Source organism: Pleurodeles waltl, chromosome 2_1 (genome assembly GCF_031143425.1).
Source record: "Pleurodeles waltl isolate 20211129_DDA chromosome 2_1, aPleWal1.hap1.20221129, whole genome shotgun sequence".
In the NCBI taxonomy this organism is placed as follows: Eukaryota; Metazoa; Chordata; class Amphibia; order Caudata; family Salamandridae; genus Pleurodeles; species Pleurodeles waltl.
Window position 1 is genome coordinate 30321530 of NC_090438.1, and position 288358 is coordinate 30609887.

The following is a 288358-nucleotide window of genomic DNA, read 5'->3' on the forward strand; positions in this document are numbered from 1 at the left end:
CTGTGGAAAGAACACCGGAAGTTCCACTGTTTGATTTAGATGGAACGGTGAAATAACCTTTGGCAAAAATTTAGGATTGGTCCTTAGGACGACTTTATTTTTGTGTAGTTGTATAAAAGGTTCCTGTATAGTAAACGCCTGAATCTCGCTTACTCTTCTCAGGGAAGTAATGGCGATGAGAAATGCCACCTTCCAGGTTAGGAACTGTATGTCGCAGGAGTGCATGGGTTCAAAAGGTGGACCCATAAGTCTAGTTAGGACAACATTTAGGTTCCATGAAGGAACAGGTAGTGTTCTTGGTGGTATAATTCTCCTAAGGCCCTCCATGAATGCTTTAATGACTGGTATTTTATATAGGGAAGTTGAATAGGTAGTCTGCAGGTATGCAGATATTGCTGCAAGGTGAATCTTAATGGAAGAGAAAGCTAGGTTAGATTTTTGTAAGTGAAGCAAGTAACCCACTACATGTTCTGGAGTTGTGTGTAATGGTTGTATTTGATTAATATGGCAGTAGCAAACAAACCTCTTCCATTTACTTGCATAGCAGTGCCTGGTGGATGGCCTTCTTGCTTGTTTTATGACTTCCATACATTCTTGGGTAAGTTGTAAGTGCCCGAATTCTAGGATTTCAGGAGCCAGATTGCTAGATTCAGCGATGCTGGATCTGGGTGTCTGATCTTTTGGTTGTGCTGTGTCAACAGATCTGGCCTGTTGGGCAATTTGATGCAGGGTACCACTGATAGGTCTAGCAGCGTTGTGTACCAGGGTTGCCTTGCCCAAGTTGGTGCTATCAATATGAGTTTGAGTTTGCTTTGACTGAGTTTGTTTACCAGGTAAGGAAGGAGAGGGAGAGGAGGAAAAGCGTAAGCAAATATCCCTGACCAGTTCATCCATAGGGCATTGCCTTGGGATTGTTTGTGTGGGTATCTGGATGCGAAGTTTTGGCATTTTGCGTTCTCCCTTGTCGCAAACAAGTCTATCTGAGGTGTTCCCCAGAGTTTGAAATAAGTGTTCAGTATTTGGGGGTGAATTTCCCATTCGTGGACCTGTTGGTGATCTCGAGAGAGATTGTCTGCGAGTTGATTTTGTATCCCTGGTATAAACTGTGCAATTAGGCGAATTTGGTTGTGAATTGCCCAATGCCAAATTTTTTGTGCTAACATGCTTAACTGCGTGGAGTGCGTCCCTCCCTGCTTGTTTAGATAATACATTGTTGTCATGTTGTCTGTTTTGACGAGAATGTATTTGTGGACTATTATTGGTTGGAAAGCTTTTAGTGCTTGAAAAACTGCAAGAAGTTCTAGGTGATTGATATGCATTTTTGTTTGATGTACGTTCCATTGTCCTTGTATGCTGTGTTGATCGAGGTGTGCTCCCCACCCTGTCATGGAAGCATCTGTTGTTATTACGTATTGTGGCACTGGGTCTTGAAAAGGCCGCCCCTTGTTTAAATTTATGTTGTTCCACCACAGAAGCGAGAGGTAAGTTTGGCGGTCTATTAACACCAGATCTAGAAGGTGACCCTGTGCTTGAGACCACTGTGATGCTAGGCATTGTTGTAAGGGCCTCATGTGCAGTCTTGCGTTTGGGACAATGGCTATGCATGATGACATCATGCCTAGGAGTTGTAATACCATCTTTGCTTGTATCTTTTGTGTTGGATACATGCGTTGTATGATGGTGTTGAAATTTTGAATTCTTTGTGGACTTGGAGTGGCTACTCCTTTTGATGTGTCTATTATGGCTCCCAGGTATTGTTGTACCTTGCGTGGCCGAATCTTGGATTTTGTGAAATTGACGGTGAACCCTAGTTTGAAGAGGGTTTGTATGATATGATTTGTGTGATTTGAGCACTCTATTAACGAATGGGCCTTGATTAGCCAGTCGTCTAGATATGGGAACACATGTATTTGCTGCCTTCTGATGTGTGCAGCGACTACCGCTAGACATTTGGTAAAGACTCTTGGTGCGGTTGTTAATCCGAAGGGCAGTACCTTGAATTGGTAATGTATTCCTTTGAATACAAACCTTAGGTATTTCCTGTGCGATGGGTGAATTGGTATATGGAAATAAGCATCCTTGAGGTCTAAAGTTGCCATGTAGTCGTGCAGCTTTAGCAATGGCAATACTTCTTGTAGTGTGACCATGTGGAAGTGGTCTGATTTGATGAAAGTGTTGACTACTCTGAGGTCTAGGATTGGTCTCAGTGTTTCGTCCTTCTTTGGTATCAGAAAGTACAGTGAGTAAACTCCTGTGTTTATTTGTGTGTTTGGCACTAATTCGATTGCATTCTTTTGCAATAGTGCCTGCACTTCTATCTCTAGGAGATTGGAATGGTGTGTTGTTAAATTTTGTGCTTTTGGTGGTATGTTTGGAGGGAACTGTAGAAATTCTATGCAGTAACCATGTTGGATAATTGCTAGAACCCAAGTGTCTGTAGTGATTTTCTCCCATGCTCTGTAATAATGACCTATTCGTCCCCCCACTGGTGTTGTGTGGAGGGGGTGAGTGACATGTGAGTCACTGTTTAGTAGTAGGGGTTTTGGGGCTTTGGAATCTTCCTCTATTTCTAGGGAATTGCCCTCCTCTATATTGTCCCCGAAAACCTCCTCTATACTGTCCTTGGTAACTGGACGGTGTGGCTTGTGAGGTGCTGGCTTGTGTGCTTTGACCCCGAAACCCCCCTCGAAAGGGCGTTTTACGGAATGAGCTGTAATTCCCTCTGCTCTGCGGGGAGTAGAGTGCGCCCATGGCTTTGGCAGTGTCCGTATCTTTTTTGAGTTTCTCAATCGCTGTGTCCACTTCTGGACCGAACAGTTCTTTTTCATTAAAAGGCATATTGAGAACTGCTTGTTGAATCTCTGGTTTAAATCCAGACGTTCGGAGCCATGCATGCCTTCTGATAGTTACAGATGTATTAATTGTCCGTGCAGCTGTATCTGCAGCGTCCATGGAGGAGCGGATCTGGTTGTTGGAGATGGCCTGTCCCTCCTCAACCACTTGTTTTGCCCTATTTTGGAAGTCTTTGGGCAGATGTTCAATGAGATGTTGCATCTCGTCCCAGTGGGCTCTGTCATAGCGCGCAAGTAGTGCCTGGGAGTTCGCGATGCGCCACTGGTTTGCAGCTTGTGCTGCGACTCTTTTACCAGCTGCATCAAACTTGCGGCTTTCTTTATCTGGGGGTGGTGCATCTCCAGATGTGTGAGAGTTGGCCCTTTTCCTAGCTGCTCCTACAACAACAGAGTCTGGTGGCAGCTGTGTTGTGATGAAAGCCGGGTCTGTAGGAGGCGGCTTATACTTTTTTTCCACCCTTGGTGTGATTGCCCTACTTTTGACCGGGTCCTTAAATATGTCTTTTGCGTGCCGGAGCATACCAGGGAGCATAGGCAGGCTTTGGTAGGAGCTGTGGGTGGAGGAGAGTGTGTTGAACAGGAAATCATCCTCGACCTGTTCTGAGTGGAGGCTTACGTTGTGAAATTGTGCTGCTCTAGCCACCACCTGAGAGTACGCGGTGCTGTCTTCTGGTGGAGATGGTTTTGTAGGGTATGCCTCTGGGCTGTTATCTGACACTGGGGCGTCGTATAGGTCCCATGCGTCCTGGTCTTGGTCGCCCTGGCTCATGGTGGTGTGAGCTGGGGAGTGTGATGGCGTTTGTGCTGGTGAAACGTTAATCACGGGCGGAGGAGAGGGTGGTGGTGTAACTCTTTTCACCACTTTTGGTTGTGGTGCTTGTTCCGTCTGGAACTCCAACCTTCTCTTTCTCCTAATGGGGGGAAGGGTGCTTATTTTTCCTGTCCCCTGCTGAATGAAGATACGCTTTTGCGTATGGTCCGCATCAGTTGCTTGTAGCTCTTCCTCAAACCTATGCTTCTGCATTTGGGAGGTTAGCGAGTGCTCTTCTGTATAAGAGCCTGAAGCTGGGTCGCTTGCAGTTTGTTTCGGCGTCGAAACTGTGTCTGCGTGTTTTTTCGGCTCCGAGGTGACTTTTTTCCTTTTCGGGGCCGAAACCTCTCGGCGTCGATCTGTTTCGGTGCCGCTGTCTCGGCGTCGAGCCGTGTCCACACCGGCATCTCGGTGTCGAGGCTTGTCTCCAGCACTTTCTCGGTCCCGAGAAGGCTGCGTGCCGGTGTCTCGACCGGAGTCGGACGATCTCGGCACTGTTTGGGCCTTTTTCGGTGCCGACGGTCGGTCACCGATTTTATGGGTTGAGCCATGGCCTGGTGGCAGTGGCGTCCCCTGGGCCTTGTAAATGTTTCTTTGTGTGGTTTTCGACGTCTTACTCACGGTTTGTGTATCGTCGAATCCTTCGGAGTCTGAGTCTTGGATCGAGAAGGTACCTTCCTCTTCCTGTTCCTCGAACTCCCGTCGGGCTGTCGGTGCGGACGCCATTTGAAGTCTTCTGGCTCGACGGTCTCGGAGTGTTTTTCTGGACCGGAACGCACGACAGGCCTCGCAGGTGTCTTCGCTGTGCTCAGGTGACAGGCACAGGTTGCAGACCAAGTGTTGGTCTGTGTAGGGGTATTTATTGTGGCATTTGGGGCAGAAACGGAACGGGGTCCGTTCCATCGGCGTTCTTCAGCACGCGGTCGGGCCGACCAGGCCCCGACGGAGGATCGAAAAATTACCCCGAAGGGCACCGGAGCTCTTCGATCTTCGATGCGGTGTTGAATGTAAGTACGCCGATCCCGAACGCAACAATACCGACGAAAATCTTCCGAAATTAACTATTTTTTCTGTTCCGAAACTCGGAGCGACAGGAACACGTCCGAACCCGATGGCGGAAAAAAAACAATCGAGGATGGAGTCGACGCCCATGCGCAATGGAGACAAAAGGAGGAGTCACTCGGTCCCGTGACTCGAAAGACGGAGCTATTGCAGAACATGCGTATCTACAGCGACAGATGCCATCGAACATTGCATTTAAGAATGCCGCGGGATCTGCGCCCGGAGTCAGGAAAGCAGGATACCCCTGCGGCGTTGGTGCGGACTGCGACGTCAGCACTGGATACGGCACCTCTGACTGTGCAGGTGAGAAGGCAGGACTCTGGCGAGGCTCGTCCACTTAAAAAAACGACGGCATCGGAGAAGCCTGAGAACTTTGAGGCTGTGGCGTCACTGTCGGGCTGACTTCCCACGTCATACGACGCCGAGCAGATGGAGATCTCGAACGAGATTGGTCTTTCTCCGAACAACGTAGGGAATCAAGCCGACGCCGAGAGTCATGACGACACAGTCTCTTATGTGACGATTTCGAATAAGACCTCCGATGTCGGTGCTTTTCCTTTTTCTTTGATTTAGTCAAAAACAGCTTGGCTTCACGCTCTTTCAACACCTTTGGGTTCATCTGTTGACACAAACCACACTCTTCCACGTCGTGCTCTGAGCTCAAGCACCATAAACAGTCATTATGCGGGTCCGTCACCGACATACGGCCCCCGCATTCCCTACAAAGCTTGAAGCCGAACTTCCGAGGTGGAGACATTTTCACTACAAAGTATCTCTCAGAGAAACAGTAGCTCCCCAAAAGCCAGGAGAAAAAACAGTTTCTTGAAGGCACGGAAAAAAGGGAACTGACATCAGTACGCCGGCGAGGACCTCTTATTGCCTTGATGACATCAGACGGCATTGTGTGGGAGTCAGGCAATTGTGACATCCTCGTCGACGTGCAGAGCTGGGAAGAAAATGTCCATCGAATGCTGGCGCATTGGGAGAATTCATTAGGTGAGGAATCCACAGGTAGTTGTATCCATCAGAATTTGCTTTTTTCTTTGTCTTACCCAAAGAATTCAACCACAATAATATTAAACCACAAGAATGACTTTGGGAGCCGAAACAAGACCTTCTGTTCAACTAAACCAAGGCTTGGAATCTTTTGGTGTTTGGCGATGTAGAATTTTACCTCCTGGTCCTGGATACCCTTGGGATTTATCAAAACACAGATGCTGCAGGCCTTGATGTTATGTTCCAACCCCAGTACCACAGGCAAGCAGATGGAGATCTGTCACAAGTATTTGCTTGTGACAGTCCCTACAAGGTTTAAACATTGTAGTCCAGGGGGGTGAACTTTTCCCTTGCACATGGGATTTTCAGTTTGCAAAAGATGAGGTTCTTGTGAAAAAACAAGCAGTAGCTCTGAATCCAGAAAGAAAGAAAGGAACTGTCATGAGCTCCAAAGCTTAACAACATGCAGAGTTGTGTGACACCACCAACTGAGGTACTGCTGAAGTTTTCGGATCCAGTCTGAAGCATGGGGAATATTCAAAAGGTGAGGAATCTGCAGTTAGAATTATTCATCAGAAATTGTGTATTCTTAGAAGCTTTAAATCAAATAGGACTGTAATAATTTGGTTCACTCTCTCAATGGGCAATTCATACCACTTCCCTGACCGGTCACTGTCGCACTCCCAAAGCCTGGACATAAGACTGGTTTAATTACAAGTTCATTTAATTTTTAGGTGAATACAGTCAACACTGTGAGCTTTTTGCATTTACACTCTGATTTTCACATTTTTTTCTATGAAATTGGAAAGTCATGCATTGTCAAGTAACAAGCACAAATATTTTTTATAAAGTATTTGTTTTAGAATGCCTACAATGGTAAATTCCTTTCCAATATGAGCAGAATAGTTAAACGCACATGAACAAGAAGTCACCCTGTGAAGCCAGGTCCAATAAATAGCCTGAAAATATTAAAATGAAGCAAGGAAATGCTAGTCTTCTTTCCTCTAAATGGCTCGCCACAAAAAGAATTTCAAACTTGGAAGAAAAAAGTCTTTACACGTTTTATTTTTTATAAATATAAACATCTGCTGCAATCACAAGCCGAAGCGCTAGCTTCTCACAAACGGTGTTTGATGTATGGCATTACACAAAAGCAAAGGCGCAAGAAGTGCGCTTAGTAGGAGCGGATGGCTGGGGGGACCGTGGCACACTCTTCTTCATTTAAAGTTGCATCGATGACTGGTCTATATTTCAAGGAAACCTGTACAGAAACAAAGGGTAAGTTCAGGTTAAACACCAGTGTGTAACAATATCTTCAGCAAAGGCAAAGTGGCAATGCACGCAATCTGCAAGTGTGAGTGCCCTACAGAACCCTATCAAGACAAGCGAGGCTCAAGCTTCTGACCAGTGAGGGCACAACCCTCATTGTTCATGTGACTGCATCTTTATTATTGAGCGGTTTCTCGGAGTTCTGGGTCCTGCTGCAGCCAGTGGTCACCAGGGGGTATCTGTGGTGGAATATGTGGAATTTTAACTCTGGGCCCTAGAGCAGCCAGTGGGTATTGGGCAGTATCTGTGGGGTTTACTATCCGGTGTTTTCAGTGCGTACTGACACAGCAAACAGATACTTGGCAGTATTTGTGGTGCAGACTGTGAGGCCTTTTCTTTGGGTCCTACAGGGAGTATCTCTCGTGGGTACGGCAGGCCTTTTCTAGAGGGCAGCTGCTGCTGAGCATGGTCTGTGGTGGGTACTTTGTGCCTTTTTCAGAAGCTGACAGTGGTTACCAGGCAGCATCTGTGGTGGGTACTGTGGGGCTTTTCTTTCGGTCAAACAGCAGCCAATGGATGCTGGGTAGTAACTGTTGTAGGTACTTTAAAGACTTTGCTCTGGGTCCTGGGTTAGACAATAAATGGTGGGAAGTATCTCAGATGGGTACAGTAAGGCCTTTTCTCTGGCACCTGGGGATGGCAATGGATACTGGGCAGTATTTGTTGTGAGTCCTGTTCTCTGAGCTATGGGAATTCTATTGTTGTGATGCAGTATCTGTGGTCAGTGCTGCGGTAGTCAGTGGCTACTGGGCACTATCCAAGGTGGTATTGTGAGGGCTTTTGCCTGGGTCATGTCCCTGACGTTTATGTAGCACCTGTGGTGGTTAATGAGAAGCCTTTCCTTGCCTCAGAAGAAGTCAGTTGTCAGTGAGCAATATCCCTGAGGGGACCTTGAGGGCTTTCCTCTGGGTCATACAGCTGTCAGTGGGCTGCATGCGTGGAGGCTACTGCAAGCCATTTTTTAAGGTACTGGGTAATGGTTACTCAGTAGTATCTGTATGCCCTTTTATCCAAGTTCTGTGGCAGTCAGTGGTTATGAGGCAGTATAGGTGATCAAACTGTGGGCCAAAGATCACGGGCGCTACGCCACCACAACTGTTAACCAAGCTCATCAGTTTATCCGACTCTTTTCACACTTGAAAGCAGCAAGTATAATGGTTGACATCTCATGGAAACCTACCCACCAATCACTTCCGGAGCATGCCTGGCGTCCCTTCATTAGCAGCAAGACAGCCCCACCATCAAAATCCAAGCAGAACTCCTGGCTCCCATAGGGTTACTGAAAAAGGGCCTTTACATGTGGATTGCCCACACTCAGTTGCACCTGTCTGTTAGATTGAAAGCGGTCATGTAACTCAACGTCTCAGAGCTATCACAGCTATGACACTCTGAGAACGGGTGCAGAAACACCATACTGATTATGGCTCACGGACAATTGGCTGCTTGGCTGCACTGCCCATCAGCTAAGGGATCGTACTCAGATGGGCAACCACTGGACCATAAGCTCATCTCTTGAGGTACATCGGACATTTACCTCAACGCTTCATTATCAGCTGGGCACTGGATCAAGTCTGTCATCTGTCTGAGAGCCTACTCAGCTTTACCACATCAAATTCAGATGACCAGATTGACAATAGATAAAAAGAAAACTCAACTTGTTAAAACAAGATACAGATTCCTACCTGAGGCACTTATCACAAAGTCAGGTGCATACTTGTTATTCAAGTTCAGCAATATAGAAATGTTTTTTGGAGTCTTTTCCTAGTCTAAAGAGTACAGACATCCCAGGTAAATTAGAACGTTTTGTGATGTTGAATAACAATGTACTTCTGCCTTCATCATGAGTACTCCAACATTTGGGTCATTTAGGAAGGAAAGAAAAATGAGCAAGCATAAACATGAGGTCAAGTTACACTGGTTAGTGAGGAGTTACCTTCCAGTTCTCATCCACAAAGGAAAGTGTGTGCTTTCTCCAATGTTCCAAGAATGTCTTCTTCTGTTGTCCTTCTAAAGGTTTGGAAAAATCGTACTCATCTATTCTTACCTTAAAGGAAAAATAAGTCAGTGGTTAAACATAAAATCTCCTGTCAATCAAACCAGCTATTATAAAAACACATCACAAAGTGCCCGAGTTGAAGTATCCTGCCAAACAATTCGGAATGCAGGAAACATAACCATAAACGTAACCAGGGAGGCAGCCCACTGATGTCACCGACTAACAAGAACAGATAAGCTCTGTTGGATGTAATTCTTGAAATCTTTTTATATAGGAATTTTGATCCTAAGATTCCATGAAATAGTCTTGTATCAATTTTCTCTAACACATTTTAACCACAAATCTCCAGAAACTGACACATTAACCCTGCAGAAGTGGCAATCTGATGGCTGCGGCTTATACGCTGAGGCTCCTTTATAATTTCAGCAGTCCTTTGCCATTTTGTGTGCCGTACAGTGGGCTTCTTTCATTATACTTGCCTCTGGCTGGCATCATTCTTTTGTTAGGCAAACAAGTGGATACTTCTCTTTCTCACCCACATGGAAGATGCAAGTCTTAAAAATCCCATCAAGTTCAGTCTGGAGTGAATGCCTTCTTGTAGACACTAGCCAAGAGGTAGGCAGATAATTCCCTACTTATGCGAAGGACACAGTGGTTGAGTCTACAAGAAGATGCCTCCCTTACTCGCGTTGTGAACACTCACTCACTCAGGATTTATAAAGCTTGGCTAATCATCTGAGAGGGTATCCAGGCGCTTGCAGATCCCGGAGACATACTCAAACAGCCAGGTCTTGAGGGCCATTCAGAATTCCGGAAGTGAGGTGATGGTCCGGAGGTGCCTGGGGAGGCTGTTCCAGGTTTTTGATGCGACATGATAGAAGGAGCGTCCTCCACTTCTGCTTCGGTAGATGCACGGAGTATGGGCAAGAGAAAGGTAGGCAGAGGCTAGTCTTCTTGATGGCTGGTGGAAGTTAAGGTGGTGGTTAATGTACGCGGGTCGTTGGTTTTAGAGCCTTGTGTGCGTGGGTCAGCAGCTTGAATGTATGGGAAGCCAGTGGAGCTGCCTGAGGTGGGGTGTGCTGTGTGTTCATTGGGGAAGGTTGAGGAGGAGTCTGGCTGCGGTGTTCTGTATGATCTGAAGTCTCTGTACAAGGCTGGTGATAAGAGCCTGTGTAACGGTGCATCTGGTGTGTAGGGGTAGTCACTTGAAGATATTACGTAGCATGCGTGAAGTGAGGAAGCAGGCGGAGGAGAGTGCATTTATCTGTGATTTTATGGTGAGCTTGTTGTAAAGGATGATTGCAAGGTTTCTGGCATGGTCATAGGGAGTGGGTGCGGGTCCTAGGTCTGATGGCCACAAGGAGTTGTTCCATGTTTTGCCCCTGTTGGCTACGATGAGTACTTCCATCCTCTCTGTGTTCAGCTGCAGGCAGTTGTTCTTTATCCAGTCAGCAACTGACTTCTTTCCTCTCATTCCCATCATCATCATCATCTCCTGATCAACAATCATGCCACTTTATCATACTCTAAAGAAGGGGTGGGCACTTAGATCCAGGGGAACAGAGCCTGGATCATGGGGAATAGTGGATGGCACTACCAGACAGCACAAACCGCATGTTATTACACTCTGCCGTAGTCCATCCCGGAGTGCATTTGAGGTATTTTCTTTCTTGCAAAGGTACGCAATAGGTTGAACATTCATTTATGGTGCGATTGTTGAGCTCCAGCACCTCTGCACTGCCCCCTGAGAAGCCTGCAATTGCTCTCCATCGCTACTACAGACAGTCAAGTGTTCAATGGGTTGTACATGGCTCATCATCATAGCAGAGCATACCCTGGGACATCATAAGTGAATGAGCTCCACTCTTGTGGTTGAGGTCCAATAGCCCTTGCTTGGGCCAGGGCTCCCCAAACTCTGTCTGGCATAGTATCAGATGCCGCCTTACTAGTGTGGGTACCATGTTCAAAGTGCCACAGGACTCCTGCTGTACCTCACTGAATGGACCCAAGAAGGTCAAAAATAGCCTGGGGTTGCTTCTGGTCCAATCTGGAGGGTATCTAGTCTGGTAGTTTGGGCTGGACTGTTCCTACTGGAGCAGGACCAAGGCTGATTTGCTTAATGTGGGTCTCTATTTACAATGGTACAGTGGGTAAAATACAATGGTCTGGAATGTGGCCCCAAATTATCAACACTGGCTGAGATTAATTCACTTTGTTGTTCTTTAAGGAGATACCCTTGGTGCAAATTGTATGCGGAGCCACGGATGCTGAGAGCTCTGTACTATAGGACTCAAACAATACCTCACAGACAAAGCCGGTTTGGGGTTGCCTGTGATCCCATCTGAAGGAGACATGGCCTGGCAGTTGGGCTGGACTATTTCTACTGGAGCAGGGCCAAGACTGGTTTGCATGAGGCTGAGCTCGGTCTGGAACTGTACAGTGGTTAAACACAATGGTTTGGAGTGAGGCCCGAGCAATCGCAGGTGGCTGAAATTCATTCAAGCATTCCTTCCATCACCTTGTTGTTCTTGCAGAGTCAGAGTGGAAGCCGTGTTAAACATGCCACAGGCTGACAGAAGATGCCCGTGTACAAACAATGTAGATAAGCTGCCAGTGGATGAGACCTGATTACTCCTTTTACCAACTGTGCATACACTACCCTTTGATTATGTTTCTCTTGATCACTGTTAATTCCACTGGGTAGTTTGTTATTCAGATGCCGCTCTACAGGCTGAGGCCTTTACTACAAAAAACTGCAGCAGAAGTGAATTCAAAGGATATGAGCGAGGTTGGGGCTTTACCTGTGGCTCGACTTGATGACATACCAAAGGAGCCCAATCATGCTCCACCTTTTTTTTTTAAGCTCTACAAATGTGCATTAAATTGGAAACAAGAGGAGAGATGGCACAACTTAATTTAATAGAGACTAGGGCTAACACAAATCCTCATGGGCTAACATTTCCCCTTCAAACATGGAATTTTGAAGTCTAGCCATAGATCACCCTTTAAAAGTCTATTTCCATAATCATTTTGCTCAAAATTACTGACACTGCAAGTTGTGGTAATTTCAGGATGGTGGAATACTGTGGTATTCCATACTGACCACCAGGAGTGCCCGAAGAGATGCAGATTTACTGTGTGGATATTTCCTTCTAGGACTGGGGAGGGAGTGCATGGGGAGACTGGATTGAAGGGAGAATTAGAAATCTAGAGTACCTTCCGTCTTATATGCATACCCCAGCCAACCAGAAACCCCTTTTGTAACCTCGATTCCACAGAAAACCCAGCTTCTGCCACAACTGAGAATTGCATGACACTTAGAATGGAGACGAAAGAAGCAAACGTTTGAGGTCCTGCAAGGGACCCATTGTGAGCTTTTAGAACAAAACAGCTATCTGATGAATACAAGTTACTACAGAAACAAACCTGGCAAACAAATTATCATGCGTGTAATATTGACCTCGGAGGAGTAGATCTCCCCTGGATACGAGTGTGGCGCACAGATGAATTACCTTGTAGTCTTCCCTGGCATGAGCCCCGCGACTTTCTTTTCGTGCTTCAGCGCCATTTATAGTCTGCAGAGCACACAACATGAGATTCTGCAGTTCCAAGGTCTCCACCAGATCTGTATTCCACACAATACCTGCAAAAACATTGACACATGTAAACAGGATATTCCATACAACTTTTAGCTAAAAATGTCCTGTCCTTTATGAAACTATTCTCTATAACTGCCCAAATGACAAACACTGTAGTCACAGAAACAATGGGAAGAAATAATCTGAATGATTTGGTTACAAATGCAACATACAGAGGAGTTAAGAGAAAGGGTAAATGATGTGAACCGACCGTGATACTGCAAAACAAACACAAACCCAAAGGCTACTAATATGGATTTGATTTGAAGAACAGGTTACTTACCTTTGGTAACACTTTCTGATGGGTACTAAGAGCAGATTCCTCACCTTTAGAAAATCTTGAGGCACCAGCCTCGAATCAGAAGATTTTACAACACTGCTCCTGTGGCTCTGTGCCAACTTTAACCACCCAGTAAATGACAACTTGAGCCACATACAAACATCTCACTTTCGCACCGACTTCAGTTTCTTTCCCGACTATCAATGCCCTGGGACGCGGAACCCATCAATAATCAGTGTGTATACTCCTAGATTGGGACCTTTCTGGATTGAAAAGGCAGAAAGGGGAGGATTGAGTAGTCTGTGGACAGACCGAGTATCCATCACAAAGAGCATTACCTAAGGTAAGGAACAGGTTTTCTGATGGATACTTCCAACTGCAGATTTCTCACCTTCAGAATAGATACTAAAGAAGTTTCTCTTAAGAAGGTTGCGCATGAAGCCGGCTCTTTCTATAGTGGACCAAAACGAGGTATTCTGTATAAAGAGACGAGGCAAACCCCAGAGGAATCACAGAGGCACAAATGACTCCCCAAATGCTCTCTTTTGTGGTACTGTGGGCGAGCAGTTAGGCATATCAGAAGGTAGTGCTAAGCATGTAATGCACACACATAGGTAGTAAGCGAGACTCGCACTCAAAGAAATCCAACACCAATTTATAAAAATAACACGTACTCTTATATAAATTTTTATACAAAAATCACCAGAATCGTGAGTACTTCGAGATATAGATCTTTACAGTTTGCAAAAGCCAACAGTGCAATGTTTGCATGTGGTAATGCTATCCTATGGGGGAAAACCATGTACTGCATTTGGGCAGTACAGTGACTTACGGGACTTTCCTCCAGGACTTAAGGGGAGTATAGGGCAGGGTTCAAGGTCTCACCAACAAGTCAACAAACACAAACGAGGGACAGAATGCAGAACCAATCAAACATTCACCCACCAGTCACAAATCTGGGTTTAATTGATCAATTGTTTTGCTCACCATGACCCCCCCCCCCCCCCCCCCCAGTTTGGACCCAGTCATATGCAAATTAGACTTCATCCTGTTCCTCATGGGAACAGTCCAGCCCAAACTGCCAGGCCAGGTCCTCCCTGGACTGGAAAAAACATCCTGGGACCGGTATCACCCTTCATCTGCCAGGCTAGATGGAATCCAGTGGCATAGTGAGCCTGGGAGCCACATCTGGGCATACCTGGCACACCTAGGGTGACAAAAGCAAACAAACACAAATGATGGACCAGCAAATATCTGAGGTCCTGGTATGAGGGGTCCCCAAAATACTCAATTTAGGGGGCTTTAAGGGTAGTAAAGGGTATTAGCCAATGGGCTCCTAACCCTTGGGGGTCACCTCCTAGAAGACCACTTCCTTTGGGGAGTGGGCATCACCCTGTCCCAGAATTCAGAATTCCACCACACACAAGACCGCAGAATTCCTAAGGCTGTGTTTATTTCAGGCCGGTTACCTTAGGGATGTGTCCAGCCTGGAAATGCAACACGTCTCCTGGATAGCTAATTTTCCCACTGTCTAGGTACCAGATGGGCCTGGGAGTGGGGGGTTGATGGGCAGCATCTTCCTCTGACTAAGGACAGATCTGCATACCAAAAGGCAGTGGGCTGCTTTGAGGCCTCCTGCCTTGGAATGCATATTTGCAGGTCATCCTATTGGGAGGGGTGCGTTTCTGACCTCCAGAGAGCAAAGACTCTCACCCTTGGTGGTCAGAATCTCATCTGTTGGTGGCAGGCTGGCTAAAACTAGCCAGTGAGCCCAGTGGCAGTTGGTAGGTTTTGAAGAGACACCTCTAAGGTGCCCGTTGGGTGCATTTGTTAATAAATCCATCATTGGAATCAGTTAGGGTTTATTAATAGGAGATGTTTGATAACGAACATCCCTAGTTTCAGTGAAGCCATCATGTAGCTGGGTAACTCATATTGCCACACAGCCTGAGTTTAAGTGGACCAACAGCGCCAAAGTGGTCCCCTAGCCCTCCTGAGACAATACCCACCTTGGACTTACCCACTATGGACTCACGAACAATGCCTGCAGCTTCTGCCCGCATGCCCCCTCAAATGCAAGTGCTCCAGTAGAGAAAACCCAAGGCCTCAAGACACCTCTGCAACCGTCGCTCCTGGCCCGTGCAGAAGAGGACCTAAGGTGTAAATCCCCACCATCCCGAGCATCTCAAGACCACAACACACTTGTTGGTTCCCCCGGACTGGATCCCAAGCCCTAACCTGCAGCATCTTTTCAACTGGACCAATCCCCATTGACTAACATTGGGCACCCAACGCCGTACTACACCTCTGCACCCGCCTGTCCCGGTGCCGCCTGTGTGACCTGTTGGTGTGGCCTTGACTCTTTCCCAATATTCACCTTGAATCCAGAGATTGGTCTTGTAAGTTGCAGTACTATACCTGAATGCAGTACTTGTTTTTCTCTCTGTAGGATAACACTGCCGCTTCTGAAAAATGCACGAAGTATTTTTCTTGCAAAATGCACTTACCTGCTTGTATTGGTTCTGGTGCCTAAAACGATATAAACCTATATAAAGATATTTGCTATTTCTGTAATTTGGTGTGGATCTCCTTCTTGAGTTGTTTGTCACATTTATTGACTGTGTGTGAATATTTGCAGACGTCTAACACTCCTCTCTGATAAGCCACACTACCCCCTAAAAGAGCACCTTGGGAATGGTAGAGCCTGTCCACCAGTAAGGGAATTAGTGGATACTTTGCACGATATCTCTCTTTTCGGTATATCATATAAAGAGCCAGCTTTCTAAAGTCAAGAACATGGGAAAAATGAGAACCAAAGTATGATCCCACTGTGGCATCACAAAGGGCTTTTCTGAAAATAACCTTTAAAGACTATCGTCACACAACAGGTGATTTGACCAGAGATGGTTGTCCTAGTAAATGTAAAAAGGCCGCATGGGCCAACAGATCACCTTTAACAGTGCCCAAGCACAAGTCCTTGTTGGGCAAGAGATGGAACAAACAGGACATCCAACAGTTTAGCCTGCAAGGGATCAGTGTAGCCACACTGGGCTACAAACTTGCCTCAATCTCTATGGTTGGAGTTGCAGAATGTGTAGGTTAAGATGCAGAACCCTGCCCTGCTGCTGCGACAGGAGTTCCTCCCGAAGCAGCTGCCTGACTGGATGAGAGATGCTCTGGATATCACACTTTGCTTGCCAAATACAAAGCGACTAGGATAAGGTGGACCTGTTCACGGGCTGGAGTTGCCTGCATTGGTGTTTTAAGATCCCTTCATGTGGTTTGCTACCAGGGAAATGCCCGGTCACTCTAGCAGCAAAGCACCTTCTGACACAGGACCCAGCACCTCAACTGCCCTGCTTGTGGCAATACGAAGTGGCAGTGGTGTTGTTCTGAGAACCTGAATCAACTGCCCTTTAAAAGGCGACGGTAATGCCTTCAATGCCAAACGAATGGCTCACAAGCTGGTGGGTTCCCCTGGTGGCGGGACACAGACTTCAGGTTCGCCTGCAGAGCCTGCATATGCCACCTGGCATTGTTGGCAAGCAGGATGGAGGATTCCAAGCAGCCAAATCCAGGATGTTGGCTGAAACATAAGGGTCGTAGCATGAATGTCCTGGACTTGTGATGGTGGAAAAAAATTCTGAAACTGCACTGTATCCAGGGTAGCACTAATGAAAGGATGCCCCTGAAAAGGAGTCAGATATGACTTCTGCATATTGATAGAGAACCCCACCAATGTTTGGGGATTCTTCATTGTTTGGAGGTGGTCTACGACTGACTGTGGCAAGCCTGACTTCCACAGCTAGTTGTGAAGGTGGGGAAAAGCTAGTATCCCAGACCGCCCAAAAGTTTTTTTTGCAACCACTGCCATCACCTTCATGATCACTCGAGGGGCTCAGCAAATTGAAAATGCTCCTGGCCCACTAAACCACAGGCAGAGTCCGCAGGACAGCAGGAGGGCACATAAAAGTAAGCATCCTGCCTGTTTAACTTCACCATCCAGTCACCTGGACCCACGGCAGAGAAAACCTGGGCCAATGTGGCCATCCTGAATTTGTCCTTCCACAAGAAGGCCTTCAGAGGGCAGAGATCTAAATTGGAACAAAGGCCTCAGTCCTTTTTTGGTGCGATGAAATAGCAGGACTAACAGCCAGTCCACATTTACTGAGCCAGAACCCGCACTATAGCTTCTTTGGCCATAACAGCTTGCACTTCTTGGAGCAAGATGGCCAAGTGCTCATCTAAGAGATGGTTGATTATGGGTGGGAGGTGTGTTGAGTTGAAAAGCAATGATGGGGCATAGCCTCACTGGAGGATATGGAGGACACACATGTTGGATCTCATATTTTTTTTATCCATAGAGAAAGCATTGGATCCTGATTCCCACAGGATGGTCCTGTGCCACCAATAGCAAACAAAAGTGGTTTGGAGGTAGATGCAGAAGGGTGGGGGACTGGAAAGGTCACTGTCCTTGATGGATCGGGCGTTATTTATTGGATCCCAGTACCTGAAATGAGTGGGGTGCTTGTTGCAAGAGTGGTGGACCTTGGCATGCGTGGTATGCCAGTCCTTCAGAGTAGCCATAAAAGGGGCAAAACTGGTGAGGTTACTGTCTTCCGGGATATAATGGCTAGAGAATGTGTGCGGCCTGGCTTTCCTTCTTGCAAAGGAGGCGAGAGCCATCAGAGGGCGCGCCCATTAAAGAGGCTTCCACCGCTCCAGAGAAGTCCTTGGGTTGCACTGAAGCACACCGACGAAGCACCATACTAGCGCCATCTTCTCTACCTAAGCAGTCCGTAGTGCCAGGTCACACTGGATACTGTTCCTGACCACACTAAATGTTTTAAGCCAAAGTGGCACAAAAATCCTCCGGGGACCTGCGCATGATCCTGCAAACCATGCTCCTTAAGGCATGCCTCTTCCCAGCAAGCAGCTGGCACGGACAGGCCGGAGGGCAAGGCTGACCAAGGAAAACATCCTCTTTTCCAAAGGTCATAAGTTTTCAACTCTATAGAGGCAAACATGGGGAAATGATTTGAATTTACCTGACTGGTGGAATCTTGAACCACCAAAGTCTCCAGTGTAGGGTGCAGAGTAAAAGAAATAAGGGTTCCCTGGCGTCAGTCTGTGGCCTCTGGCAACCTGTCTGTTTAGGGGTGGGCAGGAGCACGGCTTAGATCAGGTGCCCACAAGGGTATGAGGTTGGCAGGAGCACGGCTTAGATCAGGTGCCCACAAGGGTATGAGGTGGGCAGGAGCACGGCTTAGATCAGGTGCCCATAAGGGTATGAGGTGGGCAGGAGCACGGCTTAGATCAGGTGCCCACAAGCGTATGAGGTGGGCAGGAGCACGGCTTAGATCAGGTGCCCACAAGGGTATGAGGTGGGCAGGAGCACGGCTTAGATCAGGTGCCCACAAGGGTATGAGGTGGGCAGGAGCACGGCTTAGATCAGGTGCCCACAAGGGTATGAGGTGGGCAGGAGCATGGCTTAGATCAGGTGCCCACAAGGGTATGAGTCAGGGTCTCACTTAATGGAGGTGAAGGAATGGATGAAGTCTGTCCAGGTTGTAAAACCTCAGAACACTAGTTTTGACTTCCTCCGTGTGCAATTGCAAGTTCAAAACCTCTGCTGCGCATCTCATCACCACACAAGGAGGCACTCTTCTGTTGATGGTCAGAGTCTGGGGTACGTGTCCTACACCAACCCTCTGGCATCTTTTAAATCCAGATACAAGTAGTATCATCAGAATGACGAGGGGGATTATCTTCCCCAACACTGTCATCCCCAAATGTTGGTTGGCTCTGGTCAGAGTCTAAACCGAAAAGTTGGAGGAGTGCAACTCTTAAATAGAGGCATGGTTCTGTCTCAATCGGAATGAAATGGGGCCGGGTGTGCCAGTATGGCTTCAAGGCAGAAATGGATTGGGCTTGGAGTTGGACAGGACGATAGGGACAGAGTGCTCTTCTAGTTGTGGCTGTCTCAGGGGCACTTTTTTTATCGTTGTCTCAGGGACCAGCGGTCAGAAACTCGTCTCTCAGCAGCAGGCGGGCACAGACCAGTCTGTCCTACACTAGAGGATTGGGTAAAGTATATGGGGGCATCTCTAAGATGCTCTCTGTATGCATTTGTATTAATAAATACAACACTGGCATCAGCGTGGGTTTATTGTGCTGAAAACTTTGATACCAAACTTTCCAGTATTCAGTGTAGCCATTATGGAGCTGTGGAGTTCGTTTTTGACAAACTCCCAGACCATATACTTAATATGGCCACACTGTACTTACAATGTCTAAGAATAGACTTAGACACTGTAGGGACAAATTGCTCATGCAGCTATGCCCTTGGGCTTTAAGGCCTGCTAGAGGGGTGACTTACCAATGCCACAGGCAGCATTTTGTGTGCATGGCATCCTGAGGGGGATGCTATGTCGACTTTGCCTTTTTCTCCCCACCAACACACATAATATGCAATGGCAGTGTGCATGTGTTAGGTGAGGGGTCCCTTAGGGTGGCACAACATATGCTGCAGAGCTTCGGGACCTTCCCTGGTCACAGGGCCCTTGGTTCCACTGGTACCTTTTACAAGGGACTTATCTGTGTGCCAGGGGTGTGCCAATTGTGGAAACATTGGTACGTTTTTGGGGAAAGAACACTGGTGCTGGGGCCTGGTTAGCTGGGTCCCAGCACACTTCTCAGTCAAGTCAGCATCAGTATCAGGCAAAAAGTGGGGGGTAACTGCAACAGGGAGCCATTTTCCTACAGAAAGATTCAAACGTTTTCCTTTTTTGTTTTCCTTTCCTCTCTGCCTTTTGTGTATTCAAGCTCCTGTTCCCTCCCCCCCCCCAGTCAGTAATTTATGAAGGACTAATTGGTTTAAAGTTAACTAACAACAATGCATGTGGGGTGGGAGTATTAAATACACAGAGTGATTGGTGATGCTTTCTTTTACATGACGGTTGTTTTACATTTAAGGCAACAGCATTTGAGAGCGTTGGTATTCACAAGGCAGAACGCACACGTGGCTGCATGCACACCTGGCACAACTAGTTATATGAATATCTTACCTCTGTCAAACGTTTTCAAGTCATCCATTGAATTGGCAATAGCCTGTAGCTTTTCACAGCCCTCCTGCAGCACAGGGCCTGTGCGGAATACGGCGGCGTGGGTCTGCATCGTCTAAAAAGCAAACATTGTTTAGTCATAGTAGATCAAGCAATCATGAGAAAGAAAGGCTGAAATGAGTACTACAGTTCTCTGGTGTGCCATTAACCACGATAGCACAGTCACATGGCCATGTGTTCATAAAAAAAAAAAAAAAAAAAGTTGTAGTAGTTAGAAGAAAACAGGAAAAGCGGATCTGAAAAGAGAGGAATGCAAAAAGAGGTCTCCTTCCCAACATTGCAATAAACTGTTTTGTTGCCCATAATAGGCATATCACTTCCCACTACAGCACCCGTCACATAACATGAGCAGAATCAAGCAACATCTCATGGCTACAAATGGTTGCACTCATGCCGTTCTCAGTCATTCTTCAGATGTGGGTCCCCCAACTCCTTGGAAAGATTTCACTGTCTGGAGATCTCAGCTCAGGTCTTATCGCCATAGGTCACCAGGAGCTACTTTCATTTCGTTTCTCGTTTCTCCGCTAATTTGTGCCCTTGGACTGGTTCATGTTTGGGAACAGGAGGAGTTTCCTATTATTCTGCTATAGATCTTAATTTTAATTCTGCTCCTTTCTTCAGAATAGAATCACACCACTCAGGATTGGTCAGTACTTCCATTATCAAGCCACCGAAGGAGGTGCCAGCATAATTGAATGACCTTGAGTATAAAAAATAGGCTTTTCTGACCACAAATAGATCGATGTAGTCTTGGTCCAGCCGATGTTTCCCGGCAGTATCTTTCATTGTTTCAGTTGGGCACATCTGCCTCCTCTATGCATGGGTAACCCCCCAAACACAGATACACACATTCAGACTGTCTCCTTTGTAACAACATAGTTTACTCCACCAGCATGCCACACCCCAGCATCAGCTGAGTCTTAGAGATGGCTCTGACCAACAAGCCTAATGGAGTCTAAAGAAGCCTAATGCTGTGATAAAGGTATGGGATGGTCTTGAAGAGAAGGGGAGAAAAGTTTTAGTGCAAGTAATGCATGTCGCGCTAACAATAAGAGGTAGTAAATGTGTTGAGGTAGTGGGTTCAATCAATCAATCAGTATTTGTAAAGTGCAGCTACTCACCCGTGAGGGTCTCGAGGCGAAAGGAGAGGAAGGAGGAAGGGCGGGAGGGACCTCATCTGAAGATCCGTGTCTTGAGGTTCTTCCTGAAGATGAAAAATGTGTCCTCCGGTGGTGGTTTTGCGGATGCGAGGGATGGTGGCGAGGGTGTGGAAGGAGATGTGGTCATTCAGTAAGACTGGTCCTGCATTATGTATGGCCTTGTACGTGTGGGTAAGAAGCTTGAAGGTTATTTGCTTCTTGACCGTTAGCCAGTGGAGGGTCCTCAGGTTTTGGGGCATGTGATCTCGGTGAGGGAGGTCCAGAATGAGTCTGGCGGCGGCGTTCTGGATGGGTTGAAGTTTTTTGATGTTCCTAGTTGAGGTGCCACCATAGAGGGCGTTGCCGTAGTCGAGCTTTCTTGTGACTAAGTCGTGGGTGACTGTCGTGTGACAATCTGCTGGAATCCATCTGAACATCTTCCGGAGTTTGCGCAGTTTGTGCCAGCAGGAGGTGGCAACAGAGTTTACCTGGTGGGTTATGGAAAGGTAGGAGTCAAGGATGATTCCTAAATTGCTGGTGTGCTCGGTCAGTGCAAGGGGGGTGCTGAGGGATGTGGGCCACGGGGAGTCATCCCAAGCTGAGGTGCGTTTCCGAAGATGATGAGCTCTGTCTTGTCGGAGTTGAGCTTCAGGAAGCTTTCTCCCATCCAAGTGGCAACAGCTTCCATTCCTGCGTGAAAGTTCCTTTTGGCTGTGTCCGGGTCTTCGGTGAGGGAAATGATGAGTTGTGTGTCATCGGCATATGACACGATGTTCATACCATGGCTTCTGACGATGGCAGCAAGAGGGGCCATGTATACGTTGAACAGGGTGGGACTCAGTGTGGATCCTTGGGGGACTACAAAGTTGACTCCTGTGGGTCTGGAGGTGTAGGGCAGGAGTCTGACCCCCTGCATCCTCCCGGAGAGGAATGAGTGGATTCATTCCAGGGCTCTTCCGTGGATTCCTATGTTGTGGAGTCTGGTGTGCAGAGTGCTGTGGGAGACCGTGTCGAAAGCTGCTGAGAGGTCAAGGAGTAGGAGTGCTGCGGTGTGGCCACGGTCTTGGAGTAATTGGATGTCGTCGGTGGCTGCCAGGAGTGCTGTCTCCGTGCTATGATTGATGCGGAAGCCGGACTGGGAGCTATTGTAGGAAGTTGGCTCTGTATGCACTATTTCAAAGTAAGGAATAGTATGCACAGAGTCCAAGGGTTCCCCTTAGAGGTAAGATAGTGGCAAAAAGAGATAATTCTAATGCTCTATTTTGTGGTAGTGTGGTCGAGCAGTAGGCTTATCAAAGGAGTAGTGTTAAGCATTTGTTGTACATACACAAGCAATAAATGAGGAACACACACTCAGAGACAATTCCAGGCCAATAGGTTTTTGTATAGAAAAATATATTTTCTTAGTTTATTTTAAGAACCACAGGTTCAAGATTTACATGTAATACTTCAAATGAAAGGTATTGCAGGTAGGTACTTTAGGAACTTTGAATTAGCAAAATAGCATATACAGTTTTCACATAAATCACATATAGCTATTTTAAAACTAGACACTTAGTGCAATTTTCAACAGTTCCTGGGGGAGGTAAGTATTTGTTAGTTTTTGTAGGTAAGTAAACCCCAAAGTTACCACACCAGCAGCTCAGGGCCGGTCAGGTGCAGAGGTCAAAGTGGTGCCCAAAACGCATAGGCTTCAATGGAGAAGGGGGTGCCCTGGTTCCAGTCTGCCAGCAAGTAAGTACCCGCGTCTTCGGAGGGCAGACCAGGGGGGTTTTGTAGGGCACCGGGGGGGACACAAGTTAGCACAGAAAGTACACCCTCAGCAGCACGGGGGCGGCCGGGTGCAGTGTGCAAACACACGTCGGGTTTCCAATGGAAATCAATGGGAAACCAAGGGGTCTCTTCAGCGATGCAGGCAGGCAAGGGGGGGGCTCCTCGGGGTAGCCACCACCTGGGCAAGGGAGAGGGCCTCCTGGGGGTCACTCCTGCACTGAAGTTCCGATCTTTCAGGTCCTGGGGGCTGCGGGTGCAGGGTCTTTTCCAGGCATCGGGATCTGGGAGTCAGGCAGTCGCGGTCAGGGGGAGCTTCGGGATTCCCTCTACAGGTGTCGCTGTGGGGGTTCAGGGGGGGGCAACTCTGGCTACTCGCGGTCTCGTAGTCGCCGGGGAGTCCTCCCTAAAGTGTTTGTTCTCCACAAGTCGAGCCGGGGGCATCGGGTGCAGTGTGTCAAGTCTCACGCTTCCGACGGGAAACGCAAGTTGTTTCAAAGTTGCTTCTTTGTAGCAAAGTCGCAGTCTTGGGTGAACAGAGCCGCTGTCCTCTGGAGTTCTTGGTCCTTCTAGATGCAGGGCAGTCCTCTGAGGCTTCAGAGGTCGCTGGTCCCTGGGGAGAGTGTCGCTGGAGCAGTAACACTACTCCTTTGATAAGCCTACTGCTCGACCACACTACCACAAAATACAGCATTAGTATTATCTCTTTTTGCCACTATCTTACCTCTAAGGGGAACCCTTGGACTCTGTGCATACTATTCCTTACTTTGAAATAGTGCATACAGAGCCAACTTCCTACATGGGGAGACAGGCCGGTAGAGCTGGGGCCAAAGCAGTTGGTGTCTACGTCTTCTCTGCAGGGTTTTTCAGCTTAGCCGTCCTCTTCTTCTTAGGTTGCAGGAATCTGAATCCTAGGTTCTGGGGAGCCCCTAAATACTGGATTTAGGGGTGTGTTTAGGTCTGGGAGGGCAGTAGCCAATGGCTACTGTCCTTTGGGGTGGCTACACCCTCTTTGTGCCTCCTCCCTGAGGGGAGGGGGGCACATCCCTATTCCTATTGGGGAATCCTCCATCTGCAAGATGGAGGACTTCTAAAAGTCAGAGTCACCTCAGCTCAGGACACCTTAGGGGTTGTCCTGACTGGCCAGTGACTCCTCCTTGTTTTTCTCATTATCTCCCCTGGACTTGCCGCCAAAAGTGGGGGCTGTGTCCAGGGGGCGGGCATCTCCACTAGCTGGAGTGCCCTGGGGCATTGTAACACGAAGCCTGAGCCTTTGAGGCTCACTGCTAGGTGTTACAGTTCCTGCAGGGGGGAGGTGTGAAGCACCTCCACCCAGAGCAGGCTTTTGTTTCTGTCCTCAGAGAGCACAAAGGCCCTCACCACATGGGGTCAGAAACTCTTCTCTCAGCAACAGGCTGGCACAGACCAGTCAGTCCTGCACTGAAGGATTGGGTAAAATACAGGGGGCACCTCTAAGATGCCCTCTGGGTGCATTTTTTAATAAATCCAACACTGGCATCAGCATGGGTTTATTGTGCTGAAAACTTTGATACCAAACTTTCCAGTATTCAGTGTAGCCATAATGGAGCTGTGGAGTTCGTTTTTGACAGACTCCCAGACCATATACTCTTATGGCTACCCTGCACTTACAATGTCTAAGGTTTTGCTTAGACACAGTAGGGGCATAGTGCTCATGCACCTATGCCCTCACCTGTGGTATAGTGCACCCTCCCTTACGGCTGTAAGGCCTGCTAGAGGGGTGACTTACCTATGCCACAGGCAGTGTGAGGTTGGCATGGCACCCTGAGGGGAGTGCCATGTCGACTTGGTCATTTTCTCCCCACCAGCACACACAAGCTGGCAAGCAGTGTGTCTGTGCTGAGTGAGGGGTCCCTAGGGTGGCATAAGACATGCTGCAGCCCTTAGAGACCTTCCCTGGCATCAGGGCCCTTGGTACCAGGGGTACCAGTTACAAGGGACTTACCTGGGTGCCAGGGTTGTGCCAATTGTGGAGACAATGGTACATTTTAGGTGAAAGAACACTGGTGCTGGGGCCTGGTTAGCAGGGTCCCAGCACACTTCTCAGTCAAGTCAGCATCAGTATCAGGCAAAAAGTGGGGGGTAACTGCAACAGGGAGCCATTTCCTTACAGCTATCCAGGGAGTTTTTGGTCTCAATGAAATTCCGTAGTTGTGTGTTGATTGCTTTCTCTAGTACTTGGGTAGGGTAGCAGCGAGATAGGCCGGAAATTCTTTAGTTCTGATGGGTCAGTCGAAGGGGGCAGTATTGTTAGGTGGAGAGGTTATTACATATACCCGACAGACTCTAAGGCTTTCTATTTAGACTTACTTATTTTTAGTGTTTGACAGTTGTTGTTTGGACAGCCACTGTCTTGCTTTGGCAAGTATAAAAATACAACACTGCATCATCTAAACACAAATATACATTCAACTGAGTGACCCATGCAATAGTTATACAGACGACTGCTGTAAGAAATCCATCTTTCTGGAAACAATACCCAGGATTTGTGTTCTAGCTATATTCTCTGGCTTGCCCAAAGTGTATTTCTTGTATTCAGGAGTCCCTCGCGTGCCTACACCTCGACTGAGCACTTGATATGACCCCTCCTGGATCTTTCCTTCTGCAAAGTGGATTGGTTTAGAACTGGTTTCTAGCAAGAACAGATGACAAAATGTCAACACCTATGACCTATAGCTGTGCTTTCCTTCCAGCTTCAAATGACTACCTGTGCTATGTGGCACTCTGGAAATTAATGCTCCACTCTCCTCGATGATTTGAGGTCTAAATTCAAACACGTTTATGATGGGAACATGAACTGGCAGTGGGGTGTGACCCTTTAGCCTGAGACCAATCAAAGTGTGTTGTTTCAAAGTTCTTTTCCACATCCCTGCAAACCAACCAGATGACCTTTAGATCAGACAGTTGACTACTATCCTCCAGTGACAGATTTACCTGCAAAATTGTACATACAAGTCTTTTCATGTTATCATACTTAACCACGATGTTCACCAGCAGCAGGCTGAAGAAATATTTTCACCAATATACAATCGCAAGGTTCTCTTTTCTCTCAAACTGGAGAAACCAGCTTAGATTCTAGACCAATTGCATAAAAATCTGTGCTTCAATCAAAGCAAAACCAAAGGATGTAGAGCTTCAACCTCTGTTCTCTCAAACTAGCCAACACGTCCGACTTTCATGTTCTTATTGAAAGATGTACCAAAGAGAATAAGAATCTTCCTGGTCCTTCATCTGGACAATACTCAATACTGTGTATAAATCAGCTCTAGTCCTGTAGTTAGCAGAGGATCCTTGTTCTACAGTACGCTGGACACAGCGACCTTCAGACTCGATTCTTCTTTTATGTCAACCATATTAACTATCTAATTGAATCGCATCCCAAGGTTATTAGCTGTTCTTAGAAGATGGCACCATCAGATATATATACACACACATTCTGAAACTAATCATCTGGCTATTAGATATTTTTTAAGTGACGTATAATGGAAAACTCTTATGTCAATTTATTATGATCCATTTTTGTAAACATTTGTTGTTTGTGATTTATAGAGAATTGTTATTGCCCTATCTAAGGAATAAGTACTGGATGTCTATGGATACTCTATGTGAATCTGATTTTCAAATACTGATTGAATATTCCCTAACAGTCCATTTCCCTACCCATCAAATCTAAAAGATCACCATCAAAGTACCTTGAGTAAGTGCTTAGGTGCTCTCTCCAAGGGAGAAGCCATGTTCTGGTTTGAAAATGCCAGAGGTAAATTAGAGTCCATCAAGGTTGAAGTTAAATGAAGAAAGAAATAAAGAAATATTTGTAAATTTAAACACGGTTACATATCGAAATTATTTTGGGAACTGTAGCAAGAAGGCCTTTTCGTTTTCAGTTTTTTTTTCTCTCTCATCAAAAGCACTTGGTCTGTAGATTAAAGTCCCACTGATGACACGTTTATGTATGAACCAAATACATCCGCAGTCCATAGTTGTCCATATTTAACCATTTGCACTACATTTTATTAGCAACAGTAGCATCATGAACATACAAAATTGTATTTTTGACTAATGGCTGTGATAAATGTTTGGTGTTCTTTTCTTGAAGTTTTTAGATTTGACAAGGTCCATAAACTTGAAAATTCTGGTGTTTAACTATGGATTTCCACCATTCAAGCAGTGAACAAGGGCGAAATTTCAGCTGACTGAGAGGATCCTAATTCAGTTTTTTGTGTTCACTGCTAAGCGCAGGACAGACACATACTATAAGAAAAATTAACTCTTGGCTGTAATCACAGTCTTTATTTAATATTGCCAGAGGGTCTACCCAAGTTCAATCCTATTTTTAAAAGGCCACAAATCTTTTGGGTTCTTTTTTTATTACAAATCTTGAACATAATTTCCCATGAACTGCCTTCTGCATGTTTTTACTGTCCCAACCTCCTTTTAACACCTTTTCCCTACCTCAAGGATTGAAGGATGCCTTCTTCGAGTATGTTTTTGCATGTATTTGAAATGCACTGCTGATTGCTTGGGATCGTTGGAACCCGCATGCGCGGTTCACAAAATTGTGGGGGTGACCATCACAGAGACCTCTGCCATGCTGCAGGCACTCTCCGGCCATCTCCCTGAAACCTGGTGGCCATGGAAGGTCTTTAGGACAGGCAGAGGTGCACTGTATAAATCCGGCCACTTTACAGTATGGCTAACTCAGACTGGCCTCAGATTTTCATTTATGAGACAACAGGTAACAACTTCACTGACCGATTTTAACGAGCCCGTCCCACAGCAGTGCAGAGCTCACCAATGATGAGAAGGCAGACAACAGTAAATACTTCAGTATCAGCATTATCCTTGGTCACTCCTGTAAGGTGGTACCTTCATTATTTTATTAACTTGCACTGACCCAATACACCGGTTCTAGGTGCAGCAGAATCTACTAAAGCATTCTTGATTCTAAAGGATGCAGGACATACGTCTGCCATGAAATTCCTCATCAAGGAGAGGGGTTACAAACCTGCCCTTGAAGACTGATTGATGTATGCTTGGTATTTGGTATTTGTTTTGGATTGCAGTATTCAGTGAAGAAGGTGTCTCATTTTGTATCCTTCTAGACTCTAGCTTCTAGCAGAAATCAGAACGAAAACCTAGGTACCAGAATCCCTGCCTGTATCCCATCAAACTCTATATTCACCCAAAGGCTTCTGAAAAAGCTAGAATCTACCAGAAGCATCGTACAGACCCCCAAAGTTAACTGTAAATCGAGTGCATAGCTCCTGGAAGCTATAAAGAACTTTGGGTTGTAACTTCGGCTCAGAAGGTGTTAGGACATTCTGTTTTTCACAATTGTAAATGTGGGATTTATTTGCCTAGTAGAGTCCTCTTCTTTTTATAAAGTAAAGCAGTTCTTCAACCTCCAGTGCCAGCCACCTCTTGAAGTAAGCTTCAAGTGCTCTCCTTTGTGAGAGCCAGGTGCCTAAAGGGAGTCGCTTGGGTGTGCAAGCTGGAATACACCAGTGGTAGGGGACTCCACTGGACTCCAAGAAAAGGCCTCGTTCACAAAATGGAAACATTATGTGTCTCTTGACACCAAAGTACAGATCTGATGACCAAAACATCAGCAAACAACATGGAGCACTTCCAGTTTGCAGACAAGATCAGCAACTTCACTGGAGGAAATAACTTGGTAAAGAATTCAAGAAGACCATTAAGGTTGCCTGGCTTTTCCAAACCATGGAGAAGGTGGTTCACTACCAGTTCATAGTGAGAAGATATTGTGGAACAACATACTGTGGCCTAAATATCTATTAAAATAAGAGTGAATGAAAATGTCACTTACCCAGTGTACATCTGTTCGTGGCATCAGTCGCTGAAGATTCACATGTTGTGCATAGCCCGCCATCTGGTGTTGGGTCGGAGTGTTACAAGTTGTTTTTCTTCGAAGAAGTCTTTCGAGTCACGGGACCGAGTGACTCCTCCTCTTCGTCTCCATTGCGCATGGGCGTCGACTCCATCTTCGATTGTTTTCCCCGCAGAGGGTGAGGTAGGAGTTGTGTTGTAGTAACAGTGCCCATGCAATGGAGTGACTAAGTATGTTCCTATTAAAGGTTTAAATAATATATTTACAAATGTACAAAGCTTAAGCTAACTTCCGAACTGCTACAGGCTCCCGGGGAGGCGGGTGGGCACATGTGAATCTTCAGCGACTGATGCCACGAACAGATGTACACTGGGTAAGTGACATTTTCAGTTCAATGGCATCTGTTGCTGGAGATACACATGTTGTGCATAGACTAGTAAGCAGTTATCTCCCCAAAAGCGGTGGCTCAGCCTGTAGGAGTGGAAGTAGTTTGAAATAAGGTTCTTAACACGGCTTGACCTACTGTGGCTTGTTGTGCGGATAGCACGTCTATACAGTAGTGCTTGGTGAACGTGTGAGGCGTAGACCATGTTGAGGCGTAGACCATGCCTTACATATTTCGTTCATTGGAATATTTCCTAGAAAGGCCATGGTAGCACCTTTCTTTCTGGTTGAGTGTGCCCTTGGTGTAATGGGCAGCTGTCGTTTTGCTTTAAGGTAGCAGATTTGGATGCACTTAACTATCCATCTGGCTATACCTTGTTTTGATATTGGGTTTCCTGCATGAGGTTTTTGGAATGCAATAAATAGTTGTTTAGTTTTCCTGATGTTTTTTGTTCTGTCAATGTAGTACATTAATGCTCTTTTGACATCTAATGTATGTAGTGCCCTCTCAGCTACGGAATCTGGCTGTGGGAAGAACACTGGTAGTTCTACCGTTTGATTTAGGTGGAACGCTGAAATAACCTTTGGTAAAAATTTAGGATTAGTCCTTAGGACTACCTTATTTTTGTGTAGTTGGATAAAAGGTTCTTGTATTGTAAACGCTTGAATTTCGCTTACTCTTCGTAGAGATGTGATGGCGATGAGAAATGCAACTTTCCAGGTTAGGAACTGTATTTCGCAAGAGTGCATGGGTTCGAAAGGTGGACCCATGAGTCTTGTTAGGACAACATTGAGGTTCCATGAAGGAACGGGTGGTGTCCTTGGTGGTATAATTCTTTTAAGGCCTTCCATAAATGCTTTAATGACTGGTATCCTATATAGTGAAGTTGAATAGGTAACCTGCAGGTATGCAGATATTGCCGCAAGGTGTATTTTAATGGAAGAGAAAGCTAGGTTAGATTTTTGTAAGTGTAGCAAGTAACCCACTACATCCTTTGGAGATGCGTGTAATGGTTGGATCTGATTATGATGGCAGTAGCAAACAAACCTCTTCCATTTGCTTGCATAGCAGTGCCTAGTGGATGGCCTTCTGGCTTGCTTTATGACTTCCATACATTCTTGGGTAAGTTCTAAGTGTCCGAATTCTAGGATCTCAGGAGCCAGATTGCTAGATTCAGCGATGCTGGATCTGGATGCCTGATCTGTTGGTTGTGTTGTGTTAACAGATCTGGCCTGTTGGGCAATTTGATGTGGGGTACTACTGATAGGTCTAGCAGTGTTGTGTACCAGGGTTACCTTGCCCAAGTTGGTGCTATCAATATGAGTTTGAGTTTGTTTTGACTCAATTTGTTTACTAGATAAGGAAGGAGAGGGAGAGGGGGAAAAGCGTATGCAAATATCCCTGACCAGTTCATCCATAGGGCATTGCCCTGGGACTGCCTGTGTGGGTATCTGGATGCGAAGTTTTGGCATTTTGCGTTCTCTTTTGTTGCAAACAAGTCTATTTGAGGCGTTCCCCAAAGTCTGAAGTAAGTGTTTAGAATTTGGGGGTGAATTTCCCATTCGTGGACCTGTTGGTGATCTCGAGAGAGATTGTCTGCAAGTTGATTCTGGATCCCTGGAATAAACTGTGCTATTAGGCGAATGTGGTTGTGAATTGCCCATCGCCTTATCTTCTGTGCTAGAAGGTTCAACTGCGTTGAGTGTGTCCCCCCCTGTTTGTTTAGATAATACATTGTTGTCATGTTGTCTGTTTTGACAAGAATGTATTTGTGAGTTATGATTGGTTGGAAAGCCTTTAGTGCTTGAAAAACTGCTAGCAGTTCTAGGTGATTTATATGCAGTTTTGTTTGATGAACGTTCCATTGTCCTTGTATGCTGTGTTGATCGAGGTGTGCTCCCCACCCCGTCATGGAAGCATCTGTTGTTATTACGTAATGTGGCACTGGGTCTTGGAAAGGCCGCCCTTTGTTTAAATTTATACTGTTCCACCATAGAAGCGAGAGATATGTTTGGCGGTCTATCAACACCAGATCTAAAAGGTGACCCTGTGCTTGTGACCATTGTGATGCTAGGCACTGTTGTAAGGGCCTCATGTGCAGTCTTGCGTTCGGGACAATGGCTATGCATGAGGACATCATGCCTAGGAGTTGTAATATCATTTTTGCTTGTACTTTTTGTGTTGGGTACATGCGTCGTATGATATTGTTGAAATTTTGAATTCTTTGTGGACTTGGAGTGGCTAGTCCTTTTGTTGTGTCTATTATGGCTCCTAGGTATTGTTGTACCTTGCAAGGCAGAATGTGTGATTTTGCAAAGTTGACGGTGAAACCAAGTTTGTAGAGGTTTTGTATGACCTGATTTGTGTGGTGTGAGCACCTTGTCAGTGAGTTGATCTTGATTAGCCAGTCGTCTAGATACGGGAATACGTGTATTTGCTGCCTTCTGATGTGTGCAGCCACTACTGCTAGACATTTTGTAAAGACTCTTGGTGCGGTTGTTAAACCAAACGGCAATACTTTGAATTGGTAACGTATTCCTTTGAATACAAACCTTAGGTATTTCCTGTGCGACTGATGTATTGGTATATGGAAATACGCGTCTTTGAGGTCTAAGGTTGTCATGTAGTCCTGTAGTTTTAGCAATGGTAACACTTCTTGTAGCGTGACCATGTGAAAGTGATCTGATTTGATGTAGGTGTTTAGTATTCTGAGGTCTAGGATTGGTCTCAGTGTTTTGTCCTTTTTTGGTATTAAGAAGTAGAGTGAATAAACTCCTGTGTTTATTTGTGACTTTGGTACTAGTTCGATTGCATTCTTTTGCAATAATGCTTGGAGTTCTATTTCTAGAAGGTCGGAATGTTGTTTCGATAAATTCTGTGCTTTTGGTGGTATGTTTGGAGGGATTTGTAGAAATTCTATGCAATAACCATGTTGGATAATTGCTAAGACCCAAGTGTCTGTAGTTATTTCTTTCCATGCTTGGTAGTAATGACCTATTCTTCCCCCCACTGGTGTTGTGTGGAGGGGATGAGTGACATGTGAGTCACTGCTTGGTTGTAGGGGTTTTGGGGCTTTGAAATTTTCCCCTATTCCTAGGGAATTGTCCCCCTCTATATTGGCCCCGAAAACCTCCCCTGTACTGTCCCTGGTAGCTGGACGGTGTTGCCTGTGAGGTGCTGGCTTGTGTGGCCTGACCCCGAAACCCCCCTCTAAAGGTTGTCTTGCGGAAGGTGCTGTAAGTGCCTCTGCTCTGCGGGGAGTAGAGTGCGCCCATGGCTTTAGCAGTGTCAGTGTCCTTTTTCAGTTTCTCAATTGCCGTGTCCACCTCTGGTCCGAACAGTTGTTTCTCATTGAAGGGCATATTGAGCACTGCCTGCTGTATCTCTGGTTTAAAACCAGACGCTCGTAGCCATGCGTGCCTTCTTATAGTCACAGATGTGTTAATTGTCCTTGCAGCTGTGTCTGATGCGTCCATAGAGGAGCGTATCTGATTATTAGATATGTTCTGTCCTTCCTCAACCACCTGTTTCGCCCTCTTTTGTAGTTCCTTGGGTAGATGCTCAATGAGGTGTTGCATCTCGTCCCAATGGGCTCTGTCATAGCGCGCAAGTAGTGCTTGAGAGTTAGCGATGCGCCACTGGTTTGCAGCTTGTACTGCGACTCTCTTTCCGGCTGCATCGAACTTGCGGCTCTCTTTATCTGGGGGTGGTGCATCCCCAGATGTGTGGGAGTTGGCTCTCTTGCGAGCTGCTCCTACTACGACAGAATCTGGTGGCAGCTGTGTGGTGATGAAAACAGGGTCTGTGGGAGGCGCTTTGTATTTCTTTTCAACCCTTGGTGTGATTGCCCTACTCTTGACCGGCTCCTTGAAGATTTCCTTTGCGTGCCGAAGCATTCCTGGGAGCATAGGCAGGCTTTGGTAGGAGCTGTGGGTGGATGAGAGGGTGTTGAATAAGAAGTCATCCTCGACTGGTTCTGAGTGGAGGTTTACGTTGTGGAACTCTGCCGCTCTAGCCACCACTTGTGAATAAGCTGTGCTGTCTTCTGGTGGTGAGGGCTTTGTGGGATACGCCTCTGGACTGTTGTCCGACACTGGGGCGTCGTATAAGTCCCAAGCATCTTGGTCCTGGTCACCTTGGCTCACGGTGGTGTGAGCCGGGGAATGTGATGGAGTTTGTGCTGGCGAAACGTTAGTTACCTGTGGAGGAGAGGGTGGCGGAGTTACCTTTTTCACCATTTTTGTTTGTGGTGCTTGGTCTGTCTGAAACTCCAGTCTCCTTTTTCTCCTAATAGGGGGAAGGGTGCTTATTTTCCCTGTTCCTTCCTGTATGAAAATACGTTTCTGCGTATGGTCCACTTCGGTGGATTGCAACTCTTCCTCAAATCTATGCTTTCGCATCTGAGAGGACAAGGACTGCTCCTCTGAATAGGAACCGGTAACTGGGTCGGTTGCGGGTCGTTTCGGCACCGAAACCCTGTCTGTATGCTTTTTCGGCTCCAAGGTGACCTTCTTCTTTTTTAGAGTCGAAACCTCTCGGCGTCGATCTTCCTCGGTGCCGCTGTCTCGGCGTCGAGCCGTTTCGGCACCGCTATCTCGGCGTCGATCCTTTTCAGAAGCACTTTCTCGGTCCCGAGAAGGCTGCGTGCCGGTGTCTCGACCGGAGTCGGACGATCTCGGCACTGTGTCGGCCTTTTTCGGTGCCGATGGTCGGTCACCGAATTTATGGGTCGAGCCATGGCCTGGTGGCAGTGGCGTCCCCTGGGCCTTGTCACTTTTCTTTTGTTTCTTCGACGTCTTACTCACAGTTCTTGGATCGTCGAATTCCTCGGAGTCCGATTCGTGGATCGAGAAGGTTTCTTCTTCCTCTTGTTCCTCGAACTCTCGGTGCGCTGTCGGCGTGGACGCCATCTGAAGTCTTCTGGCTCGACGGTCACTAAGTGTCTTTCGGGACCCGAACGCACGACAGGCCTCGCAAGTCTCTTCACTGTGCTCAGGCGACAGGCACAGGTTACAGACCAAATGTTGGTCTGTATACGGGTATTTGTTGTGGCATTTGGGACAGAAACGGAACGGGGTCCGTTCCATCAGCGTTGTTGTACACGCGGTCGGGCCGACCAGGCCCCGACGGGGGATCGAAAGCTACCCCGAAGGGCACCGGAGCTCTTCAATCTTCGATGCGGTGTCGATTCAATCTAAGCCGATCCCGAACGCAACAATACCGACGTAATCTTACGATAGATAGCTAACTTTCCGTTCCGAAACTCGGAGCGACAGGAACACGTCCGAACCCGATGGCGGAAAGAAAACAATCGAAGATGGAGTCGACGCCCATGCGCAATGGAGACGAAGAGGAGGAGTCACTCGGTCCCGTGACTCGAAAGACTTCTTCGAAGAAAAACAACTTGTAACACTCCGACCCAACACCAGATGGCGGGCTATGCACAACATGTGTATCTCCAGCGACAGATGCCATCGAACAGTAAGTTTCATAGATGAGTATAGGTTTACTATACTCAACTTCACATCCAAGTACCTAAACAATATTTGTATCTATAATAATGTGCATGGCTGTGAAGTGAAGCATAATAAATCTACACTTCCCTAGGTGTATTTCCTTCTGCAATATTTGTTGGTTTATAATCAGGCTACAATATTATTTCCGCCACAATATTTCTGTTGTCAATATTCTGACATATAGAGCAGAGGACGTTCATCTGTTCACTACAAGTCTGTACTTCATTCTACTTTTATATAAAACCTGGATTATTCAGTGGGATTCTAGGCTTGTTCTTAAAAGCAAAATACGTATGAAGGAATACAATATCTGCTTTAAAGGAGTTCAAACACAGCATGTGTGCTCTAATTCAAGATTTCAAAGGGAAGATAGAATATGTACGATAGAAGATTGGGAAGACATTTTGGCTTTCAACGTGACCCTTTCACTACAGACACCATACCTCATATGAAGCAAACCAAAGCAATCCAAATAATAAGCATGCATTTCTGTTCATGAACAGATGTAAAAGTCTGCATTAATTCCGAAGAGGTGGTGACGTCTCAGAGCTGGCCAGTCTATCATCTCAGGCGCATGAAAGACAAATGTGGAAGGTAAACTCATAACGAACTTATGCATATTAGAAAGACACGTGGGTCAAAAAATGGCCTCTTACCTTCTGCATATTAATTCGTAGCTCTGAGGTTCTAGTGCTCCCGTTTGCAAACCGTAACTTGTCGAGGTTTGCGACAGATGCTTCACCAGCATTTGGCTTAACTGAAGGGACTGGATCACCTGAGGAGAAGGAAAGCAGAGCTATATGGCTGTAGACCACGAAGAATGGCCTTTTCATCATCATGTATATACAATTATCAAGTTTTCTCCAGTTTGCACAAACCTTATAACCCAATTACAATCATACATATCACAATTATGAAAGAATTACACATATTTGTAATTAATTATAAAATAATGCCTTACATTATTAACAATATAATAGAGGTTTACCTGCACAACCCCACCACCTGGTTCATTCTGTTTACTGAGATTGGATGGTGTAGGGCAACGAACAAGCAGACAGGTCTATTAGTAGGGGAAGGTGTGCTGGTTACCACTGCAAAGGATGTTATATTATGGCTGTCATAAGTTGAAAAATAGCACTATCATCTGTGATCCATTATTTCTAAAGATGGCCTCTGCAATTTCTTCAACTGTAGACACGAAAGGCACATAGGAAACTGATCCAAAGATGTCTATGTTCATTAAGGATGGTCTTAGAAAGGAGTGCACACAAGATTATTTTTGGACAGTGGTGACTAGAGCCTACTTTACTAGAGGAGTGGAGGAATGAGAAATTAGTGACACCAAAATGATCCACAAGTGGCATTGCTCGCTCAGCAGGTGTTTGGGTGTGTTTTGCCATGAATTGTGGCACCCTCTTCTATTGTGACAGGATGGAAAAATAAGGGGGGTTACAAGACCTGTGTTCTGAGGCTGCAAGCACAAACCAGAATTACCATCTGTGTCAGAGGATTGCAGAATTTTGAGGGGGTTGTTGCAGAAGAGACTTTGGAGTTTATGCAGCCATTTTGAAGTCTTCAAAATGTGGGAGTTTACCATGCTTGTGTTTCTGAAGTAGATTTATGGTTCATAAGAAATCATATAAAGTAGGCCTGTCTTGTTTTTAATATAGGTAAGACCAAATTTATGGGCACTGAGGCGACTATCTCCATCTAAAGATGGACTTTAAATGATTGAGGACAAAGTGTTCTGGGGTCTCTGCAAATTAGCAGGACTATTCTATGTTTATGAGTATCAGTGAGGAACTGTAGGAAATTACCCGCTTTTTAGCATGGTTACCCCCACTTTTTGCCTGTTTGTCTGTGTGTTTCACTGTGTTCACTAGGATCCTGCTAACCAAGACCCCAGTGATTATGTTCTCTCCCTTCTAACTTGGTAACTTGTACCATTTTCACCCCACATTTTACATACTGGTGCCCCCATGTAAGTCCCTAGTATAGGATACACAGCTAACCAGGGCATTGGAGTAACAGGGGATCCCTATGGACTGCAGCATATATTATGCCACCTATAGGAAGCCCATGCAAAGTGTTCTGCAGGTCTGCCACTGCAGCCTGTGTGAAAGGGTGCATGTGCCCTTTCACTACCAGGTCACTGCACAAGGTAATTCACTCCTATGGCAGGCCCTCCTAGCCCAGAGGGCAGGGTGCAAGTACCTGTGTGTAAGGGCACCCCTTGCACTAGCAGAGGTGCCCCCACGGACCCTAGCTCAGTTTTCCTGGACTTTGTGAGTACGGGGACGCCATTTTATGTGTGTACTGGACATAGGTCACTACCTATGTCCACCTACATTATGGTACCTCCGAACCTAGGCGTGTTTGGTATCAAACATATTGGAATCGTACCCCAATACTGTTGTAAGTATTGAAAGTATGATTCCATGCACTCTGGGGACTCCTTAGAGAACCCCCTGCATTGCTACTACCAGTCTTACAGGGTTTTCTGGGCAGCCCATGCTGCTGCCACCCCTCAAACAGGTTTCTGATTTCCTGCTGCTTGATCTGATGAAGCCCAGAAAGGCAGAACAAAGGATTTCCTCTGGGAGAGGAGGGTAGCAGTCGCTCCCTTTGGAAATAGGTGTGACTGGCTTGGAAGGGGTAGCATCCTCAAGCCACTGGTATGTTTTGAAGGGCACATTTGGTGCCCTCTGTGCATAAACCAGTCTACACTGGTTCAGAGCCCTCCAGTCTCTGCTCTGGTGAAAAATTGGACAATGGAGATGGGTCTGACCACTCCCCTGTCCATCACCACCCCAGGGATGGTGCCCAGAACTCCTCCAGAGGGTCCCTGGGTTATGCCATTTTGAATCCAAGGTTGGCAGGGACCTCTGTGAACATCTGAGTGACCAGGCAGGTGACGTCAGAGCCCCCTCCTGATAGATGGTCACCTGGCTAGGTGACCAATCCCCCCTTTAAGGGCTATTTAGGGTCTCTCTTGGGTGGGTCCTCAGATTTGACGTGCAGGACTCCTCTGCAACGTTTACTTCAACTTCTGCCCACTAGAACTGCAATTGGACTTCACAGGAACCTAAAATCTGTAGCTACAGCGATGACTCTGCTCAGCAACATTGTTTCTCTGGCTCCTTCCAGCAACTGCAACACTTCCCCGGCTGTGCATCCTCTGAGGGCGGCGAGTCTTCAATCTGCACCAAGAAGAAGGAATCGCCCTTGGAGAGAAAGAGTCACTCCTCTGCATCCACAGGCACCTACTGCAACGACAACCGGCTGCGTGGATCTCCTTTCCTCCCGAGCTGCGTGGATCCTGCAATACAGGTGGTGGTCCGGAGTAGTCCTCTGGGTCCTCTCTGCCAGCTGTCCAAGTTTAGTGGAGGTAAGCCCTTGCCTTCCTACGCAGTACCCCCTGGGAACAGCATTTTTGCAGCTGCCAAGGCTTTTTTGCATCTCCTCCAAAGGATCTTCAGGCTACGTGTAGCTCCAGCCCCCAACACTTCTTCCTGTGACGAACAGCCCTCTGCGTGGTTATTATGCGGCATGGGATGCCTTTCTGCAGTGCTGCATGGGCTCCTCCTGCGACTTTTGTGTTCCAGTCCTGTGGGTGCTGCCATTGCTCTGTGTTGCTGAGGATCCCTGTCACTCCCCCCTCCTGGGTTGAGTCCTACTGGGCCTTGCTGGTCCCTGGCAGCTCCAGTTTTCCACTAACCACAAATTTGCCTTGCCTAAGGCTTGTTGGTGGAACTACTGCATCAACACCCATCTGCAATCTTCATTCCAGCGTGGGACATCTTCTGCATCCATCATGAACTCTTCTCCAGCTTCAGGGCTGCAGTTCTCACCTGATCTTCATCACCATCGACCAACTCCTTCAAGTACAGCTGAGTGGGTAGTAGCTCCTACTCCTCCTGGACTCCACTGTGGCTCTTGGACTTGGTCCCCTCTCTCCACAGGTCTTCCTCTCCAGGAATCCACCACTGGTTTCTTGTAGTCTTGTCTGGGTGTCTTCTTTTCTTCTTTTCCTTTCTTTCGGGTGGTTTGTGGGAATTCCAGTGATTTACTCCTACTTTCCTGGTCGCTGGGGAGGGGAGGGCTGGGATACTGTGTTACTTACCTCTGTGGTTTTCTAGTACTCCAAGACCCCCCCCCCCCCCCACACACACATTCCACTTACATAGGTGGGAGTCGTGTGTTCGCATTCTGTTTTTTTTAGTATATGGTCTGTGCTCCCCCAAGGGTCACTCTTGGTTATCTACAGTTGCACTGTTTTCCAACCTTTTCTATGCCTATTACTGTTTTATAAAATTAATGTATTACTTACCTCTTGCCCTTCTAGTATTTTGTGACCAAAAATAAAGTACCTTTATTTTTGTACAACTGAGTGTTTTCTTTCATGTGTGTAAGTGCTGTGTGACTACAGTGGTTTTGCATGTCTCCTAGATAAGCCTTGGCTGCTCATCCACAGCTACTTCTAGACACTGCCCACACTTCACTAAGAGGGGATACCTTGACCTGGTATAAGGTGTAAGTGCCTTAGGGACCCACCACACACCAGGCCAGCTTCCTACAAGAACCTACAATACAAAAGTGAACCTACAACACAATAAGCTGCAAATATAGGCTTCTCATACACAAGAATCTCCTTAGTGTAAAAGAACAGCTGCTATTGGAATACAGCTATCATCTGAGGGAATCAGGATAAGTCCCTGATATTTTGTTTCACACAAAGAGGGCAAACCCAGAGGATCCCCTTTCTTACAGGGTTCCTTGCATTTACCCTATCTGTGTTTTTAACATGCATTCATCCCTTGAACGTCTGGGTGCAGTCATGCAGCTTTTGAGTTTATATGCACAGAGTCACACTCCGATTCCTCGAAATATTGGAAGGGATCTCGATACTTCCACTGAGAACTTTCTGTTGTTCCTATTTGCAGTGCATGTCTAATTGTGCCACTACCAGGTTAAGTAAAACAGCAGCAGGGCACAGGTCTAACCCCCTTTAATGACAGCCTCTCACCTCTACTAGTTTCTTGTCTTATCTTCCCCAGGGAACGATTCAAGTGCCACTCGGTGCCTGTGGTATAAAAGTCTGGGACCAATCCTTATTCATCACTTAGAAAACCAAAAGTAATTGAATAATAAAAATAATAACCTCATTTTTAGGTCGAGTGTGCAAGAGCTCTGGCCTGTTGTAATCTATGTGTGGGCTTTTAACCACGCCCATCACTACCACTTGTTTTTGGGCTTGCATTTCAAAAATCCTTTGTTATCATTGATAAATGCTTTACTTTTGTCCCTCTTTGGGGCACTTTTGTTACTGCCTTGGACATCGACCCTGTTACATGGATAATTGCACATTTGCCAATACTTCTGACTGCGAGCAAATTTCTTTTTCCTTTTGTGTGTCTCCTTCACGCTCATGGCGGCCTTGGCGCTTTGAATTGCCTCGCTTTTGTCAACGTTTTTTTTTTTTCTTTCAAATTTAATTTATGTGGCAAGAAACGTCCAGTTAGGAATTTACAACATTAATAGCTCTTACTCGAGCAAACGTGAGGCCTACTGCATTGTAAGTGCTAGTTACAAGTTTCATCCCACCAATCTACTGAACAGCAGGTCAGCTGTAGTACTAGTAAGAGTACTTTTTAGAACAGCATTTTTAAACACTCCCCTCTCCAGCCCAGGCAGCTCCTCACTTCTACTTGGAGCACCATTAAACTCCGTACTGAGCTCGGCACATTTCATCTTACCTGGCTTATTCAGTTCTGCGATGGTCAGGGCACAGGCACGACCGAACACAACCAAATCCAGCAACGAGTTGGCTCCAAGTCGATTAGCACCATGAACAGAAGCTGAAGCAGCTTCGCCGCAAGCATAGAGACCAGGCACCACCTTATCCTGCCCACCTTCATGAATTATTACCTGCAGGGAGAAAGCATAAGCCCCCGTCAATCAACATATTACTCATGGATGACAGAGAAACACAGATGTTACATATTCTTGTGTTTCTTGAGCACATGCTGCACCCGGATACTGTGCAACTGCTGGGCGCACACACCGTATATCCTGCTGCTGCCCCATCATATCTGTCACTATCTGAGAGGAGCACCAGTCACCTGCCCACTGACCAAGCTGTGACCCCTGCCTGATAAACACCCGCTGCTTATCCTCTACCAGGCCACAGAGGTTACCTGCCCATACACAATCTTCTCTCCCTTTCCTGTGTTACAGCAAAAACTGCCTGACAGACCTGCCTAGAGGCCTGCCAGTTCCTGATGAAACTATAGCTCATGTCCTGACTTGTGACATCAGTGATTGCGTAGAATAACTTATTGTAGAACTAGGCCTAGGAGGCAACTCTAGAGGTATAAGATATTCCTAGACAGGATCCTCTTCTAGTATAACCTGAAAGACAGGCCTAAAGATCCCCATACGGCAAACCAAGATATCTGCCCCTCCACCTCTCACAAATATTCCTGCTGACACACTCATTCTGTGATATACCTCTTTCTTGTCAAGGTGATTCATACCTGACTAACAACCAAAACCTTTCCTCATAACTGTGACACCGCTAAACCCTGTGCCTCAAGACCCTTGTCTTTATGATCACCACCTACAGATGTCCTCTGTTCCATACCCTCCTCCCTGGCACAGGGATCACTGCCCGACATACACATTCAGCTCCCGTCCAGGCACGGTGATCCAGGACTGCCAGACAGGATGTGCTCCACCTCTTTCCATGACAGAGACAGGCTGTGCTCTCCAGCTAAATCCAGAACAGCGGCCTATGACCGACAGACAGGCCCTCTCTCCAGCTACATCTTGCAGCAGCGGCCTCTGACTGCCAGGCCTCTCTCCAGCTACATCCAGAAACAGCGGCCCATGACCGACAGACAGGCCCTCTCTCCAGCTACATCTTGCAGCAGCGGTCTCCGGGCGACAGACAGGTTCTGCTCTATAGCTACATTTTGCAGCAGCAGTCTCTTCTTGACAGACAGGCTCTGCTCTCCAGCTACATCTTGCAGCAGCAGCGGATTCTGCTTGACAGGCTGCTCTCCAGCTATATCTTGCAGCAGCGGCCTCTGACTGACAGACAGGCCCTCTCTCCAGCTACATCCAGAAACAGCAGCCTCTGACCGACAGACAGGCCCTCTCTCCAGCTATATTTTGCAGGAACAGTCTCTTAGCGACAGACAGGTTCGGCTCTCCAACTTCATCTTGCAGCAGCAGCCTCTGACTGACAGGCTCTGCTCTCCAGCTACATCTTGCAGCAGCAGCCTCTGACCAACAGGCTCTGCTCTGCAGCTTCATCTTGCAGCAGCGGTGTCTGCTTGACAGACAGGCTCTGCTCTCCAGTTACATCTTGCAGCAGCGGTGCCTGCTTGACAGACAGGCTCTGCTCTCCAGCTACATCTTGCAGCAGCGGCCTCTGACCAACAGGCTCTGCTCTGAAGCTTCATCTTGCAGCAGCGGTGTCTGCTTGACAGACAGGCTCTGCTCTCCAGCTACATCTTGCAGCAGTGGCCTCTGACCGACAGGCTCTACTCTCCAGCTACATCTTGCAGCAGCGGCCTCTGACTGACAGGCTCTGCTCTCCAGCTACATCTTGCAGCTGCGGTGTCTCCTTGACAGACCTGCTGTTACCAACCTCAGTACCTACCAGAAAGTCTGGCGCACTTACACGCTCTCATTCATACCCAGTTTGTCACCCTCCTGTGAGTGGTAAAAAGAAACCTGTGGTGCACAACATAACCAGAATATAAAAAAATATATATATAGTACTGTATGTAGAACAATTACAGTGTTGTGCCAATCGTGATATATTTGTAGGTTTCCATCATAGGAAAGCGCACACTACAGAGAGCAATATAGCTATATGTTTTGGTTTCCATCCTGTCAGAAGTACGCAGAGCTCTCACCTCACCCCTGTAGTTAGTAGGGATGCCGCCCATGTTGTAATGCACAGTCGGAAGAACTGGGATAGGCTCTTTCGTGACATCAACACCGGAGAAAATCATGGCGGTCTCAGAGATCCCTGGGAGACGCTTGGCCAGCTGCTGTGGTGGAAGATGGTGCAGCTGTAAAAACACATGGTCTTTATCAGGACCACACCCTCTGCAAAAGGAAGCAAAGAAACCACATTAGGAGAAAACATACCTGTGTGATGTACAGAAAAGAAGACTTGTTTCTGCTGCATCTACCACCCCGGGCAGCTTACTGTGGGCGGCTGCTAAGAATTATTTTTGAGGTCCCATGTAAGCTTTTTTTGTGCGTGGTCACTGAACCACGGACCCGGTTACTGTGCTCATTGCTGCAGAGAGAGGCCAAAACACTGCAAACTCTTGGAGGGGACTAAAGAGGTGACAATCCAGCAGGATGGCCTGCAGTAGAGGCCATTCCTGAGACAAGCTGCTGTACAAGGTAGAATTCAAAGTGATTTCTAGTGTCTAGCCCTGAAGCTGGGTGAGGGGGTCAGAGACAAGCAATAATGGACAATATTAAAGTCACCCAGGAGGGCAGGTGATCACCTACAAGCAGTAGATGAGATGGCAGAGTGACCTCTCGGTACGGAGTTGACTGTTTTAAAGGGTTGATGGTGGTTCTCTGAAAGCTCCGGTGTATCCTGTGGCTTTCCTTATATGTTTCATATTATTATATTGTTTCTCTGGGTCCAGTCTGGATTAGGAGTTATCGTCCAGTCTGCTATGATTACTAGTTGCCAGAAGCAAGTCATACCATTGGGGCTACCTAGAGAAGTATAGGTCTATTTGGGGTCATGTATGGTCTTCCACAGTGATCCCGAAGAATATGTTTTTGAGGCTTTTCCAGGAACTCGCTCAAGCGTGGTCCAAGACAGACTGAGGAAAGAGTCCATAGTCTTACATTCATCAATGCAGTTAAAAAAATTTTTTTTGCAGAAGTTTGATTTAAAAAACGTGCAATAATAAATATAATAAACAAATTTGACCAATTATTTAAAGTTACCACTAAAATGTAATTAATCAATCATATGGGTTACAGAAATGTGTGTTTTTGTTTCGCTAAAGTTAAGAATTTAAATATACAACCAATCTCTTTGTTTAATTCTCCCTTGAAAGACAGATAAATTGCTGCTTTAGCTGCTCTTGTCGAATTCAGACTGAAAATGTGTTTTAAGTACTTTCTTCTTATTGCAAATTAATCCTGGCATTGGAAAATAAGTGAATTGTTTTCACAGCAACATGGCGGAGGCGACACGTTGTTTTTTTTCCTTGTTAGCCAATAGCTATGCCCTTCTAACTACCAAAACAGAATCCAAATAAGCAACAGAATTAAAATGTTTCTCAAAATGTATTCAAAGAGGACTCAAAATACTTCTGTCCCCTGTGTTTTGCAGATGAATGGAATTCTTATATTTTGCTGATTGTTTCAAATCTGATTTTAAAAACTTGACCCGATTAATTACTTTGCTAGTTTCTACCATCTGGGCTTATTTATTCTTTATGCAGAATCCCGCTAGTGTCAGAAATGTGTAAATTTCTAATATTGAGGTCAGACCTTGATCCATGTAACATTCGTGGATTCACCATGTAATTCCCTTCGGATCTTCAATTTTAGGTTAGTTGTGTTGGCCAAGCAACACTCGCGGACATAGTTAAGAAGGTTTATTTGGCTTAGAACTGCTATATGAGTGAGGCCTAGTTCGAATGGTATTTGTGAGTAAGAAGAATATATTAATTGAGTGATATGGGCAACGCGGGGCATGGGAGCATCGCAGAGGTAAACTGATGCTTTGCAGCATCTTGGGGCAGAAGAGAAGCATACAAGGGAGACCGCTGGATAAAATACAAATTTTCATGGAGTGCCTCAGGAAAGACAAAAAAAAAAAATCAAGCAATGGTGGAAGAAATTAAGAAGCCAATTAGAGAGATGGTTAAGAGGCTATGCTCCATGGGAGAGAAAAAGACATGCTAGAAGAGCAAAAATAAAGAGTCGGCCAAAGAAAGAAAGCAACTGTGAGTGACAAAACACAGGGCCAACGGTAAGCAATAGGTGGAATGCATTCCTAAGTAAACCTTTAGAATGTCCCCCTATATACCGTTGCAACTGAACAGCTTTGCCAGTATTTCACCAGTGCATTGTTGTTTAGTAGAGATTAGACACTGGATTAAAATAAACCAATTAAGTACTTAAGCCAGCAAGAAGGAATGTTTACTCTGAGATCCTCAGATGATCGATATGGACTTCTGGCCTCCTGAGTTTAGTGATGTGCCCCCTCCAGCCCAATCAGGAAGGATATTTATTTGAACCCATTTTTGTCCTTTGACAATCAAATCTCTGCTGCGACTAAGGCTGCATACTTTTCATTATTCAACGTTTCGACTGTGCTCCATCACTGGCAGATATTCACTTAGTACTGTTAAGGGTCTTCTCCAAATTGATGTATTGCCTGGCTACTTAAATACCATGAAACAACACGAAACAGCTGCAGGCTGACCAAAACCAAACTATCAGAACAGTATATGGTCTCGTAAAATCGGATCATAAGTTCCTTGGCTAGTTAACAATCAAGGAGAGGATCTATCATGAAGTCAAGATTCTAATGACTAAATCAGTTCAAAGCCTTTTTCTAAGTACTTGTTGTAGGAAGTTGGCTCTGTATATACGATCTCAAAGTAAGAGATAGCGTGCAGAGTCCAAGGGTTCCCCTTAGAGGTAAGATAGTGGCAAAATTAGATAATTCTAATGCTCTATTTTGTGGTAGTGTGGTCGAGCAGTAGGCTTATTAGGGGGTAGTGTTAAGCAGTTGTTGTACACACACAGGCAAATAATGAGGAACACACACTCAAAGACTTACTCCAGGCCAATAGTTTTATATAGAAAAATATATTTTCTTAATTTAATTTTAGAACCACAAGTTCAAGATTTGAAGTAAATACATAAAATGCAAGGTACTCCACACAGGTAAGTTAGGAACTTTGAATTAGAGTAATAACATATACAGTTTTTGTTAAAATGGCAATAAGCTATTTTAAAAGTAGACCGTGCAAAAATCAACAGTTCCTGGGGGAGGTAAGTATTGGTTTGATTGTGAGGTAAGTAAGACACTTAAAAGTCTCAGTTCCTGGGCATAGGCAGCCCACCGTTGGGTGTTCAAGGAAAACCCAAAGTTACCACACCAGCATCTCAGGGCTGGTCAGGTGCAGAGGTCAAAGAGATGCCCAAAACACACAGGCGCCTATGGAGAAAAGGAGTGCTCTGGTTCCAGTCCGCCAGCAGGTAAGTACCCGCGTCCTGGGGGGGCAGACCAGGGGGGTTTTGTAGGTCTGGGAGGGCAGTAGCCAATGGCTACTGTCCTGGAGGCTGGCTACACCCTCTTTGTGCCTCCTCCTTGAGGGAAGGGGGCACATCCCTAATCCTACTGGGGGAATCCTCCAAAACTAAGATGGAGGATTTCCAAAGGCAGGGGTCACCTCAGCTCAGAGCACCTTAGGGGCTGTCCTGACTGGTGGGTGACTCCTCCTTGTTTCTCTCATTATTTCCTCCAGCCTTGCCGCCAAAAGTGTGGGGCAGTGGCCGGAGAGGCGGGCATCTCCACTAGCTGGGATGCCCTGTGGCGCTGTAACAAAGGTGGTGAGCCTTTGAGGCTCACCGCCAGGTGTTACAGTTCCTGCAGGGGGAGGTGAGAAGCACCTCCACCCAGTACAGGCTTTGTTCCTGGCCAGAGTGACAAAGGCACTCTCCCCATGTGGCCAGCAACATGTCTGGTTGTGGCAGGCTGGCAGAAACTGGTCAGCCCCACACTAGAAGTCGGATTGGTATTCAGGGGGCATTTCTAAGATGCCCTCTGTGTGCATGTTACAATAAATTCCACACTGGCAACAGTGTGCATTTATTGTGCTGAGAAGTTTGATACCAAACTTCCCAGATTTCAGTGTGGCCATTTTGGAACTGTGGAGTTCATGTTTGACAAACTCCCAGACCATATTTTCTTATGCCTACCCTGCACTTACAATGTCTAGGGTTTGCTTAGACACTGTAGGGGCATAGTGCTCATGTACATATGCCCTCACCTGTGGTATAGTGCACCTTGCCTTAGGGCTGTAAGGCTGCTAAAGGGGTGACTTACCTATGCAACAGGCAGTGTGACGTTGGCATGGCACTCTGAGGGGAGTGCCATGACGACTTAGTCATTTTCTCCCCACCAGCACACACAAGCTGTGAGGCAGTGTGCATGTGCTTAGTGAGGGGTCCCCAGGGAGGCATAAGACATGCTGCAGCCCTTGGAGACCTTCCCTGGCATCAGGGCCCTTGGTACCAGTTACAAGGGACTTATGTGAGTGCCAGGGCTGTGCCAATTGTGGAAACAAAGGTACAGTTTAGGGAAAGAACACTGGTACTGGGGCCTGGTTAGCAGGGTCCCAGCACATTTTCAATAATAACTTAGCATCAGCAAAGGCAAAATGTCAGGGGGTAACCATGCCAAGGAGGCATTTCCTTACACTTGTTGACTCAAATATGCAAAAATATACTAGAGGAATCTGCTCAGCAACTGACCCTAAGTTGGCCTTGGGCAGAAGGCAAGGTAAAAAAAATTGGTGGTAGGAGACTAAGGCCCTCATTACGGCTCCGGTGGTCTTTTTTCAAGACGCTGAAGCTGCTGCAGCCAGCATAATGACAGTGTTGGTGCTATGCTGGCCACCCTATTAGGAGTTTTCCACTGGGCCGGCCGGCAAAAACAGCGTTTCGGCCCATTGGCCCAGCAGAAAAATCCCCACAACATTGACACCTGCTCGTAATCGAGCCAGTGGCAATGTTGTGGTCAGTCGGGTGCGACAGTACTCATCGCGGATTTCACTGCCTGTAATTCGGGCAGTGAAATGCGCAACAGGGCTGTCCATGGAGACCCCCTGACACCCCCCTTCCGCCAGCCTTTGCATGGCAGTGAGACCGCCATGCAAAGGCTGGCAGAAAGGGTACTCGTAATCCCCAGGGCAGCGCTGCCTTGGCAGATTGCAACTGCTGAGATCACCAGGCTGTTGACAGCCGGCAACCTGGCGGTGGGACCATGGCCCATCTGCCATGGTCATAATAGGGTGGTCAGACTGCCCTGTCTGCGGCGGTCCGACTGCCATCGTGACTGTGGCGGTCTTGAGACCGCCACACTGGTAATGAGGGCCTAGGTGTTGCTGGAGTTGCACTAGGGAATGCATTGCTGTTTGGCCTTCACCACACCACTACTCTTACTTCCTGTCAGCATAAACTGAAAGAATCTCTTTGGAGGCTGGGGTCTTATGTATTTAGTGGTCAGCTGTCTAGTTGTTTCATGTCTTATGCTGTATTTTGTTGTGTATTATGTGATCAAAGTACTTTGATATTGTTCATGCATTTAGAAACCGAAATACCAATACAATGAGCACGTAGAACTGTTCCACAAACCTTCCTTCGCGGATTTCAATTGTCATAGAACGGGACACGACATCTCGAGAAGCCAGATCCTTCGCTACAGGCGCATATCTTTCCATAAAGCGTTCCCCCTCGCTGTTTATGAGAATGCCTCCTTCACCGCGAGCCCCTTCAGTAATCAGACAGCCGGCGCCATAGATACCTTTACGTGGGAGAGACACAAGCTATGACAACATAAATCAACTGTCGAACCAAGACAATCTAATGATGTGCATTTACTAAACCTTAAAGGTGTTGTGGGGCTGGGCAGAGAAAACAAATATGAAATCAGCCTGTGCCCAACAAGCAAGAACCATTCGCTGCACCTCCTGAAGGCCTCAGAGTTGCTGTCTCTTAAAAGTTGCTTCTGTTACCTACACGGTGATACCTCTCGTAAGTAGATATCCTCCTGACTGATAACTTGTGAAGATCTGAAACCCAGCAGTTAGGGCCAGAATTAAAACTTAAATTACTTTACAAAAGGCCATAAAACACCACTAGAGAATTGAGACAACAGAAGACAAAGTATGCAGTAAAGGCGACTAATTTGCAAGGAAAATCCTATTAGGAGAAATATTAAGAGATTAGTTATTATCTACTCTACAAAATAAGTCTCAATTTTAGAAGATAAATATGCTGTAATTCAGATACTTTTCAAATTGGTATTTCGTACAAAATGAATAGTTCTGCAGAGCATGGAAGGAATATAACACAATTCTATTTACAGTGCCCTTCGGCCTTCCCAGAATTACATGTAGTATGAAAACCCACTTCCCAGTCCAACAATCTAGGATATCAACATTAATTGGGTAGTAAAATATTTATCAATTTAACAACTCAATATATAGCAATGAACAGGTGAAAGATGGTCAATTATTTGCTGAAAAGCACCAGCAGCAATTTTGCATTCTGTGTGCAGCATTTTAGTAACCTTGGACTGTTTGAACTTAGGACAAAACGTGAGCTAGTGTGAAAGGTTTCTGCATGCGTTCGGTTAATCTGCGCTGCCCAATACTGTTACATCCATGTTCGATGTTGGACAATCTTTTGTGTTTACCCCTCAATGAGCTTGACGATTATGCAAGCCCACTTGAGATACTTCCTTCTACTGTAGGTTTTTGTTCACATCAGAGCTGGGCTTTGCTGCTAGAACACAACAAGAATGTGCTGTCTTAAGTGAGAAACACTACCGGCTTCTCAACCCAAGCAATGCAGGTAGTGATGATAGTGGTAGGGCACTTCTATTCGAAGCACAGACCAGCATGCCTGCGGAGAGTCCGACTACTGTCTCTCACCTAAAGAAGGTCACTTCTATCTCCCATTACTTGAGTTCTTGGCCTCGAACAGTCGGGGGCACAGGAATTGCATGTATATGGCTGGGCGGATGGGTCCTCATAAACACTGAATTCCACAAATGTGTGCGGCACACAATGGTAATCTCTTTTGTAATGGGATGATATCAATCGTGGAAATCCCAGGATGTATGCACACTCCTGTCCCCCTACACCCTTTAAAACTGTTGAACCAGGTAGATGTGGTAGGTGCCCAGGCCACTCCCTTTATCTTAGTGCAGGTTTCTCCTACCAGGATGAAGTCCACCATTTCCTTTCTCGTCGCAAGTTGTCCTGACTTTGGAGCTTTGAGATGAGACATGCCTAACTGACCTCCAGAAGGACTGCATGGGATGAAGGCTGCAATGTTCGACAAGAAAAGGTCAGAAAAAGACTGCCAAGATTTCAGAAATCTCTGGACTTTAGGACACTGAAACCCCACCTCCGCCGACGCTCAGCGCATCTCAGTGAAGTAGATACGCAGGAAGCTAACGCACCAGTATAAGACGCAAGCGAGGAAGCATCAGGCCCTCTGCATGAACTGGGCCTGGGTCTGCTAAGCCTCTGGACTCCCCCTGCTGCTTTCATGCCCGTCTGCCTCGGCGAAGAGCCAGGAGAAGCGTCTCGGCTCCAAGGAGGAAGCACAAGGCCCAGAGGACAGGAAGGACTGCTGTGAGGACATTTCAAGGAACCACGACTGAGTGTGTCACGGATTGCGCCTGCCATGCTGCTGAGGAAAAACCAGGGCAGCGAGCAGCTGCCTGAATCTGCTCCACTCCATCTCTCCCTTTATCCCCCTTCCGGAGTTACCACTGCCTAGATGTCTGTGTCCAGTCTCAGCTACAGTCAGCGGTATCAGGGCCTCGGGACTTACCCCAAACAGGGCCAGGCCCAGTAACCTGTAAATGCCTCGATTTTCTCGAAATTTGCAAGTTATACAGCAGGTACTAGATTATGTGGCAGAAGTGGGAAACGCATAATTACGGGGGAAACGCTGGAGCTGGAAAGTAGCACAATTTCAACGGTCCTGGCTAAACCTACTCTGCATAACAAACACTTATTTCCTTTTGCACACGTGCAATTTATTTCCTCATCACTGAGGCCCGAATTGCTGCCTTGGAGTGGATGGGCTCCTGGCAGGTCCTACTGGCTGCTGCCACCCTCCGTTACATTTCCTGCTTCTACCGAGTAATTTAAAGGGGTTTTTGTTTTTTAATAAATGGAGGGTGTGGTCCCAATCCACCCCTCCTATATCGATAGAAAGTTCCTCTTCAATAGTAGGTCTCAAGGCTAAGGAAAAGATGAAAGGCCCAGTATGTTTATACAGTGGAAAAATATATAGTGTGCTTAAGTGAAATATGGGTCGAAATTCGTTTTTACTTTTCATGGTGCACAATTAATGCAGTCCAAATGAGGCATTTGTATCCTTAATGAACAAGGTAGAAAGCATGGATCTGAAACATTAAAGACAGAGGTGTTTTACTTTAAGGTTAAATACGACTGAAACCTTAGATTAACAGCTACCCGAGTAAAATTAGCCCAGGAGATCAAATTATTCAAGCACAACTAGCATTGGGGTGGGGGATTTACAAAACTAAACTTGAGGGAACAATTCATTTTGTGCGTATGGTACTTACAGCCTCTAAGGAAGGCCGGCATACTTTAGCTCTTTCTGCAGTTAGTAATGTGCATAAATACACCGCGTGCAACATGAGATTGTCATAAACAGACACGTGCGCGAATCCACAAGACAGTCCATGCTGGGCAGTACATACAGCCACAACAGTTCAATTGGCAATGACCTATCACACAATCTGCTGTAGTACTTTAGAAAAGGGAAAAGTTTAAAATCTTTTGGTATTTTATTTCAATACAGTTGTAAGACCAGAGAATGGATTCTCGTATACCTGTGGGGTGGAACTGCACAAACTCTAGATCCTGGCAGGGAAGACCTGCTCTGGTGACCATGGCCACGCCATCTCCTGTTACAGTGTGAGCAGAGGTACAGCTGAAGTATGTGCGCCCATATCCCCTGAAAAACAAACAAGTAAAGACAACAGTTGGTGCTCTTTCCTTCTAACAAATCATAGTATCTAAAACCTGGTAACATCTGTGTCCATTTGCAAGGCTCTTGTGTAACAAGACACAGTATGTCTGGCATGAAAATACAAACTGAACAGTAATGAAAATGTCACTTACCCAGTGTACATCTGTTCGTGGCATCAGTCGCAGTAGATTCGCATGTTCTGCAATAGCTCGCCATCTGGTGTTGGGCCGGAGTGTTACAAGTTGTTTTTCTTCTAAGAAGTCTTTCGAGTCACGGGACCGAGTGACTCCTCCTTTTGTCTCCATTGCGCATGGGCGTCGACTCCATCCTCGATTGTTTTTCCCCGCAGAGGGTGAGGTAGGAGTTGAATTGTAGTAATAGTGCCCATGCAATGGAGTGACTAAGTATGCACCTATTTAAGGTTGAGATGATACATATATAAATAATTGAAGGTAACTTCCAAACTGCTACAGGCTCCCGGGGAGGCGGGTGGGCACATGCGAATCTACTGCGACTGATGCCACGAACAGATGTACACTGGGTAAGTGACATTTTCAGTTCGATGGCATCTGTCGCTGTAGATACGCATGTTCTGCATAGACTAGTAAGCAGTTATTTCCCCAAAAGCGGTGGATCAGCCTGTAGGAGTGGAAGTAGTGTGAAATAATGTTCTTAATACGGCTTGACCTACTGTGGCTTGTTGTGCGGATAACACGTCTACACAGTAGTGCTTGGTGAATGTGTGAGGCGTAGACCATGTGGCTGCCTTACATATTTCTTGCATTGGGATGTTTCCTAGAAAGGCCATGGTAGCACCTTTCTTTCTAGTTGAGTGTGCCCTTGGTGTAATGGGCAGCTGTCGTTTAGCTTTAAGGTAGCAGATTTGGATGCATTTAACTATCCATCTGGCTATACCTTGTTTTGATATTGGGTTTCCTGCATGAGGTTTTTGAAATGCAATAAATAGTTGTTTAGTCTTTCTGATGTTTTTTGTTCTGTCAATGTAATACATCAATGCTCTTTTGACGTCTAATGTATGTAGTGCCCTTTCAGCTACGGTATCTGGTTGTGGAAAGAACACTGGAAGTTCCACTGTTTGATTTAGATGGAACGGTGAAATAACCTTTGGCAAAAATTTAGGATTAGTCCTTAGGACGACCTTATTCTTGTGTAGTTGTATAAAAGGTTCCTGTATTGTAAACGCCTGAATCTCGCTTACTCTTCTTAGGGAAGTAATGGCGATGAGAAATGCCACCTTCCAGGTTAGGAACTGTATGTCGCAGGAGTGCATGGGTTCAAAAGGTGGACCCATAAGTCTAGTTAGGACAACATTTAGGTTCCATGAAGGAACAGGTGGTGTTCTTGGTGGTATAATTCTCCTAAGGCCCTCCATGAATGCTTTAATGACTGGTATCTTATATAGGGAAGTTGAATAGGTAGTCTGCAGGTATGCAGATATTGCTGCAAGGTGTATTTTAATGGAAGAGAAAGCCAGGTTAGATTTTTGTAAGTGAAGCAAGTAACCCACTACATGTTCTGGAGTTGTGTGTAATGGTTGTATTTGATTAATATGGCAGTAGCAAACAAACCTCTTCCATTTACTTGCATAGCAGTGCCTGGTGGATGGCCTTCTAGCTTGTTTTATGACTTCCATACATTCTTGGGTAAGTTGTAAGTGCCCGAATTCTAGGATTTCAGGAGCCAGATTGCTAGATTCAGCGATGCTGGATCTGGGTGTCTGATCTTTTGGTTGTGCTGTGTCAACAGATCTGGCCTGTTGGGCAATTTGATGCAGGGTACCACTGATAGGTCTAGCAGCGTTGTGTACCAGGGTTGCCTTGCCCAAGTTGGTGCTATCAATATGAGTTTGAGTTTGCTTTGACTGAGTTTGTTTACCAGGTAAGGAAGGAGAGGGAGAGGAGGAAAAGCGTAAGCAAATATCCCTGACCAGTTCATCCATAGGGCATTGCCTTGGGATTGTTCGTGTGGGTATCTGGATGCGAAGTTTTGGCATTTTGCGTTCTCCCTTGTCGCAAACAAGTCTATCTGAGGTGTTCCCCAGAGTTTGAAATAAGTGTTCAGAATTTGGGGGTGAATCTCCCATTCGTGGACCTGTTGGTGATCTCGAGAGAGATTGTCTGCGAGTTGATTTTGGATCCCTGGTATAAATTGTGCTATTAGGCGAATTTGGTTGTGAATTGCCCAACGCCAAATCTTTTGTGCTAGCAGGCTTAACTGCGTGGAGTGCGTCCCCCCCTGTTTGTTTAGATAATACATTGTTGTCATGTTGTCTGTTTTGACGAGAATGTATTTGTGAACTATTATTGGTTGGAAAGCTTTTAGTGCTTGAAAAACTGCTAGAAGTTCTAGGTGATTGATATGCAGTTTTGATTGATGTACGTTCCATTGTCCTTGTATGCTGTGTTGATCGAGGTGTGCTCCCCACCCTGTCATGGAAGCATCTGTTGTTATTACGTATTGTGGCACTGGGTCTTGGAAAGGCCGCCCCTTGTTTAAATTTATGTTGTTCCACCACAGAAGCGAGAGGTAAGCTTGGCGGTCTATTAACACCAGATCTAGAAGGTGACCCTGTGCTTGAGACCACTGTGATGCTAGGCATTGTTGTAAGGGCCTCATGTGCAGTCTTGCGTTTGGGACAATGGCTATGCATGAAGACATCATGCCTAGGAGTTGTAATACCATCTTTGCTTGTATCTTTTGTGTTGGGTACATGCGTTGTATGATGGTGTTGAAATTTAGAATTCTCTGTGGACTTGGAGTGGCTACTCCCTTTGATGTGTCTATTATGGCTCCTAGGTATTGTTGTACCTTGCGCGGCAGAATGTTGGATTTTGTAAAGTTGACGGTGAACCCGAGTTTGAAGAGGGTTTGTATGATCTGATTTGTGTGATTTGAGCACTCTATGAACGAATGGGCCTTGATTAGCCAGTCGTCCAAATATGGGAACACATGTATTTGCTGCCTTCTTATGTGTGCAGCGACTACCGCTAGGCATTTGGTAAAGACTCTTGGTGCGGTTGTTAATCCGAAAGGCAGTACCTTGAATTGGTAATGTATTCCTTTGAATACAAACCTTAGGTATTTCCTGTGCGATGGGTGTATTGGTATATGGAAATAAGCGTCCTTGAGGTCTAAAGTTGCCATGTAGTCGTGTAGTTTTAGCAATGGCAATACTTCTTGTAGTGTGACCATGTGGAAGTGGTCCGATTTGATGAAAGTGTTCACTACTCTGAGGTCTAGGATTGGTCTCAGCGTTTTGTCCTTCTTTGGTATTAGAAAGTACAGTGAGTAAACTCCTGTGTTTATTTGTGTGTTTGGCACTAATTAGATTGCATTCTTTTGCAATAGTGCCTGCACTTCTATCTCCAGGAGATTGGAATGGTGTGTTGTTAGATTCTGTGCTTTTGGTGGTATGTTTGGAGGGAATTGTAGAAATTCTATGCAATAACCATGCTGGATAATTGCTAGAACCCAAGTGTCTGTAGTGATTTCCTCCCATGCTTTGTAATAATGACCTATTCTTCCCCCCACTGGTGTTGTGTGGAGGGGGTGAGTGACATGTGAGTCACTGTTTAGTAGTAGGGGTTTTGGGGCTTTGAAATCTTCCTCTATTTCTAGGGAATTGCCCTCCTCTATATTGTCCCCGAAAACCTCCTCTATACTGTCCCTGGTAACTGGACGGTGTTGCTTGTGAGGTGCTGGCTTGTGTGCTCTGACCCCGAAACCCCCCTCGAAAGGGCGTTTTACGGAATGTGCTGTAATTCCCTCTGCTCTGCGGGGAGTAGAGTGCGCCCATGGCTTTGGCAGTGTCCGTATCTTTTTTGAGTTTCTCAATCGCTGTGTCCACTTCTGGACCGAACAGTTCTTTTTCATTAAAAGGCATATTGAGAACTGCTTGTTGAATCTCTGGTTTAAATCCAGACGTTCGGAGCCATGCATGCCTTCTGATAGTTACAGATGTATTAATTGTCCGTGCAGCTGTATCTGCAGCGTCCATGGAGGAGCGGATCTGGTTGTTGGAAATGGCCTGTCCCTCCTCAACCACTTGTTTTGCCCTATTTTGTAAGTCCTTGGGCAGATGTTCAATGAGATGTTGCATCTCGTCCCAGTGGGCTCTGTCATAGCGCGCAAGTAGTGCCTGGGAGTTCGCGATGCGCCACTGGTTTGCAGCTTGTGCTGCGACTCTTTTACCAGCTGCATCGAACTTGCGGCTTTCTTTATCTGGGGGTGGTGCATCTCCAGATGTGTGAGAGTTGGCCCTCTTCCTAGCTGCTCCTACAACGACAGAGTCTGGTGGCAGCTGTGTAGTGATGAAAACCGGGTCTGTAGGAGGCGCCTTATACTTTTTTTCCACCCTTGGTGTGATTGCCCTACTTTTGACCGGCTCCTTAAAGATGTCTTTTGCGTGCCGGAGCATACCAGGGAGCATAGGCAGGCTTTGGTACGAGCTGTGGGTGGAGGAGAGTGTGTTGAATAAAAAATCATCCTCGACCTGTTCTGAGTGGAGGCTTACGTTGTGAAATTGTGCTGCTCTAGCCACCACTTGAGAATACGCGGTGCTGTCCTCTGGTGGAGATGGCTTCGTAGGGTATGCCTCCGGACTATTATCTGACACTGGGGCGTCGTATAGGTCCCATGCGTCCTGATCTTGGTCACCCTGGCTCATGGTGGTGTGAGCTGGGGAGAGTGATGGAGTTTGTGCTGGTGAGACGTTAATCACGGGCTGAGGAGAGGGTGGTGGGGTAACTCTTTTCACCACTTTTGGTTGTGGTGTCTGTTCAGTCTGGAACTCCAACCTTCTCTTTCTCCTAATAGGGGGAAGGGTGCTTATTTTTCCTGTCCCCTGCTGTATGAAGATACGCTTTTGCGTATGGTCCACATCAGTTGCTTGTAGCTCTTCCTCAAACCTATGCTTTTGCATTTGGGAGGTTAGCGAGTGCTCTTCTGTATAAGAGCCTGGAGGCTGGGTCGCTTGCAGTTTGTTTCGGCATCGAAACCCTGTCTGCGTGTTTTTTCGGCTCCGAGGTGACTTTTTTCTTTTTCGGGGCCGAAACCTCTCGGCGTCGATCTGCTTCGGTGCCGCTGTCTCGGCGTCGAGCCGTGTCCACACCGGCATCTCGGTGTCGAGGCTTGTCTCCAGCACTTTCTCGGTCCCGAGAAGGCTGCGTGCCGGTGTCTCGACCGGAGTCGGATGACCTCGGCACTGTTTGGGCCTTTTTCGGTGCCGACGGTCGGTCACCGAATTTATGGGTGGAGCCATGGCCGGATGGCAGTGGCGTCCCCTGGGCCTTGTAAATGTGTCTCTGTGTGGTTTTCGACGTCTTACTCACGGTTTGTGTATCGTCGAATCCTTCGGAGTCTGAGTCTTGGATCGAGAAGGTACCTTCCTCTTCCTGTTCCTCGAACTCCTGTTGGGCTGTCGGTGCGGACGCCATCTGAAGTCTTCTGGCTCGACGGTCTCGGAGTGTTTTTCGGGACCGGAACGCACGACAGGCCTCGCAGGTGTCTTCGCTGTGCTCAGGTGACAGGCACAGGTTGCAGACCAAGTGTTGGTCTGTGTAGGGGTATTTATTGTGGCATTTGGGGCAGAAACGGAACGGGGTCCGTTCCATCGGCGTTCTTCAGCACGCGGTCGGGCCGACCAGGCCCCGACGGGGGATCGAAAAACTACCCTGAAGGGCACCGGAGCTCTTCGATCTTCGATGCGGTGTGGAATCTAAGTACGCCGATCCCGAACGCAACAATACCGACGAAAATCTTCCGAAATTAGCTAATTTTTCGTTCCGAAACTCGGAGCGACAGGAACACGTCCGAACCCGATGGCAGAAAAAAAACAATCGAGGATGGAGTCGACGCCCATGCGCAATGGAGACAAAAGGAGGAGTCACTCGGTCCCGTGACTCGAAAGACTTCTTCGAAGAAAAACAACTTGTAACACTCCGGCCCAACACCAGATGGCGAGCTATTGCAGAACATGCGTATCTACAGCGACAGATGCCATCGAACATAAAGTTACTGCGAGGGTGCTAGATGAATCTTACGCATTACCGACCTATATTCTTCTGACCAGTATTAAATTTCCCAAAGAGACAGGCCTATGTACATACTATGTCATATGAATGTATGTGCACATGTATTGACAGTTTTATAGCATTAATCCAGATAGGCAGCAACAAAGCACTGTGTGCATTACCACAGGTAAGGACACAACAAATTGTCTACATCTAGTGTTTTTTCCTTTATCTGTAAACTTTACATTACACAATTACAAAACACAGATTTACAATCTGACGTCTCTTTTTTTGCCCTCAGTGGGTTTGTTGATGTACCCGAATGTGTTTATAATTGCTGCTTCCGTTGTAAGTTCTCCTCACTCACTTCTCCATTAGACATACACCATAATATTATAAAAATACAACAAAATGTAATAAACATTAACCAACATTTACAATAACCATCTGGTCGTCAGAAGAGACAGAATTAAGTAGAAGCCGGTGAACCTACCCTGTTGCTATGACCGTATTCTTGGCTCTGAAGCGGTGAATGGAACCATCTTCCATGCACAGCGCAATCACACCACAACATGCACCGTTCTCCATCAACAGGTCCAGAGCAAAGTACTCCACGAAATAGCTAGTGTCATATCTGAGAGACTGAGAAAGGCAAAAGGAAACACTCAACATTCAAGACATACACTCGCATGACTTGAGGCATCAATTAGTTATCTATGAGTCACCATAGAAAGCTTCAACATTAAAGATTGCCCATCAGCTGGCAGAACTGCTCGATTGCTTAGTGAAACCATGGTACATCTGTGTGAAATTCGAAGGTCACTGGTTTGATGGTAACGGTATACGCATAGGTAGAAGAAGCAGAAGTGTGGTGTCAAGTTATAATATGGTCCACACGTGGACTTTCAGGTGTCTCCAACGAGTAACTTATGAGCCACTTGTAGCTTTAGAGCTATCCATAATTAGCTCTCCTGTGTGCAACCCAGCCTACAAAAATTGAAAAATGTGCATTTAAAACAAACAGGTAAACTTGTCTGATGTGGTCAGTATTAAAATTCTAATAATATGCATAGCTCTGGATTTTTATTGAACATAAGTAGCTTTTACTACAGAAAAGGTTGGAGACCCCTGCTACAGAGGTTATCACTGGGGCCGGGCTCTAACTGGTAAGAGTTATAAATTGTGGTTAGTGGAGAAGATGGCAGCACAGTAAAGGGTCCGTCAAGAAAGGATTGTTAGCTCAACTACAAACCTGCACAATAACACTGAAGAAAAGTTTACTTACTTATAGTCCTGATTCTCCGTTGCGGGGATCTTCATTAAAGTCATAAAACATTAGAATGATTCCCCGCTGCGTTCGAAGACCCCAGAACATCTCAAGACGAGGTCTCACATTGGGCTATAAGTTATCAGAAAGGGTGAAGACTTCAATATGTCTTTTACTTATCCTACACTACATTTTCCAAATGTCAGACATTAAAAGCATGTGAAAGTGAACCTTTTCTCACACTACGTTGCGGCGCCTAAGATAAAGCCCTGCTGCGTTACAAAAAAGCAGCGAGGAGAAGTGCAGCCTGATAGACTTGCATTACAAGAGTTGAAATTGTGGCTCCAGGAGCTTGAACCACAAGTGATGGCAGTTGCTTCACAGAGTCTATTCTTTTCGGAGGAATGTTGCATGAGCTAAATGAAGCATAAGAAGTTATTCCTAATGCCCAAGTATGCAATGTCGGGTGGTGGGGGGACCATGTATGACTTGAATAAAGACTACTACAATGCAGAATCCAGACTACAAGTAATTAACCATCTATTCTACATCACAGTATCTTCTTTGACACTTGTGAATGTTACAATAGCGTAGAAATCTAAAAACTGCCATAGACTTGCGGCTCTTAGGCATAAGCAAGAACAACTACATCAACATTTTTCATACTTTCTGTTGGGATAAGCCAAAGGGATTCTTTACCCTTTCAACCAGAGTCAGCATTTGTACCTGCATCAAGACAATGCTTTGTGATGGTATGGACTGACTTGACATAGCAACTTTACAAATCTCTTTTCACCCAAGCTATGGTGGCTATTGTTCCATGGGTGCAATGGGTTTTTAGCCTGCCGGGTAGAGGCTTATTCATAAGTTGATAACATAATGCATACATATACATCATAACAATGTAGACTACTATCCACCTGGAGATGGACTGTTTACAGGTAGCTAGAACATGACATACAGGACCATAACTGATGAGGAGCTGGATGGATTTGTGCAGTGTCTGTTCTTTCTAGATCAAAGAATTTAACATCTCTAGATTGCGAAGCATGCTCTGCTTGCATTGATGGATTAGGAAAAAAACGTTGGAAGTGTGATGATGTAGCAAAATGCCCCTTTTTTACATAGTCACTCCCACTTTTTGCCTAGCATTTGATGCAATTTTACTGAATGTGCACTGGGTTCCTGCTATCCAGGTCCACAGTGCCAGATCTCTTTCCCTAAAACTCTACAATGGTTTCCCAATTGGAAATACCGTTGGCACCCCCCCTAAGTCCCTACTAAATGGTACCCCAGGCACCTAGGGCATGAGCATCAAAAAGGGTCCGCAAGGGCTGCAGCCTGTATTGTGCCACCCTTGGGATTCCTCACCTAGCACAACCAGACTGCCACTGCAGGCTGCATGTCTTGGTGCAGCTAAAAGCACAAACAGGAAATAGCAGACAGCCTGCGTGCCATAGCTCCTATCACTGCGTGCAGTATACGTAAGTCACCCCTACCGCAGGCCTTACGGCCCTAAGGCAGGTTACATGTGCTGGACACTGGTCACTACAGGTTCCCCAGCTACAAGATGGCTTCACTGAAACTAGAGATGTTTCGTATCAAACATCTTATATTAACAAACCCTCTATGATTCTAGTGATGGATTTATTTATTTTAAACATTTTATTTATATTTTACCGAAAACATACAGCTAGATCGTGCGTCATCAAATTGAAAGGCATACAGGTGGGCATTGATAGCCCATATGAACAAGATAAACAACAATTCAATAAATTCAAGTCCAAGTCCTCCACCCCCAGACAACCATGAATTTACTCACACATGCACTCAGAGGGTACCTTAGAGGTGCCCCCTGAAAAACCTAACAACTGCTGGTACACTGGCCGACCACTTTTAGCCAGCCTGACACCAACATACATGTTTCGGATCCCCCGGATGAGAATTTCCACTCTTGGGCAGTCAGGAACAAAGTCTGCCATGGCAGGGGTGTTAACACACCCCTCCCAACAAAACGACTTGCAAATCTGCATTCCAAAGCAGGGAGCTTTAAAGAGCCTACCTTCCTTGGTATGCAGATCTGGCTTCTCTCAGAAGAGATGCCGAGGCCCCCTGCCCCAGGGACCATTTGTCAGCTGGACAGGTGGGAAAGCAGTGGTTAGAAAGGGGTGTCACCACTCAGGTCAGTCCCCAGCCAGAAGGTAAGCTGCCTGATGTGGACACAAAATGTAAAAGTTTGCCATGTTGGTGATGGCAAAATTAGGAACTCTGGGACAGGGTTATGCCCGCTACCCACAGGAAGTGGTCATACAGGGGGCATAGTGACCCCAAGGGTAAGTAACACATAGGCTAATGTCCCAAAATTCAGTATTTAGGGGAGCCCCTGGCACCAGAAAATCATATCCTGTCAATCTGAAAGAAGACGACGACACTGAAGAGATGCAAAAGTGAGAACTAAAGACCAGTGACCGACTCAGCATCAACCTGGACAGCCTGCATGTTGACTTCAACAATCGTTCAAACGGTGCCTCGTCCTGCAACTACCTGTGCCTCCAAGAGCCTGGGAGAACTGCTAGCCTTCACCCAAGAACCAGAAACTCCTGTGGAACAGCAGAGCTGCTCCCCTGCATCTCGCATGTAACCCAAAAAGACCCAGAGAAGACCAAGGAGTGCCAAATCAAACAGCGGACAGCACTCTTGAGTCTCCAAGTGAGCTGAAGTAGGCTAACAATGGCAGCGTGGTTCCCAGGCGCTCCAGAGACAAAGCCTACCCTGAGTTTGCCCACTGTTGACTTCCCGACGATGCCTGCAGCCTCTTTCTGCAGGTCCCCCCCTCAACTGCAACTGCCTCCAGTGACGGAAATCCAACGGTCCACTACACCTCTGCACCCGGCCATCCCGGTCTGAGGAGAAGAGGAGCATTGAAGTCCCTACATTCCCAAGCCTTGTGAGACCCGAGCCCACTTTTTGGCTTGGTCAGACTGAACCCCCAGTCAATGTCTGCAGCCTCTTTCTGCAGGCCCCCTCTACCGCCATCGCCACGGGGGATGGAAACCTGGCAGCCTAAAACAACTCTACACCCGGCTGCCCCGGACCAAGGAGAAAAGGACCACTGGTGTCTCTGCGTCCTTCAGCATCACAAGAGCTGAACCAAATAGATGGTTCACCCGGACTGGTCCCCAAGTCCTCACCTGCAGAATCTTTTTGCCCGGACCGATCCCTGCTGACTTCAACGGGGCACCCGACTGAACTGCACCTGGCTCCCCCAGTGCCGCCCGAGGGGACCTTTTGGTGTGACCTCCGACCCCGCTCTATACTCATCTTAAGTCTGGAAAACTGGTCCTGTAAGTTGCTGTGGAGCACCTGTTGCCATATATGTTTTCTATCCCATAGGGTAATATTGCATCTTCAGAAAATTGCACCGTACTGACTTTTCAAGCCTGTGATAATTTCTCTTGCAAAATGTACTTACCTGATCATATTGATTCTGGTGCTTAAACATATATGAAGATAACTTATTATTTTTGTAAATTGGTGTGGCTCTCCTTATTGATTTGTGCATCTCATTTATTGACTTTCTGCCTATGGTAAATGGCTAACACTCCTTTGATAAGCCGAAGACTGCACAACCACACTACCCCATAAGGAAGCACCTTGGGATTGCTAGAGCAAGTCCCTGTCCACTAGTAAGGGAACCCTGGGCTCTTTGCACAGTCTATCTGATTTTGGTGTACTATATAACGGAGCCAGCTTCCTACAGATGATCTAGTTGACTTGGAATTCAGGGACTACTTTACCAATAAACGAGGTGTTCACACTCTCTCAGCATGAAAAACGGCATAAGAGGTCTAATGATAAAGCCTGCATCTTGCTGACTCTAAGGCCTGACTGCTTTGAGGAAGGCAGTCTTCCAAGACCGGTGCTGCAATGAACCCTTATTTTTAGGCTCAAATTGCAGGCCCATCAATTTGGTTAATTCATAATTTACTTCTCAAGAGAGAGAGAGGAGGACATTTCTTAAAGTGTTTGGGAAGTCTGATGACAGGTCTCCTGAAGGACAAGATTCGGACAGGTTTGTTTCTATATGGTGTTACAGCAGCGTGATAAACATAAATTAAGGCGAATTTCAAGTTTCGCCAAAGCTGGATACATTAAATATGGAAGGGTGACTTGTTGGCAGGTGATGGGGTTGTAGCCTTTTTGCTGACACAAGATATAAATCCTCTTCCATTTAAAGGAATAGCATGCCCTGGTTGAGAGTTGATTAGCTGCCTTTACTATACCAATTCATGACTAAGGAAAATTTAGACTACGTTTGCCTGACCTAAAGAGCTATGCTGCCAAATTCAGTGACGTCAGGGTAGTAACATTTATTCCTTATATTTACCTTATATAGTGACCTTTGTAGAATCGTTTCTTCTAAATCTACTGCTGTAGGAAAGTACCATCTTGCCTGGTATGTTACCCCCATATTTCACTGTATATATGTTGTTTTAGTTGTATGTGTCACTGGGACCCTGCCAGCCAGGGCCCCAGTGCTCATAAGTGTGCCCTGTATGTGTTCCCTGTGTGATGACTAACTGTCTCACTGAGGCTCTGCTAATCAGAACCTCAGTGGTTATGCTCTCTCATGTCTTTCCAAATTGTCACTAACAGGCTAGTGACCAATTTTACCAATTTACATTGGCATACTGGAACACCCTTATAAATCCCTAGTATATGGTACTGAGGTACCCAGGGTATTGGGGTTCCAGGAGATCCCTATGGGCTGCAGCATTTCTTTTGCCACCCATAGGGAGCTCTGACAATTCTTACACAGGCCTGCCACTGCAGCCTGAGTGAAATAACGTCCACGTTATTTCACAGCCATTTTACACTGCACTTAAGTAACTTATAAGTCACCTATATGTCTAACCTTTACCTGGTAAAGGTTGGGTGCTAAGTTACTTAGTGTGTGAGCACCCTGGCACTAGCCAAGGTGCCCCCACATTGTTCAGGGCCAATTCCCCGGACTTTGTGAGTGCGGGGACACCATTACACGCGTGCACTACACATAGGTCACTACCTACGTGTAGCTTCACAATGGTAACTCCGAATATGGCCATGTAACATGTCTAAGATCATGGAATTGCCACACCAATGCCATCCTGGTATTGGGGAGACAATCCCATGATTCCCCGGGTCTCTAGCACAGACCCGGGTACTGCCAAACTGCCTTTCCCGGGGTTTCACTGCAGCTGCTGCCAATCCCTCAGACAGGTTTCTGCCCTCCTGGGGTCCAGCCAGGCTTGGCCCAGGAAGGCAGAACAAAGGACTTCCTCAGAGAGAGGGTGTTACACCCTCTCCCTTTGGAATAAGGTGTCAGGGCTGGGGAGGAGTAGCTTCCCCCAGCCTCTGGAAATGCTTTGATGGGCACAGATGGTGCCCATCTCTGCATAAGCCAGTCTACACCGGTTCAGGGATCCCTCAGCCCTGCTCTGGCGCGAAACTGGACAAAGGAAAGGGGAGTGACCACTCCCCTGACCTGCACCTCCCCTGGGAGGTGCCCAGAGCTCCTCCAGTGTGCTCCAGACCTCTGCCATCTTGGAAACAGAGGTGCTGCTGGCACACTGGACTGCTCTGAGTGGCCAGGGCCAGCAGGTGACGTCAGAGACTCCTTCTGATAGGCTCCTTCAGGTGTTGCTAGCCTATCCTCTCTCCTAGGTAGCCAAACCTCCTTTTCTGGCTATTTAGGGTCTCTGCTTTGGGGGATTCCTTAGATAACGAATGCAAGAGCTCATCAGAGTTCCTCTGCATCTCTCTCTTCACCTTCTGCCAAGGAATCGACTGCTGACCGCGCTGGAAGCCTGCAAAACTGCAACAAAGTAGCAAAGACAACTACTGCGACCTTGTAACGCTGATCCTGCCGCCTTCTTGACTGTTTTCCTGGTGGTGCATGCTGTGGGGGTATTCTGCCTCCTCTCTGCACTAGAAGCTCCGAAGAAATCTCCAGTGGGTCGAAGGAATCTTCCCCCTGCAACCGCAGGCACCAAAGAACTGCATCACCGGTCCTCTGGGTCTCCTCTCAACACGACGAGCGAGGTCCCTTGAACTCAGCAACTCTGTCCAAGTGACTCCCACAGTCCAGTGACTCTTCAGTCCAAGTTTGGTGGAGGTAAGTCCTTGCCTCCCCACGCCAGACTGCATTGCTGGGAACCGCGTGTTTTGCAGCTACTCCGGCTCCTGTGCACTCACCGAGGATTTCCTTCGTGCACAGCCAAGCCTGGGTCCCCGGCACTCTAACCTGCATTGCACGACCTCCTGAGTTGTCCTCCGGCGGCGTGGGACTCTTGTGTGCAACTTCGGGTGAGCACCGATTCACTCCACTTCGTAGTGCCTGTTCCAGCACTTCTGCGGGTGCTGCTTGCTTCTGAGTGGGCTCCTTCTCTTGCTGGGCGCCCCCTCTGTCTCCTCACGCAATTGGCGACATCCTGGTCCCTCCTGGGCCACAGCAGCATCCAAAAACCCTAACCGCGACCCTTGCAGCTAGCAAGGCTTGTTTGCGGTCTTTCTGCGGGAAAACACTTCTGTACGACTCTTCACAACGTGGGACATCCATCCTCCAAAGGGGAAGTTTCTAGCCTTTGTCGTTCGTGCAGAATCCTCAGCTTCTACCATCCGGTGGCAGCTTCTTTGCATCCACAGCTGGCATTTCCTGGGCATCTGCCCACTCCCAACTTGATCGTGACTTTTGGACTTGGTCCCCTTGTTCCACAGGTACCCTCGTCTGGAAATCCATCGTTGTTGCATTGCTGGTGTTGGTCTTTCCTGCAGAATTCCCCTATCACGACTTCTGTGCTCTTTGGGGAACATAGGTGCACTTTGCACCCACTTTTCAGGGTCTTGGGGTGGGCTATTTTTCTAACCCTCACTGTTTTCTTACAGTCCCAGCGACCCTCTACGAGGTCACATAGGTTTGGGGTCCATTCGTGGTTCGCATTCCACTTCTAGAGTATATGGTTTGTGTTGCCCCTATCCCTATGTGCCCCCATTGCATTCTATTGTGACTATACATTGTTTGCACTGTTTTCTATTGCTATTACTGCATATTTTGGTATTGTGTACATATATCTTGTTTATATTTACTATCCTCATACTGAGGGTACTCACTGAGATACTTTGGCATATTGTCATAAAAATAAAGTACCTTTATTTTTAGTATATCTGTGTATTGTGTTTTCTTATGATATTGTGCATATGACACTAGTGGTACTGTAGGAGCTTCACTCATCTCCTAGTTCAGCCTAAGCTGCTCTGCTAAGCTACCTTTTCTATCAGCCTAAGCTGCTAGACACCCCTATACACTAATAAGGGATACCTGGGCCTGGTGCAAGGTGTAAGTACCCCTTGGTACTCACTACAAGCCAGTCCAGCCTCCTACAACTGCCTTTAATGTTTTGGCCTTATTTCATATCCTGGCCATCGTTTCTTCTCTATGCTGGCCAAACAGAGAGGAGGCAAAGTAGCATATGTTTAGAACCTTCAGTTGCGCATCTGCTTTTAAAGATGCAAGTCTCAGCCATGGGGATGGTCGGATAGTGACGCCATGTCGATAACTAGCCGCTGGTCATTCTGCTGCTTCAACGGCAGCACTGATTGCCTCTCTCTTCATTTCTTTAAAGTCTTCTCTGCGATGTTCTAGAGGGTCATGGGAGAACATTTTCAGTCCAGCCATAATGCAAGAGGAGTGCTGGAACTTTTTAATGCAGTGGCTGTTGTGCCACACATTTTTCACCCCTAAGTGTCCATCCTGTTGTTCTCTTTTTCAGGTAGGGGAGATATTTCTGGTGTCAACACGTTTCTATGTCTGATGAATATACTAGGACAGATTCTGGTTCGGTTTGACAAGCTCTAGAGTTTGAGGAGGAGTCTTGTTTCTTCATAAGCCAAGGTGTAGCTGTTTTCACTGCCAATGTCAAAAACCTTTGTTCAGCCAGTCCCTACAAACCTGAAACCAATGGGAGAGGCGGCCTTGACTGCAGTGACTCCATTATCACCAGCTCTGTGGTCTGCAGTGTGTCAAGGGGGATGTTTAGTGTAGCCACCTCTCTAACCAACACATTGTGAAAAGTAGTACTATTATCCACTCCTGAGACTTCTGTTGCGGAGGAAAGAGGTGCTGTGTGAGGATAGAACTATGAGGAATCCCTTGACGAATGGGATTACGATGGAGAAGGAGATGGTGATGTATGCCTTCTATTCTTCTTTGGTGTCCAATGTGTACGTAGCCTCCTTCCAGGAGAAGCAGAATCTTGAGGGAAGGCAAAAGTTCCCAAGGCTGACCAGGAGACATTATCATCTTCCTTATTGAGGCAGAGATGTCATACAAGACATGATCCAAGGAGCAAGGCACATTAAATGATACCAGAGTAACTTGAAAAGGGTCTTCAGCTGGTATTCTAAACCTTGGAGGTAACAAAGGTTGTAAAAGTGTCTCCACCACAGACGACAGTCTAAGCCCCTTTTTGAATGTTGGCAAAAATGTCAACGGGCATCTTCCTTGCAACGTGAAGAAAGGACTACTACCAAAATGTCAAACTAGTAAACTGTACGGACAGAGAGTGAGACGCCGTTAGCTACTTTGGGAGCTTTGTTGTCTCTTGTGATGTGTGCCTCGAAAAGTTTGAGTGGTGATGATGATAATGTAGGAATAGTTTTGCGGTTGACCTTTTTAACAGCAAGGATGTTGGTTTCGATGCTTTCAATGGCAACACCATGGTCTTCAACCATGAATTGGTCAGCTGGTTGTGAGAACAGTAGTTGAGAGGTCCTCTCTTGCCTTTTTTCATCTTTTCTATCTCCGAGTTGGCCTATGAGGGTTCCAAAAGAGATCTTGCCACTTTGTGAGTGGAACTTAAGTTTCCATGGAGCCCTTCTCTGATATTCTCTAGGTCTTAGGTCATCCGGTTTGCCTCTCCGTCATATGCACTCCCTGTAATTAAATGTTCCTTTTGGCCATTTTTCAACAAAAGTAACACACTTGAGAGAGAAGGCATGCAATACCACACAGACCTTGTGTGGGATGAAACCACTTATTTCTTCCCACGAGGAGCATTACACAAAGTAAGATGGCGTTTTTGACTGACAAAAATATTTCAGAAGCCAAAAGAAAACAAATTAATATTGTAGCTAGTCTTCAAAGATGTTGAGCGAAAGCAAGAAAATTAAGGTGTGAAAAGACCCAATGTGTTCCCAGCAGGGATGTGGAATTCCTATAGCCCGTTGCACAGGACATATTGTTAGGGTCAAGGACAACAAGTTTCTAGATTTATTTTGTCCTTGGGACAAGTAGGCCCAACTCCCTGCAGCACGTACCCTTTTTCTGCCTAATTACAGTTCTACATAATGGAACAGGGAAAGGTTTTTTCTGCAGTTGAGGTCATATTTGTGTCCATATGTTATTGCTATTCGAACTTGTATTTATGGTTCATTAATGCAAGGCCTTTGTTATTAGGGTGAGCGTTTTAAATAAATGTGTAAGCTCTGACTGCACTACTGTCTGTAAATGATGTACACATCTTTTTTACTAGAAAAAAAAGTTCAACAATATGACGCTAGGTAAAATGCTCCAGAATGTTCTCTTAAAATGCAAATATTTGTAGAAGGTAGACAGTAAAATTGTTGATTCTTTGCTTTCAAAATAAATCGTTCACAAATAAATGCAACAAGAAAAAAAGTTTTACTAAAGTGAAATTTTACATACCATTTCTTTGACGCATTGTTTAGAAAAATGTGTTGAAGTATGGTAGCATTTAAAAAAACATTCATAATGGAAAGTCAGTGTAACCAGTTTCAACAAGATTATGGGAAACGTGAAAATAAACAAGCATTGACAAAGCCAATAGGTCTGGCATTGGTGGTCAGTCCTTTGATTTTATCACTGTGTGTCTTGTTTTGACATGGCTTTTGTAAAGATTTATTGTTGTAAAAGCTGTTGGGCCCTCACTATTGTAAAACATTGGCAAAAATCAAAACAAATTTTGTCTCAAAAAGCACACATCGCCAATAGCAGTTCATGGTACTGAACAAAACGACTCAATTCTTAAAGTCACAAAAGAGCACCCATGGTATTTGTCTTTGCATTATTGCAAATTTACGTATCTCATGAATTCACAATGATTTACAGAAGTAGACCAGGAGATCGTACTCCTAGAAAATATTTGTAAACTATATTTTACCACAAGCAAATATGCATGTGTAGATTTGCTCATGCGAAAATCTGTTAAGTGTTCACTTTCCCTCCAACCACTTTTTCCCCAACCCTGGAAGAAGTTTTACTTCTGAACCTTGTCAGGAGTACATTTTCAACCTTTCCAGGAAAAGATTAGAGAAGAGCTGGTAAAAACCTTTAAAAACACACCAGTTAGTCGGTTTGCATTAGACTCAAAAGGGCATTCCAACCCTGGAACTTCTTTAAGCTCCTGTATGTAGAGCGGCATATAGGTGGCAAAATAAAAAAAAAATGCTAGTATTCAAAACCTACTATACCGTTAGCCATGGCATAATCAAAGAGGCTGTTATCAGAACTCTTATATAATGGAGATTGCTGCCATAATTTGTCGCCACACTACATGGTACCAAAATGACAAGTAGATGTTTTTACAGGACATGTAGATTTATGAAGCAACCTGTCCCATGGACAAGTAGATATTTTATTAAATTCCACACTCCTGTTCTGGTATCCCCGTCACACAAGCCAGAAAACAAGAACTGACTCAGTGAGGCAACTGGAGCCTTAAAGGGACAGGACACAATATCAACTCTTTCAAGGCACATCTACCGGGTTGCACTTTTCCTTCTTTATTATACATAACACAAAACGGTTTTAACAAAGGTGCTGCAATGTAGTTTGAGGAAAGGTTTGATTTCTCCCCCTTTTACAGTTGCATTCAGAAAACCTGGCGTAGGATCGAATTTCAGAAACTGTTCAATACATTTGGATATGTTGTAGTGACCACTCTTTCTGATGAATTAGTACGATATAATATAAAATCAGCTGTTAAAGAAGTGTTACAGGGTAATAGAGTGCAGAGGGGAATTATTCTAATGTTTATGACTATCAATGAAGATTCCTATGATGCAGAACTCTCCCTCCATGTTGAAAATACTCTTTCAGTCCTTTGTGAAGTTTTAGTGCGGATGAATGTTCGGCATTTCTAAGCGTTCCAACTTATGACAGCTCACAAATCATTACAGCCCGAGACATCTGAGGAATCTTGAAAGGTATGCTAATTATTCATCCAGAAAAGCAAAGCACTGATCGTTTTGGCCAAACCTGGGTGGATGCAGTTGTTCACCATCTAGTGATACAATCTGAGAAAAGACTGAGTGATTTAAAGACGGGATCGTGCAGTGTAACAAAGGATTACATTTGCACACAAGATAATGTGAAAAAAGCTGAAGGTGCATGGTTCCTGAAAGTACATCAGTTTGGGGGCTGACATGGCTCAAATATTCACAAATGTACTGAATATTAAAGCCTTGTCTCATGAAGGAAGGATACGCACAAGGGGTCCGGCATCATCCAACCACTGCCTGTGCAGCAGAAAGAACTGAAATTCAAGAAGTGCGACCCTGGAGGGAAGTTGCTTACCTATAACAGTGGATTGTTGCTCAACTCTTGTGCTAGAAATTAATGCAGTAGCTGAACATCTAGAGCAGATTCAAGCCATGAAGTAGACTACAACTATCCTGTGATATTGTACTATCAAAGCACTGAATACCTTACCCGGCCATACAAGGTGTGTAGCAGCGAGTGGCCTGTCCGGTCTGCCACGCAGCAGCATCGATGTGCCTGCCCTCCTTTGCCAAACTGGAGGCTCTGCCCTCCGAAGGCACGCTGGTAGATCTTTCCTTCCTCTGTTCTGCTGAAAGGCATGCCATAATTTTCCAGCTGATAATCACAAAGTAAAGAGTCATTTTGGATTGAATATGAACATTCATCATTCTCTGAGCTGTTCACCTTACTTGCATTTTGAAAGTACTGTGGTCTCAATCAGATCTCCCACGTCCCTTCGCCAGAATGAGCAGCTGCACATTACTGTGAGTGACTCTTAGCGCATCAGCAAACAGTGTGACTGCAAACTGCAGCTGAGGCCGCGCAAACCAACAGACAAACACTTAACACGAGCATTGCATACACTGTTTGCTGGAGATTCTCTCACTATTTTCAGATATTTCCTCTAGAAAAAAGAATCTAACTTTGAAGGACTGATGTTTCATCTATGTTGAAAGTTAGCCCTTGGATGGTACACAGATCCAGACAGGCAGGGGCTTTGGGTATTTTTAAATGGGACCTTATTGAACCAAGGGAACATTTCCTCCCACTAGCCAAAAGGGATCCAACACACCACAATTTAAGAAGAATCAACTCACACCCCCAGATACCATAACATACCTTTCGGCAAGCAAAGCTACACCTACACTGTCACCATCCCTTTATCTTACATTTTTGTTACTGCAGTCTTTTTTATTACTGCAGTCAAAAACCGGAAGTGAATCTTGAGCCGCAGAGGCTTATTTCATAACAATTCTATGTACAGCAGCTGCATCAATGTGCTAGAGTCACCACCCTACTGGCCTAGGTACCATAATACTCACATCATCATAACTATTGGGGAATGCTCTCTGAATCAAGGAATCCACTCAGATTTCCTCAAAATGAGTCATATTGGTCTTCTATAAGAAATAAATGCACACACAAGTAACTTTTGTGACTATTTTCTCCTAGCGGCTACATTCAATGTGATTTTTTGTGTAAAATACTATTTATTCTTTCTAGCAATATTGACCTTGTGTTCTTTAAAAATCAGTTACAAATATTGAAAATAATTTTAATTCATCTACATATAACTAAGTCAAATAGTGTCAAAATTAAGTCATAAAACACACAATCCAGTAGTTTAACTGGCATTTCTCCAGTATACAGCAGTCTTGGACCGTGTACTAACCCTCACAACACAAAATAAACAGAAACCTTATGTTGCAATGCCGACATGAAAGGTCATGGAGAGATGTTGGTCCTTTCTTTCTAAATGAAATCTCACAGCAGAGTATAACCCTTAAAGCAGGCATACTGAAATTAAAATGTACCCTAAAATGTAACCCACATTATACCTGAATTTAAACGTGTCAGCAAGTTTCTTCTTTCAAAATGCTAGTTTTAACCTGCCTTATCCATTCTGTGAACTCTAGCGTTACAATGCTCTTGGACCCCTGAAACCGAGCAAGCACTGTATAATTACACCAATCTGTCTTGAGTGCTGATGTAGTGAAATATGTGTTTTGACCACTGACTTTGTGTTGCACCACTTTGCACCTGGATTAGCTGTCCAGTGTTCACCAGTTACATACTACATTTTGTATTCAGTTTAGCCCTAGACTCATTCTGCCTATTGACTTTACCGTAGCATTAGACACTGCCATGTTAAAGGCTACTCGTAATTTTTCACATTATAAACTGTGTATTCTGTCTTGTTTTCGTGCTTCTCACCTAGGGCTTTGGTTGATAAGGATGTACTCAGACAGCAAGGAACGGCCTTGTTTTGACTTGACATCTTGGGATTGTGGCCAAACCCCAACGTGTTATTTTCAAATCATACCTAAACTAGCCAGCATGTTTGAATCGCAAAATGAGGGTTTTTTCCAGAAAGCTCCTTTGGTTTTTTAAGATACAAAAAGACCCAATGCAACAGTGAGGGTTGAATTGGCCTCAATCAGGGTTCAGACGTCGAATGCCTGATATAGAGTTCCCGTGAGGGTGGAGACCTCTCTTTCTCTCAGTCGAACAGGGTCATCGGCTTGCTGGCATAAGAAAGATGAAGCACCTGACAGGCCCTACAATGATGCGTTTTTAATTCATTATTTGCTTTGCAATATAATATAGATACATATACTTGCTGTGTATATTGCAGTGGAGAATCATTTTGGTATGTTTTCATTTCATTGTTGTGACTATTTTCAAATGTGTGCTTTCAACATGCTAATCTCCTTTTAGGAACCTTGCGTAGTGAAATAATAAATGTCTTCTTTGGACTAAGAAGTGCATTCCAGAGATTTTTGTCAGATCGGTCATTAGTGAAAAGCAAAACAGCTGGGCACAGCATCAACACCTCTAAGCTCCAAATCCTTTGATTTATCTTGACATGTTTTGAGCAGATGATTTGGTGGTATGATCTGGAGGTGGGTACGGGGGTACTCTCCAAGCAAATCAAGGCCAGCAAACCCTTGTGTGGTTGGGAAGGGGAAAATAAGTCCCACAGATGAGTTTGTGTGTTCCCCAGAGGGGAGGAAAAGACAATTCTTTCTAAACCGAAAGAGCTACATTGTGCACTAGGGTGCCGATCATTATATGCAGGCTAACCTTTATGTGTAAACCTAGAATAACTGATGAAACCTGACAGAAAGGGAAACAACCCTCATCACTGTAAACATACGAACACTGGTAAACACCTGCACAATCACAAAATAAAATGCCATTCAAAGAAAGGAAGTGAGGGGGAATGAGCCCACCTTTTTTCTTCCCGATAGACAACATAATGTAACTTTGTTAGTACAAGCTAAATGCAGAAAGATTGGTCTAAGATTATTCTGCTTGAGTTTTGTTGTTAAATTTTGTCACAAAAATATTGTTGTTGTTTCTTCCATTTGTTTCCTTCAGTTTTGTGTGCCTGAGTTAAAGGTACAGGGTTTACAAACGTTTTAAGTCCGGTCTAACTAGGTAATGAGGTGGAGAGAATCGGGAAATATTAACATATTTGATCTTCTGGCAGTGTTTAATTAGTTTGCTGACTGTTGAAATGGCAGGTTTATAAGAATCTTGGCAATATGTGCTAGCTCACTGACCCAAAGCACAGGCCGGGTAAATTGATAGATCAGCCCTCTCCTACCAAGTCAGAAATTTATATCAGGTCAACTGCCTAACATCCCAGCCACAGATACCTGTGACAAAGGGTAGTTTCACCATACATTTATGATAGTGGTGAAACACCAGACTCTCCACATAACAACAGAATTCATGGGGACAAGGTGTCTCATTTTAATGTGTCATACTTTAAGCTAATCCTGGCTTTTTACCCAACTGTGTTTTACTCCCGGGTTTTTGAGCACACAGTTGCAATGTTAATAGCAAAATCGCAAGTTCAGTATAAAATGCGATGTGTATAAAAAGGTCAGGACTGACTTAAAGTGGGTTATTTGCCGTGGGGACACTTGGCAGCTATGGATGTCCACACAACAGCAGTAGCACCTTAATGTAGTGAGGCAAAAAGTGTAGAAAAGCAGTAGCATGCATTCTTAAAGCATCAAGTCTCAGGCGCCTTCGAATGCAGGGCTCCAAATTAATTTGGTGCAATTCAAAACCTTAAAGGTTTCACAAGGTTGGATGCAGTAGACAGGGTTGATCAACCCTACAATCTCATAATATTCAGTATGAAGGAGATGAATGAACCCCAAATGTATCCAGGAATCTGTTTATTAAAACAATTGAATATAGCGCTCTTATTTTTTAATCCAGTAATAGTCTTGCAAACCAGACAGAGTGACCATGAGAGGTAAGGATATGGGAGAGTGGGTAATGGGTGTGAGTGAGTGCAATACACAGCCTTCTATGCTTAAAACTGTCTAACGAGTGCACTGGCCACAATGCCAATGGGAAGGGACTACATACCCTGTATTACATCTCCTCTTAACTAAATATGTACTTTATAACAAGCACTACAAAAAAACAAGTTTTGGGGGTTAGACAGCTTAATAAACACAAGTACCAATTTCAAAAGGTTTCAAAATCAAGGAGAAAATACCACAGAAAGCCACAAAAATTAAACACTGAAAATAGGCCAGCCTAATGATATGGTATGATGGTGTTCGTCTACACCCTACAGCTGCGTGATTGCAGTACCAGTACTTGCAAAGAACCAGAGAGTATAGCACATGCAGCTGAAGACCACGTCCAAGTAAAAGTATTAGTATACTTTGGTAGATACAGATACTACATGTTAGCCATAAAAAAGCATTTTGGAAACACTTCTAACTTTAGCCCTAGTAATGCTGTTACAAGTCTCATTCAGAAAGTGGAATGCAGACAGCATCGCTCTCTCTGAACCAAGGGCCACCAGTTTTAATCCACATTCACATCAGTGCCAGCGGTGATCTAATTAGACGAAGGTGACATAATAGATAAGAATAGGTACTAGGTTCAAACTAATTTAAATAAATTCTAGTATTGGCAGCCTTCTGCCTTGCCAAATGTTCATGTGACATTTATGTTACCTCAATAACAGAGGCGGGTGCCTGTTCTGTCATGTAGTGGATGGCATCCTGGTCTCCAAGCCAATCCGAGCCCTTCACTGTGTCATAGAAGTGCCATCTCCAGTCATCCGATTCCATGTTCCCCAAAGCTGCATTGATGCCACCCTGCAGAATGACATAAAACAAGTTATTTCCTACTTCATAAGTAATACAGTTTTATACCTCCATAGCAGTCCTTTTTATAGGTCTGTCCTAGAGACTGTTTAGCTCTCTTTAATTTGCATTTTATTTACTTTTTATTACTTTATCATTTATAGCATATAATAATAAATAAATACAAATTGCAGGTTTGTCAAGGCCAGACTAATGGATTTGATAATTCTTGTTTACATATGCCTGCTTTCTGAAATCTCAACATACCAAATATCGGGATCGATCTATCTATACTTCTATGCATCTAGCTATATATACATAAACACATGCATAGATATATGTCCAGTACTCAGTCGCCAGAGGATTTGATGCAAGGAGTTTGAATGAAATATTGGAGAAAAACATTTGAATTCCCTACTTCTATAATGAATGTCATAATCAAACTCCTATTCTTTAACGTGCACCCCTCGACCGCAGCCCTAACATTAACCCTTACACTAAGCCTTAAACTCTAGCCCAGCTCCATCCCTCACCGTGACCCCATCTCTGGCTGTGGTACACACCTTCCCCTTTAACCTAAAGCTCATCCTCACTCCAGCGATAAACCTAACCTTATCCCTCACTCTAACGGCGACACCAAGTCCGAGACTAACCCAAGATATTGGCCTAATCTACTCCCTCAACCTACTGCTAACCCTCACGGTAACTCCAAGTCCAAGACTAAACCACGATATGGTCCTAACCTCGTCGTTCACCCTAATCCTTTCACTCACCCTAACTATAAGCCTAACCAATACTATAACCCCAATCTTACCTCTCACCCTAATGGTAACCCTCAGGGCAGGCCTGATCACAAGCCTAAACCACCCTATTAGTCTAATCTGATCCCTTCTCCTAATGGTAACGCTCATGGTGCCCCTGACCCTAAACCTAAACCACACTATGGCCCTAACCTCATTGTTCACCCTAATCCTTTGACTCACCCTCACTGTAACTATAAACCTAACCAATACTGTAACCCCAATCTTATCCCTAACCCTAATTTGAACACTCGTGGCAGCTCTGACCCCAACCAAGCCTTTCTAAACCACACTGTTAGCCTTATCTTATCTCCCTCGTCCCACTGCTACCCACACTATGATCCTCTCATTATCTCTCCGTTGGACGTATTCCCTTTTGCAGAGTCATCCCCAATCTTCTTGCCTCCTCCCTCCTAATTTTTCAGACCTGTTTTTGTTGACTTTAGGACTCTGAGCACTTTACCACGGCTAATCAATGCTAAAGTGCATATGATCTCTGTGTAAATTGTATTGTTGATTGGCTTATCCATGATTGGCATATCTGAATTACTAGTAAGTCCCTAGTAAAGTGCATTAGGGGTGCCCAGGGCCTTTAGATCAAATGCTACGGGTGGGCCTGCAGCACTGGTTGTGCCACCCACATTAGTAGCCCTGTAATCATGGCTCAGACCTGCCACTGCATTGCCTGGGTGTGCAGTTTTAAACTGCCAGTTCGACATGGCAAGTGTACCCACTTGCCAGGCCTAAACCTTCCCTTTTTATTCATGTAAGGCACCCCTAAGGTAGGCCCTAGGTAGCACCATGGGCAGGGTGCACTGTATTTTAAAGGTGGGACATGTACTGATGTGTTTTACATGTCCTGACAGAGAAATACTGCCAAATTTGGTTTTCACTGTTGCAAGCCCTATCTCTCTCATAGGTTAACATGTGGGGGTGCCTTTAAATATGATTAAAGTGCAGATCCCCCTAAGGAGCAGATAGAAATTAGGAGTTTAGGGTCTCTGAACTCACAGTTTAAAAATACATCTTTTAGTGAAGTTGGTTTTGAGATTGTGTTTGAAAATGCCACTTTTAGAAAAGAGGCATTTTCTTGCTTAAACCATTCTGTGCCTGCCGGTTTGTGGATTCCCTGTTGGGGTTAGTTTGACAGTTGGGCTGTTTGCACCTCTCTCTACACAGTGACGCAAAGGGAGCTGGGGTGTATCCTGCATATCCTGATGAGCCATCTGTGCTAGGAGGGAGGGGAGGGGTGGTCACTCACACCTGAATAGCCAGTCTCCAACCCCCTGGTGTGTGTCTGGGGCCAGGCCTGGGCAACGCAGGATCTCACAAACAAGAGAGACTTTCCCTTGAGAAGCAGAGAAACAGTGACAACGCAGAGATCAAAAATAACCGGCAAGAGTGTTTTTCAGACCATTTGGGAACAATTACATGTATTTTAAATCAAAGGATGCAAACTACTAGTCAACTACCAGCCAACGGTACTCGACAATAAGTAACTAAACTACCCAACATACTGGGACTCATCAAATGGCCTTGCAAAAAATAAATACCCTCCATTTTTTGCGGCCTAAGGACCTCATGGTCATCAATATTCTTCCAAAGGGGGGAATTCTGGAGACATTTTTAAACTCCTGGTGAGGTCTAAAATTTTGAAAATGCTTTGGTGCATATGGTGTATTGTCAGTATACTGCTTGAATGAGGGGCTAGGGATCATAATCTGGGGAGCACTCAACACTATTCCTGAGGACTGAAGACACAAACTGTAACTTAATAACTTCACATATGGCTGAAACCTGGAGTATATACTACAAATGACGAGAGAAGTATTGAATAAATAAATTTAGGGAGCATGATTATTCATTAAATTACTACTTCAAAAATACAGCCCCTGCAAGGTTGCTCAGATAGGGATAGAACTAGTGTTTAGTATAAAAAAACAAATAAAAAAAAAAACAAAAAAAAATGTCCGGGCCCAATATCTGCTCAGAAGCCTTTGCAGTCTTAATTCCACCTCAATCTTCTTTCATCCACCACCAAACACTCTGCCTCTTTATCCCACTCTTGACGGTTATTTTTGATCTCTGCGTTGTCACTCTTTCTCTGCTTTTCTCTTCCTTCTTTCCCCCCTTTTCTGTTTCTCTCATTCTTGTTCGAAGTCTGATGAGATGGGGGGGTGGGGGGGGGAGGGGGGAGGCCAGAGGGAGGGGTGGGGAGCAGAGGGGGGGGTGGGGAGGGGTTGTGGGCCTGCCTGCAAAACACTGGTTCAAAGTAAGCAGTGGATAGGCCTTAAATTACATTTCAAGTCACTGGATTTAATGACACGGAGGAACGTCTTTACGCTCGACTGCCAGCACACGAGCAGGACACTACGTCAGAACACAAACATGACGAAAGGGAGGACTGCAGGTGAATCTTATCTAGATTCCCATGCAGGACAGCTATGGTTACTGGTAAGTTACTTTTAATTCATCACAGGGCCATGTTTAGATTGACATCCTGTAAAGAAATGGCTCCCTGTTGCAGTTACCCCCCACTTTTTGCCTGATACTGATGCTGACTTGACTGAGAAGAGTGCTGGGACCCTGCTAACCAGGCCCCAGCACCAGTGTTCCTTCACCTAAAATGTACCATTGTATCCACAATTGGCACACCCTGGCATTCAGATAAGTCCCTTGTAACTGGTACTTCTAGTACCAAGGGCCCTGATGCCAAGGAAGGTCTCTAAGGGCTGCAGCATGTCTTATGCCACCCTAGAGACCCCTCACTCAGCACAGACACACTGCTTACAAGCCTGTGGGTGCTAGTGAGAACAAAATGAGTAAGTCGATGTAGGAAGTTGGCTCTGTATGTGCTATTTCAAAGTAAGGAATAGCATGCACAGAGTCCAAGGGTTCCCCTTAGAGGTAAAATAGTGGTAAAAATAGATAATACTAATGCTCTATTTTGTGGTAGTGTGGTCGAGCAGTAGGCTTATCCAAGGAGTAGTGTTAAGCATTTGTTGTACATACACATAGACAATAAATGAGGTACACACACTCAGAGACAAATCCAGCCAATAGGTTTTTGTATAGAAAAATATCTTTTCTTAGTTTATTTTAAGAACCACAGGTTCAAATTCCACATGTAATATCTCATTCGAAAGGTATTGCAGGTAAGTACTTTAGGAACTTCAAATCATCAAAATTGCATGTATACTTTTCAAGTTATTCACAAATAGCTGTTTTAAAAGTGGACACTTAGTGCAATTTTCACAGTTCCTAGGGGAGGTAAGTATTTGTTAGTTTTACCAGGTAAGTAAGACACTTACAGGGTTCAGTTCTTGGTCCAAGGTAGCCCACCGTTGGGGGTTCAGAGCAACCCCAAAGTCACCACACCAGCAGCTCAGGGCCGGTCAGGTGCAGAGTTCAAAGTGGTGCCCAAAACACATAGGCTAGAATGGAGAGAAGGGGGTGCCCCGGTTCCGGTCTGCTTGCAGGTAAGTACCCGCGTCTTCGGAGGGCAGACCAGGGGGGTTTTGTAGGGCACCGGGGGGGACACAAGTCCACACAGAAATTTCACCCTCAGCGGCGCGGGGGCGGCCGGGTGCAGTGTAGAAACAAGCGTCGGGTTTTCAATGTTAGTCTATGAGAGATCTCGGGATCTCTTCAGCGCTGCAGGCAGGCAAGGGGGGGATTCCTCGGGGAAACCTCCACTTGGGCAAGGGAGAGGGACTCCTGGGGGTCACTTCTCCAGTGAAAGTCCGGTCCTTCAGGTCCTGGGGGCTGCGGGTGCAGGGTCTCTCCCAGGCGTCGGGACTTGGGATTCCAAGAGTCGCGGTCAGGGGAAGCCTCGGGATTCCCTCTGCAGGCGGCGCTGTGGGGGCTCAGGGGGGACAGGTTTTGGTACTCACAGTATCAGAGTAGTCCTGGGGTCCCTCCTGAGGTGTTGGATCGCCACCAGCCGAGTCGGGGTCGCCGGGTGCAGTGTTGCAAGTCTCACGCTTCTTGCGGGGAGCTTGCAGGGTTCTTTAAAGCTGCTGGAAACAAAGTTGCAGCTTTTCTTGGAGCAGGTCCGCTGTCCTCGGGAGTTTCTTGTCTTTTCGAAGCAGGGGCAGTCCTCAGAGGATGTCGAGGTCGCTGGTCCCTTCGGAAGGCGTCGCTGGAGCAGGATCTTTGGAAGGCAGGAGACAGGCCGGTGAGTTTCTGGAGCCAAGGCAGTTGTCGTCTTCTGGTCTTCCGCTGCAGGGGTTTTCAGCTGGGCAGTCCTTCTTCTTGTTGCAGGAATCTAATTTTCTAGGGTTCAGGGTAGCCCTTAAATACTAAATTTAAGGGCGTGTTTAGGTCTGGGGGGTTAGTAGCCAATGGCTACTAGCCCTGAGGGTGGGTACACCCTCTTTGTGCCTCCTCCCAAGGGGAGGGGGTCACAATCCTAACCCTATTGGGGGAATCCTCCATCTGCAAGATGGAGGATTTCTAAAAGTTAGAGTCACCTCAGCTCAGGACACCTTAGGGGCTGTCCTGACTGGCCAGTGACTCCTCCTTGTTATTCTCATTATTTTCTCCGGCCTTGCCGCCAAAAGTGGGGCCTGGCCGGAGGGGGCGGGCAACTCCACTAGCTGGAGTGTCCTGCTGGGTTGGCACAAAGGAGGTGAGCCTTTGAGGCTCACCGCCAGGTGTGACAATTCCTGCCTGGGAGAGGTGTTAGCATCTCCACCCAGTGCAGGCTTTGTTACTGGCCTCAGAGTGACAAAGGCACTCTCCCCATGGGGCCAGCAACATGTCTCGGTTTGTGGCAGGCTGCTAAAACTAGTCAGCCTACACAGATAGTCGGTTAAGTTTCAGGGGGCACCTCTAAGGTGCCCTCTGGGGTGTATTTTACAATAAAATGTACACTGGCATCAGTGTGCATTTATTGTGCTGAGAAGTTTGATACCAAACTTCCCAGTTTTCAGTGTAGCCATTATGGTGCTGTGGAGTTCGTGTTTGACAGACTCCCAGACCATATACTCTTATGGCTACCCTGCACTTACAATGCCTAAGGTTTTGTTTAGACACTGTAGGGGTACCATGCTCATGCACTGGTACCCTCACCTATGGTATAGTGCACCCTGCCTTAGGGCTGTAAGGCCTGCTAGAGGGGTGTCTTATCTATACTGCATAGGCAGTGAGAGGCTGGCATGGCACCCTGAGGGGAGTGCCATGTCGACTTACTCGTTTTGTCCTCACTAGCACACACAAGCTGGTAGGCAGTGTGTCTGTGCTGAGTGAGAGGTCTCCAGGGTGGCATAAGACATGCTGCAGCCCTTAGAGACCTTCCTTGGCATCAGGGCCCTTGGTACTAGAAGTACCAGTTACAAGGGACTTATCTGGATGCCAGGGTCTGCCAATTGTGGATACAAAAGTACAGGTTAGGGAAAGAACACTGGTGCTGGGGCCTGGTTAGCAGGCCTCAGCACACTTTCAATTGTAAACATAGCATCAGCAAAGGCAAAAAGTCAGGGGGCAACCATGCCAAGGAGGCATTTCCTTACACAACCCCCCCCCAAACGAAAGAGGATGAGACTAACCTTTCCCAAGAGAGTCTTCATTTTCTAAGTGGAAGAACCTGGAAAGGCCATCTGCATTGGCATGGGCAGTCCCAGGTCTGTGTTCCACTATAAAGTCCATTCCCTGTAGGGAGATGGACCACCTCAACAGTTTAGGATTTTCACCTTTCATTTGCATCAGCCATTTGAGAGGTCTGTGGTCAGTTTGAACTAGGAAGTGAGTCCCAAAGAGGTATGGTCTCAGCTTCTTCAGGGACCAAACCACAGCAAAGGCCTCCCTCTCAATGGCACTCCAACGCTGCTCCCTGGGGAGTAACCTCCTGCTAATGAAAGCAACAGGCTGGTCAAGGCCATCATCATTTGTTTGGGACAAAACTGCCCCTATCCCATGTTCAGAGGCATCAGTCTGCACAATGAACTGCTTAGAATAATCTGGAGCTTTGAGAACTGGTGCTGAGCACATTGCCTGTTTCAGGGTGTCAAAGGCCTGTTGGCAGTCCACAGTCCAGTTCACTTTCTTGGGCATTTTCTTGGAGGTGAGCTCAGTGAGGGCTGTCACAATGGATCCATATCCCTTCACAAACCTCCTGTAGTACCCAGTCAAGCCAAGGAATGCCCTGACTTGAGTCTGGGTTTTTGGAGCTACCCAGTCCAGAATAGTCTGGATCTTGGGTTGGAGTGGCTGAACTTGGCCTCCACCTACAAGGTGTCCCAAGTAAACCACAGTTCCCTGCCCTATCTGGCATTTGGATGCCTTGATAGAGAGGCCTGCAGATTGCAGAGCCTTCAAAACCTTCCTCAGGTGGACCAGGTGATCCTGCCAGGTGGAGCTAAAGACAGCAATATCATCAAGATAAGCTGTGCTAAAGGACTCCAAGCCAGCAAGGACTTGATTCACCAACCTTTGGAAGGTGGCAGGGGCATTCTTTAAACCAAAGGGCATAACAGTAAACTGATAATGCCCATCAGGTGTGGAGAATGCTGTCTTTTCTTTTGCTCCAGGTGCCATTTTTATTTGCCAGTACCCTGCTGTCAAGTCAAAGGTACTTAGAAATTTGGCAGCACCTAATTTATCAATGAGCTCATCAGCTCTTGGAATTGGATGAGCATCTGTCTTGGTGACAGAATTGAGCCCTCTGTAGTCCACACAAAACCTCATCTCTTTCTTTCCATCTGTGGTGTGAGGTTTGGGGACTAAGACCACTGGGCTAGCCCAGGGGCTGTCAGAGCGCTCAATGACTCCCAATTCCAGCATCTTGTGGACTTCCACCTTGATGCTTTCCTTAACATGGTCAGACTGTCTAAAGATTTTGTTCTTGACAGGCATGCTGTCTCCTGTGTCCACATCATGGGTACACAGGTGTGTCTGACCAGGGGTTAAGGAGAAGAGTTCAGGAAACTGTTGTAGGACTCTCCTACAATCAGCTTGCTGTTGGCCAGAGAGGGTGTCTGAGTAGATCACTCCATCTACTGTACCATCTTTTGGGTCTGATGACAGAAGATCAGGGAGAGGTTCACTCTCTGCCTCCTGATCCTCATCTGTTACCATCAACAGATTGACATCAGCCCTGTCGTGGAAGAGCTTAAGGCGGTTTACATGGATCACCCTTTTGGGGCTCCTGCTTGTGCCCAGGTCCACCAAGTAGGTGACCTGACTCTTCCTCTCTAGTACTGGGTAAGGGCCACTCCATTTGTCCTGGAGTGCCCTGGGAGCCACAGGCTCCAGAACCCAGACTTTCTGCCCTGGTTGGAACTCAACCAGTGCAGCCTTTTGGTCATACCAAAACTTCTGGAGCTGTTGGCTGGCCTCAAGGTTTTTGGTTGCCTTTTCCATGTACTCTGCCATTCTAGAGCGAAGGCCAAGTACATAGTCCACTATGTCCTGTTTAGGCTCATGGAGAGGTCTCTCCCAGCCTTCTTTAACAAGGGCAAGTGGTCCCCTTACAGGATGACCAAACAGAAGTTCAAAGGGTGAGAACCCTACTCCCTTCTGTGGTACCTCCCTGTAAGCGAAAAGCAGACATGGCAGGAGGACATCCCATCTCCTTTTGAGTTTTTCTGGGAGCCCCATGATCATGCCTTTTAATGTCTTGTTGAATCTCTCAACTAAGCCATTAGTTTGTGGATGGTAAGGTGTAGTGAATTTATAAGTCACTCCACACTCATTCCACATGTGCTTTAGGTATGCTGACATGAAGTTGGTACCTCTGTCAGACACCACCTCCTTAGGGAAACCCACTCTGGTAAAGATACCAATGAGGGCCTTGGCTACTGCAGGGGCAGTAGTTGACCTAAGGGGAATAGCTTCAGGATACCTGGTAGCATGATCCACTACTACCAGGATATACATATTTCCTGAGGCTGTGGGAGGTTCCAGTGGACCAACTATGTCCACACCCACTCTTTCAAAGGGAACCCCCACCACTGGAAGTGGAATGAGGGGGGCCTTTGGATGCCCACCTGTCTTACCACTGGCTTGACAGGTGGGGCAGGAGAGGCAAAACTCCTTAACCATGTTGGACATATTGGGCCAGTAGAAGTGGTTGACTAACCTCTCCCACGTCTTGGTTTGTCCCAAATGTCCAGCAAGGGGAATGTCATGGGCCAATGTTAGGATGAACTCTCTGAACAGCTGAGGCACTACCACTCTCCTAGTGGTACCAGGTTTGGGGTCTCTGGCCTCAGTGTACAGGAGTCCATCTTCCCAATAGACCCTATGTGTTCCATTTTTCTTGCCCTTGGACTCTTCAGCAGCTTGCTGCCTAAGGCCTTCAAGAGAGGGACAGGTTTCTTGTCCCTTACACAGCTCCTCCCTTGAGGGTCCCCCTGGGCCTAAGAGCTCAACCTGATAAGGTTCAAGCCCCAAAGGCTCAGTTCCCTCAGAGGGCAGAACTTCTTCCTGAGAAGAGAGGTTCCCTTTCTTTTGCTGTGTTGCAGTTGGTTTCCCAACTGACTTTCCTGTTCTCTTGGTAGGCTGGGCCATTTTTCCAGACTCCAGCTCTACTTTTTCACCCTGTGCCTTGCATTGTGCTCTTGTTTTCACACACACCAGTTCAGGGATACCCAGCATTGCTGCATGGGTTTTTAGCTCTACCTCAGCCCATGCTGAGGACTCCAGGTCATTTCCAAGCAGACAGTCCACTGGGATATTTGAGGAGACCACCACCTGTTTCAGGCCATTGACCCCTCCCCATTCTAAAGTAACCATTGCCATGGGATGTACTTTTCTCTGATTGTCAGCGTTGGTGACTGTGTAAGTTTTTCCAGTCAGGTATTGGCCAGGGGAAACCAGTTTCTCTGTCACCATGGTGACACTGGCACCTGTATCCCTCAGGCCCTCTATTCTAGTCCCATTAATTAAGAGTTGCTGTCTGTATTTTTGCATGTTAGGCGGCCAGACAGCTAGTGTGGCTAAATCCACCCCACCCTCAGAAACTAGAGTAGCTTCAGTGTGGACCCTGATTTGCTCTGGGCACACTGTTGATCCCACTTGGAGACTAGCCATACCAGTGTTACCTGGATGGGAGTTTGGAGTGGAACCTTTCTTGGGACAGGCCTTGTCTCCAGTTTGGTGTCCATGCTGTTTACAGCTATGACACCAGGCCTTTTTGGGATCAAAGTTTTTACCCTTGTACCCATTGTTTTGTGAAGAGGCTCTGGGCCCACCCTCCTGTGCAGGTTTTTGGGGGCCTGTAGAAGACTCTTTACTATTTTTAGTTTTGGTTGTCTCATCACCCTTCTGCTGGGGAGTCTTTGTGACCCCTTTCTTTTGGTCACCCCCTGTTGAAGTCTTGGACACCCTTGTCTTGACCCAATGGTCCGCCTTCTTTCCCAATTCTTGGGGAGAAATTGGTCCTAGGTCTACCAGATGCTGATGCAGTTTATCATTGAAACAATTACTTAACAGGTGTTCTTTCACAAATAAATTGTACAGCCCATCATAATTACTTACACCACTGCCTTGAATCCAACCATCTAGTGTTTTCACTGAGTAGTCAACAAAGTCAACCCAGGTCTGGCTCGAGGATTTTTGAGCCCCCCTGAACCTAATCCTGTACTCCTCAGTGGAGAATCCAAAGCCCTCAATCAGGGTACCCTTCATGAGGTCATAAGATTCTGCATCTTGTCCAGAGAGTGTGAGGAGTCTATCCCTACACTTTCCTGTGAACATTTCCCAAAGGAGAGCACCCCAGTGAGATCTGTTCACTTTTCTGGTTACACAAGCCCTCTCAAAAGCTGTGAACCATTTGGTGATGTCATCACCATCTTCATATTTAGTTACAATCCCTTTGGGGATTTTCAACATGTCAGGAGAATCTCTGACCCTATTTATGTTGCTGCCACCATTGATGGGTCCTAGGCCCATCTCTTGTCTTTCCCTCTCTATGGCTAGGATCTGTCTTTCCAAAGCCAACCTTTTGGCCATCCTGGCTAACTGGATGTCCTCTTCACTGGAGTTATCCTCAGTGATTTCAGAGTTGTTGGTCCCTCCTGTGAGGGAACCAGCATCCCTGACTATTATTTGTGGAGTCAGGGCTTGAGAAGCCCTGCTCTCCCTAAGTAGGACTGGAGGGGGGGAATTTCCCTCCAAGTCACTATCTTCATCCTCTGAGTTGCCATCCTCAGAGGGGTTGGCCTTTTCAAACTCTGCCAAAAGCTCCTGGAGCTGTACTTTGGTAGGTTTGGGGCCCATTGCTATTTTCTTTAGTTTACAGAGTGACCTTAGCTCTCTCATCTGTAGATGGAGGTAAGGTGTGGTGTCGAGTTCCACCACATTCACATCTGTGCTAGACATTATGCTTCTAAAAGTTGGAATACTTTTTAAGAAACTAAAACTGGTTCTAGAATCTAATTCAAACTTTTACAAACTTTTAAACTCTAAAAGAAATGCTAAACAGGATCTAACACAAGGCCCTAGCAGGTCTTTTAAGAATTTAGAAAACTTTTCAAATTGCAAAAATCAATTTCTAATGACAATTTTGGAATTTGTCGTGTGATCAGGTATTGGCTGAGTAGTCCAGCAAATGCAAAGTCTTGTACCCCACCGCTGATCCACCAATGTAGGAAGTTGGCTCTGTATGTGCTATTTCAAAGTAAGGAATAGCATGCACAGAGTCCAAGGGTTCCCCTTAGAGGTAAAATAGTGGTAAAAATAGATAATACTAATGCTCTATTTTGTGGTAGTGTGGTCGAGCAGTAGGCTTATCCAAGGAGTAGTGTTAAGCATTTGTTGTACATACACATAGACAATAAATGAGGTACACACACTCAGAGACAAATCCAGCCAATAGGTTTTTGTATAGAAAAATATCTTTTCTTAGTTTATTTTAAGAACCACAGGTTCAAATTCCACATGTAATATCTCATTCGAAAGGTATTGCAGGTAAGTACTTTAGGAACTTCAAATCATCAAAATTGCATGTATACTTTTCAAGTTATTCACAAATAGCTGTTTTAAAAGTGGACACTTAGTGCAATTTTCACAGTTCCTAGGGGAGGTAAGTATTTGTTAGTTTTACCAGGTAAGTAAGACACTTACAGGGTTCAGTTCTTGGTCCAAGGTAGCCCACCGTTGGGGGTTCAGAGCAACCCCAAAGTCACCACACCAGCAGCTCAGGGCCGGTCAGGTGCAGAGTTCAAAGTGGTGCCCAAAACACATAGGCTAGAATGGAGAGAAGGGGGTGCCCCGGTTCCGGTCTGCTTGCAGGTAAGTACCCGCGTCTTCGGAGGGCAGACCAGGGGGGTTTTGTAGGGCACCGGGGGGGACACAAGTCCACACAGAAATTTCACCCTCAGCGGCGCGGGGGCGGCCGGGTGCAGTGTAGAAACAAGCGTCGGGTTTTCAATGTTAGTCTATGAGAGATCTCGGGATCTCTTCAGCGCTGCAGGCAGGCAAGGGGGGGATTCCTCGGGGAAACCTCCACTTGGGCAAGGGAGAGGGACTCCTGGGGGTCACTTCTCCAGTGAAAGTCCGGTCCTTCAGGTCCTGGGGGCTGCGGGTGCAGGGTCTCTCCCAGGCGTCGGGACTTGGGATTCCAAGAGTCGCGGTCAGGGGAAGCCTCGGGATTCCCTCTGCAGGCGGCGCTGTGGGGGCTCAGGGGGGACAGGTTTTGGTACTCACAGTATCAGAGTAGTCCTGGGGTCCCTCCTGAGGTGTTGGATCGCCACCAGCCGAGTCGGGGTCGCCGGGTGCAGTGTTGCAAGTCTCACGCTTCTTGCGGGGAGCTTGCAGGGTTCTTTAAAGCTGCTGGAAACAAAGTTGCAGCTTTTCTTGGAGCAGGTCCGCTGTCCTCGGGAGTTTCTTGTCTTTTCGAAGCAGGGGCAGTCCTCAGAGGATGTCGAGGTCGCTGGTCCCTTCGGAAGGCGTCGCTGGAGCAGGATCTTTGGAAGGCAGGAGACAGGCCGGTGAGTTTCTGGAGCCAAGGCAGTTGTCGTCTTCTGGTCTTCCGCTGCAGGGGTTTTCAGCTGGGCAGTCCTTCTTCTTGTTGCAGGAATCTAATTTTCTAGGGTTCAGGGTAGCCCTTAAATACTAAATTTAAGGGCGTGTTTAGGTCTGGGGGGTTAGTAGCCAATGGCTACTAGCCCTGAGGGTGGGTACACCCTCTTTGTGCCTCCTCCCAAGGGGAGGGGGTCACAATCCTAACCCTATTGGGGGAATCCTCCATCTGCAAGATGGAGGATTTCTAAAAGTTAGAGTCACCTCAGCTCAGGACACCTTAGGGGCTGTCCTGACTGGCCAGTGACTCCTCCTTGTTATTCTCATTATTTTCTCCGGCCTTGCCGCCAAAAGTGGGGCCTGGCCGGAGGGGGCGGGCAACTCCACTAGCTGGAGTGTCCTGCTGGGTTGGCACAAAGGAGGTGAGCCTTTGAGGCTCACCGCCAGGTGTGACAATTCCTGCCTGGGAGAGGTGTTAGCATCTCCACCCAGTGCAGGCTTTGTTACTGGCCTCAGAGTGACAAAGGCACTCTCCCCATGGGGCCAGCAACATGTCTCGGTTTGTGGCAGGCTGCTAAAACTAGTCAGCCTACACAGATAGTCGGTTAAGTTTCAGGGGGCACCTCTAAGGTGCCCTCTGGGGTGTATTTTACAATAAAATGTACACTGGCATCAGTGTGCATTTATTGTGCTGAGAAGTTTGATACCAAACTTCCCAGTTTTCAGTGTAGCCATTATGGTGCTGTGGAGTTCGTGTTTGACAGACTCCCAGACCATATACTCTTATGGCTACCCTGCACTTACAATGCCTAAGGTTTTGTTTAGACACTGTAGGGGTACCATGCTCATGCACTGGTACCCTCACCTATGGTATAGTGCACCCTGCCTTAGGGCTGTAAGGCCTGCTAGAGGGGTGTCTTATCTATACTGCATAGGCAGTGAGAGGCTGGCATGGCACCCTGAGGGGAGTGCCATGTCGACTTACTCGTTTTGTCCTCACTAGCACACACAAGCTGGTAGGCAGTGTGTCTGTGCTGAGTGAGAGGTCTCCAGGGTGGCATAAGACATGCTGCAGCCCTTAGAGACCTTCCTTGGCATCAGGGCCCTTGGTACTAGAAGTACCAGTTACAAGGGACTTATCTGGATGCCAGGGTCTGCCAATTGTGGATACAAAAGTACAGGTTAGGGAAAGAACACTGGTGCTGGGGCCTGGTTAGCAGGCCTCAGCACACTTTCAATTGTAAACATAGCATCAGCAAAGGCAAAAAGTCAGGGGGCAACCATGCCAAGGAGGCATTTCCTTACAGTCGACATGGCACTCCCCTCAGGGTGCCATGCCAGCCTCTCACTGCCTATGCAGTATAGGTAAGACACCCCTCTAGCAGGCCTTACAGCCCTAAGGCAGGGTGCACTATACCATAGGTGAGGGTACCAGTGCATGAGCATGGTACCCCTACAGTGTCTAAACAAAACCTTAGACATTGTAAGTGCAGGGTAGCCATAAGAGTATATGGTCTGGGAGCCTGTCAAACACGAACTCCACAGCACCATAATGGCTACACTGAAAACTGGGAAGTTTGGTATCAAACTTCTCAGCACAATAAATGCACACTGATGCCAGTGTACATTTTATTGTAAAATACACCCCAGAGGGCACCTTAGAGGTGCCCCCTGAAACTTAACCGACTATCTGTGTAGGCTGACTAGTTTTAGCAGCCTGCCACAAACCGAGACATGTTGCTGGCCCCATGGGGAGAGTGCCTTTGTCACTCTGAGGCCAGTAACAAAGCCTGCACTGGGTGGAGATGCTAACACCTCCCCCAGGCAGGAATTGTCACACCTGGCGGTGAGCCTCAAAGGCTCACCTCCTTTGTGCCAACCCAGCAGGACACTCCAGCTAGTGGAGTTGCCCGCCCCCTCCGGCCAGGCCCCACTTTTGGCGGCAAGGCCGGAGAAAATAATGAGAAAAACAAGGGGGAGTCACTGGCCAGTCAGGACAGCCCCTCAGGTGTCCTGAGCTGAGGTGACTCTGACTTTTAGAAATCCTCCATCTTGCAGATGGAGGATTCCCCCAATAGGGTTAGGATTGTGACCCCCTCCCCTTGGGAGGAGGCACAAAGAGGGTGTACCCACCCTCAGGGCTAGTAGCCATTGGCTACTAACCCCCCAGACCTAAACACGCCCTTAAATTTAGTATTTAAGGGCTACCCTGAACCCTAGAAAATTAGATTCCTGCAACTACAAGAAGAAGGACTGCCCAGCTGAAAACCCCGGCAGCGGAAGACCAGAAGACGACAACTGCCTTGGCTCCAGAAACTCACCGGCCTGTCTCCTGCCTTCCAAAGATCCTGCTCCAGCGACGCCTTCCAAAGGGACCAGCGACCTCGACATCCTCCGAGGACTGCCCCTGCTTCGAAAAGACAAGAAACTCCCGAGGACAGCGGACCTGCTCCAAGAAAAGCTGCAACTTTGTTTCCAGCAGCTTTAAAGAACCCTGCAAGCTCCCCGCAAGAAGCGTGAGACTTGCAACACTGCACCCGGCGACCCCGACCCGGCTGGTGGAGAACCGACACCTCAGGAGGGACCCCAGGACTACTCTGATACTGTGAGTACCAAAACCTGTCCCCCCTGAGCCCCCACAGCGCCGCCTGCAGAGGGAATCCCGAGGCTTCCCCTGACCGCGACTCTTTGAATCCAAAGTCCCGACACCTGGGAGAGACCCTGCACCCGCAGCCCCCAGGACCTGAAGGACCGGACTTTCACTGGAGAAGTGACCCCCAGGAGTCCCTCTCCCTTGCCCAAGTGGAGGTTTCCCCGAGGAACCCCCCCCCTTGCCTGCCTGCAGCGCTGAAGAGATCCCGAGATCTCTCATAGACTAACATTGCGAACCCGACGCTTGTTTCTACACTGCACCCGGCCGCCCCCGCGCCGCTGAGGGTGAAATTTCTGTGTGGGCTTGTGTCCCCCCCGGTGCCCTACAAAACCCCCCTGGTCTGCCCTCCGAAGACGCGGGTACTTACCTGCAAGCAGACCGGAACCGGGGCACCCCCTTCTCTCCATTCTAGCCTATGTGTTTTGGGCACCACTTTGAACTCTGCACCTGACCGGCCCTGAGCTGCTGGTGTGGTGACTTTGGGGTTGCTCTGAACCCCCAACGGTGGGCTACCTTGGACCAAGAACTGAGCCCTGTAAGTGTCTTACTTACCTGGTTAACCTAACAAATACTTACCTCCCCTAGGAACTGTGAAAATTGCACTAAGTGTCCACTTTTAAAACAGCTATTTGTGAATAACTTGAAAAGTATACATGCAATTTTGATGATTTGAAGTTCCTAAAGTACTTACCTGCAATACCTTTCGAATGAGATATTACATGTAGAATTTGAACCTGTGGTTCTTAAAATAAACTAAGAAAAGATATTTTTCTATACAAAAACCTATTGGCTGGATTTGTCTCTGAGTGTGTGTACCTCATTTATTGTCTATGTGTATGTACAACAAATGCTTAACACTACTCCTTGGGTAAGCCTACTGCTCGACCACACTACCACAAAATAGAGCATTAGTATTATCTCTTTTTGCCACTATCTTACCTCTAAGGGGAACCCTTGGACTCTGTGCATGCTATTCCTTACTTTGAAATAGCACATACAGAGCCAACTTCCTACATTGGTGGATCAGCGGTGGGGTACAAGACTTTGCATTTGCTGGACTACTCAGCCAATACCTGATCACACGACAAATTCCAAAATTGTCATTAGAAATTCATTTTTGCAATTTGAAATTTTTCTAAATTCTTAAAAGTCCTGCTAGGGCCTTGTGTGTTAAGTCCCTTTTTAGCATTGTCTTTTAGAGTTTAAAAGTTTGTTAAAGGTTTGAAATTAGATTCTAGAAACAGTTTTAGATTCTTTAAAAAGTCTTCCAACTTTTAGCAAAATAATGTCTGATACAGAGATGAATGCGGTGGAACTCGACACCACGCCTTACCTCCATCTTAAAATGAGGGAGCTAAGGTCTCTCTGTAATATAAAGAAAATAACCATTGGCTCCAGACCTACCAAAATTCAGCTCCAGGAGCTGTTGGCAGAGTTTGAAAAAGCCAACCCCTCTGAGGATGACTTCACAGAGGAAGAAATTAGTGACTTGGAGGGCAATTCCCCCCTTCCAGTCCTAAATAGGGAGACCAGGGCCTCTCAAGCCCTGTCTCCAAAAATGATAGTCAGAAATGTTGCTTCCCTCACAGGAGGGTCCAGCATTTCTGAAATCACTGAGGATGCTCTCAGTGAGGATGACCCCCTGTTAGCCAGGATGGTCAAAAGATTGGCTTTGGAAAAGCAGCTCCTAGCCATAGAAAGGGAAAGAAAAGAGATGGGCCTAGGTCCCATCAATGGTGGCAGCAACTTAAATAGGGTCAGAGATTCTCCTGACATCCTAAAAATCCCCAAAGGGATTGTAACAAAATATGAAGATGGTGATGACATCACCAAATGGTTCACAGCTTTTGAGAGGGCTTGTGTAACCAGAAAAGTGAACAGATCTCACTGGGGTGCTCTCCTTTGGGAAATGTTCACTGGAAAGTGTAGGGATAGACTCCTCACACTCTCTGGAAAAGATGCAGAATCCTATGACCTCATGAAGGGTACCCTGATTGAGGGCTTTGGATTCTCCACTGAGGAGTATAGAATTAGATTCAGGGGGGCTCAAAAATCCTCGAGCCAGACCTGGGTTGATTTTGTAGACTACTCAGTAAAAACACTAGATGGTTGGTTAACTGGAAATGAAGTGTGTGACTATGTTGGGCTTTATAATTTGTTTATGAAAGAACACATTTTAAGTAACTGCTTCAATGAAAAGTTGCATCAGTATCTGGTAGACCTAGGTCCAATTTCTCCCCAAGAATTGGGAAAGAAGGCAGACCACTGGGTCAAGACTAGGGTAACCAAAACTTCCACTGGGGGGGACCAAAAGAAAGGGGTTACAAAAACTCCCCAGGAGAAAGTGGGTAACACTAGAAACAAAGAAAAAGAGTCCTCTGTAGGCCCCCAAAAACCAGAACAGGTGGGTGGGCCCCAGGACACAACCCAAAACAAAGGTGGGTACCAGGGTAAGAACTGGGATGCCACTAAGGCATGGTGCCACAACTGTAAACAGTCTGGGCACCACACCAAGGACACTTCTTGTCCCAAAAACAAACCCCAGAACAAAATTCCTGGGGTAACCAGTGTAGCCATGGGAGATGACTCCTCAGATGAGGAGGTCTTCCTAGCCTTCAACTGGAAACAGGGCCCAACAGGTGAGTTGGAGATTCCAGAGGGAAGTAGACACTTCCACCACCTACTGGTGAATGGAATCCCAACCACTGCCCTGAGAGACACTTGTGCCAGTCACACTATTGTGCATGACAGGCTGGTGCTCTCAAACCAGTACATCCCAGGTGAGACTGCCAGGGTAAGAGTTAGCCTAGACAGGGTCACTAAGAGGCCTGTGGCTTTAGTGCCCATAGAAGTGGGTGGCACTCTTAGCTGGAGAAGGGTAGTAGTCAGTACAGACCTCCCCCTTGATTGTCTCCTTGGAAATGACTACCCAGAGGTTAGTCAGAGCTCAAGAGAGGAACTGGTCCAGTGCCAGTCCTCTCCCAAGGATTCTGGAAGTCCTGCCTCTGCAGTAAATGCAAGCAGGCCCCAGAAGAAGAAGAAAAGAAAACAGAGTAGGAAGGGTGGACAACCTTTAGCCAAGGTTACAGCAAGCCAAGGAGATTCTGCTCCAGTAGGGGAGAACTCCAAAAATGGCCCTGATAAAGTCCAACCTGACCCACAAGAAGTCCTGGCTAGTCAGGCAACTGTTAAACCTGAGTGGGTGGCTCCTCAGCTAACAGAAGAAAGAGTGGAAGAAGGGTGTTTACTACAAGATGTGGTAACCCCCCACTCCAATACAGCAGACAGGCAACCTGAACCCAAAGAAGCCTGTAACTTAGCCCCTTCCCTTTTAGGTGAAGAGCTAAAGGTGTGGTTCTGGGCACTGACAGCTGTCAGTGGCCTCTGCTGGGTGTTAGCCTTTATGGCTGCACTATCCTTAGCATGGTGGTCTGACCCCATGCCAAATAGCAAGTTAGGCCCCCTGACCCTATTGGTCATGGTGGGGTTACTCCAGCTCTGGGTAACCTCTCTGGGTAAGCTAGGGGTAACCCTGGCCAAGATAAGGTTAGCAGAGGTGGATACCTCTAAGACCAAGATAGAAAGAATGGGTGGAGACATTGAAGAGGCAGACAAGAGGCAATTCAGACTAGGTCCTATCACTGTGGAAGTAGGTCAGTTCCCCAAAGGGAATGACCTGAACAGAAGGATGTAAGGCAGAGTAGGCCCTGCAACTAACCAGCCTATTTCTCCTACTCTTCCTCGCCTGACAGACTAGGAAGACTCTCCCAGCTTGGGCTGAGTCTCCTGGCCTGTGGGCTGGGGGGGGCTTGTGTAAAGAAATGGCTCCCTGTTGCAGTTACCCCCCACTTTTTGCCTGATACTGATGCTGACTTGACTGAGAAGAGTGCTGGGACCCTGCTAACCAGGCCCCAGCACCAGTGTTCCTTCACCTAAAATGTACCATTGTATCCACAATTGGCACACCCTGGCATTCAGATAAGTCCCTTGTAACTGGTACTTCTAGTACCAAGGGCTCTGATGCCAAGGAAGGTCTCTAAGGGCTGCAGCATGTCTTATGCCACCCTAGAGACCCCTCACTCAGCACAGACACACTGCTTACAAGCCTGTGGGTGCTAGTGAGAACAAAATGAGTAAGTCGACATGGCACTCCCCTCAGGGTGCCATGCCAGCCTCTCACTGCCTATGCAGTATAGGTAAGACACCCCTCTAGCAGGCCTTACAGCCCTAAGGCAGGGTGCACTATACCATAGGTGAGGGTACCAGTGCATGAGCATGGTACCCCTACAGTGTCTAAACAAAACCTTAGACATTGTAAGTGCAGGGTAGCCATAAGAGTATATGGTCTGGGAGCCTGTCAAACACGAACTCCACAGCACCATAATGGCTACACTGAAAACTGGGAAGTTTGGTATCAAACTTCTCAGCACAATAAATGCACACTGATGCCAGTGTACATTTTATTGTAAAATACACCCCAGAGGGCACCTTAGAGGTGCCCCCTGAAACTTAACCGACTATCTGTGTAGGCTGACTAGTTTTAGCAGCCTGCCACAAACCGAGACATGTTGCTGGCCCCATGGGGAGAGTGCCTTTGTCACTCTGAGGCCAGTAACAAAGCCTGCACTGGGTGGAGATGCTAACACCTCCCCCAGGCAGGAATTGTCACACCTGGCGGTGAGCCTCAAAGGCTCACCTCCTTTGTGCCAACCCAGCAGGACACTCCAGCTAGTGGAGTTGCCCGCCCCCTCCGGCCAGGCCCCACTTTTGGCGGCAAGGCCGGAGAAAATAATGAGAAAAACAAGGGGGAGTCACTGGCCAGTCAGGACAGCCCCTCAGGTGTCCTGAGCTGAGGTGACTCTGACTTTTAGAAATCCTCCATCTTGCAGATGGAGGATTCCCCCAATAGGGTTAGGATTGTGACCCCCTCCCCTTGGGAGGAGGCACAAAGAGGGTGTACCCACCCTCAGGGCTAGTAGCCATTGGCTACTAACCCCCCAGACCTAAACACGCCCTTAAATTTAGTATTTAAGGGCTACCCTGAACCCTAGAAAATTAGATTCCTGCAACTACAAGAAGAAGGACTGCCCAGCTGAAAACCCCGGCAGCGGAAGACCAGAAGACGACAACTGCCTTGGCTCCAGAAACTCACCGGCCTGTCTCCTGCCTTCCAAAGATCCTGCTCCAGCGACGCCTTCCAAAGGGACCAGCGACCTCGACATCCTCTGAGGACTGCCCCTGCTTCGAAAAGACAAGAAACTCCCGAGGACAGCGGACCTGCTCCAAGAAAAGCTGCAACTTTGTTTCCAGCAGCTTTAAAGAACCCTGCAAGCTCCCCGCAAGAAGCGTGAGACTTGCAACACTGCACCCGGCGACCCCGACCCGGCTGGTGGAGAACCGACACCTCAGGAGGGACCCCAGGACTACTCTGATACTGTGAGTACCAAAACCTGTCCCCCCTGAGCCCCCACAGCGCCGCCTGCAGAGGGAATCCCGAGGCTTCCCCTGACCGCGACTCTTTGAATCCAAAGTCCCGACACCTGGGAGAGACCCTGCACCCGCAGCCCCCAGGACCTGAAGGACCGGACTTTCACTGGAGAAGTGACCCCCAGGAGTCCCTCTCCCTTGCCCAAGTGGAGGTTTCCCCGAGGAACCCCCCCCCTTGCCTGCCTGCAGCGCTGAAGAGATCCCGAGATCTCTCATAGACTAACATTGCGAACCCGACGCTTGTTTCTACACTGCACCCGGCCGCCCCCGCGCCGCTGAGGGTGAAATTTCTGTGTGGGCTTGTGTCCCCCCCGGTGCCCTACAAAACCCCCCTGGTCTGCCCTCCGAAGACGCGGGTACTTACCTGCAAGCAGACCGGAACCGGGGCACCCCCTTCTCTCCATTCTAGCCTATGTGTTTTGGGCACCACTTTGAACTCTGCACCTGACCGGCCCTGAGCTGCTGGTGTGGTGACTTTGGGGTTGCTCTGAACCCCCAACGGTGGGCTACCTTGGACCAAGAACTGAGCCCTGTAAGTGTCTTACTTACCTGGTTAACCTAACAAATACTTACCTCCCCTAGGAACTGTGAAAATTGCACTAAGTGTCCACTTTTAAAACAGCTATTTGTGAATAACTTGAAAAGTATACATGCAATTTTGATGATTTGAAGTTCCTAAAGTACTTACCTGCAATACCTTTCGAATGAGATATTACATGTAGAATTTGAACCTGTGGTTCTTAAAATAAACTAAGAAAAGATATTTTTCTATACAAAAACCTATTGGCTGGATTTGTCTCTGAGTGTGTGTACCTCATTTATTGTCTATGTGTATGTACAACAAATGCTTAACACTACTCCTTGGGTAAGCCTACTGCTCGACCACACTACCACAAAATAGAGCATTAGTATTATCTCTTTTTGCCACTATCTTACCTCTAAGGGGAACCCTTGGACTCTGTGCATGCTATTCCTTACTTTGAAATAGCACATACAGAGCCAACTTCCTACACATCCTTTCAGTGGCATCTAATTGTGATTACACTCCCACAAGTCCACCGACCCCACCTCACTCAACTACCCTTTCAAATGGTTTTCAGTAGGCCCAAACTATAACAGATGTAAGGCAGTAGCATTCTTAATGGGATGACATGATGGACGGACATCATTCCATATGCAGCAGGGCTCGGGGATCCACTGCTATGTTAAGTTACTTGCCTCTCATCCCTACGTGGAGTACTGTCTGCCAGGGTTCAATAGGTATGAAAAGATGTTCAAACAAGAATCTCTCAGCTATCTCCTGGAAGAGTGTTCCATACCAGGACACAGGCAGTTGTCACTGCTCTAGTGGAATGAGATTAAATCCTTTGTCAAACAGGCTTGCTGGACTGTGAATGACAGCAATGCAATGAACATTCCATTTGTTCAATTCTTCTGCCTGACACAACTCCATCAAGGAAATTTTGAAAAAGTTGACATTGAAATGTTGTGTCTGCCTCAGCTCTCATGAAAAGAACTACAGGACTCTTCCGACCTACAACTCGTTACGGTTTCTCTCCTAACAGTGGCATGGCGCTCTGGCAAAATTAACAGAAAACTACATTAGCAAAGGGAAAACAAATGACAGAATTAAATGAAGATAGCTCCTACAACAAAGTGCCCTCAGGAGTCTGTGTCCCTTATCTGAGAGCGGTCAATGGGACTGGATCAGAAGCGCACGGAAATTAGCTGCTCAAACCCACTTGTAATAGTATAGAACCCAAAAAACTCAGACCCACTAATAATTCTTTCCCTTCAGTGGTATAATGCTGTGTATACATGCTACTGACCTGGATCATACTGCAAGTCCTACCTATACATATGCAATGTTTGTGAACTTTTCTAAGCCCCAAACCTATTCACTGAAACAAGCTTTGCCTGTTCTGAGGGTTTGTTCATCTTTCTAGTTCACTGACCTATCTGCTCCTAGATGCCAGATCCGAGGCAGGAGAACCGGGATTTCCAATCCTCAAACTCAAACTGCACGATTCAAGATCTCAACAAAGAGCCTTTCTGCTTTGCTATTTATACAGGAAATCAGAAAAGAAGGCATCCACAATTCAACACTTATCGTTAGTGATCTTGGGGAGGGGAAAAAATTGAGGGGAGGCGGGAGAAAAATGGCTGAAATAGTATGTAGGTGAATAAGACACAATTAAACTTGAGGCTTGCCCAAGCCACAAACAGACAATTTTGCTGAAGAATCAAAGTTTGAAAGCTGTTCAGTGTCACATTGTAGCTTTGTAGTGTTAGTATTGAGCCCTGCACTGTCATCCTCTATACTCAATTCTTTTCCTCTCAGAAACTGCAGCCAGAGATTTAGGCCGAATCAGAATGGAACTGTCTGTAGGTGAACAGACATCTAGTAAAGCAATGCAAAACCACCCGGTCTTTTCCAAAGAGGCAATATCAGTACCATGAACCGGTAGAGCTTCGTCCATCAAACAACTCTGTGCATGAGAGAACCCAGAGAAAATAACCTGCTGATCACCTTGAAGCATTTTCATCCCAAATAGTGGTGCTGGAAGAGATCTGGTGCTGCGAACCAACGAAGTGTAAACTCAGCTCCTGATCACTAAATCGTGCGAATGACTGTTCACACAACTCCGCGAGTCTGCTTGAATACTTTTTGCCAAAGTGGAGTTTAGAAAGTGTACAGAGTGCTCAAGAGTCCCTTCCCAGAGGACCATGGATTGTACACACAGTAGGTGAAGTCAAAAATTTAGACCTCAATGGTGAGCCCAGCCCTGGATCAAAAGGTACGACCAAGATGGGACGAAAGGTCACGTTATATGTGTGGGCCCTGCTTCAGAGTGGTAGTGGGCAGAGTCTGAGCTGGCTCCTAACATTAGGTATGCCAGGATCAAATGGTGGTGCATAGAGTAGAGCACATTCCATCCTATGTTTAGACGTCACTGGAGGACACAAGGGGAGTGCTCTGGGGACTGGGCCTTGAGCGGTGCCAGAGTAGGTTTCAAAAGCACCCATGGTTTGTAAATCCGGTGTCCCAGACAGCGCTCCAATAAGGCTCACTGTAGAGGACCCTGATGTCATGGAAAAGCATGAGGACTGAGGATGTGGGAGCCCTGAAGCAGCAGGGTGAAAAGCAGGCTCCTTCATGCTACTAGTTCTTCATTTCGTTAAATGCAGACAGTACAGAGCTCCAAAGTCTTTGGGTGAGGTTCACGCTTCGAATACACAGTAACACACAAAGGTAGGCCCCCGTCTACACTTCAAGACCTGCTAGACACCTTTCTCCCTACCACAGCGTCTTCACCCGACTGCTGCATCTTGGTTCAGCGAATCTGTCTAAGTGCATACTAAAGAACAGTCTGCATATGCCAGCTTGGTTTTTCGCATATGTTTTTCGCATGATATGGCTAAAGAGTATTACTAATCATTAAAAATCAGCAGCAACAGACTGACAAGGATGTACATGAAAAACTGGTTATAGATGACGCAATAGTTAGAAAGGTTTCAGTGATTCCAGTCTTGTTTTTAGATCTGTGCTATAGTCTTTCTGGTATGCTTGAGACGAGGTATATGCTGATGAATCCCAGAGAGTGCAGAGTTGAGGAAACTCAAGAACTCTGCAATATTTCACATTGTTTTTAAAAAAAAGAACTCTAAAACGTCATTGGCCTAGAGTTAGTTTCCACATAGTGCACTAGATGTCCTTCATAGTCGAAGTGAAAATGTGTTATTTTAAGGAAGAACAGTAATATTCTGCCCACCATAACATCCAAAGAGGTCTCTGAATGATGAAGACTGACAGAGATTGAGGTGATAAATATTCAAGTACTGAACTGCTGACTGGCAGGGCAGACAAAAACAGTGATCCTCTGTATGATGCCACAGAGAGGTGAATAAGAACCAGCAGTCAAACGTCCTTTTCATTGAAGATCTTCACAGCATCATCCAGGTGCTGACTGGTGGTAGACTGCTGTGTCTCGGGCAAAAAAACAGATTGAAAAGAATTAAGAAGCTTGTTGATGGAGATATAAAGCTGTTTAACAACAGGTTGTTTAGGAATCTAAGTATAGAGACTGATCTATGGTTCTGGAGGAGAGTAGGATCAAGTAGATGTAACCTAACTAGTTATCAAAAATCAGGAAAAGAAATCTCCCAGTATTAACAACTCTGAGAAGGAGAAGAGAGAGATCTTGTGTGCAGCCCTGAACTACAGGGATGGGGAAAGATAAGGTATATGTCCTGTAAATGGAGAGACTTTCCATGCTTTGAGAGAGTTCTTAGTGGAGTGATTAAATTTTCAGTTAAAATATGTTGCCAATGGCTGGAGAGATAGGAGTTTTTGAATGAAGGATTCAGTCTGCGCAGTGCTTTATGATATGAAACACAGTCCTAGACCAGCTGATAGTTTCCTCAGTCTCAGAAAAGAGAAGCTCTTTGCGTTATTTGCTTTGATCTTTGAAGGCTAGCTTTCTTCTTTGCAACCCTCTCAGATCCAACAACCAGCCAATAACACAGAGTACGAAATACAGAATCCATACAAAATACAAACCATGAAGGCTTGGTGCAGTTAGATGAGACACGGAATTAAAAAAGGCAGCAGAAGCACAGCTTGGTAGCAATCTTCTACATTGGTGTGGTTCAAATTCAGCCGAGGTCAGGCTAGCTGCATGTGTGCAACACAGGAAGCGTGTTCCACTAGCATAGTCAGCAAAGTTATAGTCTATTTAGTAGAAACTCTTTTGTAATAATTGTGCTGCCTGAGTGCACTGCCCTTTCCAAGGTAGTGGGTGTCTTAACACAAAGAACCACTGAAGAAATATACACAAGATGCATGAGCGAGCCTGTATAACAGCCGGAAAACTATTTTCTTCTTCTAAGAGACATGGTTTATAGGTTGCAATAAAACAAATCAAAGAACAAGAACTATAGCCATCCACAGTTGTTCGAGAGGGGTACAGAATACTTGTCATGTCACATATAGTCACAGGAACAGTACACCCAGATTAATCCCCCACATCAATCCGTGATGGCTTATCACCAGTCAGTGGCAGTGGAGCTGAAATCCTCAGCTGGTGGAAAACACCTGGGAGCTCCCCGGATCTATAAACTTTGTCAGAAGTCCCCCCCCTGACCCACAGGTCTTCCTCCACTCTTTCATCATTTCTACATTTTGCGACATAACCTCCTCAGCTGCTGCCTAACCAGCTGCAAAAAAACACTTAGCATAAGTTTACAGGCAGGCTAGATTTTATTTATTAAGCACAATGCAGTAAACAGAATCCCTATATGTGTCAATGAACTGATCACCAGAGAAAATGTAAAGCCAGGTAAGGGTCAGAGGCCCAGCCGAACAAAAACGTCTTTGCAAATAAAGACATGCAATGAACAGGAGTGTACTGTAAGAAGGGATGTCTTCAAAACTAACATCTATACACAGCAGGTCATCAACAATGGAGTAAACTACATCTATTTTTAACACTGATTGAGGTATGCTCGAAGCTTAACTGGTTAGACATGGGTTAACACACCAGGAAGCTCATTTTGTCATATGCCTCAAAGAAGGCACTATGAGACTTATGTGTAGAAGGCACGCTGCTGTGTGAGGGCAGGTTTTTCCAGTGTAGCCACATATCTTCCTCCATTTGGCTTCTAACTCATGCAATTTCTGTTTGACAGATTGTAGCTGTGATGTTTCTCAAAGGCATGTACGCATGTGCTATTTACAGCACCAACCTCACCAAAGAGCACTGGGGCACTGTACAGTGAACGAGTGATTGGAGGGGTAGCTGGCTTCTGGATATATCCGGATGAGGGGTTCTTTAAAGAAGTGAGTCTTTGGCTCATCCCTAAACTAGAATATGATTGGGGCTGTCCTGGTGGGGCACATGGGCTTGGACTCGACAAGTAACCTCAGAAGCCATGTCTTCCAAAGCTCCAGTTCTGACCCTCCCAACAGTGGTGCGTGACATGAAGTCCGTGGACCCTTGAAGGATGCAACACATATTCAGGGTGACTAAGACTGTTTGCAGACTAATAACATACATAAATATATGTGTGTGTGTGTGTATTTTCACTTAAAAAAAAACAAAGGTTACAGGGACTTTAGAGTTAGGCTCACATTTCAAATGTGCAAAACCATACAAATTCACCTAATATAGTTAGAGTTATCTCAAGTAACTTTAACTCATGCTCCAAGGTAACTAAACTCGAGCCCCGCCATGCAGTTTTTTTCATATTTTTTTTTACTGCAGATATTACATTGATATTATCAATGATGTTATCAAAGACGTCACTACCTGTGGGGAGTGGGCCTATTCCTGACCCAGTGAGCCTAATTTTGTGTTCCCATTGGTAGCCCCCCATAGGGCTGGAACTAGCCTGACACGGAACACTCCTCCTGACTAGCTCATTTTCCCACCAGTCCGGGTCCCAAATGGGCCCAGGCGAGGGGGAGGCATCTCCACTGACTGGTGAAGCCGGGGTCACATAAAGGCGGCAGAGGCCCTTAAAGCCTCCTGCATTGATATGCTAATAACTAGCCATCCTGCTTGGGGGAGGTGGTAACACCTCCGCTGAGAGACGGATTTGTTCACTCCATTCAAGATGTAAGGACTTGAGACCCCCTTAGTGGAGTAAAAAGTGGAGAAGAATAGAACTGAGTTTTGCATCCAGTCTTGACCGTATTGAGCACTCAAATGTCTTTTGTTTTCCTCTGCCACTTGGGGAAAGTGGCAGGAAATGTTCCTAAAGAGCACATGGGAACACTGGTGACCACAACCAGTGCCCTCTGGGTAATTTGTTTTGCTAAAAATCAACAATTTCAGTGTTGCCGACTCAGAGTTCACGCATCATATTTCTTGTTTCACTAGCACTTAAGGGAAATAAAATGAACTATTGGCAATGTGGCACTAGCAGTAATGACAAACACAGAAGTGTAGGTGTTCTTTTTCTTGATACCCCCGAACCTGAACCCATTAGAGTAAAGTAAAATAAAACCTAGTAAGTAGGTTAACAGATTGGTAAATTTGGTTTACGTTCCCTCAAACTCCCAGTTAGAGCATGTGTAACTATAATACCTTCCTACAGGTTAGCTGCATAGTTTACAACTATCTACAATACCCAGACATGGCTGAAAGGGAACAACTGCATCAGTGACAAATGCATCACACGAAAGAAGATCAGCAAGACTTACCTGTGCAGCAACAGTGTGAGACCTGGTGGGAAACAGCTTGGTTATACACGCGGTGTTAAACCCGGCCTCAGATAGGCCGAAAGCAGCCCGCAAGCCAGCTCCGCCAGCACCAACAACTATGGCATCAAACTCATGGTCTACCACAGGGTACTGGGTGGAAATCTACAAGAAAACACAGCGTTACTGCCAAAGGGTGCAGCGGTTTCAATGAATCTACTGTCATACTCAACAGGATGTTAATTTGTTCAAATATTCATTGAATTTAAAACTGGTGTTGAAAAGCAGCATCAGGTAAATGAAAACATACAGGTGAACATCATGGACTAACCAAAAATATATTTCAAGAAGCATACACAGCAGAGCATTAGTAAAAAAAAAGAAATATTACATTCCTGTGTGTGTATTGCACTTATGTAGCCCGAAGACCACTTAAACGCACTTGCATTAAGTCAGGTGTGGACAGGCGAAGCTCAGAATAGGAGATTAGGTCGAGTACTTAGGACAAGGAAAGGAGGAGAGCAATTTACTTGCTAGGTTGTTCGACAGATTTTCTAATTTGGAAATGTTTAAAAACCTAAGACAGATGAAACAAGGGTCTAATTTACTAGAGCACTTCCTTTACAACACAGTAAATGTAGAACAAGGTGTCAGAGTGAACATATACCACATCAGCCTTATCCTGCAAGTGAGCAGCCGTCACTGCACCACCTCATGTACACATGATTTCATTTTTTGCAGCCCTAAGCATCATATTCCTTTCAACGCCAAGGTCCATAAATCAGGTGTTTTTTTTTAACCAAATTGCAAAATCATGTCCCATAAAAAGTTGAAAACAACAAACCAAAGAAACCTCTCACAGAACATGTTGGCCTAATCAACAATTAACCGATTCAGATATCCCCATGGTTCTGGAAAAAAAACATTTAAGTTTTACTAGAGTAGAATAGTACTTTTGAAGAAAACTGTGGGTGCAACTCACAGAGCAGACTATTTTTTTATGATAATAAGGGGGTCTTCAGATAGCAATGTATTCCTACCTGCATTCTATCACAATATACACAGTTAGTGGGACAGATGTCTTAATAGCTTTGAAAGGCAGTGCTTTCTTAACTGACCATTAAAATGAACTGTTTCATGGTTTCCTACTAGGGGACTGGACAATCTGCAAGCCTTCCGTAGAGGGTTGTATCTTTCAACAAGTCTTATCCAATGTATATTCCTCAAACTCTGTCCTCTGGTGGATGGGTACCTAAATGCCATCCTTGGCAATGGTTTCATGAGCTTCCATACCCCAGTGACTGCCTTGTAACCAAAGCGGTGGAATAACCAGTTTAGATCACATCAACAAAATGACTCCGACCAGTTCCCCAGTAGCCTGATGTGTAAATAAATAACATCCTGGAAAAACTCACCCATTTAAAGCCACGATGCAGATCCTGGAGGACTGCTTGAACAGAGCACAATTTTAGTTCAATGTCACCTCAAAGAGGAATACATATCAGCATCATTGAGCCAGCTAACTTCTACCTCATGTGAAAGGGCCCTGCACACCAATGCTGATCAACTTCTGCTAGCGGTAGAGCCTTATGGATGCTGCATTCCTTGAGGACTGGGAATAAATCTCAAGCTCTGGCCAAACATGCTAATGTGACCAGTGAAGGAGAGGACTTGTACTATTCAGGAAGGAGACGTGAACTGCACTGGCCAATGTGGAAGGAAGCTGACCCCAACTGCAGAAGGCCCAAATGACCGAAGAGCCATCTGCATGGAAGTCATCTCAGTGGACAAACTGCCTACGGTCTTTGCAGCCAACCAGACCAAGATCCAATGCAAAGCAATGCCCATGTTCAAGGAGTTACACAAATCTCCTCCATGGTGACATATATGGGAAGCTTGTACAGACTTAGAGACTCTGCCACCTTTATAGTATCAGTTATCATCCACACTGAGAAGGGCACAGAGGTCTTTCCTCTTAACTACCACTGGGATGCTGGATGTGGTCGATCGCCCCCACCCTCAACCAATCCCAGAACAGTTTGAACCATCTGTAGCTTCCATGTTTGATGGTACAGCAAGTCTCCTGCAGGGCTCTGGAAAGTGTGCTTTCCTGCGCTATGCTGAGCTCCTAGTAAGTGGAAAGCTGCTGTGGGCTTGTTGATTTTTACCTCAGTAAGCATGACAATCTGGCGAGCCCACCGAGGGTCTCCTTATTTACATGGACTGTGACCCCCAAGTTTGACTCAAAGGTCAAAGGGAAATACAAAGTGCAACCCTACCTTCAAAAGAGCAGCGTCTGCTCTATCTACCCAGCCTGTGATGCATAGATAGTGTTATCAACATTACTCTATAGTCGGGGGCATCTAGGCTCGGACAAAGTGAATGAGTAGCAGGGCTAGATTATGACGGTGGTGTTTGTGCTATTACAAATGCACATTATAAGCCTGTGTGTTCTCTCAAGTAAGTGTATATGTCATCAGCATCAAGGTTGTTTCCATTCAGCCATGCCCATTACTACCTCAAGCATCTAAGAAGGAGTTTTAATGCACAAGCAGTGCTAATGTTACGCTATCGGTGTTTTTATAGAACCCTAATCACCCACGAGGGTATCCAGACACTATCAGTGTATGAAGTCTGCCCTCAATCAGTCATTTGTAAAGTGCAACACTATTACCCTAGAGGATATCTGGCCACTGAGAGTGCTGCTTCTTCGTCGAAAAGGAAGGTCCATTCGTCGAATGGAAGGTCATTCCAGGCTTTGGAAGTGATGAAGGAGAAAGTGTGGCCCCTGCTATGGATGCGATGAATGCAGGGGACTTGTGCAAGGGCGAATGAAGAGGAGCGCAGGCGTCTCGAGGGAAGATGGAAGTTTAGCCGTTGGTTGATGTAAGACGGTCCCGTTTGTGGAGGGCTTTATAGGCATGTGTGAGTGTCTTGAACTGGCATCTTCTCTCGACAGGGAGCCAGTGGAGTTTTGAGACGAGGAGTGATGTGGGTACACTTGGGGAGGGCCAGGACGAGTTTGGTTGCTGCATTTTGTTTTGTCTGGAGTCTTCTGAGGAGCTGGGAGGGGATACCCTTATAGAGGGTGTTGCCGTAGTTGAGGCGCGTAGTGACAAAGGATTGTGAGATAATCTTTCTGGTGTTCACTGAGATCCATTTCAAGATCTTGCAGAGCATGCGGAGGGTGCGGAAACAGGAGGAGGCGTCTGCGATGAGTTGTTGTTGTTGTTTCATGGTCCGTTGGCTGTCCAAGATTATGCCGAGGGTGCGAGCGCAGTCAGTCGGTGTGGGAGTGGGTCCCAGTTCTTCCGGCCTCCAGCTGTGGTCCCAAGTGGAGGTGTTCTTTCCAAAGATTAGTACCTTGGTTTTGTCAGAGCTCAGTTTGAGGCGGCTGTCTCATCCAGTTGGCTACATTGGTCATGGTGTTGCGGAAGTTGATTTTGGCGTTGGAGGAGTCTTTGGCTGAGAAAGGACGAGCTGGGTGTCATCGGCATAGGAGATGATATTGAGTCTGTGGGCTCTGATGATGTCCGTGAGGGCGGGGGAGGCAGGGGGAGATCCTGAGTGATGATCCTTGGGCCATGCCACATATGATGTTCTTGAGAGCAGAGGCGAACCGAGGTAGGTGGATGCTCTGGGTGCGTCCTGATAGGAAAGAGGTGATCCACTTGAGGACATGTTGAATGCCAATGTTGTGGAGTCTGTCGATGAGGCTGTGGTGGGCGACTGTTGAAGAGGATCAGAACCACTGTTTGTTCTTGGGTGAGGAGGGTTTTGATGTAATCTGTTGCGGCGATGAGCGCGGTCTTGGTGCTATTGTTGGCCCGGAAACCTGATTGTGAGGAGTCAAGCAGGTGGTTCCGTTCTAGGAAGTCGGTGAGCTGTTGGTTGATGGCCTTCGAGTACTTTAGCTGGGTATGCGAGCAGGGAGATTGGCCCGTAGTTCTTGAGGTCGCTGGGGTCTGCTGGGAAGGAAGCTGTGGAGATGGAAGGGTTGAGGAGGTTGGTAAGTTGAATACTAATTATGTCGGATCCATGGTTGAAGAGATGGTGGAGGCAGGGATTGGTGGGTGCCCTGGAGAGGATGGAGGACATGATGGTAGCGGTGGTCTTGATATAAAGTGCAGGCCAGGTGGTTATAGCTGGGCTGGGGTTTGCCAGTAGGATGAGGTTGTAGAGCATGGGTGAAGTGGATTGCGAGTTAAAGTTGTTGTCAAATATTGGCAAGCGTGCTATGGAAGTAGTCTGATAGTGAGTCGCAGAGTTGTTGGGAAGAGTGTAATGTGTTTTCGGTGGCAGTCAGGTTGGAGAACTCCTTGATGATGATCTTAAAAAGTTCCTTGGTGTGGTTGAATGCATAGTCCATGCAGTTGGTGATGGCTGTTTTTTGGCCTCCTTGATTCACAGGTGGTAGTTGCTGAGTGCCGATTTGTGTGCGACTTTGTCAGAGGGGTCCTTGGAGATGCACCATTATTTCTCGAGTCGAAGACAGTTACGCTTGGTGGATATGAGCTGTGAGGTGTACCAGATGGCTTGTCTTGACATTCTATTGGCTTTAGTGGGTTCCAGAGGGGCAACTTTATCAGCCCATTTGTTGATTCAGGCCGAGAAGTTGTGAACAGCCTGGTCGAGGTTGGTTGAGGCGTCAGGTGGTGGGGATGCTGACAGCCTGCATTCATTGGTTCTCAGTTACCTTTCCCCAGCTGCGGTGGGTGATGCTTCGGTGCTTGGTGATGGTGTGCTGGGTCTTGGAGATTGTGAAGTGGACGATTGTGTGGTCGGTCCAGGAGAGTTCTGTGGTGTGGGTGAATGTTATTCTGTCGCTGGAGAAGAAGATGGTGTTGAGGGTGTGCGCGACTCTGTGGATGGATTTGGAGACTGGTTGGGTGAGTCCGATGTTGCTGAGGTTCTCTAGTAGCGATGTGGAGTTGGCGCCCTTTGGGTCCTCAATGTGGAAGTTGAGGTCGCCGAGCAGCATGTAGTGGAGGGAGTCGATGGCGAGGGGGGACAATGATGTTGATGATGGCGTCGCAGAAGGTTAGTCGGGGTCCTGGTGGTCCTCCTTATGGTTGTCTTGAGAGTCAATGTTTAATAGAAATTTAACGTGCTCCATGTCTGGAAAGTATGCACAAAGTGTAGCTGTCACTCTTCCCTAGATGTGTACTGGAGCCAGGCTGCAAAGCACAGAGTTACAAGCACAGAAAAATTCCCACTTTCTTAAAGTGCCATTTCTAAAATAGTAATGTAAAAATTAACTACTCCAGTAAGCAGAACATGGCAACGCCACTCCTTGCAGATCAGAAATTACCACTTAAAAATATAGAAGGGAATGCCCAATGCCAAGCTAACAGAGGACCAGTCCTCACAGTAGTGAAAAAACGAACTAGGCGGTTTGTCACTTCTAGGACAGGCAAATCATAAGACTACATTTTACATACACAGCACCTTGACCATAGGGCTACGCAGGGCCTACTGTAGGTGTAATGAAAGGGGAGTTTAGGCCTTGGCAAGTAGTTTGAAACACCAAGTCAATGTGGCAGTAATCAGTGCATGCAGGAACCCCAGTAGCAGGCCCGAGACAGGTTTGAAAGGTGATTTCTGAGGGAGATGCAATCAGCGTTGCAGGCCCACTAGTAGCATTTAATTTACAGGCCCTGGGTGTATGGTATACCACTTTACAAGGGACTTACAGGTAAATTAAATATACCAGACAGGTGTAAACCAATCATACCTTGTTTTAGGGGAGAGAGCACATGCCCTTCAGCACTGATTAGCAGTGGTGAAGTGTCCAGGGTCCTAAAACTAACAAAAAGGTCAGAATAATAGGAGGTAGAAGGCAAACTGTTTGGGGGTGTCCCTGCAGAAAGGGCCATATTCAACACTCGTTAATTGTACTAGACAAGGAAGCACTGCTACATCACCAAGGGGGGTGACCACAAGTCATCGACAGCCAAAATGGTTACTAAATCTTCCTGGAAAAAAAGATGCAACTCTTTCTATGGGTGCTTGGAGGAGCAAATTCTGGAATAACCTTGTGGTGGTGCAGATTAACATTCGTCTGATCAGGCGAAAAAACACCTTCCTTGCATGGGCTGAGAAGACAAGATGTCTCCGGTAGCACAATGGAGAGCTACTTTGCTGCATTATGAGAGTACCGAACCCCCCGCAACTGGAAGATGTGTGGTCGTACTGAAGAAATTCCTTGTGGCAGTCTTGCACATAATTGTCTGTAGGGTGCCTGGACTTTAACCCTACACCCTTTAAGTCATTAGGGATTTACCTTGATCAGTTTACTTTAAGACCACCTTTACTCAGTCTGCATTTACAAAGGAAGACCATCATCTCACACACAGCATGAGCAAAACAGGTTAATACAGCTTTAATTTGCTACTATTAGGGTTAAAAAACAATAAGTTACCAGTACATTTATATTAACATTTCTGTTCTTGGTTTAGAGTATGGGTTAATATTGTTAATATTACTGTAATAGCTGGAGTACTAATTTCAATTCAAATTCAGTTTTGGCATGAAAATAATATAAACACATTGAGAATGAATGTGTTTAATAAAAAAGGGCATTGTTGGCATTACTGACAGAATAAAGTGTAAACATTTAATTTACTATTAAAGTAAGAATTAATTTAGCAGACTAGAATTTAACTGTAAATAAATAACATGGCTGGGCTTGGTGCTAGGATTACAACAAGGTTACCCATTTTATTGTAATTAAATAGAAAAATATTAGATTGGGTTTGAGGTCATTGATTTATTGTAGTAAAAATACCTTTTTTTTTTTTAATTTAGTTAGGGTTGGTGCTACAGTAGGGGAACCTATTAGAATCAAATAACATTTTAATGTAATTAAATTTAGATTAGGGTAAGGTGAATTATGGAAAGTAATGTAACTGAATTAAACTAAAAAGAAAAATAAGATTGACTTAAATATAAACAGACATCAGGAAACAGCATGATGGTTAAGTTGGGGATAGGAGCAAAGGAGGATGAAGAAAGGTGGGAACTTAAGGGTGGTAGAAGTAAAGACATACTCCTGGTGGGGTTTCCTTGCATCCAACTCCTGTCTTTTTCCTATAGATATGATGAGGAAGGGGTGGGGGAAAGTCAAAGGGGACGATATGGGATGGGAGACGAGGTAAACTTGGACGGACTGAACACCCCCAACAGTTCCTAAAACATATGTATGATCTGCTGTTAAAAGTCAGTAAAAAAGATGCGAGTTGAACTATAAAAACAGCCATAGAGGCTAAAAGGGTCAGCGCAGGAGAGACCCTGCAATGAAACGCAGCATGGGTATGGCGTAACTTTCAACCATAAACATTTTAACAACTTAAAATGTGCTCCGGGATCCCATAAACAGATGGAAATCCAATGTTTATGGAAATCAAAACCAATCTCATGCATGGAGTACAAGGTGTCAGGGCAGTAATCTGTGCTGACAATAGCCAGACTCCCATGACACACACTTCCAGGAGATACAAACAGGACTTCACGCAGGAATATAGCCAACATTTCTAAGATACATTCACACCCAGCACCACACCCACAGCAGCGCTTCCACTGGGTCCAAACAAGAGACAGTACCAGATGAGGGAACAAAGCCGCTCTTTTTTAGCTTCATATGAAGTCACAATTTGACAAACGTTTTAGCAGCACCACCGAGTGAGCTACCTTCAGCTCTGGAACCAAGAACTGAAATACTGTAGCGGCCTCGACGACAGAGCACACACACCCCAAGGTGACCATGGAGCACGAGACTGTTTATTAAAGATACAACACAGACGGGTGCTACTACTGCAGCAATCGCCCAGAAAGAATTGTTCAAAACAGGAAAAGAACAGCATTGTTTTTAACAACTTGAAAACATTTAAATGATTAAAAGTGAGCTGAATATGTGGTGATCTGCAACTGAGGGGCAAAAATGAAGAAGGCTAGCCATTCACGGCTTGTCGACTGGACCAAGGCAGAGACCGAGAAGCCCTGAAAGTAAATATTGTGAATCCACTGTAGCTGCCGGAATGCACTAAAAAACCCTAAGTTTGTTACTACGAACTTTGGAGACTGCAAGAGTATTGCATGATTCACGTACCGTCCTACCCTGAAGGCGCACCTTGTTTTAAAGGCTAAACTAGTTCACAAAACTCAAGACAGTAGGGAAAAATCAAAGAATTTAAAAAAAGGGGACTAAAGGACAGCGTTTTGAGTCATACATTTAGCAGAAGGTAAAACATGAGTAGCTAGTACAACTACTTGGTTTGTTTCCAAAAAGAAAACACTGTTTTCAAAAGGTGGGAGTTGGAATCTTCATACTCAGTGTTAAACTGATGGAGACCACTCCGAGGTCTGGTCTGGGGGCAGAAGGAGCTGAGGCACAGGGGTCCGGCTGACACCTTGGATGGAGATGTGAGAGGCCGGGGCCAGGAGACTGCAGCATCAATACTAAATAGATGTTCAAGGACTTGCACTGACCCAAGAAGGCAGAGACATTCCCATTGTGTTTAGAGTCAAGGTAAGTGCAATCTGAAACCAACTCCACGATTAAAGTGCTCACCTATTAGTGATGATACCAAATTTTGACTTCACAGCACACAGCGCTGTACTAATGTACAACTAATTTAAGTATTATTAATGTTAACATTAATAATGCACAACTACTTAAAAATTTATGAAAGTCAACAAAAAAAACAACAAAAAACAACAAAACAAAAAAAACACTGATGAGAATCTGAATAAAAACGTACCGAATTTGAAACTTTAGCAGAAGTGTCCCTTCCTGGAACAGTGAAATGAAATTTTCGAGAGACGGCTGTGGTCGCCGCAGCCCATAACTGAAAGAGAAAAACTTCATTAAAACACTAGTAAATGTTATAATTAACAGATTAAAGCAGTTTGTTTTAATACGAATATGCAAAGACTGCTTACTTGCGCTTGAATACTTACAAAATACACAAACTATTGTTTGGATTTGAAGGGGAAAAAAAATCAAAATAAATAGTAAAACAATTGTTAAGGCTACCCCCATCCCGGACCACGGCTTCTGCAGCGCTGTTGTACTGAGCAGTTTGAATCTTGTACCCGCTGCAAACCTGGGTGCCCTCGGTGGGTCACGAGCGAGGGCCTGATCCATGCTGGGGGCTCAGGACGAGCACAGACCTTTTAGAATCACTGTATGTACATTTACCTTGTATCTCTTGATAACCCTGCACGGGTTAAGCCTTCATGAATGGGATGAAAGCAAAGCAAACCAGACAGGTGCAAAAGAAAGAACCACGGATGGATGACCGGATGCCAGCACTGGTCTAGTAGACACTGTCACTCTGCAATGACAGTCCAATGATACAAATATCATCTGTTAAATAATAATCCGAGATGTATTTGCCTCAGACTTTATTTTTGCGTATTCCATTAATATTGCCATGTGCTCGACAAAGCTGACTCTTCATTAAAACTGTGTAAGTTGACTTCCCTGTGAACTCAGTTTTTGTGTAAAACCATTTCCTCCTCTGGGCCTCTCCACTTATCTAACCAAGCTGACTTTCAGGATACCGAGCCACAGCTGTATCCTTCTTATCATTATGCACGAACAGAACTGTACCTCTTCCCACCGCATTCCAGGGGCCTCCTGCAAGGGATATCCTCGTAAATTATCAAACCAACTGTGATAAGACTGACATTTGACAAATGAACTGTCACTTTGCCGTGTATTAGCAGGATACTCCCGAGACAGTGGGAGTACAAGCAGGAAAGACTAATCAAATGTATGTACGTCAGCAGGATGCTCTCGGGTTAAAAGGAGAACTGTTTGAAGATTTTGTGTTCGCCAGATATGGAGGGGTGGCTTCCTGGCTGAAGGGGGGCAGCTTAGCTATATAAGATTGTACGTTGCAGAATGAAGCAGCCAGCCTCCGTAGGAAAGTCATTCAGACTGTCCTGGGACACTGTGCTCAGCTCGAGCTATTATCTGTTTTACTAATAAAACTTTTCTCTTCCTCATCAGTCGTGACTCCGCCTGTTGTGTTCTTTGCTGGTAAGAGACCCTGAAGGCCTAGGGTGTCCCCTCCACCGCTGGGAGAGGTGAGCCTGCCTTTCCCGGTTCTTCAGTTGGCGCCCGAACAGGGACTCCATCAGTGGCACCCGCCGTCTGCTCGGAAGGAGGAGGAGGTTCACTGCAGGACTACCAAAGGGGGCGCCCCACAACTGATTTGGGAAGTATCTTTTTCCTCGTGGACCTGCGGTACTCCAGCGGTGCTCCCCCCTCTTTGTCTCAACGGGCGCCGGCGGCTCTGCCCTGACTGGAGTTCCTGACATAGCTGGCCCTGAGTTCGGAGTCCTGACTGAGGAGGAAGACAAGAGTAAGGTAAGGACAGGGTTAACCCCTGTCTTTTCTGTGTCTGTCTGGTAGGTGTCATTCGATCTTTGCAAAGACCGAAGTCAGTGGATGTTTTGTAAAATAATTAACTGTCATAATATATAGATTGCATATTTGCTTCCGTTGTTTCTGTTTTCCATCCACTGATACTAAGTTACAACTGTCTGTTTAAAATAATGCCGGCATTCAGTAAATTAAGGAAATGGTGCTGTTTTTGTTGTCAAGCGGACTCCCGCTTGGAGGAGTCTTGTCCGGCTCCTCCAATTGGAACTCCTTGTCATGAAATGTATGTAAAACACGGGGTGGGAAGTATAATATGGACTGACATATGGCGTAAAAAGACTAGGCATAGTGCTGAATTACAGTGGCCACTGCATGGGACTTTTGATGAACTGAAAATTGATTTTTTAGAAGAAAGATTATTTGCAACCAAAAGTAGGCCTGGTATGTTTGATTCACTCAGGTTATGGCAGAAAGAGGGTAGACAAAAACGAATTAAAGCAGCAAAGGATGCTAAGAGACATAATGCAAAATCAGATGCTGAGAAAGCCCAAGAATATGACCGGCAGAATGCAGAGCAGGGATGGGCCCAGATAGATAGAAGACACCAGTTAGATACAGACAGGATATATGTGGTTCAACAAACACCTGGAAAAAAGAAAAGAGACCCCGAAAAGGATCCTCTCATGCAAGATGTCCTAGACTGCCCCCCTGTTTATACCCCAACAATATATCCAGCTTTACCCCCAATTGCTCAGATGCCCCAGCCATTAGGTTCACCAGTGAATGCAGTAACATTTGCCCTACCACCACAATCTGAACACCAGAGACCCCCAGCATCAGCTCCAGTGACCCCCAGGTCAGACTCCCCAAGCGCTTCAGCCCCCTTGCTACAAATAAAAGACGAGAGCTCAGACGATGATGGCCTCACAATATCACCTCCCCCAGGACGTCCACGACGCAATAAATTGACAGAAGAAAGGAAAATTAACACAATGTTGCATAAATATATCTTAACACAACCAAGCCTGGAGACTATTTGGCAGAATTTTGCTCAGTTTCAAGCAGTACAACAGGCAGACATGATACAACGTATGTGTGAGATACTAATGGAAAAATGGGACGAAAATTTAGATAGCAATCCCCCCTTGCAAGTACTCAGAATAAAACAGGAGGTAGCCACAGGCTATCATCAGGGAAAGGACCTTAAGGACTACCTCCGTCAGCTGTTAAGTTATAGGAAGAAATACCACCACAAGAGGGATAAAGAAACAGGTTCACCCAGTCCTTCACGTATTCCTTCCACTCACACAACACAGCACCCCTTAAGGGAAGTCCCACCCAGCTACGTTCCAGCCACAGGAGAGGGTGCCGCGGTAGTGCCCGCTCACTGGAAACAACAATTTGTGTACCAGCAATGGGATAGAACAGAGGTCCTAGCGCTAAAAGCCCACTTGCCTGACCCACGCAAGAATCCTGCCGGCTTCTATAAAGAATTTTCCCAAATAATAAGTCCACAAATATTGACTCTCATGGACATTAAAATGTTGTTTGGTACCCTTGTACCACAGGTATCTGGAAGACTATCATACAGAAAGACTATCCTGTTGAGCTAGGCGGTACCTGGGATCAACTGGACCACGAGGACAAAGACAGGAAGCCTGGTGACAAGCCGGGAGCCCTAATAGTAGCTCTCCCTGACAGACTTCTTACGCTTATACAGAAGTCCTTGCCCCCGCGATTAGTAGACTGGGATAGAATAGATACATGTAAACAAAAGAAAGACGAACACATTGCTGACTTTTTCTCTCGGTTTGAAAGGGCATACACTGACTTTAGTGGACAAGACACCTCTACCGAAGGTGGTATGCGGCTGTTTGTAGATAAATTTGTAAATTGCATATCACCTGAGGTGGCCTCAAAAATTCGGTTGACTGAGAGTACCTGGTCGACAAGCACTCCCATTGAGATACTTAATATGGCCCAATATTACGAGAATAGGGTTCATGAAGAGAAGGACAGAAAAGACAAACAAACAAAAGAGTTAAAAACTAAAATTCTAGTACAGCAGGCGTACCCCCAGAATAGGTCAATTCCCCGTGGACCTCAGTACCAAAATAATGGTCCCAACAGTTATCAGCCCCGCTATTCCCTGAGCTACAATCAGTGTGCCTATTGTAAAGAGGAAGGTCATTGGAAAAATGATTGCCCAAATAAAAACGGGTTTGCGCCCCAGACAAGAGGTAGAGGAGCGCCCCGTGGAGCACCCCGAGGTAGAGGACGGGGAGGTCCCCCACAGCAGGGACCTAATAGAGCCCATCAACAGCAAAATATAGCAGCCGCTGAAAATTACTTTGACAATAGTTCTGCCCAACGCCAGTATTATAATGATAATTATGATCCGGAAGAAGGTCAGGGCTTCTATTCCTGCTAGGACAGCTTAGGACAAGGGAGGATAGGACCCGTCCCAATCCCAGTTAAACAGAATGGCCCGCATGTAGAAGTACAACTAGATGGTACTTCTAAGAATTTTTTTAATTGACACTGGAGCCACTAAGAGTTCTGTTATGAAGGATGCGGTCCCTGGGGTCCCTTTGTCCAGCAATACTAACGTGTCTGTAGGATTCTCAGGCGTCCCAGTGATTAACCCCGTATCCAAGCCACTGGAACTCACAATTGGTCCCTACACTGTTGATTCTCCTCTAATACTTACCTCTGGTTGTAGTGAAAATTTGCTAGGTCTCGATTTACTGAAAAGATTACACGCCACTATATATTGTTCCCCTGATGGCGTGTACGTCACCATGGGTCCTCACGTGACACCCACCCAGTTCATAGCGTTACCACTCCCGCCTGAGCTAGAGATGCTCCCCGCTACACTTTGGGCTTCAAACAATGAAGATGTGGGCTGCCTTGATATTCCCCCGTTCTCCATCAAGTTAAAAGAGCATGCACTACTTCCCCGTCTGCCACAGTACAAGTTACCACATCACACTGAACAGGCCCTCAAGGACATTATATTGCAGCTGATTGATAAAGGGGTTGTTGAAGAGACCAGAGGTAATACATGTAACAGCCCCATACTCCCAGTACTCAAAAAGTCCGCTGATTCTTCCCATCAGCCCGGCCTACGCTTTGTGCTTGACCTTCGAGCAGTTAATAAAGTAGTGGAGCCTCAATTCCCTGTTGTACCCGACATTACCACCCTCCTAACAATGATACCCTCCACTGCTACCTGGTTCTCTGTAATTGATCTCAAGAATGCATTCTTTAGCATACCCATTCACCCGGACAGCAGACACATTTTTGGATTCTCCCTGGGCGGTCGCAGTTTTCGGTTCTGTCGCGCACCTCAGGGGTACACGGAATCACCCAGTGTTTTTAGCCAGGTGCTCAAGGGACAGCTGGATTCCTTTCAATTCCCCGCTGGTTCCGCCCTGGTACAATATGTTGATGATCTCCTTATTGCTTCTGACTCCCAAGAAAATTGCAAAAAAGACACAGTTGCACTTCTCACTTATCTATCCCAACACCATCACAAAGTATCCCTCACTAAATTACAGTATTGTCAACAGCAGGTTACCTATCTTGGTCACCTGCTGTCGAAGGAGGGACGTACACTTACCCCGGCCCAGGTACAAGCCATACGCAATATACCTGTCCCCACAACACAGAGGGAGGTCAGGGGATTCATTGGCATCACATCTTTTTGCCGCCAATGGATACCTAATTTTTCTCTCCTTATCAAGCCTTTCTTAGCACTCACCCACAAAGACTGCCCGGACACCGTTGTCTGGAATACTGAATGCCAGTCCAGCTTTGAAGATTTGAAGGACGCTCTCTGTTCAGCCCCTGTGTTAGGCACGCCTGACTATCATAAGCCCTTTACATTGTTTGTAAGTGAACATAACGGTTGCTCTCTCTCAGTCCTGACACAAGAACATGGTGGCAAACAGCGACCATGTGCTTATTTTTCAGCCCTTCTGGATCCTGTTGCCAGGGCTCTTCCAAGCTGCCTACGGGCTGTAGCTGCAGCCGCAGTAGCAGTGCGCCAATCAGCTGGAATAGTTATGGATACTTCATTATTATTGTTGGTCCCACATGCCGTTGATGCCCTACTTAACAAAACTAAGACACAACACCTTACAAATGCCCGCCTGACCAGTTATGAGTGAACACTTCTTGCCAGTCACATCACCATCAAAAGATGCACTACCTTGAATCCCGCAACGTTATTACCCCTGACTGAAAGCTCTGAAGATACACATACTGATATACATGACTGCATTATCAGGACAGAGGAGGAAACGAAAGGAAGGGTAGATCTGCAAGACACGCCTCTAAGTAACCCCCAAGGCACCTTGTACATTGATGGTTCATGTCTCAAATTACCTGATGGCACCACATCAGCTGCATATGCTATCACAACACTAACGGCAGTAGTTGAAGCACGTCGGATACCACATAATTCAGCACAAGCGGCTGAGTTAGTGGCACTGATTAGAGCCTGTGAAATAAGCACAGATTTAGATGTCAATATCTACACTGACAGTCAATACGCGTTTGGAGTGGCACACAATTTTGGCAGATTGTGGGCGGAAAGAGGCTTTCTCACATCACACGGCACCCACATACAACATGGGGGGTTAATACACAGACTGCTCTCCGTTCTAGCCCTGCCACGGACCATGGCCATTGTGAAATGCAGCGCACACAGAAAGATCACTGATCACGTAGGGAAAGGGAACGCCTTTGCAGATCAGGTAGCGAAGGAAACAGCACGTCAGACGAAAAACAAGATGTATGTAGCGGGACCGGCCAGATGGGTCCCAGATAACGGGATGTTTGAGGACACGGTAGAGAGTGTGAAAAGCATACAGGCAGAAGCGACGGAAGTTGAATTGGCATCATGGAAGGAGACACACGCGAGGTTTAATGAAGAAACAGGGTGTTGGACAGACTTGTCAGAAGCCCAGAGATGGATGCTTCCTGATGGGTATGTCCTTCCTGTAGTGACAATGGCTCATGGTCCAGCACACATCAGTCCAGCAGGGATATGCAAACTTCTTGCCCCTGTCTGGTACAACAAAAATATTCCAAAGGCAGCTGAGAAGTTGGTTAAACACTGTATGATTTGCATGCAACACAATCCTGGCAAGGGCATTAAAGTACCTCCCGGCCATTTCGCGCCCCCTGATTATCCATTTGAAGCTATACAGATGGATTACATCGAAATGGAAAGATGTAACAATTTGAAGTATGTATTGGTGGTCGTCTGCGTGTTTAGCAAATGGGTAGAAGCCTATCCTACAAGGGACAACACAGCCCTCACAACTGCTAAGGTACTCTTGAAAGAGTTCTTTCCCCGGTTTGGAATGCCTCGAATTGCATGGTCAGACAATGGCAGCCATTTTACAGGTCAGGTGATGAAAAAGGTGTGTGAAGGATTGGGAATTAGACAGAAATTCCATGCTGCCAACCATCCACAAGCTGCAGGACTAGTTGAGAAATATAATGGTTCACTCAAATTGAAGTTGTCCAAAATATGTGCTGACAAAGGCATATCGTGGCCTGATGCTCTCCCCCTGGCCCTGTTGTCACTTCGGGCTACACCACATTCCAAGTCAGGTCTCTCGCCATATGAAGTGGTCATGGGGAGACCGGCTAATGTGTGGGGAGTTCCAAGGCCAAAGAAATACTCAGATTTACCATACCCTGTATTGATGGATTACCTCAATGAACTCACTAACTCTTTACGTCTCATTCATCAGCAGGTGAAGGATATTCTGCCACCATTACCTCTTACTCCAGGCCACTGTATCGAGCCTGGTGACTGGGTCCTCACCAAGAATTTCCAGCGCAAAAAGAGTCTCGAGCCCCGGTGGAAAGGCCCCCGCCAAGTACTCCTTGCTACCAGGACTGCTGTGAAAGTCGAGGGAGCAAAGAATTGGATCCACGCTTCACACTGCAAAAGGGTACCTTTGCCCTTACCATACGATCAGTGGGTGAAAGAGGGTCAAGGTGACGACGAATGCGAGAAAGTACCCACTTTTGTTCCTTTCAGTGACGCGCAGATAGAGTGGACAGCCACCCAGGAGGAGAGTGATTCGGTCCTTCGGGGAGCAACACCTGAAGGTGTTCCAGTTGTTCCCTTGTTTCCGGATCAGACTGAGCCTGGTTCTGCGAGATATGACCTCCGCAAACGTCACCAACATTGAATAGATGATTCATCGTTTACCTGTTGCATCCAGCCAAACATTCGCTGCAGGGCCGTGATTTTGTCCGGTGTGGCGGACCAGAGAGTGTCAATAGGACTGCTGGAATCACCCACCGGTGGAGCAACCACCAGTCACGGGCAGCACCTAGGGGAGGCTGGGTGGCACGCAGGTACTGAATAACTAAATTTGATATTGATCACTGCCAGTGAGAAGAGCAGACTTGAGAAAGGAAAAGGACTATGTATTCAGATTACGAGAAGAGCGTACAGAGACAGAAACTGAGAAAAATTAAACATTTAAAAAAATTGTTTGGTCCACGTACAACGTGTCTGGCGATAATTGTAGTGCTTCTTGTCATATTAGCGTGCATTGGCTGGACCATCCACACTGCTACAGAGAAAAGACAGCCTCCTACACCAACGTCTGCGCCCATGCATACACATGTATCTCTACCACCTGAGATACATGCCAGGAGACAAGAATATGACAATAATACGTTCATCCAGATGCTACATCAACATCAACTTGTTACAAACTTGACAGACTGTTGGGTTTGTGTTCATTTTCCTCATACGGCTGCTCATGCATTTCAGTTTCCAGTTTTCCCTGTAACGGCTGCCTACACTTGTTCCTTAATGTCCAATGTTTCAATACAGACCCCCCTACCCGGTTCTAGGCCTGTGAGACGACCTGGTATCATAACGAACAACACACTCTTTGAAGACTTTATCCTTCAGTTTCAAGCCAAGATACACATCGCGTGCAATTGTACGGATTCTCCAACAATGCGTAGGATCATGACCTTGCCCCGCTATCCACTCATGGAATATACATTTGGTCCGGTCTCCATGAAACCAAAAACAATATCTATCAGACCTCGGCAGGCCCCACTCTGTATCTGCGGACAAGGACGCATACCTGTCGGAGTCAGTGTCTGTAATGCGACCATCACGTACAACACCTCCACCCCTTACCTCAATGCACCTACAGGACTATACTTTGTATGTGGGAGTAAGGCCTACACCTGGCTGCCACCTGGTTGGAGCGGCATTTGCTATATTGCCTTCCTTCTCCCACCAACGTTCAACAAGCCACCTACGTATCATCGACAAAGAAGAGATACTGTAGACCAAACAGACACTTCCGCACAGCTGTTCATGGATATAACAAAAGGACTGCTACCCTTTTGGGGGCCCTCGGTGAACAGTCTGCAAATACGACGACTAACGCGAGTCTTGGAGGCTACGATAAATGAAACAGCTGGAGCACTTGCCAATAACACCGCAGAACTCCAAGCTACCAGGATGGTAGCTCTTCAGAACAGAATGGTGCTTGACGTCATACTAGCAGATAGGGGTGGAGCTTGTCGCATCATAGGGGCCAGCTGCTGCGTTTACATACCAGATAATTCACCCTCAGTATTTGCAGCCATTTCAAGATTACATAAAATAGCATCGGTTATACATGAGGACAACGGTACGCCTTGGTCTTGGACTTCAGGTCTGTGGCAGGTGTTGGTCTCCTGGGGTTGGAAGGTTTTGATATTCCTGGCTATCATAGCTGCCACATTCTTCACATGCTGTCTATGCGTACAATGTGGTCCTGCATTGTGTGGGGTCTGTGCTTCGATGTTAACACCCAAACCCACCAATATCAAAGAGAATACTGAGCGACTAATGCTTCAACAACAACTTGATGAGCTTCTAAAGATAGAAGTGAACTGAACAGAAATTTGCCTCGCAATGGCAAAAGGAGGGATTGTTAAATAATAATCCGAGATGTATTTGCCTCAGACTTTATTTTTGCGTATTCCATTAATATTGCCATGTGCTCGACAAAGCTGACTCTTCATTAAAACTGTGTAAGTTGACTTCCCTGTGAACTCAGTTTTTGTGTAAAACCATTTCCTCCTCTGGGCCTCTCCACTTATCTAACCAAGCTGACTTTCAGGATACCGAGCCACAGCTGTATCCTTCTTATCATTATGCACGAACAGAACTGTACCTCTTCCCACCGCATTCCAGGGGCCTCCTGCAAGGGATATCCTCGTAAATTATCAAACCAACTGTGATAAGACTGACATTTGACAAATGAACTGTCACTTTGCCGTGTATTAGCAGGATACTCCCGAGACAGTGGGAGTACAAGCAGGAAAGACTAATCAAATGTATGTACGTCAGCAGGATGCTCTCGGGTTAAAAGGAGAACTGTTTGAAGATTTTGTGTTCGCCAGATATGGAGGGGTGGCTTCCTGGCTGAAGGGGGGCAGCTTAGCTATATAAGATTGTACGCTGCAGAATGAAGCAGCCAGCCTCCGTAGGAAAGTCATTCAGACTGTCCTGGGACACTGTGCTCAGCTCGAGCTATTATCTGTTTTACTAATAAAACTTTTCTCTTCCTCATCAGTCGTGACTCCGCCTGTTGTGTTCTTTGCTGGTAAGAGACCCTGAAGGCCTAGGGTGTCCCCTCCACCGCTGGGAGAGGTGAGCCTGCCTTTCCCGGTTCTTCACATCTCACGTGAACAGAACAACCTACATAAATGTAATCAATTTATAATTCATTTGCTTGCAATTCTGTCTGCTGTGCTCTACTCTACGTGTTTTTTCTCATAGTCCAAGAGTATGCAAATGTCTTTATTCAGTGGAAGAAGAATTTAGCATTCTAGTTTTCGGGCAAGTTTGCCACTGCATTTATTAAAATGCACCCTGTTAACTACCAAGAACCAACAAACAAGAAATAGTACAAACCTGGCTTAATGACATACAATGATGACTTCAAATCTCAACGCTCATTGAATGCCAAGTCAATTTAAGCCACCGTAGATACCAACCTCAACCTCAAGGAACACATTGCCAAAAACAAAGCACCTGGCACTAGCTCTCTCGTTTAGAGATACAGAAACAGTTTCTTCCTGAAAGCTACTTCACAATTCCACTTCAAACCCTCTTAGTCTTCCATCTGCATGGAGATAACTCCCTACTCCAGAGCCCCCCAGACTCCACGCTGGTACCCAAACAGAACATCTCATTCAAGCCCTGAAGGAATCTGATCACATCACCCCCATACTTATGGAATGCCACTGGCCACCCTCGCCAATCTGCACAATTTTCAAAACCAGCTGCACCATTTACAAAGCGATTGCGACCATCTTGCAGACAAGCTCATCTTCTCAGGGGCCTCGCGGCACACCTGCAGTCAGCCAGCCATGAGACTGGACACTAGCAAGTGTAATAAACAAACAAAAAAACCAAGGCAGCAGCACTTTCCCAACTATGCACTCAGTACCTCGAACAGCATCCCGGTATCTCTAAGGACAGCCCCAATGCTCTTCCTAAAAAGCTGACGCACCTCCTTAATAAGAACGACATCCCAGTGCATTAGCAATCCACAAACCTGTCCTATTGCTTGTTGACGTTATACTTTGAGCCTGACCAGTGCTCTACAGCCTCTTGGCTAAGTCTGGAACACAGAAATGCCACACACATGCATACAAAATAGACTGTGATCAAAGAAAATTAAGCAGGGATCCCGGGGCACCACCAAGAGTGGAGAGCCCCGAACAAAGGCTGTGCACACATTTATACCCAATTTTTGAAGCTTCTAGAATTACCCACATCTCTAAATTTCACATTTCTAAACTGCTTCAGTGTATTATGTTTGGGTGAAGCCTACTTCACACATGTACGAGGTCATCAAGAGCCCGGTTCGGTGTACACTGCTGACTATAAAGGGGACCGGAACAGACTCCAGAGATACAGTTAAACCTTACAGTAATACAACCAGTCTTTATTTTTTATGCCAGGGTACACTGGGCCTCTGGTACAGTTCCTCTGTACTCTGACTGCCACAGGCACCTAAAGTTAACTTGTTCCTACACAGTAATGCATGTTTTTCGTAGCAGTAATGAGTTCCTTGAACTTTGCCTGCTACAGTCCAGCCTCAATCATGTTCTGCCATGTTTATTTATTGTGACTCCAGCTTGCACGGAACTGCCGCCTGCATGGCCTTCAACTATTTATTGGTACATCCAAACACTAAAGATGTATTTCTAATGTTATTGGCTCATCATACGGAGCAAGGTGCTGTTAAGTGTATAAAATAAATTCCTGCTTGTAGGAAGCTCGCTCTCTATATAATGCACTAAAATGAAGTACACTGTGCAGAGAGTAAAGCGGATCCCCAATTGGTATTGCAGAGGCAAAAGTAGATAGGACTAATGCTCTATTTGCGGTAGTGTGGACGAGCAGTTAGGCTTATCAGAGGGCAGTGCTAAGCATTTGTTCTTCTCACAGAGGCAATAAATGAGACACACACCCAAAGAATAAATCCGAGGCCAATTTAGAAAAATACATTATTTTTATATATTTTTTTGAAATCCAAGAACTTCATATTCAGGTAAGTTGATTTTTAAGCATAAATACTTTGCAGTTTCAAAAAAAAAAAAATCAACAGTACAATTTTTCAGTTCAGCAATGTTAACGTATGGGAGGAAAACAAAAATGCAGTTTGCAGGTAAGTACACAACTTACAAATCCAGTGTTCGGGGTTTTAGGTCAACACCAGGCAAGGTTCAAATCAGTACCAAGAGTGCACCCACAGCGGCACAGGGGCAGCCAGTGCGGAGGTCGAATTCAGAGTTGGTGCCCAATGTTAACCAATGAAGACTGGGGGTGAATGAAGATGCGCTGCTCACAGGTGAGTAAAGCGGTGTCCTGGGTCGATCTCCTGGGGTTGTGGTAAGCACGGGATGGGATCACAAGGCAGCACCAAACTTACACCCTCAGAAGCAAAGGGGCGGCAGGGTGCAGAATGCAAACGCAGCGTTGGGTGCCCAATGCAAATCAACAGGGGAGATCAGTTTTGGAAAAAGGCTGCAGACTCCGGGCAGGAGACTTAAGGAAGAAAACCCAGAGCTGCCCAGGTAAGTTCTGTTGCTAGAAGACATAGGGACACTGATGGGCCAGCTCACAAAGGCCAAGGGGCTCTGGGTGCAGAGGTGTCCTTTGCCGTCAGGAACAGCTTACCAGGCAGATGGCGGTTAGAGTGAGTCTTCGGTTTAAGGCTGTAGGCTTTGAGGCAGAGTCCAGCAGGGGTCAGCCCACGGTGGACTTAGAATTGATGGGGAACCTTCACAGGACCACTAGGACTTGGGCGACGAGTGTAGAGGTGGGTTCGGAGGAGGTTTTGCGGTTCCTCAGGGCAGAGTTATTTTCTTTTAAAAGTTGGTTTCTTCTTGAACAGGTCCGCTGTTGATCTTTGTCAAAGGCAGTCCTTTCAAAGCTTTGGAGGCTGCAGGACAGGCCATCTTTTGGCACAGAATCGTGGAGGACTGCAGACAGGCCGGTAGGGCTGGGGCCAAGTCAGTTGGTGTCTGTAGTCTTCTCTGCTGGTGAGGCTTTGCAGTGTCCAGCTCTTCTTAGGTAGTCAGGAACCTGAGTTCTAGGGTTCGCAAGGGGGGGGGGGGGGGAGGGTCACCTAAATACTCAATTTTACAGGGAGTGCCAGGCAGTAGCCAGTGGGCTGACCACCTTTAGGGTGACTACACCCTTATTATCCCTACTTCGGCTGTGAAGTGGGCATAACCCTAACCCGAGCAGCCTAATTCCTTCCGAACAAGATGGAGGAATTTAAAAAGTAGTGTCCACTTCAACTTGTCCACCCTAGGGGTGGGACTGGCACAAAGTGAGCACTCCTAATTTAACTAATTTTATTGCTTGTGCTGCAACCAAAAGTGGGGACAGGACAGGTGAGCTAGTCATCTTCGCTATCTGGAGAGACCTGGGTTGCATTACAAAGGCAGCTAGGCCTTTGAAGCTTACTGCCCTGAAATGTCCATCCTGCTGGGGGGGGGGGGGGGGGGTCACACCTCCGCTCAGTGAAGGCTTTTGTCTCAGGCCTCGAGAGCGCTGGATCTCACCGTTTGTGGGGAAGGGGGAGGGAGCAGGAGGGGTTGGGAAGGGGGCAGAAACAATTCTGTGGTGGCTAGACTGGCCAGGAACAGTCAGTACACTAGTAGTTGGTAGGTTTTCAGGAGGGCACCTCTAATGTGCCCTCTGTGCGCATTTATTTAAAAAAAAAACATCAATGGGGTCAGTGAGGGTTTGTTATTCTGAGATATTTGATACTAAACATCCCAGGATTCAGAGAAGCCATTATGTAGCTGGGGAACTCATAATGATTAGTGTCCAGCACATGCATTTAAAATGGCTTCCCTGTACACTTACTATGTCTGAGAATTGACAAAGACATAGCAGGGGCATAGCTGCTCATGCAGCTATGCCCACACATGTAATATAATGCACCATGCCTTAGGGCTGCAAGGCCTGCTAGGGGATGCCTTACATATATTGCATGCAGTGCTAGGGGACATGGTACACAGGCTGTTTGCCATGTTGTGTTTTCAATTTTGGGAGCACCTTGTCATGCAGCCTGCAATGGCAGTCTGCATAAGGTTGGTGCTAGGTCCCTCAGAGGTGCATAAGTTGTGCTGCAGCTCTGAGGAGCCCTCTGTAGTACCATTGCCCTAGGTACCATGGGTACCATTTTCTAGGGACTTATGGGGGCTGAAGGGCCAGGCCACTTGGGGATCAAGTGATCAGGAGAGTTGTTTTAGGGAAGGAACACTGGCAAACTGGTTAGCAGGAACCCAGTGCACTTTAGTCGAAGTTGCTTCTAAAAACAACAGGCAAAAGTGGGGGGTACTGCAAACAGAACCCAGCTCCGTACACTATTTCTTGGAATATTTACTTAATTTGTTATTCTACAAACCATCCAACGTGCTACATAGCTCAGAGGCAGTGCACATGGAACAGAAATCTGCGTTTAGCTTGCGAGTTACATGCTCAGAGTCTGCTTGGCTGAGACAGACTGACATGACCACCCAGGTAAAAATGAGTACTGTTGATGGGGTATAAATGGGCAAATCATAAATACTAACAGCACACAAAACAGTATTTGAATATGCTGCACACAGTTTAAACCCCAACAGAAAGTCAAGCTCCTGTGGCATATCCTTACAGTACTTCTTCCAGCCACTGTTAAAATTGTATCTCTGCTCATGTCAGAGTGAGAAGTTTATTATAAAGTACGAGTGCGAGTGAGACAGCGAGTTCCAAAGAGGTTATAGAAGTTAAAAGTCAGAGCTTGACAGATTTAGCTAGTAATTTCTGCATTGGACATTTTTACACAGCTTGATGTCACCAGTGGCTCATCTTAAAATGATAAAAGCATAACAAACCCAACAGGGATCTAGCCAAGCGGCACAGCATCCCCAATGCTAAGCAGCCTTGCTACATAAGAAAAACAAAGCCTGGAATGTGGCTTATCACGTCATTTTCAAGGTAGACACACCAGGCATGCATATGTCTGCGAATGACATAGTGGCTTCTTTTCCATTGTATTTTCTAATCCGAGTTAGTTTTGCAAAGAAAAAGAAAAACATGCATGAAAATGTTTTTGTTTTTTTAAGCATGGGTGCATGCCTCGAAAAATCAGAGAAACATTACCAGACCTGCAGGTCTAGTAATGTGAATAATACAACAGACCTAAGTGTAAAGGGCTTGACCCAAAAACTTGCCCCAATTTGTGTTATCCTAGGCAAATATTTTAATTCAGTTTTTTTTCATTATCATACATGAGAGCACCTTTAAATATGTGAGTTCAGTAGGTCTGGCATTAAAAAAAAACTCTCGATTTAATAGACTAAACTTTTGCTTCATCTATAGTAAAAATCTAGACCACATATAGGATACACATGAGTCTTGACTTCCCTCTCAGTTCGCTAAGAGAATTCTCAACAGGCAGGAATATTTCTCAGTACTTATTTAAGAACTTTCACTTAAAAAAAATATTACTAGAGTAAGTTGTTAGCCCACTGTCATTTACAGACAAACATTTTCCATTAAAATGGCCATAAACCTTCCCACTAACATGCAGCCTTACTGATAAAACTATATAGCATCCAAACTGTAATGTGCGGAAATCAGGTTCCAGCAAATATTTGCATCTGCATATCACCAAGTAAAATATTATAACTTGTTTTGATCCAACTATCTTTATTTCAATCGCACTTCAGAATTACAACAAAAAAAAAAAATTGCAACTACTGAAATATATTTTTAAATATTTGTACAGTTAATTTAAATGCTATTTAATAGTTGTGTGCCCAGCAGTATTGTCAGACAGTTCTCTTTACAAAATCCTCCAACTCTGCAGTCAAAGAAACAAAAGTAATCAGGATAAAATAAGCAGCAATTTGTCGTAAAACATAGGCTGACATTTGTCCTCTGTCTTTTAACACGGCAAATATGACCAAATAAAAACAAGATTTAAAGGCATATTTATTGCTCATTTGCTTTCTGAATGAACAGAACACCTGTTCTTTGTCATCTCAAGCCAGTAGGCTCTAAAAATAGCTTGTTCTGGTAAAATTTGACTTGCCATAGCGAGTGGGCGAGTAGATTGCTCGAGGCCTGAAGGTGAAGAGGGCCACAGAGGGCATGAGGGGCCAAAAAGGAGGGTGTGTGTGTGAGAAACAACATGGATGAGCTAAAGAGCAGAATCAATGGGCAACAGAAATGGCCGGGAAGGAGAAGCAGCAGGCGAGAGAGCAATGTGGAGCAGGGCAAGGGACAAGTACACATGCAAGAAAGCAACGAGGAGAGCACAAGCGTGTGGGCAACTTCGATTAGATAGGGAGAAGCATACATGCAATAGTGATCAACCCGGAGTACAGAGGGAGAGAGGTACATGAGGGAGGGAGCTGGAAAACACATGCATACTTGTGAAGGGAGTTATCAAAAAGGAAAAACAAGTGCTTGGAAAGCAAGCAGTGGAAGCACAGAAACCATCAGATCAAAAGACACTATACTTCATGGGAGGGATAAACACAAGATTGATGAGCAAGGTCACAAAAATAAGTAGGCAAACAAGAGTGACAACAAAGCCATGCATTGCTAAGCAATGGGCAGGGTCCAAGCCCTGTATGCTCTTGGTAAGCACACAATGTCCATTTTGCTACCAGTTAAAAAGCTCAAATGAAGGAGATTAAAGGAGCCAGTGTGAGTACATGAATGAGAGAATGAGGGTAAAAGATAGTTAATGTAGAGACAAAACAAGGGAAAGAAACAGGGGGACAGGATAAGGACTGGCACTGAAGCCCAGTAGCGGCTCACTGACTGACTGACAGGCATTGCTGTGTACATGGACTGTTGAGCAGTTAAATAAGCGCTGGGACAGGGTGGGAGTGCGCCCCTTAGTGCCGGTGGTGCCGCCGCCAGCCACAGTGCGCTGAGACAGTGCAGGACACATCTCGCTCTCTGGGCATTTGTGGATCTTTCTGGATATATCTCGGACATCGCACCTGCATCGCTCCTGCCCAGCCTCCTCGGCCCTCTGGCTCTAGAGGACGCCCCCTCGGCTGGAGCCCGGTCCCTGCTCCGGGCCCCGGGTGCAGCCTCCAGGCTCAAGGCTGGGGCGCTCTGCGGCTCCACCTGCCTCCTCCCCGCGTGCACCCCGCTGCCCCCGCCCGGGCCTCCCACCTCAGGGGTTACTCACCGGGCTGCTCGCCCCGCTCAGCCGGCGCCGGAGGGCTCGGGACGCGGTGCAGAGGGCAGCCATGGTCCAAGGTCGGGGGCCGTGTCCGGACTGCAGTTACACAACCACCTCGCCAGTGCGCATGCGTACGTCACCTGCGCCGACAGGCGCATGCGCGCCCCGTGGTAAAGGTAAACAGAGCCCAAGCCGCATAGGACGTCACTCGCACGGCGCTGCCACTGCGTACACTTCATTCCAGCGACGCGCAGGCTAGAGCGCTGGCTGATGCATTCAGGCGTCCGGTGCAGCACATGCGCACGGGAGTAGTAGCAGAATGGTGCGCTTGCGTAGTTCTTCCTTTTCGGAGGCTCGCACGATAGAGTTTGGAGGATGCCAGAGCGTCTCACCGTAGAGGCTAACGAGGCGGGTGTGAGGCTAGAGCGCCACTGCCTCCGAGGCTGGCTGCACTTCCGGGATCCGGCCTCTAGGCACCGAGAGGTAAGGGGCGCTGAGCCGGGAGCCCGGGGCGTTCACGCTATTAGGCAGCGCGCACCATCATCACGGAGCCCTCCTTCCCCCCAGGGGGCAGTCCCTCCTCATATACCCGGACTCTTCCAGAAGCAGGCCGCAGCCTGTCCATGGGCCCTTCCCACCCCACATCAGCCTGGATGGCTCCCAGGCGTGGCCTCTGCTCATCGCACTGCGGCTCTCCCTCCAGGTCACTTCACACTCCTCGTGCACAGAGGAGGCCCCGCAGCTCTGAGGCGATGAGTACGCTTACTCTCGCTTTACTGCTCAAAAACAGCCCAAGCATTTATAACAAAACTACTCTTCCCACCGTGCTTTCAATCACGCCCCTTACCCACCAAATAAACATTTTCTAGCTCATGCGTCAAGAATACTAGATTCTCTTGAGGGCACAGAGACGCAGATTATGCTTCTCTTTCTTTACTGAGACATATACAACACTCAAAAACATCGTATTAAACTATATCACACACGAGCCCCTAGCCCACTGTCTCCACCAATCACATGGTCTCTAGCTTTCTATATATGTAGCTGCCACAATAGTGCTTCCTCTTTCTTTTCAAACCTGAATAAAGTCCAACAAGACAACTCTAAAACACCAACAAGTCCAATGGGATGGCAGGTCCCCACTTCTCTGCCGAAGAAACCTCCCCTAGAGTCCTGAACAACCTCATCGGCCAACAGCTTCACAAAGATTTAGTATAAGCTTTTAAAGAATGTTGATAAAAATACTCAATAGCAAATAATAACGAAAGCCTTGGGTGGGTAATTTCCATAAGATAACATTAGTAATGCAACATTTTGAAACATTCATAACAGAATATGAAATTACATATAAGGCCTTTTTAATTATATAGTTCTTAGAGGTGGGATAATTCCCATCTCCATGTCCTTAATAGAATGTAAAATTCTTGACACGTGAGCTACAAATCCTTATATTCTATGTCAGGAACAGAGGCTTCTGATTATGCTAGTTTAAAGTTGATCCACCTCCCTGTATCCACATCCACAATTGGTTTATGGTACACCTTAAAGGTGGAATCAGAAGACCAATCCGCCGCAGCCATAATATATTCTAAACGGGAGCCTGAAGCTAAGACTTTAGAAGCCATGGCTCTACACACAGAATGTAGACCAGATAGAAAAATAACAATCTCAGCTTTCCCAAGTAACCATTTAACCCATCTGGCCAATGTTTCAGATGAGACCGGGCGGAAAGTTTTCTGTAAAGAAATGAGTAATTCACCTGATGAGACACTATGCAGGTCCCTTGTACATTCCTCATAGGCTTTGAGACATTTAACAGCACATAACTTCTGATTATGAGGAAAACCTGGATAGGTGACCGAACGTGATGCAGTTTTTTTACGTCTTGAGATAGTAAAGGACACTCCAGATGGAGTAAATACTCTACCTGCTAAGTCAAGAGTTTTAACATCAGAAACCAATCTGCGGGAAATCAAACATAGAGGGAGGGTTACCTTAGCTGATAGCTGTCTGCACGAAAGATCTCAATTCGTTGGCCAATTTGTAACATAATCCAGAAGAAGCACAGTCAGAAAGAAAATTTAGAATATCTTTGAGATCTGAGCCCACAGGCTCCACATCCCTTTGAAGGTACCAACCCACCCACTTCTTCCATGCAGGAGAATATCGCTTGTGGGTGGATGTAGCCCAAGCTTGTCATATAAAATCAGTAGCTTACGCTGAAATGCCTTTGATTTGTCTGTGTCTTTCGATATTTCCGAGGCCATGAGACCCAACTGGCCTTGAAGTACAAGGGGATGCAACAAGCCCACCGGGTCTGACAGAAGAGCTAGGAATATCTGAAGAAGAAGGTGAGGAGATATAGAGACCTCAAGAAGGGCCGGGAACCAAGACTGGCTCTTCTAGACAGGAGTCAGCAAGACCAGGTTTCTGTTGGACCTGAGCTGCAACTCTGGGAGTCATCATGAAGGGTGGAAGACATGGGTTGACCTGTCCTGCAGCTGGATCCAACCTCCAGCTGTAGAAGTCCTTCAGCTGACAGTTTAGTCTGGATGCTAAGAGGTCCAAGTGACAAGGGCCTAGAGATCCAACAATCAACCAGAAGGATGGAGTTTCCAGTCACTGTGGTCCACCAGAAACCTGGCTTTCTAATCTTCCACAATATTGTCCTTGCCTGGGAGATATTCAGACACCACTATGATCTTCCCTGGCGATGTCCACCAGAAGGCGAGATCTAGTGCCTCCCATTTTGTTGATATACTGGACAGCGGCTACATTGTTCACCGAAGGAGGATGTAGCAATTGCTTTTCTTGGGGAAAAGAGATTTGATCGTAAAGGATTCCACAAGAAGTTCTAAGCAATTTATGTGCAGGCTGAGTTCTTCTGAAGATCACTGACCTCCGGTAGAAAAGTACCCACACTTTGCGCCCTACTGCAACCGCTGGCGCCGGATTCAATGACTATTTACGGACTGCCCCAAAAATGGCTCTACCATTAAATGCTTCCATGTTCTGCAACCACCGGTTGAGTTCCGCATGTTCGGGAAAGAGGGAGACTTGGCAATCGTTGGAGGTTGTGAATTTTCAATCTCTACAGTGCCCTGTAATGTAACATGCCCGGAAAATCACTTGAATAGAAGAAGACAACTGGCCCACAATCTGAGCTAGGGATCTCAAAGATGCCCTCTGTTTGCACAGCGCCGTCTTCGACTCATGTTTGATGGATTTCATCTTCAAGTTCGAGTCGACTTGAAAACCCAGTCATGTCTTGTAGGGAAAAAAGGAGGGGGAAGTAGGAGAGGGCAGGACTGGGAAAGTTCTATGTGATAACCTTGAACAGTGTCTAAAACCCAAGAATTTAAAACCATTTTGGCCCGGTTGTGAACAAAATGGCAGTCTGCCCCCCAAAGGAATGCCAGAAAAAAGGGAAAGAAATTGCCTGCAGACTGGAAGTTGAAGGCATGGCCACCTCGGTTAACACCTTTTATTGTAGCGGCTCTGGAAACCCCTAGATCTGGAGGGGAAGAAGCTGGCTTGTGAGCTGTCCTGACAGTTTCCTCGGGGACGAAGACCAAAACCTTGTTGAGGGGCGGGGCGGCTGACCGATTGTCCTCCTCCACTGGTGGCCTGTCCAAAAAGGGGGTTGAGCACTTTCTTTAGAGATGTTTGGGCTTTATCCAGGGAAGTGAAGGTGATGACAAACTTGCCAAAGTCCTTGACTAACCTGCCTCCTAAAAGCTACCCTTTCCGCAAGCGGGCCAGCTTCAGAAGTGGCCAATTAAACCAGGTTGGGGTCAGTCCTCGTGATCACTGAATTTCTCCTCTCTGATCCTACGGCACAGTTGGCATTGCCAAGTAAGCAAGCTGCTCTTTGGGCCCACCCCACTAAGATGCTAGGATGGGGGTGCTGGTTTCTTTGACATTGAGGGCCAACTCTAAGATTTTTGCCAGGGGCCCAAACACATCTAGTAATTTATATTGGCACTCCCTGAGGGCCCTATCAATGACTTTTTTGGGATCACAGGCATATTTGTTCAAAACTGTGAGCATACTCGGATCAGTATCGGGTATTTGTTCCATCTTATGAGGGAGAACTGGTCTGGGACAATTAACCTTAAGTCTAGAGAGTGCTTCCTTCTCAAAGCTCTTACTGAGGGAGTTTGCATATCCTTCACCATTGCGGGAACCAGGATCCAATTAGATGACCTGGGGTGGACAATATCATCAGATATCAAAGGGATTTGGGGTTAAATAGTGGGAAGAACATGAACAGTGACTAGAAAAATGTTTGTTTTTGGAAGGTGGGGGTCTGCTATTATCAGAGAAGAGGGAGGAAGGGGAATCTGAATCTGCGGAAGAGTCATGTGTTTTGGAACCCGGTTGCTATTTGGCACTATACGTATGTTCCCCAAGAATTCCATGCGACAATTTAGAAATGGCGTCAGAATGGGGCCACTGGGAAGCAGGGTCTGAGGCGGGGAGGGGCTTAGAAGGCCAGAGGGCGGTGGGGGCGGGAGAGGGGGCAGAAGGACTGCCAGAAATATTTGTCAAGGCACTTAGTGACAGGATGAAGTACTGAATAAAGTGCCTTATCTAAGGAGCGTTGGACCGAGTGATCGATCACTTCTACTAGGCCATCATCCATAAATTAGCCTTCATTTTCTTCAGGCCTGTAGGCCTCACATTCTTGATCCAGTGACTTGTAGTCAGACATCCTGAGGAAAGGATAGCTGTGAGCCAGATATTAACAGACTCTGAAGATCCCCAGAGGGTAGCAGAGGTAAATTCAAGGGGAACAAGAAATTTTGACCAAATAAAAGCAGAATTATTATTAAGTGCCCAAGATGTTCAGCCCAAGTTGTTGCAGCCCGAGCAAGGCATCACCATCCAAGCGCTGAGTCTCCATAGTATACCAAGTTTGAGGAAAGCGCATCGGCAAACTTGCAGGAGGATACGTGCAAATAGTCCAATTGAGCTTTTTGCACACGCATGCTCCCAGGTGGGTGTGCTGCCCTAGCGACCTTAAGCACAGTGAAGGGACAAGACGGCTCGAGGCTGAGAAGGCCAAAAGGGGGGAAAAAACAAGAAAAGGAAAGAAATGGGGAGAGGCGCAACCTGTGCCTGGAACAAAAGGGGTGAGCACATGAGTGGCTAAGCGGTCGCGACTAAAACCGGAAGGAGCGCAGAGCCATTAATAAATTCTGCAAGTGAAATACAAGTTCAACCTAACGTGCAGATAGCAATAGCGTTAACATTAACAACACATAGCAAACACATCAAAACAATTGTTTGTAGTATGCAAAACAGTGAGGCACTTATCTTGACTGCGGAGCAGCAAAGAAAGAGGCGATCAAGATGGTGTCTCTGTTTTGTATATGTGGACTGCATGTGATTGGTGGACTATGTATGGGGTGTGGTCCAAAGCCTCTTGGGACGTGTAGTTTTATTATATGTTTTTCTGTTTTCTTATTGGCTGCAGTTTTGGAGTAGTAAAGAGAGAGAAAGCATAATCTGAGCCTCCAGTCCTGCCATAGAATCACCACCAAAACTGCCAAGTTCCTCAAAATGTGCATGGAGTGAACTCCAAAACAGAACACTAATAACCCTGCAACTCATGCAGTCTCCCCCAGGCGTATGTCCTCTGCAAAGCACACACCGCCCTGACCTTAATCAAAATGTTAAGAAACTTGTATGCCCTCCAGTGAGCGATACACGTGCTCTCTCTGATACATGTTGTCATAAAGCTCTCTACCTTCTTTTGGTGTTACACATACCATGACATTGCATCTCACCGGTACCTCTTAAAGAGCATTGGGAACCCCCGCCGGAGAGGCCAGCAAAACATGCATGGCCTTTATCTGTAAGTGTATCTTCATTGATTCCTCCCTGCCTTCCCCATCCATACCCCCTCCCGTAATGGATCAGCTTACCTGAAAGCAAGAGCTTTGTGTTTCCCCTGTTCCTTCCTTCTATTTTCACCTCTTCATAAACATCCAGCTATCAAGACCTCAAATACTAACTGCTAACACAGCTCCAAATCACCAAACAAGACTAAAAATGCAAACTGTTGTAGTATGGATATAGAAAATCCTTGCCTCCAGTGGTGCCCCAAACAGGCTCAAATTGTACATGGCTTCTGTACACCTTTAAAACAGTTCTTCCCAAGCTATTTATAACCACGGCCCAGCTTTTAGAATGACAAACGTTCATGAACCTCCTAGCTTTAATGGACAATGAGGTAGGCCATTTTTTAAATCACAGGTTTGCTAAAGACATCTTGGAGACTTTCAGAAAGGTGACCTAGTAATGCATTGTGCTTTTTGATTACTATTGGCTTTGTGGTTTGTAACTCACACTTTCTGGCTTTCCATTTGCTGGCGTTATTTACTTTAGGCTCTCCAGGTTCAGGTCGTCCCTCCTGTTTCCTAAAATGTGTTTTCTGTATTCTTCCACAAACCTGCTTTCTTTTAGCAGGCCTTTAAATCTTGTTCTTATCTCAACACATTTGCTGCGCATTCAACGACTGTTTTCAAATGTCAGGCGCTCTCTTCCAAAGGCAATTGTTTACTTTTCTTTCTCTGACTGCAAAGTGAGAGGATTTATTAACAATCTTGCTTAATGTTGAGGGTAGGAAAGAGTGTTTTTCTAGAACGACAACATTTACATGAATTCTGTAAGTATTTTAGAATATATCAGAATTATGAACGCACAAATTGAGCACATTTTTTATTTCTCAAGTGTATTGGAACAAATTACTTTAATATGATCAAAACAAATCATTACACTAGGTGATGCAATTTCCATAAATTTTCCTCTATGCATTGTATATTTTTATTAGGAAAGCTGTAGGTCTGTGCAATTTTAATGGTTATCTCAATTGAAAGTGTGTTTCTGTAATGGCAGAACTATGAATACTGTACGACACTCCACTCTACTCTGCACCATTCCACTCCACATCACTGCTCTGCACCACTCTACACCACTCTTCCCCACTCTACACTCCTCCTATCTAGGCCACTCCGCTCCATGCTACTCTACACAAACGCACTCTACCCGGCATTTTAGGGGCGGCCGCAAAGCGATGCACCCCTCTTCTAATCTCTCTTTAAGGGGGATTTTAACCACACCCATGTTATGTCAGTCACTTTCATTGGTTCGTGGCTTGCCTTTTAAAATCCGCTTGTTTTCATTCGTTAAAGGCATGCATACATCATGCCTTTTCCAGTATTTAGCCCTCCTCGAGAGCACTGGTAAACTACTGGAAACATACGAGGCTCCATGTTTTCCGTATTGTTTCTAGACTACTTTTTCTCTTTATCTCGCAGCGCTTGTTTTTTCACCCCATTTAATGTGGCAAGGAAAGTCTGGTTAGGAGTTTACAACGCTAATAGCTCTAACTCGACATAATGCGAGACCCGTTGCATTGTAAATGCTTGTTATTTTTATTTTCAACAAAACATTCACAGTAGGACAGTCCAGCGCAATAGGCACCAATGCCAGCACCTTTCGGATACTGCAGCACAAATGACGCAGCACACACAGGAGGCCTTTCATTCATGCGCCTAATGTCTGGGCAGTAAAACAACAAACATGTGCAGGACAGTGCAGTGACAGCCATGCACTATGTTTCCTCGCTCCCCGAAACTCACCCATGCGTATTGTCAGCTGGCAATCCTGAATCAGCCTCAGTGGATTCCAGCCCGTCAAAGGCCCTCCACCAGCCCCAGACCTTGTAAAATTTACAGGGACACCCCCTACTCGTACAAGTCACCTTTTCAGCCGCTAACGCCCTTTCCGTTTCTCCACTTAGCTATAGAGGAAGCCTCATGTGCACCCCAGTTGCCCTTTTGACGACCACCCGCCCCAGTGCGCTAAAGGGGAGTTTGTATTGGGGGAGGTCAACATCTTTTGGGATGCCTAAAAGGACAAATTTAGCATCAAGCGGAATCAGGACCTCTAGTAGTCGGGAGAGCTCCTGTATGATTCTGGTCCAGTAGGTCCATGTGTGGGGACATTCCCATGGTGTGTCTGTGTAGGAAGGATCCTACAGCTGTGGTGCAGCGAAGACAGTTTGGGTAAGAAACTTTGCCCACCTTGAAGAGTCTGCTACGATCAACATAAACCCTATGAAGGATGTTGAATTGTATGAGGTGGAGTCAAGCCTTAATAGCAACATCAGGAAGATGCATCAGGGCAGCCTCCAAGTCAGTGTCCTCCAGCTCACCCAGATTGCGTTCCCATCTCTGTCGCAACCCGAATAGAGAGTCCGGCATATTGTTGTTAATGGTGCTCCGCATCTGGGATATTGCCTTACCACCCAATTCCTCCATTAGTAGGCAACCCTCCAGCGGGACATATTCTGGGATTTCCATCTCATGTACTCCCTCTGTTCAACATGTGTTTTGGAGCTGTGCATACGTATGATATTGGGACGGATGAAGATCATAGGTCGTCTGGGAAGTGAAAAAGGACATATCGTCTCCCCATCAAGGAAATCGAATTGCCTATAGTGTCCCAAGACTTCAAACACTAGAGTTTTGCGATTTCCTTCAACCACATCCCTGTCCATAAAGGGGTCTCCCTTGTAATTGTGTGAACCCAGACCAGTGTCTTTGTCACCCGATCCCTAGCAGTCAGTGAACCTGACTGCTAGGGAGCCACCTGTGCCGCCGATGCTAGACTGTGGGAGCCTTTTCCGCCATATAAATAATGAAGTACTGATTGTGTTAACAGAGCCGCGCGTTCCAGTCACAATGTAAGGTGATCTCGTGGGACATAGATCCAGACATTAATATTGGTCAGGTGGGCTGCCCAGTAGTAATCCTCTATATCGAAGAGCGCTAGTCTGCCTTTATATTGGGGGCGCTGTAGCATTTGGAGTGACATCCTCTGGTGGCCTCCGTTCCAAAGTAAGGTCCACAGGGCCACGTTAATCTTAGGGAGAGATAGGGTAGTAGGTGTTTTGGAGGACATAGTGTAACTTAGAGAGCGTGATCATTTTAAAAACAGCAGCACGTTCCATCAGTGTAAGGGGAAGTCCCCTCCACCTATCTACATCGGCCTGAAAATTGCTCAGCGCCTGTCTGAGGTTTCAAGTGGCACACAGCACCCTCTGGGTAGTCATAAAGATGCCCAAATGGGTATACCCGTCCAATGCCACGCAGAGACCCCGGGGCAGGTCATGGGTGTCCATGGTACCTTGCGGAGTATATAGTATTGATCCGCTCCAGTTAATTTGGTAACCTAAATTGGCCCCCTAATTCCCCACCACTTGAAACAGGGCCGGGATGGTGGTCGCCGGTGTTGTGATGTATAGAAGAACATCACCTGCGTATAGAGAGAGCTTCTCCTCCATCTTGTCCATGGGTGACAGAAACCTTCGATATCCAGGTGGGGCTGTATCTCACACGTTAGAGACTCAATCGTGAGGGCAAATAACATGGGGGATAAAGGGCAGCCCTGTCTAGTTCCTCTACCTATAGCTCATTCATTGGAGATCGTGACATTCACCTGAACTGGCGACGTTGGTTTATGGTAAAGTACTGCTACCCTTTCCCGGAAGTGAGGTCCGAATCCAAATTTTAACAATGTCTGTTTTTAAAGTTCCAGTGAACAGCGCTAAATTCCTTTTCCATATCTAAAGATACAAAGACATGTGGAGCCTGCTGAGTTTTGGCCGTCGTCAGCCAGTTGTGAGTACATCTCAGATTGTGTTGAGTGGATCTGCCTGGCATAAATTCCGATTGGTCACAGTGTATTAGCGGAGAGATGACCTGCATGTGACGTGTGGACAAGATTTAGTTAGAAGTGAGATCGGGTGATAGGATTCACACCAGTCTCTAGGTTTCCCTTCATTGGGGATTACTATGATAGTGGCGCTCTGGAGGTCAGGAAGAAGTTCCCCCTTTTTCCTTCACCTCCCGGAATAAGGCTAATAGGTGTTGGCCCAGCAGGTTTGCGTAGCTCTTGAAAAATTCAGCCGGGATTCCGTTTGAGCCTGGCTTTTACCCTGAATTCAGTTTAGCGATGGCTGTGAGGACTTCAGACAGCATGAGCTCTTTTTGCAGAGCCTCCCTCTATTCCTCTCCCAAGGTGGGGGTGCGGATTCTGGTCAGATAGGTTGCAATCCCGGAGGAATCACACAGTGGTTTCGCTGTGTAAAGCTCTGCATAGTACCGGACAAATATGTGGACAATCCGGGCGTCGGTGTTGCAATTGTTTCCCTCCAAATATGCTGTGTACCCACTGGGCTTCTTGTTACCTGCTTCCTAGCCAAGCCAGGAGTTTGCCTGCCTTGTCGCCCGTTTCATACAGGTGGTGTGGGGGCACCATCATCTGCTGCTTTGCTTTCTCTTGCGCTAAATCCCTATATTCTGTCTCTTGGGTTGTTAGCTGCCGTGAAAGCAAGGGATCTATTGCCAGGTTGGGTTCCCTTCAAGCTGCCAGATCTGGTGTTCCAGATCCTCAAGTTCCGCTTGTTCCTGTCTTTTTTCTTTTAAGCAATGAGGTTTTGTGCTCGGTCTTGAACCACTGACTTAAATGTCTCCAAACTGTTATCTTAGAGGAGTCTGGGTGCTCGTTTTCAGTAGAGTACAATTTGGAGTATACCCGTAGGCCCATAGTCACTGCGTGATCTTTTAGATCTCATGCGTTCATTCTCCACTCAATAGCGCTCCCGTCTCTGAATCTACTCAGGCGGACAAGGAAGGGAAATGGACCGATAATGCCCACGCCAGATATTCGGACTGGGTAATCTAACCCACTTCACCCCTTGGACGAGGACTTAATCAAGTCAGGAGTAGACCCTATGGGCGACAGAAGTAGGAATATGCCCTGACCGAGGGATGTAGGGCACTCTGTGTCTTTCACACCCATGGAGTCCATGAATTGTGCAAGTGCAGTAGTCTCATGAGGTGCCAATTGGGGACCTGAACGGACCTGAGTCGCATCCACAATGTTGTTAAAGTCACCCCCCACCATGTGGAGCGCTGAGGTGTATTCCAGAAGGATATCCGTGATCTTGTCCAGTGACGGTGTTTGCAGTTGAGTGGAGCATAAATACTTATCAGTGTCATTTCAGTAGTCCCCGTAACCCTTGTACTTCCTCATATTTCCCGCTGGATCAGTCCAGATTTTGAATACTCAAAAGAGGGGGTTTCTCTTTGCTAGAATTGCCCCTCCCAGAATCCTAAGGTAAAACCTGTATGAGCCAGAGTGGTATAAGCACCCCTACCCAGCACTACACAATGTATTCCCCTCAAATATGTTTCTTGAAGGAGGATCGCATCTGGTTGCACTTGTTTAAGATATTGTGTGACCAGCGCTCTCTTAATTTTGTTCCCCAGACCGTTGACGTTTCAGGTAAGTACTGTAAGTGAAGAATCAGATAATTGTCCAGGTTATGCCATCCCCTGTGGAGTCTGTATAGTGCTGCTAAGTGTTGATCAGGGTGTGTGGTGCTGTGAACCAGTATCCTTGTCTATCCGTCTCTGCTAGTACAAACAGTACTAGAGAAAACATAAATAAACCAAATCCCTATCCAACCCCTACCACCCTCCCCACCACACCTCCCTGCACTTCCCAGAGTACCTGATCCAAACTGGGTGTGAAGAGGATATGAGAGGTTTGTAGCCCACCACCCCCCTGGATTTAGAAGCCCAAGAGGAGAAACTTGCATTGAACTCAATTAACACTTAAAGAAAGGGAAGAAAGAAACGGGAAATGGAGAGAAAAGGGAGAAAAGAGAAAGACATACTTCCCGTTAGAAGGTGAGAGTGGTTTTCTGGGAAGGGGGTGGGGGACCGAAGAAACACAGGGTTGCTTTCACTACTCCGTCCGGAGGAGATAATGAGAAAAACAAGGAGGATTCATCCTCCAGCCAGGACAGCCCCTAAGGTGTCCTGAGCTGAGGTGACCACTGCCTTAGTAAGTCCTCCATCTTGCTTTGGAGGATTCCCCCGAATAGGATTAGGGATGTGACACCCTTAAGGACAGTAGCCATTGGCTACTGCCCCCAGACGTAAAGACACCCCTAAATTGAGTATTTAGGGGCGACCCTGAACCCAGGAAAGCAGATTCCTGATGACTTACAACAAGAAGAAAGACTGCTGACCTGAAAGCTCCGCAGAGACGACAACTGACTTGGCCCCAGCCCTACCGGCCTATCTCCAGACTCAAAGAACCTGCACAGCGACGCATCCAGCAGCACCAGCGATCTCTGAGGACTACGAGGACTGCCCTGCAACCAAAGGACCACGAAACTCCTGTGGACAGCGGCTCTGTCCGAACAGCAACAAAGAAACCATCTTTAAAGGGACTCCAGCCTCCCTCCGGAAGTGTGAGTCCCCAACACTCTGCACCCGATGCCCCCAGCTCGTGTCCTGAAGAACCAACACTGCAGAGAGGACCCCCAGGCAACTCCAACAACGTGGACACCCTGAGACGACCTCCCTGCACCGCAACAGCGACGCTTGCAGAGAGAATCCAGAGGCTTCCCCTGACCGCGACTGCCCGGTAACAAAGAACCCGACGCCTTGAAGAAGCACTGGACCCGGAGCCCCCAGGCCTGAGAGAAACCAACTACCGGTGCACGAGTGACCAGTATGCGGCCCTCATCGTTGCCCAGACGGTGGCTGGCCCGAGAAGCCCCCCTGAGCCCTGCCTGCATCGCCAGAGTGACCCCCTCGGGTCTCTCCATTGATTTCATCCTAATACCCAATACCTACTACACACTGCACCCAGCCGCACCTGTGCCGCTGAGGGTGTATTTTATGTGCCTGTTTGTGACCCACCCAGTGCTCTACAAAACCCCCCTGGTGTGCTCCCAGAGGACGCAGGTACTTACCTGCTAGCAGACTGGAACCGGAGCACGCCTAGTCTCCATAGGCGCCTATGTTATTTGGGCCCTACTTTAACCTCTGCACCTGACCGACCCTGTGTTGCTGGTGCTGGGTGTTTGGGGTTGACTTGAACCCCCAACTGTGGGCTGCCTATTCCCCGGAGACTGAACTTGTAAGTGCTTTACTTACCTGAAAAACTAACCTTTACTTACCTCTCCCAGGAACTGATGATTTTTGCACTTTCCACTTTTAAAATAGCTCATTGCCATGTTTGCCAAAACTGTGTACATTACTGTTTTAATTCAAAGTTCCATATTAACCTATGCCAAGTACCTTACAATTTATGTACTTACTTGAATTCTGAATCTTGTGGTTCTAAAATAAATTAAGAAAATAATATTTTTCTATATAAAAACCTATTGGCCTGGAGTAAGTCTTTGAATGTGTGTTCTCATTTATTGTCTTTGTGTGTACAACAAATGCTTAAATGCTATCCTCTGATAAGCCTACTGCTCGACCACACTACAACAAATAGAGCATTAGTTTTATCAGATTTTGCCACTATCAACCTCTAAGGGGAACCCTTGGACTCTGTGCACACTATCTCTCACTTTGAGATAGTATATACAGAGCCAACTTCCTACACCCACTCTTCGCTATTCCACTCTACGACACACCACGCTCTCTCCTCTATGCCACTAACTTTTAGCCATGCTGAACAGCAACTACACTGGTGAACAACGTGGCTAAAAGACATCAGCAAAGCCAGTAGCTATTGCGCAGGTAAGACCTATTGGCTTTGCCAGTGCTTGTTTTTAGTGTAACTAGAGTAGTGTGTGGAAGTGCAGTGTTGTTTACAGACAACACGTTTCCCATTGAAATGCCCACTAGATTTGTGCAAAGTTTTACTGATGAAACGATATTGCCTGCAAATGATAATGTGTGGAAATCAGTTTTCAGTGAATATGTATCATTTGTGCTTCACCAAGTAAAGAGTCCCGACTTGGTTTGATCAATCGTGAGGGCAAATAACAGGAGGGATAAGGTGGGGAACAGGGATAAAATCTCTTTTGACATCACACTTCAGAATTACAAAAAATATGCTTCATTTTTGCTTTCCTAATTGCGGAGAGTCAGATTCTGCGTATGGTAGATTAAGCGTACTGGAAGTAAATTCCTTGCTTTATGTCAAATCTTGTGCCATTACATCCAAGCCAAGGTGCTCTTGTTTATACCTCATATCAAATCATTCACCAGCCCTACATGAGGGGAAGATACTGAAGTCTGATCTTGAGCCAACCTTGAGGACAGAACCCAGAGAGCTGCACTTCAGGAAACTCCTAAAACTGAGCGATTGAGAATAGCATCTGATGGAACCACAGAATCAATGGCAGAGAGTGTTTATGAGACATTGTTCTTGGGGGTCCAGGGCAGGGAATAATTATTAGACAGCACTGAAGTCTTCTGCGATAGCAAAGGCGAGGAGAAGACTTCGATACAGTATGGCGCAGTAAATAATACGTAATAACTTCAAGGTCCAGTTAGGTCTGTTAGCACTCAAGGCACTTTAATAGGTAAGTAAAACAAAAGTTGAAGTTGTTTGTTTGCATAGAAAACCCTAAGGTACCAGCATCTTCTTACTAAAGTTGTATTTATAGTGGTATGAAGTACATTTTTAAGTACCATCCAGCCAGCATTACATCATCTGGTGGTGTTTGTGAGCTTTTAGCTAGAAATGCGCACCTCCACTTTAGGCTTCCGAAACCCTCTGTTATTAGGCAGAGGTATCAATGCAAAAAAGCAAAGTTGCTATGATATGTTTCTCACGTTCCTTTCAACTTATGTATTCAAATGCAAACTGGACCGCTTGGTGGGTTTGAAAGACAGAGGTTGAGTTTCTTCTTTAAAAAAAAAAAAGTAAAAATCCTCTGCCATAAAAGTCCACCCCGAAACACCAGGGCTTGTCCCAAGTCCATTAAAAGGTGGTTTTAGAGAATCCACGGGGTCGGTGTTTGGTCAGGACATAGTTCATCGGAGGAGTTTTACGGACTGAGCTCCCCTCACAGATTGTTACAGTATCTGGTAAAGGGGAAAGATGCAGCAGTGGGTCAGCATGGTATCAGCTACCGAGCATTAGAGACCCATGTCTTGGAGCAGAACATAAGGTTGATATTTCCCAGGCCGGGACATCTACTGCACCATCCACTAGAGTCAAGAGAATGGAAAGGGAAGAGTAACGCACCATTCTGTGTCTCGTATAGTCGAAAGTGATCCTAACAAAACGTGTATTTGTAAAGCACTTGTTCGCCCCTTGGGTATTTTGGTGATCAGTAACTGATGTTTATTACCCAACTCATTAACACTCCTGTTATTAATCTTGAAAGGATGAACAGCTGAGGGACCTCACTTGGATTCGAATCTGAGGTAGACCCCTGGTGCAGGTGCATTGGCACACTGAGCTACCAGCCCTGGCTAGATCTGTGGGATGTGTGTGTGATTCTGCAACACCCCCACGGTGACCTGTATAGGAAAGCTGCTGTTCATCTGACATAATGTTTGCTGTGTGGAGTGTTGTTTCTCTCAAAAACTATGGAAAGTTGTGTCATGAAGTGATATAACATTATCTTTTTGTAAGTTTGTGGCTGTGTACTTTCAAATTACTTCTGTTTACTCCTAGGCGGAGATCCATGAATAATTTAAATGATCCTCCTCATTGGAACATCGATCCCAACCCCAGGGATGACCGAGGTGATGGCAACAAATGGAATTATGCGCTCCTGGTGCCAATGTTGGGCCTTGCTGCATTTCGTAAGTTATTGTATTTGGTGTTGTTGGCAAAGGGGAGTATTAAATGGGGGATCTTTTATAATGGTTCCTGCCACTTCCAGAGCCCCTACTTTTAACTTGGCCAGAAGAACAAGTCAATAATTCAACAAAAGCTATTATGATTGGAGCTGGGAGAGGTTGTGTATGAGAAAATGAAGGTTACTGTGATCTCTCTCTGGAAGTTTTGGGTGTTTATTTATCACAGATACTGTACCAAGGGCGCCAGAGTGCCAACCGTGCCTGACGAAAAGTGAGTTACGAAACATGAATGTGTTCAGAACAATACGTGTGTACACCAATGTTCATTAAAGACATGGGACAAATTACTGCTGGAAAACCCGGATTCTTACAAAATAGAAAGTGGACAGAATAGAAGGTGGAATATTGGAGACATTCTGAGTCTGGGGCCTACACAGGAACAAAGCTTGTTTCTGTCCTTTGACAGTACGTGGCAGAGGAATGATGTAGTCGTTCTCTGGGACCTAACCATGACACCAAAACTGTTGGGAACAAGTTGTTCCATGTGTTAACTGACATCCACTGTTCCAGTGAGGAGCTCTATTCTGTTCCCTCACTGCCAGCAGTGTTCCACATCACTCTCCTTAGTGAGTCCAAATCACCAAGTCACCATGGTGCCACCCACGCTGCTCACGCCACTCCACAGGGTTCGGTTATTCTAATGGGTCAAAGTGGAATTCCTTTCTTAACCGACTGCAAACAGAGCGCCCAAAAAGTGAGGCTCTGGAACAAGAAAGATTTTTCTTTCCAATAATCTGGGTCTTCTCACTACCAAGGCAATTTGCACTGTGGCTCAGTATTTGGAATTGGTAAGAATTATCTTAAACCTTGTGATAAGACGTTTATATGCCAGATATGTTGTGATATGTTTGCAGCACACACTGAAGACTAACCTGCACATGGTTGAAGCTGTTGAAGATCTGTGTTCTCCTGGGTAGTCTTGTGCAACTGTGTGTAATGCTGTCCACCTCTCTGGTGATCTCCAGGCAGAAGTGTTGAGCATTTTCAATGGGGAGGCATCTCTTCAGAGCCCAAGCTGACCACCCCTCAGTTAGGTATATGCTTCAGTGTCTTTCTGCTCTTTCAGAAGGGTTTCCCTGTTATGTGCCATGTGTGTGTTTCTATTTGAAAATCATGAACCTAGCTCAATAGCAATGGAGTGCTAAACAGGTGGCATGGCTCCAAGGACAATACAGTTATTTCTGACCCATCAGCAGTACGCTGTTAGATCAATGGTAGTGCTCCTTGGAAAGGTGTGTCTCCAGCTTTTTTATGAATTGTAGGAGAATTGATACCAATCTGGTTTCGATTAGGATACTGTCCAAGATCCTAGAAGAAAGAAAGTACAATGCTTACCTTCTCTTTTCTTTCCTTCTTGCAGTGTTCCGTCTCTGGTCTGCCATTATCCAGGCTTCTGGTTTGGCCTTGTCCCCCAGACTTAGCTAGATTGTTTGTCGGTTAAACGGGGTCCTGTTGAGGGCTTTATAAGAGATGCTGCTTGTCTTGAAGATTATTCAGGTTGGAAGGAGGAGACACTTTAGGTCTTACAACATTTGAGGTGGGTGATGTGGTTGAATTTCTTCAAGCCCTTGATGATCCATACCTCTCCATGTAGGATACCTTACAGGGGTGCTAAGTCGGTATCTAGGAGACCGCTGAGCAGGGTGTTCCCTCTATCCCAATGGGAGAGGGAACAGGCTTGTACAGTTGTTCTGAAGTCAGCTTCACTTTCTTCAAGAAGGAGAGCTGGAACGAAGGTGTCTTAGTCTTCCTTGGGATGTGTTACTTAAATGAGAGATCTATGTCAGGGTGAATCCCAGAGATGTTTCATGGGCTGTCAGCTGGGGCGGTGAAGCCTTTTAGGTTTAAGTTGGTTAGCCCAGCGTCAATCTGGGCTTGGTTGGTGTTTTTGGCAAAGGGGAGGAATTCAGTCTTTGTGGAGTTTGGCGTAAGAAAGTTAGATGACATCTAAGATGAGATGAGTTTGTGGAAGGATTTGAGATACCGTATGCCATTGGGTGAGGCTATTTTTAGATAAAATTAGGTATCATCTGCATATCGATTGATTGTGGACCTGCCATGTGCGAAAATGGGTCAGAGAGATTCCTGTGTAGAGGCTAAAGAGGGTGAGAGAAAGGATGGAGCCCCATGGGTGCTCCGCTGGAGATGGGTCATGTCCGTGTCCTTGTGGGAGCTTTTTCACTAGGTGGCACCAGTTGATGAAGTAGGATGTGAACCTTTCCAAGATAGTGCCTGAAAATCCCATGCACGTTTTCAGGGTGTTTGGCGCAATACAGAAAGTTCCCGGGCTTTGTAAGATGGCCATCCCCAACTTGTGCACAGGAACAGGCCCTGAGGGCTTCAAAATGGATCCCGCAGGTCTTTGTCACTCTGCTTCGCTTAGTCAAGCAGTGCACTTATTACAATTGTGCCATTCAAAAAGAAACACATGCACTTGGATGGGATTAGGTGACAAAACACTGTATAAATGTGGCTGTGCAATAGCAAGACGTTCTCAGCCAGTGCCAAGTAACTAATTTTTAGTGAATGAGTGAAAAAAACCTTTAAGTACAGAATAGTGAGGGAAGATCTTTAAATGAGACCATTTCTTTTTCTTTGCCAGCTCTTCCTGTGAAAAATGCAGACCCTGTACCGTTTGGGATACTCCAGGCTATTCTTAAAAGACCCAACCTAGACATGGCACATAACATGCTAGGGCTGTTAATCATTAAATGTTGTACACTCTGAATCATATGTTTAAGCTGGCTGCCCCAGATATGGACCACTGTGTGTAATGCTGTTTATTTCTAAAGCTGGCATCCTCAGGTTGCTTGATATCTCAGAAGGCCTTGCTCCCACTGTGCGCCTAAAACCTTGCAAGAAGAATTGACGTAGACTGATTCCCCTCCTTTCTTTCCTCAGTCACCGTCCTTTCTTACCTTCCATCCTCTGCATTTCCTTTATTTCAGAGTATAGCCTCCTCTCAGACTCATGCCTGACTTCTTTAATTCTCTTACAATTCTGCAATTGGTTAATTTCATAGATCACAACCTCTCCTCTTTAAAACATATCCCTGTAACCTAACATTACCTATTCCCCCCCACCTCACCAGGCTATCTATCTGTCGATCTTGAATTTACCTTACTTTCCTTTGACCTTTCTCCGGCTCTCACAATCTTCACAAAGGTAGCCACCCTACACTCCTTCCTTACGTACGGTGTGCAATTTCTGTGCCACAGGCCTCTTTTACACTCCTATGATAGTGTCGAAGATTGTCAAAACTCTGTCCAGATCTACAGTATTGGGGGCGAGCAGGAGTGTCTGCTCCTAAAGCAGTTTATTTGTCCTGGAGGTCACCCTTTAGCATTTGCATCATTAAGGAGTAAGGACACTGAAAAGATGTTAATTAAGAGCGCCATTATATACAATTCTGGTAAGGTCATAAAACCAATTCTATGCATTCTTTGGGGAACGGAATCCGAACCTAGTTATGGAGTCGTGAAACTGCCCATCTGATAAAGTGCATAGGTGGGTCTCGACCTTGCGTGGACATAATGCAGGCCATTAGATAACATGTCCATATGTCCGGCATGGGGTGCACGTGATAACTATGTGTTGTTTGTGTTGTGTTCTGATTGGCTGAGTGTTCCTAACTCCATGTTGACACTAACTTTTATGGTGTTTGGGAATGTGCTTTATTGGGAGCCAATATCCTGAGACCTTTATACAGATGCTGCCTATCTGTGGGATCAATCAGGGTTTTTCGTGTTCGCACGTTTGTCCATGGGCTACGTGTCATCCCACCTGTGATCTGTCAATCAGTTGCTTCAGGCCTATGTCGCAGGGCTTGCCTGACCACGTATTTCTGACTCAGGGTTGATGAGGCCGTCCCATCGGGTGCAGTCGTCAACAGTGATGCAAGTTCATTGTTATGCGCACTCATATCATGGCGTACATTGACATAATTTTTATCAACATTGACATTCCCCCCTCTAGTTGAATATTTGACTACATTACTCATGTCCTTGTACTGAGCCCAGCTAAAATAATTGGCAATTTTATTTCCTTGAGCCTGATGCAACAGAGTTGTTTTCTTCTGTAGTGGACGTTGGAACAACTTTGACAGGTCTTCTCCGGGGATGACCAGGGTCTGGGTGTGCATAGACGAGGGAGCTGAGGCCCTGCTATTCGGGGACGAGCTGTGCGTAGGCGAATGCTCCACACTGCCAGTAGAAGTCCATCAGCGCAGAAGTGCCCCAGTGCATGTCTGGTACATGCAGTATTGCTTCACTATTCTCATTTGGGCCTAGCGGGGTCATCCCCTTTCCTCTGAAACACAAGGAATACAGTGTTAGATTCTGTACAATTAGTGATTGCCCCTTCCTCTCCAACCACATGTACCTATCTTTCTCAGCATCCCATATTTCGTGACACGGGGTAGCCATGCTAGTATTCAGTCCTTCCCTATTAGACGCGTTTCTCCTTGTATTGTTGAGTTGGATGGCCCTGCACAGGAACTTCATGTCTGGGTTCCATTTGTTATTAAAGAAGACTGCCCCAGGCGCGAAGGGCCACCCTGGGACCACAGACGAAGGTGGACATGTTTGTGCACTGGTGTGGTAGTTTTGCTACCTCCAAGAACTTTTTTTCTGGAAAGTCTCAGGGCTAAACCATGTCCTCCCCTACAGTGCATCACCTGCACATCCTGTCTAGTTTGTTTTGAATATCGCTAGGTTCAGTGTAAAGGTACAGTGCAGTGGGATTGGTCTAATTTCGAGTGATGTTTTCTACCACCCTATGGGGTTCCACTCTACTAGGTTGTAACTTGACTCTGATCCTTCGTAGGTACATTTGGATGAGACATTTTGCTTTCTTAGGGGCTCTGTCTTGTGATAAATAAAGCCTATCTGTGCCTTCGGCATGTGGTATCAGTGAACAGATATAGCACAGTCTGGCTGATGTCTGGGTGCCCACGGCGGTCATGTGCTGATACCATGTATTGTGTAAGAGAGAGCCGTGTAGTGCATGAGGAATGCTAACGTTCGGTTCAGTGTAATTGTAAGTGATATGGGAGAGGCCCCTATGCAACCGCTGGAGAAGTGTCAAGGTGGACTCCATGTGACTAGGCAGACTTTTGGCTATGGATGGATGGATGCGGCCACACCCACAGTGTACAAAGGGTATACAATGGTACAAAAGTATATAACTTTTGAAATTTTTCAGGTCTCAGGGTGGCTTCCTGGGGAAACAATTGCAGTCTTCCGGCGATCGGGGATGTTTCTGCTCTGGCAAAGTGCTGTGGCGGTACCTGCGGTGTCTTTGCTTTTGGAAAAAAGAGTTAGTAGAAGAATGTCCGTAAAAAAACAGTTCAAAACAGTCTGTGGTCTTTGTCTTGCATGCTTGGGTCTTGTTGGGGTTCTGGAAGTTGCTGCTGAAGAGGTGACAGGCCGCGAAAAAGGAGGTGCACTCGTGGTTCGGTCGCAGACCTGTTGGATAAGAGCTGTGGATTGTAGGTTAGCTTTAGAAAAACATACATTGCAGGGATGTGGAATTCCTATCGCCCAACGCCTAGGACATATTATATTGTTTGGGGTCAAGGGCAACACGTTTTCATGTTTATTTTGTCCTTGGGACAAGTAGGCCCAACCCCCTGCAGCACAAACCCTTTGGGTGCCAGTTAACAGAGAAGGGATTTGTCTGCAGTTGAAGTAATGTGTTTCCATAAGTTAATGCTGTTCAAACTTGTAGTTATGGTTCCTTAATGAAAAGCCTTCATTATTAGTGTGAATGCTGTAAATAAACGTTTTAAGGTCACACTGCACTATTAACAGTGGTTCCAGTTAAAAAAAAAAATGTATACACATTTGAAAAGTTTATCAATATAAGGCTAAGTATAATACTTCCAGAATACTCTCTGATTAGATGCAAATGTTTTCAGTAGGAAAAAAAAGTTTTGCTAATATGAAATTGTAGGTGCTATTACTTTGAAGCGTCCTTTAGTAAAATGTGTTGATTCATGCTAGTATTTCCCAAAAATGTTCCTAATGGTAATCAGTGTAGCCATTTTCAACAAGATTATGGTAAGCAGCCCCCCTCCAAGGAGCCACCTCAGCACAGCACCTGCACTCAGTGAGTCTGGAGTGGCGGGGCCCACCATGTTCTTTGTAGGGAGACCTTCTCGCATTTTTTTACACCACTGATTGCTACAGTAGTTCCTTGCACTGAACAAAACTACTTTATGTGCCAATATGCTCCTTGTGGATGAGCAGAATGCGATCACTCACAGTAAAGCCAGCCGTTAGATAGATAGAGAGAAATAGAGGTTTAATAAAAACAAAATGTCTTTGTTAACGCCAGACCTAATCAGGGACCCAATTCTTAAAGAAAGTCACAAAAATGCATCTATGGTATATGTCTTTGAATTAGTGGCTTTCATGAATTCACAATACCTTACAGAAGTAGAACAGGAAATCGTACTCCTAGAAAATATTTGTGAACTGTATCTTAGCACAAGCAAATATGCATGTGTAGATTGGTTCATGTGAAAATCTATTGAACGTTTACAAGTTCACTTTCCCTCCAACCACTTTTTCCCAACCCTGGAAGAACGTCTACTTCTGCCATTGTCAGGAGTAAATTTCCTACCTTCCTTATTATGGGGAAAATATTAGAGAAGAGCTGGTGAAAATCCTTAAAACATGGAAGTTAGTAGGTTTGCAGACTCAAATGCATTCCAGCCCTGGAACTATTGCTTACTGCTTCCTCCAGCCCCAGTATTTAGGTCTGCGGAAAGGTGGCAAAATAAGGAAATTACTAAAGTAGGGATGAAAATTGCAAGTATTCAAGCCATACTATGTTACTAGCCCTGGCATGTTCAGAAAGGCTATTATCCGAGCTCGTACATATTGAGATTGCTACCATAATTTGTCGCCGCACTACATGGCGCCAAAGGGACAAGTAGATTTTTTTTTACAGGACAAGTAGATTTAAGAAGCAATTTGTCCCATGGACAAGTAGATATTTGAATAAATTCCACATCCCTGCGTTATTTTAATCTCGGGCGATTCTTGTGTGTAGGAAGCTGGCTCTGTATGTACTACATCATAATGAGATATAGTTTGCACAGAGTACAGGGGTTCCCCAGAGGCTTAACAGAGGCTAAAGTAGATAATACTAATTCTCTCTTTTGTGGTAGTGTGGTCGAGCAGTTAGGCTTATCAGAGGGTAGTGCCAAGCATTTGTAGTACACGCACAGACAATAGAAGCACACACTCTGTGGATTAACTCCAAACCAGTAGGTTTTATATAGCAAAAATATCTTTTGTTAATTTATTTCTAGAACCACAAGAGTCAAGTTGACAGTAAGTACATCAATAAATAAGTATCCCACATATATATCAATATTACTATGCTTAGAATCGACAAGTTGTACAGTTTTTAAATAAATGGCAATAACCTGTTTTAAAAGTTGACTGTACAATTTTCAGAAACAGTTCCTGGGGGAAGAAAAGTTAGTATGTTTTTGCAGGTAAGTACAACACTTACAGTCTCCGGGGTTAGGATGTCCACAGGTTGAGGTTCAAATTAACCCCAAACACCTACCACCAGCCCCACGGGGCCGGCCGGGTGCTGAGATCAGAGCTGAGGCAAATTTAACATGGTCTCCTATGGAGACTGGGGCACTCGGAATCAGATCTGCTTGCAGGTAAGTATCTTCAGAGGGCAGACCTGAGGGGTTTAGAAGAGCACCGGGGGAGGCGGAAAAGGTCAGCACCAAACACACACCCCATCGGTGATGCAGGAGAGCCCGGGTGCAGGGTGCAAACACAGCATCGGGCTCCCAATGCTTTCCTATGAGGGGACCCTGGGGGTTACTTAGAGCCCGCAGACTGTGTCCAGAGGTTCGGTTCCGGAAAACCCCAGGCTGGACAAGTAGGAGGGCTGCCTGCTGAACATTGCTGCACTGGAGGTTTGGTTCCCAAAGGCCAGGGGGCTGCGGGGTGCAGAGTACCTTTTGGTGACGGGTATTTTCGTCCAATGCTGTCGAGGTCAAGGGGAGTCCTCTGGATTTACACTGCAGACGTCGTTGTGGAGGACAGGAGAGGTCAACCCAGGGTGGGCACTTGCTCGGAATCGCCTGGGGATCCGCTCGAGTCAGTTTGGCCACCTGGACATGGGCCATGGGCGTTGGTTGCAAAGTGGTCAGGACTTGCTTATTCGGGGAGGCTCTGGAGTCCATAGGTGTAGTTTCTTCTTGGACAGACCCACGGAAGTGCTTGGTCCTCTGTGATGCAGGCAGTCCTCTGGAGGCTTGGCTGCGGTTGCTGGACCCACAGGATGGGTTGCTTTCTTTTGCCGGGCTTTTGAACCTGGAGACAGACCGGTAGTGCTGGGGCCTATTCAGTTTTCGTGTCCTGTTTTCGCTGCTGGGGTTTCAGCTAAGCAGTCCTTCCTCTTCTTGTGAGGTCGCCAGGGGGCCCCTTAAAACCTGGGTTTAGGGGCATTACAATGGCTACTGTCCTTTAGAGTCCCTACACCATTCTTGTGTCCACTCCCTTTGAGGAGGGGGACACTAACCTAACCCTATTGGTCCCTGCCCTCCAAACTAAGATGGGGGATTTTACAAGGAGGGGTCACCTCAGCTCGAGGGGTGGTCCCAGCCGAGGGAGTCACTCCTCCCTTCTTTCCCTAATTTTCTCGCCGTACTTACTGCCAAAAATGGGGCTTTGTCTGGGGGTGGGCAGTTCCACTAGCTGGAGTCCCCTGGGGCACGGTAACAAGAGGCTTGAACCTTTGAGGCTCTGTAAAGAAATGGCTCCCTGTTGCAGTTACCCCCCCCACTTTTTCCCTGATACTGATGCTGACTTGACTGAGAAGTGTGCTGGGACCCTGCTAACCAGGCCCCAGCACCAGTGTTCTTTCACCTAAAATGTACCATTGTCTCCACAATTGGCACAACCCTGGCACCCAGGTAAGTCCCTTGTAACTGGTACCCCTGGTACCAAGGGGCCTGATGCCAGGGAAGGTCTCTAAGGGCTGCAGCATGACTTATGCCACCCTAGGGACCCCTCACTCAGCACAGACACACTGCTTGCCAGCTTGTGTGTGCTGGTGGGGAGAAAATGACTAAGTCGACATGACACTCCCCTCAGGGTGCCATGCCAACCTCACACTGCCTGTGGCATAGGTAAGTCACCCCTCTAGCATGCCTTACAGCCCTAAGGCAGGGTGCACTATACCACAGGTGAGGGCATATGTGCATGAGCACTATGCCCCTACAGTGTCTAAGCAAAACCTTAGACATTGTAAGTGCAGGGTAGCCATAAGAGTATATGGTCTGGGAGTCTGTCCAAAAACGAACTCCACAGCTCCATAATGGCTACACTGAATACTGGGAAGTTTAGTATCAAACTTCTCAGAATAATAAACCCACACTGATGCCAGTGTTGGAATTATTAAAAAATGCACACAGAGGGCATCTTAGAGATGCCCCCTGTATTTTACCCAATTGTTCAGTGCAGGACTGACTGGTCTCTGCCAGCCTGCTGCTGAGATCCGAGTTTCTGACCCCATGCGGTGAGAGCCTTTGTGCTCTCTGGGGACAGAAACAAAGCCTGCTCTGGGTGGAGGTGCTTCACACCTCCCCCCTGCAGGAACTGTAACACGTAGCAGTGAGCTTCAAAGGCTCAAGCTTCGTGTTACAATGCCCCAGGGCACTCCAGCTAGTGGAGATGCCCGCCCCCTGGACCCAGCCCCCACTTTTGGCGGCAAGTCCAGGAGAGATAATGAGAAAAACAAGGAGGAATCACTGGCCAGTCAGGACAGCCCCTAAGGTGTCCTGAGCTGAGGTGACTGACTTTTAGAAATCCTCCATCTTGTAGAAGGAGGATTCCCCCAATAGGAATAGGGATGTGCTCCCTCCCCTCAGGGAGGAGGCACAAAGAGGGTGTACCCACCCTCAAGGACAGTAGCCATTGGCTACTGCCCTCCCAGACCTAAACACACCCCTAAATTCAGTATTTAGGGGCTCCCCAGAATCTAGGAACTTAGATTCCTGCAACTTACGAAGAAGAGGACTGCTGAGCTGAAAAACCCCTGCAGAGAAGAAGAAGACACCAACTGCTTTGGCCCCAGCCCTACCGGCTTGTCTCCCTCCTTCAGAAGAAAACTGCTCCAGCTACGCTTTCCCCAGGACCAGCGACCTCTGAATCCTCAGAGGACTGCCCTGCTTCCAAAAGACCAAGAAACTCTCGAGGACAGCGGCCCTGTTCAACAAAGACTGCAACTTTGTTTTCAGAGGAGCAGATTTAAAGACCCCTGCAATCCCCGCAAGAAGCGTGAGACTTGCAACACTGCACCCGGCGACCCCGACTCGACTGGTGGAGAAACAACGCTACAGGGAGGACCCCCAGGCGACTCCAAGACTGTGAGTAACCAAAGTTGTCCCCCCTGAGCCCCCACAGCGACGCCTGCAGAGGGAATCCTGAGGCTCCCCCTGACCGCGACTGCCTGACTCTAAAATCCCGACGGCTGGAAAAGACCCTGCACCCGCAGCCCCCAGCACCTGAAGGATCGGAACTCCAGTGCAGGAGTGACCCCCAGGAGGCCCTCTCCCTTGCCTAGGTGGTGGCTACCCCGAGGAGCCCCCCCCCCCTTGCCTGCCTGCACCGCTGAAGAGACCCCTTGGTCTCCCATTGATTCCTATTACAAACCCGACGCTTGTTTGCACACTGCACCCGGCCGCCCCGCGCTGCTGAGGGTGTACTTTCTGTGTGGACTTGTGTCCCCCCCGGTGCCCTACAAAACCCCCCTGGTCTGCCCTCCGAAGACGCGGGTACTTACCTGCTGGCAGACTGGAACCGGGGCACCCCCTTCTCCATTGAAGCCTATGTGTTTTGGGCACCACTTTGAACTCTGCACCTGACCGGCCCTGAGCTGCTGGTGTGGTAACTTTGGGGTTGCTCTGAACCCCCAACGGTGGGCTACCTTGGACCCCAATTTGAACCCCGTAGGTGGTTTACTTACCTGCAAGAACTAACAATAACTTACCTCCCCTAGGAACTGTTGAAAATTGCAGTGTCCACTTTTGAAATAGCTATATGTGTTTTTTGTAAAAAGTATATATGCTATTGTGATTATTCAAAGTCCCTAAAGTACTTACCTGCAATACCTTTCAAATGAGATATTACATGTAGAATTTGAACCTGTGGTTCTTAAAATAAACTAAGAAAATATATTTTTCTATACAAAAACCTATTGGCCTGGAATTGTCTTTGAGTGTGTGTTCCTCATTTATTGCCTGTGTGTGTACAACAAATGCTTAACACTACTCCTTTGATAAGCCTACTGCTCGACCACACTACCACAAAATAGAGCATTAGTATTATCTCTTTTTGCCACTATCTTGCCTCTAAGGGGAACCCTTGGACTCTGTGCATACTATTCCTTACTTTGAAATAGTGCATACAGAGCCAACTTCCTACATTGGTGGATCAGCGGTGGGGTACAAGACTTTGCATTTGCTGGACTACTCAGCCAATACCTGATCACACGACAAATTCCAAAAATTGTCATTAGAAATTGATTTTTGCAATTTGAACTATTTTTCTAAATTCTTAAAAGTCCTGCTAGGGCCTTGTGTTAGTCCCTGTTAGCATTTATTTTAGAGTTTAAAAGTTTTGTGAAAGTTTGAATTAGGTTCTAGAAATAGTTTTAGATTCTTAAAAAGTATTCCAACTTTTAGAAACATAATGTCTGGTGCAGATGAGAATGTGGTGGAACTCGACCTCACACCTTACCTCCATCTTAAGATGAGGGAGCTAAGGTCTCTCTGCAAAATAAAGAAAATCCCAATTGGCTTAAGACACTCCAAACAACAGCTTCAGGAGCTCTTGGCAGAGTTTGAAAAAGCCAACCCCTCTGAGGATGACAACCCAGAGGATGAGGATAGTGAACTGGAGGAGAATTCCCACCTTCCAGACCTAACTAGGGAACCCAGGGACCCTCAATCCCTGATTCCAACTGTGTTAGTCAGAGATGCTGCTTCTCTTACAGGAGGGGCCAGCACCTCTGAAATCACTGAGGATAGCCTCAGTGAAGATGACCTCCTGTTAGCCAGGATGGCCAAAAGATTGGCTTTGGAGAGACAGCTCCTAGCCATAGAAAGGGAAAGACAAGAGATGGGCCTAGGTCCCATCAATAGTGGCAGCAACATAAATAGGGTCAGAGATTCTCCTGACATGTTGAAAATCCCAAAAGGGATTGTAACTAAATATGAAGATGGTGATGACATCACCAAATGGTTCACAGCTTTTGAGAGGGCTTGTGCAACCAGAAAAGTAAACAGATCTCACTGGGGTGCTCTCCTTTGGGAAATGTTCACTGGAAAGTGTAGGGATAGACTCCTCACACTCTCTGGAAAAGATGCAGAATCCTATGACCTCATGAAGGCTACCCTGATTGAGGGCTTTGGATTCTCCACTGAGGAGTATAGAATTAGGTTCAGGGGGGCTCAAAAATCCTCAAGCCAGACCTGGGTTGATTTTGTAGACTACTCAGTGAAAACACTGGATGGTTGGGTGACTGGAAATGAAGTGCATGACTATGTTGGGCTTTATAATTTGTTTATGAAAGAACACATTTTAAGTAACTGCTTCAATGAAAAGTTGCATCAGTATCTGGTAGACCTAGGTCCTATTTCTCCCCAAGAATTGGGAAAGAAGGCAGACCACTGGGTCAAGACTGGTTACAAAGCCTCCCCAGGAGAAAGTGGGTGACACTAGAAACAAAGAAAAAGAGTCCTCTGTAGGCCCCCAAAAACCAGAACAGGTGGGTGGGCCCCAAGACACAACCCAAAACAAAGGTGGGTACCAGGGTAAGAACTGGGATGCCACTAAGGCATGGTGCCATAACTGTAGACAGACAGGGCACCACACCAAGGACACTTCTTGTCCCAAAAACAAACCCCCTAGCAAAATCCCAGGGGTGACCAGTGTAGCCATTGGGGATGACTCCTCAGATGAGGTCTTCATAGCCTTCAACTGGAAAAAGGGCCCAACAGGTGAGTTGGAGATTCCAGAGGGAAGTAGACACTTCCACCACCTACTGGTGAATGGAATCCCAGCCACTGCCCTCAGAGACACTTGTGCCAGTCACACTATTGTGCATGACAGGCTGGTGTTCTCAAACCAGTACATCCCAGGTGAGATGGCCAGAGTAAGAGTTAGCCCAGACAGGGTCACTGATAGGCCTGTGGCTTTTGTGCCCATAGAAGTGGGTGGGACTTTTAGCTGGAGAAGGTTGGTAGTCAGTACAGACCTTCCCCTTGATTGTCTCCTTGGAAATGACTACCCAGAGGTTAGTCAGAGCCCAAGAGAGGGACTGGTCCAGTGCCAGTCCTCTCCCAAGGATTCTGGAGGTCCTGCCTCTGCAGTAAATGCAAGTAGGCCCCAGAAGAAAAAGAAAAGAAAACAGTGTAGGAAGGGTGGACAACCTTTAGCCAAGGTTCCAGCAAGCCAAGGAGATTCTGCTCCAGTAGGGGAGAACTCCAAAAGTGGCACTGGTAAAGTTCAACCTGACCCACAAGAAGTCCTGGCTAGTCAGGCAACTGTTAAGCCTGAGTGGGTGGCTCCTCAGCTAACAGAAGAAAGAGTGGAAGAAGGGTGTTTCCTACAAGATGTAGTAACCCCCCACTCTAATACAGCAGACAGGCACCCTGAACCCAAAGAAGCCGGTAACTTAGCCCCTTCCCTTGTAGGTGAAGAGCTAAAGGTGTGGTTCTGGGCACTGACAGCTGTCAGTGGCCTCTGCTGGGTGTTAGCCTTTATGGCTGCACTATCCTTGGCATGGTGGTCTGACCCCATGCCAAATAGCAAGTTAGGCCCCCTGACCCTGTTGGTCATGGTGGGGTTACTCCAGCTCTGGGTAACCTCTTTGGGTAAGCTAGGGGTGACCCTGGCTAAAATAAGATTATCAGAGGTGGATACCTCTAACCCCAAAATAGAGAGAATGGGTGAAGACATTAAAAGCACAGACAAGCGGCAGTTCAGATAAGGTCCTATCACTGTGGAAGTGGGTCAGTTCCCCAGAGGGAATGACCTGAACAGGAGGATGTAAGGCAGAGTAGGCCCTGCAACAAACCAGCCTATTTCCTCTACTCTTCCTCGCCTGACAGACTAGGAAGACTCTCCCAGCTTTGGCTGAGTCTCCTGGCCTGTGGGCTGGGGGGGGCTTGTGTAAAGAAATGGCTCCCTGTTGCAGTTACCCCCCACTTTTTGCCTGATACTGATGCTGACTTGACTGAGAAGTGTGCTGGGACCCTGCTAACCAGGCCCCAGCACCAGTGTTCTTTCACCTAAAATGTACCATTGTCTCCACAATTGGCACAACCCTGGCACCCAGGTAAGTCCCTTCTAACTGGTACCCCTGGTACCAAGGGCCCTGATGCCAGGGAAGGTCTCTAAGGGCTGCAGCATGACTTATGCCACCCTAGGGACCCCTCACTCAGCACAGACACACTGCTTGCCAGCTTGTGTGTGCTGGTGGGGAGAAAATGACTAAGTCGACATGGCACTCCCCTCAGGGTGCCATGCCAACCTCACACTGCCTGTGGCATAGGTAAGTCACCCCTCTAGCAGGCCTTACAGCCCTAAGGCAGGGTGCACTATACCACAGGTGAGGGCATATGTGCATGAGCACTATGCCCCTACAGTGTCTAAGCAAAACCTTAGACATTGTAAGTGCAGGGTAGCCATAAGAGTATATGGTCTGGGAGTCTGTCCAAAAACGAACTCTACAGCTCCATAATGGCTACACTGAATACTGGGAAGTTTAGTATCAAACTTCTCATAATAATAAACCCACACTGATGCCAGTGTTGGATTTATAAAAAAAATGCACACAGAGGGCATCTTAGAGATGCCCCCTGTATTTTACCCAATTGTTCAGTGCAGGACTGACTGGTCTCTGCCAGCCTGCTGCTAAGAGCCGAGTTTCTGACCCCATGCGGTGAGAGCCTTTGTGCTCTCTGAGGACAGAAACAAAGCCTGCTCTGGGTGGAGGTGCTTCACACCTCCCCCCTGCAGGAACTGTAACACCTAGCAGTGAGCTTCAAAGCCTCAAGCTTCGTGTTACAATGCCCCAGGGCACTCCAGCTAGTGGAGATGCCCGCCCCCTGGACCCAGCCCCCACTTTTGGCGGCAAGTCCAGGAGAGATAATGAGAAAAACAAGGAGGAGTCACTGGCCAGTCAGGACAGCCCCTAAGGTGTCCTGAGCTGAGGTGACTGACTTTTAGAAATCCTCCATCTTGTAGAAGGAGGATTCCCCCAATAGGAATAGGGATGTGCCCCCCTCCCCTCAGGGAGGAGGCACAAAGAGGGTGTACCCACCCTCAAGGACAGTAGCCATTGGCTACTGCCCTCCCAGACCTAAACACACCCCTAAATTCAGTATTTAGGGGCTCCCCAGAACCTAGGAACTTAGATTCCTGCAACTTACGAAGAAGAGGACTGCTGAGCTGAAAAACCCCTGCAGAGAAGAAGACGACACCAACTGCTTTGGCCCCAGCCCTACCGGCCTGTCTCCCTCCTTCAGAAGAAAACTGCTCCAGCGATGCTTTCCCCAGGACCAGCGACCTCTGAATCCTCAGATGACTGCCCTGCTTCCAAAAGACCAAGAAACTCCAGAGGACAGCGGCCCTGTTCAACAAAGACTGCAACTTTGTTTCCGGAGGAGCAGATTTAAAGACCCCTACAATCCCCGCAAGAAGCGTGAGACTTGCAACACTGCACCCGGCGACCCCGACTCGACTGGTGGAGAAACAACGCTACAGGGAAGACCCCCAGGCGACTCCAAGACTGTGAGTAACCAAAGTTGTCCCCCCTGAGCCCCTACAGCGACGCCTGCAGAGGGAATCCCGAGGCTCCCCCTGACTGCGACTGCCTGACTCTAAAATCCCGACGGCTGGAAAAGACCGTGCACCCGCAGCCCCCAGCACCTGAAGGATCGGAACTCCAGTGCAGGAGTGACCCCCAGGAGGCCCTCTCCCTTGCCCAGGTGGTGGCTACCCCGAGGAGCCCCCCCCTTGCCTGCCTGCACCGCTGAAGAGACCCCTTGGTCTCCCATTGATTCCTATTACAAACCCGACGCTTGTTTGCACACTGCACCCGGCCGCCCCCGCGCTGCTGAGGGTGTACTTTCTGTGTGGACTTGTGTCCCCCCCGGTGCCCTACAAAACCCCCCTGGTCTGCCCTCCGAAGACGCGGGTACTTACCTGCTGGCAGACTGGAACCGGGGCACCCCCTTCTCCATTGAAGCCTATGTGTTTTGGGCACCACTTTGAACTCTGCACCTGACCGGCCCTGAGCTGCTGGTGTGGTAACCTTGGGGTTGCTCTGAACCCCCAACGGTGGGCTACCTTGGACCCCAATTTGAACCCCGTAGGTGGTTTACTTACCTGCAAGAACTAACAATAACTTACCTCCCCTAGGAACTGTTGAAAATTGCACTGTGTCCACTTTTGAAATAGCTATATGTGTTTTATGTAAAAAGTATATATGCTATTGTGATTATTCAAAGTTCCTAAAGTACTTACCTGCAATACCTTTCAAATGAGATATTACATGTAGAATTTGAACCTGTGGTTCTTAAAATAAACTAAGAAAATATATTTTTCTATACAAAAACCCATTGGCCTGGAATTGTCTTTGAGTGTGTGTTCCTCATTTATTGCCTGTGTGTGTACAACAAATGCTTAACACTACTCCTTTGATAAGCCTACTGCTCGACCACACTACCACAAAATAGAGCATTAGTATTATCTCTTTTTGCCACTATCTTACCTCTAAGGGGAACCCTTGGACTCTGTGCATACTATTCCTTACTTTGAAATAGTGCATACAGAGCCAACTTCCTACAGGCTCCCTGCCAGGTATTACATTTCCTGTAGGGGAGGTGTGAAGCACCTCCACCCAGGACAGGCTTGGTTTCTGGCCCCAGAGAGCACAATGGCTCTCACCCCATGTGGTCAGAAATGTGTCTGAAAGTGGTAGGCTGGCACAGACTGGTCAGTCCTGCACTAGCAGTTTGGCTATGATACAGGAGGCATCTCTAAGTTGCCATCTGGGTGCATTTTTCAATAAATACCGCACTGGCATCAGTGTGGGTTTATTGTGCTGAGATGTTTAATAACAAACTTCCCCGTATTCAGTGAAGCCATTATGGAGCTGTGGAGTTGCCAAACTCCCACACCATATACTCAGTATGGTTAGACTCCACTTACTATGTCTAAGAATGGACGTAGACACTGTTAGGGGCATATTGCTCATGCAGCTATGCCCTCACCTGTGGTATAGTGCACCCTGCCCTAGGGCTGTAAGGCCTGCTAGAGGGGTGATTTGCCTATGCAACAGGCAGTGGTTTGTGTTGCATGTGAACTTTGCCTTTTCTCCCCACCAGCACACACAAGCTGCAAAGGCAATGTGCATGTGCTTGGTGAGGGTGCCCCCCAGGGTGGTATAATACATGCTTCAGCCCTTGGGGACTTTCCCTGGCCACGGGGCCCTTGGTACCATGGGTGCCTTTTACAAGGGACTTAACTGTATGTAGGGGTGTGCCAATTGTGTAAACAAAGGTACATATTTTTGGAAAGAACTCTGGTGCTGGGGCCTGGTTAGCAGGATCCCAGTGCAATCTCAGTCAAAGTTAGCTTTAATATCGGGCAAAAAGTAGGGGGTAACCATGCCAACAAGGGCACTTTCCTACATTGTGCCTTCCCTTTTACATATTTTCTGTACATTTATTTTGAAGGTGACTCTAGTTGAGCAACTGTTTTCAGGAAGCAGTGAGTGTTTTAGTTATGGATCGCCATTTGGTCCTCTCCTCTTGTCATGACAGAGAGTGTTTCTGTGGGGTGATCTTTGTGGGATTATTCCTTTTCCTAACTATTTTTTGCCTAGTGTGAATGTGTGTGTTTTACTGATGCAATGGAACCTTTTGACTTAAACGTGTGTGGGGCGATGTGAAAGGAGGGGGGGGTGTGTCGCAATTTAAGAGTTGCTAGTGATCGCAACGTACTCCAGGACATGTGAATTCCCCTCTAGCCCCTACATGTGGGGTGTAATGAGGTTCTCCCTAATGGAATTAGGTGTTTTGTCCATGCCCTTTTTCTGGAAGCTTTGTTTTGAGATACTTTTTGGGCTTCTTTTGTTGTGGGTCACTGGGCATCTGCCTAGATTTTCATGTAATGCTGTTTTTACTGAGGTATACTGGAGAGGGTCGGAGAGGTGCTCTGTGGCCCCTGTGTGAATCTGATATGGAGGCAACCGGGTTTCAGCCTATTGCTTCCTTGGACAGTGTGTGAGAGGCATTATGTGATCTGACTGACGGGCCGGGTACTCCGATGAGCGTACTTGTGCACCTCTTATGGGGCTGTGATAGTCATTTACAGAGTATCTTTTCCTCCTGGCGCCCCTCTCTCCATCAGATCCAGGATGTTTTGGGTAGGCTGCCCGGTGACACACTACTCTCACTGTTTTGGAGGGACATGATCCAATGAGCAGCCTTTGGACGTTTGGAAGCCTTTTGGGGAGAGGAGGAGGCAGAGGAAAAGCATCTGCTTACCATGGGAGATGGTTGCGCCACCAGCACTCAGCGAAATTTGCCCGATGCGGTAATGAACCGGGGACGGCTGATTGTTCTGGTGACTTTCCCTACTTGTTCGACCCCTCTCCTACGCTGACGTTCCTCAGGGGCTTGGGCCTTCCTTCTGGTTCTACTTCGGACTCCTCTTGGCGTGGATCCCAGGCCTAGCTCTGCTCTCCCCCCAAAGGATGGTGTGCTGTTCTGTTCTCCCTTTGCACTTCCTAGGCAAGAGCTCTCCATCTTTTTCTCCTCAACCCATTCCTTTCTTCTAATTCCCACCTGGGCTGCCTCTGTCGCTCGGTGCTGTGCTGTGCTTGGCTCTCCTTGGTGGGAGCGTGCCGCAAGCTCACTTTCGGTCATCTCTTTTGTTGCCTACACACACCTTGGAGGAGTGTACCCTGTGGCTAGCCCCTCAACATCAAACCTTGGAAGGCTGGGAACCTTTTCCACTCCCCCTTCCCACTGGCAGTGTCATTATCTAGGACCACTATGAACCTCCCAGTCACCTTAAAGCGTTCTGTGAGACGGGTTGGAGTATATGCTCCCTGCGCTGCTGGGGTGCGAATGTCTAAACAAGATGGATGTGGGTGGGGTGTCAAACTTGGGGGAACCCTAGAGCCCACCTGGGATGGGGCTGGAATAATCTGTGCATCAGAGAGAGCACATCCATACCTATGCGGAAACCTTGCTTGCCCATAGCTCTGACAGTTTTGAATGTATGTCCTCGTGTGTTCTATTATGTTGCTGTCGAAGGTTCCCCCTCTGGCCAGGGGAACACGTGTACCTTAGTATGTACGTGCCTTTCACAGCAGAATGTATCTAGCTTTTTAGCTTGCATGGGGAATCTAGATTGCATGTGGCTTAACCTCGACTCCATGATAGGTTGGGAACCTTTTTAAGGGACTGGTATAGTTATAACTTTCTTGAGTTTTAAAGAATCCTAAATTCTACTCTGACTGTGGGGAAACAGGTACACTGGATTATGCCGGCAATAACTACAAGGTACGAGCTCAATTTTAGACAGAAACGCGTCAAACAGACTTTTCATAATACATAAAACAATGTATATGAAGGGTCACAACCTGAAAAGTGCAATGGTTAAATCAAAAAACATTATGAGCCATTTTTTAGCAGCGGAACAGCAGATATGGAATAATGATTTGTGGAATAAGGATAACAAATTATTTATGCGAACATTTAACAAGGCATAACATTTAACATGAAATATAATTGCAATCGTTTCTCACCACCACAACATCCTAAGTGAAGATACCTGTCAAAACGGACGAAACACATGTTGGCTTTGTGTTTGGAGGCTATGTGCTAGGATATTTCACATTAATGACACCTGTGCCCTATGGAATTCTTGTCAAGAGAAATAATCAAGAGCAGTAATCTTATTGGAGGACTCATTATGATACTTCACTTTGATGTAGGTGTGGAGTGCTTGAAATTATACTCTTGTGTTTGGCGGACTTTCTGGCTTCATAGGAACAGGTGGCTCTCCTGCGACTTGAGACTGGAGATACTTTTTCGACTAATGTACGCATACTGGCACTGTGTGCGCCATTCTCCCAGCCACCTATATTTTCTTTTACTTTATGCAGTGACATTGTGTTTACAGTCAGGGGTGCAGCCCTTTTTACTTGAACCTCTTTGTGTGGGGGGACGGGGGGTAGTGGAGGGATGGGGTGTTCCTACTGGTTCTGCCCTGGAAAATATTTGCTCAGATCTCCATAACTTGGTCCTGGCTTTCATCATGTTTGTGTGTGTCAGATCTATAGTGGATTTCTTTGTGCTTTGCTTAGTATCAATCCTGGAAATTCTAGCCTTTGCCAGTCAACAACTTGAAACTGGTGTACCTTGTTGCTGGGGAGGGTAGCCAGCCCATTCCCCTTTATCCTAGATCAGGTTTTCCCTGCAAAAGTGAAACCCACTCTTTGCTTGTTTTGTGAGTTGTCGTCGTCGCCCGTGCGACCAAAGCACATCACTCTTCCAACCCTGCCCTGTCCAAACTGATGTGGAAGCTCACAACTGATTAAACAAATGTGCCAGCACAATAGGACTAATATTTCAACTTCACATGAGCTCTTTTTCCTTTATTTAAAACCACTATTGGTCGTGCATTGGCATGCTGAAAATTAGGATGTGTCAAATCTGCAGATCAGAGAAGCATGCTAAGAGGCAGTTGTCCAACCTGATGCTACCGACGGCTCCTACAAATGAAACGTCTGTGCCAGAGGGACAGAAAAGAAAGTATGGATCTTAATTTGGTGAGGTAATGACAGAAACAACTCCCCACTGAGCTAATCTGGTTAGTAAGAGCCCTCTCCGTATCCATTGTGACACCTACGTACTTCACCTTTGTGGTCTGGTAAGAAAGGCCCAGAATACTACGGGCAGGAAGTGGTATTAGGTTTGTTTTCCATTTGGACCCAGACAGGGTCAGCACAGAATAAGTTGAAGGATGTGCTCCGCCATCGAAGATACAACATTACTTAGGGTGGACTGGAGGTTAATGATACGGCCCTTGTTACTGGACTCCATAATCAACAACTGGCTGACTGTTTTCTGCATATGAATGTACATTTACATGACAGTGAGTGAATGCAGGATATAACCAGAAAAGAAAAATGTTAACAAGGATACCTGAGAAAGGAGATCGCTGAAGAACCCTACAAGATAACGTCTCGTAAAAAAGATGGTCCAAGGGACACACTGAAAACCTGAAGGGTAGCAGAGGAGGACGTGGGGAATGGAGTGAGTTGGTGGGGGGGGGGGGGGAGAGACACCAGACCCTTCATGTGCAGGTTTGTCAGCATGATCCCCAGCAGAGTCTTAAGATGAAGCAGTAGTCCACAGTGTCAAACGCCAAGATTTCTAGTGTTAAGTGTTAATAAGTGTGTTGGCTGTGACAAGGGAAGCTTAAAGCTAAACTGAAGTCGTATTTGTTGGTGTCAAGGAGACTTGCCAGTGGTTGGTAATGATTTTCAAGACAATTTTGGCGAGCACCAGGAGGTTTAGTGATTGGCTGGAAGTTAGCAAGCACCGATGAGTCCAGGCTGGTCTTTTTCACAAAGGTTTAAAAGTCTGCTGCTTCCATTCTAGAGGAACAGAACTTTCCACAAGGGAAAGATTTATGAGATGACCAACAAGGGGCACAAACAGGGCAGCTTGATCCTTTCTTGGCAAAACTGGAACCTCAACTCCAGAAATTCTGAAAGCTCTTGAAGATTAGTCTTTTCAAACAGCTAATTCATGCCTGATTGTGCCTTGGTGTTGTACACCTTCTGTCTCTTAATGTTTACTGTGCTAGGACACCTACTGGTGTAAGTGCACTTAATAAATTTATATACAGATAAATACAAATCAGTCAGAATGTTCTAAAGTTATTTTATTTCTATATAAGGCTCTCATAGAGAGCCATGGGAATGAATAATCCAATAATTTCTTGGTATGACATTGCACCAGTGGGTAATAGAACTCAACACTCACTGTTGCTACTTCATAAAGAAATTCCCGGCTGCTCTGGCCGGGCTCTCACACAGTCTGCCAGTGCAGTACTGGAGTTGGGGGGGGGGGGCACAGAGTCTGGTGGGGCAGGAGGCAGGAAGTCAGGTATCATACACAGGCCTCGAAAAATCATAAAAATGTTACTAGACCTCCAGGTCGAGTAGCTTGAATAATCTGCTCGACCTAACTGTAATGTACTTGACCCTGAAACAGGTCTTAAATTGTGTGATCCTAGGCAGACATTGTATCGCCTTTTTCTTCATTCTCACATCTGAGTGCACCTTCAAATATGTGAGTTCAGCATGTCTGCTGAAAAAAAAAAAAAAAAAAAAAAAAATCTTCTTTTGTTTAAGTACACTCAGCGTTTGCTCCATGTATAATAAATCTAGCACACACACAGGGTACACATGATCCATACCTGACTTGTCTCTTAGATTACTAATAGCTTTGCCATCAGGACAGAAGTGTTTCTCAGTTTATGTTTAAACACTCATATTACTAAAGCATGATGTGGTAGTGCACTGTCATTTACAGACAGTAAATTTCCAAGAAATGCCCAAAAACCTTCCCACTAACTTGCAGCTTTACTGATAAATCTATATAATGTATTAACAATAATCTGTGAAAATTGGGTTTAAAAAAACATTTATCATTTGCACATCACCAAGTAAAGTGTTCTGACTTTTTTCATCCTATTAAAATATTTTTGCATCACACAGAAGTACAAAAATGATATTTCACAGCTACTGAAATATATTTTGAAATGTTTGTAAAGGTGACTTAGTTATATAAATGTTGAGTGTTAGGAAAAACCTGATACCAACAGCCTTTCATTTCACATAGGTCAGACAGTTCACCTTACAAAATCCTGGAACTCTGCAGTCAGATGGAAAAGTATTTGCATTGCAAAAAGACAAACTGACTTTTGACCTCTGTCTCTAAACACAGAGCAAATGTAACAAAAATAAGATTTAAAGGCATCTTAATTGCTAATTCAGTTTCTGACTGAACCGAACACCTGTTCTTTTCCACTCGCCAGAAGGGGCGTGTATGATCTAAAAATAACTCGACCTCTTAAAATAAAACTCACCTTAGCAAGTGGTCGAGTAGATTTTTTGAGCCCTGATACAGTCTGCCAGACCAGTACTAGAGTGGGAGGGCACTGAGTGTGTTGTGGGCAGGAGGTCAGGTATCACCAGCATGCCAGAGAATTACTGGAGAGAAGGGAAGACACAGATTGTGGTGTGGGGAAGAGGCAGGAGGTCAGGTGTTACACATCCTGCCAGAGCAATACTGGAGAAGGGAGTGCACCAAGTGTGTTGTGGGCAGGAGGTCAGGTATCGCAAGGCCTGGCAGAGCAGTCCTGGAGAGAAGGGAGCGCACAAAGTGTGGTGTAGGCAGGAGGTCAGGTATTTTTTTTTGAGACAGGAGATTTATGTATGGCTTCCCCTATGCTCATGGAAAGAAGTAGTCGATAAACTGGCACAGCTACCAGCAGTCCTTAATTCTGGGGGAAGTTTTGGAACTTCCACTTTAAACACTGAGCAGCTAGCCACTGTAACACAAAGCAATGTTTCTTACAATCTTAGCGCCCCTGGGAGTCCTGGAGAACAAACTCCACCTTTGTGCAGAGGAGACAAGGAGAGGAACCCTGCATGGTGATCATTTGAGCTGTGGGGTGAGTCAAACCCAGGAACCCAACACGGAGTTAAGGAAGGATGGCCTGGAGCCAACTACTGCACAGGCGCTCCTCCGCTTGATGAAGCGGGAAAGAAAGCGTGCCAGAAAGGCTAGAAACAAGATCCAGCCCAGGGGTCCTGGGCACTCAAGCTCTCACTCAACTGTGTCCCCCATGGAAGAAGAGGGCCACACTGGAGTCACTGACATGTTAACAGATAGCCCTGAGTTGGTACTGCTCAAGCGAGTGGCATAGTTTCACCTCATGAAGAGGGATGCAGCTTGTCGATAAAACTAACGAAATGACGAGGCACACCTCAGTCAACAGGGAAACTAGACAACTTAAGGCCCATTTCTCCCCCAAACATAGTGATGATTCCATCTGTAGGCATGGTATGCCTCCAGGAAGGCCAACCAGGACCGGTCACCAAACCCAGCCATCCAGGGGGAAAAGTCAACATGCACCCGAGGAAGTATTCGTTTGGAGTCACACCTGGTGAAGAAATCTATGCACCTGCCCCACAGCTTAAAACCATTCAAAGTAAAGAAAGTGATAAACCACAGGGTGAGACCGAAAGCTTGATTCAGCATCTCCCAGAATAGAACGGGACGGAAATCAGGCTTTTATGTATCCCAGAATTTAAATCCAGGGGACTTGAAGGATATCTTAAGCAGTGCAACTGTCCCTGATTATATTTAATTCAAGATGCCTCCTAACAGAAATATTAGAGAGCAAAGAGCTATTAAAAAGCTGGGGCATAAAAGTAGTACCTTTTCAGGAGGAGTGCTATCCCCTCCTGCTCCTACAGCAGGACTACCGTATCAAGGGGAAAGACCCAACAAAATCAGTATTGACAAGGGCAGTGGGATGACTCTCTCCTTCTCAGCTCCCAGTTCTGACAATTCACGCAAAATTGGAGTACCTGTCTGCTACACAGAAGAACCGTAATCAGGCAAAATGATATGGAGTGCTGGAGCTGGCTTACATCTGCCTTATCTATGGCCAACTACTAGGACCGAATAGCGATGCAACCAAATGTCGCTGCTAAGGAACAGAGCAATCTAACCATATGTTTCTGGAACCTGGGAGGATTGCTATAAAAAACTGAGGATGCCCCTTTGTTGGAGTACCTGAGAGCATTTGACACAGAGGGGTTCAAGAGACATGGGCCCTATACATTATCCCTCTCATAGGGTTTGTTGAATACAGCCGGTTTGCGTACTAAAGTAGCCTCTTCAGAAGAGCAAAAGGTGGTTTAGCAATCTATGGAAGCTCTAAGCTATCTGCAAAGATCACATTGTTGGACATACAAGAACCCTGGTTATCAGGACTGCGCCTGGACAGCTGCTCCCACGGTTGGAAGATACCTTGGTTCCTGTTAATGTTTATATTCATCCCAAAGGAAAATCTGCAATAGTGGACATATTATCTGCCACTTACAGCTGCTGAGGAATGTCTGTCTGACAGCCTACTTGCTAATTACTGGAGACTTTAATTCAAACCTATTCCAGCCCCGGATAAGGACCATGTTGCGCAATTGGGGCCCAGCTGGACCAATGCTACCCGTGCTAGCGGTGTCAAGATAAGATTGGGAAAAAACTGCTGATAGCTTGTGAGTCAGCTGGCTAATAGTCTTGAATGGTCACCTTCCGGGTCATATTCCACCATTATGGACAAAGTCGACAGACAAAACGGTTTCACACCTGGACTATTCCATGGTAAACTGTAGCTTGTATGGTCAAGTCATGGACTTTAAAATCGTTCACTGTTCTGAGAGTGATCACTACCCTCAACCGATTTGGATCAGAGCCAGTAAGGACAAAGCTCGTCCAGCAAGAATTCTGCAACAAGACCGTTATACTGAAGATCTGAAGCACCTAAAGTGGAACGGTGAGTCCATTCATGATCTGATGGGCATTGTAGTAGAGATCCTCAAAACCACCACAACTGACGAGCCAAACCGATAGTAGCTTGGGAATGCTTCTCCGACTGCCTAATGGCTAATCCAGTCAAAAACTTGCATAAAGAAGCGAGCATTGCCTGTCAAAAGAGTTCAATGCGCTGAGAGCTATCCGATTGTTAAGATGAAAAATTGGCAGAGCCCTCAGACAACTGCCTCAAAATCCAGTCATGTTACAATCTTTACGCAGGGGCAGTAAAACCCTTAAAAGAGAGGTTTGGCCTTCAAATAAAAAATAGCCATGAAATCCTACAGGATACCCGCTTATATGTTTCAAAACAAAAAGCTGGAGGAAGTTTTGTAAACTAATTAGTGAAATTGATAAAGGCCCAAGGGTGGCAAACACCGCAAGCATTATTGAGGGTGACTCAGTAGAGTATCTGAAATCACACCTCACAAGGAGCGCGACTGGTTCAAGAAGAACAACACCCTCCACCCCCGTTCCACCCTCAGAAAACCCGTATGTGGCAAGCTATGCTTTCGCTCCTTTAGAAAATACTGCATCAACAATAATTAAGATAATTGAGAACTGATGTCCTAACTGGGCCTCTGGACCAAATGGTATCCCTCAAACCCTTCTCAAACAAAATTTTTCCTTTAATTCTGGAATGCGAGAAATGCAAGAGAAAGTTGCATGATTGATTTGAGAAATAAAAACAGAGTCTGATTACGATCTCAGCAGAATGGTCCTGCTGTCGAAATGGCGTCGGATTCCAAGCCTGCCTAGTTGGCGGTCCGCTAGCTGTATTACAATGTTGGTGGGTTGCTGAATGAAATTCTGACAGAGTCCTGCCGACTCAAGATAGCCATTAACAGACCACCTTGACAGTGGCATGGGGAAAAGCAGCTGTCAGAGAACGATACAGACAAGATTCCCGATGTCCAGATTACGAAGTGCCTTATGCCGAGCCGACTGTGGCAGGGTAACAACCTGCTCTGAGGTGGTGGAATCAAAGGAAATGGGGGTACAAACTCACCCAATTCCTACTTTTCCCTTGAGTCTCCTTCAAGCAGCAACTTGATCCCGAAGAAAACAACCCCCTTTGGCGCTGAAATCCAGTTAAGTCAGTTTAACACTTTTTTCCCTTTGACTTGAATGGACACACATGTTCCAGACTCCCGCAATGGAAAAGTGCTCATACACAGTATTTTTTCACGTCATGCATATGTGTACATTTTACACTTATTTAGGCAAAATGTACACACCTGCACTGTGGCTGTGGATACACATGCTCTACATTCTCCTGCCATCTAGTGTTGGGTCTGGAGTGTTGCAAGATGTTTTTCCTCGAAGAAGCATTTTCGAGTCACAGGATCAATTGACTCCTTCTCAGTGATATTGCACATGGGCATCAACTCCTTTGTTAGATTGGGTTTGGAAGTATGTGTCTCCACACCGTATTTTGACTTGCTCTGGTTCGAAATCTTTCCTTCAGGCTTCTCTTTTTTGGCGGTATTGTTTCCCGATCATGTATTCTCATCTTCGCATTTGTCCCCACTCATCGGTCCGGGCACCGACCACGCACCCTCAGGGGCGACCTTGCCCATTTCAGGCTTACCCCAACCCACAGCACTGGAGTATGCTGAGCTGATGGAATGGACTCCGTTTCACTTCTGTCCTCTGTGCCACTCGAAATTCTCCCACACCGACCAACATCTGATGTGGAACCTGTGCCTCTCCCCTATCCCCAGGAAGTTAGCTGCGACACCTGCAAATCCTTCCTGTTGAAGAAGACCCTTCAGGACCGAAGAGCTTGTCGGTTGGAGATGGCACACAAGCCTCTGGACGACACCCCAGACATCTTTGAGGAAGAACATGCCCAGGAGGAGGTGGAAAAAGAGTGGCCTTCTCCATCAAGGACTCCGGCTTCCAGTCAAATATCAAAACCTCAGACATCTTTGGGGAAGAACATGCCCAGGACGAACCAGAAAAAGAGGAGGCTTTCTCTATCCAGGACTCTGACTTTCAGTCGGATATTGAAAGCCACGATGTGACAACCCATGAGTACCATGGCCCTTCCTGCCCACCTTAAGACTGTTAAAAAGCCTGTTGCAGAAGTCACTGGACCACCACTGCCACCAGGCTACGTTTAGATCCGGAAAACCTTTTTGGATGCCCACCTTCCTGCTCGGCTCCAAAATTAGCCAAGACCAAAACTTCAGCTTCAACTAGCACCTCAGTCCGAGACACTTCAGCTCCGGTACTTCGGTACTGACCCGAACAGCTACCACCTCCACTTTGGTGCCAAGCAAATCACACCGACTGAAAACTTTGGTGCCGAAAACCACAGAGACAAGATCTTCAGAACAGAAGGACTCTAGCCAGGCTTCAGCTATGCCTTCACCTGTGGAACCTATTTTAGAGACCATGGATGCTCGACAGCGCCACCTCCATATCCGGGGGGGCGGAGGCAGGGTGTACAGGGAGCATTATTGCTTCCCAACTGTACCTTTTAAGAGGAAATTATCCTTCCAAGAGGCTTTTGACACTTCACCGCCAAAGACAGTTACTAAGGATAAGGCTTCTCCACACTTAACAAGCCTTCTCTGCCTCTTCCTTCTGTACCTTCTAAACCTCCACCGTTTGCTTGTCCTCCAGCTCCCACCCCTCCTCATTCACCTTCCTCACATACTGCAGGAGGTTCTACACCTCAGGGATCCTCTGTGTACACCGGGGAAGATTTAGGTGGGACACAGCAGGACCCAGATCCATGGGACACACATGATCCCATGTTGACACATACGATCCCATGGTGACTGACGACCCAGATTTGTACCGCGCACGCCCTACCCATCAGATGATAGCACATCCTATCAACAGGTAGTAGCTCAGCCGCCTTCCATAATGTTGACCTGCACAGGGACCTAGTTGGACAGGATTTCCCGTTTGATACCCTTACAACCACACACAGAGAAATCTAGTTTCTCCCCACTCTCCCTGGCATGCTTCGTCATGCAGACTAAATTTTTAAAGAACCTGTTCACTCTAGGGTTATCACCCCTATGGCAGATAAGAAATATAAGTATGCCTCCACTGACCCGCTATATATCAGGTCCAAAGGTCTGAAGTCCCTCCAGACAACCACTGCACTGAAACGGGCCTATAGTCAGTCCACAGGGGACTCTCCTCCTCCAGATAAGGAGAGTAAAAAGCTGGATGCTGCAGGCAAAAGGGTGGCTGCCTAGGCAGCCAATCATTGGTGCATCACCAATTCACAAGCCTTGCTAGCTAGGTACGACGAGGCTCACTAGGATGAGATGGAGGAGCTACTCCAGTTTCTCCCATATAAGCACTGCAAAAGAGGACAGCAGATTGTTGCAGAGGGGCAAACAATCACAAATAAATCCACCGCTGTACCCTAGATGCTACAGACACAGCTGCACCCGGTATTATAATTGCAATAAGAAGGCACACGTGACTTTGATGCTCTGGGTTGAAACTAGAGGTCCGGCAGGTGGTGCTTAATTTGCCCTTCGTCAAGGAGCACCTTTTTGGCCCTCAGGTGGAATCCACCCTTGAGAAGCTGTAAAAAGATACTGACACTGCTAAAGACATGGGTGCTGTTCAGTCCCCCTCACAAAGGGGCACTTTTTGTTGCAGCACATTTTGAAGTGGTTATAAATCTACAACCTCAGAGGTGCCTACTTCCCAGCCCAGACCGCCTTCAGCCTCATATTCCAGGGTTTTCTTCAGGGGAGCCTATAGAGGCAAAAACAACTGTGGCAGAGGTAAGAGACGCGCCCCCGGAGGCTTTACCTCCACTGCAAAGGAGTGACTACCTCTGCCTCCCCCCCTGCCCACTCCACACCTTTCGGGGCGCCTTTAACATTTTTCATTCAGAATGGGATGGGTCAACATCATCGCGGACCAATGGGTCGTCTCCATTATCCAACATGGTTATTGTTTGGAGCCCATTACCACTCCTCCAAACATTCTCCCTGGCACTCAGAGACTGTCTCACGAGTCTCGCACTTCTCAAACAACAATTTCAGTCCCTTCTCAAAGGGGCCATCAAACATGTCCCCTTACAGCAGCGGGAAAAAGGAGTATATTCCCTATACTTTCTCATTCCCAAAAAAGACGTCTCTCTCAGGCCTACTCTGGACCTTAGACCATTAAACTACTACATTCTCTCAGAACACTTTCATATGCTAACTCTTCAAGACGTTATTCCGCTTCTGCAACAAGGCAACTTTATGGCTGCCCTAGATCTAAAAACGCTTACTTCCAAATCCCCATCCACCCTACGCAGAAAATACCTATAATTCGTGATGGCAGGCAAACATTACCAGGTCAAAGTCCTGCCTTTCGGAGTCACGACTGCTACCAGTCTCTTCACAAAATGCTTAGCAGTAGTCACCGCACACCTCAGAAGACAAAACATACATGTGTTCCCTTATCTAGACAACTGACTCATCAAAGCCAGCACACTACCACAGTGCCAATATCACGCCACGATGACAGTGAACCTGCTTTACATGTTGGGATTTACAATCAACTTGTCGAATCCCATCTTCAACCTCTACAGATACAGCCCTACCTATCTAGGAGCTGTTCTCAATGCAGAGTTGGGGTTAGCATACCTCAACCCAGGCCCTGTTCAGAGTTTTCAGTCTCTGCTCCCCCAGTTACAGAGAATCGTACATACACAGTCAGGACTGTCGTGCACATGTTAGGGATGGTGGCCTCCTGATTTGCCGTTGTTCCCCATCCCATACTGCACATGCATCCCCAACAGCAGTGTCTATCTCGTCAGTGGTCTCATGCACAGGATTACCTGGAAGATCTACTGTTGTTAGATTGCCATACTCCCTGCTCCCTGCTCCCTGCTCCCTGCAAAAGTGGAACACTACCAACCTGTTGCAAGGGTGGCCTCTTCTAGACCCTGTGCCTCAGGTCATTCTCACCACAGATGCATCACTGACAGGTTGGGGTGCTCCCCGTTCAAGCCCTCACAGTACAGGGCCTCTGGGATCTCAGTCACCAATCCCTGCATATCAACTACCTCGAGGCAGTTTTTCTAGCTCTGAAAGCATTTCTTCATCACCTCTCTTACAAGGTTGTCTGAGTCCTCATGGACAACATGATAGCCATGTATTACCTACAGAAACTAGGGGGGGCATGATCATCCTAATTGTCGCAACTCTCTGACTATTTGGAAGTGCACCATCGCCACATTCACCTGGGGGCAGAGTTTCTCCCATGAACGGACAATGAATTTGCAGACCTCAACTGAGAACTCCACATGCAAGTCCTCCAAAAATACTCCCTAAAGTGGGGAACTCCTCAGATAGACCTTTTTGCCGCAGCATGAAACACGAAATGCCCAAGCTTCCCCTCCAGGTAACCACACCCTCTATCCAAGGGCAACTCTCTATGGATGAACTGGTCAGGGATATTTGCTTGCGCTTTTCCACCTCTCCCTCTCATTCTATGTCTGGTTCGGAAGATCAGGCAGACATCTCTCATCATGATCCTTGTAGCACTCATTTGGGCGCATCAACCATGGTTCACCACACTTCTAGAAGCTCCCCAACAGGCCGGATCTTCTCACTCGAAATCAAGGGCTGATCAGACATCCAGACCTCAAGTCACTCAATATGTCTACTGAGATCATAGAGTTTGGTTACTTAGGCTTGCCTGCGAAATGTATGAACATCCTGAGGGGAGCTCATAGACTCACAGCAAGAGCATGTTATGCTGCAAAATGGAAACATTTTGGATTCTACTGCCAACCCAAACATATTAATCCAATTAAAGCTACTGTCCAGGACATAATTTGTTACTTGCTCCACTTACAGAAAGCAAACCTAGCTTACACTTCCATTCTTTTCCATCTCACGGCTGTAGCTGCATATCTACAGACAGCATACTTCCTTGTTCACAGTCCCGGTCATCAAAGCTTTCATGGAAGGCCTTAAAAGGGTTATTCTACCCAGAGTGGCTCTTGCAGCATCTTGGAACCTCAATATTGTGCTTACCAGGCTCACGGGCCCTCCTTTTGAGACACTTCATTATGCCTTGTTCAGTATTTTTCTTGAAAAGTGGCGTTCTTAGTCGCTATCACATCATTCATATGTTTTAGTGAGCTCCAGACCCTAATCGTGGAAGAACTTTTCTTCCAAATCCATAGAGACAAGGTGGCCCTTTGCACAAACCCAAAGTTCCTTCCTTGAGTGGTTTCTCAATTTCACATCAACCAATCCATTGAACTACCAGTCTTTTCTCTGTAGCCTGACTCAGTTGCAGAGAGAGCTTTACACACTTTAGATGTTGAACAGGCACTATTGTTTTTCATTGACAGAACCAAAGATTTTGGGAAAACTAAACAGCTCTTTGTAGCCTTTTCTCTTCCTCACAAAGGCAGTCCAGTATCCAAAGATCGCATAGCTAGATTGATAGTAAAGTGTTTACAAACTTGCTATGCTGAAGCAAAGAGACAGTTTCCTGTTACTCCTAGAACACATGCTGCTAGGAAAAAAGGAGCTACTATGGCTTTTCTTGGAAACATACCTATAGCTGGCATTTGTAAGGCAGCTACATGGTCTACTCCACATACATCTACAAAGCACTTCTGTGTGGATGTACCAGCACGTGGGCAAGCCAGGGCAGGTCAAGCTGTGGTACGAGCACTTTTCCAGTCAACTGCAAGTCCCCCAGGCTCGACACCGCTTTTATGGGGGGGGACTGCTTTACAGCCTATGCAGAGAATGCGTATATACAGCCACACATGCCATTGAACGGAAAATTTTACTTACTCAGTAAGCATCTGTTCGTGGCACGTAGTGCTGTAGATTCACGTGCACCCTCTCTCCCCAGACGCCTGTGGCCATTTCAGTTACTTTATACTTGTATGTAGTTGTACATATGTAGTTATATTTGCATGGACATCTCTTTGTCTATACTTATTCTACATTCCTTTTCTTGCCCGCCTGCGGGAAAACAATCTAACAAAGAAGTCGAAGCCCATGTGCAGTATCACAGAGAAGGAATCGTCGTTCGATCCCGTAACTCAAAGATGCTTCTTCAAAGAAAAACAACTTACAACACTCTCCAGACCCAACACTAGATGGCAGGAGTATGCAGAGCATGTGAATCGAATACACTGTATGCCCCGAACAGATGCTTACTGGGTAAGTAACATTTTCCTTTTTAAATTGCTTCCTGCGTTCCGCTCCGGTACAACGCCATCAGAAACACCTCTGCCGGGCCATCAGTGACATCTAAACATGGGAGGTTGACTAAGTACTTGGTACCGCCACTGCGGCAGGATGGCAGGAAGACCGCCAAGATCGTAATCGGGCCCACAGTTTTGTCAAAGTTAAAATCATTGATTCAAATGTCAACTCTGTTAAATGTGCGCTTCACATCATAGCACATGAGAATATGTTTTTTTCACTTTTTATTCGGGTAACCTGCAAAAGTGTTGTACAGATTTTAATTGGGCATCTGTTTTTGTTTTTTTGCAAAGTATCAAGACTGTGAGATTGACATCTAATCAGTCTTTTGCTGATAGTTTGTTTCTTATTTTTTATTTGTTGCAGGTTGGATCTGGTCCCGGGAGTCCCAGAAAGAAATAGAAAAAGCAAAAACTGAACTCTCTAGGGAAATGAAATCTGTGCAAGAGGACCTGGAGTTAAAATATCGCACTATTATCATAGAAAACCGCCGTAAAGTTGCAGAGCTTGAAATCGAGCTGGAAAAAGAGCACAACAAAACGCTGAGTTACCGCGAAGCACTGATTTCCCAAAGTCGAAAACTTGTCGAAGAAAGAAAAGTCCTGGAGAAGACCCACACACAACTCCAGCAAGAGAAGCAGGCTGCACTGGTCTCTGGTGCTGCAGGCGCCTTGTACAAGGGGTGTCTGGCGAGAGAAGAGGAGTGGCAGAAAAGAGCCACTGAGTTACTCGCAGAAGTTAGGGACGCTTTGATTGAACGACAGAATATCTACTGCAGTTTCCTGCTTCCCAGAAAAAAGCGTTACGACATTGAGAGAAAGCTGCTGCAGCGAGCAACAGCGGATCCGGTGGCCGCCGAGATAGAGCTAAAGGCTGGCCTGACTGACATCTTCCAGAATGACAGATATTGTGCCGACCTGACGAACACGAACATGCGAAAGAACGGCAAGCTGATGTGGCTGTACCTGAGATATTGGGAAATGGCCGTAGAACGTAAGAAATTTAAGAAGGTAGAGGCTGTGATGTTGGGGAAAAGCACGTTTTAGTCACTGTGACTACTGCTTTGTTTTGGATGCATATTTGAACTCACAAGAACACTGGCTGAAAGTGTAAAGATTGAGGTCATTGGCTCCCTTGAGTTGTCCTTGGTGGCCTTACTTGCCTTCATATTGATCATCCAGAGAATACACCAATGTCGTCCCAGTGCATCTGCTGCTAGGAAGGATGCAGTTTGCCTACTGTAAACACTAATTGTGTGTCCCGACTTGTGTTAATTCACAGTGGTGAGGACATGTGTCTCTCAGGAAGGCGCACTACACGGGCTGTCCTGCCCTCCAACACGGTACTGGACAGTCACGTCCAACAATGATGGAAGTTTAGAGTCTAGAGTCATACCACACTCGTTATCTTTGGTATATTTAAGAGAGAGTGTTACATTAGTCTGTGTTTATGACGAGTTTCTACATTAATCACTATACAGCCACCTTAAATTTGTGTTTATATCCTTCAGCAGAAAATAACTGAGTGGGTTTGAGTGTCCAGAGCTGCATACTACCATGAAAAAATCAAGTCCTTTTAAGATGTGTTTTTAAATGTCTTTAACTGAAAAAAAGATTAAATAAATTAAGAGCTTTCTGTTGAATTCTGAGTTGCAGATATTTTCCATACAATAGTTAAAATGAATGTTTTGTTCACTGAAGTAGCTTGATTTGCTTATGGGTTCTCAGTTATCTCTTTAAGAGCTGAAGAAAATCTGATCTTTGAACATCCTAGAGTCAGCCTGTTCTTTAAGGCAATATCTGGCATCGTCACTCATAAGAATGGATTCCTTCTCAATGATCTATGGTATGGTCCCTACAACAGTGTGTTGGTTTATTCCTACTTCTTCAATCATCATGTTCCTTGGAAGATTTATCAGCTTCCTTACTCCATCCAGCAGAACTGAAGCTGCTATTGTGTTCTGTCATTTTGATAACAGTAATCCCCTTACTTGGAACTTTCCCCTCATTTATTCAAATGCCTGCTGTTGATCCAGAATGTGTTGGATTATCTTTCACCCTTTATTGTCTCCTGGTAGCTCATAAAAGTATGTTGACTGCTTTTCCAGGCTTACCAACTAACCATAGAAAAAACACTGGTTCTTGGAACAGAATCTTAATTTCCTGCTCACACTTCTGCTTACATGAGAGGCATGGGCAACCAAGCAGTTCCAACTGGTCATGTGACCAGTTTGAGTTAGGAGGACACCCTGCCCTAGTCGGTGGCCAGACTTTAGAGCACGATGCAAGAGAAAAGAAATGAAAAGCGTCAACCAAAGGGTTTTTACACATTGATGAACCGCTCTATATGCAAACTGGGAACATTTAAAACCCAAGAATTGACAATACATCGTCTATGACACAGAATCAAGGACATCAATAACTACAAGAGCACCCATGTGATCTACAATATAACCTGCCCATGAAACAAAAACGATATCAGTAGTACCATCCGACCACTGAAACGCAGGATACAAGACTACTTTTGCAATATACATATGACAGACCAGAAACTCCCCTTGGTGGAGCACTTTGACACACAACATACTGACCAAGGAACATTCACCTTCTGTGGACTGGAGAGATTGAAACCTTATTCCCATGGAGGCAATCTGGAACTGAGGTCAAGGAAAAGTGAAAGGGCATTGATCATGAGGCACGAAACAATAGACCACGGATTAAACTAGGACACTGAACTACACAATTGGTTGTTACGAAGAAAAAGAAGAAGAAAAAATACTAACTTTTGAAGAACCTCTGACAAAACCAGAAATGGGCATGTATCATGCATAATGTATTGTGTATGTTGTGTCTCATCCACATCAGCTGAACCCCGTTTACTTTCATTTCTGATGTTATATTATAATTTCTTCAAAGTGTTCTTCATCATTACCTCCCACACTACAATCTACAGTGTAATGAATATACTTCGATTCACTCACTTTTTTTTGTCAAACTTTCTTTATTGAGTTTTTTCCAGAGAGCGCGTTATACAAAGACATTGAAAGACAAGGGTGTCAGAAGTAAACCTCTGAATGCTGCCAGTACAAGCAGTTTCCATAATATAATTACCTTTCCCTCGTAAACAAATGTTATAATGAAAGCTCTGTCTTCAAATGTTCCATCTCATTGAATTTTAACAACAAAAATCCCCCTCCCCAAAACTTCCAACCATGAATGAGGGTAACGGAGCCATGTGTTGTGTGGTGGGTGTGTGAAACCAGGTCCATGGGACCTTCTTTATAAGGCTGCGGGAGTGACAGGGTGGGCGACATGCTCCTATAATATTATATATGGCTAGTTGTGAGGAGGGCCAACAAACAGGAAGGTCACTTGGTGGCTCCAAATATATTCGAGATTTTAATAGTTATCCAGCAGTATGTCTGCCATTCGTTCCATTGCAAGGTCGTGCTGTAACCAGCATACCACTGAGTGATTGAGGGAGCCTCTTGTTTTTTCCAAGAAGCCGCCAATGTTGTCTTGACCGCTCCCAAGCATAGCCACATGATAGAGCGATCTCCTGAGGTTTGCCGCGTGAGGGACTCGTCCCGCAAGCCCAAAAGAGTGAAACCTGGTCTAGAGGGGATCGGATATCCCAATATGGTTTTGATGTGGGTTAACATTTCAGACCAGAAAGGGCGGATCATGGGGCAGCCGCACCGTATATTACGGCAATACTCAAGTAACCTGCACTCCCTCCAGGAGAGGCCAGACGTGTTGGGGTGTACATTTTAAAGTTTTGTGGGATATAGATACCAGTCATATAATAGTTTGCAATGGGTATTGCTCATTCCCGTAGCGTGGTTAAACCTAGGTATGTCGCTCCATACCTTCTGCAATAATGCATCGGGGACGAGTCTTCTGTTACATTAGTCCAAAAATCTGTGTGTCGTTGACAAATTTTGGGGGACAGTTTAACTAGAATTGCATTTGTATTTATAGTTTTTCTAGAGCGCATAAGACCATGAGGTATCAAAATGCTAATGTGCAGAGGGAAAGATCAGGCGACAAGCAGAAGGTGGAAGGTACATCTTAGACCCTACATAAACACATTTACCTGCTCCTAATGAGTAAACAACCATGTTTTCAACTGTTTCCGAAACCCTAGGTAACCCTCTTTGCTACAGATATGCTCTAGAAGGGAATTCCACAGCTTGCCGACTGCTACTGAGAAGGCCCGTTCTTCCCACCTGTCTGTCGTAACCCGTGGTACCGCACAGTGTGTCGCTCAGCTGATCTTAGGTGTCTCCTGGGCACATACCAGTTCATAGAAGCCGTTGGGTAGCCCGAGCTGTGGCCATGCGGGGTTTTATGCATCAAACGTAGGGCCTTAAAGGATACCCGCTTCTTAATGGGAATCTAATGAAGATGACGCAACCCTTCAGCAATAGAGGAATGTTTAGGCAGTCACATTCTGGATGGTTTGTAGTTTGTCTTAGGGGAGCTGATTGATAGTCAAATACAAGGTATTACAGTAGCCCAGCCGAGATGGAATAAGAGCTAGGACCACGGACTCACTAAGCTCTTTAGGCAGCGAGGGAAGATTTTCTTTAAAATCCGAACCAACCAAAAGCATGAGCTGACCGTTTTATTCACCTCGGTGTCGAATGTTAAGATGTTATCAAACATCATACCCAAGTTTTTGCCCACAACTAGTGGCACAAGAAGCGCATCGCAATTCTCAGGGTACCACCGTTCAAACCATATGGAGCTGTCCCCTCCGAACACAACACTCTTTCTTTTTTCCACCAACCCGCCCACCTGTTCAGGTAAATGCAGCAATTTGTATGGGAGTCTGACTCGTCGGTCCTGCCAAATAGAGCGGGTCACCTGTAAGGAAAGTGTTGAAACAAACCTCCCGGTCTATTTCAATTGGAAGTCCCTGAAATAGCTATAGAATACTCTGTAAAACAGTCATTTTCATTTCATGAATAAGGTCAAGCCAGAATAGGTACAATGAAGCCCATCTTTTGAGATTGGCTTTAAGTTGTTGAGGGAGTTGGGGAAATAGGCCCTGGATAAGTCAGAGATCTTGGGAGTGATTTTAATTCTTAAATATGTAATATATTTTTTAACCCATTGGAAAGGGGTGGATCCCGCCAACATTTCCATCTTTGATAAAGAAAGAGTTGGGTTCAGGAGAAAGGATATATGAAGGTTAATGCAGTAACCTGCAACCCTCTCAAAGAGTGCCACTTCCTGCTGTAAAGCTTTTAGAGAGATTAAGGGCCTTGTTACAGAGAGAAGGACATCATCTGCAAATAATAAGATTTTGAGATTTACAGACCCAAAGGGAAAACGAGTATTGCTTTCTCCTCGCTCACTTTCAGCAAGAGGTTCTATACTACTTTGAAGAAGCCTGGACCTACTCCGTTGACTAGCACTTGTGAAAGGAGGTTTACATAGTTAGCTTGGACCATGTTAATGAATTGTTCCCACAGACCGAACCGATGGAGAGTGTGGAAAAGGAAGGACAAATCCATCTGGTTTAACGCGTTTTTGGGCGTCTAGCACCAAGAGCACTGCTGGTATATGTTTTTTTGGTTGCCTTTTCGACCAGATGGATCACCCTCCTCAGATTATCATGTGTTTATCTGATAGAGACTTCTAGATGCAGATTCCATACCTCTGGTTTTCCCAGGCGTCAGACTGGATCCAGAATATTTTGGGGTGAGCAGTACCCCTGAGCGTTATCCAGTGGCTTCCTTTGGTTCCATGCATTGGCTTTGGAAATGGTGTTGCAGTCACGTATATAGGCGCCACCCAGGTGCATGAAGGTCATTTCTTTTCTTTCCTCACCAGTTACCACTAATCCGAAGAAGAGCTACCCCCTTCATTTTTGGACGGGCTTTTTTCGACTTTTTGTCGAATATTTTTAGTGAAGTATGTCGAGTAATGTCATCTAGAAAGGTACGATTAAAGCCGTGTGGTGCCAATCACCGCACTGTGTCAGTAACGGACCCACACCTGGTGCGCTTATGGTGTCTTGAGCACGACCACAAACTCAAAGTCGACGCCATTGAGCGTGACTCCTAAGAGGTCTTGGTACAGATCGAGAAGAAGGTCCCGGGCCAGCTCCAGCAGCCCCAAGTCCTCTTCCTCACACGCAAAGTCCTCTGGACATTCAGGGAAGAGGCAGAACAAACTAAAGAAGTCGAAGAGGCATTCGACTTCTCCTCGTCTGTCGGCTGAATGCAACAAGCTCGAACAAGCCATTGCCCAGTCTCACTCTATGCCTCTTTCCGGAAGCCGGAGCGACCACAGCACAAGTCAAAGACTTTTACGAGGTTATGTGCCATGTATTTGAGCGGGCCAACCCTTCCAGAGTGCCATCAGGCCATGTAGGATCAGAGGAGACCCCTTCAAGTTCGGCACTGACGGCTCCGGCCTCTGCTCCGATGGAGTCTTGTGGATCTGGACTGGTGCTGGTTGTGCCAACACGACCTTCTCTGGTGACAGTCCTGATGCTGATGCTCCTGGTGACGGCGGCGGTGCCAGACCCATTCTCATCCCGGTCTGTTCGGAGTCAGAAAGGCGTTGTTCGATGCCAAGTCCTGTGCCGACAGGGCCCATTGATGCTAGGCCGTCGCCTGAGTGTTTTCTGGAGCAGTCAGGCATGGGTGAAGAGCAGAGGGTGTCACTTGGTCCTTTAGAATAACAGTTGAACTGGTATGAGGAACTAGAAGAGGCCAATGGACTGGACACCTCTCCAGACACTGGCTTGCTCTTTCCACCCACTGTGGCTATGCAATGGTGGGTAAGCAGGCAGTGGAGGTCCTTGACCTTGATCTTCCCTCTGTGATGGTCAAGACTAACCTCTTGACTGAAGTGCTTCAGCCTGAGGCTTCCTCATCCAAACCCCTATTGCCCTTTAATGAAGCACTGACCGATGTCCTGCTGGGAACTTGGCCAAGCCCAACACAGTGGCTCCTGTGAACAGGACAATTACCTGCTGTTATTGTCCTGCCCTGGGTGATCCTAGTTTTTTCAGCCAACACCCAACCCCTGAGAGCTTGGTAGTCCAAACTTCAACTTCCCATGGGGCACTCCCTGCCGCTCTCCTCGACAGGGAATCCAAAGGCTGGATACTTTAAGCAGGAAAATGTTTTTTTCCCCCTAGCCTAGCATTGCGGCCGGTGAACACTGCATACCTTTTGGGCCGTTATTCCCATACCCTGTGGGATACTGTTGCACAAGTGCTGTCACAGGTCCCGGAGAAGGCCCGGGCCATCCTCTCCCAAGCAGTGAAAGACCTGAGAGATGCAGCAAAGGTCACTATAAAGTGTGGTTTGGACATGACTGACTTCCTGTGTAGAGCGGTTTCATCGATAGTGGCCATGAGGCGCCACGCCTGGCTTCTCTGTGGATGTCCAGGCCAGCCTCATGGACATGCCCTTTGACGGGACTCGTCTCTTCGGAGATAAGGCAGACTCCGTGCTTGCACCCTTTCACTTCAGGTCACTGCACCAGGTTACTATATGTCACCCCTATGGCAGGCCCTTCTAGCCCAGAGGGCAGGGTGCAGGTACCTGTGTGCGAGGGCAGTCCTGCATGAGCAGCGGTGCCCCTACAAACTCTAGTTCCATTTTCCTTGACTTGGTAAGTGCTGGGACGCCAGTTTATGCATGTACTGGACACAGGTCACTACCTATGTCAAGCTACATAATGGTAACTCCGAACCTGGGCATGTTTAGTATCAAACATGTCGGAATCAGAACACAATACTGTTGCCAGTATTGGTTGTATGATTCCATGCACTCTGGGGGCTCCTTAGAAGACCTCCAGCTTTGCTCCTACCAGTTTGCAGGGTTTTCCTGGGCAGCCCATGGTGTTGCCATCCTTCAGGCAGGTTTCTACCCTCCTGCTGCTTGACCACCTCAAGCCTAGGAAGGCAGAACAAAGGATTTCCTTTGGGACAGGGAGGCAACACCCTCTTTGGAAATAGGTGTTACATGGCTTGGGAGGGGTAGCCTCTTGAAGCCACTGGTATGCTTTGAAGGGCACATTTTTTGCCCTCCTTGCATGAACCGGTTTGCAGCAGTCCAGGGACCCCCAGTCCCTGCTCAGACTCTAAACTGGACAATGGAATGGGGGGGTAACCACTCCCCTGTCCATCACCACCTCAGGGTGGTGCCCAGAGCTGCTCCAGGTGGCCACTTGATTCTGCCATCTTGAATCCAAGGTGAGCAGAGGCCCCTGGGAGCATCTGAGTTGCCAGGTCAGGCGGGTGACGTCACAGCCCCATCTTAATAGGCGGTCACCCTGCTAGGTGACCAATCCACCTTTTATGGCTATTTAGGGTCTCCTTTTTGAGTGGGTCCTTAGATTCAATGTGCAAGATTCCAGCAGGACTCCTCTGCAAAGTTTACTTTGACCTCTGGCAGTTGGAACTGCGCAACTGGACTTCACAGGAACCCACAATCTGCAGCTCCAGCGTTAACTTCGGCCTGCAACATGGGTTCTCTGGCTCCTCCCAGCAACTGCAACATTTTCCCGGCTGTGCATCCTCTGAGGGCAACAAGTCTTCAGTCAGCACCAGAAGCAAGAAGGAATCTCCCTTGGAGCGAAGGTGTCACTCCCCTGCATCCGCAGGCACCAACTGAATTGATGACCGGCCGCATGGATCCTCTCTCCTGCAAAACTGCGTGGATCCTGCAACACAGGTGGTGGTCTGGAATGGTCCCCTCGGTCCCCTCTAACAGCTGTCCAACTTGGTAGGTGGTAAGTCTTTGCCTCTCCTTGCAGGACAGTACCCCTGTGCACCGTGACTCTTGCCGCTACCAAGGCTTGTTGGCTCTTCTTCCAAGGGATCGTCAGGCTCCTTGTAGCCCTGGCCTCCAGCACTCTTCCCTGCAAAGCACAGTCTCCTGCCTGCTGCTCTAGCAACGTGGGACTCCTCTCTTGGTTTGGCGAGTGGACCTCACTGCGACTCCTGAGCCTGCTGCCTGTGAGTTGCCTGTGGGGGCTCTATCACTGCCTGGGACTCCCCTCCTTGAGCTGAGTGCCCCCGGACCTTCTTGGCCCCCAGTAGCTCTCCAACTCTTCTTCTGCAACTCTTGCCTTTGCCAAGGCTTGTTGGTGGTTTTTCCACACCACTGACTGGCTGCAACTCTTCTTCTGATGTGGACATCGACTGCATCACTTCTGGAACTCTCCTCCTGCTCCTGTGCGGCATCACTGACTCCTAGTCTTCACCGTCCACCTAGTCCTGCATCTCCAGAAGGGTGGGTAGTGGCTCCTGCCCCAACCGGACACACCAACTGGAACTGGACTTGGTCTCCTTCATTTGCAGATCCTCTTCTGTCAGGACCCATCTTCTGTTTCATCCAGTCTTGCTTGGGTCTTGCATAGTCCTTTCACTAAGTTTACCTGTGGGTTTGGGGATAAACCAGTGTAGGAAGCTGGCTCAGTATATACTATATCACAATGAGATAGAGGCCCTCATTACAGCATTAGTTGTAACCGCCGTGCGGCCACCAATGCAGCCGCACTCCCGCGGTGGCCATTAAGACATGCCTGCTGGGCTGGTGGGCGGAAACCTAGGTTGCACCCGTCGCGCTTGGGGCCATGGCAGGGGGCCCGCGACTCCCCTTTCCGCCAGCCTTTTCATGGCGGTTCTTACCGCCAGGAAAAGGCTGGCGGGAGGGGGACTCGTAATCCCCTTGGCAGCGCTGCAAGCAGTGCTGCCATGGGGGATTACAACCGCCGGGACCAACGTGGCGGTAAACCGCCGGTCGCGGCGGAAGCGTAATACCAATGTTTGCACCGCCAGCCTGTTGGCGGTGCAACCGTCGAAACAGCCCTGGCAGTCAAAGACCGCCAGGGTTGTAATGAGGGTCATAGTGTGCACAGAATTCAGGGGTTCCCCTGAGGCTTAACAGAGGCTAAAGTAGATAATACTAATGCTTTTTGTGGTAGTGTGGTCGAGCAGTTAGGCTTATCAGAGGGTAGTGTAAAGCATTTGTTGTACACACACTGACAATAGAAGAAGCACACACTCAATGACAACTACAGACCAATGGTTTTATATAGCAAAAATATATTTTGTTCATTTATAGAACCACAAGATTCAAGTTGCAGGTAAGTACATCAATAAATACTTATTACACATATGAATCAATATTACTTTGATTGGACTCGGTAAGTTACGCAGTTTCTGAATAAATGGCAATCTGTGTTAAAATTTGGCACTGCAATTTTCATCAACAGTTCCTGGGGGAGGAAAGGTATGTGAGTTTTTGCAGGTAAGTACTACACTTACAGTTCCAGTCTCCGGGGGTTGGAATGTCCACAGGTTTGGGTTCAAGTTAACCCCAAACACCCACCACCAGCAACACAGGGCCGGTCGGGTGCATAGGTCAAAGTTGAGGCAAATTTAACATGGGCTCCTATGGAGACTGAAGGCACTCGGTTTCAGATCTGCTGGCAGGTAAGTACCAGCGTCTTCGGAGGGCAGACCTGGGGAGTTTAGAGTAGCACTGGGGGGGGCATAAGTAGGCACCAAACTTAGAACCTCATCGGCACATGGGCGGCCGGGTGCAAACAGAGCATCAGGCTCCCAATGCTTGGGCCACCTGGACACGGGCCGTGGGCATTGGGTGCAGAGTGGTCAGGACTCACAGATCCTGAGAGGTTCTGGAGTCCTTTGGTGTAGTTTCTTTTTGGACAGGGCCGCTGTCCTCTGGAGTTCTTGGTTGTTTGTGATGCAGGGCAGTCCTCTAGAGCTTGGTAGAGGTCGCTAGTCCCCAGGATGCGACGCTGTTCTTGTGCAGGTTCTTTGAAGCAGGAGACAGGCCAGTAGGGCTGTGGCCAAGTCAGTTTTCGTCTTCCTTTTTCTCTGCTGGGGTTTCAGCATAGTAGTCCTTCTTCCTTCTTGTCAGGTCACCAGGAATCTGACGACTTGATTTCAGGGGCGTTGTAGGGGCCAGAGGGCAGTAGCCAATGGCTACTTACGCTGAGGGTGGCTACATCCTTCTTGTGTCCACTCCCTTTAGGGAGAGGGACACAAACCTAGCCCTATTGGTCCCTGTCCTCCAAACCAAGATGGAGGATTCTGCAGGGAGGGGATCACCTCAGCTCTGGACACCTTAGGGGTGGTCCTAGCTGAGGTGGTCACTCCTTCCTGCTTTCCCTAATTTTCCTGCCAGATTTGCCACCAAAAGTGGGGCTTCGTCCGGGGGGAACGGGCAACTCCACTAGCTGGGTTACCCTGGGGCACTGTAACGAGAGGCCTGAGCCTTTGAGGCTCACCGCCAGGTGTTAAAGTTCCTGCAAGGGGGTTGTGTGAATCACCTCTACCCAGTGCAGGCTTTGTTTCTGGCCTCAGAGAGCACAAAGGCTCTCACCCCACGGGCCAGAAACACGTCTCATAGTGTCAGTCCTGTACTAAAGGATTGGGTAAAATACAGGGAGCATCTCTAAGATGCCCTCTGGGTGCATTACTCAATAAATCCAACACCCAGGCATCATTGTGGGTTTACTGTGCTGAGAAGGTTTATATCAAATTTCCCAGTATTTAGTGAAGCCATTATGGAGCTGTGGAGTTTGTAATGACAAACTCCCAGACAATATACTCAGTATGTCTACACTGCACTTACAATGTCTGAGAATGGACTTAGGCACTGTAGGGGCATATTGCTCATGCAGCTATGCCCTCACCTGTGGTATAGTGCACCCTGCCTTACAGCTGTAAGGCCTGCTAGAGGGGTGACTTATCTATGCCACAAGCAGTGGTTTGTGGGCATGGCACCCTGAGAGGGGTCCCATGTCAACTTTGCCTTTTTATCCCCACCATCACACACAAGCTACAAAGGCAGTGTGCATGGGGTGGTGAGGGGTCCCCTAGGGTGGCATAATACATGCTGCAGCCCTTGGTGACCTTCCCTGGCCACAGGGCCCTTGGTACCATAGGTACCTTTTACAAGGGACTTATCTGGGTGCCAGGGTTGTGCCAATTGGGAAAACAAAGGTACACGTTTTAGGAAAGAACACTGGTGCTGGGGCCAGCGTTAGCCCAGACTCAATCAAAGTTCACATCGATATCAGGCAACAGTTGGGGGGGAGGGTAACCATGCCAACAAGGACACTTTTCTACAACCAGATAATTAATTATTCTCTCCTGGTCACGGGGGCAACCTGGTACTTACCTTTTGGGGGGATCCTAGTTCCTCCAGCTCCCCTCTCCAAATTCCACTTCCTTGGGTGGGGGCCTGCCTTTCACATTCCATATTTTGTATTATTTCACTGTTTTCTATTGCTTTACATGCCAATTCCTGTTTACTAATTTGTATATAATAGTATGTTTATTCATCTGCTTGTAGAGTGTTGCCTAAACAGTATTTTAGTATTTTTGTTACCATAATAAAGTACCTTTATTTTTGTAACACTCTGTGGTTCTTTCATGTGTGTAAGCACTGTGTGACTAATGTGGTATTGCTTAAGCTTTGCATATCTCCTAGCTAAGTCTTGGCTATTCATCCACAGCTACCTCTAGAGACCCCTGGCTTCCTAGACACTCTGCATCTCACTAATATGGGATACCTGGACCTGGTATACGTTGATAACACCATAGGTGCTCACCACACACCAGGCCAGCTTCCTACATTGGTGGTGCAGCAGTGGGATAAGACACTTGCAAATTGCCTTACCACTCTGTCACCAGATACTTTCCACAGGAAAGACCATTTACTAACTGTAGGTACACTATACACTTGGTTTTAGGTTTGGAATCTAGTCTCCTACGTTTGGGTAAGCTAGGGTCTGGCATAGCCTTGCTCCAAATGTTGCTGGGAGCCTAGTGGTTAGAATAGTTAGGGTCACCTACACCACTCTAGCTAGACATCATGTCCTCAGTAGAGCTCATCTCTCAGGCCCTGAACTCACAATATGAGGGTTTAACTTTCCAGGAGTTTAGGGAGATTTGTGCTGAGAGAAAACTGAAGACTGGGAGGAATCCCAACCAGAGTCTGCTTCCGGGCTTGCTCCTCCAGGCTGATCAGGACACTGCTGATAACCAGGAGGAGGGAGGGGAAGCAGAGTCTGATCCACCAGTCCTAGATAGGATAGATCAGACACACACTGGGGATCACCAGAGCCCTGCCAGAAGTCTAGTAGGTAGTGAGAAGGGGGAATCACACCAGTAGGGCCACCTTTAATCCTAGAGGCCTGGTTCAGAGGGTTCCCAGTAGGAGGAATAGGTCCTTCTCTGCTCACTCTCACTTAACCGCAGTATCTGAGGGGACCCACTGTTGCAATTCAGGAGAGGATTCCTTATATAGGGGATTGAGACAACTGAGATTGGAGGAAGCTAAGCTGAGGCTGCAACAGCAGCAGCAGCTTGCCCTGGATAGGTGGAGAGAGAGAAGCAGGGTTTGTGGTTAGTACCCCATGGTGGCAGCAGTTTCAGTGACACCAGTGTCTGGGAGGACTCTTTTTACTCTAGGAACCTGAACAAGGTAGTCCTACCTTACAGGGTGGGAGATGATCTGTATATGTGGTTCACTGGTTTGGAGAGGGCCTGCAAGGTACAGAGGGTCCCCTAAAGGCAGTGGGCAGCTAGATTGTGGCTCTCCTTCTCTGACAAAGGTAGAGACAGACTCCTCGCTGTCAGAGAAGAGGATGCAGACAATTACACAGTTTTGAAAACAGCACTGTTAGATGGGTTTGGTCTGACTGCTGAACAGTATAGGATCAAGTTCAGAAACACCAGGAAAGAGTCCTCCCAAGATTGTGTAGATTTTGTGGAGTGCTCTGTGAAAGCTCTGGAAGGATGGTTGCATGAAGCAAAGTAAGTGACTACCAGGGCTTGTATAACCTAATCCTAAGAGAGCACATTTTAAATAACTGTGTTTCTGATCAGCTGCATCAGTACCTGGTGGACTCTGATCTGACCTTTCCCCAGGAATTGGGAAAGAAGGCAGACAAGTGGGTCCGCGCCAGGGTGAGTAGGAAGGCCCACACAGGGGGTGACCACAAAAAGAAGGAAGCAGGTAAGTCTCAAGACAAGGGTGGGGACAAAGATAAACAGAGAGTCTTTATCAGGCCCACAAAAATCCTCTCGTGTGGGAACAAACCCTAAAAGCCTTGGTGCTACACTTGCAGAAACAAATGCCATAGGGCAGGGGACAGCCCCTGTCCTAAGAAACACACCAAGCCTTCCACCACTACTAATACCACTTCTACTCCTAGTGCCCCTAGCAATAGCAGAAGTGGTGGGACTGCTAACAGTAGTCAGTCCAAGAGTGTAGCTGGGGTAACCTTAGGGACTGTAGTGGGGTCTGGGCTAGTTAGAAAGACCACCAAGGCTGTCTTGGTCTCTGATAGGGGCATTGACTTTGCTTCCCTTGCTACCCGTTCCCTTAATATGGGTAAGTACAGACAGCATCCCCTAATTAAAGGTGTTGAGGCCTATAGGGGCACCGATGCCCTCTGGTGTCCCCTGAGCAACACCTACCTGGTCACATGTACCAAGTGACTGATGCTCATAATAATACTTTGTGGCACCCCATGGCAGTTGATTTCATCTGGGGGGTGAGGGGGGGGGGGGAGGGGGGGAGTTACTGGCCCTAAAAATGTTGTGGTATCCTCAGACTTACTTGTAGAGTGTCTACTTGGGAATGATTTGGAGACTTCAGCTTGGGCTGAGGTGGAGTTGGAGGCCCATAAACAAATGCTGGACATCCCAGGGCATATCGTTGCCCTCACAGGAGCACAGGCTAAAAATGAAAGAGCAAGGATCCTTGGAGCCTCGAACAATGGCCCAAGAGCTTCCTAAGCCCAAGAGCAGGAAGGGTAAGAAGGTACCCCCCTGCTCCAGCCTCCAGTGAAGATTCAACTCCTGAGGTAGAGGAATCCACTCCTTGGGTGGAACCTAAACCAGAAGAGCTGCAAGCTGACACATCTGAGTTCTTGGGTGCAGGGGGACCCACCAGGGAGGAACTCAGTAGGGAACAACATATTTGTCCCACAGTGGAGAGTTCAAGGCAGCAAGAGGCAGGGGATGTAAGTGGCCCACATAAGGTGTACTGGGAAAAAGTCTATTATTCAGAGTCAAGGGATCCCAAACCTGGTGCCACCGGGAGATTGGTGATCCCTCTGAAGTTTAGAGAGTTCCTGTTGACCATGGCACATTACATTCCCCTGGCAGGTCACTTGGGGCAAAGCAAGACTTGGGACAGGCTTGTCCCACACTTTCACTGGCCCCACATGTCAGAAGACAGAAATTAATTGTGTTGCTCCTGTTTCACCTGCCAAGCCAGTGGCAAGACACATGGCATCCCAAAGGCCCCCTTAATTCCACTTCCTGTGGTTGGGGTCACCTTTGAAGGGGTTAGGGTGGACATTGTTGGCCCCCTGGAAGCTCCAACAACTTCTGGGAACAGATTCATACTGGTGGTAGTGGACCATGCCACCAGGTATCCAGAGGCCATTCCTCTTAGGACCACTACAGCTCCTGCAGTGGCCAAAGCCCTCCTTGGTAACTTTTCAAGAGGTGTTATCAGACAGGGGTACAAACTTCATGTCTGCTTACTTGAAAGCCATGTGGAAGGAATGTGGTGTTATTACAAATTCACCACTCCTTACCACCCCCAAAGAAATGGCAGAGTAGAGAGGTTTAACAACATTCTAAAGGGCATGATAATGGGACTCTGAATAACTCAAGAGGAGATGGGATGTCCTGTTACCATGCCTCCTCTTCGCCTGTAGGGAGGTCCCTCAGAAGGGTGTGGGCCACAGCCCATTCAAACTTCTGTTTGGGCCCCCTGTTAGGGGTCCCCTTGCTCTTGTTCGAGAAGGCTGGGAGCAACCTCTCAAGCCTCCTAAACAAGACATTGTGGACTATGTGCTTGGCCGCTGATCAAGGATGGCTGAGTAAATGAAGAGGGCTACTAAAAACCTTCAGGCCAGCTAAGAGTTGCAGACACAATGGCATGACCAGAAGGCTGTCCTAACCTTCTACTAGCCAGGACAGAAAGTGGGGGTCCTGGAGCCTGTGGCTTCCAGGGCACTCTAAGACAAGTGGGGTGGTCCCCCCTCCATTGTGGAGAAAAAGGGTGAGGTTACCTCCTTGGTAGGCCTTGCCAATCTCAGAAGCCCCCACAGGGTGCTTCATGTGAAGCGCCTTAAACCTTACTATGACAGGTCTGATATGACTTTGCTCATGGCAGCTGATGAGAGACAAGAAGAGGAGCGTGGCCCTCTCCCTGACCTCTTCTCCCAAAGTGCTGCTGATGGCTCAGCTGATGGGGTAGTCCTTGCTGACTGCCTCCCTGAGTCCCAAAAAGAGGACTACAGAAATCTCCTAGGACAGTTCTCAGAACTGTTCTCTTTGACACCTGGTCAAACCACATGTTGTGAACACACCATTGATATAGGGGACAGCTTGCCTGTCAAAAGCAAGATTTACAGGCAACCTGATCATGTAAGAGAATGCATCAAATCTGACGTTCAGAAGATGTTAGACATAGGAGTCATTGACCTCAGATAGCCCTTGGGCTAGCCCTGTAGTGCTTGTCCCAAAACCCCAATACCAGGATGGGAAAAGGTAGATGTGGTATTATGTAGGCGACAGACGTCTCAACACTTAGCAAAAAAACTGATGGATCTGTGACTGGGGGTGTGTAGGAAGTTGGCTCTCTATATCCTATTTCAAAGTAAGAAATAGTGTGCACATAGTCCAAGGGTTCCCCTTAGAGGTAAGATAGTGGCAAAAAGAGATAATTCTAAGGCTCTATTTTGTGGTAGTGTGGTCGAGCAGTAGGCTTATCAGAGGGTAGTGTTAAGCATTTGTTGTACACACACAGGCAATAAATGAGGAACACACACTCAAAAGACAATTCCAGGCCAACAGGTTTTTATATAGAAAAATATATTTTCTTAGTTTATTTTAAGAACCACAGGTTCAAGATTTACAAACAATACTTTAAATGAAAGGTATTTCACTCCGGTATCTTAGGAACTTTGAATCATCACAATAGCGTACAGTTTTGGCAAAAATGGCAATAAGCCATTTTAAAAATGGACACAGTGCAAAAATCAACAGTTCCTGGGGGTGGTAAGTATTTGTTAGGTTCACAGGTAAGTACAACACTTACAGGGTTTAAAGTTGGGTCCAAGGTAGCCCACCGTTGGGGGTTCAAGGCAACCCCAAAGTAACCACACCAGCAGCTCAGGGCCGGTCAGGTGCAGAGGTCATAGTGGTGCCCAAAACACATAGGCTTCAATGGAAAGAGGGGTGCCCCGGTTCCAGTCTGCCAGCAGGTAAGTACCCACGACTTCGGAGCGCAGACCAGGGGGGTTTGGTAGGGCACCGGGGGGGACACAAGCAGGCACAGAAAGTACACCCTCAGTGGCACAGGGGCGGCCGGGTGCTGAGTGCAAACAGGCGTCTGGTTTGCAATAGGTTTCAATGGGATACCCAGGCGTCTCTTCAGCGATGCAGGCAAGGGGGGGGGGGGCTCCTCGGGGTAGCCACCACCTGGGCTAGGAAGAGGGCCACTTGGGGGTTGCTCCTGCACTGGAGTTAGGTTCCTTCAGGTCCTGGGGGCTGCGGGTGCAGTGTCTTTACCAGGCATCGGGTTCCTTGAAGCAGGCAGTCGTGGTCAGGGGGAGCCTCTGGATTCCCTCTGCAGGCGTCGCTGTGGGGGCTCCAGGGGGGTCAACTCTGGCTACTCACGGGGTCGCAGTTGCTGGGGAGTCCTCCCTGTGGTGTTAGTTCTCCGCAGGTTGAGCGGTGGAAAGTCTTCACGCTTCCGGCGGGAAACGTGTGGTCTTTAAAAGTTGCTTCTTTGTTGCAAAGTGGCAGTCTTTGTGGAACAGGGCCGCTGTCCTCTGGAGTTTCTTGGTCCTTTTTGATGCAGGGTAGTCCTCTGAGGCTTCAGAGGTCGCTGGACCCTGGGGGATGCGTTGCTGTTGCAGTTTTTCTTGAAGTGGGGAGACAAGCAGGTACGGCTGAGCCAAAGCAGTTGGTGTCTCCGTCTTCTCTGCAGGGCTTCAGGTCAGCAGTCCTTCTTCGTCTTCAGGTTGCAGGAATCTATAATTCCTAGGTTCTGGGAGCCCCTAAATACTCAATTTAGGGGTGTGTTTAGGTCTGGGAGGTTAGTAGCCAATGGCTACTAGCCCTGAGGGTGGCTACACCCTCTTTGTGCCTCCCTTCCCTGTGGGGAAGGGGGCACATCCCTAATCCTATTGGGGGAATCCTCCATTTGCAACGTGGAGGATTTCTAAAAGTCAGAGTCACCTCAGCTCAGGACACCTTAGGGGGTTGTCCTGACTGGCCAGTGACGACTCCTTGTTTTTCTCATTATCTCCTCCAGCCTTGCTGCCAAAAGTGGGGGCAGTGGCCGGAGGGGCGGGCATCTCCACTAGCTGGGATGCCCTGTGGCGCTGTAACAAAGGGGGTGAGCCTTTGAGGCTTACCGCCAGGTGTTACGGTTCCTGCAGGGGGAAGTGTGAAGCACCTCTACCCAGTACAGGCTTTGTTACTGGTTACAGAGTGACAAAGGCACTCTCCCCATGTGGCCAGCAACATGTCTGGTGTGTGGCAGGTTGGCAAAACTAGTCAGCCCACACTGGAAGTCGGGTATGTTTTCAGGGGGCATCTCTAAGATTAGGTCTGGGTGTATTTCACAATAAAATGTACACCGGCATCAGTGTGCATTTATTGTGCTGAGAAGTTTGATACCAAACTTCCCAGTTTTCAGTGTAGCCATTATGGTGCTGTGGAGTTCGTGTATGACAGACTCCCAGACCATATACTCTTATGGCTACCCTGGGGTTTTGCTTAGATACTGTAGGGGCATAGTGCTCATGCACCTATGCCCTCACCTGTGGTATAGTGCACCCTGCCTTAGGGCTGTAAGCCCTGCTAGAGGGGTGACTTACCTATGCCACAGGCAGTGTGAGGTTGGCATGGCACCCTGAGGGGAGTGCCATGTCGACTTAGTCATTTTCTCCCCACCAGCACACACAAGCTGGCAAGCAGGGTGTCTGTGCTGAGTGAGGGGTCCCTAGGGTGGCATAAGACATGCTGCAGCCCTTAGAGACCTTCCCTGGCATCAGGGCCCTTGGTACCAGGGGTACCAGTTACAAGGGACTTACCTGGATGCCAGGGTGTACCAATTGTGGAGACAAAGGTACAGGTTTAGGGAAAGAACACTGGTGCTGGGGCCTGGTTAGCAGGACTCAGCACACTTTCAAATCATAACTTGGCATCAGCAAAGGCAAAAAGTCAGGGGGTAACCATGCCAAGGAGGCATTTCCTTACAGGGTGAATGTTTGATTTGGTCTGCATTCTGTCCATCAACTGTTCATTTTGCATTTGTTGCCCCAAGTGGGAAGGGTATGCCCAGTTGTGGGTCCCGTTCTCACTATGCCACCAGATTCAAGCTAGCCTGGCTGAAGAGGGGTGATACCCCGAAACAGGTCCCAGGATGCTTGTTTCTGGTCCAGGGAGGACCTGGCCTGGCAGTTCGGGCTGGACTGTTCCCATGGGGACAAGGTCAAGGCTGATTTGCATATGGCTGGGCCAAACTGGAATGGCATGCGGAGCAAAACAACTGATGGATTAAACCCAGATCTGTGACTGGGGGTGAATGTTTGATTTGATCTGCATTCTCTCCATAAATGGTTCTTTTTGCATTTGTCACCCCAAGTAGGAAGGGTATGCCCAGACGTGGGTCCTGTGCTCACTATGCCACCAGATTCAAGCTAAACCTGGCTGAAGAGAGGGTGATACCCCGAAACCAGTCCCAGGATGCGTGTTTCTGGTCCAGGGAGGACCTGGCCTGGCAATTCGGGCTGGACTGTTCCCATGGGGAACAGGGCTAAGACTGATTTGCATATGGTTGGGCCAAACTTGGGGTGAATGTTTGATCTGGTCTACATTCCATCTGCCAACTGTTCTTTTTGTTCGTTTTGCATCCTACTCCTAGGGCAGATGAGCTTATAGAGACACAGGCCTGTGCTAAGTATCTGAGCACCTTTGATCTGACTGCTGGCAACAGGCCGATCAAGTTATCAGAGGAGGCTAAACCGAAAACAGCATGTTTCCATCCCTAGTGGGCACTATCACTTTACTGTGATGCCTTTTGGGTTGAAAAATGCACCTGCCACATTTCAAAGGCTGGTGAATAAAGTCCTCCAGGAGTTGGAAAGCTTTAGAGCAGCTTATCTGAATGACATAGCTGTCTTTAGTGCCACCTGGGAGGATCACTTGGCCCACCTAGGGAATGTTTTAGAGGCTCTGCAAAGGAATGGCCTCACTATCAAGGCCTCTAAGTGCCAGATAGGTGATATATCTGGGCCACCTGGTAGGTGAAGGCCAGATTCAGCCACTAAGGGGAACATCTAGACTATTCTGGATTGGACTGCCCCTACTACACAGACTCAGGTTAGAGCCTTTTTAGGCCTCACTGGGTACTACAGGAGATTCATTAAGAATTATGGCTCCATTGTAGCCCTTCTAAATGATCTCGCTTCTAAGACAATGCCTAAGAAAGTTTTGTGGACCGCTAACTACCAAAAAGCTTTTGATGACCTTAAACAGGCCATGTGCTCTACTACTATTTTAAGAAGCCCTGACTACTCCAAACAATTCATAGTACAGAGAGATGCTTCTGAGGAAGTGTAGGAGGCTGGCCTGACTTGTAGTGGGTACCAATGGTACTTACATCTTATACCAGGTCCAGTTATCCCTTGTTAGTAGAGTGTAGTAGTGTTTTAGCAGCTTAGGCTGATAGAGGTAGCTATAGCAGAGCAGCCAAGGCTGAACTAGGAGACGTGCAAAGCTCATGCAATACCACGTATATCATATAGGTACTATATCATAAGAAAGACAATACTCATAGTTACTAAAAATAAAGGTACTTTATTTCAGTGACAATGTGCCAAAAATATCTCAGAGGATATACTCCCTTAGGAGCTACGTAATATACACAACTAACCAAATCAGGTAAGTAAAACAGTCAGAAAGTAGTGCAAACAATGTAAAGCATAATAGGATGCAATAGGCCTAGGGGCAACACAAACCATATACTAAAAGTGGGATGCGAACCACGAATGCACCTCTAGGCAAGTGTAGTGTGTAAGGGTCGCTGGGAGTGTAAGAAAACACTAAGGGTGTAAAGGAGACCCCGCCCCAAGACCCTGGAAAGTAGGATTAAAGTACTACTATTTCCCCAACAACACACTAAAGTTGTGATAGGATATTTTGCAAGGACCACAACAGACTGCAAAGCACTGAAGACGGATTCCTGGACCTGAAGACCTGCAAAAGAAGGGGACCAAGTCCAAGAGTCTCTAAAGTGTCCGGGGGGGGGGGGGAGGAGCCCACTAAACCCTGGATGAAGGTGCAAAATGGCTGCCTCTGGTTGGAAGAAGCTGCAAGTTTTGCCACAACGAAAGGAGGTAGGAAGTTATTTTTTGTGCAGAAGATGTCCCATGGCGTGCTGGGGGATGCAGAGATGTTTCCTTGGCAAAATACCGCAAACAAGCCTTGCTACCTGCAAGAGTCGCATTTCGAGAAAAAGGGTGCTGCCCGGGCCCAGGAAGGACCAGGATGTCGCCACTTGGGAGAGGAGAAAGAGGGGGCCCTCAGCAACGTAGAGAGCCCATGGACAGGAAAGAAGCACCTGCAGAAGTCCTTGAAATGGGTTCAAAAAGACTGAACATGGGGGTCGCCTCAACACTGCAAAAAGAGGTCCCATGACACTGGAGATCAACTCAGGGAGCTGAGCATCGCAGGATGGAGTGATGGGGACCTAGGCTCGGCTGTGCATGCAGGATTTCTTGGAAATGTGCACAGAAGCCTTTGTAGCTGCAGATCACGTGGTGCACAGGATTACTCTCTGGGGAGGGGAGGCCAGGACTCACCTCCTCCAAATTCTGACAGTTGGACCACTGGACAGTCTGGGTCACATGGGTCTACCACCTGTGTTCCAGGGGCCATGCTCGTCAGGATGAGAGGGGACCCAGAGTACTGGTGAAGCTGAAATTTGGTGCCTGCTGGAGCAGGGGGAAGATTCCATCGACCCACTGTAGATTTCTTCGTGGCTTCCAGTGCAGATTGAAGGCAGGCAGCCCCCAGAGCATGCACCACCAGGAAACAGTCGAGAAAGCCGGCAGGATTAGGCGCTACAATGTTTCTGGTAGTCGTCTGGCTATTTTGTTGTAGTTTTGCAGGCGTCCTGGAGCAGTCAGTGGCCGATCCTTGGCAGAAGTCAAAGAGAGAAGTGCAGAGGAACCCTGATGAATTCTTGCAAGTCGTAATCTGAGGAAAAGCCCACTGGAGAGACCCTAAATAGCCCTCAGAGGAGGATTGGCCTACTAGTCAGGTATGCACCTATCAGGAGGGGTCTCTGATGTCACCTGCTGGCTCTGGCCACTCAAAGGCCTCCAGAGTGCCCCCACACCTGTGGAAACAAGATGGCAGAGGTCTGAGACACACTGTAGGAGCTCTGGGCACCACCCCTGGGGTGGTGATGGACAGGGGAGCGGTCACTCCCCTTTCCTTTGTCCAGTTTCGCACCAGAGCAGGGTCTTGGGGTTCCCTAAACTGGTGTAGATTGGCTTATGCAAGGAGGGCACCATCTGTGCCCTTCAAAGCATTTCCAGAGGCTGGGAGAGGCTACCCCTCCCCAGCCTTCAACACCTATTTCCAAAGAGGGAGGGTGTAACACCCTGCTCTCAGAGGAAATGCTTTGTTCTGCCTTCCTGGGACTGGGCTGCCCAGACCCCAGGAGGGCAGAACCCTGTCTGTGGGGTGGCAGCAACTGTAGCTGCAGAGAAAACCCCAGAGAGCTGGTTTGGCAGTACTGGGGGAGCCCCCAGGATGCATGGAATTGGTTCCCTAGTACCAGATTTGGAATGGGGGACAATTCTATGATCTTAGATATGTTACATGGCCATATTCGGAGTAACCATTGTGAAGCTACATATTGGTATTGACCTATATGTAGTGCATGCGTGTAATGGTGTCCCCGCACTCACAAAGTCAGGGGAAATGGCCCTGAACTATGTGGGGGCACCGTTGCTAGTGCGAGGGTGCCCTCACACTTTGTAATTTTGCACCTAACCTTCAGCAAGTGAAGGTTAGACATATAGGTGACTTATAAGTTACTTAAGTGCAGTGAAAATGGCTGTGAAATAACGTGGACGTTATTTCACTCAGGCTGCAATGGCAGTCCTGTGTAAAGGTTTGTCTGAACTCCCAAGGGTAGGACGCTCCCCCTGCTGCTGCAGCTCCTCCAGGTTCCTGAGTTCCTGAGACCCACCCCACAGTAAGTACCCCCCACCTCCCAGCCCCTCGCTCTGCCCCGCGCTACTCACCCTCTCTCCTGCTCCTGCTTCTTTTCCTCTTTTCTTCTTCTCTGTTCTTCCTCCTCGCTCCTCGTCTGTATTCTTCTTCTGTACTCCTCTTCTCCCCGTCTTCTCTCCTCTTCTCTTCTTCCTCATCTTCTGCTGTGGTGTTCTGCCCTCTGTTTCTTCGTTTTTTGTATCTTCCTCCGTGTTCTTCTGTGTTCCTCTGTCTTCTTCTGTCTTTCTCTGTCTTCTTCTGTCTTCCTCTGTCTTCTTCTGTCTTCCTCTGTGTTCTTCTGTCTTCCTCTGTGTTCTTCTGTCTTCCTCTGTGTTCTTCTGTCTTCCTCTGTGCTCTTCTGTCTTCCTCTGTGTTCTTCTGTCTTCCTCTGTGTTCTTCTGTCTTCCTCTGTGTTCTTCTGTATTCTTCTGTGTTTCTTCTGTTCTTCCGGTCTTCTGCTCTTCCGGTCTTCAGTCCTTCCGGTCTTCTGTTCTTCTGTTCTTCTTTTCTTCTGTTCTTCTTGTCTTCTGCCTTCGGCTCTTCTGCCTCCTCCGTCCTCTTCTCCCCGCGCCTGCCCTCCTGCTCCTACCTCATCCCCCTCCCCCACTCGCATCCCCCCCTCTATCTCCCCTATCTAACCCGTTCACTTTCTACCTCCCTCACTCCTCCTATCTACCTATCTCTCCATCTCTCTATCCCACTATCCAACTCCCTCACTCTCCACCTCCTCCTATCTTCCTATCTCTCTATCTATTTCCCTATCTATCGATTTCCCTATCTACCTTTTCTCTCTACCTATTTCTCTATCTCTCCCCCCTCCCGCCACCCCCTCTATTACCTATCTTCCTATCCTCTCACTCTACCTCTCACCCTCACCCACCTCTACAACCCCCCTCCCCTATCTTCACAACCCTACACCTATCTTTCTCCCTAATCTCCTAAACCTCCTAACACTCACCCCCCTCCACCCTTAAACCCCCCTCCCCCAGCTCTTCTCACTCTACCTGTCCCCCCCCTACCTCGCGCTTTCCCGCTGCGACCTCCTGCACGCCCCCCAGCTCCCATTCGCCCCCAGCGGACCCCTCCCCCCCCCCCCTCCTACCTCATATGGCGGACGCTGCGCGACCGCGCCGCTGGTGCGCCGGAGGCGTGCCAGAGGCAAGCCCGTCTGCGCCCGGCCCGCACCCAGCGCCACGACCCCTGGTCCCCAGCTCTCCCAAGCCCCGCTGATCCGCTACGACCCCACCACCCTCCATGCCCTCAACCCAGGACGCTCCAACACCTGCTTCCAAGCTCACCCCAAACGCACCCATGGACCCTTCGCCTGCAACTCCTGCAAACACATCTTCCACCACGCAACTACCACGACCACAAGCCCATGCACCGTCAACCACCTCAAGTGCATCCTAGTCAACGCCCACTCCGTTCACAAACACGCCGTTGAACTCTGGGACCTCCTAGACTCCACAGCACCGGACGTCGCCTTCATCACGGAGACCTGGATGAACGCCTCCTCTGCTCCAGACATCGCCACCGCCATCCCCGAAGGCTACACGATCTCCAGGAAAGACCGCACCAACCAAGTAGGAGGAGGTATCGCCATCGTCTTCAAAGACTCCATCAGCGTCACCACCTCCACCGAAGACACCCCTCTCGCCGCTGAACACCTGCATTTTCAGATTCGCACCGACCCGAGGACCACCCTCAGAGGATCCCTCGTCTACCGTCCTCCCGGACCTCGCGCCCCTTTCAGCGACGCCATTGCCGACTTCATCTCCCCGCACGCCCTCGCCTCACCGGACTACATCCTCCTAGGCGACCTCAACTTCCATCTGGAACAAAACAACGACCCCAACACCACCACCCTGCTCGACAACCTCGCCAACCTCGGCCTCAAACAACTGGTGAACACTGCCACCCACATCGCCGGACACACACTCGACCCTATCTTCTCCGCCAGCAAACACGTCTTCTTCAGCCACGCCTCCGCCCTTCATTGGACCGACCACAGCTGCGTCCACTTCACATTCCGACGCGAGACCCGCCACCTCCGCACTCAACCCATCCCTCGCCGACAGTGGAACAAGATCCCTGAAGAGCAACTCTTCTCCGCGCTCGCCGCCAACCAACCCACCCTCACCACCGACCCCAACGACGCAGCCCTCAACCTCACAAACTGGATCTCCAACTGCGCAGACAACCTTGCTCCCCTCAAACGCACGCAGCGACAGAACAACACCAAGAAACCTCTCTGGTTCTCTGACACCCTCAAAGAATCAAAGAAAACTTGTCGCGCACTTGAGAAAGCCTGGCGCAAGGACCACACCGCTGACATGACCGCCCTCAAGAACGCTACCCGCGAACACCACCACCTGATCCGCGCTGCCAAAAGGAATTTTTTCACCGACAGACTGGACAAAAACAGCCACAACAGCAGAGAACTCTTCAGCATCGTCAAGGAGTTCTCCAACCCCAGCGCCAATGCTGTCACGCCCTCACAGGATCTATGCGAATCCCTCGCCACTTTCTTCCATCGCAAGATTAGCGACCTCCACGACTGCTTCGGACACCAGACCCAACCAAACACCACCGAACCCACATCCCCGACCATCACCCTCAACAACTGGACCCACATCAGCACGGAAGAAACCAAATCCATCATGAACTCTATCCACTCCGGCGCCCCTTCGGACCCCTGCCCGCACTTCATCTTTAACAAAGCCGACGACATCATCGCCCCGCACCTCCAGACCGTCATCAACTCTTCTTTTTCTTCTGCTACCTTCCCCGAATGCTGGAAACACTCCGAAGTCAACACCCTACTAAAGAAACCTACGGCTGACCCGAGCGACCTGAAAAACTTCCGTCCCATCTCCCTTCTGCCTTTCCCAGCCAAAGTAACAGCTGACCACCTTCCTGGAAGACAACAACCTGCTCGACCCCTCACAAACCGGATTCCGAACCAACCACAGCACTGAAACCGCCCTCATCTCAGTCACAGACGACATTAGAACCCTGATGGACAACAGTGAAACAGTCGCCCTCATTCTTCTCGACCTCTCGGCTGCCTTTGACACCGTCTGTCACCGCACCCTAATCACCCGCCTCCGCTCCACTGGGATCCAAGACCAGGCCCTGGACTGGATCGCCTCCTTCCTTGCAAACCGCTCCCAAAGAGTCTACCTCCCTCTGTTTCGCTCAGAACCCACTGAGATCATCTGCGGCGTACCTCAAGGCTCATCACTCAGCCCGACACTCTTCAATGTCTACATGAGCCCCCTCCCCAACATCGTACGCAAGCACGACATCATCATCACCTCCTACGCCGATGACACCCAACTCATACTCTCCCTCACCAAGGACCCCGCCAGCGCCAAGACCAACCTACAAGAGGGCATGAAGGACGTCGCAGATTGGATGAGGCTTAGCCACCTAAAGCTGAACTCTGAAAAAACGGAAGTCCTCATCCTCGGCAATACCCCGTCTGCCTGGGACGACTCCTGGTGGCCCACGGCCCTCGGCACCGCACCGACCCCCACAGACCACACCCGCAACCTCGGCTTCATCTTGGACCCTCTTCTCACCATGACCAAACAAGTCAACGCCGTGTCCTCCGCCTGCTTCCTCACCCTCTGCATGCTTCGCAGGATCTTCCACTGGATCCCCGCCGACACCAGAAAAACCGTGACCCACGCCCTCGTCACGAGCCGCCTGGACTACGGCAACACCCTCTACGCCGGTACCACAGCCAAACTCAAAAATCGCCTACAACGCATTCAAAATGCCTCGGCCCGCCTCATCCTCGACGTACCCTGCAGCAGCCACATCTCCGCACACCTGAGACACCTGCATTGGCTCCCAGTCAGCAAAAGGATCACCTTCCGACTTCTCACCCACGCACACAAAGCCCTCCACGACAAGGGACCGGAATACCTCAACAAACGCCTCAACTTCTACGTCCCCACCCGCCCCCTCCGCTCCTCTGGCCTCGCACTCGCTGCCGTCCCTCGCATCCGACGCTCCACGGCGGGTGGGAGATCTTTCTCCTTCCTGGCGGCCAAGACCTGGAACTCCCTCCCCACCAGCCTCAGGACCACCCAGGACCACTCCGCTTTCCGGAGACTCCTAAAGACCTGGCTGTTCGAGCAGCGATAACCACCCCCTTTGTCCCTAGCGCCTTGAGACCCGCACAGGTGAGTAGCGCGCTTTATAAATGCTAATGATTTGATTTGATATGTGTGGCAAAAGAAATGCGGCAGCCCGTATGTATCTCCTGGAACCCCAATACCCTGGGTACCTAGTTACCATATACTAGGGAATTATAAGGGTGTTCCAGTATGCCAATTGAAATTGGTAAATGTAGTCACTAGCCTATAGTGACAAATTTAAAGGCAGAGAGAGCATGAGAACTGAGGTTCTGATTAGCAGAGCCTCAGTGACACAGTTAGGCACTACACAGGCATACACATTTAGGCCACTAACTATGTGCACTGGGGTCCTGGCTAGCAGGATCCCAGTGAGACAGGCAAAAACATACTGACATACATGTAAAATTGGGGGGTAACATGCCAAGAAAGATGGTGCTTTCCTACAGGAAGGGATTGGGGCACTACTGTCACAACTGAATACAGAGGGCCAGGATCAACCCGTAGCTTTTAAAAGCAGAAGGTTGACTCCCAGGGAAAAGCGTTGGTCAGCCATAGAAAGGGAGGCCTTTGGTGTGGTGTGGGCTTTGAAGAAGCTGAGTCCATACTTGTTTGGCACTCACTTCCTTGTTCAAACCGACCACAAGGCCCTTCTACGGGTAAAACAAATGAAATGCGAAAATCCCAAACTTTTGAGGTGGTCCATATCCCTACAAGGAATAGACTATACCTATATCTTGCTTCTTGTGCAGGCTGAAGTGTCGTCGCCCTCAGAGGATGCACAGCCAGGGAAATGTTGCAGTTGCTGGAAGGAGCCGGAGAAACAATGTAGCAGAGCCGAGTCATTGCTGGAGTGGCAGATTGTCGGTTCCTGGAGGGTCCAATTGCAGTCCAGGCGGCCAGAAGATGGGGTAAACGATGCAGAGGAGTCCTGTTGGAAATGTGCATGTCGATTCTGAGGACTCACCCAAGAGGGAGATCCTAAATAGCCCAGAACGTGTGATTGGTCACCTATTGACCACCTATCAGGAGGGGGCTGTGACTTTACCTCCCTGACCTGGCCACTCAGATGCTCCCAAGGGCCTCTGCCCACCTTGGATTCAAGATAGCATAATCAAGTGGCCACTTGGAGGAGGTCTTGGGCACCACCCCTAGGGTGGTGATGGGCAGGGAAGTGGTCACTCCCCTTTCCGTTGTCCAGTTTCGTGCCAGAGCAGGGACTCTGGTCCCTGGACTAGTGCAAACCGGTTTATGCAAAGAGGGCACCAAAGAACAAGTTACTTACCTTCAGTAACGCTTTTTCTGGTGGATACAATAGCTACCTGTGGATTCCTCACCTTAAGAATTCTCCCATGCGCCAGCATCCGATGGAAAATCTTCTGTGAGGAATCCACAGGTAGCTATTGTATCCACCAGAAAAAGCGTACCGAAGATAAGTAACATGTTCTTCTGATGGATACAACTACCTGTGGATTCCCCACCTTATGAATAGAGTCCCAAAGCAGTACTGCACTCAGAGGTGGGTGCCTGACTGGTTACAACAAGAAATCCTGCAATACAGATCGTGCAAAATGGCCATCCCTCCTAACCTCTGAGTCCAAGCAGTAATGCTTTGCGAAGGTGTGGACGGACACCCAAATTGCTGCCTTGCAAATATCCACCACCAGAACCCCCCCCTCGCCAGGGCCAAAGTGGCAGACTTAGCCCTGGTGGAATGGGCTCTAATACCCTCAGGGGGAACCTTCTTTGCCAACGAGTAGCAAACCTATATACAGAGAATGACCCACCTGGAGGTCGTTCTTTTATGGACTGCTCTGCCCTTCCTCTGTCCAATATACCCCAGGAACAGCTGGTCATCCAGGTGAAAGTCTTTCGTTCTCCCAGTATAAAAACTGAGAGCCCTTTTGGGGTCCAAACGGTGACGCCTCTCTTCCTCTGAGGTGTAGAAAGATGGAAGGGTTATGGTTTGCCCCATATGAAAAGGAGTGACAACTTTTGTTAGGAAAGCCGCCTTGGTTTTCAGCACCACTTTATCCGGAAAGAATAAGGTAAAGGGGGGTTTAACAGAAAGGGCCTGAAGCTCACCAACCTAGCCGAGGATATAGCTATCAGAAAAACCGTCTTAAGAACTAGAAACCTTAGCGGGCAAGAATGCATGGGTTCGAACAGTGACCCCAATAAATATGTTAAAACGAGATTCAGATCCCACTGAGGCATATGAAAAGGAGTGGGAGGAAACCTATTAATTAAACCTTTTAAGAATCTAATAACAATTAGCGATTTAAACAAGGAGGGCTGATTCAGGAGGCAAAAAAAGGCTGACAGTGCCGCCAAATAGCCCTTAACAGTAGCAACTGCACAACCCTTCTGTGCTAAATCTAAAGCAAATAACAATATCGGAGAAGTGGGCCCTCAAAGGATCAATATGCTTCTCTCCACACCAAGCCACGAATTTTGCCCACCTGCCGGCATAAACGGACTTAGTGGAGTGTCGCCTGGCCGATAGAATAACATCCACTACATCTGATGGGAGAGAAAAAGAACTCAGGTTGCCCCGTTCAATCTCCAGGCATGAAGGTGCAGGCTCTGGAGGTGGGGGTGTAGAACCTGCCCCTGCGACTGCGAGAGGAGGTCTGCCCTGAGAGGGAGACGGAGCGGAGGGCGCAGCGAGAGTTGGAGAAGGTCCGTGTACCACACCCTTCTTGGCCAATCCTGGGCTATTAAAATGACCTGTGCTCGATCTTGGCGAAGCTTCCTCAGAACCCGAGGAATTAAGGGTATAGGGGGAAATGCTTAAAGCAACTGGTTGCACCAAGAGATCTGAAATGCATCCCCCAAAGTTCCTTGCACCGGATACTGTAGGCTGCAGAATGACGGGCAGTGCGCATTCTGCTGAGTGGCAAACAGATCTATCCTTGGAAAACCCCACATCTGAAAGATGTGCAGGACCAGATATGGATGGAGACGCCACTCGTGATCGACTGAAAAATGTTGACTGAAAGCATCCGCACATACGTTGAGCACTCTGGCCAGATGATTTGCTACCAAGCAAATCCGATGGTCCCGAAGCCAGGACCAGAGTTGCAGAGCTTCTACCACATTGCGCTAGTGTTGTCCGTCGGGGCCTGTACTGACTGACCGCAAAGGGACGGGAGGAAGGCCTTGAGAGGCAGACGTATTGCCCGCAATTCTAAGATTGATATGAAAAGTCTGTTCCACTGGAGACCAGTGACCCTTGACCTCCAGGTCCCCCAGATGAGCTCCCCACCCTATAGTGGAAGCATCCGTCATCACCAGAGGCGGCAGTGAAAACGGCCTTCCTTGAGAAAGGTTGCCGTCCACAGCCCACCATCGTAGATCCGCTGTAGCGTCTCTGGAGATCGTTATCGACTCTTCGAGGTCCCCTTTGTGTTAAAACCACTGCTTCCGGAGGTACCATTAGAGAGCCCTCATGTGCCAATGTGCATGAGTGACCAACAGAATGCAAGAAGCAAACAGACCAAGCAGGACCATGAAGACTGGAACAACCGCTCTATTTTGAAACATTGGAGTCAACGCCTGGATGTCCTGAATCCGCTGAGGCGGAGGATAGGCCCAATTCAATGTAGTATGTAGTACTGCCCCTATGAACAGGAGGCGTTGAGAGGGCTCCAGGTGAGACTTGTGTACATTTATTGTAAAACCCAGACTGAACAACAACTGAGCTGTCATCTGCAAGTGACGCAACACAAGCTCTGGAGACGGCGCTTTGATCAACCAATCGTCCAGGTAAGGGAATACCGATATCCCTTTCCTTCTGAGACTTGCTGCCATCACCTTTGTGAAGACTCGAGGTGCTGAAGTAAGACCAAACTGAAGGACCGCAAACTGGTAGTGTTGCAACCCCACCACAAACCGGAGATACTTCCTGTGCGACTTGAGTATAGGGATATGAAAGTAAGCATCCTGCAAGTCGACAGACACCATCCAATCCTCTTTGCTCAACGCCAAAAGTAGTACCTGTGTCAGAGTCAGCATTTTGAATTTTTCCTGTTTGAACCAATTCAAAATCCTCAGGTCTAGGATTGATCTCAAAACGACCGTCCTTCTTGGGGATCAGAAAGTATCTTGAATAACAACCCTGACCCCTTTCGTGCTCTGGAACCAACTCAACCACACCTTTTGACAACAGGATCTGAACCTCCTGCTGCAACAACAGAAGATGGTCTTGTGAACAAAACGAGGGACGGGAGGAGTAAACTCCTGAAAAGGGAGAGCATATCCTTTCCTCACAATGTTCAGAACCCAGGAGTCTGATGTAATTAACTCCCACTCGTGGAGAAAAAGACGTAATCTTCCCCACCCCCCCCGCCACAGGAGAAGTGTGGTGGAAAATGGGCAGAAAACTAGGGCTGCTTGTAGGAAAGTACAATCTTGCCTGGCATGTTACCCACATTTTCTTACTTGTGTGTCAGTTTGTTTTTGCCTGTCTCACTAGGATCCTGCTAGCCAGGACCCCAGTGCTCATAGTTGTGGCCTGAATGTGTTCCCTGTGTGGTGTGTGTGGCATTTGATGAGCTAAAACAGGCCATGTGCTCTGCACCTGTCCTAAAAAGCCCTTGTTACTCCAAGAAGTTCATAGTCCAGACTGATGCATCTGAATTAGGGGTGGGGGCAGTGCTATCACAGCTAAACACTGAGGGCCAGGATCAACCTGTTGCTTTTAACAGCAGGAGGTTGACCCCTAGAGAAAAGTATTGGTCTGCCATAGAGAGGGAGGCCTTTGCTGCTGTGGTCTGGGCACTGAAAAAGTTAAGACCATACCTGTTTGGTACTCACTTTATTGTTCAGGCAGACCACAAACCTCTATTATGGCTTAAACAAATGAAAGGTGAAAACCCTAAATTGTTGAGGTGGTCCATCTCCCTACAGCGAATGGACTATACAGTGGAACGTAGACCTGGGAGTACCCACTCCAATGCAGATGGACTCTCCAGATATATCCACTTAGACAATTAAGACTCATCTGGGCAAGGTTAGCCTTATTGTCCCTCGTTTGAGGGGGGGGGGTGTAGGGAAGTACCGTCTTGCCTGGTATGTTACCCCCATTTACCTGTGTGTCAGTTTGTTTTTGCCTGTCTCACTGGGATCCTGCTAGCCAGGACCCCAGTGCTCATAGTTGTGGCCTGAATGTGTTCCCTGTGTGGTTCCTAACTGTGTCACTGAGGCTCTGCTAACCAGAACCTCAGTGCTTATGCTCTCTCTGCCTTTAAAATTGTCACTGCAGGCTGGTGCCCATTTTTGCCAATTCTGATTGGCACACTGGAACACCCTTATTATTCCCTAGTAAATGGTACCTAGGTACCCAGGGTATTGGGGTTCCAGGAGATCATTATGGGCTGCAGCATTTCTTTTGCCACCCATAGGTAGCTCAGACAATTCTTACACAGGACTGCCACTGCAGCCTGAGTGAAATAACGTCCACGTTATTTCACAGGCATTTTACACTGCACTTAAGTAACTTATAAGTCACCTATATGTCTAACCCTCACTTAGTGAAGGTTAGGTGCAAAGTTACTAAGTGTGAGGGCACCCTGGCACTAGCCAAGGTACCCCCACATAGTTCTGGGCAATTTCCCTGGACTTTGTGAGTGCAGGGACACCATTACACACGTGCACTACATATAGGTCAATACCTATATGTAGCTTCACAATGGTAACTCCGAATATGGCCATGTAACATGTCTAAGATCATGGAATTGTCCCCCCATGCCAAATCTGGTATTGGGGTGCCAATCCCATGCATCCCCGGGGCTCCAGCATGGACACCTGGTACTGCCAAACCAGCTCTCTGGGGTTTTCACTGCAGCTGCGGCTGCTGCCAACCCACAGACAGGCAGCCCAGGACAGCCCAGTCCCAGGAAGGCAGAACAAAGAATTTCCTCTGAGAGAGGGTGTTACACCCTCTCCCTTTGTAAATAGGTGTTAAGGGCACGGGAGGAGTGGCCTCCCCCAGCCTCTGGAAATGCTTTGAAGGGCACAGATGGTGCCCTCCTTGCATAAGCCAGTCTACACCGGTTCAGGGATCCCCCAGCCCCTGCTCTGGTGCGAAACTGGACAAAAGAAAGGGGAGTGACCACTCCCCCTGTCCATCACCATACTAGGGGTGGTGCCCAGAGCTCCTTCAGTGTGTCCCAGACCTCTGCCAACTTGAATGCAGAGGTGTGAGGGCACGATGGAGGCCTCTCAGTGGCCAGTGCCAGCAGGTGACGTCAGAGACCCCTCCTGATAGGTGCTTACCTGACTAGGTGGCCAATCCTCCTCTGAGGGCTATTTAGGGTCTCTCCTGTGGGCTTCTCTTCAGATAACGAATGCAAGCGCTCACCAGTGTTCCTCCTCATCTCCCTCTTCGACTTCTGCCAAGGATCAACCACTGACTGCTCCAGAACACCTGCAAAACTGCAACAAAGTAGCAAGAAGACTACCAGCGACATTGTAGTGCCTAATCCTGCCAGCTTTCTTGACTGTTTCCTGGTGGTTCATGCTCTGGATGCTGTCTGCCTTCACCCTGCACTGGAAGCCAAGAAAAAATCTCCAGTGGGTCGACAGAATCTTCCCCCTGCTAACGCAGGCACCAAACTTGTGCTTCACTGGTTCTCTGGGTCCCCTCTCATCGTGACAAGCGTGGTCCCTGTCCAGTGGTCCATCTGTCCAAATTTGGTGGAGGTAAGTCCTTGCCTCCCCACACCAGACAGTAATCCTGTGTATTGCGTGAACTACAGCTGCTAGAGCTTCTGTGCACTTTTGCAAGGAATCCGTCGTGCACAGCACAGCCCAGGTCCCCAGCACTCTGTCCTGCATTGCTCAACTCGCTGAGTTGACCACCGGATTCGTGGGAACCTCCTTTGTAGTATTGAGACGACCGTTGTGCTCAGTTTTCTTGAACCCATGTTCCAGTACTTCTGCTGGTGCTGCCTGCTTCTGCCTGGGCTCTCTGTGTTGCTGAGCCCCCCCCCCTTCTGTCTCCTCCTCCAAGGGGCGATCTCCTGGTCCTTCCTGGGCCCAGGCAGCACCCATTTTCTTCAACCGCGACCTTCGCAGCTAGTAAGGCTTGTTTGCAGCCTTTCTGTGTGAAAACAACTCTGCATACTCCAGCACTCCGTGGGACATCTTCTGTGCAAAGAAGAAGTTCCTGGCATCTTCTGTTGTTGCAGAATCTTCAGCTTCTTCCACCTGGAGGCAGCCATTTTGCACCTTCATCTGGGGTTTAATGGGCTCCTGCCCCCTCTGGACACTTTCATGACTCTTGGACTTGGTCCCCTTCCTTTACAGGTCCTCGGGTCCAGGAATCCGTCTTCATTGCTTTGCAGTCTGTTGTGGTCTTTGCAGAATCTCCTATCATGACTTTAGAGTGTTTCTGGGGAAGTAGGGTAACTTTACTCCTACTTTTCAGGGTCTTGGGTGGGGTATCTTGGACACCCTTAGTGTTTTCTTACACTCCCAGTGACCCTCTACACACTACACTAGGCCTGGGGCCCCTAAATGGTTCGCATTCCACTTTCTTAGTATATGGTTTGTGTTGCCCCTAGACCTAGTGCATCCTATTGTATTCTACAGTGTTTGCACTACATTTCTAACTGTTTACTTACCTGATTTTGATTTGTGTGTATGTTTTGTGTATTTTACCTACCTCCTAAGGGAGTATATCCTCTGAGATATTTCTGACATATTGTCACTAAAATAAAGTATCTTTCTTTTTAGTAACTCTGAGTATTGTGATTCTTATGATATAGTGCTATACAATATAAGTGGTATAGTAGGAGCTTTGCATGTCTCCTAGTTCAGCCTAAGCTGCTCTGCTATAGCTACCTCTATCAGCCTAAGCTGCTAGAACACTTCTAATCTACTAATAAGAGATAACTGGACCTGGCACAAGGTGTAAGTACCATCAGGTACCCACTATAAGCCAGGCAGCCTCCTACATTGGTGGTGCAGCAGTGGGATAAGTACTTGTAACTGCTTTCCCACTTTGTCATTGGTGCTTTTCATAAGGAAAACATATTCCAAATACTTACAAATATACAGGGAGTGCAGAATTATTAGGCAAATGAGTATTTTGACCACATCATCCTCTTTATGCATGTTGTCTTACTCCAAGCTGTATAGGCTTGAAAGCCTACTACCAATTAAGCATATTAGGTGATGTGCATCTCTGTAATGAGAAGGGGTGTGGTCTAATGACATCAACACCCTATATCAGGTGTGCATAATTATTAGGCAACTTCATTTCCTTTGGCAAAATGGGTCAAAAGAAGGACTTGACAGGCTCAGAAAAGTAAAAAATAGTGAGATATCTTGAAGAGGGATGCAGCACTCTTAAAATTGCAAAGCTTCTGAAGCGTGATCAACGAACAATCAAGCGTTTCATTCAAAATAGTCAACAGGGTCGCAAGAAGCGTGTGGAAAAACCAAGGCGCAAAATAACTGCTTATGAACTGAGAAAAGTCAAGCGTGCAGTTGCCACGATGCCACTTGCCACCAGTTTGGCCATATTTCAGAGCTGCAACATCACTGGAGTGCCCAAAAGCACAAGGTGTGCAATACTCAGAGACATGGCCAAGGTAAGAAAGGCTGAAAGACGACCACCACTGAACAAGACACACAAGCTGAAACGTCAAGACTGGGCCAAGAAATATCTCAAGACTGATTTTTCTAAGGTTTTATGGACTGATGAAATGAGAGTGAGTCTTGATGGGCCAGATGGATGGGCCCGTGGCTGGATTGGTAAAGGGCAGAGAGCTCCAGTCCGACTCAGACGCCAGCAAGGTGGAGGTGGAGTACTGGTTTGGGCTGGTATCATCAAAGATGAGCTTGTGGGGCCTTTTCGGGTTGAGGATGGAGTCAAGCTCAACTCCCAGTCCTACTGCCAGTTCCTGGAAGACACCTTCTTCAAGCAGTGGTACAGGAAGAAGTCTGCATCCTTCAAGAAAAACATGATTTTCATGCAGGACAATGCTCCATCACACGCGTCCAAGTACTCCACAGCGTGGCTGGCAAGAAAGGGTATAAAAGAAGGAAATCTAATGACATGGCCTCCTTGTTCACCTGATCTGAACCCCATTGAGAACCTGTGGTCCATCATCAAATGTGAGATTTACAAGGAGGGAAAACAGTACACCTCTCTGAACAGTGTCTGGGAGGCTGTGGTTGCTGCTGCATGCAATGTTGATGGTGAACAGATCAAAACACTGACAGAATCCATTGTTTTCAGGCTTTTGAGTGTCCTTGCAAAGAAAGGTGGCTATATTGGTCACTGATTTGTTTTTGTTTTGTTTGTGAATGTCAGAAATGTATATTTGTGAATGTTGAGATGTTATATTGGTTTCACTGGTAATGATAAATAATTGAAATGGGTATATATATTTTTTTGTTAAGTTGCCTAATAATTATGCACAGTGATAGTCACCTGCACACACAGATATCCCCCTAACCTAGCTAAAACTAAAAACAAACTAAAAACTACTTCCAAAAATATTCAGTTTTGATATTAATGAGTTTTTTGGGTTCATTGAGAACATGGTTGTTGTTCAATAATAAAATTAATCCTCAAAAATACAACTTGCCTAATAATTCTGCACTCCCTGTACACAGTTAACCTAAACAGTTTAACTCTCTTTCTAAAAAGTTTCTAAAAAGTTTTGAAAAGTTTTGAAAAGTTTGCAAAGTTTTTCTCTTTTCTTTAAAAGTTTCTAAAACTTTTTACTCTCTATCCTAAACTCTTTCTTAACAACTATGTCTGCAGTAGAACTCACTTCCGCAGTTGTTCAGGCAACCTGTGGTAGTTTAAACTTAAAATAGGTTTAAGCATTGGTAGAAACCCTACCAAAGATCTTCTCCTTAGCCTTCTTCTAGAAAGTGACCAGAACCAGTCTGGCCCATCCCAGGATCAGGAGGTAGAGGAGGAGGGTACCCAGCAAGAATCAGGGGAGGGGCCTAAGGATTCTGGGGATTCTGGGGAGGGTTCATCCAAAGATCTGCCACTAACAGGCCAGCTAGTGACACTGGTAGTGGGAGTAGGTCACACACTAGTAGGGCACCTTTCACTTCAAAAGGCCAGGTAACTAGAGTCCAGCCAGTTAGAAACAGGTCCACTTCTGCCAATTCCCACACTTCCTCTGTGTCTCAGATTTCCCAAGCCTCCCACCCTGAGGATAACACCCTAGAGAGGGAACTCAGAAAGCTGAGGTTGGAAGACGCCAGACTGAAGCTGAGACAGCACAGTTGGCCCTAGACAGGCAATCTCTAGATGTAGAGAGGGAAAGGCAAAGGTTAGGGTTAGTTCCCCATGGTGGCAGCAGCAGTGTCCTTGATAGTAATCCTGTAAGAGAACAAGATTCTAGGAACCTGCATAAGATAGTCCCCACTTTCAAGTAGGGGATGACATTAACAAGTGGTTTGCTGCACTTGAGAGGGCCTGTATGGTACAGGGGCCCCCTCAAAGGCAGTGGGCTGCTATCTTGTGGCTATCTTTCACTGGTAAGGGTAGCGATAGGCTCCTTACTGTCAGATAAAGTGGTGCTAATAATTACAAAGTTTTGAAGAATACACTCTTAGCTGGATTTGGCTTTACCACTGAACAATACAGGATAAAGTTCAGTGATACCAGAAAAGAGTCCTCTTGTGACTGGACAGACTTTGTAGACTGTTCAGTGAAGGCCTTGGAGGGTTGGTTACATGGCAGTAAGGTGACTGACTATGAAAGCCTGTATAATCTAATCCTGAGAGAGCATATTTTGAATAATTGTGTTTCTGACTTGTTGCATCAGTACTTGGTAGACTCAGATCTGACCTCTCCCCAAGACTTGGGAAAGAAGGCAGACAAATGGGTCAGAACAGTGAACAGCAAAGTTTATACAGGTGGTGACAAGGATGGCAAGAAGAAGGATGGTAAGTCTTCTGACAAGGGTGGGGACAAAAAAACATTCTGGGTCTTAATCAGGCCCACAAAAAGTCTCTGGGGGTGCTGGGCCCAAATCCTCTTCCAACAATCAAAAGAAGCCATGGTGTTATTTAAGTAAGGGTAAAGGCCATTGGGCAAGTGATTCCACTTGTCCAAAGAAAAACACCAAGGCTCCCACTACCGCAACCCCAACTGCGTCCTCTAGTGCCCCTAGTAATAGCAGTGGTGGTGGGAAGTCTATTACAAATAGCCACTCAAAGGGTGTAGCTGGGCTCACCATTGGTAGTGTAGTTGGGGCTGGTCTTGTTAGGGAGATCACAGAGGCTGTTTTAGTCTCTGATGGTGGTATTGACTTTGCCACCTTGGTTGCTTGTCCCCTTAATATGGGTAAGTACAAACAACTTCCCCTAATAAATGGTGTTGAGGTTGAGGCCTACAGGGATACAGGAGCCAGTGTCACTATGGTGATTGAGAAACGGGTTCACCCTGATCAACACCTACTTAGTCAGCAGTACCAAGTGATGGATGCTCATAACAACACTCTTAGACACCCCATTGCTGTTGTGAATTTCAACTGGAGGTGGGGGATACTAGTCCAAAGAAAGTTGTGGTAGCCACTGATTTACCTGTAGACTGCTTATTAGGCAATGATTTGGAGACATCAGCTTGGGCTGAAGTGAAGCTGGAGGCTCATGCAGCAATGCTGGGCATTCCTGGGCATATCTTTGCTTTGACAAGGGCTCAGGCCAAGAAGCAAACAGGACAGGAAAGTTTGATCCTGGAACAATGGACCAAGTGCTCCCAAAAGCTACGGGTAGCAAGGGTAAATCCCTACCCACTATCCCTCCCTCTCCAGAAGATTCCCCTTTTTGGGAAGAGGAATCCTCTCCATGTGCAGAACCTACACCATATGAGCTGGCAGCCGACACTGCTGAGCTTTTGGGTGCAGGAGAGCCTGCTAGGGAAGAGCTGAGTGTGGTATAGCAGACCTGTCCCACACTAGAGGGTTTAAGACAGCAAGCTGTCAAACATCAGAATGGGGATGTCACTGATAGCCATAAGGTATATTGGGATGACAACCTCCTTTATACTGAGTCAAGGGACCCTAAACCTGGAGCTACCAGGAGATTGGTTATCCCTTTGCAGTATAGGGAGTTTTTCATCTGACCTTGGTACATGGCATTCCTTTGCCTGGGCATTTGGGCCAGAGCAAAACTTTGGACAGACTTGTTCTATTGTTTCACTGGCCTCACATGTCAGAGGACACTAAGGAGTTTTGGCGCTCCTGTGTGAGCTGCCAAGCCAGTGGCAAGACTGGTGGCACACCTAAGGCCCCCTTAATTCCACTCCCAGTGGTTGGGGTGCCCTTTGAAAGGGTAGGGGTTGACATAGTTGGCTCCCTTGACCCTCCAACAGCTTCAGGCAATAGATTTATCCTTGTGGTTGTGGACCATGCCACTGGGTATCCTGAAGCAATTCCCTTAAGGACCACTACAGCTCCTGCAGTGGGAAAGGCCCTCCGGGGAATCTTTTCCAGAGTGGGCTTCCCTAAGGAAGTGGTGTCAGACAGAGGTAGTAACTTCATGTCTGCATACCTCATACCTCAAAGCTATGTGGAAGGAGTGTGGTGTAACTTATAAGTTCACTACTCCTTATCATCCACAGACAAATTGTCTGGTTGAGAGGTTTAATAAAACTCTCAAAGGTATGATTATGGGACTCCCTGAAAAACTCAGAAGGAGATGGGATGTCCTGTTGCCATGCCTCCTTTGTGCTTACAGGGAGGTACCCCAAAAAGGAGTGGGCTTTAGCCCCTTTGAGCCCCTCATTGGGCACCCTGTAAGAGGTCTCCTTGCACTTGTAAAGGAGGGTTGGGAACAACCTTTAAAAGCTCCAAAGCAAGACATTGTGGACTATGTACTTGGCCTAAGATCCGGAATGGCTGAGTACATGAAAAATGCCAGTAAAAAACTTCAGGCCAGCCAAGAGCTTCAAAAGCAATGGCATGACCAGAAAGCTGTCCTGACCCAGTACCACCTAGGACAGAAGGTGTGGGTATTGGAGCCTGTGGCCCCAACAGCACTCCAGGACAAATGGAGTGGACACCATCTCATTGTTGAAAAGAAGGGTGAGGTTACCTATTTGGTAGACCTGGGCGCTGCCAGGGGTCCCCTTAGGGTGCTCCATGCCAATCGCCTAAAACCCTACTATGACAGAGCTGACTTAACCCTGCTCATGGCAACTGATGAGGGGCAGGAAGAAGAGAGTGACCCTCTCCCTGACCTCTTCTCCACCACTGAAGCAGATGGCTTAGTGGAGGGGGTGGTGCTTGCAGATTGCCTTACTGTTGAGCAGAAGGACAACTGCATAAATCTCCTAGGCCAATTCTCTGACCTCTTCTCACTGGTACCAGGTACAACTACCTGGTGTGAGCACACAATCAACACTGGAGACAGTTTACCTGTCAAAAGTAAGATTTATAGGCAGCCTGACCATGTCAGAGATTGCATAAAACAAGAGGTACAGAAAATGCTGGACTTAGGAGTGATTGAGCCTTCAGAAAGCCCATGGGCTAGCCCAGTGGTGCTTGTCCCAAAAACTCACAGTAATGATGGTAAAAGAGAAGTTAGGTTTTGTGTTGACTGCATAGGTCTCAATCAAGTAACCAAAACTGATGCTCACCCTATACCCAGGGCAGATGAGCTAATAGATACACTGGCTTCTGCTAAGTATCTAAGCACTTCTGATTTAACTGCAGGGTATTGGCAGATTAAATTATTAGAAGATGCTAAACCTAAAACTTTTCACCATTGGAGGGCACTATCAGTTCACTGTTAGGCCCTTTGGTTTGAAGAATGCACCTGCCACTTTTCAGAGGTTGGTGAACGCAGTCCAAAAAGGTTTGGAAGCTTTTAGTGCAGCATATCTAGATGATATAGCTGTCTTTAGCTCCACCTGGGATGAGCACCTGGTCCACCTATGGAACATTTTGGAGGCCCTGCAAAAAGCAAGGCTCACTATCAAGGCTTCAAAGTGCCAGAAAGGGCAGGGGAAAGCGGTTTATCTGAGCCACCTGGTAGGTGGGGAACGGATTGCACCACTGCAAGGGAAGATTCAGACCATTATGGAATGGGCTCCCCCTACAACTCAAACCCAGGTGAGAGCCTTCTTCTGCCTCACAGGGTACTATAGGAGGTTCATTAGGAACTATGGCTCCATTGCAGCTCCTCTTAATGACCTCACTGGTAAAAAGATGCCTAAAAAGGTATTGTGGACAGCTAGCTGTCAAAAGGCATTTGATGAGCTAAAACAGGCCATGTGCTCTGCACCTGTCCTAAAAAGCCCTTGTTACTCCAAGAAGTTCATAGTCCAGACTGATGCTTCTGAATTAGGGGTGGGGCAGTGCTATCACAGCTAAACACTGAGGGCCAGGATCAACCTGTTGCTTTTAACAGCAGGAGGTTGACCCCTAGAGAAAAGACCATACCTGTTTGGTACTCACTTTATTTTTCAGACAGACCACAAACCTCTATTATGGCTTAAACAAATGAAAGGTGAAAACCCTAAATTGTTGAGGTGGTCCATCTCCCTACAGCGAATGGACTATACAGTGGAACATAGACCTGGGAGTACCCACTCCAATGCAGATGGACTCTCCAGATATTTCCACTTAGACAATTAAGACTCATCTGGGCAAGGTTAGCCTTATTGTCCCTCGTTTGGGGGGGGGGGATGTGTAGGGAAGTACCGTCTTGCCTGGTATGTTACCCCCATTTTTTACTTGTGTGTCAGTTTGTTTTTGCCTGTCTCACTGGGATCCTGTTAGCCAGGACCCCAGTGCTCATAGTTGTGGCCTGAATGTGTTCCCTGTGTGGTTCCTAACTGTGTCACTGAGGCTCTGCTAACCAGAACCTCAGTGCTTATGCTCTCTCTGCCTTTAAAATTGTCACTGCAGGCTGGTGCCCATTTTTGCCAATTCTGATTGGCACACTGGAACACCCTTATTATTCCCTATTAAATGGTACCTAGGTACCCAGGGTATTGGGGTTCCAGGAGATCATTATGGGCTGCAGCATTTCTTTTGCCACCCATAGGGAGCCCAGACAATTCTTACACAGGACTGCCACTGCAGCCTGAGTGAAATAACGTCCACGTTATTTCGCAGCCATTTTACACTGCACTTTAGTGACTTATAAGTCACCTATATGTCTAACCCTCACTTAGTGAAGGTTAGGTGCAAAGTTACTAAGTGTGAGGGCACCCTGGCACTAGCCAAGGTACCCCCACATAGTTCAGGGCATTTTCCCCGGACTTTGTGAGTGCAGGGACACCATTACATGCGTTCACTTCATATAGGTCAATACCTATATGTAGCTTCACAATGGTAACTCCGAATATGGCCATGTAACATGTCTAAGATTGCATGTCTCCTAGTTCAGCCTAAGCTGCTCTGCTATAGCTACCTCTATCAGCCTAAGCTGCTGGAACACCTCTATTCTACTAATAAGGGATAACTGGACCTGGCACAAGGTGTAAGTACCATCAGGTACCCACTATAAGCCAGGTGTTCTGCCTTCCTACTTATCTCCTATCGGAGCTTACAGAACCTCTCTGGAATGCACTTCTGAGTTCAAAGAAGACCTTTATTGTTGTTAATTCTTCCCCACCCACAAGTTCTTGAGAGACAAATTAATAGATTTCAAGCACAAAGTAGTCGTGGCAAGAAAACAAAATATACTTCTCAGTTGCAATGTACACAGCAGATATGGATTATATGATTACAGTAGCAAAGCATAAAAATCCAAATTCATCACCGTATGAGCAAGTAGGACCTATCTTCAGCTTCATCTTCTTGGGGTCTGCAAGTTGATGACTCCGGTCAACTGCGAGAAAGAGATTATCTACCCACACGGGAGACTGGCAACTGGCGCCTAGTTCCAGCCTGAAGTCAAGCAGATTCAAATCTAACTCACTGTAGCCCCGAGTCATCCTTACAAAAGCGTGCCCCCTCCTCTCAGACTCGGGAAAAATACACAAGCCTTTGGAGACTGGCCAGATCTCCTAGACTTCTCCTCTTCCCAAGCCTGAGCAGAAAGGAAAACACCAAATGTACTCTCTCTTATCAGGTCTAGTCTCGTGTGAAGAAAACAGCTTGGTTCATCTTGTGGAAAAACATAGCTTGGAAAAATACAGCTTGGATTCTCAACTGCAATGTCTAACTCCACGTTAAAGCCAATAGGCAGCTAACCTAAATATCAAATGTAATGTCTAATGTCATGTCAAAGCCAATAGGCAGCTGAGTTGAATACAAAATGTAATGTCTAATATCATGTCAAAGCCAATAGGCAGCTAAGCTGAATACAGAATGTAATGTCTAATATCATGTCAAAGCCAATAGGCAGCTGAACTGAATACAGCATGTCAAAGCCAATAGGCAGAATACAGAATGTAATGGCTAGTGCAATGTCAGAGCCAATAGGCAGCTGAACTGAATACAAAATGTAATGGCTAATGCCATGTCAAAGCCAATAGGCGGCTAAGCTGAACAAAACATATAGGGGGTTATTACAACTTTGGAGGAGGTGTTAATCCGTCCCAAAAGTGACGGTAAAGTGACGGATATACCACTAGCGTATTACGAGTTCCATAGGATATAATGGACTCGTAATACGGCTGGTGGTATATCCATCACTTTACCGTCACTTTTGGGACGGATTAACACCTCCTCCAAAGTTGTAATAACCCCCATAATGTGCTACTGGTGAACATTGAGCAACTAATATGCGCAGCGGTGAAACACAAAGTCATTGGTCAAACACAATTAATAGCATCACACCAGGCCAGCCTCCTACACTGCTTCCCTTGTTGTTTTCCTCCAGAGGAAGAGGATGATGCTGGGTGCCGCTGGGTGGTCCCTCTTGTCCGAACCCTCCCCCACCCTCTAAAGGATCTATAAGGGAGGCTAGTAGGCTATTGAACTGTGGACTGGTGTCTCCCACGGTAAACGGCTCCACGCCTAAACCCCCTAAACCTCCGAAAGGACCTGAAAGGGGTACCAGAGGAGGCTTGCAGACCCAAAGACTTTGCTGTGGCCCGACTGTTTTTAAAGTGTTCTAGGGCAGAGTCCGTTTTATCACCAAAAAGTTTGTCCCCATCAAAGGGCAAGTCCAGGAGAACAGTCTGTACATCAGAAGAAAAACCAGAGGACCTCAACCTGCGTGCCTCCTGGTAGCAATAGAGGTACCAATCGCCCTGGCCACTGAGTCTGTGGAATCTAGGTCAGACTGGATTATCTGTTTTGCTGCAGCCTGAGCATCAGACAAGAGTTCTCCAAATTGTACCTGCACCTCCTGTGGCAGTTGTCCATCAGGGCGTGGACATATCTGCCGAGAACACAGGTAGCATTTGCTGCCTTAAGGGCCATACTGCAAGAAGAAAATGTTTTCTTCACCGACTGCTCCATCCTTTTGGATTCCCTGTCCGACAGAATCACAGGGAAGGAGCCTGGTGCAGACGGTGTGGAACAAGAGGCCTGAACAACCAGACTCTCCGGGGTAGGATGTTTTGATAAGAACCCTGGATCCCCAGGCGCCACTCTGTACCTCCTTGCCACAGACCTATTGACAGCAGGTGACGACTCAGGCTTCCTCCATAGCTCTAAGATAGGCTCCGTAAGAGCATCATTAAACGGAAGCAATAGATCCGCCGCAGTAGAAGAAGGGTGCAGGACCTCAGTCAGAATATTTGTTTTGATCTCTGCAGCAGGCAACGGAAGATCAAAAAATGTGCCACCTTCCTAATCACAGTATGGAAAGAGTCCGCCTCCTCCGTAAACTCCCCTGGTGAAGAAAGGTCCCATTCCAGGGAAGTGTCAAGCCCACTGGCTGAATCCAGCCCTTAATATTCTGCCACAGGCTCCACAATCTCCCCTTCTTCCAACAACTGCTGGTGGTACTCTCCCTCTTCCAAAAGTCTCAAACCCTTTTTATGTGACCTCAGCCTGGCCTCTAATCTCAGTGTCGACATAGAATTAGCCGATGTCGATGACACTGGCTTCAAAACTGTAGGGCCTGGAACAGGAGAAGAAGGCTGACTTCGGTCTAATCCAGATCCGGCGCCGGAGGGGATCCCAATGGTGCCGTGGACACCTGAGGCTCCATCATCGGCGTCGACTGACGGGGCGATGAGATTGGCGCCATAGGTCTAGAAGGCGACGTCATCGGAACCGCAGGACCTCGAGGCAACGTCATCGGTGCCGAACCGGCACCCTCAGCCTCAGGATAGAAGGTAATAAACGGCGCCACCATGTAAGGAGCCGGGGAGCCCAAAGAAAATGCTAACGGACCCGTGGGACCAGCCGGTGCACCAGCAAGGGCCATAGCATTAAACAAAGAAAGCATGGCATTTAAAAATGCCGCCTGATCCGCTCCCGGAGCCGGGAAGGCAGGATACCGCTGGTCTCCATATCGCACCTGCGCCTACTGAACATCCGAATCCTGTGCAGCAGGTGAAAATCGAGGCCTCTCCGAGGTGCAACTACCTCGAAGATCGATGGCGCCGGAGAAGCATGAGGGCTTTGAGGTTGTGGAGTCACAGTCGGGCTAACCTCCCACGTCGTACGGTGCCACTGAGATGGAGACCTTGATCTTGAACGGCTCAGAGCCGAGAGTCATGAGGACGTTGCCTCTTGTGTTTCTTCGACGAAGTGTGAGGATAGGACCTGTGATGACTCTTATGTCCCTTCTTCGCCTTGGCCAAAAAGGGTTTGGCCTCCCACTCCTTTAGAGCCTTAGGATTCACGCTCTGGCAGGATACACACTCCTTGACATCCTGCTCGGAGCTCAAACACCAAAGGCAATCATCATGAGGGTCAGTAACCGACATGCGACCCCTGCATTCTCGACATGGCTTAAATCCCGACTTCCTAGGAGGAAACATTGTAATCAGAAACAGGATTGTAACTAGTAACAAGATGGAACAACTTCAACAGTAGCGAGAGCTAGGAGAAAACCGTTAGCATTGAAGGCACGGAAAAAAAGAAACTGACGTCAGCACGCCGGCGAGGACCTCTTATTGGCGCGGTGACGTCAGACGGAGTCGTGTGGAGCTGTGCAATTGTGACGTCCTCGTTGACGTGGAGAGCTGGGAAGAAGATTTTCCGTCGAATGCTGGCGCATGGGAGAATTCATAAGGTGAGGAATCCACAGGTAGTTGTATCCTTCAGAATGTGCCCTTCAAAGCATAATGGTGGCTTGGGGAGGCTATCCCTCCCAAGCCATGTAACACCTAGTTCTAAAGTGAGAGGGTGTTGCCTCCTTCTCCCAAAGGAAATCCTTTGTTCTGCTTGAGCTGGTCAAGCAACAGGAGGGCAGAAACCTGTCTTTGGGGTGGCAGCAGCACGGGCTGTCCGGAAAACCCCGGAAGGCTGGTAGGAGCAATGCTGGAGGTCCTCTAAGGACCCCCAGAGTGGATCGAATCATACAACCAATCATGGCAACAGTATTAGGGTATGATTCCATGTTTGATACCAAACATGCCCAGGTTCTGAGTTACCATTATGTAACTGGACATAGGTAGTGACCTGTGTCCAGTACACAGGTAAAATGGCTTCCCACACTTACGAAGTCCAGGAAAATGGAGCTGGAGTTCGTAGGGGCATCTCTGCTCATAAAGGAGTGCCCTCACACAGGGACCTGCACCCAGTGCTCTGGGCTAGGAGGGCCTGCCATAGGGGTGACTTACAGTGACCTGGTGCAGTGACTTGGAGTGAAAGGGTGCATGCACCTTTTCACACAGGCTGCAGTGGCAGGCCTACAGGCACATTTTGCACGGGCTCCCATAGGTGGCACAATACATGCTGCAGCCAGTGTGGAACCTCTGGTTCCCCTATGCTCTGGGTACCTAGGTACCATATACTAGGGACTTACATGGGGGCACCAGTATGCCAATTGTGGGGTGTGCAAAGTCCTAAGCAACCAAATTTAGAGGGAGAGAGCACAGTCACTGGGGTCCTGGTTAGCAGGATCCCAGGGAACACAGTCAAAACACACTGACAGCAGCCAAAAAGTGGGGGTAACCATGCCAAAAAGATGGTATTTTTCTACAGCGGACAACACCACCTCTATGTGGTACTGCAACAAGAGGGCAGGGTGTGGTCGTGAACCCTTTGTCAAGAGGCTCTACGTCTCTGGAAATGGCTGGAACAGCAGGGCACAACCGTAGTGATTCAGCACCTGGCAGATTCTCTGTATGCCAGGGCAGATAAACTCAGCCGTCGATGCCTAGTGGATCATGAGTGGCGTCTCCATTCGGAGGTGGCAAAAGGACTCTTTCGGTAGTGGGGAGAACCTTGGTTAGATCTGTTCACCTCCGAAGAGAATGTGCAATGTCAGAAGTTTTGTACGTTGGAGTTTCCAAGGCGGCTATCGCTTGGAGACTTTTCGTCTTGAGTGAAGTTCGGGCCTCCTGTACGTCTTTCTACTAATACCACTTCTGTCCAGAGTTCTCAAGAAGATCAGGAACAACCGGGGCCAAGTCATTCTTCTGGCTCTGGACTGGGCACCAAGAGTCTGGTATCCCGAGCCTTTGAGAATGAGCATTGATCCTCTGATCAGGCTGCTCCTTCGGGAGGATCTTCTGTTGCAGCAGCAGGGGAGAATTCTACACCCAAGCTTCTCAACTCTCCGCCTCCTTGTGTAGAGATTGAGCAGCGACAGTTGATAGCTTTTGACCTTCCCTCCGAAGTCTGTAAAGTTATCTTGGCAGCCAGGCGTCTCTCCACCAAAACGGTATACGTCTGTTGTTGGCAACAATTTGTAATATATTGTACAGAAAAGTTTATTGACCCTCTTTCTGCCTCTCTTTCTGATACTGTTCTCTTCATTTTTACCCTTGCCCAGCAGGGCTCTTCTATGGGCACGCTCAAGGGTTCCTGACCAACCCTCTTTATTTAAATCGCCTATTGTAAATATGTTTTTCAAAGGGCTTGTACGTGTTTTCCTCTTCACCCTTTATCATGCCTCAGTGGGACCTGAATCTGGTTCTCACATCATGTGTGTTCCCTTTGATCCGCTACACAATTGTCCCCTCTGACTGCTTACAATCAAGACATCCTTCCTAGTGGCAATAACATCTGCTCTGAGGGTGAGTGAACTTGAGACTTTATCATCCAAGCCTCCCTATTGTCCTGTATTCCCTGACAAAGTGGGGTTTTGCACCAAGGCCTCATTCCTCCCCAAAGTGGTGACCCCATTCCACTTGGGACAGTCTGTTACTCTGCCCATCTTTTATGCTCCTCCACATCCCTCTAAAGAAGAGGAGCGACTCCACTGTCTGGTCCCAAAAAGAGCAATGTTGTTCTACTCTGACTGCACAAAAAGGTTCCGGGTGGACAACCAACTCTTCGTGGGCTATAGAGGAGCTAAAATAAGTCAGGCAGTACAGAATCAAACCATTTCGCACTGGGTTGTTCTCTGTATTAAGATCTGCTATGCCTTGGCTAAAAAGCAGCCTCCTAAGGGCTTAAGAGCTCATTCCAGCAGAGGAAAAGCTGTGACCACTGTGTTAGCTCGTGGAGTTCCAGCCCTGGACATCTGCCAGGCATCAACGTGGGCGTCCCTGCACACATTTGCCAAAAAGTACTGCCTGGACATTCAGGTCCGCAGGGATGGGCATTTTGCCCGTTCGGTCCTTCAGGACTTCTTATTATAGGAAATTTACCTGCAACCCAACACCAGGAGGGTATGGCATGGGTATCTATTCAAAGGTAAGGAATCTGCAACTAGAAGTCTGAATCAGATGAACAAGTTACTTAACCTTTGGTAACACATTATCTGGTAGAGACAATATCTAACTGCAGATTCCTTAAATACCCATCCTTTCCTCCCCATCTCTGTGGACAGATTTGTAGGGCTAGGATTGCTCCCCTTTCAGGGCTCTAGTATGGACACACATTCGTCAGTTCACTTTAAGCCTCTGTGCTCCTGGCATGGAAAGTCATGGAAAGTAACTGACCTACGTGGTGCCTGGGTGGCGCATATATAGGTGACCCCGACACCCTTCTGGCACCGATGACAACACCCAGAACCGAATTATGCCACTCGATGGCATGCAGCAGTACTGCTCACGCAAACATCTTCTGGATCCAATGTGACGCCTGGGAAATTCAAAATAAGGAATCTGCAACTAGACATTGTCTCTACCAGATAATGCATTACCAAAGGTAAGTAACTTGTGTGGGAAACTGGCACTTTGTTGCAGTACCCACCACTTTTTGCCTGCTTTCTTAACGCAACTTATACTGGAGTGCACTGGGATTCTGCTAACCAGGTTCCCAGTGCCAGTGTTCTTTCCCTAAAAATTCAAAGGTAATTTGAAACAGCTTTAGCTACCACTATAAGACCCTAGTAAATTGGTACATAGGTACACATATAGGAAGTGCGAACCTGAAAGCATAGCCACCTTTCCTCTTAGCTCATGGGGTACTAAGGGTAGCCCCCTGAAGGCAGCAGCCCTGATTGTGCCACTCTCCAGGACCACGCATCCAGATGCACCCAGCACTGCCATTGCAGGCTGAGTGTCCTGGTATGAAACCTAAAACTCAAATTCGAGGCAGGGTGCACCATACAATATGTGAGGGCATAATTGCATGAGCAATGTGCCCCCACTGTGTCCTTGACAAACCTAGGACATAGTGAGTGAACAGAGCAGCCGTGTTAAGTACATGTACTGGACACTGGTCAAACACGAGTTCCCCAGTTACATGATGGCCACTCTGCACCCTGGGTTGTTTGGTATCAAACAACACAGAATGATAAATCCAAACTGGTGCTGGTATTGAATTTATGCCTAAATAAATGTACCCAGGGGTCACCTTAAAGGCGCCCTCTGCAAAAGCTAACCTAACTGGCATGGTTGCTGACTGGTTCCATCCAGCATGCCACCTCCAGACAGCCAATACACAAACCTTGGGGGAGAGCCCTGGCTCTCTGGTTTGTGAGACAAAGCCCTTCCTGGGTGGAGGAGCTAACACACCTCCCTCAGGAATGTGCACTGCCCTGGAGGAGAGCTTCAAAGGGCTACTGCCCTGAAACTCAAGCCCCCAGGCCTGCTGCTAGCAGCAGATGGCCTCCCCCTTTGTCAACCCCCACTTTTGGTGGGAGCAAAGGCGGGAAACCACACAAAGGGCAGGAGGAGGGGTCTCGCTGAGCATGCACCACCCCTAGGGGCGTGCAGGCGAAGTGGACCCTCCACTTCATTTTCACCCATGTTGGATGGGAGGAAACTAGCCAGTGAGGTTTAGGGAAGTGACCCCTCCCACAGGAAGTAGTCACTGTAGTGGGAGTCGCCACCCAAGGGAAAGCGTTCCATTGGATACTACCAGGTTCCCCGTAAAAACACCCACTAAATTCAGTATTTAGTGGGCTCCCCTAGACCAAGAAACCAGATTCATTAAGAAGAAAAGAAGACAGCACCAAAGAACCCGACATGACGAGAACAGAGGACCTGCTGCACCAGAAGAGGCTCCAAGACCTGCTTGCTGCACCAGAGTCCTGACAATCGCAGCTGCAGAGGAGCGACCTCAAAAGACCCAGAGGACCTCCAGGCTTCGCAAATAGCTCGATATCTCCCTCCTGAGTGGAGACACCACTCAAGAAACCTGCAAAGAATCAGCAAACCGGTGAGGGTCACTTCACTGACCGGATGATATCTCTGCAACCGGAAGTCGCAGCCGGACCCGACAACACACCAACGACAGCACGGCCGAGACCTACAAGTGTGCCAACTTTGGTGGCACTGCACCCCCTAGGGGCCAAGGTATGCCATATACCCTGGGTACTGGTCAGCTGATGTTAGACAACCAGAAAAATAGCTCCCTCAGAGCTGAAAAAGGATCAGGAGGAAACCCTAGTCGAGGGACTTCAGGAACACCCGGGACCTTCCGCCAGAGTGTCCCCGTTGTCCTGTAAGCAGCCGTCAAAGAGACTCGCCTCCAGCTCCAAAGGGCCCCATTGCGCACAGCTCCGTGGTCACCAACTCGCCCTGCATATACCCGATGTGTGCTTTGCAACGAGGAACCAGCTGTGCTCCACGGGTCCCTAACCCCTTGCGACCTCAACAGCCCAAGGGGACCCTGAAGCACCACCTTTAATTCTGAAAACCAGCTCCTTTTCCAGGTGGCCCCTGCAAGTGGCCCTGTGCCAAGAGACTTTCCAGCTCTGCTCCCGCTGGACTGGGAGCTGCCTGAGGCTCTCCAGGTGGCAAAGTGTACCCACCAACCTCATCAACCATCCTGAAAAAGAAGAGACTGGTAACTCAACTGTGTGATTTTATATGCATTTTTCTTGGTGGCCTTCTATTGCTTCCTATGATGCACACTTACTCACAGAAAGGCTAACTTTATTAAAACTTTGAAAATTCATAACTCAAAAAGTACTTAAAGTATCTTAACCATTTTGGTCTTAAAAATTATATTAAAATCTGAAGTATTTTTTATAAATTCTGGTCTCGAGTTCTTCATTGAGTGTGTGTGGTGCATGATTGATATTGTGAGTACAACAAATGCTTAGCACAACTCCTGGATTAGCCTAACTGCTGGACCAGCTACCTTAAAAATTGGAGCATTAGGTGGTCTAATTTGTACCTCTGAAAACCAACTTGTGGTTGCCCGGACCCCATGCATAGTTTTGCATGTTACATAGAGGGCCAGCATCCTAAAACTTGTTTGTCTCCCCCTTGATAAATCCTCATTGGTCTGGATAAATTAGATCTGGTAGATTGTCTTCTAGTCATGTTGCTAAGATCTTAGTATATAATTTGGCATTTAAAGCCAGTTGAGCTATAGGTCTGTATGAAGTGCAGTAGTGTGGATCTTTCCCCAGGCTGTAATGCCATTGAGGCGGGTAACTTGTGGAGTTTAAAGGCGGAAACTGCTGCCTGGACTTGGTCTTCCCCGATCGGACTACCCAAAACCTCCTTTTGATCATCAGTTATCTGAGGAAGGTTAATGTCAGATAGGTATTGTATTTGTTCTTTTTCTTCAGATGACTCATCCGCATGCAAGTGTTTGTAAAAATCCTTTAACACATTTGCTTTATCTCGTTCTGCTGTTGCTACCCCTCCAATGTCTAAGTTGATGTGAGTGGTGTATTCCTTTTTGTGTTTAGCTCTTATTTGTCGTGCTCCCACCTTATTTCCCTATTCAAAAGTCCCATGAATATGTGACAGAACAACTAGGTCCTAAACAACTATAGCCTAACAACTACTGCTAAACAACTAAAAAGTCTCTACAACTAAGTACTGAACAGCTACTGTCTAAACAACAATTGTGCCTGAATAACAAATGCCTGAAGAACTAATATATACATATATATATATTCTAAACAACTAAGGGCCAGATGTACGAAAGGATTTTACCCATTCTGTGTCTATGGGAAAAAGCTTTCGTACATATGGCCCTAATAAACCATAAAAAAACAAAAAGAAAACCTTACCTTAAACTTAGTTGTTCAGGTAATTATTATTCAGGCACAATTGTTGTTTCGACAGTAGTTGTTCAGTACTTAGTTGTAGAGACTTTTTAGTTGTTTAGCAGTAGTGGTTCAGGCAAGTAGTGGTTTAGACCTAGTTGTTCAGGATGTTTCCCGGGTAGGAGAGGACACAGGGGACGCGTGGATGGATGTTGTGGAGGTGTCTACAAGTGAGGTGTGTGTGCTGCTTGGTGTGGTGATGCTGGTGGTGAATCTTTTTTTTGTGTTGTAGTTTTCTATTATTATTTCGTATCATTGAACAGGGATACAGAACAGACAGAATCCCACTTTTTAGGGGGTATACAATCTTTACAGTATATGGTCACTGTTTATGAACACGCCAAATGAAAAAACACTTGAAATCACTATTAATATTTACATTTGAGAGCCTGTATTGTTAGCATAGAGATCTTGTGTCAGTAAATCTAGAAGATATAAGAATCAAGGGGGTTTTCAAGTCTCATCAACGTGGTATAGCTGTAGTCGTCGGAGACATCCATACCGTGATACTGCTATAGAACGTTGTCTGTATGCTAGTGGTAGTATTCAGCAATTGTTTAGTAATCTCTCATCAACATAATCTGTGTCTCTCACATGAGTGTGTCGTTGTATGGTTATTTGTGTCTGTCCCTAGAAATAACCCTTCTCTGGGGGGGTCGGGATACCGAAAAAGAATAGGTGCACGGAGATGATTGTCAATATTTGAGAGATAATGGTGTGGGGGAATAAATTGGGGCGATCTCCATATGGAGGGTGTTGATTGAAGACAAACGGGTCGTTCTGTCCTAAAATGTGGAGAAGTATGTTGCGTTATGAGTTGATTTGTCAGTACAATAATCTAGTGCTACGAATGTGGGTATTTCTGCGAACAGAGGAGATTTAGTTTGATAAAATAATATTGGGAAGAAGAGTGAAAATGACAATAGTCCTATAGAGAAGGGATGATGATCACGGTTAAATAATATCACTAATTATAAAAATAAAAATTACAATAGAGAGAATAAGAAGAAAAAAGGGAAGGGGGGACAATAACAATGCTGACCATGATGATAATAATAAAAACGGTGGTGACCGAGGATGGAAATAAGATTGTAGAAAAAGAAAAGTGAGGAGTGTAATGATAATACAAATAGAATCAGGGTTTCAGGGTAGGTGAGGTGATAGCGTTAGGAGGTAGGGAGGAAGATGATGGTAACAGGCTACTGGAAATGTTAATGTAAAAGTGGGGAGTGTGGTGAAGCAGTGGGATGGAGGCCATGAATCGGCTATATGGAGTTGGGTTATGGGGGAATAATCGAAGAGAGTGTCATTGTTGAGGTGTCATTGTAGCGACGACTCTATCAGAGAAGTACAGAAGGGGGATATAATGTGCTGAAGGGCAATATTGTATGAGGTAATGGGGGGTGGTGGTCTTTTTGTCTGCATAGATTAGATGGCTGTAGATCTTTGTAGTATAGGTTCAGTTTGTCAGGTTGGGTAGGAAGGGTGACCATATTTGTAGAAATATGTCAGTTTTATCCTGTAAATCGTATATGAGTTGCTCATGGGAGGCCGCCTGATACATTGTGCCAATCCATTCTTCTGGGGAGGGGAGAGCTGGTGCCCGCCAGTGTCTAGGGATGCATAATTTAGCCGTAGCTAGCGTGGTATGCAATAATCGGCTTTGGGGTCGGGAGAGGTGATGGAGCTCCTCTGTATCGTGTAAGAGTAGGAGGGATGGTGTGAGTGTTGGTGAAGGGTAATACCTCCCTAAGAGTTCGTCCTATCGCCCGCCAAAAGGGTTGTATGGCAGTGCAATCATGCAGGATGTGGGTGAGGTCACATTGAGTATGAGGGCATCTCCAGCAGGACGCATGAGGCAGCAATCGTGCTGCACATAATTTCTGGGGGGTCCAGTACCAGTCGTGTACAGTTTTGAAAAGACAGAATTTTAGGCGTGCCTCCCATGCTCCACGATCTCTTGCCTCGACAAGGTCAGCCCAATCCTCTAGCTCGTAATCTTTCTGTAGACGGGTTTGCCACTTAGCCTTAAGGGAGTTGAGTAGTGGCAGTGAGAAAAGATGTTGGTTCAACACCGCCTGTAATCCCGATACAGCCCCTTTTAATTGGCTCCATATTTCCAAATATTGAAGTATGGGGGAGTGTACGAGTCATCGGGGGGAGCATCCCAGCCGTTGTACTAGGAAGAGTGGCAATTGTAGGTATCACCATTTATTTATAATATTTGGGGAGATTAAATTCATCCCGAAGTTCTCTAAACGTCTTCCAACTGTCTCCAGAGAGGAGTTGATCTATCCTCATGATTCCTTTTAGATACCAGTCTCTCCAATGAATAGTATTACCCTCTATCTGGAACCTTCTATTGCCACATAGGGGGGCTCTGTCATGTAGATATGGTCTATTTTCAGAGAGCGGTGCGCCTCTTGCCAGGCTTTCCTCATGGCTCCAATTATGGGGTTGGTGGGTCATTGGCCCACCAGGTCTGTATCATATATTATCTGGAGGTCGTGAGGAGCCTTTGTGAGTGTTCTTTCCACTATCACCCATAGTGGTGGGTCTCGTGTATTCGGAAGTAATTGGGTCAGCTGCAATAGGTGTAACGTAGAGGAATAATGTTCTACGGAAGGGAGGTTCAAACCTCCAAATTCACGCCGGGCTAGCAGTGTGGCTCTAGGCAGTCGTGGGCGCATGGATCCCCAAACAAAGGCACGAATATCGCGGACGATCTCTCGGAGAAGGATTAATGGTATATATAGGGGAAGCATACCTAAGACATAGAGGAATCTCTGGAGGGTCACCATCTGTACTGCTTGCACCCTGCCCCACATAGAAAATCCTAGTTGTTTCCATTTCTCAAAATCTCATTTCATATTATTAATTAGAGGGTCTAGATTATCCATCACTATTTTTCTAGGCCTCTATTTATATCTATGCCCAGGTACCGAAGGCGTGAGTGTCTCCATTTAACCGGTAAGCCTTGTAGTGAGGAACTGACTGTTATGGGGATAGGGGTAAAGCCTCACTTTTATCCCAATTAATTCGGTAGCCCGAGAGATGCTCAAATTCTGTTAATACCTGCTTAAGGGCTGGCAGGGAGTTGGGTAGGTCAGTAAAGGTGAACAAAACATTGTCTGCATAGAGGGAGATGGTAGAGCATCCGCCTGGGATTGGGATTCCTGATATTAGGTTAGAGCTCCGAATTATCACCGTTAGTGGTTCTACCGCTAATAAAAAGAGCAAGGGAGACAGTGGGCAGCCCTGCCGGGTTCCTCTATATATCGGGAAGGTGTCAGACAGAAACCCTCCACAATTTACCTGTGCTGTCGGGGAGTCGTAGAGTAATGGTACTCTATCAATCAAGTTAGTCCCCAGTCCAAAGCATTTCAGGATTTCAAAGAGATACCACCATTCTATTCGATCAAATGCCTTCTCGGCATCTAATGAAAGGGCAACGGCCTCTTCCTGTGAGTCTCGTGCTGTCCAAATGGTATGAAATAATGTACGAAGGTGGTTCCTCGATGAACGGCCTGGTACAAAGCCTACCTGGGTGTGATGGATTAGGGAGGGGATGACATTTTTGAGTCGCGTTGCTAATGTTGTTGCCAGTATTTTTGTGTCTCCATTAAGTAGGGAAATAGGGCGGAAGCTTCCACATAGTAGGGGATCTCTCCCTGGTTTAGGTATGACTGTGATTGTGGCTTTGTTGGAGATAGGGTGTAAGGATCCCGTGTGATCGGCGCCCTGAAAAGCATCATATAGGCTTTCTACTGTATCGGTCCCGGTCCATTTTTAGAATTCAGACGTGAACCCATCCTCCCCTGGAGCTATCGCCTGTTGGATCTCTGCCTTACTAATGTCGCCCTCTAGGAGCGCCCTACCTTCAGCCGTAAGACAGGGTATATTCGTGTTTTGCAAGAAAGCATCTAAGCGGTCAGTGAATTCTACTGTTTCTGGGGTATAGAGGGCTTGGTAATAGTTGCCAAATTCGTTCGCAATGGCCTGCTGGTGTGTAAGGAGGTCGTTGTTACGGTTATTAATCGCTGGGATGGCTAGAGTAATTTCTCTTTGATGGAGTTGGGCTGCTAATAGACGGCTCGCTTTCTCGCCGTGCTCATAGTGGCGACCTTTTAGCTTTTGTAATGCATATTCTGCCCGCGAAGTGTAGAGGGAGTTGAGTTCCATTTTGGCTTGTTCTAGAGAGCGGTGGTTAAGTGAGGTAGGGGTTCGTGTATATTCTCTGGTCGCGTGAGCTATTCTGTCTTCCAGTTTGGCCTGTTGGTCTTTTTTTTTTAGCATTAGCAATGGCAGCATCCCTCATTAGCTGGCCTCTAATAGTTGCCTTTGCCGCCGCCCATAGAAGTTGGGGTGAGGATACCAAGCCTTTATTATCGTTCAGGTATGTGGCTAAGTGAGCTTTAAGTTGTTCTTTTCCCTTTGGGGTTCTATATCTGGCGTTGGGGAGGCGCGAGGGTTTACGGCCGGGTCTGATCATCCCTAGTTCCAATGTTATTAGGACCGGGGAATGATCAGATATTGCAGCTATGAGAATGTCTGATACTCTAATCGATTGCATCAGTCTCTGGTCAATCATAAAATAGTCTAGTCGTGATTGGGTCCCATGGACCGAGGAGAGAAAGGTGTATTGGCGGTCAGTGGGGTGTTGCAGACGCCAACAATCCAGTAGGCCGTGGTCAGAGAGTACGTTGTGTAATAGGGCCCGATCCGTGTTGTTGCCCGTATCGAGGCCGCTTGTACGGTCAAGGATGACGTCTTGTACAGTATTCCAGTCTCCTCCTAGTATGTATTGTGAGGCGCCAATCTGTGTGAGTAGCCGGTTGAGGGATAGAAAAAAAGTGCGCTTATAGCCTATTGGGGCCTATGCAAATCGTGGAGAGGCCTACTCTTATTTTAGCGAGGACGTAGCGTCCTTCTGGATCATGCCATGTCTTAAGCAGTCAGAACTGTAGCGAGCGACGTATGAGGATTGCCACCCCTCATTTCCTTCCAGTACCCTGTGTTTCGTCAGATACGTGTGGCCTTCCACTATAGAGCACTTTGCCCACCCAGTCTCTGCGGAGTTTTTTAGATTCTGCTGAGGTGAGATGCGTTTCCTGTAGAAGGGCAATATCAGCATGCTCAGAACGTAGATAAGATAGTACCTTCTGCCGTTTGACATAGTGGGTCATACCATGTACGTTCCAAGAAAGGATTGTGAGCGGGGTTGACGTTCCCATGGATGCTTTATGGGTGGGGTGTGCTTTATAGAAAGTATCTGTGTTATGTAGTTGGAGAGGGGAGAGGGAGGCAGGGAGATAATAGGAAGGGAAGTGTGTCGGTTGGGGAGTAACCTCTCTGGGATGTGTAGCGGGGGCAGTGGTATGGGGGGGTGAGAGTGTGATTTGTTTAGGTCCCTCGGTCACCAAGGATAATAAAGAGACTCAATGTAAATAAAGGGAAGAATTAAGAGATTCTAAAAATGAAGAAATTAAGTGATTCAGAAGCTAGTGAATAAAGGTATGGGGAAGAAACCTATGGAGAGGTAGAACTCGCTACCTATAGACTATTAATCTGTGGGTTTGAACCTGTGGGGTCCGCGCACCGGTCGGATATTGTTACGGGATACAAGTATCATTAGGGGTGTTTTGATAGTTCTTAGATAATTGTGAGAGGCCATCAGGCATTCTCCTTATGTTACGTGTTCCGTATCACGGATGTAACTAAGGAGGCGTTAGGGGTAAGTATGTGGAGTTCTTAATATGTACGTAGTAACAGTGTGTCTAGCATCGTAAGTTAAAGTATATAATGATAAAGCAGGCTGTGTGGAGCATATGGAGACTCAGAGGGAGCAGAGGCTTTACATTGGGTGGCATTGGGCGTGCACAGTGTTGTTATTGTGTTTTTCTGAGATGGGTTCGATCACATTAGTCCTATTAAGTGTGTGTTATGCACCATGTCTCCGGTATTGGTGGTCTGTTCATTGAGAATGATTCCCGAGTCTGGGGCTAGGGACCGTGTGTAGAAGGGGTCTACGGGTTTACTAATGGTATAATGTAGCTATGTGGTCTTGTTGTGCTGATGCCCTGTCTAGTCCCTTATTTGATACTTGTGAAGGGGATAATATGATAGCATTTGGGCAGTCTTTCCCGCACCTAAGTGGCATAGTACGTTGCAGAAGCATTAAGAGAGTTTGATCATACATCAGTAAAAGGGGAGAGTATACATTCGGAAATGACATATTCTAAACAATTTCTGCACTCTTTAGTTGGCTTAATAATGTCCCAATCAACAGACAGCACCTATTAGAAGACTGAGTCCCATGGTTGGGGATTGTTGATAGAATCCTAAACCGCCCGGGTCCCTCCCCAGCAAAGATAGAGGGGGTCATTCTGACCCTGGCGGTCTTTGACCGCCAGGGCGGAGGACCGCGGGAGCACCGCCGACAGGCCGGCGGTGCTCCAATGGGGATTCCGACCGCGGCGGTAAAGCCGCGGTCGGACCGGCACCACTGGCGGGGTCCCGCCAGTGTACCGCGGCCCCATTGAATCCTCCGCGGCGGCGCAGCTTGCTGCACCGCCGCGGGGATTCCGACCCCCCCTACCGCCATCCAGATCCCGGCGGTCGGACCGCCGAGATCCGGATGGCGGTAGGGGGGGTCGCGGGGCCCCTGGGGGCCCCTGCAGTGCCCATGCCACTGGCATGGGCATTGCAGGGGCCCCCGTAAGAGGGCCCCTACATGTATTTCACTGTCTGCTGCGCAGACAGTGAAATACGCGACGGGTGCAACTGCACCCGTCGCACAGCTTCCACTCCGCCGGCTCGATTCCGAGCCGGCTTCATCGTGGAAGCCTCTTTCCCGCTGGGCTGGCTGGCGGTCTGAAGGCGACCGCCCGCCAGCCCAGCGGGAAAGTCAGAATTACCGCCGCGGTCTTTCGACCGCGGAACGGTAACCTGACGGCGGGACTTTGGCGGGCGGCCTCCGCCGCCCGCCAAGGTCAGAATGAGGGCCATAGTCTTAGTTTAGAACAGTTGGGTATGCCACTTATCTGTCCGACGACAGGTATGTCTGTTCTTGAATACTATCCGACATTCCTTCATGATGCCGGATAGTCATAGTGGTCATTGACCTGGGTGCTCGTCCAGTGATGGTTTCAAGGGGGAACGAGATTTGTCTCTGCCCATATCTTGGGGGTGGTCCATTACTGCCTGTAATACTTGCTCACGGTTGTCTTGTGGCTTGGGGAGGCGGTCATACATTCTGCCTCTTTTGTGTGTGGCAGAACGTTGTGATTGGGCCCTTGGCAGTGCAGCAGAGGGGTTGGACTCGGTTTGAAAGGGGTCAGGGTCTTCACTTCCTGAAGAGATGTCCATAGGATATGAGGCAAGATCGTTGAGAAATGAGCTGAGGTCATCTGGTTCTGTGAAGTCTTTAGATTTGCCACGGTGAGCGATCCACATCCTTGCAGGTTCGAAAAGGCCATATTTGATGTCTAGGTTCCTGAGTTGTGGTCTAAGGGCTAGGAACGCTTTTCGTTTTTCGTTTGTCAGTCTGGAGAAATCAGCAGCCACTCTAATCTTGTGCCCGTCTAGGGAAACCGACCCTTGCGTTTTGGCTGCATAGAGAACTTGCTGAGCCTGTTCATGCCGTAGAAAACATGCTATGATAGGTCTTGGTTTGTCTGAGGTAGCTTTATGGGTTGGACCATTACTGTGTGCTCTCTGAAATTCTGGTGGTAGGGAGAGATCAATACCAAAGAGATCAGGCAGGAGAGATTGGAGGAAGGACTTGATATCGGATCCCTCTTTGCGTTCCGGGATACCGAAAAAGCGTATGTTGTCTCGGCTACTCTGTTCTTCCAGATCAGTAACCTTTGCTCGGAGGGATCATAGTTCTGCTTCCTGGTCTGGTAATGTTGCCACTCAATCTTCTACAGCGGTAAGTCGTTGGTCTAGGGCATCCGCGGTTTCTTTGAAGCCGGCTATATCCGCCCTGATGGAGGAAGAGGTGACGGTTAGGTCTGTGATCTTCAAATCCATTGCCTCGAGGCGGTGTCCCACCGAGGCGATCTCCTGCAGTATACACTCTGTGGCTTCTAGGGCAGGGGAGTCTGTTGGCAAGGGCGTTGGACCAGGTGTTGCCGTGTGTGCCGCCATGGTTTTTGATTGGGTAATAGCCTCCGAGAACAAGTGTTGTCTGGAGTGTTTGCCTGCGGGCTTCCCATTGGGCATGTCCGTCAGAGTGTAAGGGCCTCTGGAGGGCAGAGTTTGTTGTGTGGGCACGTGGTGAGGGTAAGTTGAACCAACTGTTTCCCTTATGCTCTGTTAGTGGAGGCGTTGAGGCCGTGTCTGTTGCAGGGAGTTGTTCCTCGTAGACAATGGTTGAGGGGTTAAGGGGCGGAGACGGTGTGAGGAATCTGTCTTCAGTCCGTCATCAGGCAATGGGGTTATGGACAAGAAGACGGGGCCCACAGCTGGGAGGTATTACCTAGTTTGAGTCAGAATACCTATTGAGTTGAGAAAGGTGAGATTATCAATGAGTACCGAAACCTGAATCTCTTTCTCTGTGGTACCCTGGTATGGGGGGTCTCTCCCACGTCTATTTTTCGTGCTGTATTATTATGTCACCTCCCTTGTTTTTCTGCTCAATCCTTCTGCTGGCATTTCACCTCCTCACTCCTTTCTCAATTACATTCCGTCCCTCTTCGCCACCCTCGTCTTCTCACCCCGTCCTTTTGGCGGCATTTCACTTCTTCACCCCCTTCACCTTCTCACTCTGTCTTTCTGCTATTATTCTACCTCTCCACCAGTCTTCTCCGTTCAGTTTGTCCCTCCGGCGGTATTCCTTTCCTTCTCCACCATCATCGTGTCCTTCTGTTTCTCTGGTGAGGTTTCCCCTCTGTACTACGTTCGCCTTCACACCCTGTGGGCCTCTGGGCAGAGCAGTAGATTGTGGCGAACGGGGGGAGGGCATGTCGATCCTGTTTAATAAGGGCCTCTTGGATTGCTATCACGGTGTTGCTTGGAGGTGGGTTCTCCTTTTAAAGCATGACTACTGCAGGTAAGCATCAATAATTTTTGTTGGGGAATGCCCTGCCTTAATTGTTCCCCTTATCAAGAGTCATTTGGAGCCATGTGTCTCCGTGGGCCGATGTTTTCCTGTTAGGCCTGGAAGTGGGTAAGTCCTGAATGGGAACACTGTTCGCGGGCCATGTGTGCGGGTTGGGCAGGGGGGGTGATAAAGAGGGTTCCCGTCTTTCCTGAGACTAACTCCCGCCCTGCAGTGCTCAAGCTGATGTCCGGGTCGCTTTAAGGTGGTGTGCGGCCGCTGCTTCTTCCAGGATCGCGTCGTTAGGTGGGTGGTCCTTTCACTGTGGGCTGCGGCTGAGCGTTCGGCCGCAGGCTGTGGATGGTGCGGCGCGGAGCAGTGCCGCGGTCGCAGGCTTTCATGGAAAAAGCTGTTGTCTCTCCGGACTGCGCGTCCTGTGGTTCCGGGGAGCTGTTTCGAGGCTGCCTGAGGCATGTAGGGCTCCCACCAGGGCTGAAATCTGATCCGGCGTGCGCAGCTCAATCCTCACGTGGCCATTTTCATCCGTGGCCAAATCACGCCCCCTGGTGGTGGATCTTGAATCAGTGCATGCAGGTTTGAGTGTGGACGTGACTGTGAGTGAGGTGGAGGAGGTGGCGGAGGAGGAGGAGGGGGAGACAGTGGAGGCAGTGGATGTGGTTGTGTGTGCAACTGTCTTGTGTTTGCGTGAGTGCTTGAGGGCTGAAGTGTAATGCCTGTGTTTGACTGTACCACTCTTGTGTGTTGTCCTGTGTGCATGTTCATTTGTATGTGTGCATGGGATGGGTTGATGTTGAGGAGACTGGGACTAGGAAGTGGTAGTTGGAGGGGGGACGGTAGGAACAGCGACAATGGCTGCCATCAGAGAGGGGCCAGAGCCTGAATCAATCTCTGTTGGGCCGCCAGTCCACCGTGGATGCCCTCCAGGAATACATTGCATTGCTGCATCTGGGATGCCAGCCCCTGGATGGCATTCACAATGGTTGACTGCCCTACAGAGATGGATCTCAGGAGGTCTATAGCCTCCTCACTCAGGCCAGCAGGTCTCACTGGGGCAGGGCCTGAGGTGCCCGGGGCGAAGGAGATACCCACCCTCCTGGGTGAGCAGGAGCGGGCAACTCGCTGAGGGGCTACTGGGAGGGCAGTGCTGGTATAGGGGTGGCGGCAGAGGTGTCTGCCACCACCAGGGAGCTTCCATCGGAGGAGGTATCTGAGTCAGTGTTGTCACCTGCTGTCTCCACTGTGGTGCTCCCCTCGCCCTCCATCCCACTGGTTCCCTCGGCGTCGGTGGACTCTGCCTCCTTGATCCTGTGGGATGCAGCTCCCTCTGTCACCGTTGCCCCTGCTCCTCCGCCGGATGATGCTAATGCACAAATGGACAGGATGACAGAAGGAGAAAGGGGGGAGAGAGAGAAAATGAACACTGGGTCAGTGACTGCACCAACACCACAGTTGGCATACAGAGCACCATCACACACAGGGATCAGGATTGAGCACTATGCATTGCGCTGCCATTGATTTGGCTAGATGGAACAGCAAGATGAGGGCCAAACGCCACCAACTGCACACCTCCTGGGACCCACAAAGCCCTGACTGACATGGAATGCAAACGAGCTAGGTTTTCTGCATTTGCCATACACCCATTACCCTTGAGCTGGATCATGCTGCAATGTCTGGCCTGGCATTAAGGGGCACCCATTAACTCACATGCAGCACCCGGATCCCATGCCACCTACCAATTATCATAGTAACGCCCACTGTACTCACCCCCTTGTGGCTGCTTTGAAGCACTCAAGCGCCCATCCAGCTCTGGGTAGGCCACCACCAGTATGCGGGCCATCACGGGGGTCAGGTTCCAACAGGCACCCCTTACTCGTTGGGAGGCCATCCCCAGCTGGACCTCCGCAGTCCTCGTAGCCAAGCGTCTCAAGTCCTCCCACCATTTCCTGCAGTGGGTGCTCCGCCTGCTGTAGACTCACAAGGTCTGCACGTCCTTGGCGATGGCACGCCACAATCCCTTCTATTGATGGGCGCTGACCTGCAGAGGGAATGCAGACAGGAGGACACCATTACACATACAATCAACCTGTCACACATATGGCCCACCAATCCCGTTTCCTTCACAATTGGCACACACATCATCCGGCGACCACCATGTACACTACTACCAGACATTCCCCCTGTGACACGATGCTTGCACACACATCTCCATGCATCCTTCCCACATGCATCGTGCCCAGGATGTACTCACCTGTTAGTCTGGAGGCCCATAAAGAAGTCCATACTAAGGTAGGACCCCATCCACCAGTCACTCCAACTCCTCCGAAGTGAAGGCAGGGGCCCTTTCCCCAGTCACACGGGCCATGGTAGGTTTCGGACACAGGTCACAGCAGCACACCCAGTGTAGGTGTCGTCCCGTGGAAAGTCAGGAAACAAGTATTTGGATAGAAAATGGTGGTCACGTCCACGGCGGTGTACAACATCACCGCCTGCGCTGATCCCATTGGCCACTGCACTCCATAGAGCCCCATATTAGCCAATGAGGAATTGCACGGCAGCGCAAGACCGCCTTCCGCCATGAGGCCCAACGTCGGCAGAGTTACCTCACTTCCACCTGTCCCAAGACACAGGCCAGGCGGTCGCCATTTCATGGTGGAGGACAACGATCAGATAAACCATAACTGCGACATTGCCTGAAATTGCGCATACATTGCCATTCCCACTGTCCTATCACGCTGATGCTGTGTGTACACTGAGGTGGTGGTTCCATTGTTCAAACTGTGACAGCCTACTCACTCTTGTGTCCCTTAGATACTTACCATTGTGGATGAATAGGAGGAGGAGGCAAACCCCCGCGTACAGACCCCTTGTGGACTTGGCTACGCTGGAGGACAGGCACATTATACTCACCTACAGACTGGACAGGGCCACAATCACAGAGCTGTGTGCCCAATTGGAGCCTGACCTGATATCAGCCACCCGTCATCCCACTGGGATCCCCCCCTTGTGCAAGTGCTATCAGTGCTCCATTTCAACTGGTTCTTTCCAAGTGACAGTGGGCTTGGCAGCAGAAATGTCCCAGCCAATGTTCTCAATTGTGCTGGCAAGGGCTTTGTCTGTCCTGGTGAAGCACATGTGCAACTGCATTGTATGAAATGAGGCATATCCCTAATATTATTGGGACGATTGACTGTACACATATTGCGTTTGTCCCCCCCCCCAACCAGAAAGAACAGGTGCTCAGGAATCAGAAGAGTTTCTACTCAGTGAATGTGCAAATGGTGTGCCTGGCGGACCAGTACATCTCCCACGTCACTGCCAAGTATCCTGGGTTGGTGCATGACGCCTTTGTCCTGAGGAATAGCAGCATCCCAAATGTGATGGCCCAACTATAGAGGCACAGGGTGTGGCTAATAGGTGATCCACAGTCACCACCCACTGTATGTCAGTGTATGCCTTCAGGTGTTATCCCCATGGCATTGTGTAAGGCTGATGTTTGTCCCTCAATACTTGCAGGTGACTCTGGCTACCCAAACCTATTGTGGCTCCTGGCCTCTGTGAGGAATGCTAGGACAGGGGCTGAGAACCGTTACAATGAGGCACATGGGTGAACCAGAAGAATAATTGAAAGGACCTTCAGCCTCCTGAAGGCCAGGTTCAGGTGTTTCCATCTGACAGGTGGATCCCTGGTCTACTCACCCGCGAAGGTCTGCCAGATAGTAGTGGCATGCTGCATGTTGCACAACCTGGCCCTCAGACGGCTTGTGCCTTTTCTGCAGGAGGAGGAGACCGGAGATGCCCTTGTGGCAGCAGTGGACCCGGAGGACAGTGAGGATGAGGAGGCAGAGGATGAGGATGTGGACCACAGAACATCAGTTATACGTCAATACTTCCAATGACACACAGGTGAGACAGTGGAACTGATCATTGCTCTGAACATTGATTTCATGTGTGACTGTAGCATGATGGCATTCACTTCCTTTGCATCTAAACTTACTGTCACCTATGGCTTGTCATTTTACAGATGTTGGTGATATGACAACAGTGTCCTGATGTGATTACTACAGACAGTTACAGGTCATTAATTGTATGCTATCAGAGTCCATGTCATTTGCACCAGATGTGACTGTTCCCCTAAATGCATATTCTCAACATATAAAACACTATCAGTCAAGTTGTGTTCAAGGGTGTTTATTGTAGTGCTATAAAATTGAAGGTAAAGTGCAATGGAATGGGGGTGATGGTAGAGGAAAGTCCAGGATATTGTTCCAGTCTATTTGAAGCACTGGTGCTGTGTCCAAGGGGCCATAGGAAGGGGAGCAAAGGCAGTTCACAGTGGACTAGGTGACAGGGTGGGACCACAAGAGGGACAATCAGGAGGGCCTCATTTCCTGGCGGTGGTCTTGGTCTTGGCAAGTGTCTCTAGCTTCTGTCTGGGTTGCAGGGAAAGTTTGCTAGGTGGTTCACCTTCTGCAGGGGGAGGGGTGCTGGTGGCCTGTGGGTCCTGTGGTGGGGCCTCCTGCCCACTAGCTGCAGCGGAAGTGGAGGGCTGGTCAATGGACTGGCTAGTGGTAGGGGGCCCGCTGGTGTGCTGTTGATTCCCTCATGATGTTGGCCATGTCTGCCAGCATCCCTGCTATGGAAATCATGGTGGTGTTGAGAGCCTGCAAGTCCTCCTTGATCTCCAGATGGTGTTCCTCCTGCAACCGCTTGTTCTCCTGCATGTTGTCAAGGATCTGTCCCATTGTGTCCCGGGATTGTTGGTAGGCCCCCAGGATCTTGGTGAGTGCCTCCTGGAGAGTCAGTTCCCTGGGCCTGTCCTCCCCGTGGTGCACAGCGGTCCTCCCAGCATCCCTGTTCCCCTGTTCCTCTGTTCCCATACCCCATATTCCTGATTGTCTTGGGTGTGAGGTGTGGCCTGGGGTCCCTGTACAGGTGGGCACACTGCTGATTGACGTGTCCTGGGGACAGAGGTGTGGGGACGCTGGGTGGGTGCTGTGGTGCTGGATACTGATGGGGGAGGGTCTGTGGTGGACTGTTGGTGGGCTGGGGTGACCGACTGTCCAGTGGTCCCTGATGGGTCAAGTTGTTGATCCAGATCCTGAAGTACAGAGTTACTGTCATCACTGGGGGCATGTTCTGTTGGGGGACTGGTTTGTCGTGGTACCTCCTCTCTGCTGACATTGGCTGAGCACCTGCGGGGATGTAAGCGATGTATTATGCTTCATGCCTGTGACATATTGTACATCCCTAGCTTCCCCTCTATCGTTGCTGTTGCCCTGCCACCTTTGTTTTTGTGTACGTTGATGTATTGTGGGATTGTTAGTTTCCCTATGCTGTGCGTCCTTTTGTGATAGGTGTCCATGCAGGGCTGGGAGGGCTGTCCATGCATTGGTATTGCATGCAGGGCTGGGCATTGGGGTTAGTAATATGTGTAGGTGCAGTGTGTGGGATGGAGTGGAATGATGGGAGTGGGGGTGAGATGGCATGCAGGTATAGGGGTTGATAAGTAATAAATGTTGACTCACCAGTGTCCAGTCCTCCGGCAACTCCAGTGAGTCCCTCAGGATGCAGTATTGCCAAGACTTGCTCCTCTCGTGCTGTGAGCTGTGGGGGAGGAGGTGGGGGTCCACCACCAGTCCTCTGTATGGCGAGCTGGTGCCTTGCTGCTATGGAATGTACCTTCCCCCGTAAGTCGTTCCACTTCTTCCTGATGTCGTCCCTTGTTTTTGGATGCTGTCCCAGGGCATTTACCCTGTCCATGATTCTACGCCATAGCTTCATCTTCCTTGCAATTAATAATTGCTGTACCTGTGCTCCAAAGAGCTGTGGCTCTACCCTGATTATTTCCTCCACCATGACCCTCAACTCCTCATCTGTGAAACGGGGGTGCCTTTGTGGGGACATGGGTGTTGTGTGGTGTGTGTAAGTGTGTGGGTGTTGGGTACTGTGGTTGGGTGTGCGAAGTGGGGTGTGTGAGGGATGAATGGGTGTATGTGGTGTGTGTGTCTAGTTGTCGCAGAGGTCTTGGTGTCAGTCTGGTTGCAATAATTTGTATTCATTTTTTTTTAAATATATTTTTATTGTTTTCATTCCAAACATGTATACAATTAACTACTTCTCCACCTCCCCCCTCCTCTTTATTTATTTTAGTCCGGATCTTGATACTCCCTCTTCTCAGGCTCTGTCACTCTGGGTGTAGCTATTTATTGCAGATTGTCTGGTATGGCGCTAATCTCCGTGTTAATTCGTATTATCGTTGTCCTCTGAGTCCGTTCCCTCCGATGATATGTTTTGTTCTTGGAGGTCTGTTGTTGGGTTGTTCAGGCGGTCGAGTAGAGTGTCCCATTGCTGCATCCCCTCTTCACTCCCCATTCCTTTTGCCAGTTCGAGCCGTAACGCCTCCCCCTCTGCTTCAGCCCATTTGGTTAACGTGTCTTTCCATGTAAGCACTCTTGGTCCCCTGGGGTCCTTCCAATGCATTGTAATTTCTCTCTTTGCAAGGATCAATGCTATGTCCATGAATTTACTGGACACTTTTTTTGAGTGTGGTCTGGGAAAGTTCCCCAACAACGCAACTGCCAGGGTGGCTGCTAGTTTCCTGCCCGTGATCCTCTTGGTGTCGTCTATTACCCTTTCCCAATATTGCTTCAGCTCTCTGCAAGTCCATAGCATTTGTAATAAGTCAGCCCCAGCTTCCGCACATCTAGGACATGCGCTGTTTGTGCTGTTGTACATTGATGCTATTTTTGCAGGGCTAAGGTATGCTCTGTGATATATGTTTATATTTATCAGTTTAAACCAGGCATTTCTAGACACCCTGTAGACCCGGGCTGTGATGTTTCCCCATCGCTCATCGTCTATGTGTTCCCCAATGTCAGTTTGCCATAGGATTCTAAGGGTTTCAAGCGGTTGTAGTGCATCTGTTTGCAATGTTCGATATATCGTTGATACTACCTTTTTATCTCCCCCTATTGTACAAATAGTGCGCCATACAGCATGTTTAGGTGGTTCTCGTGGGCCCTGCTTCCAGTGTCGCTGTATCAATGCTGTAAGGGATCTGTGCATAAGGAACATCCCGGGGGTGCTCCATAGTATGTCATCATGTCTGTGTATGTCATGACCTCTCCATTCCTGAAGAGTTCACCTATCGTGGTGATCCCATATGCCTCTAACTTTTGGATCCCTTTTATGTGGCTCCCACCGGGAAGTAGGGTCAGGTATTTCAGGGGGAGCGCCGGTGAGTATGGGGCCCTAACTCATGTGCGCTGTAAGGTACGTTTCCAGCATGCATTTATGACCTGATGTTCGTGTGACATTGCCTTTTTCCGTCCTCCTTGCGCTAATAGTATCCCTGCGAGGGTTGTTGCTACTCTCTCCCTCCCAGGGTCTCCGGTTTCTGCGGATGTTACTTCATGCCATTCTTTAGCCAGCCATTGTAGCTGGCCTGCCAGGTAGTATAGTTCCATGTCCGGGGCGGCTAGTCCACCCTCTCTCGTGGGTCTTTGGAGTTTGTGCAGGGCTAGTCTATGATGCCCCACCCCCCCCAAATGAAGCTAGTGAGGTTGGAGTTAATTTCTTTGAAGGTTGAACCGGGAACTAGCACGGGCAGGTTCGAAAAGCTATATAAGAGCCTTGGCAAGGCCACCATTTTAATCAGGGCTACTCGGCCAGTTACTGACAATGGCAGTGTCTGCCAGAATTGGATAGTTGCTTTTAATTGTCGTATGGCATGGTGTACGTTTCCTTCTAGTAGGTCTTTTAGTTCATGGTAAATATTGACACCTGGGTATCGGAACATTGTCGGAGACCATCCCAGATTCTGGATTGTTGTGATTTGGGGGGCCCCCTTCTGCAGTGGGAATAGGAGAGATTTCTGCCAGCTGATGCAGAGACCTGATGTGTCACCGAACCAATCCAGCAGGGCCATCACTTTGGGGAGGTCTCTATGCGGATCCTTTAAGAATAATATCATGTCGTCTGCCTAGAGCGCTATTTGGTGTGTTTTGCCCCCAATAATTTGTATTCATAAAGGGTTGTGTGTGATGTGGGTGTGTGTTTCATAGTGCAGTGGCTGGGTGTGTGTGGTGTGTGTGTATGAGTGTTAGGTGTGTGTTTTTGGTATTGGCCAATGTTGTGCAGTTTAGTATTTGGGTGTCCATTCTGAGCGCGACAGTGTGTACTGCCAATGGTATACCGCCGTTGAATGTCCACCGTGGTGATTCGTGGGTCATGATGTAGTGGACGTTGTTTTGTTGATGTAACTGTATGGGTGTAGGTACCGCCACTTTAGCACTGACCTTTGGGCTGGCGGATTTGTGTATGCGGCAGTGTTTTGTCAGATTGGTGTGTGTGTGTCATAATATGGCAAATGGATATTCGCCACTGCAGAGGTATGTTGGCGGCCGTCACTGTGGCGGTAAGCAGGATTTACCACCAATGTCATAATGAGGGCCAAAGTGTGCACAGAGTCCAGGGGTTCCCTAGAGGCTTAACAGAGGCTGAAGTAGATAATACTAATGCTCTCTTTTGTGGTAATGTGGTTGAGCAGTTAGGCTTACCAGAGGGTAGTGCAAAGCATTTGTTGTACACACACAGACAATAAAGGAGGCACGCACTCAATGACTAACTTCAGGCCAATGGTTTTTATGTATAGCAAAAACATACTTAGTTACTTTATTTCTAGAACCACAAGATTCAAGTTGCAGGTAAGTACATGTGCAAGTAAGTATCCAACATATGTATCAATACCACTTTGTTAAAAATTGGCAAGTTATATGTTTTTTGAATAAATAGCAATAATCTCTTTTGAAAGTTGCAATTTTCAGAAATGGCTCCTGTGGGGAAGAAAAGTTAGCAAAGTTTTGAGGTAAGTACAAGGCTTACAGATCCAGTCTCCGGGGGTTAGGAAGACCACTGGTCGGGGTTCTAGTTAACCCAAACACTCACCACCACTGGGCTGGCCGGGTGCAGAGGTCAAAGATGAGGCAAATTTAATGTGGGCTTCTATGAAAACTGGGGGCACTCAGATTCAGGCCTGCTTGCAGGTAAGTACTCGTGTCTTTGGAGGGCAGACCTGGGGGGTTTAGAGGAGCACCGAGGGGATCTACAGGTCAACACCAAACACACACCCTCAGCAGCGCAGGGGTGGTGGCCGGGTGCAAACACAGCGTCAGGCTCCCAATGCTTTCCTATAGATGCTGCAGGCTGGGTCCAGGGGTTCGGTCCCGGAAAACGACGGGCTCGTCGAGGAGGAGGGCCACCTGCTGGACGTTGCTGCACCGGAGTTCGGATTCCCCAAGGCCAGGGGGCTACAGGTGAATCTTAGGGTGTCTTACTCTGGTTCTGTTGAGGTCAGGGGTGTCCTCTGGATTAAGGCTGCAGCTGTCGTCGTGTTGGACAGGAGGGGTAAACCCAGGGTAGGCACTTGCTCAGAATTGCCTGGGACCAGCTCTAGTTTGTTGGGCCACCTGGACTCGGGCCATGAGCGTTGGGTACAGAGTGGCCAGGACTCGCGGATCCGGGCGGCTCTGGAGTCCTTGGATGGAGTTTCTTCTTGGACAGGCCTGCTGTTAATGGGAGTTCTTGGTCCTCTGTGATGAAGGCAGTCCTCTGGAGGCTTTTTAGAGGTCGCTGGTCCTGCAGGATGCGTCACTTTCTTTTTGCAGGGCTTTTGAAGCTGAAGACAGGCCAGTAGGGCTGGGGCCAAGTCAGCTTGCGTCTTCAGTCTTCTCTGCTGGGTTTCAGCTTAGCAGTCCGTCTTCTTTCTTCTTGTGAGGAATCTGGTGAGCTAGGTTCAGGGGAGCCCTTAAATACTAGATTTAGGGACGTTACAGGGGTCAGAGGGCAGTAGCTAATGGCTACAGTACCTGAGGGTGGCTACCCCCTCCCTGTGCCCTCTCCCTTTGGGGAGGGGAGCACATTCCTAACCCTATTGGTCCCTGCCCTCCAAACCAAGATGGATGATTCTGTAGGGAAGGGGGTCACCTCAGATCTGGACACCTTAGGGGTGGTCCCATCTGAAGTTGTCACTCCTCCTTGTTTTTCCTAAGTTTCCTGCCGAACTTGTCGCCAAAAGTGGGGCTTTGTCCAGGAGGCGGGCATCTCCACTAGCTGGAGTGCCCTGGGGCACTGTAACATGAGGCCTGAGCCTTTGAGGAAAGCACCTCCACCCAGAGCAGGCTTTGTTTCTCGCATCAGAGAGCACAAAGGCCCTCACCCCCTGGGGTCAGAAACATGTCTGCTAGTGGCAGGCTGGTACAAGCCAGTCAGCCCTACACCAGAGGGTTGGGTAAAATACAGGAGTCATCTCTAAGATGTCCTCTGTGTGCTTTTTAGAATAAATCCAACACTGACATCAGTGTGGGTTTATTGTGCTGAGAAGTTTGATACCAAACTTCCCACCCTTCAGTGAAGCCATCATGGAGCTTTGGAGTTCGTAATGACAAACTCCAGCCCCTGTACTTAATATGGCCACACCGCACTTACAATGTCCAAGAATGGACTGTAGGAACATATTGCTCATGCAGCTATGCCCTCACCTGTGGTATAGTGCACCCTGTTTTAGGGCTGTGAGGCCTGCTAGAGGGGTGACTTACCTATACCACGGGCAGTGATTGGTGGCATGGCACCCTGAGAGGGATGCCATGTCGATTTTGCCTTTTTTCTCCCCACCAACATGCACAGTCTACAACGGCAGTGTGCATGTGTTTGGTGAGGGGTCCCTTAGGGTGGCACAACACATGCTGCAGCCCTTAGGGACCCTCCCTGGCCACAGGGCTCTTGGTACCACTGGTACCTTTTACAAGGGACTTATCTGTGTGCCAGGGGTGTGTCAATTGTGGAAACAATGGTATAATTTTAGGGAAATGTAGGAGGCTGGCCTGGCTTATAGTGGGTACCTTGTGGTACTTACACCTTGTGCCAGGTCCAGTTATCCCTTATTAGTAGATTAGAGGTCTTCTAGCAGCTTAGGCTGGTAGAGATAGCCATAGCAGAGCAGCTTAGGCTGAACTAGGAGACATGCAAAGCTCCTACTATACCACTTACATCACTTAGGGCCAGATGCAGGAAAATGCCAATTTGCGAACTGCAAATTGCGAGTCCCTGCGACTCGCAATTTGCAAGTCGCAAATTGGTATGCAGAACGGTGTCTCAGACACCGTCTGCGACTCGCTATGGGGTCGCAATGACCCACCTCATTAATATTCATGAGGTGGGTCGCAAATTGCGGCCCCATAGCGAGTCTAGGCACTCGCAAACATGGAGGCCTGCTGTCGTCAGCAGACCTCCATGTTCATGACTGCTTTCTCAATAAAGCAGTTTTTTTTTTTAAATGTAGCTCGTTTTCCTTAAAGGAAAACAAGCTGCACTTAAAAAAAAAAACGAAACCTTTAGTTTCAGTATTTTTTCAGAGCAAAATGTTTTGGGTCCATTCACAAACTGGAAGGGGTCCCATGGGGACCCCTTCCAATTTGCGAGTGGGTTACCATCCACTTGAAGTGGATGGTAACTGCGATACCCTTTGCGACCTGATATGCGGTCGCAAATGGTATTGCATTCCACTCCGAATTGCAAATAGGAAGGGAACACCCCTTCCTATTTGCGATTCTGAAATGCATATTGCGAGTCGGTCCCGACTCGCAATATGCATTTCTGCATAGCAAAGAGGCATTTGCGCCTCGCAAACGGCGATTTTCGCCGTTTGCGACGCGCAAATCATTTGCTACATCTGGCCCCAAGTACTATATCATAAGAAAACACAATACTCAGAGTTACCAAAAATGAAGGTACTTTATTTTAATGACAATATGCCAAAAGTATCTCAGGGGATATACTCCCTTAGCAGGTAAGTAATATACACAAAATATACACACACAAACCAAATCAGGTAAGTAAACAGTTAGAAAAGTAGTGCAAACACTGTAGAACACAATAGAATGCAATAAGGGAATATAGGCCTAGGGGCAACACAAACCTATACTCCAAAAGTGGAATGCGAACCACGAATGGACCCCAGGCCTAGTGTAGTGTGTAGAGGGTCGCTGGGAGTGTAAGAAAACACTAAGGGTGTCCAAGATACCCCACCCCAAGACCCTGAAAAGTAAGAGTAAAGTTACCCTACTACCCCAGAAAGACAGTAAAGTCGAGATACGGGATTCCGCAAGGACAACAACGGACTGCAAAGCAATGAAGACTGATTCCTGGATCTGAGGACCTGCAAAGGAAGGGGGCCAAGTCCAAGAGTCACGAAAGTGTCCAGGAGGGGCAGGAGCCCACTATACCCCGGATGAAGGTGCAAAAGGGCTGACTCTGGGTGGAAGAAGCCAAAGATTCTGCAGCAACGGAAGGTGCCAGGAACTTCTCCTTTGGTCAGAAGATGTCCTACGGCGTACTGGAGGATGCAGAGTTATTTCCATGCAGAAAGACCGCAAACAAGCCTTGCTAGCTGCAAGAATTGTGGTTGAGGATTTTGGTTGCTGCCAGGGCCCAGCGAGGACCAGGAGGTCACCCCTTGGAGGAGGAGACAGAGGAGGCACTCAGCAACACGGAGAGCTCATGCAGAAGCAGGCAGGACCCGCAGAAGCACTTGAACAGGCATTCAGAAGTTCTGAGCATTACAGTCGACTCAGCACAACAAAAGAGGGTCCCACGAAGTCGGAGTCCAACTCAGCGAGTTGGGCAATGCAGGACGGAGTGCTGGGGATCTGGGCTAGGCTGTGCACAAAAGAAGTCTTACAAAAGTGCACAGAAGCCAGAACAGTTGCAGTTCATGCAGTACACAGGATTACTGTCTGGTGTGGGGAGGCAAGGACTTACCTCCACCAAATTTTTACAGAAGGGCCACTGGACTGTCAGGGATACTTTGATCCAGCTTCTGTGTTCTAGGGACCACGCACGTCAAGAAGAGAGGGGACCCAGAGGACCGGTGATGCAGAAGTTTGGTGCCTGCATTGGCAGGGGGAAGATTCCGTCGACCCACGGGAGATTTCTTCTTGGCTTCCAGTGCAGGCTGAAGGCAGACAGCCCTCAGAGCATGCACCACCAGGAAACAGTCGAGAAAGCCGGCAGGATGAGGCGCTACAATGTTGCTGGTAGTCTTCTTGCTACTTTGTTGCGGTTTTGCAGGTGTCCTGGAGCAGAAGTCGAAGAGGGAAGTGCAGCGGAACTCTGGTGAGCTCTTGCATTCGTTATCTGAAGAATACCCCAGAGGAGAGACCCTAAATAGCCAGAAAAGGAGGTTTGGCTACCAAGAAAGGAGGTTTGGCTACCAAGAGAGGTAAGAGCCTATCAGAGGGGGTCTCTGACGTCACCTGCTGGCACTGGCCACTCAGAGCAGTCCAGTGTGCCCCCAACATCTCTGAATCCAAGATGGCAGAGGTCTGGGACACACTGGAGGAGCTCTGGGCACCTCCCCTGGGAGGTACTGGTCAGGGGAGTGGTCACTCCCCTTTCTTTTGTCCAGTTGTGCACCAGAGCAGGGCTAGGGGATCCCTGAACCAGTGTAGACTGGCTTATGCAGAGATGGGCACCACCTGTGCCCATCAAACCATTTCCAGAAGCTGGGGCAGGCTACTCCTCCGCGGCCCTTCACACCTATTTCTAAAGGGAGAGGGTGTAACACCCTCTCTCAGAGGAAATCCTTTGTTCTGCCTTCCTGGGCCGGGGCTGCCCAGACCTCAGGAGGGCAGAACCCTGTCTGAGGGGTTGGCAGCAGCAGCAGCTGCAGTGGAAACCCTGGAAAGGCAGTTTGGCAGTACTCGGGTTCTGTGCTTGAGGCCCGGGGTATCATGGAATTGTCCCCACAATACCAGAATGGTATTCGTTATCTGGTGAGATACCCACAGGAGAGACCCTAAATAGCCCTCAGAGGAGGATTGGCTACAGAGAAAGGTAAGCACCTATCAGGAGGGGTCTCTGATGTCACCTGCTGGCACTGGCCACTCAGAACTGTCCAGTGTGTCCTCACACCTCTGCATCCAAGATGGCAGAGGTCTGGGACACACTGGAGGAGCTCTGGGCACCTCCCCTGGGAGGTGCTGGTCAGGGGAGTGGTCACTCCCCTTTCCTTTGTCCAGTTTCACGCCAGAGCAGGGCTGGGGGATCCATGAACCGGTGAAGACTGGCTTAGGCAGAGATGGGCACCATCTGTGCCCATCAAAGCATTTCTAGAGGCCAGGAGAGGCTACTCCTCCCAGGCCCTTCACACCTATTTCTAAAGGGAGAGGGTGTAACACACTCTCTCAGAGGAAATCCTTTGTTCTGCCTTCCTGGGACCAGGCTGCCCAGGCCCCAGGAGGGCAGAAACCTGTCTGAGGGTTGGCAGCGGTAGCTGCAGAGAAAACCCCGGAAAGTTAGTTTGGCAGTACCGGGGCTCTATGCTGAAGACCCCGGGATGCGTGGAATTGTCCCCCCAATACCAGAAGGGTATTGGGGGGACAATTCCATGATCCTAGACATGTTACATGGCCATGTTCGGAGTTACCATGGTGACGCTACATATAGGTATTGACCTATATGTAGTGCACGTGTGTCATGGTGTCCCCGCACTCACAAAGTCAGGGGAAATTGCCATGAACAATGTGGGGGCACCTTGGCTAGTGCCAGGGTGCCCTCACACTAAGTAACTTTGCACCTAACCTTCACTCAGTGAAGGTTAGACATATAGGTGACTTATAAGTTACTTAAGTGCAGTGTAAAATGGCTGTGAAATAACGTGGACGTTATTTCACTCAGGCTGCAGTGGCAGTCCTGTGTAAGAATTGTCTGAGCTCCCTATGGGTGGTAAAATAAATGCTGCAGCCCATAGGGATCTCCTGGAACCCCAATACCCTGGGTACCTAGGTACCATATACTTGGGAATTATAAGGGTGTTCCAGTGTGCCAATCAGAATTGGTAAAATTAGTAACTAGCCTGCAGTGACAATTTTAAAAACAGAGTGAGCAAAAACACTGAGGTTCTGGTTAGCAGAGCCTCCGTGATACAGTTAGGCACCACACAGGGAACACATACAGGGCACACTTTATGAGCACTGGGGTCCTGCCTGGCAGGATCGCAGTGACACAAGGGCAAAAACAAATATATATACAGTAAAAATGGGGGTAACATGCCATGCAAGATGGTACTTTCCTACAGGAAAGAACACTGGTGCTGGGGACTGGTTAGCAGGGTCCCAGCACACTCTCAGTCAAGTCAGCATCAATATCAGGCAAAAAGGTGGGGGGGGGTAACTGCAACAAGGACCAGTATCCTACACAAGCCCCCCCCCCCCCAGCCTACAGGCCAGGAGACTCAGCCAAACCTGGGAGAGTCTTCCTAGTCTGTCAGGCGAGGAAGAGTAGGGGAATAGGCTGGTTTGTTGCAGGGCCTATTCTGCCCTACATCCTCCTGTCCAGGTCATTCCCCCTGGGGAACTGACCTATCTCAACAGTGATAGGACCCAATCTGAACTGCCTCTTGTCTGTGTTTTTAGTGGCTTCACCCATCCTTTTTATCTTGGGGCTAGAGGAATCCACCTCTGCTAATCCTATCTTAGCCAGGGCCACCCCCAGCTTGCCCGGAGAGGTTAACCACAGCTGGAGTAACCCCACCATGACAAACAGGGTCAGGGTGGTAACTTGCTATTTGGCATGGGGTCAGACCCCCATGCCAAGGAAAGTGCATTCATAAAGGCTAAAACCCAGCAGAGGGCACTGACAGCTGTCTGTGCCCAGCACCACACCTTTAGTTCTTCACTAACAGTGGAAGGGGCTAAGATACAGTTGTCTTTGGGTTCAGGGTGCCTGTCTGCTGTGGTAGAGTGGGGGGTGCTACATCTTGTAGTAAACACCCTTCTTCCACTCTTGCTTCTGTTAGCTGAGGAGCCACCCACTCATTCTTAAGAGTTGCCTGACTAGCCAGGACTTCTTGTGGGTCGGGTTGGACTTTACCAGTGCCCCTTTTGGAGTTCTCATCTACTGGAGCAGAGTCTCCTTGGCTTACTGGGACCTTGGCAAAAGGCAGTCCACCTTTCCTACACTTCTTTTTCTTCTTTCTCTTCTGTGGCCTACCTGTAGACACTGCAGGGGCAGCACTCCCAGAATCAATGGAAGAGGACTGATACTGGACCAGCTCCTCTTTTGGGCTCTGACCAAGCTCTGGGTAGTCATTTCCAAGGAGACAATCAAGGGGGACGTCTGTACTGACTACCACCCTTCTCCAGCCAAAGGTCCCACCCACTTCTAGGGGCACTAAAGCCACAGGCCTATCAGTGAACTTTTGAGAGCACCAGCCTATCTTGCACAATGGTGTGACTGCACAAGTTTCTCTCAGGGGAGTTGCTGGGATCCCATTCACCAGTATGTGGTGGAAGTGTCTACACCCCTCTGGAATCTCAAACTCACCTGTGGGGTCCACTTTCCAGTTAAAGGCTATGAGGACCTCCTTATCTGAGGAGTCATCCCCAGTGGCTACACTGGTCACCCCTGGGGTTTAGAAGTGGGTTTGTTTTTCGAAAAAGAAGTGTCCTTGGTGTGGTGCCCTGTCTGTCTACAGTTGTAGCACCATGCCTTAGTGGCATCATAGTTTTTACCCTGGTAACCACTTTTGTTTTAGGACGTGTCTTGGGGCCCACCCACCTGGTCTGGTTTTTGGGGGCCTACAGAGGACTCTTTTTCTTTATTTCTAGTGTCACCCACTTTCTCCTGGGGAGGCTTTGTAACCCCTTTCTTTTGGTCACCCCCAGTGGAAGTTTTGGTTACCCTAGTCTTGACCCAGTTGTCTGCCTTCTTTCCCAATTCTTAGGGAGAAATTGGACCTAGGTCTACCAGATACTGATGCAACTTTTTATTGAAGCAGTTACTTAAAATGTGTTCTTTCATAAACAAATTATAAAGCCCAACATAGTCATGCACTTCATTTCCAGTTACCCAACCATCCAGTGTTTTCACTGAGTAGTCTACAAAATCAACCCAGGTCTGGCTCGAGGATTTTTGAGCCCCCCTGAACCTAATTCTATACTCCTCAGTGGAGAATCCAAAGCCCTCAATCAGGGTAGCCTTTATGAGGTCATAAGATTCAACATCTGCACCAGTGAGTGTGAGGAGCCTATCCCTACACGTACCAGTAAATGGTTCCCAAAAGATAGCTCCCCAATGAGACTTTTTTAAATCTTCTAGTTCCATAGTCCCTCTGAAAGGCTGAAGACCATTTGGTGATGTAATCACCATCGTCATATTTGGGGACAATCCCTTTGGGGATTTTAGGGATGTCAGAATACTCTCTGTCCCTAGTTCTTATATTGCTGCCACCATTAATGGGTGCTAAACCCACTTCTGTACTCTCCCTCTCTATAGCCAGGAGCTGTTTCTCTGAAGCTAATCTTTTGGCCATCCTTGCTAAAAGGAGGTCCTCTTCATTGAGGCTGCCCTCAAAGTTCCCAGAGGAACTGGACTCCCCTGTTGGAGACCTAGATCTTATGAGTACTATCCTTGGGGTCAGGGACTTTGGGGTCCTGTCCTCCTTAGTTAGGTTAGGAGGGGGGAGTTCATCCTCCTGATCCCTAACTTCTTCCCCATCTGAGGGGAGGTCTTCCTCCTCAGTAGGGTGTTCCTTTGCATACTCTGCCAAGAGCTCCTCGAGCTTAGTCTTGGTAGAGTTGGAATCAGTATTGATTTTCTTGAGGCTGCAGAGATTCCTTAGCTCTCTCATCCCAAGATGGCGGTAAGGGGTGAGGTTGAGTTCCACCACCATGTCCTCTGAGCTGCTCATTTTGTTGCTTAGGTTGGGGAATACTTTTAGGAACTAAAAATGACTTCTAGTTACTAACCCCTAACGTCTAATAACCGCCTGCTTGATGTTGCAGCTCCGGAGTTCAGATTCCCCAAGGCCAGGGGTCTGGCGGTGCAGAGTACCTTTTGGTGAGGGGTATCTTTGTCCGGTCCTGTTGTGGTCAAATGGGTCCTCTGGATTCAGGCTGAAGGCATTGTTGTGTTGGACAGGAGGGGTCAACCAGGGTGGGCAGTTGCTCAGAATTGCCTGGGGATCAGTTCTAGTTGGTTGGGCCTCCTGGACACATCACACCCCACCTCAAGACGCTGAAGGAGTTGAAGATCTTGACTCATGTATACAGAGCTCTGCACAACAGAGGACCAGCATACATCAACAAATGCATGACCTTCCACCAACTGACCAGACGCCTACGATCTGCCTCCCTCCTCTTCGCAGCCACCCCCCGGACCTGCTGATCCAACAGAGGAGGAATCTTCTTATCACACCTGGCAGCCAAAGCCTGGAACGACCTCCCTCTGCCCCTCATGAATGCTGCCTCACTCCAGGAATTAAGAAGAGGACTGAAGACCTGGCTGTTTGAATGAACAGAGCATCGCAAAGCAGCTAGTAACTCCAGCGCCTTCAGACCCTCACAGGTGATTTGCTGTGCTTTACACATCCTTGATTGATTGATTGATATCTGTAAAGCCAGCATCTTAGTCCACTTCTGTAGGAGGCTGTCCCTCTATGTAGTATGCAAAGCAAGGCACACTGTGTAGTGGGTCCAGGCAACCATACGTTGGTTTCCAGAGGTAAAAACTAGATCACCTAATGCTCTCATTTTTATTGTAAGTCAGTTAGGCTAACCTTGGAGAAGTGCAAAGCATTTGTTGTACTCACAGTATGAATCACGCAACTCACACATTCGAAGGAATAACTCGAGACCAATTCATAAAAATACTTCAGATTTTTATATAAAGTTTAAGACCAAGATTATTAAAATTGGTTAAGTACTTTTTAAGATATGGCTTTTTGACGTTTTAATAAATGCAGCCTTTCTGTGCGTAATTAAGCACCATAGGAATCAATAGGCAGTCACTTTTAAAAATGCATATAAAATCACACAGTGAGTTTACCAAGTTCCACTTTTGCAGTTTGGTCGAGGTCGTCGGTGGGCACACTGTGCCAGCTGGAGAGGTTTGGGAAGCTTCCGGTCACAGCGGGAGCAGCAGTGAAAAGCCTCTTGGGGCAGGTGCAGGGCCACTGAGGGGGACCACTTAGAAAAGAGTGTTTTTTGCAGATTTAAAGGAGGTGCCTTGGGGTCCTCTTGTGGTGTCGAAGTTGCAAGGGGTGAGGGACCCTTGGGGCACAGCTGGTTCCTCTTTGGAGGGCGCTGGGCAGACTGTGCAGGAGCTGTGCGCAACAGAGCCCTTTGGAGCTGGAGGTGAGTCTCTTTGAAGGCGGCTTACAGGACAACAGGTCATTCTGGCTCCTCAGTGCTATGGTTGAGAGATTTTCGCTAGGTCCTGGAAGGCAAAATGGATAGGTCACCACAACGCTTAGCTTCTATGCAGAGAATGAGGAAGTTGCTAACACAGGTGATGGAGAACCTAGGCTAGATAGATATCTGGAGAGAACAAGAATCTTCACATCATGCACAGGCTCACAACACGCACTCTTCTGTGGCCTACCTGTAGACACTGCAGGGGCAGCACTCCCAGAATCAATGGAAGAGGACTGATACTGGACCAGCTCCTCTTTTGGGCTCTGACCAAGCTCTGGGTAGTCATTTCCAAGGAGACAATCAAGGGGGACGTCTGTACTGACTACCACCCTTCTCCAGCCAAAGGTCCCACCCACTTCTAGGGGCACTAAAGCCACAGGCCTATCAGTGAACTTTTGAGAGCACCAGCCTATCTTGCACAATGGTGTGACTGCACAAGTTTCTCTCAGGGGAGTTGCTGGGATCCCATTCACCAGTATGTGGTGGAAGTGTCTACACCCCTCTGGAATCTCAAACTCACCTGTGGGGTCCACTTTCCAGTTAAAGGCTATGAGGACCTCCTTATCTGAGGAGTCATCCCCAGTGGCTACACTGGTCACCCCTGGGGTTTAGAAGTGGGTTTGTTTTTCGAAAAAGAAGTGTCCTTGGTGTGGTGCCCTGTCTGTCTACAGTTGTAGCACCATGCCTTAGTGGCATCATAGTTTTTACCCTGGTAACCACTTTTGTTTTAGGACGTGTCTTGGGGCCCACCCACCTGGTCTGGTTTTTGGGGGCCTACAGAGGACTCTTTTTCTTTATTTCTAGTGTCACCCACTTTCTCCTGGGGAGGCTTTGTAACCCCTTTCTTTTGGTCACCCCCAGTGGAAGTTTTGGTTACCCTAGTCTTGACCCAGTTGTCTGCCTTCTTTCCCAATTCTTAGGGAGAAATTGGACCTAGGTCTACCAGATACTGATGCAACTTTTTATTGAAGCAGTTACTTAAAATGTGTTCTTTCATAAACAAATTATAAAGCCCAACATAGTCATGCACTTCATTTCCAGTTACCCAACCATCCAGTGTTTTCACTGAGTAGTCTACAAAATCAACCCAGGTCTGGCTCGAGGATTTTTGAGCCCCCCTGAACCTAATTCTATACTCCTCAGTGGAGAATCCAAAGCCCTCAATCAGGGTAGCCTTTATGAGGTCATAAGATTCAACATCTGCACCAGTGAGTGTGAGGAGCCTATCCCTACACGTACCAGTAAATGGTTCCCAAAAGATAGCTCCCCAATGAGACTTTTTTAAATCTTCTAGTTCCATAGTCCCTCTGAAAGGCTGAAGACCATTTGGTGATGTAATCACCATCGTCATATTTGGGGACAATCCCTTTGGGGATTTTAGGGATGTCAGAATACTCTCTGTCCCTAGTTCTTATATTGCTGCCACCATTAATGGGTGCTAAACCCACTTCTGTACTCTCCCTCTCTATAGCCAGGAGCTGTTTCTCTGAAGCTAATCTTTTGGCCATCCTTGCTAAAAGGAGGTCCTCTTCATTGAGGCTGCCCTCAAAGTTCCCAGAGGAACTGGACTCCCCTGTTGGAGACCTAGATCTTATGAGTACTATCCTTGGGGTCAGGGACTTTGGGGTCCTGTCCTCCTTAGTTAGGTTAGGAGGGGGGAGTTCATCCTCCTGATCCCTAACTTCTTCCCCATCTGAGGGGAGGTCTTCCTCCTCAGTAGGGTGTTCCTTTGCATACTCTGCCAAGAGCTCCTCGAGCTTAGTCTTGGTAGAGTTGGAATCAGTATTGATTTTCTTGAGGCTGCAGAGATTCCTTAGCTCTCTCATCCCAAGATGGCGGTAAGGGGTGAGGTTGAGTTCCACCACCATGTCCTCTGAGCTGCTCATTTTGTTGCTTAGGTTGGGGAATACTTTTAGGAACTAAAAATGACTTCTAGTTACTAACCCCTAACGTCTAATAACCGCCTGCTTGATGTTGCAGCTCCGGAGTTCAGATTCCCCAAGGCCAGGGGTCTGGCGGTGCAGAGTACCTTTTGGTGAGGGGTATCTTTGTCCGGTCCTGTTGTGGTCAAATGGGTCCTCTGGATTCAGGCTGAAGGCATTGTTGTGTTGGACAGGAGGGGTCAACCAGGGTGGGCAGTTGCTCAGAATTGCCTGGGGATCAGTTCTAGTTGGTTGGGCCTCCTGGACACATCACACCCCACCTCAAGACGCTGAAGGAGTTGAAGATCTTGACTCATGTATACAGAGCTCTGCACAACAGAGGACCAGCATACATCAACAAATGCATGACCTTCCACCAACTGACCAGACGCCTACGATCTGCCTCCCTCCTCTTCGCAGCCACCCCCCGGACCTGCTGATCCAACAGAGGAGGAATCTTCTTATCACACCTGGCAGCCAAAGCCTGGAACGACCTCCCTCTGCCCCTCATGAATGCTGCCTCACTCCAGGAATTAAGAAGAGGACTGAAGACCTGGCTGTTTGAATGAACAGAGCATCGCAAAGCAGCTAGTAACTCCAGCGCCTTCAGACCCTCACAGGTGATTTGCTGTGCTTTACACATCCTTGATTGATTGATTGATATCTGTAAAGCCAGCATCTTAGTCCACTTCTGTAGGAGGCTGTCCCTCTATGTAGTATGCAAAGCAAGGCACACTGTGTAGTGGGTCCAGGCAACCATACGTTGGTTTCCAGAGGTAAAAACTAGATCACCTAATGCTCTCATTTTTATTGTAAGTCAGTTAGGCTAACCTTGGAGAAGTGCAAAGCATTTGTTGTACTCACAGTATGAATCACGCAACTCACACATTCGAAGGAATAACTCGAGACCAATTCATAAAAATACTTCAGATTTTTATATAAAGTTTAAGACCAAGATTATTAAAATTGGTTAAGTACTTTTTAAGATATGGCTTTTTGACGTTTTAATAAATGCAGCCTTTCTGTGCGTAATTAAGCACCATAGGAATCAATAGGCAGTCACTTTTAAAAATGCATATAAAATCACACAGTGAGTTTACCAAGTTCCACTTTTGCAGGTTGGTCGAGGTCGTCGGTGGGCACACTGTGCCAGCTGGAGAGGTTTGGGAAGCTTCCGGTCACAGCGGGAGCAGCAGTGAAAAGCCTCTTGGGGCAGGTGCAGGGCCACTGAGGGGGACCACTTAGAAAAGAGTGTTTTTTGCAGATTTAAAGGAGGTGCCTTGGGGTCCTCTTGTGGTGTCGAAGTTGCAAGGGGTGAGGGACCCTTGGGGCACAGCTGGTTCCTCTTTGGAGGGCGCTGGGCAGACTGTGCAGGAGCTGTGCGCAACAGAGCCCTTTGGAGCTGGAGGTGAGTCTCTTTGAAGGCGGCTTACAGGACAACAGGTCATTCTGGCTCCTCAGTGCTATGGTTGAGAGATTTTCGCTAGGTCCTGGAAGGCAAAATGGATAGGTCACCACAACGCTTAGCTTCTATGCAGAGAATGAGGAAGTTGCTAACACAGGTGATGGAGAACCTAGGCTAGATAGATATCTGGAGAGAACAAGAATCTTCACATCATGCACAGGCTCACAACACGCATTCGAGGTGAGATTCTGTGATGATAAATGGAGCGCACTTGCAATGGATCTCACACATGGTACTCATGGGTCGTGTTCTGTCAGGTCACTCGTCACTTGAGTTCAGGTTCTCTGCAACCACACAGGGGAGCGGTGCCTCTCCGGAGGCTGCCTGTAGCCACCCTGCAGGATACAGCCTTTAGACTAACAGCGCAAGAAGGAATCGAGGACTATTTGGACCTAAATGAAAGTTCAGTGGTAAGCAGGAGCATGGAATGTGCTGAAAGTGGTGATCTGGAGATTAACAGTGGCTAACATGACACTTAGAACAAGAAACATGGATACAGAAGCAGCAAGCCAAGAGAAAGATTTAAAAATCCTGCAAGTGCTGCGTATTATGAGCGACTGAGCACAACGAATGCTACAAGAGCTGAGAGAGGACATATTGAGGACAGTAGCAGAGAACGAGACACCATAGAATACGCAGTTTAGACAGGTCTTCCACCGGAAAGGACACGGGCCAGGTAGGATGCTGACATGGCTTTACAGCTATGAGAAGACACCCACTGCCATCACTGCAATCAGAAATGGTTGGGCATACGCAGGAGCAAGTCAATAAGGTGTGTCTTGTCTATTATAAACAATTATATTGACAATCACAGACTCTTGATGGAAAGGCAGAGTACCCTGTGTTGGGCACGCAAAGGATACGGAGGCTGACACAGCATCAGAGAGCTGTTAGAGGGCCCAATAACTCAACCAGAAATGAAGGAATCTACAGTGGAACCCAAGACCTCGAAAACACTGGGATCTATTGGTCCCCGGTCGAAGCCTCACAAGGGGATGTATAATGCACGGGTATATCCGGATGTGCTAGCAGATCTGCTGCTGCACATGTATCAAGAAGAGCTTGACAGAGAGGCACTACTGAAGACGAACAGAGAAGCAGTAATTATAGTGCTACTGAAGCCAGGGAAAGAGCCGAGAGATTACCGAGTCTATAGGCCACTGTCGATGCTAAACACTGACTATAAAATACTGAGAAAGATCCTTGCAAAGCAGTTAAATATAGTGATCAAAGATCTGGGGCATGTAGATCAAAATGGGTTTACATTCAGTAGAAGAACAGCATTAAATATTAGACAGCGGCGAATGAGAGCAGTGAGATAGAGACAGCCCTCGTGCCATCAGGCCCGGAGAAGGCTTTTGAAACTGTGGCATGGCAGCATCTGCTGCAAGTACTGAAAGCACTGAATTCTGGGGCCGTTACATTGATCCAGGATCCTTGTTGTATGTGAAGTCACTGGCAAGGGTTAGGACTAATGACGTCATATCAGGAAAGTGGGGGCTGAAGAGAGACACAAGGCGGGGGTGTCTTATGTCACCTCTGTTGTTTGCACTGGCCATAGAGCCTCCGGCATACAGATTGTGCCACATGTTGGAGACATGGGTGATCCAGATGTGGACCCCAAAGCATATGGTGTTGGTACATGCCAACAACTTATTGGTGTATCTGACCTTCCCAGTGAACTCCTTGGGGATCAATGATGAGTGAACTGGAGCAGTTCAGTAGACAGACAGGATTATGGTAAATAAGCAAAATTCAGTGCTACTACCTCCAAGGTCTCTGAAGCAAGTACCTGCAGTCAGTCTACTGAGGGCCCAATGTTCCATGGAAACAGGCTCCTTGAAGTATCTGGATATCATGGTCACAAACTCTGAGAATAGATGCCTTGATCTGCACTCAACGTGTTAGCAGACATACAGAGTCATATAGATTACTCTACACTTCTGCATGGGTTAATGGCGGGCAGACTTTGCAATAACAGAGAGCTGGTGCTGCCAAGAAGTTGTGCGTGCTTCAGTGAAGCATGTGCCCTGCCCCATGCTCTGCCCTCAAAACCGGAAGTCAGCAGTGACAACTATCATCTATGGCTAGAAATGAGGCAGAGTGAAGAGGGAAACATGACAGTGCCCCTGTGAGCTAGGAGGTCTAGAGGCCCAGATGTGGGGTGTTACCAGGCAGTGCAGCTGCAGTGCGTAGCAGGTGACCTGGCGAGTAGCCTTGATGGAGCCCTGCTGAAGGGGGGCTCACAGGGTGGCTACCTGAGGGCGGGTGGACTGGGGTCACCCACGAATGCTACAGAGATACTTCATCCCTGGAAGATGTTTCTATCTAGATGGGGCAGTCACCTTCCCTACTCCCAGAGGTGGCTAACAGGAGATACCAGATCTCAGGTGGATTGACAAGAGTTAGGTTAGAATAGGTGGAAGGATGGGGGCTGCATGGAAACAGGGGATCTGTACGAGGCAGGGGCACTGATCACACTAGAGTAGGCTGTGGAGGCCTTTGAGTTGGGGGTGGGACAGTTTTACACTTGAAAGCTATTCAAAGAATAGCAAAAAAGCTATGGTGACCAGTCAAGGAGCTGGACCTCACACTTTATATCTGGTCCTACAAACAGATCAAGGAAGGGGAGTTATAACAAGAATGTCCACAGCTTTGAGAGCAGATGTGATTAAGTCCAATTAAAAGCCTGGGAGAAGTGGGAAGTTGTGAGAGAGGGCTTCTTCTTGACACTAGTTAGCCCCCACTTTTTGCCTGATGTTGATGTGTCCTAGAAATTGTAGTGCCTAGGGCCCCTGCTAACCAGGATCCCTGGGCCAGAGCTCTTTCCCTAAATCTGTTGTGATGCATTGGCACAATGGGATACACCGTTAGCTACCACTATAACTCCCTAGTAAATGGGTACCTATGTGCCCAGGGCATGGGGTACTATGGGTAGGCCCCTGAGACCAGCAGCACTGATTCTGCCACCCTCTAGGGCCATGCATCCAGATGCACCCAGCACTGCCATTTCAGGCTGAGTGTCCTAGTGCAAACCCAAAACACAAACTCGACATGGCACACTGCCTGTGTGCCCTGTCCACCATACACTGCATTTACTATGGGTAAGACACCCCTCTGGCAGGCCTTACAGCCCTAAGGCAAGGTGCTCCATATTATATGTGAGAGCATAGCTGCATGAGCCATATGCCCCCTCTGTGCCCTTGCCAAACCTCTCCGGTTTCTAAGACAATGCTCTTCCTAGGTGGAGGAGCTAACACCCCTCACTCAGGAATATGCACTGTCCTGGTGGTGAGCTTCAAAGGGCTTACCACCCTTGAAACTTGACCCCCAAGCCAGCTGCCAGCAGCAGCTGGCATCCCTCTTTGCAAACCCCCACTTTTTGTGGGAGCAAATGCGGGAAACTTAACAAAGGGTAGGAGGAGTGGCCTCACCTGGCATGCACCAACCCTAAGGTGTTGCCTGCGAAGTGGACCCTCTATTTCATTTTCCTATTCTCCTCCATCTTGGATGGAAGGAAAATAGCCAGTTAGGTTTAGGGCAGTGGCTCTTCCCACAGGAAGTGGTCACTATAGTGGGTGTAGCCACCCAAAGGTAAGTGTCCCATTGGACACTACCTGGTTCCCCCTAAAACGCCCACTAAATTCAGTATTTAGTGGGTATCCCTAGACCAGATAATCAGTTTTGAAAGGACAAAGAAGACCAGGACAAAAAAGAGCCAAGGCATGAGAACCGTGGACCTGCTGCACAAAGAAAACGTGCCAAACCCTGCTGCACCCAGGACCCGACAATCACCGCTGCGGAGGAGCTGGACACTGGACTGACCTCAAGAAACCCAGAGGACCTCCAGGCTTCACCAATCACCCAAGATCTCCCTTCTGAGTGGAGGTACCACTCTGCAACAACCAAGGAACCAGCAACCCAGTGAGGGTCACTTCACTGACTGGCCGATATCTCCCGAACCGGAAGTTGCAGCCGAAACCGACGACACACTGATGACTACCAGGACTAACCTGCAAGTGTGCCACGTTTGGTGGCACTGTGCCCTCCAGTGGCCGAGTCGTGTTAATACCTTGAGTACTGGTCAGCTGATGTCAGACAACCAGAAAACCAGCTCCCCCAGAGCTGAAAAAGAACCAGGAGAAAGCTCCAGTCGAGGGACTTCAGGAACACCCCGGACCTCCTGCCACTATGGCCCCATCATTGCCAGGTCTCTGCCATTCACTGTCACAGAGAGTCTCTCATCTATGACAGTCCTTGATTCAACAAATGTCACTCGTGGTGCTATCCATATCCATACACCATGGTGTGTGTACTGTAACCTGTGTGTTAGAACCTCACCCCACTTTTGTTTTATGTTTTCTGCCTCTTCAGGGAGTGTTTGTGTCTCTTCCAGGCAGGCAATGTAGACTTCTTCCTTCTGCAGGTATACTCCCAACCAGGCTCGTTTGGTGTAGTTATTCAAGCCCTGTACGTTCCAGGTCAGTACCACAATTGTATGACCACCTGCATTTCTGTATTATAAATAGGTTTTCCTGTTTTCAGTTTCTATTTAAGTCTTCTGTGGGTTTTCTTCAGTGTTTTCAAATGATTTCAAAAACTATAAAAAAATCTGTGGCTATCAGTGTTGTTTTTGTTACTTGCTCTGTACACTAGCACAGGTTTGGTGTTTTTTCAGTGCTTTTAAAGACATTTATTCCTGTTCTCAATTATGCCTACATTAGTTCACGCTTTAACTCCCTTCTTTGAACCCTTTCATTGACTTTGCTCTTTCAAGTAACTTTTCATTATTTCTGTGACACCCCTGGCTATCTAAGTTCCAGGTACTCCAGCTCCTCTTTCCAGCACTGCAATCCTCCCCACCTCAAGGATGTGCATGGATGGAGAGGTTTGCAACGCCCTAAGATCCGATCGTAGTAGATGAGAGTTAATGGTAGTTTTTTAACACACCTTCCTGCTGCTCTGTTCTTCAGACAAATGGCAAAGATTTTTTAATTGGGACCTGAGATATTTAAATATAGTTTGGTGCTTTGCTCTTCATTATTGCAAGCCAGCGTCACTCGGTCCTGTTCTGTGTCTTTAGATCAAAAGAAAGAACTGAAGCCCATATTTATACTTTTTGACGCAAAACTACGCAAACGCAGTTTGACATCCAAAAGTCTGGTGCCGGCTAGCGTCATTTCAAAGTGCAGCCGGATGCCAAATTTATGGAATCCCACAAGCCAGCGCCAAGGGTGGGCTAACGTCTTGGAAAATTAAGTTAGCTGGGTGGTGTAGGAAAGTACCATCTTGCCTGGCATGTTACCCCCATTTTTCACTGTATATATGTTGTTTTAGTTGTATGTGTCACTGGGACCCTGGTAACCCAGGGCCCCAGTGCTCATAAGTGTGCCTGTATGTGTTACCTGTGTAGTGACTAACTGTCTCACTGAGGCTCTGCTAATCAGAACCTCAGTGGTTATGCTCTCTCATTGCTTTCCAAATTGTCACTGACAGGCTAGTGACCATTTTTACCAATTTACATTGGCTTACTGGAACACCCTTATAATCCCCTAGTATATAGTACTGAGGTACCCAGGGTATTGGGGTTCCAGGAGATCCCTATGGGCTGCAGCATTTCTTTTGCCACCCATAGGGAGCTCTGACAATTCTTACACAGGCCTGCCACTGCAGCCTGAGTGAAATAACGTCCACGTTATTTCACAGCCATTTTACACTGCACTTAAGTAACTTATAAGTCACCTATATGTCTAACCTTTACCTGGTAAAGGTTAGGTGCAAAGTTACTTAGTGTGAGGGCACCCTGGCACTAGCCAAGGTGCCCCCACATTGTTCAGAGCCAATTCACTGAACTTTGTGAGTGCGGGGACACCATTACACGCGTGCACTACATATAGGTCACTACCTATATGTAGCTTCACCATGGTAACTCCGAATATGGCCATGTAACATGTCTATGATCATGGAATTGCCCCCTCTATGCCATCCTGGCATTGTTGGTACAATTCCATGATCCCAGTGGTCTGTAGCACAGACCCTGGTACTGCCAGACTGCCCTTCCTGGGGTTTCTCTGCAGCTGCTGCTGCTGCCAACCCCTCAGACAGGCATCTGCCCTCCTGGGGTCCAGCCAGGCCTGGCCCAGGATGGCAGAACAAAGAACTTCCTCTGAGAGAGGGTGTGACACCCTCTCCCTTTGGAAAATGGTGTGAAGGCAGGGGAGGAGTAGCCTCCCCCAGCCTCTGGAAATGCTTTGTTGGGCACAGAGGTGCCCAATTCTGCATAAGCCAGTCTACACCGGTTCAGGGACCCCTTAGCCCCTGCTCTGGCGCGAAACTGGACAAAGGAAAGGGGAGTGACCACTCCCCTGACCTGCACCTCCCCTGGGAGGTGTCCAGAGCTCCTCCAGTGTGCTCCAGACCTCTGCCATCTTGGAAACAGAGGTGCTGCTGGCACACTGGACTGCTCTGAGTGGCCAGTGCCACCAGGTGACGTCAGAGACTCCTTGTGATAGGCTCCTTCAGGTGTTAGTAGCCTTTCCTCTCTCCTAGGTAGCCAAACCCTCTTTTCTGGCTATTTAGGGTCTCTGTCTCTGGGGAAACTTTAGATAACGAATGCATGAGCTCAGCCGAGTTCCTCTGCATCTCCCTCTTCACCTTCTGATAAGGAATCGACCGCTGACCGCGCTGGAAGCCTGCAAACCTGCAACATAGTAGCAAAGACGACTACTGCAACTCTGTAACGCTGATCCTGCCGCCTTCTCGACTGTTTTCCTGCTTGTGCATGCTGTGGGGGTAGTCTGCCTCCTCTCTGCACCAGAAGCTCCGAAGAAATCTCCCGTGGGTCGACGGAATCTTCCCCCTGCAACCGCAGGCACCAAAAAGCTGCATCTCCGGTCCCTTGGGTCTCCTCTCAGCACGACGAGCGAGGTCCCTCGAATCCAGCGACACCGTCCAAGTGACCCCCACAGTCCAGTGACTCTTCAGCCCAAGTTTGGTGGAGGTAAGTCCTTGCCTCACCTCGCTGGGCTGCATTGCTGGGAACCGCGACTTTGCAAGCTTCTCCGGCCCCTGTGCACTTCCGGCGGAAATCCTTCGTGCACAGCCAAGCCTGGGTCCACGGCACTCTAACCTGCATTGCACGACTTTCTAAGTTGGTCTCCGGCGACGTGGGACTCCTTTGTGCAACTTCGGCGAGCACCGTTTCACGCATCCTCGTAGTGCCTGTTTCTGGCACTTCTCCGGGTGCTACCTGCTTCAGTGAGGGCTCCTTGTCTTGCTCGACGTCCCCTCTCTCTGCAGGTCCAATTTGCGACCTCCTGGTCCCTCCTGGGCCCCAGCAGCGTCCAAAAACGCCAAACGCACGATTTGCGTGTAGCAAGGCTTGTTGGCGTCCATCGGGCGGGAAAACACTTCTGCACGACTCTCCAAGGCGTGGGGGATCCATCCTCCAAAGGGGAAGTCTCTAGCCCTTGTCGTTCCTGCAGTATTCACAGTTCTTCAGCCTAGTAAGAGCTTCTTTGCACCAACCGCTGGCATTTCTTGGGCATCTGCCCATCTCCGAGCTGCTTGTGACTTTTGGACTTGGTCCCCTTGTTCCACAGGTACCTTCAGACAGGAATCCATCGTTGTTGCATTGCTGATTTGTGTTTTCCTTGCATTCTCCCTCTAACACGACTATTTTGTCCTTAGGGGAACTTTGGTGCACTTTGCACTCACTTTTCAGGGTCTTGGGGTGGGTTATTTTGCTAACTCTCACTATTTTCTAATAGTCCCAGCGACCCTCTACAAGGTCACATAGGTTTGGGGTCCATTCGTGGTTCACATTCCACTTTTGGAGTATATGGTTTGTGTTGCCCCTATCCCTATGTTTCCCCATTGCATCCTATTGTAATTATACATTGTTTGCACTGTTTTCTAAGACTATACTGCATATTTTTGCTATTGTGTATATATATCTTGTGTATATTTCCTATCCTCTTACTGAGGGTACACTCTAAGATACTTTGGCATATTGTCATAAAAATAAAGTACCTTTATTTTTAGTATAACTGTGTATTGTGTTTTCTTATGATATTGTGCATATGACACTAAGTGGTACTGTAGTAGCTTCACACGTCTCCTAGTTCAGCCTAAGCTGCTCTGCTAAGCTACCATTATCTATCAGCCTAAGCTGCTAGACACCCTATACACTAATAAGGGATAACTGGGCCTGGTGCAAGGTGCAAGTACCCCTTGGTACTCACTACAAGCCAGTCCAGCCTCCTACATTGGTTGTGCAGTGGTGGGATAAGTGCTTGAGACTACTTACCACTCTTGTCATTGTACTTTTCATAAGAGAAAAATATACAAAACAAGGTCAGTGTATATACACATAGCCAAAAAGTTTTGCATTTCCTCTTTTCACTCTTTTCTAAGTGCTGAAAAGTACTACTAAACTTTCAAAAAGTTCTTAAAAGTTTAAAAAGTTTTTTCTGTCTTTCCAAAAAGTTCTGAAAACTTTTTTCTCTTTATCTATCACTTTAACTCTCTCTAAAAATGTTTGGCACAGGCCAAAAAGTTGAACTGTCCAAACTTGCATATGATCACCTTAGCTGGAAAGGAGCAAGGAGTCTCTGCATAGAGAGAGGTCTGAGTGTAGGGAAGAATCCTTCCTTAGAACTGTTAATTAATATGCTTAGAGTACAGGATAAGGCCATAAGTGCCCAATCTGTAGAAAAAGTAGCTAATGGTTCTCAATCTGATCCAGGGACTCCCCCAGGAAAAGGTTCAGGAAAGAAAATTCTCAGCCTGCCCATTACTAGACAGTCTAGCATAGTTGGTACAGAGGTTGAATCACACCATACTGATGGTGTGCTCTCACATTATGCTGGTAGCCAAGCTGTTAGGGTGCCCTCTGTAAGGGACAGGTCTCCTTCTGTTCATTCCCATCATACCTCTGTATCTAGAAATGTCCCTCCCACCCACCCTGATGACAGATTGTTGGAAAGGGAGCTCAATAGATTGAGAGTGGAGCAAACCAGACTGAAGCTCAAGAAGCAACAGCTGGATTTGGATAGACAGTCTTTAGAAATAGAGAGGGAAAGACAGAAGATGGGTTTAGATACCTATGGTGGCAGCAGCAGTATTCCCCATAGTCATCCTGCAAAAGAGCATGATTCCAGGAATCTGCATAAGATAGTTCCCCCTTACAAGGAGGGGGATGACATTAACAAGTGGTTTGCTGCACTTGAGAGGGCCTGTGCTGTACAGGATGTCCCTCAAAAGCAGTGGGCTGCTATCCTATGGCTATCATTTACTGGAAAAGGTAGGGATAGGCTCCTTACTGTAAAAGAAAATGATGCTAACAATTTCCAAGTTCTTAAGAATGCACTCCTGGATGGTTATGGCTTAACCACTGAACAGTACAGGATAAAGTTCAGAGATACCAAAAAGGAGTCTTCACAAGACTGGGTTGATTTCATTGACCAGGCAGTGAAGGCCTTGGAGGGGTGGTTACATGGCAGTAAAGTTACTGATTATGACAGCCTGTATAACTTAATCCTGAGAGAGCATATTCTTAATAATTGTGTGTCTGATTTGTTGCACCAGTACTTGGTGGACTCTGATCTGACCTCTCCCCAAGAATTGGGAAAGAAGGCAGACAAATGGGTCAGAACAAGAGTGAACAGAAAAGTTCATACAGGGGGTGACAAAGATGGCAACAAAAAGAAGGATGGTAAGTCTTCTGACAAGGGTGGGGACAAATCTAAAAATGAGTGTTCATCAGGCCCACAAAAACACTCTGGTGGGGGTGGTGGGCCCAAACCCTCCTCTAATCAGAACAAGGAAAAGAAACCATGGTGCTATTTATGTAAGATAAAAGGCCATTGGACAACAGATCCCAGTTGTCCAAAGAAAGGCACCACAGCTCCTACCACTACAACCCCTACTGCTACACCTAGTGTCCCTACTAATAGCAGTGGTGGTGGGAGCAAACCTACTAATAGCCAATCCAAGGGAGTAGCTGGGCTCACTTTTGGTAATTTAGTTGGGGTTGGTCTGATTAGGGAGACCACAGAGGCTACTTTAGTCTCTGAAGGGGCTATTGACTTAGCCACTTTGGTTGCTTGCCCCCATAACTTGGAGAAGTACAAGCAACTAACCCTAATAAATGGTGTTGAGGTCCAGGCCTACAGGGACACAGGTGCCAGTGTCACAATGGTGATTGAGAAACTGGTGCACCCTGAACAACACATACTTGGACACCAGTACCAAGTAACCGATGCTCACAACATAACACAAAGCCACCCCATGGCTGTTGTAAATCTCAACTGGGGGGGGGTATCTGGTCCAAAGAAAGTTGTGGTAGCTTCAGATTTACCTGTAGACTGTCTATTAGGGAACGATTTGGAGACATCAGCTTGGTCAGATGTGGAGTTGGAGGCCCATGCAGCAATGCTGGGCATCCCAGGGCATATTTTTGCTTTGACAAGGGCTCAGGCCAAAAAGCAAAAAGGACAGGGAAGCTTGGATCCTGGAACAATGGACCAAGTGCTCCCTAAAGCTAGGGCTAGTAGAAGCAAACCACTTCCTACTATCCCTCCCTCTACAGTGGATTCTAATTCTGAGGAAGAAGAATTCCCTCCCTGTGCAGAACCTACACCAGAGGAGCTGGAAGCAGACACTGCTGAGCTTTTGGGTGAAGGGGGGCCTGCCAGAGAGGAGCTGAGTGTGGCACAGCAAACCTGTCCCACATTAGAGGGTCTCAGACAGCAAGCTGTCAAACAGGCTAATGGGGATGTCAGTGACTCACACAGAGTTTACTGGGAGGACAACCTCTTGTACACTGAGCAAAGGGATCCTAAACCTGGAGCTGCCAGGAGATTAGTGATTCCTCAGGAGTACAGAAAGTTCCTCCTAACACTGGCACATGACATTCCCTTAGCTGGGCACCTGGGTCAAATGAAAACTTGGGACAGATTGGTACCACTGTTTCATTGGCCTAGGATGTCTGAGGACACAAAAGATTTTTGTAAGTCCTGTGAAACCTGTCAAGCCAGTGGCAAGACAGGTAGCACTCCAAAGGCACCCCTTATCCCACTGCCTGTGGTTGGGGTTCCCTTTGAAAGGGTAGGGGTTGACATAGTTGGCCCCCTTGACCCTCCTACTGCTTCAGGCAATAGGTTTATCTTAGTGGTAGTGGACCATGCCACAAGGTATCCTGAAGCTATTCCTTTAAGGACCACTACAGCTCCTGCAGTGGCAAAGGCCCTCCTGGGAATATTTTCCAGGGTGGGCTTCCCAAAGGAAGTAGTATCAGACAGAGGAAGCAATTTCATGTCTGCATACTTAAAGGCCATGTGGAAGGAGTGTGGTGTAACTTACAAGTTCACAACACCCTATCATCCACAAACAAATGGACTGGTGGAGAGATTTAATAAAACTCTCAAAGGCATGATTATGGGACTCCCTGAAAAACTCCGCAGGAGATGGGATATCCTTCTACCATGCCTCCTTTTTGCCTACAGGGAGGTACCCCAGAAAGGAGTGGGCTTCAGCCCCTTTGAACTTCTTTTTGGACACCCTGTTAGGGGTCCACTCACACTTGTAAAGGAGGGTTGGGAACAACCTTTAAAAGCTCCTAAGCAGGATATTGTGGACTATGTACTTGGCCTCAGATCAAGGATGGCTGAGTACATGAAAAAGGCCAGTAAAAACCTTCAGGCCAGCCAAGAGCTCCAGAAGCAATGGCATGATCAGAAGGCTGTTTTGGTTCAGTACCAACCAGGGCAGAAAGTGTGGGTCTTGGAGCCTGTGGCCCCAAGAGCACTCCAAGATAAATGGAGTGGTCCACACACAATTGTTGAAAAGAAGGGTGAAGTCACCTACTTGGTTGACTTAGGCACTGCCAGGAGTCCCCTTAGGGTGCTTCATGTCAACCGCCTGAAACCCTACTATGACAGGGCTGATCTCACCCTGCTCATGGCAACAGATGAGGGACAGGAAGAAGACAGTGATCCTCTACCTGATCTCTTCTCTTCCACAGAACAAGATGCTCTTGTGGAAGGGGTAGTTTTGGCTGATTGTCTTACTGCTGAGCAGAAAGATAATTGCATAAATCTCCTAGGACAATTTTCAGAACTCTTCTCCATTGTGCCAGGCACCACTTCTTGGTGTGAGCACACTATAGATACTGGAGACAGTTTACCTGTCAAAAGTAAGATCTATAGGCAGCCTGACCATGTCAGGGACTGCATAAAGCAAGAAGTTCAGAAGATGTTGGAACTAGGAGTGGTTGAGCACTCTGACAGTCCATGGGCTTCTCCTGTGGTACTGGTACCAAAACCCAATTCTAAAGATGGAAAGAAGGAAATGAGGTTTTGTGTAGACTATAGAGGTCTCAACTTGGTAACCAAAACAGATGCTCACCCTATACCCAGGGCAGATGAGCTAATAGATACACTGGCATCTGCCAAGTATCTAAGCACTTTTGATTTGACTGCAGGGTATTGGCAGATCAAAATGTCAGAAGATGCTAAACCTAAGACTGCATTTTCTACCATTGGAGGACATTACCAGTTTACTGTAATGCCTTTTGGTTTGAAAAATGCACCTGCCACTTTTCAGAGGTTGGTGAACACAGTCCTGCAAGGGCTGGAAGCTTTCAGTGCAGCATATTTGGATGATATAGCTGTCTTTAGCTCCAGCTGGGATGATCACCTGGTCCACCTTTGGAAAGTTTTGGAGGCCCTGCAAAAGGCAGGCCTCACTATCAAGGCTTCAAAGTGCCAGATAGGGCAGGGTAAGGTGGTTTATCTGGGACACCTTGTTGGTGGGGAACAGATTGCACCACTTCAGGGGAAAATCCAAACTATTATTGATTGGATTCCCCCTACCACTCAGACTCAGGTGAGAGCCTTCCTAGGCCTCACTGGGTATTACAGGAGGTTCATTAAGAACTATGGCTCCATTGCAGCCCCTCTTAATGACCTCACATCCAAGAAAATGCCTAAAAAGGCATTATGGACAGCAAACTGTCAGAAAGCTTTTGAGGAGCTGAAGCAGGCCATGTGCTCTGCACCTGTCCTGAAAAGCCCTTGTTACTCTAAAAAATTCTATGTCCAAACTGATGCATCTGAATTAGGAGTAGGGGCAGTCCTATCACAACTTAATTCTGAGGGCCAGGATCAACCTGTTGCTTTTATTAGTAGAAGGTTGACCCCTAGAGAAAAGCGTTGGTCTGCCATTGAGAGGGAGGCCTTTGCTGTGGTCTGGGCTCTGAAGAAGTTGAGGCCATACCTGTTTGGCACTCACTTCATTGTTCAGACAGACCACAAACCTCTACTTTGGCTAAAACAAATGAAAGGTGAAAATCCTAAATTGTTGAGGTGGTCCATATCCCTACAGGGAATGGACTATACAGTGGAACATAGACCTGGGAGTAGCCACTCCAATGCAGATGGACTCTCCAGATATTTCCACTTAGACAATGAAGACTCATCAGGTAATGGCTAGTCTTATTGTCCTTCGTTTGGGGGGGGGTTGTGTAGGAAAGTACCATCTTGCCTGGCATGTTACCCCCATTTTTCACTGTATATATGTTGTTTTAGTTGTATGTGTCACTGGGACCCTGGTAACCCAGGGCCCCAGTGCTCATAAGTGTGCCTGTATGTGTTACCTGTGTAGTGACTAACTGTCTCACTGAGGCTCTGCTAATCAGAACCTCAGTGGTTATGCTCTCTCATTGCTTTCCAAATTGTCACTGACAGGCTAGTGACCATTTTTACCAATTTACATTGGCTTACTGGAACACCCTTATAATCCCCTAGTATATAGTACTGAGGTACCCAGGGTATTGGGGTTCCAGGAGATCCCTATGGGCTGCAGCATTTCTTTTGCCACCCATAGGGAGCTCTGACAATTCTTACACAGGCCTGCCACTGCAGCCTGAGTGAAATAACGTCCACGTTATTTCACAGCCATTTTACACTGCACTTAAGTAACTTATAAGTCACCTATATGTCTAACCTTTACCTGGTAAAGGTTAGGTGCAAAGTTACTTAGTGTGAGGGCACCCTGGCACTAGCCAAGGTGCCCCCACATTGTTCAGAGCCAATTCACTGAACTTTGTGAGTGCGGGGACACCATTACACGCGTGCACTACATATAGGTCACTACCTATATGTAGCTTCACCATGGTAACTCCGAATATGGCCATGTAACATGTCTATGATCATGGAATTGCCCCCTCTATGCCATCCTGGCATTGTTGGTACAATTCCATGATCCCAGTGGTCTGTAGCACAGACCCTGGTACTGCCAGACTGCCCTTCCTGGGGTTTCTCTGCAGCTGCTGCTGCTGCCAACCCCTCAGACAGGCATCTGCCCTCCTGGGGTCCAGCCAGGCCTGGCCCAGGATGGCAGAACAAAGAACTTCCTCTGAGAGAGGGTGTGACACCCTCTCCCTTTGGAAAATGGTGTGAAGGCAGGGGAGGAGTAGCCTCCCCCAGCCTCTGGAAATGCTTTGTTGGGCACAGAGGTGCCCAATTCTGCATAAGCCAGTCTACACCGGTTCAGGGACCCCTTAGCCCCTGCTCTGGCGCGAAACTGGACAAAGGAAAGGGGAGTGACCACTCCCCTGACCTGCACCTCCCCTGGGAGGTGTCCAGAGCTCCTCCAGTGTGCTCCAGACCTCTGCCATCTTGGAAACAGAGGTGCTGCTGGCACACTGGACTGCTCTGAGTGGCCAGTGCCACCAGGTGACGTCAGAGACTCCTTGTGATAGGCTCCTTCAGGTGTTAGTAGCCTTTCCTCTCTCCTAGGTAGCCAAACCCTCTTTTCTGGCTATTTAGGGTCTCTGTCTCTGGGGAAACTTTAGATAACGAATGCATGAGCTCAGCCGAGTTCCTCTGCATCTCCCTCTTCACCTTCTGATAAGGAATCGACCGCTGACCGCGCTGGAAGCCTGCAAACCTGCAACATAGTAGCAAAGACGACTACTGCAACTCTGTAACGCTGATCCTGCCGCCTTCTCGACTGTTTTCCTGCTTGTGCATGCTGTGGGGGTAGTCTGCCTCCTCTCTGCACCAGAAGCTCCGAAGAAATCTCCCGTGGGTCGACGGAATCTTCCCCCTGCAACCGCAGGCACCAAAAAGCTGCATCTCCGGTCCCTTGGGTCTCCTCTCAGCACGACGAGCGAGGTCCCTCGAATCCAGCGACACCGTCCAAGTGACCCCCACAGTCCAGTGACTCTTCAGCCCAAGTTTGGTGGAGGTAAGTCCTTGCCTCACCTCGCTGGGCTGCATTGCTGGGAACCGCGACTTTGCAAGCTTCTCCGGCCCCTGTGCACTTCCGGCGGAAATCCTTCGTGCACAGCCAAGCCTGGGTCCACGGCACTCTAACCTGCATTGCACGACTTTCTAAGTTGGTCTCCGGCGACGTGGGACTCCTTTGTGCAACTTCGGCGAGCACCGTTTCACGCATCCTCGTAGTGCCTGTTTCTGGCACTTCTCCGGGTGCTACCTGCTTCAGTGAGGGCTCCTTGTCTTGCTCGACGTCCCCTCTCTCTGCAGGTCCAATTTGCGACCTCCTGGTCCCTCCTGGGCCCCAGCAGCGTCCAAAAACGCCAAACGCACGATTTGCGTGTAGCAAGGCTTGTTGGCGTCCATCGGGCGGGAAAACACTTCTGCACGACTCTCCAAGGCGTGGGGGATCCATCCTCCAAAGGGGAAGTCTCTAGCCCTTGTCGTTCCTGCAGTATTCACAGTTCTTCAGCCTAGTAAGAGCTTCTTTGCACCAACCGCTGGCATTTCTTGGGCATCTGCCCATCTCCGAGCTGCTTGTGACTTTTGGACTTGGTCCCCTTGTTCCACAGGTACCTTCAGACAGGAATCCATCGTTGTTGCATTGCTGATTTGTGTTTTCCTTGCATTCTCCCTCTAACACGACTATTTTGTCCTTAGGGGAACTTTGGTGCACTTTGCACTCACTTTTCAGGGTCTTGGGGTGGGTTATTTTGCTAACTCTCACTATTTTCTAATAGTCCCAGCGACCCTCTACAAGGTCACATAGGTTTGGGGTCCATTCGTGGTTCACATTCCACTTTTGGAGTATATGGTTTGTGTTGCCCCTATCCCTATGTTTCCCCATTGCATCCTATTGTAATTATACATTGTTTGCACTGTTTTCTAAGACTATACTGCATATTTTTGCTATTGTGTATATATATCTTGTGTATATTTCCTATCCTCTTACTGAGGGTACACTCTAAGATACTTTGGCATATTGTCATAAAAATAAAGTACCTTTATTTTTAGTATAACTGTGTATTGTGTTTTCTTATGATATTGTGCATATGACACTAAGTGGTACTGTAGTAGCTTCACACGTCTCCTAGTTCAGCCTAAGCTGCTCTGCTAAGCTACCATTATCTATCAGCCTAAGCTGCTAGACACCCTATACACTAATAAGGGATAACTGGGCCTGGTGCAAGGTGCAAGTACCCCTTGGTACTCACTACAAGCCAGTCCAGCCTCCTACAGGTGGGGGTGGCGGTATGGATAAAGGGGTTTTGCACCAAAAAGTGAGCTAGGCTAGTTAGAGGCACACAAAAAATGCCTTTAACAAGCCTAGCATCATTTCCTGATGCAAAACCATCCATACCACATGACATCTGTCTTATAAAAGACAGAAGTCAGGCACACCACCCCAATGGCCAGCACAGGGGACAAGGGTCCCCTAGGCATGGCCATTGCACCCAGTGCCATGTAGGGGGCCCATTTCAGAGCCCCCAATGGCACTTTAAACATTTTTTTTAAATACTTACCTATACTTACCCTACTTACTTGGGATGGGATCCTCTGATGTCCCTTTGGTGTGGGCGGGGGTGTTGCTGGGGCTTGGGGTGGGCACCTGTGGGCTCTTTCCATGGTATTTGACTATGGATATGGGTCCACAGGTCCCCTTACACCTGTCCTGACCCAGGTGTTAAACTAAGCAGGCTTAGCGCCATTGTTTAGACCCGCTTCCTCCCGTGCACCATTTTTGCATGGGAGGCTAAATAAGGCGCTTGGGGCTTTGAGACATTTTTTGGACAGGAAAGCCTACCTTCCATCTCATTGACACAAGGTGGTTTCACGCATCAAAAAAAAGATTTTAATTCCAATATTTTGATGCTAGATGGGTCTAGCGTCAAAATATAAATATGGAGTTATGTATGCGCTTAACTGACACTAGCTTCAGCGCAAAGAAAGTATAAATATGCCCCTCCGTGAATAAATGAATCTTACCATCTGATCTGAACAAATTCCTGCTGTAGCTGGTTAGAAATTAACATACATAGGGCCTGATTTAAGAGGTCCTAGCACAGTTCATTTTGCCACTTTGTCAACCCTTGCGCCACATTATGCCAGCGCCAGGCATAATGTATGCAAGGGGGGCATTCCCCCGTTAGGAGGGCCGAAAAAATGGTGCAAGAAAATCTAAGAGATTTCCTTGCGCCATTTTTTCTGCACTTTTAACGCCTGCTCAGAGCAGGTATGAAAAGGGGGCTTGCCACTGAATACAATGGACTCCTATGAATTCTGCAGGAGTAGCACCAAAATGTTGGTGCTACTCCTGCAGAGTACATCAATTGCGTCAGGAATTCTGGTGCTTCTTCCCCCAACCCTGCGCCATGGTGCGTTTTATTTTAAATACGGAGCACACATGGTGGGTGTAGGGGGGCGCTAAGGGACGCTAAGGGGCGCAAAGTGGCGCTGCACTGGGTGCACCACCACTTTTCTGAAATCAGCCCCAAACTGTGAGGTGCTTCTCCTGACAGCTGCACAGCTTGCTGTCCCCAGGATCTCTATGATGTCCATATGTAAGGCAGTAAAGAAGCTGCACCACCAGGGGGCATCTGTGTGCACAGTGATCTTTGTTGCCACAATCCTGATACCTGAGCTTTCAGAAAGCAAAGCTTCATCCCTCTCTCAGTGACACTGTGGTGCTACTTACTCTGGAGGGAGATCCCGCTGAGGGTTCAGCTGCGAACCTGTGGCCACTATACAGCAATAGTCAGTGGACAGTGAGCTGAAGCCACATAATGTTAGTCCTGCTTTGGAAATGGGAGAAGTACGTCCTAGGGGTTTAGGAGCCTTGCGGGGGGCTACGGTGGCATATTAATCAGCTTAGCGTGGTCCGAGTGTGTCATAGCAGGAGCATCTGTCACAGAAAAGTGCTTAGAGGTGGCGACTACATTTATACTGTTTAATACTAAGGGGTGCCAAAGCAGTAAAGTTCAGCAAAATACTGTGTCAGGCTTCTATTGAAAAACAAATATTCAGTTCAGTAGTGTTTTATCAGTTATAATCACTTTTAACTGAAAACCGTTGTAGGAGGCTGGACTGGTTTGTAGTGAGTACCAAGGGGTACTTGCACCTTGCACCAGGCCCAGTTATCCCTTATTAGTGTATAGGGTGTCTAGCAGCTTAGGCTGATAGATAATGGTAGCTTAGCAGAGCAGCTTAGGCTGAACTAGGAGACGTGTGAAGCTACCACAGTACCACTTAGTGTCATATGCATAATATCATAAGAAAACACAATACACAGTTATACTAAAAATAAAGGTACTTTATTTTTATGACAATATGCCAAAGTATCTTAGAGTGTACCCTCAGTGAGAGGATAGGAAATATACACAAGATATATATACACAATAGCAAAAATATGCAGTATAGTCTTAGAAAACAGTGCAAACAATGTATAGTTACAATAGGATGCAATGGGGAAACATAGGGATAGGGGCAACACAAACCATATACTCCAAAAGTGGAATGCGAACCACGAATGGACCCCAAACCTATGTGACCTTGTAGAGGGTCGCTGGGACTATTAGAAAATAGTGAGAGTTAGAAAAATAACCCTCCCCAAGACCCTGAAAAGTGAGTGCAAAGTGCACTAAAGTTCCCCTAAGGACAAAATAGTCGTGTTAGAGGGAAAATGCAAGGAAAACACAAATCAGCAATGCAACAACGATGGATTCCTGACTGAGGGTACCTGTGGAACAAGGGGACCAAGTCCAAAAGTCACAAGCAGCTCGGAGATGGGCAGATGCCCAAGAAATGCCAGCGGTTGGTGCAAAGAAGCTCTTACTAGGCTGAAGAACTGTGAATACTGCAGGAACGACAAGGGCTAGAGACTTCCCCTTTGGAGGAGGGATCCCCCACGCCTTGGAGAGTCGTGCAGAAGTGTTTCCCCGCCGGATGGACGCCAACAAGCCTTGCTACACGCAAATCGTGCGTTTGGCGTTTTTGGACGCTGCTGGGGCCCAGGAGGGACCAGGAGGTCGCAAATTGGACCTGCAGAGAGAGGGGACGTCGAGCAAGACAAAGAGCCCTCACTGAAGCAGGTAGCACCTGGAGAAGTGCCAGAAACAGGCACTACGTGGATGCGTGAAACGGTGCTCGCCGAAGTTGCACAAAGGAGTCCCACGTCGCCGGAGACCAACTTAAAAAGTCGTGCAATGCAGGTTACAGTGCCGTGGACCCAGGCTTGGCTGTGCACGAAGGATTTCCGCCGGAAGTGCACAGGGGCCGGAGTAGCTTGCAAAGTCGCGGTTCCCAGCAATGCAGCCCAGCGAGGTGAGGCAAGGACTTACCTCCACCAAACTTGGGCTGAAGAGTCACTGGACTGTGGGGGTCACTTGGACGGTGTCGCTGGATTCGAGGGACCTCGCTCGTCGTGCTGAGAGGAGACCCAAGGGACCGGTAATGCAGCTTTTTGGTGCCTGCGGTTGCAGGGGGAAGATTCCGTCGACCCACGGGAGATTTCTTCGGAGCTTCTGGTGCAGAGAGGAGGCAGACTACCCCCACAGCATGCACAAGCAGGAAAACAGTCGAGAAGGTGGCAGGATCAGCGTTACAGAGTTACAGAGTTGCAGTAGTCGTCTTTGCTACTATGTTGCAGGTTTGCAGGCTTCCAGCGCGGTCAGCGGTCGATTCCTTATCAGAAGGTGAAGAGGGAGATGCAGAGGAACTCGGCTGAGCTCATGCATTCGTTATCTGAAGTTTCCCCAGAGACAGAGACCCTAAATAGCCAGAAAAGAGGGTTTGGCTACTTAGGAGAGAGGATAGGCTACTAACACCTGAAGGAGCCTATCAGCAGGAGTCTCTGACGTCACCTGGTGGCACTGGCCACTCAGAGCAGTCCAGTGTGCCAGCAGCACCTCTGTTTCCAAGATGGCAGAGGTCTGGAGCACACTGGAGGAGCTCTGGACACCTCCCAGGGGAGGTGCAGGTCAGGGGAGTGGTCACTCCCCTTTCCTTTGTCCAGTTTCGCGCCAGAGCAGGGGCTAAGGGGTCCCTGAACCGGTGTAGACTGGCTTATGCAGAATTGGGCACCTCTGTGCCCAACAAAGCATTTCCAGAGGCTGGGGGAGGCTACTCCTCCCCTGCCTTCACACCATTTTCCAAAGGGAGAGGGTGTCACACCCTCTCTCAGAGGAAGTTCTTTGTTCTGCCATCCTGGGCCAGGCCTGGCTGGACCCCAGGAGGGCAGATGCCTGTCTGAGGGGTTGGCAGCAGCAGCAGCAGCTGCAGTGAAACCCCAGGAAGGGCAGTTTGGCAGTACCAACGTCTGTGCTACAGACCACTGGTATCATGGGATTGTGCCAACTATGCTAGGATGGCATAGAGGGGGCAATTCCATGATCATAGACATGTTACATGGCCATATTCGGAGTTACCATTGTGAAGCTACATATAGGTAGTGACCTATATGTAGTGCACGCGTGTAATGGTGTCCCCGCACTCACAAAGTTCAGTGAATTGGCTCTGAACAAGGTGGGGGCACCTTGGCTAGTGCCAGGGTGCCCACACACTAAGTAACTTTGCACCTAACCTTTACCAGGTAAAGGTTAGACATATAGGTGACTTATAAGTTACTTAAGTGCAGTGTAAAATGGCTGTGAAATAACGTGGACGTTATTTCACTCAGGCTGCAGTGGCAGGCCTGTGTAAGAATTGTCAGAGCTCCCTATGGGTGGCAAAAGAAATGCTGCAGCCCATAGGGATCTCCTGGAACCCCAATACCCTGGGTACCTCAGTACCATATACTAGGGAATTATAAGGGTGTTCCAGTAAGCCAATGTAAATTGGTAAAAATGGTCACTAGCCTGTTAGTGACAATTTGAAAGTAATGAGAGAGCATAACCACTGAGGTTCTGGTTAGCAGAGCCTCAGTGAGACAGTTAGGCACCACACAGGGAACACATACATGCACACCTATGAGCACTGGGGTCCTGTGTGACAGGGTCCCAGTGACACATACATATAGGCCACAACCTTATGAGCACTGGGGTCCTGACTAGCAGGATCCCAGTGACACATAACAAACATACTGAAAACATAGTGTTTTCACTATGAGCACTGAGGCCTGGCTATCAGGATCCCAGTGAGACAGTGAAAACAGTGACAAACACCCTGACATACACTCACAAACAGGCCAAAAGTGGGGGTAACAAGGCTAGAAAGAGGCTACCTTCTCACACAACCCCCCCCCAAACGAAGGACAATAAGGCTAACCTTGGCCAGTTGAGACTTTATTGTCTAAGTGGTGATAAGTAGAGAGTAGCTCTGCAATAGACTGGTTACTCCCTTTATCATCCACTATATGGTTACTTCCCTGTAGGGATGTAAACCACCCTGTTTGAAGTTTTTTAGCTAAGCAACAATGTGAAGATGTATTTTCAGAGTTTCTATCAGTAAGTTTTAGTTTAGAGCAGTGGGAATTGTCCACTGAACCTATTTGTAGTGATGGAAATGCCAGACAGGGATGCTGTCTCAGAAAAGCCATAGCTGGGCAAAAACTTTGTAACTCCACCCCAACTAAACTGAATTATAGCTAAGGGAAGAAACTTAGTGGAGTTATGGACATCAATAATCTTATACTGTTGTCCAATGATGTGTTGTTCAGGAGGCACTAGGTTTTCAGTCACCAAAGTGAAACTGGCACCTGTGTCCCTGTAGGCCAAGGCCTCAACCCCATTTATTGAAACTGTCTGCCTGTACTTATCCATTGTAAGGGGACAAGCAGCCAGTGTGGCAAGGCCAATGCCACTAGGTGTGACAGAAACTGTCTTGGGACTGATTACATCAGTTTCCACTATGGACCCATAAGTGAACCCAACTACACCCTTTGCTTGACTGTTGCCAGCAGTCCCACCACTAGTACCACTACTGCTAGGGGCACTAGAGCTTGATGTATTAGTGGTGGTAGGCTCAGGGGGTTTACCTGGACAGGACTTATCCCCTGGCCTATGGCCTCTATTTTTACACACAAAGCACCAAGGCTTTTTAATGTGTGCAGGTTGGGAAGAAGAGGAAGAATTTGTTTTATCCCCACCCTCTGAAGAGTGTTTAAGATTTGAAGTGGGATCTTTGGTTTTACCCTTATCCCCATGCTTATCTTGAGATTTTTCACCATCTTTCTTCTTATTGCCATCTTTGTCACCCCCTGTATGAACTTTTCTGTTCACCCTTGTTCTGACCCATTTGTCTGCCTTCTTTCCCAATTCTTGGGGAGAGGTCAGATCAGAGTCTACCAGGTACTGGTGCAACAAATCAGACACACAATTATTAAGTATATGCTCTCTCAGGATTGTGTTATACAGGCTTTCATAATCAGTAACTTTACTGCCATGTAACCACCCCTCCAAGGCCTTCACTGCCTGGTCAATGAAATCAACCCAGTCTTGTGAAGACTCCTTTTTGGTCTCTCTGAACTTTATCCTGTACTGTTCAGTGGTTAAGCCATAACCATCCAGGAGTGCATTCTTAAGAACTTGGAAATTATTGGCATCATTTTCTTTCACTGTAAGGAGCCTATCCCTACCTTTTCCACTAAATGATAGTCATAGGATAGCAGCCCACTGCTTTTGAGGGACATCCTGTACAGCACAGGCCCTCTCAAGTGCAGCAAACCACTTGTTAATGTCATCCCCCTCCTTATAAGGGGGAACTATCTTGTGCAGATTCCTGGAATCATGCTCTTTTGCAGGATGACTATGGGGAATACTGCTGCTGCCACCATGGGTATCTAAACCCAACTTCTGTCTTTCCCTCTCTATTTCTAAAGACTGTCTATCCAAATCCAGCTGTTGCTTCTTGAGCTTCAGTCTGGTTTGTTCCACTCTCAATCTATTGAGCTCCCTTTCTAACAATCTGTCATCAGGGTGGGTGGGAGGGACATTTCTAGATACAGAGGTATGATGGGAATGAACAGAAGGAGACCTGTCCCTTACAGAGGGCACCCTAACAGCTTGGCTACCAGTATAATGTGAGAGCACACCATTAGTATGGTGTGATTCAACCTCTGTACCAACTATGCTAGACTGTCTAGTAATGGGCAGGCTGAGAAGTTTCTTTCCTGAACCTTTTCCTGGGGGAGTCCCTGGATCAGATTGAGAACCATAAGCTACTTTTTCTACCGATTGGGCACTTATGGCCTTATCCTGTACTCTAAGCATATTAATTAACAGTTCTAAGGAAGGATTCTTCCCTACACTCAAACCTCTCTCTATGCAGAGACTCCTTGCTCCTTTCCAGCTAAGGTGATCATATGCAAGTTTGGACAGTTCAATATTTTTACCTGTGCCAGACATTTTTTTGAGAGAGTTAAAGTGATAGAAAAAGTGAAAAAAGTTTTCAGAACTTTTTGGAAAGACAGAAAAAAACTTTTTAAACTTTTAAGAACTTTTTGAAAGTTTAGAAGTACTTTTCAGCACTTAGAAAAGAGTGAAAAGAGGAAATGCAAAACTTTTTGGCTATGTGTATATACACTGACCTTGTTTTGTATATTTTTCTCTTATGAAAAGTACAATGACAAGAGTGGTAAGTAGTCTCAAGCACTTATCCCACCACTGCACAACCAATGTAGGAGGCTGGACTGGTTTGTAGTGAGTACCTAGGGGTACTTGCACCTTGCACCAGGCCCAGTTATCCCTTATTAGTGTATAGGGTGTCTAGCAGCTTAGGCTGATAGATAATGGTAGCTTAGCAGAGCAGCTTAGGCTGAACTAGGAGACGTGTGAAGCTACCACAGTACCACTTAGTGTCATATGCACAATATCATAAGAAAACACAATACACAGTTATACTAAAAATAAAGGTACTTTATTTTTATGACAATATGCCAAAGTATCTTAGAGTGTACCCTCAGTGAGAGGATAGGAAATATACACAAGATATATATACACAATAGCAAAAATATGCAGTATAGTGTTAGAAAACAGTGCAAACAATGTATAGTTACAATAGGATGCAATGGGGAAACATAGGGATAGGGGCAACACAAACCATATACTCCAAAAGTGGAATGCGAACCACGAATGGACCCCAAACCTATGTGACCTTGTAGAGGGTCGCTGGGACTATTAGAAAATAGTGAGAGTTAGAAAAATAACCCTCCCCAAGACCCTGAAAAGTGAGTGCAAAGTGCACTAAAGTTCCCCTAAGGACAAAATAGTCGTGTTAGAGGGAAAATGCAAGGAAAACACAAATCAGCAATGCAACAACGATGGATTCCTGACTGAGGGTACCTGTGGAACAAGGGGACCAAGTCCAAAAGTCACAAGCAGCTCGGAGATGGGCAGATGCCCAAGAAATGCCAGCGGTTGGTGCAAAGAAGCTCTTACTAGGCTGAAGAACTGTGAATACTGCAGGAACGACAAGGGCTAGAGACTTCCCCTTTGGAGGAGGGATCCCCCACGCCTTGGAGAGTCGTGCAGAAGTGTTTTCCCGCCGGATGGACGCCAACAAGCCTTGCTACACGCAAATCGTGCATTTGGCGTTTTTGGACGCTGCTGGGGCCCAGGAGGGACCAGGAGGTCGCAAATTGGACCTGCAGAGAGAGGGGACGTCGAGCAAGACAAAGAGCCCTCACTGAAGCAGGTAGCTCCCGGAGAAGTGCCAGAAACAGGCACTACGAGGATGCGTGAAACGGTGCTCGCCGAAGTTGCACAAAGGAGTCCCACGTCGCCGGAGACCAACTTAGAAAGTCGTGCAATGCAGGTTAGAGTGCCGTGGACCCAGGCTTGGCTGTGCACGAAGGATTTCCGCCGGAAGTGCACAGGGGCCGGAGTAGCTTGCAAAGTCGCGGTTCCCAGCAATGCAGTCTAGCGTGGGGAGGCAAGGACTTACCTCCACCAAACTTGGACTGAAGAGTCACTAGACTGTGGGACTTACTTGGACAGAGTTGCTGAGTTCCAGGGACCACGCTCGTCGTGCTGAGAGGGGACCCAGAGGACCGGTGATGCAGTCTTTTGTTGCCTGCGGTTGCAGGGGGAAGATTCCATCGACCCACGGGAGATTTCTTCAGAGCTCCTGGTGCAGAGAGGAGGCAGGCTACCCCCAGAGCATGCACCACCAGGAAACAGTTGAGAAAGCCGGCAGGATGAAGCGATACAAGGTTGCAGTAGTCGTCTTTGCTACTTTGTTGCGGTTTTGCAG

The 288358-nt window shown here is 47.4% G+C and overlaps 2 protein-coding genes across 3 annotated transcripts; one reads left to right on the top strand and one right to left on the bottom strand.

Annotated features, from left to right (window-relative positions):
- Positions 1-6768: 6768 nt before the first annotated feature.
- Positions 6769-129884, bottom strand: SDHA (succinate dehydrogenase complex flavoprotein subunit A). The gene is made up of 15 exons (XM_069209154.1): positions 129602-129884; positions 112201-112287; positions 103445-103606; positions 75205-75348; positions 70664-70828; positions 58123-58271; positions 51458-51582; positions 48214-48382; positions 42714-42909; positions 40545-40716; positions 35442-35560; positions 20032-20143; positions 12559-12689; positions 8984-9094; positions 6769-6982 (listed from the first exon to the last, which is right to left on the bottom strand). The coding sequence occupies exons 1-15, from the start codon at positions 129662-129664 to the stop codon at positions 6896-6898; spliced, it is 1992 nt and encodes a 663-aa protein (XP_069065255.1). The 5' UTR covers positions 129665-129884; the 3' UTR covers positions 6769-6895.
- Positions 129885-129989: 105 nt separating this feature from the next.
- On the top strand, positions 129990-181227 carry CCDC127 (coiled-coil domain containing 127). 2 transcript variants are annotated; one of them, XM_069209169.1, is made up of 3 exons: positions 129990-130078; positions 145112-145242; positions 178615-181227. In XM_069209169.1, exons 2-3 carry the CDS (start codon positions 145122-145124, stop codon positions 179292-179294), a joined length of 801 nt encoding a protein of 266 aa, XP_069065270.1. In that variant the 5' UTR covers positions 129990-130078; positions 145112-145121; the 3' UTR covers positions 179295-181227. The 2 variants fall into 2 exon arrangements, with proteins under 2 accessions (XP_069065270.1, XP_069065272.1); XM_069209171.1 differs by lacking the exon at positions 129990-130078 and adding an exon at positions 131927-131946.
- Positions 181228-288358: the final 107131 nt, after the last annotated feature.

Excerpts from the sequence above, each read along its gene's own strand:
- CCDC127 (XM_069209169.1), top strand. The coding sequence starts at position 145,122 with ATGAATAATTTAAATGATCCTCCTCATTGGAACATCGATCCCAACCCC. Across the intron at positions 145,243-178,614 it reads GTTGGGCCTTGCTGCATTTC|GTTGGATCTGGTCCCGGGAG; the intron begins GTAAGTTATTGT and ends TATTTGTTGCAG.
- SDHA (XM_069209154.1), bottom strand. The coding sequence starts at position 129,664 with ATGGCTGCCCTCTGCACCGCGTCCCGAGCCCTCCGGCGCCGGCTGAGC. Across the intron at positions 51,583-58,122 it reads AATACGGTCATAGCAACAGG|GGGATATGGGCGCACATACT; the intron begins GTAGGTTCACCG and ends TTTGTTTTTCAG. Across the intron at positions 40,717-42,713 it reads CTACTAACTACAGGGGTGAG|GTAATAATTCATGAAGGTGG; the intron begins GTGAGAGCTCTG and ends TTCTCCCTGCAG.